This window comes from Perognathus longimembris, chromosome 8, assembly GCF_023159225.1.
Source record: "Perognathus longimembris pacificus isolate PPM17 chromosome 8, ASM2315922v1, whole genome shotgun sequence".
Classification (NCBI taxonomy): domain Eukaryota; kingdom Metazoa; phylum Chordata; class Mammalia; order Rodentia; family Heteromyidae; genus Perognathus; species Perognathus longimembris.
The window spans coordinates 33,475,455-33,763,812 of record NC_063168.1 but is presented as its reverse complement, the minus strand read 5'-3'; the positions used below and the strand labels follow the sequence as shown (position 1 = coordinate 33,763,812).

Genomic DNA, 288,358 nt, shown 5'->3' with positions numbered 1-288,358 from the left:
GATCTAAAGGACTATTGCTTTCTTAAATCATTTGCATGTGTTCTTTTGATGAAGTGTTGACATTTTCTTTCTTTCCTTCTTGGTTTTTAATACAGTGGGAAAAGAAGCTTTAAAAAAATCCTTCTGGGCTGAGGATATGGCCTAGTGGCAAGAGTGCCTCCTATACATGAAGCCCTGGGTTCAATTCCCAGCACGACATATACAGAAAACAGCCAGAAGTGGCACTGTGGCTCAAGTGGCAGAGTGCTAGCCTTGAGCAAAAAGAAGCCAGGGACAGTGCTCAGGTCCTGAGTCCAAGCCCCAGTACTGGCAAAAAAAAAAAAATCCTTCTAGGCCAGATGCTGGTAGTGAATGTCTATAACCCTCACTACTCAGAGTGAGGCTCCAATATAGCCCAGGTGGCTTGATTCCTCAGTACCACATAAACAGAAAAAGGCAGAAGTGGCTCTGTGGCTCAAGTGGGAGAGTGTTAGCCTTGAGCAAAAAGAAGCCAAGAATAGTGCTCAGGTCCTGAGACCAAGCCCCAGGACTGGCAAAAAAAAAAAAAGAAGATAAACTGTATTTATCAACAGCTCTGTTGAGTGGCAACTCCTTTGTACAACTACTTAAAGAAAATGAAAAAAGAAAAACCAATACAGCCCAGCTAAAAAAGTTCACCAGACTTTTGTTGTTGATGATGGTTGTCAGGCTTGAACTCATGGCCTGGGTACATTCCTGAGTTCTTTTGTGCAAGGCTAGTGCTCTACTACTTTGAGCCACAGCTCCACTTCTGGTTTTCTGGTGGTTAATTGGATAAGAATTTCACAGGCTTTCTTGCCCAGGCTGGCTTTGAACCATGATCCTCAGATCTCAGGCTCCTGAGTAGCTAGGATGACAGGCATGAGCCACCAATGCCTGGCTCATAAAACCTCTTGTAAACAGAACAAGCTGGTTGGATGGTGTGTGCCTCTCATTCCAACTACAGTGGGAAGTTTAAATAGGAGGAAATAGGCTAGCCCATGTGAAAAGTGAGACTATGGGCTGGGAATATGGCCTAGTGAAGCCCTGGGTTTGATTCCTCAGCACCACATATGTAGGTAAAGCCAGAAGTGGCGCTGTGGCTCAAGAGATAGAGTGCTATCCTTGAGCAAAAGGAAGCCAGGGACAGTGCTCTGGCCTTGAGTTCAAGCCCCAGATCTGGCCAAAAAAAAAAAAAATAAGACTATATCTCAAAAAAATATCCAAAAGTGCTTGGGCACTGAGAATGTGACTTAGTGGTAGAGTAATTGCCTAACATGCATAAAGCCCTGAGCTCGATTCCTCAGTACCATATTAGCAGAAAAAGCTGGAAGTGGTGCTGTGGCTCAAGTGGTACAGCTCTAGCCTTGAGCACAGAGAGGCTCAGGGTCAGAGCCCAAGCCCTGAGTTCAAGCCCCCAGGTCCGGCAAAGAAAAGAAAAGAAAAAAAAAAGGCCTTGAAGGTGTGGTTCAGTTGTAGAGCACCAGCCTAGCAATCTCAAAGTCCTGAGTTAGAAAGAAAAATATCCTGGAGATTCACATAATTTATCTTCTTCCTTGAAATACATTCTTTAGCGTAATAATAATAGCTAACCGTTACTGAATTATTGATATATGCTAGGCATTTCATCATCTCATTCAACTTTTATAGTCAACTTAATGCAACTAGACATCCTGAATGGACTGTCTACCTCACCACCCACCTTTCCATCCAGTCTCTGTTCAACTCTCAGAAGACTGGCTTTTGCTATCCCAAACTCCACTTAGACTAGTCTTTGTATGGACATCAATAACTTCCCTTGTGTCCAGTAGACCACACTTGTTTTTCTTCCTACCTCTCTGGCTTCCTCTCTTCAGTATCCTTTCAGGATTTTTCCTTCTTCTGTTTGCTGTTGTTTGTCGTCATTTTATTTTATTTTGTTGGTCATGGGGCTTGATCTCAGGGCCTGGGCGCTGTCCCTGAGCTCTTTTGCTCAAGATTAGTGTTCTACCACTTGAGCCACAGTTCTACTTTTGGCTTTCTGGTGGTTAATTAGAGATAAGAGGCTCAGGGCTGGCTTTGAACCTCTATCCTCAGATCTCAGCCTCCTGAGTAGCTAGGATTACAGGCATTAGCCACTGGTACCCGGCTGGACTCTAGTTCTTTTACCTACAACCTCTTGGTAAGTTAGACCACATTCAAATACCACCATGTTCAGCTTATTGTGGTACAGTCATGTTAACTTTTTCTCTGTCTGGCTTTGAACCTCAATTCTCACAATCTTTGCCTCCCAAGTAACTGGAATTACAGGTGTAAGCCACTGAACCCAGCTCTGCTCACTTCTTATCCGTCAGCATTCCTTCATTAGCTTGCTTTTTCTTCCCCTAACTTAATGTTTCTTTAATCCAAAGAAACATTAATAGTCTCTTATTGCTGAAGTTACCATTATGACACTCAAATCTCAAACTCTAACCCACATATTTCTTTTTCTTCAGCTATAAACCCATGAACTCTTGATCTGGCTTCCCATAGTCATTCAACTCTACATGTTCCTAAGTAAAATGCACACCCATCCTCCATACCTGCTTTTCCTCTAAGTCCCTCTCCGTGTCTCTACCACCATGCATACCGCTGCTCAGCCTCTAAATGTGAACATTGGCCTTGAGTCTTTCACTGCTCTCCACATCTACTGTAGCACCAAGTCCTGTGCAGTCTTTCTACTCCTCTTCATTAGGGGTCACTAATTTAGTTTGCACCCTCATCATCTCTCATCTGGACTATGGCTGTGACTTGCTAATTGGTCTTTTTTCCCCCAGTTGAACCCCTTGAGTCCATTCTCTCCACAGCCACAGTAATTCTTCCCCATGCAAATTGGAGCCTGCCCCTCCACTGGCTTAAAATCATCTAGTGGTTTCTTGTAACCCAGTGTAAATTCTAACTGGCCTCGGCTTACTTATATCTCAGGTTCCTTCTGCTTTGGCTCCTGCCACACTGAACTCCAGCTCTCAACCTTCAGTTCCCAGGCATTTGGGCATTTGCATATGCTGTTTACCTTTCCACTGCTTGGGTTCACCTTTCCTACCTATGTAATCCCTAGTCCTCCATGAGACAGCACATTTCTTCTTAAGGGAACTTTTCCTGTCCCCAAAACACTATCACAGCACTTTTCAAACTAATTTATTACTATTTCTTCTCTGTGCTTTTCATTAAACTGCAAACCTTGAGAAGGCAAACAGTACACAATCCATGCTGCAGAATGCTTGGTGTATTGACTGAATTATTGGAAAACTATGGATTGGAAAGAGCACGGAGATTGAAATAGACAGATCTGGACTTGGGATTTCTTTTCCTTCTGAGTTATTTGTTTTTCCCCCCTCCAAGCTGCATGTTAGGGGTTGCAAGCCCCTCTTCCTAAAGTTATTGTGAAGGCTAAATGAGAGGAATGGGAATTTCAGTCTTTTGTGTTTTTTTTTCTTCCCCACTCACAAATAGCAAACAGGAGCTAGAAGTTTTGAGGTGTACAAGGACGTGTTTAGAGTTGGCTCCATGAGGAGCCTGGACCTGGGAACTGGAAGCACTATTTAAAACTACCAATATGAGGCCTACAAGTAAATACCATCACTGTAAGACTGTGCCTTGCGGACAGCTCAGGCCTAGGAAACAGTAGCAGGTGTATGCTTGAAAAAGCAGGATATGTGGTCTGCAGCATATTGGAAGAGAGCCAGGATGAGAAGGGAGGAGCCACAGTGGCACATACTGCAGAGGTGGAGAAAATGGACATAATGAGGTCACTGATGGCCTTGGAAAGAATGTGGTTAATCATTTGTTCTAAGTCAGAGAAGGAAGAGAAGGACATGTGGAACTTAGAGTTCCAGAGGCAAAACCATCTAAACTGATAAGCAGGGAAGGAAAGCTGAAAAAAGTTATAGAAAAAGCCATCCATAAGTCAACCAAGCACACCAAACATGTGCAATGTAAGAAGTTATCTGTTCTGTGTATGGTTGATGCTTATTCCTAAGAAAAATGGCCCTCTCTGAGGGGTTGTAGGACACCTGCAACTGCAAACCTACTGTACTTACGCCACATCTAGAGCTGTCATCCAGTTATAAGAGACTAAAGCTCTCCAGATGATACAGCTCCAAAGCTGGCTGGAGGTCCCATTATAAGGACTTGGTAAAATGCCTTAGCTATTTCAGATTCTAAAACAAGAAGGCCTCAGTTTCTTTATATGTAAACTGTGGAAAATAACAGGGAGAAGGTAGACTCCTCTGGTTGCTAGGAGAATTAAATGAATTCATGTATGTGAAGTGCCTAGGCTATTGTCTAGAATATAATAAAATAAATTCCCAACTCAATCTATGTTAATACAATATAAAATAAGTATGTTATTCCTAAATGTGTATCCAAACTTTTTTGGTCCTATATAATAAAGAGCTGTTGCCAACTAGGGTATTTTGAAGAATTTATGAGACCATCTTGCACAACAGAACAAAAGGTTGATTCAGGAGAGATGCATTATACCTGCTTAAATTGTTCTTTCTCTTTTTTCCATCCTTCATTCCTTCTTTGTACCCATAAATCCTTCCTACCCACTCCTACCCATTCAGTTTGCCTACCTGCCTGCTTTCCTCCCTTCTTCCCTCTCTCCCTCCCTTCCCTTCTCCCTTCCTCCCTCCCTCCCTTTCTTTTTCCCTCCCTCCCTTCTCTCCTTTCCTCCCACTTCTCTCCCTCCCTCCCTCCTTCTCTCTCTCCCTTTGTCTTGCTGTCTTTCAGCTTCAATTTTTGCAGCCTCAATGTTTGCCTCAATCTTGCAGCCCTTGCCTCCTGAATACTGGGATTACAGATGTCTGCCACCATGTCCAATTCAGCATGCTTTTTTCCCATTTAATTTATTATTCATCAATTCCTTTCTTCTTTGGCCAACAAATATGTGTGGGACTCTTTTATGGTTTGGATGTGAAGTGTCCTCCAAAAAAACTCATATATTGAGGATTTCAAAGCAGTGTTCAAAGGTGGGACTTTGGGGAAGTGATTGAATAATGAGGGATTTGATTTCATGAATAGATTAAACCATTGAAGAGTTCATAATTTGCTGGTATTATTAGGAGGTGATGGAAATGCTAGGAAGCCTAGTTGGAAGAAGTATTTCACTTGGGGATGTGACTTCAAAAGTTGTGTCATATATTCTTCCATTTCCTCTCTATATGTCTGTCTTGGTTTCCTAGTTGCCATGAGATAATCAGCCTCCTCCTCTGTACACTCCCACCACCATAATGTTCTGAATCACCTCAGACTCATAGCAATGGCACCAACCTACCACAGACTAAACCTTGGAAACTGTGAGCCAAAATAAATCTTTATCCCCTTTATTTGTTTCTCTCATGCATTTGTCAAAGAAAAAAAGAAAAAAAATGCAAACTCCTATATTATAGTCTAGATAATGTGAAAGATTTTGAGTGTCAATAGGCAAGTTATTCTAAAAATCAATTAACCTCATGTTCATTGTAAACTCACTCTCTAATTCCAACTGTATCTTGCTCTTATGACTTGAAGAAGATAAACTCCTAAAACTAAAGGACACTCTCTTTTTAAAAATTCCTATAAGGGGCTGGGAATATGGCCTAGTGGCAAGAGCACCTGCCTCATATACATGAAGCCTTGGGTTCGATTCCCCAGCGCCACATATATAGAAAATGGCCAGAAGTGGTGCTGTGGCTCAAGTGGTAGAGTGCCAGCCTTGAGCAAAAAGAAGCCAGGGACAGTGCTCAGGCCCTGAGTCCAAGGCCCAGGACTGGCAAAATAAATAAGTAAATTAATTAATTAAATAAAAATAGAAATTCTTGGGCTGGGGATATAGCCTAGTGGCAAGCGTTCCTGCCTCAGATACACGAGGCCCTAGGTTCGATTCCCCAGCACCACATATACAGAAAACGGCCAGAAGCGGCGCTATGGCTCAAGTGGCAGAGTGCTAGCCTTGAGTGGGAAGAAGCCAGGGACAGTGCTCAGGCCCTGAGTCCAAGGCCCAGGACTGGCCAAAAAAAAAAAAAAAAGAAATTCTTATAAAAAGATCTGACACAAGTACTCACACAAGTCTTTTTTTCTTTTCTTTTCTTTTGCCATTCCTGGGGCTTGAACTCAGAGCCTGGGCACTGTCCCTGAACTACTTTTGCTCAGGGCTAGCACTCTACCACTTGAGCCACAGTGCCACTTCTGGCTTTTTCTGTTTATGTGGTATTGAGGAATAGAACCCAGGGCTTCATGAATGCTAGGCAAGCACTCTACCACTAAGCCACATTCCCAGCCCTAACACAAGTCTTTTGTAGAACCTCAGTGTGAACCTTGATTGAAAGATTTGTTACTTGTTTTAAAGCATAGATGAATTTATTTATTTTAGCTTGAGGCAGAAGATTTTGACTTGCAATAATTAATATTTTGTTGTTACAATTTTAGATTTCTTATTAAGGCAATGTAGAGACCAAAGGCAGAGAACTATACCTTTTAAGATTTTAAATGTAGCATAAATACATCAAAATCCACAAATCAAAAGAGGGACTGATAAAAATTTAAAGGTGAACACACACATGGAAGCCAGAATAAGAAACAGGCCATTACCCAAATCCCAGAAGACTTCCTCTGTCTCTTCCAACCACTTGACACCATGGCCCAAATTTTCCCCCAGAAAGCTTCCAGCCAGTGGTTGAGTATAGTATAATAGTTGGATATGGACATTTTTTCCCAACATGGCTCCTCTGACCAAGACTTTCTCAGAAGTAAATACCTCTTATTCAGAGGTTCTTACGATGATCTTCCTTCCTTTATGTTTTCCTTTTACATGTCCTTCATGGATAACTTTCCCTTACAATGTGTGCTCTTTTCTCTTTTGTCCATTAGCAAATTACCCACATTAAACCTCTTGAATTTTTTTGTTTTGTTTTGTTTTGTTTTTGTTGTCAGTCCTGGGGCATGGACTCAGGGCCTGAGCACTGTCCCTGGCTTTTTTTGCTCAAGGCTAGCAGTCTACTTCTTGAGCCACAGCGCCACTTCCGGCTTTTTTCCATATATGCAGTGCTGAGGAATCGAACCCAAGGCTTCATGTATACGAGGTAAGCACTTTACCACTAGGCCATATTCCCAGCCCCCAACCTCTTGCATTTCTAACTTTGCCTTCAGGTATGCTTCCTTTCCAAAGAACTAGGTAATCCATTTGGAACGGAGGGTAGTCTTGTGACAAAATTACAATTTAAAGACTGGGCCACACACTGATAAGGAACACCTATTCCAAATGATATGTGGCTAGGGATAGTACCAATTACAAGTGCTATCTCAGTTGCTAAAAATATCGTCAATAGTGACTTAAGAATGGATAATATGGTAGTTAGTGAGATAATTCAAGCCTTTGAAAAATATTCCATTGTATGACTATACCATAATCTACTCAACAGGTTCTATACTGATAGAAATTTATATTGCTTACAAATATTCACACTGCTATGAACTGAAATTAAGACATTCTATGACTTAATACATTGCATTAAATTTTATTTTGGAATCATGAGAGATTAAAATTTGAAATGGAAATCAATTAACTAACACTCATGACTGTATGAGAACCAGAGAATCATTTTAGTAGCTTAAGGAGTGTAAGAGCTGGCCCAACCAAGAAACAGACTCAGAATCTGATACAAAGAGCCCTCCCAATAGTTAGATGCTCAGACAGGAGCCCTGCTAGCACTTTGAGAATAATCTTGGATCCTAAAACAAGTAATGAGAAAATCTGGGTGGAAACTTTCAAAGATAATGTCACTGTAGACTCGCTTGTGCCCCTAGATACCACCAATCCCTCCCTATGCAGCAAGACACTGCTTGCTCTCTAAGCAATGAATGTCCCCCTTAAGAGATGTGCCTACCTCCTCTCACAGCCGCAGAATTGGTAATATGGGTTAAAATTCCAGTGCACAGTGCACAATTGCTGAATAATGACTGGAAATGGACAAGAAGAGCAGTCCCATCCTGAAAGGTATGTGGTTACCAAACAAGTCAGACTCTGAGAATAGAGGTTCAGGGAAGAGTCACTCCTGAAACTGTGGCGTAGATTTGTGTGGCACAAGGATGGATGATGGCAAGAATTGATAAATGCACTGTTGGAATGTCTCTTCACGAAAGAATTTAATCTAGACATAGTAGCACACTCCTATAATTCCAGCACTCAGGACAGCAAGTTCAAGGCCAGCCTAGAATATGTAGTAAGACCCTGCCTCAAACAAGAAAGAAAGTAGCTGGGCACCAGTGGTTCATGCCTGTAATCCTAGCTTCTCGGGTGGCTGAGATCTGAGGTTCATGGTTTGAAGCCAGCTCAGGACTGAAAGTCCATGAGATGCTTATCTCCAATGAACTACCAGAAAACCGGAAGTGGTGCTGTGGCTCAAAGTGGTAGAGTGCTATCCTTCTGCGCAAAAGCTCAGGGACAGTGCCCAGGCCCTGAGTTGAAGCCCCATGACTGACAAAAAGTAAGAAGGAAAGGAGAGAAGGGAAGAAGCAAGCAAGCAAGCAGGGAAGGGAGGAAGTCAGGGAGTCAGGGAAGAAGGAAGGCAGTTAGGCAGGCAACCTGAATAGGTGCAAGGATTTATATTGGATGGCTATAGAACTAGCAATGTAGTTAATAATCATGTTTCAGCCAACACCTATAAGGTCTCCCAGTTCTTCACCTCTTAGATATACAATAGTAAACTTGATATTGACACCTAGACATTCTCAAGACATCTACAACAAAGTATGGTTGAATTAAACTCATTTTTTCCCTACTAACTTGTTCCTCCCTCTCCTTTTGCCAGTGCCACCCACTCAAGAATTTTAGAAGACATCCTAGGCTTCACTTTTCTGTCTTCACATTCAAATTGTTCTTGAAGTTTATTATTTCTACTTCCTTGATAGCTTTGGAATTTGATTTTTCCTCCCCTGTGGTTTCCTTCCCTCCAGCCACATTTCATTACTGCCTTATCATTGTCTAACTGATTTCTAAAAGGAAAACTTAATCATGCTTATCTCTCTCTCTCTTAGAATGTCTCATAGCTCCTCTCTGCTGTAAGCAAAGCTCATGGACCTTTGCTAGACAGTATCTTCCACAATCTGATTCTGCCTGTACCTCACCTTCTCCCTATATGCAAGAAGCTTCTAGTAATAAGGAATGCATTCTCCTTTATTTTTGTAGTTCTAGTAACTACAACAGTTCTGGGAATAAAAAAAAAAAGATTTTCTAAATGAACTAGGAGATAAAATCTGAAATGGGCTTAAAGCCTGGTAGACAGAATGGTTAAAATATAGGTAGAAAAGCTAGGAATTGGCGGCTTATACCTGTAATTCTAGCTGCTCAGGAGGCTGAGATCTGAGGATCCTGGTTTGAAGCCAACCTGGGCAAGAAAGTCTGTGAGACTCTAATCTCCAATTTACTACACACACACACACACACACACACACACACACACACACACACACACACACTCTAGAAGTGGAATTGTGGCTCAAGTGGTAGGGTGGTAGGTGCTAGCCTTGGGCAAAAAAGCACAGGGCCAACACCCAGGAAAAACATCCAGGCCCTAAGTTCAGGCCCAAAACTCAGTTTTAAAAAAAAAGACAGACCAATAAACAGAATGACCACTTATTCTACTTTCTTAAAATAATTATTGAGCTTCTTGATGAAGATTCCTTGCCATTAATACTTGTATCCCCCTGGCCTGCCAAGTGCTTGGCACAAGTAGGTATTCAAAAATCACTGTATTAACCAATAAGTGGACTAGTGATATTGTATTGCACCAATCATACATTGGGTCAGTTAATTACAGAACAACTTATTTGGAAAGAGATGAAAACTACATTCTTTGTGAAGGGGCCACTCTGCTGGCCAGATACTTGGGCAAATTACCTAGACTTCAAGGCAAATTCATGAAATCTATTCTCATTGCTTACAATGTAGGCCTGCTTTGGAGTGGACTTTGGTCTAGCTAAGGTCAGTGGCTCTAGCATTAGATTTATTAAGTGTAACCAGACCTGGCTACAGATGCTGCCAAGACAGGGATATCCCTAGGTACGTTTACTGCATGCTAATTTTGGATAAATACCTCATTGAGATTTTCAGTCTTTCAAAATGGGGACTGCAAACTCTAATAAATCATAGATACTATTGGAATTTCAATTTTCAGCAAATAAAGTCATGTTTTTGTGGTTGGCATAAGTAGAGGACACACTGGCATTTTTTGTACTTACACTGGGGTTCAGAATTTAATATTTGACAAAGTCCCAGGAACTTGTTTGCAAAGATATGTCCTATGAAAAGCAACCCTTTGGAGAACTTGCAAGTAAATTGAGTTGGTTAAAGCTTCTGCCAGTATTTTTCTATCCCAGAGAAGGTTATCTCCAGTGGCTGGTTGCTCTTGTCTGTTTCATCTCCTGCTGCCTAATTTGAAGAAGCTCTTATTTGCCATAGGTTTGAATCACTGGGTTATGATACTCCTAAACTTGTCTCCCAACTTTTGGGTTCTCTTGAACTTTCAAGGAAACTCAATGACCCATGATATAGGATATAAGCTAGTTAAAATAGTTATAGTCATGCTTTTGTAAAACCTTTCTTTCTTGACAGGAGTAGTATTAATCAATTTTATTAGTTAAATAAGATAACTCAAACTTCACAATTTTCCATCACAAAACTGGGATACAGCTAAACACTTTCTACATTCTACTATCATACCAATATGAAATGGTCTTCTTGCTTTCAGAGTGTATGTGTGTGTGTGTGTATGTGTATGTGTGTGTTTGTGAGTGTGTGCCCACACTGGGACTGATCCCAAGGCTTTAGACTTACTAAGAATGTGCTATGTCATTGAATTATACCCCCAGCTCCTGCTACTTTTAGTTTAGCTAGAACCTTTAACAACTAAAGCTTCAATCTTAAATTTTCATTTTACCCTCTGGAACAGAGGATGAAGGAAGAAGGCCAACTTATTCATTCATCTTGGTCACTAAGAAGCTTAGAGCTTTAGGAAACTATTTCCCCAGAGATTATGTGTGTCATTTATACTTCTCTAAAAAATTTATAAGGCAATTCAATTTTTAATACTTCTGCAGTTTTTGTGTAGTGGCTTTTATAGCCCTAAGCTGGGTGCTTCAATACATATCCTAGCATGAAAGGGAGACTGTACATATCAGCCCTTCCTGCTATTTTCAAAATGACCTATTTCTTAATTATTTGCAGATGTACAATTTAATTTGAGTACAATTTGAATTGCTCTTGACTAGTTGTGAGCAAAGCTGGTTACCTGGTAACTTTATTCAGGAACAAATGCAGCCTGCATCTTGATGAGAGTGGGTCACCTGGTGTTTAAGAGTCTGGCTCTGAGTGTTAGTAACCTGGGGCTTGCTTGGGTCGTGGATGTACTGCTTGGTCATTAACTATAAGACTTGTGTGAGTTTCTTAGATTCTCATCTGTGGGAAAGGAATAATAATATTACTTACAAGTGTGACTCATGGCCTATCACAAGCTTGCTAAATCTTATTAGGTGAAAAGGAAATTAATATCTGCAAGAGCAGAATGTTATGCTACAATATTTTATCTGAGGCCTGAGGATACAAGAATGTATAAGATGCTTGTTTCACCCCACTCAGGCAGGTTGGACAGAAAGGATATTCAGTAAGCTGGCCTTCTTTGTACCCTAGCAGATGGTTCCCATCAAGCTGAGCTTGGTCCAGGACACCATACCTGCCCTGCAGGTGCTCAGTGAGCAGTCTTCAGACCAGAAGTTCCTCTCCATTGTGGCCTGCCCCAGTTTATGTTTCAGGCTGTGCTTCAATTTTGCAATGTTGCTTGCCATGATTAACCTCCTAGAAGAGGCATATATGTAGCTAGATACATTCCCACCAGACTTGAATGGTGTCTAATGAGGAAACTTGGAACATCATGGGCATCTCCTCAGCTCAAAAGAAAAAAACAATCATTGACTGATTTGTGTGTGTATGTATGTACTGAGACTTGAACTTGCACCTATGTACTCTCCCTTAGCTTTTTTTGCTCAAGGCTGGTGCTCAACCACTTGAGCCACCCAATTTCCAGCTTTTTGGTGATTAATTAGAGATGAGTATCATATATTTTCCTGCCAGAGATTACTCTGAACTGTGATCCTCATATTTCAGCATCCTTAGTAGTTAGGATTACAGGTGTGAGCCACTGGTGCCTGATTTTGTGTTTTTAACAGAATATTTTCAGTTTTGGTCTTTTGAAAACAAAAACTTGTTGGCTGAAGATATTTGTCTAGGTGGGAGATGTGTCTCAGCAATACGATACCTGCCTAGTAAAGTTGGGGTCCTGAGTTCAAAGCTTACTACCACCAAAAGAATTATTTTCCTTAACTAAATAGTTTACTAAATTCAGAATAATCTCCTGTGATGAAAAAAAACAACAACATTGTGATGAGATAAAATGATCACTTATGGCTGGGAATGTAGCTTAGTGGTAGAGTGCTTTCTTAGCATACATGAAAGCCCTGGGTTCAATTCCTCAGTACCACATAAACAGAAAAAGCCAGAACTGGTGCTATGGCTCAAGTAGTAGAGTGTTACCTTGAGCAAAAGAAGCTCAGGGACAGTGCCTGGGCCCTAAGTTCAAGCCCCAGGACTAGCCAAAAAAAAAAATCAGTCAAAACTCTGACCCATTCAAGTTTATGTATAGCTTAATAAATCAGGCTTAGGAAGCATCTGGTTCAATTTAGTCCAGGGGAAATATGATGTAATTTCAGCTACAATGGTAGCAATGAAAAGAAGTATACAGATTCAAGATCTCCATAGCCAGCATGTAGACATATCTATTGTGAAGAGACTAAACTAGTAGGTAATATTTTCCAAAAGATTCTTCTCTGCCACACATACAGGTTTTGATGATGTATTATAACCAGAAACTGGTTTTTAAACTATAAGATAGTTTTTTTGTTTTTGTTTTTTTTTTGGCCAGTCCTGGGCCTTGGACTCAGGGCCTGAGCACCATCCCTGGCTTCTTCCCGCTCAAGGCTAGCACTCTGCCACCTGAGCCACAGCGCACCTTCTGGCCGTTTTCCATATATGTGGTGCTGGGGAATCGAACCGAGAGCTTCATGTATAGGAGGCAAGCACTCTTGCCACTAGGCCATATTCCCAGCCCCAGTTTTTGTTGTTGTTGTTGTTGTTGTTGTTGTTGTTTTTAAAGAAAAGCTGGGCACCAGTGGCTTACATCTGTAATTCTAGCTACTCAAGAGGCTGAGATCTGAGGATCATGGTTTGATTTCAGCCTGGGTAAGAATGTCTGTGAGACTCTTATCTCCAATAAATTACCAAAAAAGCCGGAAGTGGAACTGTAGCTCAAGTGGTAGAGTGCTATAGCCTTGAGCAAGAGAAGCTCAGGGACAGTGCCCAGGACCTGAGTTCAAGTCCCAGGACTCGCAAAAACAACAAAAGAGCAACAACCAAACAACAAAGTCCTAGAAAGCAAAAAAAAATCACAAATACGATCATTCTGGGGTAAAACAACTGAAATGTCTTGGAGCCCTTATTTCATATATATATTTGGTGCTAGGTATTAAATCCAGAGCCTTACACATGCTAGGCAAATGTCCAAGAAATAGAGTACATGTTAAGTAGTGGGGACTACAGTAAATTTAGGAAATACAATGGAGAGCAAAAATAGATTTATGTCTCTTTTTTTTCTGAAACAACTTTTTATTAAACAGCAAAGCAGAAATACAACACAATTTTAAATATTTGTAAAATTAAGTCACAAAAGGGATGCAAAATGTTTGCAGTATGACTAGTACATTTTCATATAGTTAAAGTCATTCATCAAATCTTACACTAACACAGAAGATTATCCCATGATTAAAGTAGCTCAAATCTAATAACCACAAGCTCTATTAGTGGATTTCCTTTCCTACTATGATATCAGTATTACCTCTGATGTTGATTCTTTTACCAAATGGAATCTATGAACTGAATTTTTAAAAATTGTTAAGAGAATGACTAAAAGTCTACAAACCAATTAGTTGACTTTACAGAAAGGGTGAGATAAAAATACTGAGCTTACCAATTATACATATAAAACTCTCTAGTTCATGATTCTAATACTAATACATTCTTTAAGGAATTTGGTAACAATTGACTGGGTACAACAAATAAACCTTGCAACCAAACCCTAGAGCTGGTATAGCATGTGGCTTCTGTAAGATCAGTCAAACTTCATCCATTGTCATATATATATTTTTTTCATTCATTCATTCCCAAGAAGGTCTGCTCTGTGCCAGAGATAATATGAGTAGGTATTGGAGTAGGTTGCTACTTTTATCATGTTATTTTCTACCATTTCTATTCCTCCAAGATTTTCTACATCTAATAGATACAGAACCAAAATTCTTTTTTTTTTCCTCAAATTTTTATTATCAAACTGACGTACAGAGAGGTTACAGTATCATACGTTGGGCATTGGATACATTTCTTGTACTGTTTGTTGCCTTGTCCCTTATGCCCCCCTCCCTCCCCCCCTTTCCCTCCTCCCCCCTGGTGTTCAGTTCACTTACACCGAACAGTTTTGCAAGTATTGCTTTTGTAGTTATTTCTCTTTTTTTACCCTGTGTCTCTCGAATTTGGTATTCCCTTTGAATTTCCTACTTCCAATACCAGTAAACACGGTTTCCAATATACTCAGATAAGATTACAGAGATAGTGTAGGTACAAACATAGGAAGGTGATACAAAACATTATCTATAATAGAAACTACACATACACATAGGACGTTGAAAGTGGTTACAACTGTGATATATCACTTGTTTCCATAACATGGAGTTCATTTCAATTAGCATCATCTTATGTGTTTCTAAGGGTATAGCTATTGGGCCTTGTGATGCTCTGCTATGGCTTGCCTAAACCTGTACTAATTATTCCCAATAAGGGAGGCCATAGAGTCCATGTTTCTTTGGGTCTGGCTCACTTCACTTAGTATAACTTTTTCCAAGTCCTTCCATTTCCTTACAAATGGAACAATGTCATTCTTTCTGATAGAGGCATAAAATTCCATTGTGTAAATGTACCACATTTTCCTGATCCATTCATCTATGGAGGGGCATCTGGGTTGGTTCCAGCTTCTCGCTATGACAAATTGTGCTGCGATGAACATTGTTGTGCTGGTGGCATTACTGTGATCAGAACCAAAATTCTTATCTTTTCAGATATCAGTGGGTTATTTAGTGCAAGAACAATTTTTTAAACAAATCTCAACTTGAGAATTTAGTTTCAAATTAAAATCCTCTTAATAGCCCCAATCTGTTTTCAACTGGTTAAAGAGAAACCAGCAGTCCTGTTCTATTACTAGAAAGCACAACTGAGAATCTTTAGGTAAGGTTTTGGTTAACTTCAGGAGTTACAGATCAGGTTACTGTCAGGGTGATTACTATTCCAAGTATTTTTACAAATGTGGAACCCGTCTTGACTTAGGAGAAGGGGAGTTGGGGGGGGGGTGAAGATGGAGGAGAGGCACACAATGGCGGGTAGGTACATACATAAAGCTGTGCATTCAGTACATGATTTTGATCACATTTTCACAACATGGTTATTTTCTTGTATATCTTACTAAGTAAGCGTGTAATAAAAGACATTGCTAAGCCTATATATCAAAGCAAATTCAATAAAACATTTATTTTCAAGTTTCATAAATATATGCAATTCTAATTATAAAGTCTCTACAATACATCTGCACATTTTCTTAGACTAACATAATACACAGACTCATGAAGTCTCCGGTTAAGTAGTTAATTTTGCCTAGAATTGACATTATCTTCATAAATATTCAAGGAAGCCACAAACAAAGGTACTGTAACTTTTGGAATCTACCCAAGTTTTAAAGGGAGAAGAGAAGAAGGGAGCGGGAAGGGAAGAAGAGAGAGAAAAAGAGGGGGTAGTGGGGCAGAGAGAGACAGAGAGAGAGAGAGAGGCAGCAATTCCATACATGAGAAGGGAACTCAATTCCTTACTTTTGCTTTTCGCGTCAGTTGTTTAGAAAACACTAGAAGCAGACTTGAGGTTTTCTATATATTCTCCAAGAACTTGGTCCTCTGATTTTTAGCTTCAGAATTTCTTCCTTAACTGCATCTACTCTTGCTGAGAGATCTTCAAGTGTGTGTTGAAGTTCCAACACTTGATTAATAAGTCTTGTTTTTTCCTCCAGTTCCACCTGATTTTTAGCATCAACATCCATGTCCACGTTCATCATCCTGGGCACCGAACTGCCTTGGACCAGAAACCCCCATGAATGGTCGTAGGAGGGGCCAGGAGGGGCGGGATCCCAGATCACACCTCAGCCTATGTTGATGGTGCTTATTCATTGAAGAGAAAGGCAGCTTTCTCACTAAGGTCAGACAACAGGAAGTAAAGTTGTTAACTAGGGGAGGGTGGAGGGGGGAATGAGGGAGGAGGTAACAAACAGTTCAAGAAATGTATCCAATGCCTAATGTATGAAACTGTAACCTCTCTGTACATCAGTTTGACAATAAAAAAGAAGAAAATTAAAAAAAAAATTAAGTTGTTAACTATGCTAAGAGATAAGATAGAAACAGTAAGAGGAATTTTTTGCTCTTACAAAGAGATGAAGGAGGTCTCCCTGAGGAATGGATGGAGAATTAAAGGATGTAGAAGAAAGAGTTAGCTAACAGAAAAGTGAACATTGCAGACACAGGGAACAGAGAACAACAAAGGTTCTAGACACAGCAAAATGGTTTGTGTGACCAGAAGAGGAAAAAGAACCCACAGAGAAGAGACAGACATGAAGGACCACAGAATACTGGTCAGGAAAGCCTTGGAAAAAGTGTTTCAAAAAGGAGGTGAACAACAGAATCAAATGCCACTGAGATTAAGAAACATGAGAACTGAAAATGTCCTCTGGATTTCATAACATGTAGGTCACTGGTGAGCATAGCAGAATGATGGGCCAGAAGCCAGGATGGAATTGAGAATGAGTGGACAATGAGGAAATAGAGAGATCAAGAATATTAATTAGAAATTACATTTGAACACATATAATGGAATCTGCTGATAATGGCTTACCCAGGTGGGGTTACTGTCTCACATAAAAATAATGGCAGTGCTGGGCAGGGCACCGGTGGCTCCTGCCTATAATTCTAGCTACTCAGGAGGCTGAGATGTGAGGATCATGGTTTAAAGTCAGCCCAGGCAAGAAAATCTGTAAGACTCTTATCTCCAATATACTACTCACAAAAATCCAGAAGTGGTGCTGTGGCTCAAGTGGTAGAAAGCTAGCCTTGAACCAAAGAAGCTCAGGGACAGTGCACAGGCCCAGAGTTCAAGCCCTATGATCGGCCCAAATAATAATAATAATAATAATAATAATAATAATAATAATAATAATAATAATAATGGCAGAGGCAGGTCAGTGCAGTGGCTCTATAATGTTACCAATGTCCTAGAATCCTCTGTTCTGTTATCTTCAGTGTATAGCTTTTTCTTTCACTGCAAATGTGAGAGTTATTCTGCCTCCAGTCAGTATTTCCGATGGGAAGGAAGAAATGCCAAAGAGAAAGTTCTGATGCTTACATGAGGAAAGCAGAAATTTGTTTATCCTCAATTGACTTCATTTAATACATCATTATTAGCAAGAAATCTGTCACATGGCTGCTCCAAGCTGCAAGACAGGCTAGGAAGTGCAGCTTTTTATCTAGGTTCATTGCAGTATCAAAACCCAAGAAATTTAGTTTCTGTTAGAAAGAAGAGGAGATACACAGAAAGTACAATTCAAATATTCAAAAAGTATGTCCATAAGGGGAAAGAGAGAGACAAGAGATGAGATGATAGCTAGAGGGGGAATGTGGGACTGAGTGGCTCTTAAAAATTGAGAATGAGGACTGGGAATATGGCCTAGTGGCAAGAGTGCTTGCCTCAGTATACATGAAACCCTGGGTTCGATTCCTTAGCACTATATATATTGAAAATGGCCAAAAGTGGTGCTGTGGCTCAAGTGGTAGAGTGGTAGCCTTGAGCAAAAAAGAAGCCAGGGACAGTGCTCAGGTCCTGAGTTTAAGGCCCAGGACTGGAAATAAATAAATAAATAAATAAGAATGACTTGAATGTATTTAGAGCTAAATGAACAGGATCTAAGAATAGAAAGTTCTATAATCCCAGGCACTTAGGAAGTTTAGGATAGAGGAGTTAAATGTTATTGATATCAAGGTCCAGACTCAAAACAATAAAATAAAATAAAAATAGGATAAGAAAGAAGGAAAAGGAGAGGTAAAAAGGAGGAGGAAGAAGACAAGGAGAAAGAGACAGAATAAGAGAGATGGAGAGATTATAGTAAATGCAAAAATGGGTTATTGATAGTACAATATTCCTTAGAAGGAGGGAAAAGGATGGGATTTCTATCAGGAAAGAAAGATTAACATTAGGAAAAGAGCAAGATGGCTAAGCCTTCTATTGAAACCACAAGAAGAAGATAGGACTTTTATATTCTATTGGTCTATATTGTAGGAGGTCAGGTTAGTTATTGGCAGTGAGAAGATAGAAGGAAGTGGTCAGAAATCTCAGAGGTTAAAATGTGAAATAGCTGATGTAAAGAATGAATGAGTCATTTGATCTCAGACATTTATCAGGAGACATTCTGATGATAGTAATGATATGAATTATCATTTCCCCCAAGTAGATCAGTAACAATTATAAAAGATTAGGCTGTCTTCAAAGTACCTAATCAGTGGAATCAAACATATTGAATGAAATGAACTTTCCATGCTCTGTCCTATAAAATAAAAGCATTTTTCACTGATCAGGTAAAAAAAAAAATTAGTGACTCTTGTTAGCATTTCTCCAGCCTCAGGTCCTCAGCTCCTTCTATTAGCCCCCAGATCCACCCATACCTAATGAGCCACTCCTACTTACTACCTACCCACTTCCCCTTTTACCCCCAGAGAGAGAAGCTTCCACCTGGGTAAGGTGCAGATGCCATGTAGCTCCCTGTCCTGTAGGACAGGACCCACTAATAAACCTCCTTATGAACCTTCTTCTCCTGTCTGTGATTATCTCGATATGGTCCCCTGGGATGACCAGGACATATCCTTTCATTGGTGCCGAACCCGGGATAGGTTCCCTGGTGGATTTGCTCCTCCATTTCTGGGGGGGTCCAAGCTGCCCCCGGGACCTATTCTGTTGTCCTAAGCCCGCCCAGAGGACCACCAAGGTAACTTCTCCTGACCAAGTGCTCTACTTCCATGTACCACAAAAACAACTGATTTGAACCTCCAACCAGGGTGAGTGACCATTAACCAGGGGCTCGGATCCAGTTTTCTGTAGGGTCACAGGGCTGAGGCTTCAGAGCCACATTTTCTGTAGGGTCACAGGGCCAAGGCTTCAGAGCCACACAGAAAAAAAAAAAATCTTGTCGCCAAGTTCCGAGCCCCACTCCCAGGGACTGGTAGTCACAGGACAGTAGGTCCAGGGAATCATCAATTGGTGTGAGGACCTCAATTAGCTGTTTATTCCCTCAGTGGACTCCGCTTTGGAGTCAACTGAACAGAGCCCCACTGGGACGCTGGGTTGGTTATCTCTAGTTCAGCTCCACTGGTCACTCATCAGTGGGGGACAGTCTAAAATGCTTTAGGAAAGCTGCTCAAGTTTGAGCCCAATCTTACAAATTTGGAATATTTTACAGGACTTACATAACTTCTATGAGTGCTCAGATAGAATTCTCTGTGTGTGTCTCTCTCTCTCTGCTTCTGTCTCTCTGCCTCTCTCTAAACTCTTCTGCCTTCCTGTGATATAGGATGGGCTGGTACTAGTTTCCAAAGGTACCAATGTTTGTTTAACATCTACTTTGAAAGACACAAAGAAAGGTTTTCTGTTCTTGTTATTGATGTTTGTTAATCTTGGAGATTTGGTTAAATTCTGCTTGTTGTTGGCTAAATCCTAAGTTTTCTCTAGCATTGACCACTGTGGTGAACAATACAATTGGTTTTAGCAAGCGCCATCTTGGTCCATCAAGGTTCCAAAAACTCTTGGAGATGGAGTCCCAGTCCCCCAGGTAATGGGCATGTCAAATTCCTCAAGGCAGGGCCGGGATGTGGAGATTCAAGCTCCCAGTAACCCTTCCCCCCACCCTGAACTCTGTAACTGCCACCTTTCAATTCAAATGTTCAAAGGTGAAGGTGTCTTGCTGTGAGCCTGCTAAGGTTCTGACCAGCTTGACAGCCATTACCCCGTGCCACGTGTCTGTGTTCTGTTCATGTCCTGTCTCCCATCTCCTGGACCTTCTCTGGCCATAGCATCCCACTTCAGCTCCCCATTGGAGCTGAACTGGTTTCTCAAAATGTGGCTTCTCCATTTCCTTGCTGGGTAATCTGTGAAAATTTTTGTTTGCTGGAAAAGTTTTTTGTTTTCTAACTGAACACGTGGTTCTAAAATATGAGCAAAATAATATCATTTTGCCACTGGAATTCCAGAAAACTTACATGGCCAAAAGAAAAAAAAAAAAAGAAAGAAATTCTAAGTGCACCCCAAAGCTTGTGCACAACTGTCTGTATGTCTGTCTGTTTGTCTGTTGGTAAAACATGTAAAAACTGGCATCAAGGTTTCAAAATTTCTTGCTTTTGACTACTATTTTAACTTCTAAGTCTTGTGTTAAACTGATCTTTGCAGCCTGTGGGTCACAGTCACAGTGAAGAGCCTGGAGGCAATCCTGACTCTGATCACCAGACTCCAAACCAAAAGAAAAAACCCAGGTTTTTTTTTTTTTTTTTTTTTTTTTGGCCAGTCCTGGGCCTTGGACTCAGGGCCTGAGCACTGTCCCTGGCTTCTTCCCGCTCAAGGCTAGCACTCTGCCACTTGAGCCACAGCGCCGCTTCTGGCCGTTTTCTGTATATGTGGTGCTGGGGAATCGAACCTAGGGCCTCGGGTATACCGAGGCAGGCACTCTTGCCACTAGGCTATATCCCCAGCCCAAAACCCAGGTTTTAAACCCAAACTGATCATGTTTGGGTACAAGCAAATGTGCCTAAGAAAAACTCCAAAAGGTTCAAATATGCAGCACATGGTATAAGTACAATGATGTAAAACCAGTGTGTTATTCTTTATGTCCATCTATACTAAAAGTCAAGTGTACATCTGGTCCTGACAATTCTTTGGTATAGACAAAGGTTTTGCTTCTCCATTTTTCTCTCCTGTGCTCTCATAAACTCTTTAAGATCAAGGGACCAGAGTAATTTTGGAACAAGTGTGCAAATGTGGCTGCTAACCTCAATTCTCCTGACCCAGGATTGATATTTTGCTTTATAGGATGCAGGTCAACATGTGTGTTAGCTGCGTGGACTGTGGCAGACCGTGGCTACAGGAAGCTTCCTCCACAGTCTGCTCCCAAACTGCCTCGTTTCACTACTAGTCATTCCTTATTCTCTCTTCCTTGCGTGGGAAACTGCTCAAGGAATCCAGGAATCACTGGTGGTGTTCCTGTGAAGATTTTGACAGGCCCAGAGTGCTCCTGCCCTGGCTCTGCCCCACCCCCTCTCAAGGTTAGAGTTGGGCTTATAGCAGGCCTATCATGACAGAGTTGCAACCGAGGTTATATGCATCAGAGTTGTGTTTGGTGGCCACAGGGTTGCCTTGGGGTAGCAATGGTGTCTTCCCCCTCCATGTCTCAGAAACTGCTGTGGCTGCTGCAGAGAGCAGACTTGGTTGGCCTTTGGTCTGTGTAGATTTTGTGAAGACAGTTAAAGGCCCAAGCCTTCTAAAATCTTTTTAAAGTTGCCACCCTGCTTAAACCAGTAGGGCACCAGCCTACAAAAGCCAGAGTACTCAGAGTAAGCAACTGGGGAATACTGGGAGATTTCAAATGTCTTTAACCAGTCTGTGTAGAAATTTGCAGGCAACCCAGCAAGAGGTGTGACAATCTAGAGCCTTGCCCAGATCCAACCCATCTCTCCTACCTGCCTCCATCACACCTGACTAATGAGGCCTGCTGATTCAGGATGGAAGACACAGCCAGCCACTTTGGATCTGCTGAAGCTGATACTTTTACATTGTCCTGACCCTTTGCCCTCTTGATTATTATTCATTTGTGTTTTCTACCACCTGCCGGTAAGGTGAAATAATATGATTTGATTTGATGGCACGTGGATCTAATTCAGTCTGCTGTTCTCTAAGTGTTACATCAGAACTCTGGAAAGTATTTGTTGGTCAATTTCAACAAGTTACAGGTAAGATCTACTCCTATTGTTCTCCTGCTGCTTTAATTGGAAATAAAAAGGGATTTTATGGCTAAGACTCCTTGGATTGCAGTTTGAAGCCAGCCCGGGCAGGAAAAAAAAATATTCCTCTAAAACTCCATTTCCCAACTAACCAGCAAAGAGCCAGACTGGAAGTTTGGTTCAAGAGACTCATATCATACTAACCAGACAAATGCTGGAAGCGGCACCATGGCTCAAGTGGTAGAGCGCTAGCCTCAAGCTGTTGTGCTCAGGGACAGTGCCCAGGCCTTGAGTTCAAACCCCACGAATGCTAACTGGGACAAGCTATCCAAGCAATGAGCACCTAGACCTTCAGGACGCAGTCAATCCTGACAACGAGGAACCATGGAGAAGAGTAAGAGGAGATGATGTCTCATCTTAAATGGAGTCAATTTAAACTTGCCCTTTCAAAATTAATCAGAGCCAGGAGATCAAGAGGAATAGTTGTTTACCCATCTATATTAGCCTCTGACTGGTTACTCCCAACCAGTCCACTATCCCTAAACACTTCCTTCCTGCCCCCAGTCCATTTATTCCTCCTCCCTTGTAATGGGCTACAATTGTATTTATGTTCCAAATGGAACTTTTCTGGCTTGTGGCCAGGGTGTGTTCTCCCATGTCATTCATGTTAACTGGTCCTGTTGACTTGTCAGCCTTTTGCCTGACCGTTTCAAAAGTCTCTTTTAACAAGATAACATCCAGGATGCCACTGCTCTGCCCAGTGCAGATCTGGATCCTGAAGACCCCAGCCCCAGTGACTCCTTGATGTGTCCAAGCTGCAGGAGGTAACCAGAGGAGACCATGACACCCATTGGCCCTGATAACCATTCTCGTGGAAATGATGAGGACTTTTACCAACCAAACTGTCAAACAAATACTTCTTGGGCAGTACCAAGCCAAATGACAAATCAGGGACCCCTGACTACTTCACCCCTTTACAGCAGGAAGTAGCTCTGGAAGAAACAACTGCTGGGCACTGGTGGCTCACACCTGTAATCCTAGCTGCCCAGGAGGCTGAGATCTGAGGATTACTGTTTGAAGCCAGTCCAACAGGAAAGTACACACACACACACACACAGAAACTAGGGTTGGAAGTGTCACTCGGTAGAGCACTAGCCAAAGAGTGAGTCAGGTAACGAATTTGAGCACTGATCTTGGATCTAAAAAGAAAAGACTAGGCAGAAGTGGAGCTGTGGCTCAATAGGTAGAGCACTGGACTTGAGCAAAAATAGCTCAGCAGTGCCCAGGTCCCAAGTTCAAACCCCAAGATTGGCACAAAAAAAAAAAAAAGAATTTTCTAATTTGAAGGAGAAGCACAAAGAGGGAGTCAGGATTTTTAAAAAGTGGTGAAAGTTGGCAAAATCTTACATTCACAGGATGCAGAGATATAACAAATTTTTGTATCAATTAATTATGAGAGCTGTGGCTTTCCTTATTTCCCTTCTGTTCTGTGATCTTTTAACCATCCCATAGCAACTGGAGTTATTTATATCATATTGGTCCTAGTTTCCATGAATTTACCTATTGTGTGTCCCTATGTAAACCTTTCTTTGTGTTTTCATAGCTACAAGTTTTCATGGCAGGGAAAAAGTTTAGAATGAGTACATTCTGGCACCCATTCCTTAATTCTATTTAAGAGTGCCTCCCTCACTCTTCTGTTGGAGTTCTCCTAGGGCTTAGGAATGGCTAGATGTTAGACATGCACATTAAGGAGGATTAGCAAGCTCCAAAATGTTTCTTCATGGATCTAGATAGTCCTCATCCCTATCTAAAGCCTATAGAGGTTATCAGAAAAAATAATTATAGAATATAGTATATTGTATACTTATACATAAATACATATTTAGCCTAAAACATTATATAATAAATGTATTTTGGTATCCAAAGAATAAACAAGCTTAGTGCTTTGAGAAGTGAAAGAAATGTCATTGCTACTAATGCTCTATTTCTGGAAACTTGAAAATCTCTGCTTTGGGGAAACGTTGCCAAAATAGAACCTGCAAAATGCAAACAAGCTCAGGATTCCATCAGTTGTTCTTGGAGACAAACTGAAAACAACTGCAGTCAGTTGAAAGCATCCAAAAGCCCAACACATTTAAGCTTTCCATTCAGGAACAAAAATTGGGAGTTAGACAATTTCAGAGTAAGAGTAATATTCGGAATAGGAGAAGTTGTATTTATTTTACTTTCTAATTATTAAACTGGAATGTCACTGAAGTAGAAGTTCTTGAAAAGTGTAGATATATTTCTGTTAAAAATACTTGGTCATGGGGGCTGGGGATATAGCCTAGTGGCAAGAGCACTTGCCTCGTATACATGAAGCCCTGGGTCCAATTCCCCAGCACCACATATATAGAAAATGGCCACAAGTGGCGCTGTGGCTCAAATGGTAGAGTGCTAGCCTTGAGCAAAAAGAAGCCAGGGACAGTGGTGCTCAGGCCCTGAGTCAAAGGCCCAGGACTGGCAAAAAAAAAAAAAAAACTTGGTCATGGCAGATTGTTCTCATGCCTGTAATCCTAATTACTCAGGAGGCTGAGATCTGAGGATCCCAGTTCAAAGTCAGCTCAGGCAGTCTGTGAGACTCCTATTGCCAATAAACTACTCAGGAAAAGCCAAAAGTGGTGCTCTGCCTCAAGTGGTAGAGCACAAGCGTTGGGCACACAGAGGATTAGGGATTGAGTTCAAGCCCCAGCACCAGCAAAAAGAAAAAAATAAAAAGAACCATACTCAAGACCATGAGTAGCTCTGAATGATTCTTGACCTCATGCTAGGGAAAAGCCATGGTAAGGACTTTAGCTGGTTTTGCTCAATGCTATCTGTACTACAATGTTGATGGGTGGGTGTCATTTGGGTCATCATTCAATGCTACTTGGCTTTGGAAATGTTCTGCCTGGTGATTGCCTTATTCTAACCATATCAAGCCTGTCTAAGACTAGGAGTGCCCTGAACATACACACACACACACACACACACACACACACACACACACACACACACACACACACACACAATTTACAGGGCTTGCTAATAAGAAAACAAACAACCCCCTAAAATTTTAAATTTTAAATGTGCAAGAAATTTGAAAAGACACTTCATAGAAAAGTTCTAACGATGACAAATGAGCACATGAATAGATCATCTATATCATTAGCCATTGGAGAAATGTAGATTACAATCCTACTATAATTATTAGAATGTCTAAAATGAAAGACTGACCATAGTAAGTACCAGCAGGGATATAAATCAAGTAGAACTTTTATACATGTCTCAGAAGAATGTAAAATGATAACAACTTTGAACACTTAACAGTTTCTTAAAAGTGAAATGTACACTTGTCACTATACTTCCACATATTTATCAAAGAATGGCTGTATAAATACATATACTTAAAAAATTGTACTGGGGGAGGAGGGAAGGTGGGAGAAAGATAAGGGAGGAGATAACAAGTTGGATAAGGAATGTACTCACTACCTTATGTATGAAACTGTAACCCCTCTGTACATCACTTTGACAATAAAGTAAAAAAAAAAAACAAAAAAACAAAAAAACTGTACTAGTCTTGGGGCTTGAACCTGGGCACTGACCCTAAGCTTTTTCACTTGAGGTTAGCATTCTACCACTTGAGCCACACAGCTCCACTCCCAGCTTTATGGTGATTGAAGACAAGAGTCTAATAGAATTGCCTGCCTGAACTGGCTTCTAACTACAATCTTCAGATCTTAGGCTCCTGAGTAGCAAGGGTTATAGGTGTGAGCCACTGGCACCCAGATTTTTTTTTTAAGACAGAATCTCATATGTAGTTCAGGCTAGCCTTGACTTTCTATCTTCCTTCCTCAGTCTCCTGAATACTCCTAGCCCATACATATGTACCTATACACTATTGTTTATAGGAACTTTATCTGTAATAATGCCAAGTTGGGAACAATCCAAGTGTCTTTTAACAGTTTAGTGGATAAGCAAATTGTGATATATCCAAAGAATGTTATTTAGCAATAATAAGGAACAAACTATGGATGCGTATAATATGGATAAAACTTAAAACTTTTTATAGTAAACAAGCCAAACAAAAAAGGTGGACATACTGTTATGATTCCATAATTATAGACAATGAAAACAATCTGAACTGACCAGAAATAACAAAAAGATAGGAGAAATTTGGGGGTGTTCAAGAAGGTATGAGGAAATTTTTGGATGCACTATTCATCTTAATTTTGTGATTTGTTTCTCAGACTAAATATAAGTTAAAATTCATCAAACTGAATACTATAGGATGTCTTTATTATAAGTCAATAATACCTGAATAAATTCCTTAAAATTACCTTATCTCCAACTTAACTTCCTCTTTAAAAATGTATTTTGTGCCAGGGGCCAGTGGCTCACACCTGTAATCTTAGATAGTCAGGAGGCTGAGATATGAGAATCACTGTTCAAAACTAGCCCAGGCAAGAAAGTCTGTGAGACACTCATCTCCAATTAACCACCAAAATGCTTAAAGTAGAGTTGTGACTCAAGTGATAGAGTGCTAGCCTTGAGCATAAAAGCTCATGTGACAGTGCCCAGGCCCTAAATTCAAGCCCCAGGACTGGCATAATAAATAAATTTTTTTTGTGAGCTAACATATTCACTTTCCTCTTAAATCCTATAGAAAGACCCATGGTAACTCCAATACCACCCTATCTACATAAGGAGAGTATGAAGGGCTGGAACTAGCAGAAGCCATAACCAATGACAATTAAAATATTTACAAGTTTTACAATTCATGTCCCTATTTAAATGTACCACTAGGACTCCTTCAGAACCTTGGAGGAGGCTCAGGGACTGAGGGAGTTAACAAGCAATTTCTGATCATTCCTTGGACTTGTGCCAAATGGAGGTGGAGGGTACAGACCATTAAAGGAATGGACTTCCCAGATGCAGGGACTCAGGGCTATAGTTTGGGTAAGAAGCTGCATAGCCTTGCTCTGAGGTCACAAGCTAGTAAGGCCTGAGAGCGTATCAATTACACAAAGAATGCAACAGGATTTGAAAGGTCAATGGCACCATCCCCTGGAGTTTATGCATGATCATGATCACCCTCCATTGGTCTGCCTGATTGCTTAGTACATGGATTCTGTGTTTAGACAGGGAGTGTAAGACAAGACACTTGGATTTTGTTACTGTGTTACTGCTGCTGCTACTATTTGCTGATTTGTGACTTAAGATAGATCATATAATATCTGGGTGTTAGTTTCAACACTAGTAAAGTAAGAATATTTGTTCAGAGTGCTGAGATCTTACATGGAAATTATTTTTTATTAGCATACATTAGTGGTGGAGGAGTGTTCACTGTGACATTTCTACACATATATACAATGTATTTCAATCCATCTTACTTCTGTTCTTACTTCCCTTCCTTCCCACTTAAAACAAACTCAAGAGGTTTCTTTGTTCTATTTTCATATATGCAAACAGACCACCTTGACCATATTCATCCTATTCTTTCTCCATGTCAGTCCAAACCCTTCCTGCTAGTACCCACATCCCCAACAAAATCTGTTTCTCCATCCCCCAACCCTCTATTGATCAACAGCTTTCATTGATAATTCTTCATGGTATCTTCATATACAACTGCAATGTTCCAAAATTATTCACCCTCTGTCTTTCTCACTTTCCCCTTCCTTTTATTCTCTTAAGAAATACCATAGTTAGATTTATGTTCTCATGGAAATAATTTTAATATTTGTTCTGAAATGTGGCTGATCTCTTCCGTAAGCTAAAACTTACGGAAAAAAGAAAATGGCTAGGTTTGGTGGCTCGTACCTGTAATCATAGACACTCAGAAGGCTGAGACAGGAAGGTGGCTTGAACTCAGGTGTTCAACAGGTAAGGACTGTCCACATGACACTGACACCTAGGGCATCTAGTTGGCACTTGAGAATTGCTTGGTATGTGGGAAGACCTCTCCCCTCTGATGTCAGAAATAAAGTGCTATATTGAGTTTTTGATAAAAACAGTGAGGTTTCCTATCTCTTTCAGTGACCCAACAAACTGCACACATTTTAAGGGCACAGTTCATCAGGTTTTGACATTTGTATACATACACATAAAATACCACCACAATCAAGATATTAAGCATACATCAAACATATTCATCACTTCCAAGTTTCAATAAACATAAAAAAAATCTTCAGACTCTCAACTGGTGCTACTTTTGTTTAACTTGAAGAAAGCCTATGGTTTTATACATTGCTTGTGCCTGTTGTATGCTGCTGTGCATTTGTAGAAAAAAATATAATTGAAGGTAAAACATCTGTAGAAATCCAAAATATATGTATGCTATGATACATGTATGGAATCTGCCCATTAGGAGTGGGACCGTGCTGCCTGCTTCCCCGTGGCTCATCAATTCCTAGTTCTTCCAGAGACCTTTGACTGGCCCTGATTTCAAGCTCTGAGATATACCCAAGCTTACTGTGTTTTATATCCCACACACATAGTTTTTTTTTTTTTTTTTTTTTTGGTCATTGGGCTTGAACTCAGAGCCTGGTGCTGTCCGGTTTTTTTTGTTGTTGTTGTTTTGTTTTGTTTTTTTCTTTTTTTGCTCAAGGGAAGTGTTCTATGGTTAGTTGGAGATAAGGGTCTCATGGGAACTTTGCTGCCCAGGCTGGCTTCAAACTGTGATCCATAGATCTCAGCCTTCTAAGTATCTAGGATTGGGGCTGGGAATATGGCCTACTGGTAAAGTGCTCGCCTTGTATACACAAAGCCCTGGGTTCGATTCCTCAGCACCACATATATAGAAAAAAGCCAGAAGTGGAGCTGTGGCTCAAGTGGTAGAGTGCTAGCCTTGAGCAAAAGGAAGCCAGGGACAATGCTCAGGCCCTGAGTCCACTCCCCAGGACTGGCAACAAAAACAAAACAAGTATCTAGGGTTACAGGTATGAGCCACTGGTGTCTAGCCACTTTTTTTTTTTTTGAGAATTTGTCTTAAAAGAAAAATAAGCAAAAAGTTCAGGCTAATCTGACTTCAAACTGTTGGTTATCTTGTTCAGTCTCTCAAGTGCTAGGATTACAAGCATGCACCAACACACCAGACCAATAACTTCCATTTGCATTTGTTGCTTAACCAACTTCAAGCAGTACTCTTATGTTTCTTGTCATAATTTCTTTCTGTTTATCTTTTATCCAGTGATAGTAAAGTTCCTGGGCTGTTAGACCAGATTGCTTTAGGTTCAAAATCACAACACTACCACCTATAAACTACAGAGCTTTGGGAAGTTTATACTGTTTTGTATGCAGCTCACAGATTGATAGTAGCTTTTTGGTAAATATTACAGATTACTGTAGTCTTACTCCATTTGGCTGCTATAACAAAAACATTTTAGGTTGGCTAACTTATAGATGACATAAATGTATTGGTCACAGCTCTGGAGGTTAAAAATCCCTACATTAAGGTACTGGCAGATTCATTGTCTAGTGAGAGCTTGCTTACTTCAAAAATGGCATCTTTTGTGTCCTCAAGGACACTATCTAACTATGTATTCCAGGTTTCCCTCCATTTTTTATATTCCTGTCTCATCTTCCTGACTTCTGGGATTATTTATTTATTTATTTATTTAGCCAGTCCTGGGCCTTGGACTCAGGGCCTGAGCACCATCCCTGGCTTCTTTTTGCTCAAGGCTAGCACTCTGCCACTTGAGCCACAGCGCCACTTCTGGCCATTTTCTGCATACATGGTGCTGGGGAATCGAACCCAGGGCTTCATGTATATGAGGGAAGCACTCTTGCCACTAGGCCATATCCCCAGCCCCCACTTCTGGGATTGTAGATATGTACCATCTTGCTCCACTTCAACCTTTTTGTATAAGGGCACTTGTCCCATTCATGAGGATGGCTCTTTCATGATTTTATTACTTCCTAAAAGGCCCCACTTCTTAACCTACCATTCTAGGTACCAAGTTCCAATATAGGACTTTGGGAGGGATACTAAGATTTGGACCACCACAACTACCTATTTCTTCATACTGCCTCTATATCCATTCAGCCCATATAGAAGAAGAGGTAAAGTCTGTATTTGATAGGATCTCACCATCTATCCTCTCTAGTTTTTATGGCAGTGCTGGGGTTTAAACTCAGGGCCTTGTGCAAGCTAGGCATATGTTCTAGAGACACATCATTAGCCCTCCATCTCTAGTTTTTAAAATTATATCTTTTTGGCTGGGAATATGGCTTAGTGGTAAAGTGCTTGCCTCGTATACACAAAGCCCTGGGTTCGAATCCTCAGCACCACATATATAGAAAAAGCTGGAAGTGGCACTGTGGCTCAAGTGGTATAGTGCTAGCCTTGAGCAAAAAGAAGCCAGGGGCAGTGCATAGGCCCTGAGTTCAAGACCCAGGACTGGCAAAAAAAAATTATATCTTTTGAAGAGATTAGTCTATTTAAAAGCAGACTTTTAGCCAAACATATGATAGTCTAACTTGAAAAATAATTACCGTTGGCACCAGTGGCTCATGCCTGTAATCCTGGCTAAGATCTGAGGATTGAGGTTCCAAACCAGCCCAAACAGGAAAATCTCTGAGACTCTTATCACCAATTAACCACAGAAAACCAGAAGCAGAGCTGTGACTCAAAATGGTAGAGCACTAGTCTTGAGGAAAAGAGCTCAGGGACAGTGCCCAGGCTTTGAGTTCAAGCCCAAAGACTGACAAAAAATAAATTTTTTAAAAATTTACTAAAAATGTTTTTCACATCTATATTTCTTTCTGGAACAAAGAAATATTTTAATGTTGATCTACAGTAAAGCTTTTTGTTTTATTTTGCTGTGATATAGAATACATTTCTTATTACTTGAAGCAGAAAATCAAAATCTGAGACCTGGAAATGTGGCCTAGTGGTAGAGTACTTGCCTAGCATTCATGAAGCCCTGGGTTCAATTCCTCAGTGCCACATATACAGAAAAAGCCAGAGGTGGCACTGTAGCTCAAAAGGTAGAGTGCTAGCCTGGAGCAAAAAGAAGCCAGGGGCAGTGCTCAGGCACAGACTTTAAGCCCCAGGACTGGCAAAAAAAAAAAAAAAAAAAAAAGAAAAGAAAAGAAAATCAAAATCTGATATTGAAAACAACACTGATATGGTGGTGTGTGCTATGGCCCAAAAACTAGTTTATCCCTTATCCTATGCTGAGATTGGAGAATCAATTGAATGAACACTCAAGGCCTCATCTCTAAATAAGCAAACAACAAGCAAACATCTGATATTCAATATCCACATGTAATGCATTGTGTAAAAGTACATAAAGTTGAGTATCATTTAGCATAATCACTCTGCCATATAGTAGTTGATAAGGATATACTAACAAAAACATCATATTAAGTATTTTAAATTATCCTTGAAAGAGTAGACACCAAGAGTTCTTCACTGAATCCACATTGATGTTAGAATAGATCAATTTGTTTTTTCCCTTCCCCCTCTCCTGGCCAAAATTCTTCCAAAGACTATTCTTTCTGGGCATATCCACACACCTGTGATCCAAGCATATGGAAAGTTGAGGCAGAAGGGGCTCAAATTTGAAGTCAGACTGGACTGCAGGGTAAAACTTTGTCTCAATCCCTGACCAGCCCTCTCCCCAAATTCCAAAGAATTGTCTATGCTTAATTTTGATGTTTTCTTCTGTCTCTGGAATTTATTCTGAGTCTTCCTGCTAGTTCACTAAAACTGCATTTCAAAATTACCTAATGAACTCCTGTAGTCAAATCTAAGGAGAAATCTCAGTTCCTGTCTTATTCTGCTTATCAATAGCATTTGACTTTGGTTGGTTGCCTTCTCCCCCCCCCCCCCTTTTGGTGCCAGTACTGGGGCTTGAACACTGAGTCTTGAGCTCTTGCTTGGCTTTTTTGTTCACAGTCACAGTCCTCTTCTGGCTTTTTGGTGATAAACTAGAGGTGAATATCACAGCTTTTTCTGCCCAGACTGGCTTTGAACCCTAATCCTAAAATCTCAGCATTCTGAGTAGCTAGGATTAGAGGTGTAAGACACTGGCACCTAGCTGGTCACTTCTTGAAACATTTTTCCTCTAAGATACTTCCTTTCTCCATACTCTTCCTACTTCATCTTCTCTGGATTCTCTCCTTGTTCTTTCTCTAATAGAGTCTCACTATATAATTTTAGTTTGCCTGGAACTCTGTTTGTAGCCCAGGCTGGCCTCTAACTCATGATTACTCTGCCTATACCTTCATAGTCATGGAATTACAGGCATGTACCCTCATGCCTACTGTTGAGTTCTCTTTTATCTTCTTAATATTTAAAGCTAGGTACCAGAGTCTCTGTCCATAGAACTCTCTTCTTCTCTAACTATACACATTTATTCCTTGGTGGGTTTTTTTTGTTTGTTTGTTTTGTTTTTGTTGCCAGTCTTGGGGCTTGGACTTGGGGTCTGAGCACTGTCCCTGGCTTCTTTTTGCTTGTCTACCTCTTGAGCCACAGTGCCATTTCCAACTTTTTTCTATATATGTGGTGCTGAGGAATCGAACCCACGGCTTCATGGCTTCATGTATACGAGGCGAGCACTTTACCACTAGGCCATATTCCCGGCCCCCCCCTCTTTTTTTTTTACCAGTCCTGGGGCTTAAACTCTGGGCCTGAGCACTGTCCCTGGCTTCTTTTTGCTAAAGGCTAGCACTCTACCACTTGAGCCACAGCGCCGCTTCTGGCCTTTTCTATATGTGTGGTGCTGAGCAATCAAACCTAGGGCTTCATGTACACAAAGCAAGCACTCTTGCCAGTAGGCCATCTTTCCAGCCCCTCCTTGGTGTTCTTAATCAGGTCATGACTTAGAATATTGGAATATTGTCACTAAAATTCATCTATTTAGCTATCTTATCCCATTTCTGCTGATATTGAAAATGTTATAGATCGAGGAGTTTATGTGTTTGTTTAATTTTGTCAGTCCAAGGACTTGAACATAGGGCCAGGGCACTGTACCTAAGCCTCTTTGTACTCAAGGCTAGCACTCTACCACTTGAGCTACAGGACCACTTCCAGCCTTTTCTGAGTAGTTTATTGGAGATAAGAGTTTCATGGACTTTGCCCAGGCTGGTTTCAAACCACGATCCTTAGATCTCAGCCTCCTGAGCTAGGATTAGAGGCATGAGCCAGCGGTGCCCAGTTTGAGGAATTTATAAATAGTAGAAATTAGGAATGTGAATGTAGCTCAGTTGGTAGAGTGTTTGCCTGACATATAAGGCCCTTGGTTCAATTCCCAGCACCACAAAAAGAATTATTCATCATAGTATGGAGGCTGTGAAGGACAAAATCAAGTCATCAGCAGGTCCAGTGTCTGGTAATAGTTTAATCTCAGTTTCTAAGACACTGTCTTGTTGCTGTGTTCTCTGGAGGTACAAATGCTGTTTCACACAAGATAGTGGGGATAGAAAGGGCCTGGTAGCTTTCTCAAACCCTTTTCTTTTTTTGTGCCCATCGTGGGGCTTGAACTCGTGGCCTGGACACTGCCCCCTGAGCTTCATTTGTTCAAAGCTAGGGATCTACCACTTGAGCCACAGTGTCACAGCACCACTCTGGCTTTTTCTGACTAGTTTGTTGAAGTCTCACCGCCTTTCCTGTCTGTCTTCAAACCATTATCTTTAGATCTCAGCCTCCTGAATAGCTAAGATTACAGGCATGAGACACCAGCACCCAGCTTCAAATATTTTTTAAAAAATAAGAGCACTAATCCCATTCATGAGGATAGAGCCCTCATGGCCCAATGTAATAACTTCTTAAAGACTCCCAGCATTTAATAGCATCACCTGGAGGCTTAAGTTCTAACATATGAACTTCACAGACCATAACACTAGTCCAACTCCTACCCAAACTCCAGACATGTACACATACCCAAGAGACTACTTGCCATTTTAGATGTTTATGGGCATCTAAATGAGCCCCAAACTAAATTCTCCTCCTCCTCCTCCTCCTCCTCCTCCTCCTCCTCCTCCTCCTCCTCCTCCTCCTCCTCCTCCTCCTCCTCCTCCTCCTCCTCCCCCCCTCCTCCTCTCCTCCTCCTCCTCCTCCTCCTCCCCTCCTCCTCCTCCTCCTCCCCTCCTCCTCCTCCCCCCCTCCTCTCCTCCTCCTCCTCCTCCTCCTCCCCCTCCTCCTCCTCCTCCCCTCCTCCTCCTCCTCCTCCCCTCCTCCTCCTCCTCCTCCTCCTCCTCCCCTCCTCCCCTCCTCCTCCTCCTCCCCTCCTCCTCCTCCTCCCCTCCTCCTCCTCCTCCCCTCCTCCCCTCCTCCTCCTCCTCCTCCTCCCTTCCTCCTCCCCTCCCCCTCCCCCTCCCCCTCCCCCTCCCCCTCCCCTCCCCCTCCCCCTTCCTCCTCCTCCTCCTCCTCCTCCTCCTCCTCCTCCTCCTCCTCCTCCTCCTCCTCCTCCTCCTCCTCCTCCTCCTCTCCACTCCCGGGGCTTGAACTCAGGGCCTAGGCACTGTCCCTGAGCTTCTTTTGCTAAAAGCCAGCACTCTACCACTTGAGACAGTGCCACTTCTGGCTTTTTCTGTTCATGTGGTACTGAGGAATTGAACCCAGAGCTTCATGCATGCTAGGCAAGCACTCTACCACTAAGCCACATTCCCAGCCATTTGAGCCTTTTAAAACACAGATTTTTGGGATCCACTCAGAGTTTCTGATATGGTAGATTCAGGATAGGGCCAGAAAATCTATATTTTTGGCTCGTTCTCTGACGATAATAAAATGATGCTGATCCATGGACTACACTTCACAAAATGACCATTTTAGTGTATTCCTCAATTTCCTTCACCCCTTCACCTACCTGACTTCTTACTTAACTTTCAATCCTTCCCTTACCCTAGAACACAGAGTTCTACAGTACACTGTACTTACCTATCACATCCCTTATTACAGGGTATTGTAACATTCTATTTATAAATGTTTCTCGCCCACTATACTGCATCTTCAGCACCTAGCATGAAGTCTGACACAGAATAAGCACTCAATTTTTATAATGACTGAATAAGTTCCTTAATCTTGACAGTTTAAAAGACTCAAATGAAACAATTTGTTCAGTCATAGGTTACTTAAAAGGAAGTACTTCTTTGTGGTAGAAATAAAAAATGGAAACATAAAGGCAAGGATTTCTTCATTGAGACGTTTAAGACAAAATATAGGAAAGCTTTTTATGTTGAGACTTGTTTAGGAGGTTTTACTGTTTATTTCAAGTCTTTTAAAACAAAACACTGCACTGAAATAATGACTGACTGCAAAAGTCATGAATACAAGTTGATAAGAAACCTTACCCATTACGTTTTCAATAATTACTTTTGCCTGTATTTTGTCCTTCTAAAAGTGTGCTTTTCTGCCTTCAGACTAAACATCCCAAACCTCAAGACTATCTAACATAGCTAGGATAAAAAATTAAAAACAAAAAAAAAAACTCTTTAGAATCCCAGAGCTAGTCAGATGTTGAAATGTGAATATATTTGCTTGCATGGATATACAGACCATTATCTAAAATTCTAAAATCCTCCAAAGCTCTAGAAAACTAAAATTTTTCATAATCTTATGACAAATTCATTTGGCAACAAAATATATCCTGAATAGATGTGACTACTTTAGTCTTTATTTATATTAGTTTTACATGAATATTAATGTTTGATTTCAAAGTGGTGCTCCAGATCCCACCAGGTTTTATGGTATATGATGTATGTGTTACATTCCTGTACCAAATTCCAGCAATTCTGAGTTCTTAAATATATCTGGCAAAAAACAACATGGAGCTCACGCATGCCCATAACTCAGGTATCTGGAGGCTGAAGCAAAAAGATCTAGCCTGGGCTATATTTAGAGACGCTGTCTCAAAAAAAAAAAAAAAGAGAGGCGAAGGAAGTGGTGCAGGAGAGAAGGATAAAAGAAAAAGGGAAAGGAAAAAAATAAGACTTGGATAAAGAATTATGTGCCTGTATCAAGAATAAGATCTCTCTTCTTTATGTCTATTATACTCAAAATATTATTCAAACTATACCTTCTGTTGTTTTATTGTCTCATAACTACAAATTAGTCTCATTGAAGAAAAAAAAAACCTTTTCTCAATCTGTTTTGTTCCCTTGGGGGGAGGGTTGTTTGTGTATCTTATTGGGTAATCCAGGCTGGTCTGGAATTTATTGTGTAGCTCAAACTGTCCCTAAACTTGAGACCCCTTTGCCTCAGTCTCCTGAATACTGTGCTTATAGGCATGTACCATTGTGCCTAGCTCTGTTTTAGTATCAGCCAAATGTGTTAGAAACTAAATGTTCCTACTCACATGTGAGAATTTCTTTTTAAATCAGGTTATAGGAACTACTTCTTTGGGATCTTCGTGGCTCACTGAAATGAGATGAATCACTGTCATCCTCATATGAATCATCACCAGAACAAATAAAGTTATAGAACTAAAAAATATATCTGGTGAGAAACATTATTTTGGAATGAACTTCAAATACAGATGTTACATTTACAATCCACTGACTTTTGGCAGCTGAGGCTGCCAATCGATGAAAGAAATATTGTAGCTTAAGATGTAAGAGGGATGATGATAAAGATATTGTGAAGACTAAAATGTGTGTGTGTGTGTGTGTGTGTGTGTGTGTGTGTGTGTGTGTACTAAACAAGAAATGTGTAGGATGTATGTGAAGAGAATGCTACTGGAAAACTGAAAGAAAGCTTGGGTTAAGAGAAGACTGCATGGTTCCAAATGGCATATTTTATTTCAAACCACAGGTCATTAAATGAGGCTTAAATTGAAGGCAGGATTTACTTGAAAAATAAGGGAGGATCTTATGAAGATCCTCAAGAGCAGATATGGTAGTAGAATCTCAGTAGAGGTAAGTCAGAATCTGGAAAGTCCCAGAACTCAGGGGAAGCTTTACCCCAAGGGGCAGTCACAGAATGTATTTATCCTGCTTTTCTCTGCATCTACTTCTCTTTTAGGGGTAATTTCTGTGAATAACCTGCACATGGATCAAATGTCTGTCTCTGTCTTGTCCTTGTGATGATTTCCTTCAAGAAACCATCTAAGACTAATTACAAACTTCTGAAATAGAATCTACTGTAGTTTTAATTCATTTTCTCACCACCCCTAGCCCAATCAAGTATGGCAGAAAAGTAAAGGTCAAGTAGGTATACATCTGATCATTAACAGAGAATAAGGACAAGACTGGAACATGAGAAAGTGGTGGAGGACAATTAATTGGTATATCCATTATAGATGAGCAGATTCCTTATTGTGGACAGACAATAGAGCATCGTGATTAAGGGCACAAGCTCTATGACCAATCTGCTTGTACTTGGCTACTGACTTTACCCTTTAGTTATCTGCTTAACATGGGACAAATTATTCTATTTATTTGTAACTAAGTTTCCTCATCTATAAAATGTGATAACAGAATTGTTGTGTGAATTACATGAATTAAAGCAAACAAAGCATTAAGAACTATATATTCATTTTCTGTACCTTGTATCTTGTATATAAGATTATTCAACCGGGGGAAGGGAAAGGGAATCACAGAAACAGCAAGTCAAAGGACAAACTAATGCAACAATGATATTCACTTAACTCAAAGTTGGATATCAACTTTACAACTTGAGGGGAAGGTTAGTAGGTAGGGGTAAGAAGGAGAAAGTGAAGGATGGGGTAACATTGATTTTTTTTTTAAATGTCATCATTATGGGCTGGGGATATAGCCTAGTGGCAAGAGTGCCTGCCTCGGATACACGAGGCCCTAGGTTCGATTCCCCAGCACCACATATACAGAAAACGGCCAGAAGCAGCGCTGTGGCTCAAGTGGCGGAGTGCTAGCCTTGAGGGGGAAGAAGCCAGGGACAGTGCTCAGGCCCTGAGTCCAAGGCCCAGGACTGGCCAAAAAAATAAATAAATAAAATAAAATAAATGTCTTTTATTTTTTTAAATTTTATCTTTATTGAAAAGGTGATGAGCAGGGGCATTACAGTTATGTAAGTAAGGTAATGATGACTTTTTTTTTTTTTTTTTTTTTTTGCCAGTCCTGGGCCTTGGACTCAGGGCCTGAGCACTGTCCCTGGCTTCTTCCCGCTCAAGGCTAGCACTCCGCCACTTGAGCCACAGCGCTGCTTCTGGCCGTTTTCTGTATATGTGGTGCTGGGGAATCGAACCTAGGGCCTCGTGTATCCGAGGCAGGCACTCTTGCCACTAGGCTATATCCCCAGCCCCAAGACATTTATTATTTAAAAAAAAGCTATATTCAGTATTTACCTTTACCTTTCCATATGAAATATGTTCAGTTTAACAAAATGCAAATTTAAGTAAGAACCCTACCCCCCCCCCTTTGTAGTGCAAGGGTTTGAACTCAGGACTTTCCTAGAAAACAAGCACTCTAATGCAAGCTACCAGAGAAAGCCTCTCCTGCCACCCCATCAACTCCTCAAGTAGCTGGGATTACAGATGTACCAACACACCTATCTGGTTCAAATCAGAACCTTTAAACAGATGATAAAAATAGATAATACCCAAGATTAGCAAGCAAGGGAATGCAGGTACTGGCATTCTCATACAGCATTTTAACTTTTGATAAGAAAACACATTTTATTTAAAGCAAATAAATACAATTCTTTCTTTCTTTTTGTGCTGGTCCTAAGGCATGAACTCGGGGCTTGGGCACTGTCCCTGAGCTTTTTTGCTCAAGACTAGCCCTATACCACTTGAGCCATAGTCCATTTCTGGCTTTTTGATTTGTGTTTTGGTAGTTAATTGGAGATAAATCCCATAGAAGTTCCTGCCAGGGCTGGGGCTGCCTGGCTTAACATGGAGATCCTCTGATCTCAGCCTCCAGAGTAGGAGGATTATGTGCTTGAGCCATTGGCTCCAGGCAATAAATACAATTCTGGGGAGAAGTTAACACCCTTTAGAACCTTATCCACTTGTATTCCCGTTGACTCAGCTGTTTTGTGAGTTTAGTGCAAGGAAAAAGTGATATGCACAGATTATGTGTGTTAGTATATATTTAGCATTACTTGTAGTTTAAAAAAAACTACCTTAAAAGTGAAAACAAATTAATATCACATATAGCCATAAGATTATGATTTAAATTTCCCTGGAAAGATACCAGACACAATCTCCAAACACCTTCATGTATGTATTTGAAAACTAAATTTGCATACCAAGACAGCACTAATCTCCATGAGTGGAAACTATAGGTACGGTTTTTCGTTTGTTCTGTAGCTTTCTACATCGCCCAGGCTAGCCTCTCACTGCCGAACCTCCTGCCACAGCCTCCACGAGGGAGGTATGTACAACCGATTGCTCATTTTTGTATACATCTACATGCTATGGGATTATGACCTCAGAAGACAGGAATATTTAAAAAATCAGTATTCGTCCGGCAATCAGCTGTGAAACCAAGACAGAAATGGTACTGGGAGGAGCCTCGGTTGAGGGGGAAGCAAAGTGAACAGGCTTCTGGGCCGCACGGTCCCAGCCCCGGCTTCGCCCCGCGGCTCCTGCGCGCAAGCAACCGGAAACACGCCACGCCGGACCTCGGGAATTGTGGGTCACCGGCAGACACCTCAGGATCACACGGGAAGGAAACGGTTAGTGTTTTAAAAGAAAAGCGAACCCCACGTCTCCTGTCAACCTATCCTCAGTCTAAGCCCCCAGCTTGGGTTTGAGGAAAATGAAAAACAGACGCTCTTCTACGCTCACGTGATCGGCTTGCAGGCCGTTTCTAGGGGGACGGATCTGTGAGCTTATTGGGTCCGGAAACGAAGGCCTTCCGGAAAGGAAGTCACGCGGCGGAGGGGTTGCCGGGTAGCCCCTCTGATCCTCAGGCTGCAGGACGGAAGGCGGGGCTTCGCGCGCGGAGGTAATCGCGCAGGGTGGGTCCCTGCTGTGCCCTTCCGGAGGTATCGGCATTGCGAGTGAACTGAGTGGTGTGAGACGGCGGAGGACCGAGAGGCCCAGCTCAGCAGAAATTTGGGATTACCATCTTGCTGGCAGCGGGAACCTTCCGTGATGAAGACCTCGCTGGACAGCAAACACCACCACCACCCCCAGGCTGTTAGCAAATGGAAAGTCTTTCAGGACGAACAGGCCCGCATCCCCCACTTTTCTTGGCAAACCAGAGAGACTTAAGTTTAAGGTAGAGTTGATGATTAGTGTTTGAAAGATTATCGTTCAGTAAGTGTGATCGTTAGCCTGGAGGTTTCTGTAGAGTATTTGGCTAGAAGCAGTTATCATTACGCAGTACTGAGTTTCAACACTGGGCCTTGCACTGGGTAGATAGGCGCTAGGCCACTTGAGCCACACACCCTTACTGCCCTTTTTCTTTAGTCTCAAGTCCCCCTCCCGACCCCGGGTGGCCTCAAACCTTGCTCCTTCCCCATTTTATCTGGAGATGATAGCCCTGGCTGTGAGAAACTCACCATCTTCCTGCCTCAACTTTCCAGGTGCTGGGACTACAGGTGTGCACCTCCATTCCTGGCTTTCTGTCATATATTTAAAAATATAGAATCACTAAATAGTACATTTTAGAGGAGCAAAAACCAACATGTAGTTTTATCTGGAGGCTAAGATTGTAGGGAACTTTGATTTTGTTAAATATTCTTTTGGATTATTATGAGACAAGCATACATTACTTTTCTAATTAGTAAAATCAAAGATTTTGAACAGAAATATATCAAACATGTTTTCATATTCAAATTGCATTACTGATCTCAAAGGATTCCCCATTTTGAAAACTGATAGTCCACAATAGCTTTTGGTTATGCGGGTTTAAGTTTATCTTGTTTTCTTGTAAAAGCTTCCTAAAATGAGAAAATATAAAAAATGAGAGCAGAACAGAGTCAGCTATGAATGAGAGATGGCAGCATGTTTTTGCTGGAAATAAGATCAGAAATCTAAGTTGAGTGCAGAGAATGAGTTCGTATTAGAGTAAAGCTATGAGTGTGGTGATACATACCTGTAATTCAAAACTACTCTGAAGCATGAGAGTGGTAAGTTCAAGACTAGCCTGAGCAACTGAGTGAAACCCTGTATCAAAATAAAAGGGGATGTGGAAGCCAATTGATAGTTGTTTGTCCTGGTGTACATGAGACCCTGGTTCCACATCTGCAAACAGAAAAGCAGGCCCAAAGTGGCTCAAGTGGTAGAGCGCCAGCCTTGAGCACAGAGAGGCTCAGGGACAGTGCCCAGGCCCCCAGTTCAAGTCCCAGGACCAACAAAACAAAACAGTTTATACTCAACAATCCCAGGAAAGCTAATAACACCAGGAAGTATGACATCAATAGTATGTTAGAGAAGAGAAGACTAGGGCATTGGCTGAAAGTCCACACAGATCAGGTAGTCTAGATTAACCAACTAAGCTCTACTGTTCACCAAGCAGTCATGTTACTCATGGAATAGATGTGAATTTGGTGGAGTTTAAGCAAGAGGGTCTCTGCCCCAAGTTCAGAGACACCAGATTAAGCAAAAACTTTATGAAAATATTTGTATATTGATCGTGTCTCCCCCTACTTCCCCTCTCCCATCTTGTTTGTTGTTGGAACAGCCAGGCTGAGTCTTCTGGAGGTACAGATGTTGGCCTCAGAGTAAATAAAATTGGAGGCAGGAGTGAGGAAGGTATATGTATAGTTAAAACAGTCCCAAGTCACAGGTATGGGTTTGTTTGATCATTAGCTCAATCTTTGGAGTCCTGGAGGGTGATCTGTAGCTTTTGGCTATTCTCTTGGAGATAAGATGGTATTTTCTGTCTGAGGGGCAGTTTGCCTTTTGTTTTAAGATAGTTGGTCAGTGAACCCTGTTCTTCCAGGAGCCCAAGATGATTGTAAAGTTACTATAGCAGAGAATGGCTCAAAGAGCATAGATGCAAAGGAGTGTGGGGGTTGGATGTCCAGCTTTTAGTTAACTTACCGGCCCAGCAAATACATCTTTAAATTGCTTTTTACACTCTGGTCCCTCCATCCTCTTCCCCATTTTACATGATCTTTTCCACAGTGAACTGCCTGTATTACATAGATTATGGCTGCTGCCTCCACAGCTCTGTGGGCCTGTACCCTCAAAACCAGGAGTAGTAGGCATCTTGCATGTAACCCTAGGGAGAGGGTGTGACAGCTCTGATGTGCACTAAGTTGCCTTTGGGGTCATTCTTCCCTTTTCTGGAAAAGTGAAGCAAGTTAGCTGAATATATTGGTCCCTTCTTATCCACAGTTTCACCATGTGTGGTTTTATTTATCTAATGTTTCACCTTAGTCAGAAAATGGTAGCTTGGAAATTCTATAAATAAATAGTATTTTAAATTGTACCCTGTTCTTAACAGCTGCACAAAATCTTTCCTGCTCCATCCTTCCCTGAACATGAATCGTTCATTTAACTAACATGGCCGTGCTGCATACCTGCCTGCTCTTAAGCCCATTTTGGACTGGGAATGTGGCTTAGCGGTAGAGTGCTTGCCTCAAATGCATGAAGCCCTGGGCTCAATACCTCAGTACCACATAAACAGAAAAGGCCAGAAGTGGCCCTGAATTCAAGCCCTAGGACTGGCAAACAAACAAAAAATCAAGCCCATTTTGCTCACTGAAGCCACAGTTTTCCTAAAGAGGAAGAATTTATTTACATGTTGTCTGAGTGTGGAGGGGGATCAAACTTGGGGGTATTTATGAGCTAAAGAAGCAGAGTGATAGGAAATGAGGACAGGTGATTGGAGGTAAAGTAATCACTGGTCTGTGCATGCAATCATTCGCCCTAGCTCTTCATAGGATGTATGTTGACAAATGACAGACCATGATCTGAGGGTGGAGATTTGGGCCTCCTGACATCAAAAGATCACACATGGGATACCTGTACAGGCCTAAGTGGAAAATCATGGTTTAAACAAAAGCATGCCAGAGATGTTACCTGCAGCAGTGGCAATGGAAGACTACTGGTAAAATATTGCTCAGGTGTGTGGCCTCTAAAATTAGTGTTTTGGGTTTTTTGTTGTTGTTGTTTTTTGTCAGTCATGATGCTTAAACTCAGGGCAGGGGTGCTGTCCCTGAGCTTCTTAGCTCAAGGGTAGGGCTCTACCACTTTGAGCCACAGCCCTACTTTTTTTTTTTTTGGAGGTTGAGATAAGTCTCACTGTCATTTTTCTGCTGGGTTTGACTTCAAACTTGTATCCTCAGATCTCAGCCTTCTGAATAGCTATGATTACAGGTGTTGAGCTACCAGCACCTGGTCTAAAATTAGTGATGTTTTCAATAGGGTCTCATGTAGCCAAGGCTGGCCTTCATCTTGCAATCCTCCAGATTCAGCCTCTTGAGTGCTGGTATTATAGGCAGGTACCACCACACCCCGCTTAAAATAATTGGTTTTAAAGTCAACTAAATACAAGAGGAAGCAGAAGGTTTATTTAGGTTTTCTTTAGTAGCTGTCTCAGTTTCCAGATCAACTATTATCAAACTGCTTTTGTTCAAAATTTTCTTTTACTTAAAAGACTCAAAGTACAAGAATAGAGGTCACAATTTGAACATTCCAAAGAGTAGCCATAAAGTGCTTCCTTTAAGTGAAAAAGGGAAAATTCATGACTTGATAAGGAACAAAAAGCAAGTGTGAGCTGCAGTTGCTAAAATCTGCAAAATTTCTCTGAAACTGTGAAGAAGGAAAAAGAAATTAAAGCTAGTTTTGCTGTCACACCATGAATTGCAAAAATTAAGGCCAGTGTGGAAAAATGCTTGATCACTCACCTCACTTCATGCCATCACATAGACATTATATCAGCTTACATCACAACAAGGGTGAGTACAATAAAGAAGATGCTTTGAGAGAAGTACTGCATTACATAACATTTATTACAGTACAGTGTTAATACTTCTATTTTTTTATCTCTACTGTGACTAATATATAAATTTATCACAGGTATGTATGTAAAAGAAAGAATAGTCTTTATAGGGTTTGGTATTTAAGCATCAACTGGGTACTTTTGGTATGTTAGCAATGGAGTCTCATTCAGGCTTATGTAATGATTTATTACAGGCTGTGTGAGTAAACAAGAGATTAGGATCTAGAAAAATCCTACAACAATGATCAGAAGTCACTGGGTGGTCCATCCTGAAAACCAGATTATTTTGGTAATCATTCAGCTGCGGAGTTTGAAGAATTTTTTTTTCTGTTTTTCAGTACTAAGGTTTGAACTCAGGACTTCAGGATTGCTAGGCAGATGTCATACCACTTGAGCTATGCCTTCAGCCCTTAATTGCTTAAATCTGAGGTCCTTCTACCTCAGTCGGCCAAGTGCTGGAATTATATGTATCACCATTCCTGGTATCTCACTGCTTTTTTTTCTTCACATTTTTATTAATACATATTGTACAGTAAGAGGAGTTTCCTCAAAGTATTTCTTCTGTACATGTTTATTATGTACTTTCATCAAAATCACCCCATCTAGCTAGGTGCTGGTGGCTCACGCCTGTAATCCTAGCTACTCAGGAGGCTGAGATCTGAAGACTGCCCCTGGATGGGCAAAAAGGAAAAAACAAAACAAAACACAACCTTCTAGTACTTTCTTATGCCTCTCCTTAATTCTCCCTTCCTCCAATTTAAAAAGCCTTTCTCTCTGCTTTACTTGACTCAAATTCTTGAGGGCAGGATTGTGTAAAACATCAATCAGGATTGACTAATAATTCTATAGTAATGTTTCCCATATATCTGGGGCCTCCACCCACAGAGATTTTATTTCTCACTTGTGCTACATTGGAATAATTGGTGATTATGGCAGAAAAGAACACCATGAGGTACTGGTTCTCAAAACTGCCATGAAGTTGACACATGTCCTATTCACTCACACATCACTAGGCAAATTCTGGCTGATTTCAGCAGAGTGGGGATATATAATCCTCATGTAGGAAAGATGCCACAGAGGCACCAATTTTGAGTCAGTAGTACACAGTGTACCACCTAGACCACAGCCTTTAATGAAGGGTAATACTAGGCATTGGTTTGCTTGAAATAATTTTTTTAAATTCTATTGTCAAAGAAAAAAGAAATCTATGAACACACTTTATTCGTGGCAGTACTAGATTTTCAACTCAGGGTCCTGCATTTGTGAGGAAGGCATTCTGTTACTTAAGGTATGCCTCCACCCCTGTACACACATTTCTTTAGCTTAGAATAGTTTTCCCCTAATAGAATTTATTTTATTTATTTATTTTTTGCTAGTCCTGGGGCTTGACTCAGGGCCTAAGCACTGTCCCTGGCTTCTTTGTGCTCAAGGCTAGCACTCTGCCACTTGAGCCACAATGCCACTTCTGGCTTTTTCTGTATATGTGGTGCTGGGGAATCGAACCCAAGGCTTCATGTATAGGAGGCAAGCACTCTTGCCACTAGGCCATATTCCCAGCCCCCTTCTGGCTATTTTCTATATATGTGGTGCTGGGGAATCGAACCCAAGGCTTCATGCATACGAGGCAAGCACTCTTGCCACTAGGCCATATTCCCAGCCCCTGAATTTCTTTCTTTTATCTTGAGGAGTGGGTGCTTGAGATTGAACCCAGAGCCTTATTATATATGCTAGGCAAGTGCTGTGCTACTGAGCCACATATGTAGGCTAGAATTTCTTTCTTTTTAACCTTTGAGTTATGAAGCTACCTAATTTCATTTGAGGCTTCAACTTATAAATGCGAAGTATTTTTAGTGTTATTATTAGGTAATTATTAGTTCTTACTACATAGTCCAGACATAGTCCAATTTTAATCCTCCTACTTAGGCCTCTCTAGTGTTGAGATTACAGGTGTTTGACCTCCATGTTTAGCTCTGTATTAATTGAATCTTGTAGTGGACGTTATAAGTTTGTTTTTGTAGCTTTGCAGAGCTATGTGATTATGATGTTCAAAAGACTGAATTGTACGTATTTCCAGAGATAGCCCTGATTTGCTTACCTAATCAGACATTTTCATCTCAATTATCACAGTAAGTACCAGGTTTAAGCAAATCAGTGCCAAATGTTCCTCTGACTAAAGGGCAGAATGCCCTACTTTGAGCCAGTAAGATATAAGAGATTATTAGCTAGGAAACTTTGAAAAAGGTCCTGAGTCCTTTTGAAAGCGCTACCAGATAGATGACTTCCCTCTGCCTGGTACTGAAGGGTTTCCCTGGACATAGAAATTTCAGTGCCAAACTTTCTTCAACTCAGACAAAGTGGGACAGTCAACTTAACTACCAGAAGCTAATGCTTCTTTCCTTGTATGAGTAACGATGTGGGTATATGAAGCACATAACTTCTGAGGACATTTTACCATAAAGAAGAACATTTGTTTCGTTTAAAAATAAATCCTAGGGCTGGGAATGTGACCTACTGGTAGAGTGCTTGCCTAGCATGCATGAAGCCCTGTGTATCATCTAAGCAGTATCATATAAGCAGAAAAAGCCAGAAGTGGCTCAAGTAGAGTGCTAGCCTTGAGCAAAAGAAGCTTAGAGACAGTGCCCAGGCCCTGAGTTAAAGCCCCAACACTGGCACAAAAAAAAATCATGAAATGATGAAAATTAAAGAAATTCATAAAATAATGAAATTAACAGATCAGTAGGCTAACAAAATGGAAAAAAAATGGATCCATCTTAACATCAATAACTCTCCTAAAGCAAACTAACCCTCAAACTAACTAAAACTACTTGTAGTTTTGGGCTTTCCAGTTAAATAAGCCAATTTAGCTAGTTTATCTGTTTGTTTATATGGTGCTAGGGAACCTAAGTCAAGACCTCATACATGCTAGGCAAGCACTTTACCACTAAGCTATGGGATATCCCCCTCCTTTATTTTGTGTGTTTTGATACTTACAACAAGGAGTTCTTAAGGATACAAATAATACTAGTTAACTTTCAATAATTATTCTTTCCCATTAAATGGTAACAAAATTCCTAATTTTTAGGACTGATATATCTGCCCAATATATAACAACATTTCCTACCCTTTATTGTGGTAGGATTTGATGTCATGACTATGTTTTGGCCAAAAAGTTGCAAGCAAAGGGCTGGGGATATAGCCTAGTGGCAAGAGTGCCTGCCTCGAATACACGAGGCCCTAGGTTCGATTCCCCAGCACCACATATACAGAAAACGGCCAGAAGCGGCGCTGTGGCTCAAGTGGCAGAGTGCTAGCCTTGAGCAGGAAGAAGCCAGGGACAGTGCTCAGGGCCCTGAGTCCAAGGCCCAGGACTGGCAAAAAAAAAAAAAAAAAAAAAAAAAGTTGCAAGCAAAGATGTTATATGCAACTGTTAGGAAGTATTCCTAAAAGAGAGGAACCTGGTGCCTTCTCCTGTACCTTCTTCCTGTGGTGGTGGAATCTCTTATAATCATTTAGACTATAAGATAATCATGAGGGAATCAAGGTCATGCATGACAGAGTAACAAGAAAGAGGAATCCGGCGCTGGGAATATGGCCTACTAGCAAGAGTGCTTGCCTCAAATACATGAAGCCCTAGGTTTGATTCCTCAACACCACATATATACAGAAAGGCCTGAAGTGGTGCTGTGGCTAAAGTGGCAGAGTGCTAGCCTTGAGCAAAAAGAAGCCAGGGACAGTGCTCAGGCCCTGAGTCCAAGCCCCAGGACTGGCAAAAAAAAAAAAAAAAAGAAAAGAAAGAGGAATCCTAGGTTCCTGATGGCAAGTCCTCATACCAACCTTAAACCTTTCCTTTTCTGCTTATATAATTAGGGCTATGAACCACTGGAACTTCCGTTTTTTTTTTTTCTTTTGTCATTTGTAGTTGTACCAAATCCTAACCTTTCTTCTAAATCAGACTCCAGCATGTAACTTACTAATTGCGAATGCTTCTAGCTCTTCTTTTTTGTTTTTTTGTTTTTTGTTTTTTGTTTTTTGAGATAGGGTCTCACATTATTTCTAGGCTGGCCTGAGCTACAAGCATCCTACTTGTACAACCTGTGTTGCTGGGAATGACAGGCACTCCCCATTATACCTAGCCATTGTGCTTCCCCCATAGTGGAATAACAGGCCTCCAGTGTCTGGCTTATGTGCATTATTCATGAAGATTTACAGCACCATTTAGTAAGTGGAAAACATTTTTTCAATGTACAGATTCTGAACATGTATTTTAAACTGCCCTTATTTAGTCAATAGCTCATTGTGAGACAATGTAATGTAGACTAGAGACTTTAAAATATGTGTATATATAGTTGAGCCCAGTGCTGGTGGCTCATACCCGTACTCCTAGCTACTCAGGAGGCTGAGATCTGAAGATCTCAGTTCAAAGCCAACGTGGGCAGGAAAGTCTGAGAGACTCTAATCTCCAATAAACTACTCAGAAAAACCTGGAAGTGGTGCTGTGGAGCAAGTGTTAGAGTGCTAGCCTTGGACACAAAGAGGCTCAGGGACAGTGCATAGGCCCTGAGTTCAGGCTCCAGACCAAAAACAAAATAAATAAAAATTTAAAAAAAATATATATATATACATACATATATTTGAATGATATCCAGAACAAATTATTTTATCATTTCAGTACCACTCTTCCAATGCTGAGCTTTTTATTTCTTTTTCTATATTAACAGAGGCAAACAAGGCATTTTATTTATTGAAATTAAATATATCTCAGAAGCAAACCTTTTTGGTGAATAATCATGATTTAATTTGAGTCATTCCATTAAAATTGTTCAAATAATGAAAAGTAAAACTATTCTCTAGCAGAAATCATTCTGCAATTTCCTTTAGCTCAATTATTAATCTAATAGAGCTGGAGATTATAGAGACTTTAATTTGCCTTTTGGTGAAAGTAAAATTAATTTTTAATGTTTAAATAAATTTATTCATTCAAAACAGATTAAGTTCTTAGTCTAAGCAAGATATTGTTAAGGTGCTGAAAAGAATACAAAGATGTATGCCAGTACTATCATATTGAAAAGCAGGATAACTAAAGTAAAACTGACCATTGATATGCTCTGGGAACTTCGGGAGAGAGAGAAAGTCAATCAAATCCTGTATTTAATGTTTTGTTGTTGTTGTTCATTTTTGCCAGTCCTGGGACTTGGACTCGGGGCCTGAGCACTGACCCTGGCTTCTTTTTGTCACTTGAGCCTTTCTTTGTAAGAGCAACCATCTGAGCACAGAATTGGGATAAGATTAGTTTGGAGAGTGGTGGGAAGTCCAAATGGATGAGGCCTAAAAGGAATTGTGGAAGATGAGATAGAAAGGTAAGATCGTGAATGTCTTATTCATTTAGATGTTATGCTCATAGTAGCAATATTCAGAGAGGGGATAATAACCTGAACTCTCAATAGTTGAATATGAATGATGAGAAAATAAGGGAAGAGAACAGATCACTATTTGGAAGAGGAGAAAGAAAGCTGAAATGTAGCTTGAACTACCAGCAACATAAAAAAAATTGAGAGAGGTGATGATTTTAATATATGTCCATAAAACTTTGAAATTTCTTTCTTTAAGAGGTACAGATTAGCTGGCTTCAGTGGCTTATGCCTATAATCTTAGCTATTCAGAAGGCTGACATCTAAGAATTCAAGTTATGAGCCAGCCCCGGCTGACAAAAACCAAGAGACTTTTACCTTTAATTACCAGGAAAAAGCCATGAGTGGAGGTATGATTCAAGTAGTAGAGCACCAGCTGTGAGTGGAAAAAAAGCTTAATGTGATGGAAAGGCACAGAATTTAAGCCCATATACTAAGCCAGCATCGCTGCTTATATTCTTGACTTCCAGAAACTGTGATATAAGTATTTACTGTTTTAATCTACAAAAATTTGCAGGAGTTTATTGCTCAGAATCAATGACCAATACAGCAAGTTTGGAAAAGGAAAATCTTAAACATACAAAAATCTTAAACACATGTGGGTCAAGATGGAGCTAATGGCCAGGCACCAAGAGCTCATACTTGTAATCCTAGCTACTCAGGAGACTTGAGATCTGAGGATCCTTATTTGAATCCAGCCCAGTCAGGCAAATCAAAGAATGTTTATCTCCAGTTCACCAGTCTTAGGCCATTGGAGGTGTGGCTGAAATAATAAAAAGAGAAAAAGGGAGTGAAGATAAACAGAAGAGGGGAAATCATAGTTAAGTGTTGGGGAAGTTAGTAGGGGATAGGATCATCAGGAAAGATCAGATAAGTTGTTTTTTGTGGGGGTTTTTTTTGGACTATAAGAGTAAGGATTAGGCAATTTTTCAGATTTATAGGATGAAAAACTAAATCAAGCCAGATACTCTTGATTCCTTCAGCAAAGGAGGAGAGCAGTCATTTGCTAAGATCAGGTGTTTGCTAAAAGTAGAAAAAACTGGAAGAGAAAAACTGAGATATTACAGAGTCAGGAAAGCAAAGAACACATTGCATTCCAGATTGCTTAGCATTCTAAAACCTTTTTTTTGGGTGGGGGGGCCAGTCCTGGGGCTTGGTCTCAGGGGCTGAGCACTGTCCCTGGCTTCTTTTTTTTTTTTTTGCTCAAGGCTAGCACTCTGCCACTGAGCCACAGCGCCACTTCTGGCCATTTTCTGTATATGTGGTGCTGGGGAATTGAACCCAGGGCTTCATGTATACAAGGCGAGCACTCTTGCCACTAGGCCATATCCCCAGCCTTGCTTAGCATTCTAAAAGAGAAAGCTGAGAAACAGTGGTGCTTATGCAGGACGCAGGTTAATAATGTAAATATTAAAGTTCAAATGGGCAGAAGATTTTGAGATCTTGATGGTATGGTAGAGGCTAGGTATGCTATCTAAAAAAGCAGTCAATGGACTGACTGGGAATGTGCTGTGGCTCAAGTGGTAGAGTACTAGCCTTGAGCAAAAGATGCTCAGAGACAGTGCCCAGGCCCCACAATCGACAAAAAAAAAAAATGTGAATGGACAGTTCAAGCCCCATGATCAACCCCCCAAAAAAGGTGAATGAACAGACATGCTTATGTCCTTCCTCAATGTTGGAACTTATTGAGTGACAATATATCTAACAAGCTATACCCATTCCTTTTGCTTAAATTTGTCAAGTACTCCTAACGTATGAAACTGTAACCACTCTGTATATCAGTTTGACAATAAAAATTTAAAAAAAAATTGTCAAGTACTACTGAGTTCACTTGATAGTTATTGCTATCAAAGGCTCTTTTATTCCGGTTTTAGTTACTAATATCTCAGATCACACATTATATTTCACATAGAATAGCTAAAAAAAAAAAGTCTTTGTAGGGGTGGACCATATGAGACGTTTTATTAACCACAGACTCAGAGCTGTTAGGGTGGAGACTTGTCAACTGTAGGTCTAGATGGCAGGTCATTTCAGATGTCAGTTTAAAGCAGGCTATGTGGCAGGAACAGGAGCCTAACCCCCAAGGATGCTGAGGTTCTTCACTTTGACAATTTTCCTGGATGAGACTAATTATGAGGCAGTGGGGCTAGAATATCTTAGTCTTGGAGTGTTGCTTCTTTTATAGTCAGGTTATACAGGTTACATGTAACCACACCTGAGACTATGTGTTTGATGAGTTTATATGTCTGGTGTTTCTTCTTCTTCTTCTTTTTTTTTTTTTTTTTTTTTTTTGCCAGTCCTGGGGCTTGAACTCAGGACATGACACTGTCCCTGGCTTCCTTTTGCTCAAGGCTAGCACTCTACCATTTGAGCTACAGTGCCACTTCTGGCTTTTTCTGTTTATGTGGTGCTGAGGAATTGAACCCAGGGCTTCATGCATGCTAGGCAAGCACTCTACCACTAAGCTACATTCCCAGACCCATGTCTGGTGTTTCTAATAGGATTTGATGTATTTTTATATTTTGTAATTGTTTATTGGTACAAATTAATAGTTTGTACCTGGGTGTGCCCCCAGATGGTAGTTATTTACTTGTATAAACAAGATATAAAATCATTCTGTTTTGGCACTTATACCCCAAATGGAGTAGCGTAGGTCAAATTGTTGCTTTACAAAATAGAGTAAGTCAAGGCTAAGCACAGCCTTAAAGCCTTTGTTGTATCTAACACAGACTAACTCAGAGAAGTTCCAGCTGTTCTCCTCAGTGGGCTTGAATAGCAACTAATTTTTATAACATATTTACATTTTATTCATAGTTCTTTGGGTATATGCCTAGCTTTCATGGTGATATCATAAACTCATGGCATTGACCACAATTTATACATTTTTTGCATTGCCTCATAGGTATTTATATATTTGTTGAATCAATATATAAAACCATTCTAGTGTTTTTTGTGTATTCTCCTACTGGTTTTTTTTTTTTTTTCTTTCACAATAAGCATCTGATTGAGGCCAACGAGCTGCTTCTTTTAGATAGTCAAATGTGTTTCTACCCTCATCTCTAAAAACTAGATCTCTGGATACTAATGGATATTACTAATTAGTAACACCTAAATTACTAATTAGGAACACAAAGTACTGGGACTAAGTTACTGATATTAGTAATTATTACTATTAGTAATGGATTTTTTTTTTTTTTTTTTTGCCAGTCGTGAAGCTTGAACTCAGGGTCTGAGCACTGTCCCTGACTTCTTTTTGCTCAAGGCTAGCACGCTACCACTTGAGTCACAGCACCACTTCTGGCTTTTTCCATATATGTGGTGCTGAGGAATTGAACCCAGGTCTTCATGTATACGAGGCAAGCACTCTACCACTAGGCCATATTCCCAGCTCCTCTGGACACCTTTAAGAAGCATTATACACTGGTCAAAATAGCAATGGTACCTGATTGGCTAGAAATAAGAAGCCTAGGCAGCTGGGAGCACGGAACTGGAGCTAGTGTCGGCTCCGCGGTGGTAGAGCATCGGTCCAAGAAGGCAGAGGTGGAGGAGACACTGAAACGACTTCAGAGCCAGAAGGGAGTGCAGGGCATCATTGTGGTAAATACAGAAGGCATTCCCATGAAGAGCACCATGGACAATCCCACCACTACACAGTACGCCAGCCTCATGCACAACTTCATCTTGAAGGCTCGGAGCACCGTGCGTGAAATTGACCCCCAGAATGACCTGACCTTCCTTCGAATTCGTTCCAAGAAAAATGAAATTATGGTTGCACCAGATAAAGACTATTTCATGATTGTGATTCAGAATCCAACAGAATAAGCCACTCTTGGCTCCCTGTTCATTCCTTAATTTAATGCCCTCCAAGAATTATCATGTCAGCTGATCATAACATAAAGATCACCATAGATCCCTTATAAGCCAATCCAATGACCAAGGGTGGGTTGGCAGCTCCCCCACCACTACCACCAGAGGGAGTAATCTCCCCGCCTCCCTCAGGCCCCAGAGTTCCCAGAACACTGCTCTTCCTTCCCTTCCAGGCTTTGGAGCGGCAGCTTAGGAGAAGCTCCCACATGGCTTCCTTCTGACCTTCAGTTCACTGTTGCCCTTAGGAAAGGTTGTTTTTCTGTAACTAAAAATAACCAAGCCACTTAAAAAAAAAAAAAAGAAAGAAATAAGAAGCCTAATTTTGCCTTCATGAATCAACCTGAAATAAGACTTTGGATGATTTTTCCAGTCTAACAAAAACTGGAATAGAAATGGAAAAATAATATTATGGGGAGAGAGACACAGACAAACAGACAGACAGAGGGACAGAGACAGAGAGAGAGAGAGAGAGAGGGAAGAGGGGAGGGAGAGTGGATGTTTGTGTCTTCAGGAACTTCAGGGGAAAGTAGAGACCTGCACCTAGAGGAAGGAGTCTCAGTGAAGCTTAGATCCAGAGGGAGAGTTCTAAGGAGTCATTTGATCTGTGAGAATTACTGGTCTGAATTGCTCCACATCTGAATGGACATTTAGTAATCCGTTTCCTACTACTTTCCTTCATTTCTCCCAGGAAAAGATAGACCTGGTTAAGTCTGATGAAAGGATTAAGAAAAAAATGAAATCATTCAAACAAGTAGACTTGTGATTATAAGAGTGTGTGTGTTCAAATTTTGCCTGCCTTTCTGTGTATATATAGTCACATTTCAACCCACCTTTCATTCAGTTATGGTTTTTATTTCTTAGCCAAGTTAATAGTTTTAGCTATGGTGTAGTGATATAGCCAAGAATTTCAGCTCAGTTTTTGGCAGTCACTATTTTCGTTAATGAATGTTTTTCTGTGTGATGGCTTGGATACTTTACTTCACTTTGCCCCTTTCTTATTAAAATAAAGGTAAGGGCTAGGAATATGGCTTAGCAGTAGAGTACTCACCTTGCATGCATGAAGCCCTGGGTTCGATTCCTCAGCACCATGTATATAGAAAATGGCCAGAAGTGGCGCTGTGGCTCAAGAGGTAGAGTGCTATCCTTGAGCAAAAAGAAGCCAGGGACAGTGCTTAGTCCCTGAGTTCAAGCCCCAGGACTAGCAAAATAATAATAATAATAATAAATAAAATGAAGATAAACAAAAACGAAAGTATGGATATCATGAAATTAAGTTTAGCTTTTATATTCTTAGTATAATTTAGACAAAGATGGAAATCATTCAGTAGCCTAAGAGGAACAGAATTCAGCCAGAATTCAGAGGAATAGAATTCAATAAAATTTAGAAGAAACTCATTTTAAAGGAGAAGAATCAGTGAAGGAACACATAAAGTACTGGGACTAAGTTACTGAAATTGATATATAATTAGAAATCTTACAACTTTTTTGCCTTAAATCCTGTTAGTTTCACTGTCAGTCCGTTAAATGTATTTAACTACATATTGTGTTAGAAAGAAAGGAACTGCTTATATTGAATGGACTACAGGATGACACATTGGAGAAGTCACCTGGGTAAAGAAAGGGCCACAAGGACCACACTGATGGCCTCCTACCCCTGTACCCATTTCTGCCACAGAAAGCCTCATTTTCTGGATTCTGAAGAGATTTTCTCTTAAAGAAAAGGTGTTCACAGCAAGTCTGAAAAGTACTGCCTAACCTTGATACAGCGCCTAGACAAAAACAAAGTGATTAGCCCTTCTGGGGGACAATTTGGCAATATCTATTAAAATCTAAACACATGTATGATCTTACCAGTTGAAATAATTATTCAAGGGCACAAAGGCAGATGTACAAGATTTTTAGTTCAGGATTGTTTAGAACAGAAAAGTTTGAAAACAATGTGAATATCCATGAATATGAACTTTGTTGCTATACTGATATTTGTGTCTTTGGATACTGCACAGTCTTTTAAAGAATGGATGGAGGGGGCTGGGAATGTGGCTTAGCAGTAGAACGCTTGCCTAGCATGCATGAAGGCCTGGGTTTGATTCCTCAGTACCACATAAACAGAAAAAGGCAGAGTGTGGTGCTCAGATCTCAACCTCGTGAGAAGCTAGGATTACAGGTGTGGGCCACCAGCACCCACTCTTTGTTTTTAAATTTGAAGTTGTGTTTTATTCCTGAATTCTTTCGGTGGCTTTATTCCAAGTATTCCAAGTTCCTTTTTTTCCGTGTGTGTGTGGTGGTTTTCACATTCTTTTGTTGAAATCAAATTGTGTAAGGCTATAGAATTAATTTAGGTGTGACAACAGTGTGTTTTTCTTCCAGGAAAGCTTGCTGATTGAAACAGAAGCATTAAACCTGTTCTTGAAAGCATTCAAGCTAATAAAGCAACAATAGCCCAGAGGACAGAAATTAAGCAAGTCAGTTCTTGAAAGAAACTCTTGAAATCTCACGTTGAAAAAGTAAAGGCAAAGAATAAAACTAGAAAAAGGAAAAATCACCACATGGAAGGTACTTATATAAGGGAGTTTTTAAACAAATTTATGCAATATGTTTAACTATATGATGTAAATCATACCTTGCTTTGTTGTTTTTTATCATTCAACAAGTATTTGTTGAGTACATACTATGAGCTAGATTGTGTGTTAGGAGCTAGGCATCTGATCAAAAAAATTAGTTTATATCACAGGAAGCTTACATTCTAGAGTGATAGATACATACTAAAACAATAATTTAAGTACAATTATTAGTATTAGAACATAGTAAAGACTTAGTTTTTGTTGTAAAACATTTGAAAGCTATCACATTCAAGACTAAGACAAATTCCACAAGCCCTTGAAAACAAAAAAGTACAAATAAACATTTGAAAGAATCAGTTTGCATTTGAAACAAGTATCCAAGCAATGCGGATTTTGCTGGTGTGTGTTTGAAAACCATTGCTGTAACTAGAATAACAGGGAACTCCATCCCAGCCTGTGTAGTCTCACCACAAGGAAAGAGCAAAAGAGGCCGTAGAAAAGCTAGTTTTGAGTCCATCTCTCCTTTATAGCTCTTTACACAGGCTTCATGTGTAAGTAAGGCAACATATTTCAAAATGGCATCATAATGTGAAAGGTAGGATATTTTTTGGGGTTTTTTTTGTTTTTTTTGGGGGGGGGGTTGTTTTTTAAAGGAATCCCACAAACAAAGCATGGAGTTATGCTGGCCTTACTTGGAAAAAAGTCTACTGCTTCTTGTCCTGCCCTTCATCATTTCCACTCTCCAGTGCACCTCAGAAGTGTCCTCCCACATCAGCCTCCATTGCTCCTTTACTCTGGTGAAGAAGGCTAACAGCAGACCAAGAGGATGCTGGCCCCAGGTTCCTTACTTTCCCATGTTGTCAAGTAGAAGGCATGCTCCCACTTTGGGACCTCATCTTCCACAGTATCAATCTTTTTGGTTAGCACCATAAAACCCTTGTAACACAACAATCTTGCAGGTTAGATTAAGAACAAAGAGATACAATTCAGTCTATTTTTTTCAGTTTGTAAAAGACTAGGTATTTACAAACCTATTCATATGTACATGCTTCACACTACTGTACTTTTGAGTTAAACTCAGGGCATATTTGTTTAAACAACTCTGAACTTCACCATGAAATAAAAGGCTTCCCAAGTTTTTTATTTTCCTCCTATGCCTAAGAACCTTCAAAGGCCTTTACTAAACTATGACATTAAACCCAAACCAAAATAAAAAACCCATCTGAATAAACAAAACCTCACCAAAATAAAAATGTAACAAACATAAGAACAAGCTCTCTTATTAGGGTGAACTGTGGTAGATAAAGGTTCAAAAAGACTTTGAGCCTAGTAACATTATAGTAGCACATTAATGTGTTGCTATAATGCACTATAATAATAAATCACATTTCTCTGATGGAAGGCATACATTTCTAATAATGAATTTATGCTGTGGTAGGATTAAACATGAATCTAGGTCTGACTTAAAGACTATGGAGGATAGAACTGAAAGGGAACAAGCAGAGCACAGATGTAAGAAAAGGTCCTTCTGATCCACAGTCATTAACAAGGCCCCTGGGCTGGGTAGGTCACTAAGTCACAGGGACTGACAGGGGGAAATTAATATTTACAGAATGTGTCTACTATGTGCCAAGGCTTTACCTAAAACACACACAAAATAACATTTGCTGTATAATATTCGAACAGCCATGAGGTGCATAAGTATGTAAATTTACTGATAAAGAAGTAGCAGTTACATATCTGACTTGAAGCTCAAAAGAGCATGTGGAAGGCTGAAATGAACTCAGACCATTTTGCTCCATTATCTATTCTTTCTCCTTGTTACTACACTTTGTAGAAACCTGATTTAAAGTTGCTATTCAAGTTGACTTGAATTTTTATGAACTTATATAATAAAGAGCAATCTATGTTGTTTTAAACTTTCCTTTCCGGATGGGGAGTAGCTCCATTCATTTGGTTTTATAGAAAACTAACAGCTTCTGAGGTTAAGAATGATAATTCACAGTGTTAATCAAAGCTTCTTTATACATTTTGTAAAAATTGTAAAAGAAGTATTTAATAGGCTGGGAATATGGCCTAGTGGCAAGAGTGCTTGCCTCATATACATGAAGCCCTGGGTTTGATTCCTCAGCACCACATATCTAGAAAAGGCCAGAAGAGGCACTGTGGCTCAAGTGGCAGAGTGCTAGCCTTGGGCAAAAAGAAGCCAGGGACAGTGCTCAGGCACTGAGTCCAAGTGCCAGGACTGGCCAAAAAAACAAAAAAAAAGAACTATTTAATTGCACAGAAATAAAAGTTTAAGGGTGGAAGATGGCGCCGACACAGTAGGGAGGCACCCCAACTCGCCCCAACTAAATAGCGAGCTGGGAACTCCAACACCCAACACCCCATCAAGAACCCAGCAAAACCAGCAGCCAGAAGCGGTGGAGAAACGCAGGAAAACAAAAAGGAGCAAAAAAGAAGAGCCGAAAACCTACACGGAGCCGGAGAATCTCCGGGGCACCCTCCCCCCACCAGCCGACCCTGGCCCAAACAGGGCCAGGCTGGGAAAGGGGAACCCGGTGATCGGCAGACAGGCTGCCGGGAGCGCAGAACTCAGATAGTGGGAGACCCCACGGTCACTAGGGAGGGTGCGGACCAAGACACACTACGGCAGCGACGAGAAGTTCAGGTCCACACCGGGTTCAGACAGACGGCGGCTGGGGAACCCAGCTCGGCAGAAGGAGGGAACCGGGGAAGCCTCCACGACACTTTTGCCACCCCCTGAAGGACCAACAGCTGCGCAGGACACACACACAATCCAGGAACAGTGAGTCCCCCATTACCCCCTCACCCAATGGGAGACCAGCTATCAGAGACCCAAGCCCTACAAAGAAGCTAGATCTCCCTCCCTCTCCCTCCCCACCCCGAGGGAACAAAGAACCCCCAAAACAGGTGGCAAGCTCCCATCAGGTGCTGGGAAGTCAGTTTAGCAGGGGAAGGGCAGAGCAACCCCAAAGCCACACAGGATCCTGAACTGGCCGCACCAGCCCCACTCCCTTCCCAACAGGGGCCGGGGGACAGCCGGAAGTGCAAGCCCCACCCGAGGCACCTGGACCTCGCAGACTCTTACAACTAAAATCACCGGCACTGGTGGGCAATACCAGCACAGCAGGGACACCTGGGCCTGAACACGTCCCCCCACCCCTCGCAGCGGAGGCGAGGTCTGAGGGTGCTAACCCACACCCGGACAGTCGATCCCACTGGGCCCCACACATACCGCCACCCCTCCAATGGACTCCCGGGAGGGCGCAAACACAACCCAACAACCCGGGGCTTGCTCTGGGAGGCGTACCCTGCTAAAGTGGATGGGGCCACAGTGCCAGTGCCTGTTGTAGCGGCACACAGCGCACAGGAGGGCGGGACCCCCGGCGACAGCACCGCTCTGGTAGGCGTACCCCGCACTGGTGGGCGGGGCCACAGCAGCAGCACCTGCTCCGATAGACACGCCTACACAGGAGGGAGGGCAGAGCTACAAACCAAACCTGAGAAGCCAGCCACAGATTTCCAGATGCGCAAATCACAAAGAAACATAACACAGTTCATCAAAGAGCAAGCCAACTCGCCAGCTCCAAAAAGCAGCACGACTGAAGAGGAGATGAGATTAAAAAAGCAAATGAGGCCATGATAACAGGAATGATGGAAAGCGTCAGAAATGAAATCAGAAAACAATTCCAGGAGTTTAGAGTGGAAATCTTGAAGGACACCCAAGAAGCCAAGAAAGAAATGGAAGCAAAAGTGGATAAAATGCAAGCCTTCTTTAAAGAAATGGAAGCAAAAATGGATACAATGCAAGCCTCCTTTAAAGAGAATCTTAACATCCTGAGAATTGAAATGCATGAAAAAATAGATTTAAAATACAACTATTTGAAGGAAGAAATTTCCACGATCAGAGCTGATATGACAACCATAAATAGCTCTCTGACATCCATAAACTCCACAATTGAAACCATAACACAAAGAGTGGACCATATGGAATCCAGAATCTCTCGCCTGGACGATGAAGCAGCCGACAACAACCAGAAAATGGGAGGAAAGATGGCGCCGAAAGAATAGTGAGGAACACCGACTCGCACCAACTGAATAGCGAGCTGGGAACTACAACACCCAACACCCCACCAAGAACCCAGCAAAACCAGCATCCAGAAGCAGTGGAGAAACGCAGGAAAACAAAAAGGAGCAAAAAAGAAGAACCGAAAACCTACACGGAGCCGGAGATTCACCGGGGCACCCTCCCCCCACCAGCCGACCCTGGCCCAAACAGGGCCAGGCTGGGAAAGGGGAACCCGGCGATCGGCAGACAGGTTGCCAGGAGCGCAGAATCCATATAGCGGGAGACCCCACGGACACAAGGCAGGGTGCGGAGCAAGACACACACCTGCAGCGACGAGAAGTTCGGGTCTACATCGGATTCGGACAAGGGAACCCAGTGCGGCAGAAAGAGGGAATGGGGGAAACCACCACAACACTTCGCCAACCCCTGAAGGGCCAACGGCTGCGCGGGACACACACACAAAGCAGCAAAAGTGAGTCCCCCATAATCCCTTCCCCCAACGGGAGACCCAAGCCCGACAAAGAAGCTATATCTCCCTCCCTCCCCCTCCCCACTCCCGTGGGAACAAAGAACTCCCAAATCAGGCGGGAAGCTCCCATCAGGCGCTGGGAAGCCAGTCTAGCAGGGGAAGGGCGGAACAGCCCCAAGCCCCCAAAGGTTCCTGAACTGGCAGAACCGGCCCCGTCCCCTTCCCAACAGGGGCCGGGGGACGGCCGGCAGGGCAAGCCCCACCCGTGGCGCCTGGACCTTGCGGACTCTTACAACTAAAATCACAGGCGCTGGTGGGCAATACCAGCCCAGCAGGGTCACCTGAGCCTGATCACGTACCCCCCCTCGCAGCGGAGGCGAGGTCTGAGGGTGCCAAGCCACACCCGGACAGTCGATCCCACTGGGCCCCACACATACTGCCTCCCCCCCCCAACGGACTCGCGGGAGGGCGCAAGCACAACCCAACAACCCAGGGCTCGCTCTGGGAGGCAGACCCCGCTAAAGTGCCTGTTGTAGGGGTCTCACAGTGCACAGGAGGGCGGGGCCCCGGCGAAAGCGCCCGCTCTGGTAGGCGTGCCCTGCACTGGTGGGCGGGGCCACAGTGACAGCACCTGCTGCCGTAGACACGCCTACACAGAAGGGAGGGAAGACCTACACACACCTCCAGATGCGCAAATCACAAAGAAACATAACTCAGTTCATCAAAGGACAAGCCAACTCGCCAGCTCCAAAAAGCAGCTCGACTGAAGAGGAGATGGAGAATAAAAAAGCAAATGAGGCCATGTTAACAGGAATGATCGAAAGCGTCAGAAATGAAATCAGAAAACAATTCCAGGAGTTTAGAGCGGAAATCTGGAAGGACACCCAGGAAGCTAAGAAAGAAATGGAAGCAAAACTGGATACAATGCAAGCCTCGTTTAAAGAAATGGAAGCAAAAATGGATACAATGCAAGCCGCCTTTAAAGAAAATCTCCACACCCTGAGAATTGAAATGCATGAAAAAATAGATTTAAAATACAACTCTTTAAAGGAAGAAATTTCCACGATCAGAGCTGATATGACAACCATGAATAGCTCTCTGACATCCATAAACTCCGCAATTGAAACCATAACACAAAGAGTTGACCATATGGAATCCAGAATCTCTCGCCTGGACGATGAAGCAGCTGACAACAACCAGAAAATGACCACACTCCAAGAAAAGGTGAAGCTTCAGGGAAGATTAATCCAGGAACTAATGGACAAAGACAAGAGATATAATCTGCGCATAATTGGAATAGAAGAAGGAGCCGAATATCAGAGCAGAGGGCTTAACCATGTCCTCAATAAAGTTATTGCAGAAAACTTCCCCAATCTCACAGGGGACCCCATCCAGGTAACCGAAGCCTATAGGACACCTGGCAGGCCAGACCCCAGGAAAACCACCCCAAGGCACATAATATTCAAGACTACAGACCTCAAGATTAAAGAGCAAATTCTGAATTCAGCCAAAGCGAAGAAGGAAACTTTTTTCAATGGGAAGAGGATTCGAATAACATCCGACTTATCCACACAAACTTACCAAGCTCGAAGTGAGTGGAAGAACACTATCCAAGTACTTCAGAATAACAATTTACAACCTCGGATCAAATATCCAGCGAAACTGGAGTTCACATTCGAAGGGAGAACCAGATCTTTCCACACCAAAGAGGAGCTAAAGGAGTATGTGAATAAAAAACCAGCCCTACAGCGAATATTAAGAGGGGAACCCCACCCAACAGAGATCGTAAAAGACACACAGACAGAATCAGAAAGAAACTTCAATAGCCAAAGTCCAGCAGAAAGACCAGCTCACTAAAGACAAGAAGAAAAAAAAAAAAAAAAAAAAAAAAAACAGGAAAAAACAGCCCAACAAGAAAATGGAAGGAGAAAAAACACCCTTATCCTAGATCTCTTTAAATATAAATGGCTTAAACTCCCCGATTAAGAGGAGCAGACTGGCAGAATGGATCCGCAAACAAAAAGTTGACATCTGCTGTCTACAAGAGACCCACCTTACAGCAAGGGACAAAAACAGGCTTCGAATGAAAGGATGGACCAAGATCTACCAAGCAAATGCACCCACCAAAACGGCAGGTGTAGCCATTCTGATCTCAGACAAGCTGGACTTCTCTTTAAAGTCCACTCAAAAAGACAAAGAAGGACACTACATATTAATACAAGGAAAAATCCAGAATCAAGACATCACGGTGATAAATGTATACTCACCGAACAAAAGAGGCCCGACATATGTCAAGCAAATTCTCACAGAATTACAGAGCAAGATAGATGCAAACACAATCATAGTGGGTGACTTTAATACTCCTCTCTCTCCAAGAGACAGATCCAACACCCAGAGGATTAGTAAGGGAGCTGAGGACCTAAATAACACCATTTCCCAAATGGATCTAACAGACCTATATAGAACCTTCCACCCTACAGAGACCCAATACACCTTCTTTTCAGCAGCCCATGGATCATATTCCAAAATAGACCACGTCATAGCCCACACAAAGAACCTCAGCAAATACAAAAGTATTGACATCATCCCATGTATTATATCTGATCACAGTGGATTAAAGGTAACCCTCAACAACAAAGGATACCACAGAGCCTATACACACTCTTGGAGGCTAAACCCCACGCTGCTGTCCAACACTTGGGCCACAGATCAAATTAAAGATGAAATCAAGGAATTCATAAGCCACAATGACAAAGAAAACACATCACAAAGAAACCTATGGGACACAGCTAAGGCAGTACTGAGGGGCAAGATCATTGCACTCAGTACCCACATTAAAAGAATGGAAGCAGAGCAGGTGAATACCCTCACGATGAAACTAAAACAACTGGAGAAACAAGAAATGACAGAATCTAAAACGACTAGGAGGGGAGAGATTACAAAGATTAAAGAAGAGATAAGTCTGATTGAAAATAGAAAGACCATTCAACAAATAAATAAAACTAAAAGCTGGTTCTTTGAGAAAATAAACAAAATTGACAGGCCCCTTGCAAGACTCACAAAAAAAAGAAGAGAAGAGACTCATATTCGTAAAATCAGGGACTCCACAGGAAAAATTACGACAAGTACACACGATATTCAAACAATCATAAGGAGCTATTTCCAAAACCTCTACTCAGCAAAAAACAATAATTTTACAGAAATGGATCAATTCTTAGAGAAGTACAAACTGCCCAAACTGAACCAAGAAGAAATAAATCAACTAAATAAACCAATAACTTACAGTGAGATACAAGAGGTAATCAAGAACCTCCCTACTAAGAAAAGCCCAGGCCCAGATGGATTCACCAATGAATTCTACAAAACCTTTAGTGAGGCGCTAATTCCAATACTCCTCAAACTCTTCCACGAAATAGAAACGGAGGGAGAAATCCCAAACTCATTCTATGAAGCTAATATCATACTCATCCCCAAACCAGGCAAAGATCCAACAAAAAAAGAGAACTACAGACCAATATCACTAATGAACACAGATGCAAAGCTTCTCAATAAAATATTAGCTAACAGGATCCAGAAACTGATTAAGAATATCATACATCATGACCAAGTAGGCTTCATCCCTCAGTCACAAGGATGGTTCAACATCCGTAAATCAATCAACGTAATTCACCACATAAACAGAACTAAAATCAAGAATCACATTGTTATCTCAGTTGATGCCCAAAAAGCCTTCGACAAAATACAACATCCATACCTATTAAAAGCTTTGGAGAGAACAGGAATAGATGGAACATTCCTCAAAACAATAAAAGCCATATACAACAGACCAACTGCTAATATCATATTAAATGGAGAGAAACTTAAATCATTCCCCCTAAACACAGGAACAAGACAAGGATGCCCACTCTCCCCACTTCTGTTCAACATAGTGCTGGAATCCCTAGCCATAGCAATAAGGCAAGAGGAGGACATCAAAGGGATCCACGTCGGCAAGGAAGAAATCAAGTTATCCCTATTCGCAGACGACATGATCTTATATCTCAAGGACCCAAAAAACTCAGTACCCAAACTCCTACATCTAATAAACCAATTTGGCAAAGTAGCAGGATACAAAATCAATCCACAAAAGTCAGCAGCTTTTCTGTACACCAGCAATAGACAAACAGAAAAGGAAATTATGGAAACAATTCCATTTACAGTAGCCAAAAAAAGAATAAAGTACCTAGGGATCAACTTAACCAAGGACGTGACGGACCTATTCAATGAAAACTACAAAAATCTAATAAGGGAAATCAAAGAAGACACAAGGAGATGGAAAGACCTCCCATGCTCATGGGTAGGCAGAATCAATATAGTGAAAATGGCCATATTGCCCAAATTGTTATACAAATTCAATGCAATACCAATCAAAATCCCAGCCACATTCTTCACTGAAATAGAGAAACCAGTCCATAAATTCATATGGAACAGCAAAAAACCTAGAATAGCCAAAGCAATTCTAGGCAAAAAACATAGTGCAGGAGGTATCACCATACCAGACTTCAAGCTCTACTACAAGGACATCATAACAAAAACAGCATGGTATTGGTATAAAAACAGATCGGAAGACCAGTGGATTAGAATTGAAGACCCAGAAATAAAACCGCACTCTTACAGCCAACTGATATTCGACAAAGGAGCTAAAGACATACAATGGAATAAATATAGCCTCTTCAACTGCTGGTGCTGGGAGAACTGGGCAGCCATATGCAGAAAACTCAAAGTAGACCCAAGCCTATCACCATGCACCAAGATCAACTCAAAATGGATCAAGGACCTCAACATCAGACCTGAATCCTTGAAACTACTGAAGGACAGAGTAGGAAAGACACTAGAACTTATAGGCACAGGAAGGAACTTCCTGAATAGAGTCCCAGGGGCACAACAAATAGGGGAAAGACTCAACAAATGGGACTACTACAAATTAAAAAGTTTCTGCACAGCTAAGGTCATAGCCACCAAAATAGAAAGACAGCCAACGATATGGGAAAGGATATTTACCAGCACAGCAACAGACAAAGGCCTGATATCTGTCATCTACAGAGAACTCAAAAAACTAAGCCCCTCCAAGCCCAATAAACCTATTAGGAAATGGGCAAAAGAGCTAAAGAGAGACTTCACAAGAGAAGATATAAAAATGGCAAAGAAACACATGAGGAAATGCTCAACATCCCTGCTAGTAAAGGAAATGCAAATAAAAACAACCCTGAGATACCACCTCACCCCAGTTAGAATGGCCTATACTCTGAACTCAGGAAACAACAAATGCTGGAGGGGCTGTGGGGAAAGAGGAACCCTTCTCCATTGTTGGTGGGAGTGAAAATTAGTACAACCACTTTGGAGAACAGTATGGAGGTTTCTCAAAAAGCTCAATATAGTCCTACCCTATGACCCAGCCATACCACTCCTAGGCATCTATCCTAAACAGCAAAACCCAAGATATTAAAAGGACATTTGTACTTCCATGTTTATTGCGGCACAATTCACAATAGCCAAAATTTGGAAACTACCCAGATGCCCCTCCACAGATGAATGGATCCAAAAAATATGGTACTTATACACAATGGAATACTACATAGCGATTAGGAATGGTGAAATATTGTTATTCGCAGGGAAATGGTCAGAACTCGAACAAATAATGTTGAGCGAGACAAGCCTAGAACACAGAAAACAAAGGGGCATGATCTCCCTGATATATGACTGTTAACAAAGGGAGATAGAGAGACAGTAGAGACCAAGTCTGTGAACACTGTATATGTGCTTGATACATTGTAAATTGCATATGGGTCTACCTGACCTAGACAAGGGATGGAAAAACAGGTTGTAAGATATCACAAGAAATGTACACACTGCCCTACTATGTAACTGTACCCTCGTTGCACAGCACCTTGTAAAAAAATTTTTTTTGCTTAATTAATAATAAAAAAAAATTAAAAAAAAAAAAGAAAGAAAGAAAATGACCACACTCCAAGAAACAGTGAAGCTTCAGGGCAGACTAATCCAGGAACTAATGGACAAAGACAAGAGATATAATCTGCGCATAATTGGAATAGAAGAAGGAGCCGAATACCAGAGCAGAGGGCTTAAACATGTTCTCAATAAAGTTATTGCAGAAAACTTCCCCAATCTCACAGGGGACCCCATCCAGGTAACTGTAGCCTATAGGACACCTGGTAGGCCAGACCCCAGAAAAACCACCCCAAGGCACTTAATATTCAAGACTTCAGACCTCAGACCTCAAGATTAAAGAGCAAATTCTGAATTCAGCCAAAGCGAAGAAAGAAATTTTCTACAATGGGAAGAGGATTCAAATAACAGCTGACTTATCCACATAAACTTACCAAGCACGAAGTGAGTGGAAGAACACCATCCAAGTACTTAAGGCTAACAATATGCAACCTCGGATCAAATATCCAGCAAAATTGGAGTTCACATTCGAAGGGAAAACCAGATCTTTCCACACCAAAGAGGAGCTAAAGGAGTATGTGGATAAAAAACCAGCCCTACAGCGAATTCTAAGAGGGGAGCCCCACCCAACAGAGATCGTACAAGACACACAGAATCAGAAAGAAACTACAATAGCCAAAATGCAACAGAAAAAAAAGCTCACTAAAGACAAGAAAAAAAAAAAAGAGGAAAAAACAGCCCAACAAGTAAATGGAAGGAGAAAAAACACCCTTATCCTTGATCTCTTTAAATATAAATGGTTTTAAACTCTCCAATAAAGAAGAGCAGACTGGCAGAATGGATTCGCAAACAAAAAGTTGACATCTGCTGTCTACAAGAGACCCACCTTACAACAAGGGACAAAAACAGGCTCCGAATGAAAGGATGGAGCAAGATCTGCCAAGCAAATGCACTTACCAAAATGGCAGATGTAGCCATCCTGATCTCAGACAAGCTGCACTTTGCATTAAAATCAACTCAAAAAGACAAAGAAGGACACTACATATTAATACAAGGAAAAATCCAGAATCAAGACATCATGGTGATAAATATATACTCACCAAACAAAAGAGGCCCTACATATGTCAAGCAAATTCTCACAGAATTACAGAACAAGATAGACGCAAACACAATCATAGTGGGTGACCTTAACACCCCATTCTGTCCAAGAGACAGATCCAACACCCAGAGGATTAGCAAGGGAGATGAGGACCTAAGTAACACCATTTCCCAAATGGATCTGACAGACCTATATAGAATCTTCCACCCTACAGAGACCCAATACACCTTCTTTTCAGCAGCCCCTGGATCATATTCCAAAATAGACCACATCATATCCCACACAAAGAACCTCAGCAAATACAAAAGTATTGACATCATCCCATGTATTATATCTGATAACAGTGGATTAAAGGTAACCCTCAACAACAAAGGATACCACAGAGGCTATACACATTCTTGGAGGCTAAACCCCACACTGTTATCCAACACTTGGGCCACAGACCAAATTAAAGATGAAATCAACGAATTCATAAGCCACAATAACAATGAAAACTCATCACAAAGAATCCTATGGGACACAGCTAAGGCAGTACTGAGGGGCAAGATCATTGCCCCCAGCACTCACAATAAAAGAATGGAAGCAGAGCAGGTGAATAACCTCACGATGAAACTAAAACAACTGGAGAAACAAGAAATGACAGAATCTAAAACGACTAGGAGGGGAGAGATCACAAAGATTAAAGAAGAGATAAATCTGATTGAAAATAAAAAGACCATTCAACAAATAAATAAGACTAAAAGCTGGTTCTCTGAGAAAATAAATAAAATTGACAGACCCCTTGCAAGACTTACAAAAAAAAAAAAAAAAGTAGAGAAGAGACTCATATACGGAAAATCAAGGACTCCACCAGAAAAATTACAACAAATACACACGATATTCAAACAATCATAAGGAGCTATTTCCAAAACCTCTACTCAGCAAAAAACAATAATTTTACAGAAATGGATCAATTCTTAGAGAAGTACAAACTGCCCAAACTGAACCAAGAAGAAGTAAATCAACTAAATAAACCAATAACTTACAGCGAGATACAGGAGGTAATCAAGAACCTCCCAACAAAGAAAAGCCCAGGCCCAGATGGATTCACCAACGAATTCTACAAAACCTTTAGTGATGAGCTAATACCAATACTCCTCAGACTCTTCCGCGAAATAGAAAGAGACGGAGAAATCCCAAACTCATTCTACGAAGCCAATATCATACTCATTCCCAAACCAGGCAAAGACCCAACAAAAAAAGAGAACTACAGACCAATATCACTAATGAATACAGACGCAAAGCTCCTCAATAAAATATTAGCTAACAGGATCCAGAAACTGATCAAGAAAATTATGGATCATGACCAAGTAGGCTTCATCCCACAGTCACAAGGATGGGTCAACATCCGTAAATCAATCAACGTAATTCACCACATAAACAGATCTAAAATTAAGAATTACATTATCTCAGTCGATGCCCAAAAAGCCTTTGACAAAATACAACATCCATACCTATTAAAAGCTTTGGAGAGAACAGGAATAAATGGAACATTCCTCAAGACAATAAAAGCCACATACAACAGACCAACTGCTAATATCATATTAAATGGAGAGAAACTTAAATCATTCCCCCTAAACTCAGGAACAAGACAAGGATGCCCACTCTCCCCACTTCTTTTCAACATAGTGCTGGAATCCCTAGCCATAGAAATAAGGCAAGAGGAGGACATCAAAGGGATCCACATTGGCAAGGAAGAAATCAAACTATCCCTATTTGCAGACGACATGATCTTGTATCTGAAGGACCCAAAAAACTCAGTCCCCAAACTCCTACACCTAATAAACCATTTTGGCAAAGTAGCAAGCAGGATAGAAAATCAACCCAAAAAAATGAGCAGCTTTTCTGTACACCAGCAATGTACAAGCAGAAAAGGAAATTATGGAAACAATTCCATTTCCAGTAGCCAAAGAAAGAATAAAGTACCTAGGGATCAACTTAACCAAGGATGTGATGGACCTATTTAATGAAAATTATAAAAATGTAATAAGGGAAATCAAAGAAGACACAAGGAGATGGAAAGACCTCCCATGCTCATGGGTAGGCAGAATCAATATAGTGAAAATGGCCATATTGCCCAAATTGTTATACAAATTCAATGCAATACCTATCAAAATCCCAGCCACATTCTTCACTGAAATAGAGAAAGCAATCCATAAATTCATATGGAACAGCAAAAAACCTAGAATAGCCAAAGCAAATCTAGGCAAAAAACATAGTGCAGGAGGTATCACAATACCAGACTACAGGCCATCATAATAAAAACAGCCTGGTATTGGTATAAAAACAGATGGGAAGACCAATGGATTAGAATTGAAGACCGAGAAATAAAACCGCACTCATACAGCCAACTGATATTCAACAAAGGAGCTAAAGACATACAATGGAATAAACATAGCCTCTTCAACTATTGGTGCTGGGAGAACTGGGCAGCCATATGCAGAAAACTCAAAGTAGACCCAAGCCTATCACCATGCAGCAAGATCAACTCAAAATGGATCAAGGACCTCAATATCAGACCTGAATCCTTGAAACTACTGAAGGACAGAGTAGGAAAGACGCTAGAACTTATAGGCACAGGAAGGAACTTCCTGAATATAGTACCAGGGGCACAACAACTAGGGGAAAGACTCGACAAATGGGACTACTACAAATTAAAAAGTTTCTGCACAGCTAAGGACATAGCCACCAAAATAGAAAGACAGCCAACAATATGGGAAAAGATATTTACCAGCACAGCAACAGACAAAGGCCTGATATGGGTCATCTACAGAGAACTCAAAAAACTAAGCCCCTCCAAGCCTAATAAAACAATTAGGAAATGGGCAAAGGAGCTAAAGAGAGACTTCACAAGAGAAGATATAAAAATGGCAAAGAAACACATGAGGAAATGCTCAACATCCCTGGTGGTAAAGGAAATGCAAATAAAAACAACCCTGAGATACCACCTCACCCCAGTTAGAATGGTCTATACTCTGAACTTAGGCAACAACAAATGCTGGAGGGGGTGCGGGGAAAGAGGAACCCTTCTCCATTGTTGGTGGGAGTGCAAATTAGTACAACCACTTTGGAGAACAGTATGGAGGTTTCTTAAAAAGCTCAATATAGACCTACCCTATGACCCAGCCATACCACTCCTAGGCATCTATCCTAAACAGCATACCCCAAGATATCAAAAAGACATTTGTACTTCCATGTTTATCGCGGCACAATTCACAATAGCCAAAATATGGAAACAACCCAGATGCCCCTCCACAGACGAATGGATCCAAAAGATATGGTACTTATACACAATGGAATACTACATAGCGATTAGGAATGGTGAAATATTGTTATTCGCAGGGAAATGGTCAGAACTCAAACACATAATGTTGAGCGAGACAAGCCTAGAACACAGAAAACAAAGGGGCATGATCTCCCTGATATATGACTGTTAACAAAGGGAGACGGAGAGACAGTAGAGACCAAGTCTGTGAATACTGTATATGTTCTTGATACATTGTATATTGTATATATGTCTACCTGACCTAGAGAAGGGATAGAAAAACAGGACGTAAGATATCACAAGAAATGTCCACACTGCCCTACTATGTAACTGTACCCTTTTTGCACAACACCTTTTAAAAAGTTTGTGTTCAATTAATAAACAAATTTTTTAAAAAATCAATAGAAAATAAAAGATATAAAAGTTTAGACTGTGAATTAAATTATTAAGATGCCTACCAAGCTCTTAAGAACTTGGATACTTTGAGTGCTTAAATATTTAGGTTCTTCTCCTTCCCCCCCCCCCTTTTCTGGTACTAGAGTTTAAACTCAGGTCCTCACATTTATTCACTCTTGCTTGCTCATGTGGTGCTCTAACACTTGAGCCACAGCTCCAGCCTGACTTTGGTTTTGCTATTTTCTTTTTCTTCTTTTTTTAAAAAATAGTATCTTGAGAACTGTTCTATCCACGCTGGCTTCAAGCCTGGATGCCTCCTGAGCAGCGAGGAGCACAGGCACAAGCCACCAGAAACCAGCATAAATTTAGAGCATTTTGAAATTTTTTTAAAAAGCCATCAATTTAATAAAGACTTCTGAATAAAGGAACTACATTTTGTAATTTATTAAGCCTGTCTCAACTACTTATGCTGTGTATTCTTTTCTTTCTACTTGGAATATTTCCTTCCAAAACATTCTTCTGTCCTCAGATCTGAGTTAGGGAATTCCTAATACAGTACAGTACCTTCTGTTTTTCAACATAATACAAAGCTCAGAATAATTATTTACTGTTCTAGTCTTTAAACTTTGCAGGGGAAAGAACTACATGCATCTTGCTTATAATATACTCAGTGGACCAACAAAGTAGCTGACTCTTAATAAATGTTCCTTAAATGAATCTGAGAAGTCCTAACAGAAAAAATGTCCATAATGCTAATTGATAGCAACCATTGATTCTTACCAGGTCCCAAATGACAATTCTCTGGCTCTAGATTTGTCACTAGTAATTTTAATAGTGTGTGCTTTAAAACCAGAAATCCTAACCAAGGAAGCCTACATTCACTAATAAAATTTCAAAGTTTTATTAGTGAGCTAGAAGAAAACAAGTTAAATTGGTATATAGGTATAAATTATTCCATAGGGAATATAGTTGCATTAATTCATATTTTATACAGATTTTGTTCAATAACAATTCTTTTCTGTAGTAGTGTAGTATATTCTTAATGGATCTTATTCTCATTATTCATAGTTATGCTTTGTGCCAACTGAATAATCTAAAATGTTAACTGCATCAGTGAAATAAAGTAGGACTTTTCAAGACTAATTTAAAAGAATCTATTCACAAGTGTTAAAAAAAAAAAAAAAAGAACCCACCCTAAGGCCTGTGAATGTGGCTTAGTGCCTAGCATGCATGAAGTCCTGAGTTCAATTTCTCAGTACCACATACACAGAAAAAGCCAGAAGTGGCTCTGTGGCTCAAGTGGTAGAGTGCTAGCCTTGAGCAAAAGAAGCCAGGGACAGTGCCCAGGCCCTGAGTCGAAGCCCCAGGACTGGCAGAAAAAAACACACAAAAAAAATACAAAAAACAAAAACAAAAAAATACCCTAAACTCAAAACAAAAAACTCAACAAAACAAAGAAAAAAGATTTCCCCAATATGCTCAACCTACTAAAACCACAATATTGAAATCATTTTATTCCTGCTGGGCACAAGGTAAAAGTGGTACAGATGCATGTTTTTGGAAGCACTCAAAAACATTTTTCACAAAAGAGATTTATATATCTTAGAGCATTTTAAAAACCAAAAGTTGAAAAACATTTTAACTATTCTTTGGCTCTTAGTCATCACTCCTAAATGAGCCAACACTATCAAATTCATGATAAACTTATTTTATATAAAAGAAAAAGCTTGCCGTTAATGAAAAATTCAGTAGAAAACCATTCTGCTTCAAGTTGGGGCTCAAAAGTAGAATTGTGTATTAATTAAACTTCAGTAGAAAGAGAATTTTGTAAGAAAACATTTGTGGCATGAAAATTCTAATGTAAATTTTGTAATGAAATATTTACCATGCAATTTTACTAGCAGAAAGGATAGTTTCTAATAGCAATTTTTCTTTTCAATCTCTTAAGACATTAACATGGAAGATACTTAAACCTGCTTTTTTTTGGCCAGTCCTGGGCCTTGGACTCAGTGCCTGAGCACAATCCCTGCCTTCTTTTTGCTCAAGGCTAGCTAGCACTCTGCCACTTGAGCCACAGCACCATTTCTGGTCATTTTCTGTATATGTGGTGCTGGGGAATTGAACCCAGGGCTTCATGTATATGAGGCAAGCACTCTTGCCACTAGGCCATATCCCCACCCTAAACCTGCTTTATTTAGAATTACTTGTGTATAAATACGGTGTCATGATGGGTAATCTTTCATAGTCTCCCTATTTAATTGAGCAGTTCTAAGTAGGTAATTGGCACCTTGCCCTTCTGATTTCCTCTTTCCCGCATTAGCCAGTCTGAATCCATTCCAATGATACTGAACACAGTGATCACCTCATCAGCCAAAAGTGATAGTTCGGTACTGTTTGCAGCATCATAATCATAGAGAACCCTGGCCTTCCTGCTGCCACTTGACTCTTTAAGGTCATTGATGTTAGGAGAGGTGATTACTAGGCCACTTGTTGAAGCCATGGCAGAAGAACCAATCACATTTGGTAAAGCAGATGGCATAGGTGTCCCAGCATTGTGATTGTTTTTACAAAGGTAATTGGAAGGAAAACTTCCCAATTGTTTCTGGAGGTCTAACATATACTGGTAACACTGGGCATAGTAAGTCATCTGGGCTTCTACAAAGTCATTCAGACAGCAGAGATGATGGGTGTGTGTACTGCTGATTCCTTCTAGCAGAAGTCTGGTAATTTCTGCTTGATGATCAAATTCACTTTGGGTTATTCTTACCTCCTGTTCAGATGAACTTTCAGTTTCTGCAGTTTTTGCCTTTTTTAATCTGGTGTTGGCAGCATCTAGATCCAGTCTCTTATTTTGTAATAGTTTCCTTTCTTTTGCAATTGTTTTGTAATCTCCTTCTATAAAGTTTCTTAAAGAGGTGAGAAAATTTAAGGCTGCTGTTTGAATTAGCTCTTTGTCAGCTGTTCCAATTCTTTTTTTGTGTTTCTCCGCATTTAATAAGGGCATTACCACAAGCTGTTCTGGGGCCAAACTCAGTCAATCATATATTGTCCCAAAAGTTCTGGGTTGTTTACACGACTTGGTGCTTTTCTATCTAGTTTCTCATAAACAAATTCTTCTATCCTGGCATTTGGGTTTGGCTGCAATAACACTTCTGTTTGTTTCATTATTTTTTTTCTGTACATATTTTGGGTTTTCTAAGTGAGCATCCAATTCTGTCTTCTCTGCTTGGCCATGCTTTTCTTCTGTAAACTGCACGGCACGACTGAGGAAGGTGCCGGCGTAGGCTGCCAGCTTCTTCACGTTGAAGTCCATGCTGTTCGTTCTGGGCGGCACTTGGGCGGAGCCGCCAGCCGACCAAGCCGAGAGGCGGAGGCGCCGCAGCAGAGCCCGGGCGCGGGGCGCGGGGCGCGGGGCGCGGTAGGCAGAGGGAGGCGGCGCCAGCCCGGCCGCCAAAGCTGTTGTTTCCGCGAAGGAGGCGGAGGCTGGGGCGAGGCGGGGTTGGGAGGACGCCGTGCGCCCTGCAGTGGGCCCTGCACCCGGAGAACGCCACCGGAAAAGCGGCCTGCCGGTTCCGGAGAACCTCCGCTAACGCCGACGCCAGCCGAGGCGGGCGGGCGTCCCTGCGGTGTGGGGCTGGCCCCGGAAGCAGGAAGCCGGAGCCGGCCCTTGCTTTGTTTTTATTTGTGCTGGTTTTGTGGCTTGAACTCAGGGCCTGGACACTGTCCCTGAGCTTTCTTGCCCAAGGCTAGTGCTATACTACTAGAGCTACAGCTTCACTTTTGGCTCTTTGGTGATTCATTGGAGATAAGAGTCTCAGGACTTTCTTGTTTGGGCTGGCTTTGAACCATGATTCTCAGCTTGCAGCCTCCTGAGTAGCTAGGCTTTCAGGCATGAGCCACTGGCATCCACTCACCATAGTTTTGAATTTTAATTTTTTATTGCTTATCTGCAGCATATTTTTGAGGTCGCAAAATATTCCTTTTCCTTGTTTCTTCTCTTGCTATTTGAAAATGTAAAAAAGAAATGAGGGGTGGGAATATGGCTTAGTGGTACTGTGCTTGCCTAGCATGTACAAAGCCCTAGGTTCTATTCCTCAGTACCACATAAACAGAAAAAGCCGGAAGTGGTACTGTGGCCCAAGTAGTGGAGTGATATCCTTGAGCAAAAAAAAAAAAAGAAAAAAGAAAAAAGAAAGAAATGAGACTTTCCCTTGTCTGTGCCTCATATGCAAGATTGTAACATGCCTACACTGTGGTGGGAGGGGGAGGGGAAGGCCCGTGGACTGAGACTCCAGTCACTTTTGGCCCTGCAAAGTGTGGGCCAGGGCTGACAAGCATTTAGGTATTCAGAAGAACTTGTCTTAGTTTAGACTTTACCAAAAGCCAAACCTGAGATAGGCCTTGGGTGCACATGTATTGGGGAGATGATCTGAGGCCCAGGGCACCATCGTGTGTGTGTGTGTGTGTGTGTGTGTGTGTCTGTGTGTATGTGTCATGGCCACCACCCTGAGCTTTTTTGTAGTGTTCTACCATTTGAGCCACAGCTCCACTTCCAGCTTTTTTTTTTTTTTTTTTTTTTGCCAGTCAAGGGCTTGGACTAAGGGCCTGAGCACTGTCCCTGGCTTCTTTTTGCTCAAGGCTAGCACTCTGCCACTTGAGCCACAGCACCACTTCTGGCCATTTTCTATCTATTCTGGCCATTTTCTATATATATAGTGCTGAGGAATCGAGCCCAGAGCTTCATGTAAATAAGGCAAGCACTCTTTCCACTAGGCCATATTCCCAGCCCACTTCTGGCTTTTTCTATATATGTGGTGTTAAGGAATCAAACCCAGGGCTTCATGCATACAAGCGAGGCAAGCACTCTACCGCTAGGCCATGTTCCCAGCCCCACTTCCAGCTTTTTTAGAGATAAGAGTCTTAAGGACTTTCCTAGTTGGGCTGGCTTTAAACTTTGAACCTCAAATCTTATTCTCCTGAGTAGCTAGAATTATAGGAATGAATCTTAGGGGTCCATCTGTTGATCTCTTCTTTCACAATACACTTTTCTGATATGCTTTTATCCAGAGTCATGACTTGAACCAACATTTCAGTTGTTGAGTTTTTCTACCCTGGCCCCTATTCAGAATTCTAGACGCATATATTTAATGGCTAATTCAAAATCTTCATTTGAAGATTTTGCTCACTTCTGTAGCTCACTTCTGTAATCCTAGCTACTCAGGAGGCTGAGATCTGAGGGCTATAGTTTGATGCCAGCTCCAGCAGGAAAGTACATGAGACTTTTAACTGGAAGTGGTGCTGTGACTCAAAGTAGTAGAGTGCTGGCTTTGAGCACAAAAGCTTAATAACAGTATCCAGGCCATGAGTTTAAGCCCTGTGACCAACAAAGAAAAAAAAAAGAAAAATCTTCTTTGGAATTCTATGGACTTACCATGTTCATACTAGTTTTACCTTCCCCCTCTGTTCATACTAGTTTTACCTTCCCCCTCACATACACACACACACACACACACACACACAAATTCATTTCTTAACAGTGACATGGAGGAGATGAAAAGATAAGTTTTCAGAAATGGCTTACACTCTTCCCTTCCTATAGACTGGCTCCTTTGTGATAGACTTAGCTGGTCACTATTTGAAGCTTGTCTGTTGCCTATAACTTGCTTTAGCTTAAAGAATGCAGAGTGGCATTGTGGGACTTCTGATCCCAGACCTTATGAAGCTTTATAGCTTCCACTTTTGTTCCTTTGGGATACTTCCCAGAGACAGTGGTGTGAAGAATCCCAGTGGAGGTTAGTAGAAGAGGAAGAGGACATGGGGAGCAGATGAACCATCTGGAACCAACCTGCTGACAGCATCTACTATTTGTCACTAGTAGTCATCTTGAATCACTCAGCCTCCAATCAAGCAGCCAGACTTTCGTAGCTGAGTGACCCCAGACAATACCAACAAAAAACTCCACACAGCTGAGTCCAGCCCAAATTGCTGACCCACTGAATCATGATCACCAGTACAAGAGCTGTTTAAAGCCACTAAATTTTTAAGGTGGTTTGTTATGGAGCAAAAGCCAACTTCCATGGCAGTTTACCCTGGAAAGCACAAGGTAGAGAATAAGGAAATAAGAGCTAATGGAAGATAGTTTAGGGGTAAGCTGAAGCTAAATCCTGTCAGATATCTTCCCAAGGAATCTTTTAAAAGTAATTGCAGAATTGTCCTACAAGCAAAGAGCAGCTAGATTGCTTATCTAATGATTCCTTATCCCCTACTTTACTGTGAGAGGGATCCCTGTAGGACTTTTGTCCCTAGCACTTCTGAGCTGCTCTGTAGCCAACATGAACCAGTCTCCAGCAATGGACAACTCCACAGGCAGGGAGTAGAAAGATTGAAGCCGACTTGCAATAGAGCCTAGAAGATATCAGTGCGTATGGGAACTGTCTACCCTGAGGGCAAATCAACTGAGAAGTAGACCAAAGGGCACAAGGGTCAGGAATAAATAAGCTCTGCTTTTATCTTCCCAAACCTACTTCTTCTCAAATCTTCCTCAACTGGAGAAGTGGAAACTCCATCCTCCAGTTCCCCACACCAGAAAGTTTGTCTTTGGATGCCTCAACTTCCCTCATACTCCACACTCAGATACTTTCACTGTTACTGGTAAAGAAAACTGGGACAAATAGGACAGATATGATGAGAGCCCAGGCAGGAGTGAAGTGAATCACACACAAATTGCCAGAAACATCCCTTTTGTTGTTTTCATCCTATTCTTGTGGTTACCTGCATCTTGCCAATAGAGGAAGGGAGTTGGGATGACTGGTTCTAACCAGTCCTCAAAGCATGCACAATCTTGCCTAACCATGACCTCTAAGTATATACCCTTTTAGGTGTTTTCCTCTACGTAAACGTTTGTGAATGTTATTTGCAACTCATGCATCTAAGTACAAAAAATCAAGACCAAGTGTTCCAACACATTCCCAGTATAGTTTAAATGATATAACCCAGATCTGCCAGTCAAACCTTAATTAACTTAATCACTTCTAAATGGTGATGTCCTAAAACCTTCCCTAGGAGAATAAAAGAGAAACTAACCTTAAGCAACTTGAACTGCTTGGCTTGATCCCACTCACCTCTATGTTGACAGTATACTTTCACTCTGAATAAACTTTACTGCTATGCTACACTCTCCTTGTTCCTCATATCAATTCCATGGTTGTGATTCTGACAAGAACCAAACAGGACTCTGATCCACCAGTAGTATCACTTTTGAAATACATCCAGAATATATGTATTTATTACTATCTCCTCCAGTCTCCACCCCAGCACCTGAATAAGATGTGTCTTTACTTGTCTCCAGGTTTTACCCTCCTAGAGTTCCCTCTCTCAGAATAAAATGCAGAATCCTTACTGTGGCCCATAGGCTTCATGGAATCTGGCCCTTACTATTTTTGACTTCATATCTTAAACTTTCCATCTTTCACTGCTCAGGCCTTACTAGTTTCCTTGTAGTTTCTTTCTTTCTTTCTTTCTTTCTTTCTTTCTGTCTGTCTGTCTATCCATCTTTTTTTTTTCCTGGGGCTTGGACTCTGGGCCTGAGCACTGTCCCTGGCTTCTTTTTGCTCAAAGCTAGCACTCTACCTCTTGAGCCACAGCACCACTTTCAGCTTTTTCTGTTTATGTGGTGCAGAGGAATCGAACCCAAGGCTTCATGCATGCAAGGCGAGCACTCTACCGCTAAGCCATTTTCCCAGCCCTCGTAGTTTTTCAAACATCTTACATCCCTGACTTGCCCTTGCTCTTTGTGAGATAACTTTCCCCAGTTACCTGGTTTATTTTATTTTTTTTTTTTTTTTGCCAGTCGTTGGGCTTGGACTCAGGGCCTGAGCACCGTTCCTAGCTTCCTTTTTGCTCAAAGCTAGCACTCTACCACTTGAGCCAGGCTTTTTCCATTTATGTGGTGCTGAGGAATCGAACCCAGGGCTTCATGCATGCAAGTCAAGCACTCTACTAAGCCATATTCCCAGTCCACCTGAACTGTTTTTGAGCATATATATGTTAGCAGAGTAGCAAACATATTATGACCATTATATAAAGACATAAACATGCTAGGCACTGGTGGCTCATGCCTGTAATCCTAGCTACTCAGGAGACTGAGATCTGAGGATTGTAGTTCAAAGCCACCCTGGGCAGGAAAGTCTGTGAGACTCTTATCTCCAATTAACCACCAGAAAACCAGAAGTGTTGCTGTCACTCAAAGTGGTAGAGCAGTAGTGCTGAGTGAAAGAGCTCAGGGACAGCTCAGGCCCTGAGTTTAAGCCCCATTACTAACAAAAAAAGTAGATAAACATTACCCAAGACAATGTAAAATAATGTATTTCTAATACTTATAAATAATGTAAAGTAATAAGATACAAGTTATATCAAGTACATACAAAAATACATGCTCAAATTTATTTTTTTTCTTATGAAGCCCATTCATAACATCTTGCTTCTATTTAAGAAGAAGCAAAAGGGACAGTGACTTGCCCTGGAGTGGAGGTAGTAGAAACAGAAAAAGGGAGTTTGATCATAGAGACATTATGGAGGAGGGACTTAAATAAGACTTGTTGATGACTTAGATATACAAGAGGAAAAGAAAGACGTCAGAATCAAGGATGACAACTCCCAGACAATTTGGAAACTAACAGTGCTACTTAATGAGGAAGCAAAACAAACCTTAGAGACTAATCTTGGGCATGTTTCTGGCACTTTAGATACATTTGTGCTTAAAATATAAAGCTCTTGGCTGGGAATATGGCCTAGTGGTAAAGTGCTTGCCTCGTACACATGAAGCCCTGGGTTTGATTCCTCAGCACCACATATATAGAAAAAGCCAGACGTGACGCTATGGCTCAAGTGGTAGAGTGCTAGCTTTGAGCAAGAAGAAGCCAGGGACAGGGCTCAGGCCCTGAGTTTAAGCCCCACGACTGGCAAAACAAAACAAAATAAAATATAAAGCTCTTGAGCCAAGTGTGAGTTACTCCCACTCATAATCCTAGCTACTCAGGAGGCTAAAACCTGGAGAATTACATTTGAAAGCCAGCCAAGGCAGAAAGCATTGCTAGACTCCATCTCAAATTAACCAACAAAAAGCAGAACTGGAGTGGCTCAAGTGGTGGAGCACCAACTGTGAGCAAAAAAAAGCCAAGAGCTTGAAGCTTAGTTCAAACTCCAGTATTAGCACAAAAAGAGATGAAAACAGAGAGACAGAGACAGAGAAGGGGGAGCGGGAGAGAAAGAGCTAAAGCTCTGAGATTTAGAGTAAGATACCCGTCTCATGTAATGCCATTATGAAGTATTAGGTATTTGTTATTTATGCCCAAGCTGACCAAGTCTTTTTCTTCTGAAGGGCTTTTCATCAAGAGTTTTTATTGTTATTTATTTTGTGCTGCTGGTACTAGGACTTGAACTCAAGGCATAGTGTTTTCTTTTTTGCTCAAGGCTAGTGCTCTACTATTTGAACCATACTCAACTTCCCCAAGATAGCCCATTTTTTCCCCCAGCCCTTGAGCTTGAACTCAGGGCCTGGGCACTGTTCCTGAACTCTTGCTCAAGGCTAGCACTCTACCACTCGAGCCACAATGCCAATTCCAGCCTTTTCTGTTTATGTGGTACTGAGGAATCGAACCCAGGGCTTCATGCATGGTAGGCAAGCACCCAGCCACTAAGCCACATTCCTAGCCCTCAAGATAGTCTTAATATAGTTACATAACCTGGTGCCACTTGCAGAAGAACAATATATAGGAAAGAAAAGAGAAAATAGTTACTGACCAATCATTAGTCATACATCCATCCTGTTTTTCTTAAAGAAAACTATCAGCTGGGTGTCAGTGGCTCACACCTAGCTGCCCAGGAGGCTGAGATCTGAGGATCCTGGGTCAAAGCTAGCCTGGGCAGAAAAGTTCCCATGAAACACTTACCTCCAATAAACCACCAGAAAACTGGAAGTGGCATAGCAGCTCAAGTGGTAGAGCACTAGCTTTGATCTGAAGAGCTCAGGGACAGCGCCCAGGCACAGAGTTCAAGCCCCATGACTGAAGGAAACAAAACAACAAAAACCCCACTATCACTTTATTTCAAAGTTATACCTGAAACCAATAGTTATTTTCTAATTATGAGAACAAAGAAGCCAGCGGTTAGTGGTTCACTCCTGTAATCCTAGCTACTCACAAGGCTTAGATCTAAGGATTGTGGTTCGAAGTCAGCAGGGGCTGAAAGGTCTGTGTCTCTTACCTCTAATTAACTACCAGAAAGCCAGAAGTGGCACTGTGGCTCAAGGTGGCAGAATACTAGCCTTGAGCAAAAAAGCTAAGGGACAGCACCCAGGACCCAAGTTCAAGCCCCATGACCACCACCACCACCATCAACAACAAAAAAGAACAAAGGATTCAATGGGAATGGAACTTCATGAAGTACATGTTTAACATGTGTGATGCTGGGCCCTGGTGGTTCATGACTGTAATCCTAGCTACTCAGGAGGCTGAGATCCAAGGATAACAGTTTGAAGCAAGCCGGGAAAAAGTCTGTGAGATTCTTCCCTCCATTTAACTACCAGAAAACAGGAAGTAGAGTTGTGGCTCAACCTGGTACACTTCAAGAGTGCTACTCTTGAAGAGAAAAAGCTAAGGGACAGTACTCAAGTCCAGAGTTCAAGCTCTACAACCTACCAAAAAAGGGGGAACAAAACAAAAAAAGATAAAGTGCTAGACATAAGCACAAAAGCTCAGGGCTAGTGCCCAAACCTTGTATTCAAGCCCCATGACCAAGAGGACTGACAGGAAAGGAGATTTTAAAAAGTGTGATGCCCTGGCTTTGATCTCTAACATGCCAAGAAAATAAATTTTCTCCCTCAGGAATACTCTGTCCCCTGACACTATCATTTGACTATTTCCTAAACAGTTTTCCATGCATAAATTCAGTGTTTCCTCCAGCCATGTAAGGTAGGTACCATTCTATTTGTTTAAAGATAAGCAAAACCTAAAGATAGTTCTGAAACCTTCTTTGATGACCAAAACCCACACTCTCCAGAAACTTGAGAAGGGAAGGCATGGAGAGAATGCTTGAAAGCAAGCAAGACTTTAACCAATATGTGATTGTGTTTCACAGGCTCTCAAGACGGAAGTGGCTGGGCACAGGTGGTTCATACCTGTAATTTTAGCTATTCAAGGACTGAGATCTGAGGATCTCAGTTCAAAGCCAATCCAGGCGAAAAAGTCCATGAGACTTTATCTCCAATTAATCAGCAGAAAGCCGAAATGGAAGTGTGGCTCATATGGTAGTACACCAGCCTTGAGTGAAAAATTCAAGCGAGAGCACAAAGCCCTGAGTTCAAGCCCTACTAAAAAAAAAGTTGGAAGGAAAATGTTTTTATACTCATTTTTACTCATTCTAAAGTAATTAAAATTAAAACAATATTCGCTGTTAACTCATTCAAATATTTATTAAGTATATACCATCTGCACAATCCTGTCAAGATTAGGAAAATACATAGGTTAATTTTTAAGATAGTACTGCCTCTCAAGGATTTTACAATCTAAATATAGTGACAAGCAGTTTAACATAAACTGTAGGAAATAAATTACAAGTAAATATTTGCTCCTGAGAAAAATTACCTTTATGTTACATTGTAAATTGGCAATTAGAAAACACTGTTATTATATGACACAGCCCCACTGTTAATCATTTTATTTACTTGTCAAATTGATGTACAGACAGGTTACAGTTTCATGTTAGGCCTTGGGTACATTTCTTATACTGTTTGTTACCTCCTCCCTCATTCCCCCTTACCCCCTCCCTCCTCCTTCCCCTCTCCCCCCATGAGTTGTTCAGTTGGTTTATACCAAATGGTTTGCAAGTATTGCTTTTGGAGTGGTTTGTCTTTTTATCCTTTGTCTCTCGAGTTTGATATTCCCTTTCACTCCCCTAGTTCTAATACCAGTATATACAGTATCCAGTGTATTCAGATGAGATACAGTGATAGTGCAAGTACAACCACAGGAAGGGATAGAGGGTCATCAACAAAAGAAGCTACGGTTTCACATGGCGTGTTGAAAGTAATTACAACAGTGATATAACACTCCTTTCCATAACATGGAGTTCATTTCACTTAGCATCATCTTATGCGTTCATAGGGGCATAACTATTAGGCTCTTGTGATCCTCTGCTGTGACTAGCCTAAACCTGTGCTAATTATTCCCTATAAATAGGGAGACCATAGAGTCCATGTTTCTTTGACTCTGGCTCACTTCACTTAGTATCATTTTTAAATAATGCTGTTTTCAGAAAAGTAAATGTTGTGTTATCATTGTGACTAGTCTCATTTCATTTTTAAAATTTTCTTTAAAAGCTGAAGTGACTTAAAAACATCAAATTAACATCATGGGAAGTGAATTTGCAATAATGTGTAAAAAGCTGAGCACAAATGAGTCTAACATTAAAAAGTTAAATTTGAATCACTTTGAGGATTTGCCTTTAGCAAGTTATTATGGACATGTTGGTATATGTAAAACTATGACATTCACTTAATAGTGTAATTCACAAATGCCATGATTATTACTATCTGTAATAATACACTTGGTTAAGAAATTAGTAATTTCTAATACTTTATCAAAAATAATTGAAGTGAAGGGTTAAGTAGTTTCGTGGTAGAGTGAATGCTTAATATGTATAAAATCCTGGGTTCAACATTCTGTGCACATATGTACATGCATTCGCACGCACACACATACACACACACACACACGCAGCAGCAATAGCTGGGGTGGGTGGCCATTTTGTTGGCTCATGCCTATAATCTCAGCTAGGAGGCTAATATCAAGAACCAAGGTTCAGAGCCAGCCAAGGCAGACAAATCTGAAAGACTTTTACCTTCACTAATAAGCAAAAAGCTGGAAATGGGGGCATGGCTCAAGTGGTAGATTGTCAGCTTTATTAAAAAAAAAAAAGCTAAGCAAAACACTTAAGTTCAAGCTTCAGTACCAGGGAGAAAAAAAAAGACTAAAACTAGACATAAAAATTATAATGTGCCAGGTGCTGGTAGCTCACACCTATGTGTACTCCTTAGCTACTCAGGAGGCTGAGATATGAGGATTGTGGTTTGAAGCCAGACCAGGCAAGAAAGTCTATGAGACTCCTATCTCCAATTAACCACCAAAAAGCTGGAAGTGGAACTCTGGCTCAAGTGGCAGCCTTGAGCAAAAATAAGCCCAGGGACAGTGCCCAGGCTTTAAGTTCAGCCCTAGGATGAGCTCCCCCACACTTCCCAAAAAAGGATGATAGTATGGACAATTTAACTGTAAATTTTCAGTGCAGAAATTAATGTAAGTTTGCAAGTATCAATTTTTTCTATATTACATTAGTTTTAATGGCTCAAATAAAAAACTTAAAACAATATAAACAAAAGTTTATATTGCAGATAAAAATGGATATAAAGTATTATTAGAAATCTTTATTAATGCTTTCTAGAAAAAATTTAAATCATCAAAGGCCAATATTTCTCTCTCAACACTAAGCACCTTTCCCCACAAAATATAATTGTATTTTCATAACTAGTAGGTTTGCAATAACTATGATTCTTAAACCTTTTTCTCAAGCCCTTTAAAAAATACAAATAAGATTATAGTTGGAAACAGACCACATATAGCTATTTAAAAAACAGAACAAGCAAAGTTTGCTCTAACCAAATCATCTGGATTCAGCCCCTTTAGGCTCTGACATCTTTGCTGACACCCTGTACTTATTAGAGATGTTCTTCAAGATGCTCTTAACACAAGTGCAGCTGCGGACACCCTGATGCTGCAAACAGCAAGGGACAACGAGGAGAGCTTGCTAAGTAAGTTTTAGTGTTCAATAGTTTTCTTCTCCACTTCCTTCAACATCTTCATCTTTTTCCTGGTAAGAATCCTGGCTGTTGATTTCAATACAATAATCTTCCTCGTTCTCTCTTTCTTCTATGTTTTCTTCTTCATTAAAGCTAGAGGAAGAAATTTATCAATCTTTTAAAGGAAAAATGACTGGGTTTAAAAGCACATAAACCCTTTGCAATGTACACTATTGCACAGCCAGTCTTCCTCACGTGAATAAGCTTCAATTTATTATTAAGAAAACTATGCCAGTGTCAATTGGAAAATTACATATTCCTTTGAGAAATAATTTATTTTAAAACCTGAGTGACTAACTTCATTACAATTCATTTGAAAGCATGCTGTTACTTATGTCAGTCAGAAATCTAATTTATTTTGCTCTAGAAACAACTTCATAACCATGAAATATTTTTATTATGTCAAACGCAGTAAGGTAACAATATATTTTATAACAATTTACATCATTCCCTTAGATAAAAGGTTTCTTAATTAGTAACAGACCAGAAGTATAAGCTTTCTTACAAGAATTTTTTCAAAGGTAAACTGTTCAGACATGTTATATGTGTTACCTTTCCTTATCTTCAGGGAAACTCTTCATATCTTGGTTGCTGAGGTACTCAAGTAATTTCCCACTTTGGCCTTTCTTTGAAACAAACTCATCAGATAGTCCTAGTGCTTTTAGGGTGTTAGAATAATGCTTTTCTGCTGCCACTCTTGCATTTTTCTATAGGAAAGACAAACCTTTTTAGATGAGAACAAAGATGATCAATTTCCATTAAAAGTGTATGGGTTAAAACCCACAACAGAAAAATAAAGCAATGAAAATGAATGAGCTGTAACTGTCTGCCACAACACAAGATCTCACAAGTTTAATATGGAGCAAAGGGAGGAAAGCACGTGCATATTTAATATAATTCATTAACTAGACAAAAACTGTACACCTTGGGGATAGACACGTAGGGGTGCAACTATGCAGAAAAACAAGGCAATGTTAAGCCCAGCATGGGTGGCTCACATCTGTAATCCTAGCTACTTAGAAGGCTGAGATCTGAGGATCACAGTTCAAAGGCAGCCCAGGCAGGAAAGTCTGAAAGACTCTAATCTCCAATTAACCACCAGAAAACCAGACATGGCACTGTGGCTCAAAGTGGTAGAGCAGGAGCCTTCAGCAAAAGAGCTCAGGGATAGCATCCAGGGCTTGAGTTCAAGCAAGCTTCATGACCAACAAAAAGAAAAACAAGATGATGTTTATCATGAATGTGATAATAACAGTTACCTTAGGACAGAGGTTGGGGGTCTTAGAACGACACAAAGGAGGTAGCTTCTAGAATGCTGGCATGCTCTGTTACCCCAGATGGTAGTACATGAGGGGTAATCTGTAATTATTCTTTATACTGTACATAGGTTTTACCTACTGTTATGAGTATTTAATATACAGGTGAAAATCAGTAAGAAAATGAGATCACATCAGTTGTACATATAGTAGTACAATGGGTCTGACAATGGAGTAGAAAATAAGATCATGTGACAGGTATAAATAAATGCTTTGTGTATTTTTTACTTTTTTTTCTGGAGGTAGTGGAGTTTGAACTCAGAACATTGGCTTGCAAGGCAGGTGCTCTACTGTTTGAACTATGCCTCCAGCCCCTTGGTTTTGTTCTGGTTATTTCTTGAGATAGGGTCTTGTTTTTTGCCAATCTCAAACTGCTATCCTTTCAGTCTCATCCTTCCACATAGCTGGCATGATACACATACATGCCACTGCACCCAGCTACTTCTCAAGATGTAGTCTCACAAACTTTTTGCTGCAGTTGGCCTTGAACCATGATCCTTCCAATCTATGCTTTTCAGTAGCTAGAATTACAGACATGAGCTACTGATGCTGAGCATGCTTTACTCTCTAGAAAACATGTCTATTGCCAATGATAATAAAAGAATCAGTAATAATTGCTGTCTTTACTTTGTGAAGAAAGTAAAGGGACATGGAATGCCACTTCCTGGCTTGGAGGGCCAGTGGAGCTGCGATGATCCTTTCAGAGGTGCAACAGATTAGGCTTCAGGGTGTAGCTCAGTAAAAAACTTGCCTAGCAAGTGTAAGACCCTGGGTTCAATCTAGAAGCATAAAAAAAAAAAAAACATAGCTGCAGCAAATTGAAAGTCATTACAGTTGTCTTTATGGAGCTACAAGATGATGGTACTCACACTAGTAACTCGGTTTTAATGAACTTTCAGCTTCTATCAGTGGAAGTGAACTAGTTTAGGGCAAAGTATTACACTTCAGGTATCCATCTAAAGCAAGGTGAATAGGAATGGCTCAGGTTCAATGGACCAATAGAATCCCATACTGCAAAGATATGAGTCAGCACCCAGGTTAGCCCTCATATTAATATATATATATATATATATATATATGACTGTAATTCTAGCTACTCAGGAGGCTGAGCTCTGAGGATCACAGTTCAAAGACTCTTATCTCCAGTTAACCACCAGAAAATCAGAAGTGGAGCTGTAGCTCAAAGGAGTATAGTGCTAGCCTTGAGCAAAAAGGCTCAGGGACAGAGCCTAGGCCCTGAGTTTAAGCCCTAGGACTCCCCTCCTCCTGGAACCCCTCCAAGAAAGGTGGCTCAGAGCCTGATATCTGCAATGTGATTTTTAATCCAGGGACTCCCAACGGTATTCTTCCAGCCCCCTATAGTACTCTATAGGAGAAACCAAAATAGCAAAGAATAGTTACAATGGATATTTAGCACTATCATTGATAATGGTGGAAAAATGCATTCAGAAGCTGAGTGCCAGTGACTCATCCCTGTAACCCTAGCTACTCAAGAGGATCATGGTTTCAAGCCAAGCTGGGTAGAAAAGTTCAAGAATCTCCATCTCCAAAATAATCAACAAAAAGAAGGGCTAGAGGTGTGGCTCAAATAATACATCACTAGCCATTAAATACCAACAGATAAGCCTTGGTGAAGGGAAAGGCAAAATGAGAAATGGGGACTATGCTCCAAAGACCATGTAAGAGAATAAAGCAAGCCCAAACCTAACTCTGAAGGCATTCTGAATGGTACATTCTCATTTAAAGAAAGAAATTAAATATAGTTAATAAGTATAGTTAAAATAAATATAGTTTAAAAAAAGTTAATACTAGTAACCAGCCAGGCACCAGTGGCTTGCACCTGTAATCCTGGTATTTGGGAGGCTGAGAATAGGAGGATTTCTGTTCTAGGCCAGCCATCCAGCAAAGTCCATAAGATTCCATCTCAATAGTGGTAGTAATATGTGACTGTCATCCCAGCTAGGACAGAATGCCTAAAACAGGCTTATTGCAGTCCAAGTGCATGAGATCCTATCTCAAAATAACCAGACTCCCCGCCCTTGACAAAAATAAGGCTGGAGGGGTGGTTCAGAAGCAGAGTACCTGCCTAGCAAGTGAGGCCCTGAGTTCAAACCCTAGCACTCTCAAAAGAAAAGTATTCAAAATTAGTGTTGGTAAAGCCTTTAAACATGGTTTAATATTTTTTGCCAGTCCTGGGGCTTGAGCTCAGGGCCTAAGCACTGTCCCTGGCTGCTTTTTGCTCAAGGCTAGCACTCTGCCACTTGAACCACAGCGCCACTTCTGGCCGTTTTCTATATATGTGGTGCTGGGGAATTGAACCCAGGGCTTCATGTATACGAGGCAAGCACTTTATCACTAGGCCATATTCCCAGCCCTTTTAATATTTTATGTAAGGTAAATAATGTATAATTACTTCTAATTTGAACAAATATTTCTCCTCTGTACTTTATAATGAAAAAGAACTGTAAAGTCTAGGAAATAAAAGGAACAATTAAAACAATTATATAATTATTTTCTTTACTATAAAAGACCCTGCCTAGGCTCACCCCAGAAAAAAAGGTCAGTGGCTGACCAATGTGATCATAATTGTTCAAGTTGGTCCAACAGATGCTTAGTAACATGTCCACTGTGTCAGACTGGCCCTAGGCATCAGGTGCCACCACCCTAGGCTTGGCCACCACTCTTAAAATGAATCGGCAAGATGGGAGGAATCGTACATAGACAGTTTCTACAAGCTGTGGCAGAGGCAAACACAGATATATACACGGTAGTAAAAGAACAGAGGGAAGGGTGCCTGGGGCAACAATGCAAGACAGTGACGGCACACTAAGACGTGGATGAGCTAAAACCTAGTAAAGACAATGACTTTGAGGTATCTAGAAAGTAGCATTAAAAGGGTGTACATGGGGGAAGGAGATACTGGCAAAATGAGTGCAGTGGGAGACAGACTAGACAGGTTAACAAAGCTCACAGAGGAGTCTGCATACTGGACTAAGGCTTGTGGATTTTCTTTTGGGAGGAAGCAGGACAGTTAAGGGTTAAATGCTTGGAAGTATATCAACATGGGTTCCAACCCTAGTCCTACCTATAAGCCTAATGAGTTACTTACCTTCTTTGAACTTGGGTTTCTTCATCTAAACATGACCTTGACTTACAGCACCACTTGGGGATTAACAACTAGACCCCTTGATACCAGACATTGGAAATGAAACTAGGACAGTGAGAACGAATGGTGGACTGTTACCAAGGGTTATCAACTGTTGTCCAGGGTTAATTTTGACAGAGGAATAGGAGTGATGAGATAAAGATATACCTAGCTTTTCAAAGCCCAAAAACTAATAAAAAATATTTTTGAGACAAGAGCTCATTATGTTGCCCAGACGAGTCTTGAAATCTTAGACTCAAGCCATCCTCTGCTTTAGCTTCCCAAATAGCTTGGATTACAGGCAAACGTCATCTTATCCAGTTCATTCAAATTATTACAATTTGGAACTAGTAGATAAGAAGTAGGAGCTTCATGGGGCATTTCACCAGCAGAAGGCATTACTCAGGAAAAGAATGTGGCAGGTTTCTCAGTGACCAACTCCTTTGGGAGGAGAAGTAAAAATTAAACCCCAACCAAAGTTGAAAACCAAGAGGAGGATCTGTGTGGGATAAGATCAATGTAAGCTGCATAGAAGAAACAAAAAATTTTCAGTTTGGAGGCAAAAAGAATTTCTTTGCACCAAAAATCAATTACTTTATATTACATACTGGAAAATAGCCTAAATTTTTTTCCTGTACAGCTGAAAATGAGATGCTAAATTTTTTTTATCTAAATGAGACCATGCTCTGTATATTCCCCCACACTACATGTCCATCCTCCTAAGTGAGTCACCGATCATCACTGAGCTCCCATGTCAGACAAGTACTTCAACTGTCTACTGTACAGTTTTCATGGCCTGAAATTAACAATGCAGCTCCTGTCACCTCCAGTGGTTCTTGTCTATTGTCAAGAAGTATCACCAAAGTGTCATCAAAGTTCAAAGTGACCCAAAGTTGATAAATCTCCCTTATAAGAGACTGTAGCTGGGTGCCTGCTGGTGGCTCACGCCAATAATCCTAGCTATTCAGGAGACTGAGATCTGAGGATTGTGGTTGGTTCAAAGCCAGCCCAGGCAGGAATGTCCCTGAGACTCTTATCCCCAATTAACCACCAAAAAACCCAGAAGTGGTGCTGTGGCTCAAAATGGTAGAGTGCTAGCCTTGAGCAGAATTGCTTAGGGATAGCACCCAGGCCCTGAGTTCAAGCCCCCTGATCAACAACAACAACAACAAATTTATAAAACTGAGTGAACACAGAAAAATCAGTATATACTATCCCTAAGACGTCTTCAGTTCGGTTTTCCTATTAAAAAAAGCTTTTTAGTAATTACAGATAAGACTGAAATATAGGTTCATCTTTTAAAAAATTGCCAGATATACTACTCAGGAAGTAAAGACTAGGAAGACTGTAGTTCAAGGCCAGCTTGATCAGAAAGTTATCACGATCTAGCTCAATAAATGAGCTGGACACAGTAGTGCGCACCTGTAATCCCATATGTATAGGAAGCATAAGTAGGAAGATCACAGTCTGAGACTGGCCCTAGGCAATAAGAAGTACAAGGTTTTATATGAAATATAATTAAAGGGCTAGAGGTGTAGTTTAAGTGGTAGAGCACATGCCCCAAGTTCAGACCTCAGTGCCACTAAAAAAAAAAAAAAAAAAACTGCCAGAAATAAATCTGATTCAATTAGCCATTTTGTTTCATTTTTTAATTCTGCAAAGATCTCCAAATCATATCATGAAGCCTCACCTTAATATATGACCCAGCGTGGTTCTTCAAAATAACCAGACATTAAAAACATGTTATGCTACTAAGACAATTATATTGGCAGTATATTCTTTATCAAGCTATTGCCTGCCTCATCAGTAAGATACTCCCTTTGAGCTATCACAGAAACAGTGTCTCAGTAATTATATAATACATACAGAGGAATGATGGGGGCTGTTAGTCTTGAAACTAGATATTTTTTTAAAAGGCTGACAATAGCTCTTATATTCCAACAAACACAACCTGAGCAACTCTTTCAAACAGTAATGGCCTCTGTTTTAATTTTTCTTCTCTTTCTTCTAGTTCTTGTCGGTATTCTTTCATCCTTTCCTTTTCACTCTTTCTAAAATCAAATAAAAGGAATAGAATTTTAAAAAGACACCTAAGAAAAAATAATTTACATATATAACGTGTAGATGACAAATCAGAAATTGTGAATTTAGCTCAGTTCCTTTTCTAGATGATAAATTCTCATGGAATAGAGAATAAAGTTCCAAGGTTCTGAGAGCACATATTGTGTGGCCCTGGAACAGTCTACATACTTTGACTCTCAAAATCTTCAAGGTATAATGAACAAAGGGACTTCAACTAGAAGAATGACTTCCCTCTTGTCTCATTTGTAAGAAAATTTGATCCAAATTGTATTTCCATTTACTCAGAAAATAAGAGCAAGATCTTATTTTTCCCCGAGATCTCTTAAAGGTTAGTTGGCAAAATTAATTAGATGGGAGCAGGTCAAGGAGAAATAGGGAGCATGGTAATTAGCATATATATTAGCATACATAGAGGACTAGCAACCAAAATACATAAATTTACCATTTGTGTAGTTCTTTGGGCTAGATCCTGTAGCGAATTTAATAAGTTTTTCTCTATATAAGATTAGTAAAGCAATCAAGATAAAAAAAAGAAAGATAAGGAAATATATGCTTTAAAGTGATAATTATACTTAATTATCTGCAAGCTAGCGTTATGAAAAACTAGTTTATTTCCTATGGTAAATACTATATCTAACAAATTTTTGGCTCAAGTTCATCAAATTAAGTTATTTCAGTGGATTATACTGCATTAAAAGGAATACTCATTAAAAGATAACTGATATATGACATAACATAGATAATAGCATATATAATTAGAGTCATAAGAACCAAATATATGTCATTTAATATTATAATAAATTAATAAGTTATCTTACTCAGATTTGGGGATATATTTTCTGACATTAATATGAACACTTTCAAGTGAAACATCTAGACACTGGTTTTCAAACTTTGTTTCACATTAATTCTAATATTCTGAAAGGGTTCTACAGATTCTGTGGATGTTTTATTATTTTATATTGAAAATACAATGAAATGCAACGTGTACCACTAAACAACACATAAGCACTAGTGAGGCTGAGGTAGGAGGATTCTGAATTTGAGGCCAGCCTGGGCAATCTAATGAGATCCTGCCGCAAAAAGAAAGAAAAATGAGAGGGAGGGAGTGCAGGGAGGAGGGAAGAGGGAAAGGGCGGGGGGGGAGGGGAAGTGAAGGGAAAGTAGTGCTGTGGCTCAAGCGGTAGAGCACTAGCTTTATCTCCAGTTGCTCTTTTCTTGATTTAAAAAAAAAAAAAAAAGCTTGGAAATCAATGCTCTGAAGATTCAGGATTCTTTCATAATACCTGAGGTGTTTTACTTTGGATTTAGACATCTGAGCTAAACTTTGGTGAGAGTCATAAGCCTTAACCCGGGTTGTCAGGAGTTTCTGCAATTCTTTCATTCTTTGCTTCTGTTTAGTTAGGATCCGTTTTCTCTCTTCTTCCAACATTTTCTTTTCCTCAAGTGATCTCCTGAGGGCAACAAACTAGGGCTTAATTCACTTTAAGCCAAGGAAAATGTTGTTTATCAAAGATTTATTGTGGAATAGTTCAAAGGTTGAAAAAAAAAAGGTTGAAAAACCTTCTTAGAGGAATCTGACTTGTAAACTGGAAATCCAATCAAAAACTAAATGTAGGGGCTGGGAATATGGCCTAGTGGCAAGAGTGCTTGCCTCGTATACATGAAGCCCTGGGTTCGATTCCCCAGGACCACATATATAGAAAACGGCCAGAAGCAGTGGCGCTGTGGCTCAAGTGGCAGAGCACTAGCCTTGAGCAAAAAGAAGCCAGGGACAGTGCTCAGGCACTGAGTCCAAGGCCCAGGACTGGAAAAAAAAAAAACAAAAAACTAAATGTAACCTTTTCTGTCCCCCCAAATGCAAACTATAAAATACATTCATTTCTTAGAACACCCTTAGCAAAATGTATTATATTATACAGTAAAATATCCTACAGATACAGTAATAATTTCTTAATATTTTCAAATTCACCAAGATAAAATCAGCAGAGCTGCATATAGGATTTTAGCAATCTAGAGCTAGTTGGTACTAGTCATTACCTTGTGGCCTGCTCCCGTCCTCTTGAAGATACTGTGTGTTTTGGAGGGCTGAATGTATAAAGTGGGGGCCTTGCATTTGCATTTTTTACTGGTGATTTACACCTTGGAGACAGATAAGGCCAACGTGTTTCTTTCAAGTTTTCTTCATCTGCTCTAATGTCTGCCAAAATTTTGTCTCTTTTAGCAGAGTCACTTGAAGATGTCTGAAGGTCAAATCGTTTATAAACTGTTGAGAACTTTGGAAACCTGCGTTCTGAGAATTCTTTATATTTCAGAGGGGAGTCATTGGAATCAGGAACCTGGCATCTCCCCCTGGATTTATGCCTTAACTTTCCAGCCTGCTCAGGATTCTTGAGGTTCCTGAAACGTCTGCAAGTGGACCTACAAGACAGGGCAGACAAAGCCTCTAAAAATTCTTGGGCTCTCAGTATCCTAAGGTTTTTATAGAGGTCTTCTTCTTTTAATTTATCACTAGTAGGTGAAATATAACCATAAATAGATAGAGGTATGGGTCTGGCTTTAAACCGGCTTGTTTTCTTTTTAGACTTAAATAAGTCTCTCAGCTGCTTTTCCTTGGCTGCTCGCTTCTGTTCCTCCCTTGCAATAAACTTAAATGGCTTTTGTAAAGCCAAAAGAGCTTCTTTGTTTTTCTCTTTCATTGCCCTCCTCCTTTCCTCATTTTGCTTGACCATATCTTGATAACGGGGGAGGAGGACATATGAAGGAAGAGGATTGGCTCGGAATTTCTTCTTACACTCAGAATCATCATCTTGTGTCTTGATTGGTTTATGCATTTCATTATCTGACATAACCTTCTTGGCCTCTTCTTTTTTCTTCTGTTCTCTAATCGTCATTTGAAAAGGCACAGGCACAGTAACTGTGGGCACCCATTCTTTCCGTTTCTTCTTTGTTTTTTCAACTGCTGTGAAGTCAGAAGTATCACACTTCAAGTAATCTTCAACAGAGAAGTCTGTCCACATGTTGTTGATGAGCTCCTTGGCATAGGTCATTTTGGTTTTCTTGGAAAGCTCTTTTTCTAGCTTTGGCGGCTCCTCTTCAGAGGAAGAAGTATATAATAAGGAGGAGGACCGGCTCAAGTCAGGCTCTGAGAGCGATGTCACTAACAACACAGGGTGATAGGAGTTCTTTCCCGATGCAGAACTAAGTGAGAAGAATTAAGATACACTTTCAATTTTTCTTCACCAAGCATAAAAATTAACATAGACCTACATGTTTTCAGGGTATAATAATCACCTAGAGGAACTGGAGCAGGCTTGTGAAAATTATTTTTATTTACAACAGAGCTTAAAGATGCTTATAAATGATCTGGTTTGATTCTTTATTTTAGAGTCAAAGAACCTGAGATTAGAGGCCTGTTGCATCTAACCTCTATCAAGTTCTCCATGTTTTCAAGTCACAATCCTAAAACATTCATCTGATCGTGTCACTCCGCTGCTTTGAAGTTTTCCCTGATTCTTCCTTGCTACAAAGTCTAAATTACATAGCCCTTTAGGAATGGTCCCTGCTTCCCTTTCCAGTCTTACCTCTCAGCCCTCTCTACTCCCAGTTACCATTCTTCAGTCATACATAGCAGGTGAACTTCCTCACGCTATGGCTTCCTATGCTACCATGCCTTAGTACTTAGGGTCTCTGCTGCCTAGAAGACCACTTCTCCCTCCCTATGTTCTGCATCACTCTCCTTCTAGACTGAACTCACATATGACACTTACCTGGAAAATTCTTTCCTGCATCTTTTCACCAACATGACCAACTGTTTCTTCCTTTACTTCTTTTTGTTTTTGTTTTAGCCAGTCCTGGGGATTGAATTTAGGGCCTGAGTGCTGTCTCTGAGCTTTTTTGTTCAATGCTAGTGCTCTACCCATTGAGCCACAGCTTCACTTCTGGCTTACTAGTTGTTAATTGGAGATAAGAGACTTATGGACTTTCCTGCTGGGACTGGCTTTGAACTGCAGTTCTCAGGTCCTCAGATCTCAGCATCCTGAGTAGCTAGGACTAAAGGTATGAGCCACCAGCAGCTGGCTTTTTATTTATTTATTTATTTATTTTTTTTTTGCCAGTCCTGGGCCTTGGACTCAGGGCCTGAGCACTGTCTCTGGCTTCTTTTTGCTCAAGGCTAGCACTCTGCCACTTGAGTTACAGCGCCACTTCTGGCCATATTCTACATACGTGGTGCTGAGGAATCGAACCCAGGGCTTCATGTATATGAGGCAAGCACTCTTGCCACTAGGCCATATCCCCAGCCCCCCCCCCTTTTTTTTAATACATGGACTCACTATGTAAATCTGGCTGCCCCTGAACCCATGGTCTTCCTGCCTTAGCTTCCAAAGTGCTTAGATTATAGGTATGTATATCTGGCTACATCAAATATTTTTAATATAATCCTCCCTTTATATAGCACTAAGAGTGCACAGAGAAACAGGGGCAGTGGCTCACACCTTTATTCCTAGCTAGATCTAAGAGGATGATGGTCTGAGGCAGATCTAGGCAAAAAGTCTGTGATACCCCATCAATCAATAAAAGCTAGGTGTGGTGGTACACTCCTGTCATTCCAGCTATATGGGAAGCATAAACAGGATTTTGGTTCAAGCTAGAACTGGGCAAAAATGCAAGATTTTATTTGAAAAAGAACTTATAAGTGTTTGCCTAGTATGCACAAAGCCCTGGGTTCAATTCCTTAGCATCACATAAACAGAAAAAACCAGAAGTGGTGCTGTGGTCAAGAGGTAGAATGCTAGCTTTGAGCAAAGAGAAGCCAAGGACAGTGCTCAAGACCCTGAGTCCAGACCCCAGGACTGGCAAAAAAAAAAAAAAAAAAAGGACTAGAGGGGTATGGATCAACCATAAGAGCACTTGCCTAGCAAGTATAAGGCCCTGAGTTCAAACCCTATTGTCAACAGCAACAACAAAAAAAGCGCAACAGGGCTGGGAATATGGCCTAGTGGCAAGAGTGCTTGCCTCATATACATGAAGCCCTGGGTTTGATTCCCTAGCACCACATATATAGAAAATGGCCAGAAGTGGCGCTGTGGCTCAAGTGGCAGAGTGCTATCCTTGAGCAAGAAAAAGCCAGGGACAGTACTCAGGCCCTGAGTCCAAGGCCCAGGACTGGCAAAAAAAAAGTGCAACAATACTGAAGAGAAACCATTTATTCCACACTTTTAGGTAGACATTTTATTTTACATCCACAAATCACAGTGAATATAAACTCACCTGGAAGAGATACTAGGAGAATCTTCCCTGATGATTACTGGCTGAACTTCCTTTAAATTTAGTTTATCCTGGTACATTCTCCTTAATTTTGCCATAGTTTTTATGTGGGCAGCCTTCAGCTCTTCTAGTTTCCTGAAATACTCTTCATTAGAGTGGTAGATATCAGAAAAGTTGACAATGTCTTCATAGGCTATATAATCATTCACCCGAGAAGAGTTGGTGTTAAAATCAGCCTGGTGGGGGAAAAAACTGTTCAATGGCATTTGGACTTTCAAAAAAAATTGATACTAATACAAGTGCTAGTCTTTTTTTTTTTTTTTCCAGCCTTAGAGCTTGAGCTCAGGGCCTGAGCACTGTCCCTGAGCTTTTTTGTCCTCAAGGCTAGAGCTCTACCACTTGAGCCACAGTTCCACTTCTATCTTGTCTGTTTATGTGGTACTGAGGAATTGGACTCAGGGCTTCATGTATATTAGACAAGCACTCTACCACTAAGCCACATTCCTGGCTCCAAACACTAGTCTTGAAGATCCACCTAGTTAGGTTGTTAACTACTTGGAACCTATGTACATTTTCCCCTAAGGATATTTTAAGGACAAGAGGAGCAAACTCCCAGAAAATCCGAATCTACTTTGTGGATTGTAGATATTTGCTTGCTAAGATATACAGCCATGCCCCAAGGGTCCAGCTGGACTTGCTCTCTCACTCCTTTTACATATCTTCCAGTTCTTTAAACTGAAACAACTAAGGAGATAAACACTTATTTCTGTATAAATACAAAAGTTTAAATATGTTAGTAGTTGGACAAACAGATGAAATTATTTCTGATACTATGCATGAAAGACTGCCAACCATAGTTTTAAATTTAGCCTACTGCCTGGAACAAATTCAATGAAAAAAGTATTTGCTTTAGAAATTACAGATGTAATACATGACACTACAAAATAAATATGCCTAGCCTTTCCAACAGGAAAAGTCATCATAAATAATAGGACTTTTTTTTTTTTTTGTCATGGGGCTTGAACTTAGGGCCTGGGCACTGTCACTGAGTTATTCTTTGTTCAAAGCTAGTGCCCTACTTCTTTGAGCCACAGCACCATTTCTGGCTTTCTGGTGGTTAATTGGAGATAAGAGTCTTTGGCCTGGGACTTTCCTGTCTTGGCTGGCTTCAAACCGATCCTCAGATCTCAGCTCCTGAGTAGCTAGGAATATAAGCATGAGCCACGGGTACCTGGTTTAGGATTGCATTTACACACATATATGATACAAATACATATATGTTTATGTATATATGTCAAATATATACAAATATATAAAAGTTACAGATATAGCATCCTTTTAATGGGCTAAAAACTGTATGGGAAGCCAGTATTGTGATATCTTGGAAGAAAACAAGTTTTCTTAGTTTTGGGGTGTTTTTTTGTTCTGGTCGTAAGCTGGAACCTAGAACCTAGGACCTTGGTGCTATCGCTGAACTTTTTTTCTTTTCTTTTCACTTTTCCTTTTTGGTACTTGGGATTGAATCTGGGACATTGCACTTGCCTAAGCTTTGCCACTGAGATACTCCCCAGCCCTGTCCCTGAGCTTTTTTGCTCAGGCTAGCACTCTGCCACTGGGCCCACACCTCTGCTTCTGGTTTTTTGGTGGTTAATTGGAAATAAGAGTCTCATGGACTTTCCTTTTTTTTTAATTTTTATTGTCAAACTGATGTACAGAGAGGTTACAATTTCATACATTAGGCATTGGATACATTTCTTGTACTGTTTGTTACCTCCTCCCTCATTCCCCACTCCCCTCATGGACTTTCTTGTGCAGGCTAGCTTCAAATCATAATCCTCAGACCTCAGCCTCTTGAGCAGCTAGGATTACAGGCATGAGCAATTGGCACCAGCTGCCCCTAATGCTTACACAGAATTTCTATGCCAACAAAGAGTTTACAGTTGAAACAGATTATTTGCAACTATAAAAATAATCAATGAAAACCTATTGAAATTGTTTTGATAAGGGGAGGAGAGTGGTAGAAAGGGGTGAGATGGATTAGAGTATAAGTGGAAATATAACAAGAGAAGATGGCGCCGCCACAGTAGGGAGGCACCCCAACTCGCTCCAACTGAATAGCGAGTGGGAACTCCAGCACCCAACACCCCATTAAGAACCCAGCAAAACCAGCAGCCAGAAGCAATACAGAAACACAGGAAATGAAAAAGAACAAAAAAAGAAGAGCCTATAACCTTCACAGAGCCGGAAAATCTCCGGCCCGCCGACCCTGGCCCCAACAGGGCCAGGCTGGGAAAGGGGACCCAGCGAACAACAAACCGACTGCCAAAAGGTCAAGCCAGGAGCACAGAGTCCGACAACAGGACTCCACAGACCCCAGGGGGAGCTCGACCGATCGAGACAGATGGTGGTGACGGGAACTTCGGGACCGCATGTCCGGGATCGGATATACGGCCGTGATTGGACGTGAGTGGCAGGGGAAACGAGCGGGGCAGAAGGGGAGAGCTGGGGCTGCTACCACCAAACGACTGATCGCCACACCCCAGCACCCCACCCCCGAGGGGCCAACAGGAGCGCGGGACACACACACACAATCCAGGACCAGTAAGTTCCCCATTACCCCCTCCCCCAACGGGAGACCCAAACCCTACAAAGAAGCTAGAACTCCCTCCCTCCCCCTCCCCACCCCGAGGGAACAAAGAACCCCCAAATCAGGCCGCAAAAGGTCCCTTCAGACTCTGGGAGGACACAGGAGCTAGCAGGGGAGGGGTGGATCAGCGCCAAGGCTGCAGAGGAGCCTGAACTGGCCACACTGGCCCCGCCCCCTTCCCAACAGGGGCCTGGGGACCAGTAGACATTGGAAGCCCCACCTGAGGCACCTGGGCCTCATGGACTTTTTCAACAAAAGTCACACGCGCGCTGGTGGGCAATACCAGCCAAGCAGGGACACCTGGGCCTGATCACACGCGCCCCTCGCAGCGGAGGCGCAATCTGTGCGCTCTAACCCGCTCCCAGACACTTGATCCCACTGGGACCCACACATACCGTCCCCCACAGCAAACTCACAGAGGGCACAAACAACCCGAACAACCCGGGGCTTCGCTCTGGTAGGCGTACCCTGCACAAGTGGGCAGGACCCCCCAGCAGCAGCGCCCGCTGTGGTAGGTGCACGTTGGACAGGTAGGCAGGGCCCCCTGGCAGCAGAGTCTGCTCTGATAGGTGCACCCATACAACAGGGCAGAGCCCCCCCAGTGGCAGCGCCCACTCAGTTTGGGGCATTTCACACAAGTGGGTGGGTCACCCCTCAACAACACCAACCCCAGAGCAATCCACACAGGAGAACGAACCGCCTGAGAGGTGAGCTCCTCTGACCAAGATACAGAGTGGAAAAAAAGAACCAAAGAAGAGAAAAGCTTCCATGCCACACTGAATCAGCGACCAGCAAACCCCCACCAGGGGCACGCTAGGGTCAGCACAACACAGCGGCAGGACACTATCTCCGCAGACAAAGACACAGAACTTACCCACCCCCAAGTACAGGGAGGGTGACCACTCCCGGCAACAACCAGGATGGTCATGCTCACCCATTGGGCAGTAAGGTTGAACAGCCAAACTCAAACCCAGAGCCAGGACACAAGTTTCCCACTGACGGACCAGCGGGAACCAGCACAAAGCCAAACCAGGGAAGCCACCCACAGATCATCAGATGCGCAAATCACAAAGAAATATAACAAATTACATCAAAGGGCAAGCCAACTCGCCAGCTCCAAAAAGCAGCATGACTGAAGAGGAGATGGAGAATAAAAAAAATCAACTGAGGCTATGATAGCAGAAATGATGGAAAGCCTCAGAAACAAAATCAGAAAACAATTCCAGGAGTTTAGAGTGGAAGTCTCGAAGGACATCCAGGAAGCCACGAAAGAAATGGAAGTAAAAATGAATACAGTGCAAACCTCTGTTAAAGAAGACCTTAACATCCTGAGAAGTGAAATGCATGAAAAAATAGATATAAAATACAACTCTTTAAAGGAAGAAATTTCCACGATCAGAGCTGATCTGACAACCATAAGTAGCTCTTTGACATCCATAAACTCCGCAATTGAATCCACAGCACAAAGAATTGGCCATATTGAATTCAGAATCTCTCCCTTGGACGATGATGCAGCCGATAAGAACCAGAAAATTACCACACTCCAAGAAACGGTAAAGCTCCAGGGCAGACTAATCCAGGACCTAGTGGACAAAGACAAGAGATATAATCTACACATAATTGGAATAGAAGAAGGAGCCGAATACCAGAACAGAGGGCTTCAACATATTTTCAATAAAGTTATTGTAGAAAACTTCCTCAATCTCACAAGGGACCCCATCCAGGTAACTGAAGCCTATAGGACACCTAGCAGACCAGACCCCAGAAAAGCCAGGCCAAGGCACATAATATTCAAGACTTCAGATCTCAAGAATAAAGAGCAAATTTTGAATGCAGCCAAAGCAAAGAAAGAAATTTATTACAATGGGAAGAGGATATGAATAACAGCAGACCTCTCCACACAAACCTACCATGCGTGAAGAGAATGGAAGAACGCCATCCAAGTTCTACAGGCCAACAATTGCCAACTCCAGCAAAGCTGGAGTTCATATTCGAGGGGAAAACCAGATCTTTCCATAGCAAAGAGGATCTAAAGGAGTATGTGAATAAAAAACCAGCCCTACAGCGAATTCTAAGAGGGGAATCCCACCGAACAGAAATCGTACAGGACACACAGACAGAAACAGAAAGAAACTACAATAGCCAGAGACCAACAGAAAGAGCAGCTCATTAAAGACAAGAAAAAAAAAAGAGGAAAAACAGCCCAACAAGACAATGGAAGGAGAAAAAACACTCTTATCCTTAATCTCTTTGAATATAAACGGTATAAACTCTCCGATAAAGAGGAGCCGACTGGCAGAATGGATCTGCAAACAAAAAGTTGGCATCTGTTGTCTACAAGAGACCCACCTTACAACAAGGGACAAAAACAGGCTCCGAATGAAAGGATGGAGCAAGATCTGCCAAGCAAATGCACCTACCAAAACGGCAGGAGTAGCCATCCTGATCTCAGACAAGCTGGACTTCTCATTAAAATCAACTCAAAAAGACAAAGAAGGTCACTACATTTTAATGCAAGGAAAACTCCAGAATCAAGACATCACGGTGATAAATGTATACTCACCGAACAAAAGAGGCCCTACATATGTCGAGCAAATTCTCACAGAACTACAGAACAAGATAGACCCAAACACAATCATAGTGGGTGACTTTAATACCCCATTCTCTCCAAGAGACAGATTCAACACCCAGAGGATTAGCAAGGGAGATAAGGACCTAAGTAACACCATTTCCCAAATGGATCCAACAGATCTATACACAATCTTCCACCCTACAGAGACCCAATACACCTTCTTTTCAGCAGTCCATGGATCATATTCCAAAATAGACCATGTCATAGCCCACACAAGGAACCTCAGCAAATACAAAAGTATTGACATCATCCCATGTATTATATCTGACCATAGTGGATTAAAGGTAACCCTCAATAACAATGGTTGCCACAGAGGCTATACACATTCTTGGAGGCTAAACCCCACACTGTTATCCAACACTTGGGCCACAGACCAAATTACAGATGAAATCAACGAATGCATAAACCACAATGACAATGAGAAACCTATGGGACACAGCTAAGGCAGTACTGAGGGGCAAGATCATTGTCCTCAGCACTCACATTAAAAGAATGGAAGCAGAGCAGGTGAATAACCTCACGATGAAATTAAAACAACTGGAGAAACAAGAAATCATCACACCTAAAATGACTAGGATGGAGATCACAAAGATTAAAGAAGAGATAAATCTGATTGAAAATGGAAAGACCATTCAACAAATAAATAAGACTAAAAGCTGGTTCTTTGAGAAAATAAATAAAATTGACAGACCCCACGCAAGATTTACAAAAAAAAGAAGAGACTCATATACGGAAAATCAGGGACTCCACCAGAAATATTACAACAAGTACACATAATATTCAAACAATCATAACGAACCATTTCCACAACCTCTACTCACTAAAAAACAATAATTTTACAGAAATGGATCAATTCTTAGAGAAGTATAAACTGCCCAAACTGAACCAAGAAGAAATAAATCAACTAAATAAACCAATAACTTACAGCGAGATACAGGAGGTAATCAAGAACCTCCCAACAAAGAAAAGCCCAGGCCCAGATGGATTCACCAACGAATTCTACAAAACCTTTAGTGATGAGCTAATACCAATACTCCTCAAACTCTTCCGCGAAATAGAAAGAGACGGAGAAATCCCAAACTCATTCTACGAAGCCAATATCATACTCATTCCCAAACCAGGCAAAGACCCAACAAAAAAAGAGAACTACAGACCAATATCACTAATGAATACAGACGCAAAGCTCCTCAATAAAATATTAGCTAACAGGATCCAGAAACTGATCAAGAAAATTATGGATCATGACCAAGTAGGCTTCATCCCACAGTCACAAGGATGGGTCAACATCCGTAAATCAATCAACGTAATTCACCACATAAACAGATCTAAAATTAAGAATTACATTATCTCAGTCGATGCCCAAAAAGCCTTTGACAAAATACAACATCCATACTTATTAAAAGCTCTGGAGAGAACAGGAATACATGGAACATTCCTCAAAACAATAAAATCCATATACAGCAGACCAACTGCTAACATCATATTAAATGGAGAGAAACTTAAATCATTCCCCCTAAACTCAGGAACAAGACAAGGATGCCCACTCTCCCCACTTCTTTTCAACATAGTGCTGGAATCCCTAGCCATAGAAATAAGGCAAGAGGAGGACATCAAAGGGATTCACATTGGCAAGGAAGAAATCAAACTATCCCTATTTGCAGACGACATGATCTTGTATCTGAAGGACCCAAAAAACTCAGTCCCCAAACTCCTACACCTAATAAACCATTTTGGCAAAGTAGCAAGCAGGATAGAAAATCAACCCAAAAAAATGAGCAGCTTTTCTGTACACCAGCAATGTACAAACAGAAAAGGAAATTATGGAAACAATTCCATTTACAGTAGCCAAAGAAAGAATAAAGTACCTAGGGATCAACTTAACCAAGGACGTGACGGACCTATTTAATGAGAACTATAAAAATCTAATAAGGGAATCAAAGAAGACACAAGGAGATGGAAAGACCTCCCATGCTCATGGGTAGGAAGAATCAATATAGTGAAAATGGCCATATTGCCCAAATTGTTATACAAATTCAATGCAATCCCTATCAAAATCCCAGTTACATTCTTCACTGAAATAGAGAAAGCAATCCATAAATTCATATAGAACAGCAAAAGACCTAGAATAGCCAAAGCAATTCTAGGCAAAAAAAGCAGTGCAGGAGGTATCACAATACCAGACTTCAAGCTCTACTATAGGGCCATCATAACAAAAACAGCCTGGTATTGGTATAAAAACAGATCGGAAGACTAATGGATCAGAATTGAAGATCCAGAAATAAATCCGCACTCTTACAGTCAGCTGATATATGACAAAGGAGCTAAAGACATACAATGGAATAAACATAGCCTCTTTAACTATTGGTGCTGGGAGAACTGGGCAGCCATATGCAGAAAACTCAAAGTAGACCCAAGCCTATCACCATGCACCAAGATCAACTCAAAATGGACCAAGGACTTCAATATCAGACCTGAATCCTTGAAACTACTGAAGGACAGAGTAGGAAAGATGCTAGAACTTATAGGCACAGGAAGGAACTTCCTGAATATAGTCCCAGGGGCACAACAAATAGGGGAGAGACTCAACAAATGGGACTACTACAAATTAAAAAGTTTCTGCACAGCTAAGGACATAGCCACCAAAACTGAAAGACAGCCAACCATATGGGAAAGGATCTTTACCAGCACAGCAACAGACAAAGGCCCAATATCTGTCTCCTACAGAGAACTCAAAAAACTAAGCCCCTCCAAGCCCAATAAACCAATTAGGAAATGGGCAAAGGAGCTAAAGAGAGACTTCACAAGAAGAGATAAAAATGGCAAAGAAACATATGAGGAAATGTGCAACATCCCTGGTAGTAAAGGAAATGGAAATAAAAACAACCCCGAGGGGCTGGGGATGTGGCCTAGTGGGAAGAGTGCTTGCCTCGTATACATGAGGCCCTAGGTTCAATTCCCCAGCACCACATATACAGAAAATGGCCAGAAGTGGCACTGTGGCTCAAGTGGCAGAGTGCTAGCCTTGAGCAAAAAGAAGCCAGGGACAGTGCTCAGGCCCTGAGTCCAAGCCCCAGGACTGGCCAAAAAACAAACAAAAAAAACAACCCTGAGATACCACCTCACTCCAGTTAGAATGGCCTATTCTCTGAAGTCAGGCAACAACAAATGTTGGAGGGGGTGCAGGGAAAGAGGAACCCTTCTCCATTGTTGGTGGGAGTGCAAATTTGTACAACCACTTTGGAGAACAGTATGGAGGTTTCTCAAAAAGCTCCATATAGACATACCCTATGATCCAGCCATACCACTCCTAGGCATCTAGCATGCACAGCAGGTCCCAAGATATCAAGACATTTGTACTTCCATGTTTATCGCGGCACAATTCACAATAGCCAATATATGGAAACAACCCAGATGCCCCTCCACAGATGAATGGATCCAATAAATATGGTACCTATACACAATGGAATACTACATAGCGATTAGCAATGGTGAAATATTGTTATTCGCAGGGAAATGGTCAGAACTCGAACAAATAATGTTGAGCGAGACAAGCCTAGAACACAGAAAACAAAGGGGCATGATCTCCCTGATACATGACTGTTAAGATGGGGTGACGGAGAGACAGTAGAGACCAGGTCTGTGAAACCAAAAACTGCTTGTCAAATGGTATTTCCCATAGGATTGGGGCAGCGACCCAACATTATGTAACTAAAACCAAACAACTACTCAACATATAAAGGTCAAAAATTGACATCTCAGTGGAATACAATAGCTCAAAAGCTATGTATGTACATTCATATAAGACTACTGTCGACATATTGTCTAATGTCGACTTTACATTTAAAGCCCTAGGCGAATTTTCTTGGGCTTGGCTACGTGGCTACTGTATATGTTCTTGGTACATTGTGTATTGTATATATGTCTACCTGACCTAGGGAAGGGAAAGAAAAACAGGGTGTAAGATATCACAAGCGGGGCTGGGGATATGGCCTAGTGGCAAGAGAGCTTGCCTTGTATACATGAGGCCCGGGGTTCGATTCCCCAGCACCACATATACAGAAAACGGCCAGAAGTGGCGCTGTGGCTCAAGTGGCAGAGTGCTAGCCTTGAGCAAAATGAAGCCAGGGACAGTGCTCAGGCCCTGAGTCCAAGGCCCAGGACTGGCCAAAAAAAAAAAAAAAATCACATGAAATGTACACATTGCCCTACTATGTAACTGTACCCTTTTTGCACACCTTGTCAAAAATTTTTGTTTAATTAATAAATTACAAAAAAAGTCTTTTGAAACAAAATTGGTTTCAAGTGAAACTGATATTATAGTGATTCTGACCTTCTAAATATAAGTTGCTGCCCTGAAAAAAAAAAAGAAATATAACAATGACTACCCTAGTTAAAATTGTACCCTATACACATTCACTGTGAGCCCTACCTTTCTGCTTCAAGTTTTCCAGAAGCCCTTAGTCACCAAATAATCCTTGAGGTATCCTTTTTAATTTGCATCCCTATGGAAAGCAAGCATTACAAAAGCTAGCATTTCTCTGTCTTATTCAGTTTTGTGTTGCCAGTGTCTGGCAAATATCCAGTCCAGGGCAGATGTTCAGTAAACATTTGTTGAGTGAACGAATGTACAGTTTAAAAAACTGCAAGTGTTAGCCTGACTCTGAACACTCATGTCTATAATCAAGCTACTCAGGAGGCTGAGATCTGACAGGGCCCAGACCCTGAGTTCAAGCCACAGTACCAGCACAGAAAAATAGGAAAGAAAAGAGCAAGTTTCCACTGAAAGGAGAGTAGTTATTCTCTTAAAAAATGACTGAATCATGTAAAGAAATAAATATGGTTCCAAAGGCTTGGATTTGGGCTGATGCCTGGCTTGGTGGCAAGGCACCTGCCTAGCAAGTATGAAACCCAAACTTAAAATCCTAGAATTACCAAAAAACAAACAATAAACATTTTTTTTAAAAGGCTTGTATTCATTCATATTAAGAAGATGTAGGTTAAAACACATCGATGCATTCTCATTGATTGTTTCAGAATATCTCTTATGAGAAGGTCTTAAGCATTTACCCAAAAAGGATCAACTGATTTGGGATATAAAATCTATTTGAAAAGGATGAGTGGTTTCTGGAGAGAGTGGCAGGTTGGACAATATGCATTTAGGCACTGACCCTCATTCAGCATCATCCCACTGTTAGCTTATTACTTTAACACAAGTCAACTTCTCAGACTAATTCATCTCACAGGATTTTGCCTAAAACATGTGAAAGACTTAAAAAAATGATTTCCAATCCTAATCTCATTTTTATTGACCCTACCCCAAGAACACTTAGTGCATCAGTTAACATGGGCTGTGTACTTGTTCAGCTTTTTGTGGAACACTAAATGTGCCAATGAATAAGAGGATAATCTTCCTAAGATTGGTTTGACCCACTTAGGTAATGAATCCTTCCAGCACCTGTTGTTTTCCAGAATCGGCACCTAAAAAAAATTACATTGCCATCTAAAAGGCTCATCTGCAACTCTAGAACTTTTATTAAAATTTCCCTTTTCCTTGGAAAGGATTTGTAGGAATGAATCAGATCTACATGTACTACCATTAGTAAACCTCAATAGAAAGAGAAAAAAGAAAATAAGGAAAAACAGAAAACTATCCTTATGTAGTAAAATATTACATACGAGGGTAATAGAAAAAAAATACTAGTCTATATAATAACTTCAAAACAGTGGTTACTCAGGTGCAGGGGGCTGTCTGTAATCCTAGATACTCAGGAGACTGAGATCTGAGGATCCTGGCTCAAAGCCAGCCAGGGCAGGAAAGTCCATGAGACTCTTTTTGTTTGTTTGTTTGGTTTTTTTTGGCTAGTTCTGGGGCTTGGACTTAGGGCCTGAGCACTGTCCCTGACTTCTTTGCTCAAGGCTAGCACTCTGCCACTTGAGCCACAGTGCCACTTCTGGCCATTTTCTGTATATGTGGTGCTGGGGAATCGAACCCAGGGCCTCATGTATATGAGGCAGGCACTCTTGCCACTAGGCCATATCCCCAGCCCCTCCATGAAACTCTTATATCCAATAAACTTCTCAGAAAAAGCTGGAAGTGGAGCTATGGTTTGCATGGAAGAGCACTAGCCTTGAGCATGAAGAGGATCAAGGACAGTGCCCAGGCCCTGAGTTCAAGCCCTAGGACTGGAACACACACACACACACACACACACACACACACACACACACACAGAGAGAGAGAGAGAGAGAGAGAGAGAACCACTGGCTACCACAGGGAAGGGAGTGAGAACCAGCAAGATGGGTTGGTTTTTTTTTTGGAAACTGGGTCTCACTAAGTAGTCTCACTCGCTTCAAACTCTCAATCCTCCTGCCTCATCTTCCCAAGGGGCTGAGATTACAAGTGGGTAACACCATACCACAGTCTTTCCCGGAGAAGGTATTCAAAGAGAATCTAAGGCTCATATGTCACAACTAAATTTTTTTTTTCTAAGAGATGAGGTCCTTCAGTGCTGCCCATTGCAACATTGGAATGTTTGAACTCCTAGGCTCAAATGATCCTCTCACCTTGGCCTCTCAAGTAGTTTACTAATTTCTGTAATCAAAATATGTAGGTAAGACTTTGCATATTTAATACATTGTATTATCCCTGTGGTGGTTTTTGACAAAATTAAAGGACCAAAAGAGGCCAATTGTGATAGCTGAATCTATAATGAATCTTGTGTGGACATAGGATCTGAATTTACTGATATATATTATATATATAATTACATATGTATTTCATATATTATTTATTTATGCTAGTATTAGGGCTTAAACTCAGGTTCTCCCGTTCTTGCTAGGCTTTCTTGATCATACTAGCATTCTATCTATGTATGTATGTGTGTATTTTTCCCCCAGTACCAGGGTTTCAACTCAGGTACTCCACTTTTGCTAGGTTTTCTTGCTCACACTGGCACTCTACCACTTGATCCACACCTTCAGTCTGGCATTATGTTCATTGGAGATGGGAGTCTCTTGGACTTTTAGCCCAAAATGGCTTCAAACCCCAATCCTCCAGGTCTGACTTCTGGAGAGTAGCTGGGATTAGAAACATGAACCACTGGTGTGCAGTTATGAGTTTACTATTGAAGCAAATTAACCTTTAAAAATTCAAGATAGACTGAGTTGGAATTATGGCTCAAGTAGTAGAACCTGCCTTGTATGCATCAGGCTCTGAGTTCAAATCCTAATACTGGAAGAAAAATAAAATCAAAACAGATCCACGGGGGAGGGGGACGGGGGAAAATGAGGGAGGAGGTAACATTGAACAAGAAATGTACTTACTTAGGGCTGGGAGTATGGCCTAGTGAAAGCTCTCAGTTCGATTCCCCAGCACCACATATATGGAAAACGGCCAGAGGGGGCGCTGTGGCTCAAGTGGCAGAGTACTAGCCTTGAGCAAGAAGAGGCCAGGGACAGTGCTCAGGCCCTGAGTCCAAGGCCCAGGACTGGCCAAAAAAAAAAAAAAAAAAAAAAAAAAGAAATGTACTTACTGTCTTATATATAAAACTGTAACCCCTCTGTACTTTACTTTGACAATAATGGGGGGGGGAATGAAAACAAACAAACAAAAAAAACAAAAAAAAACAGATCCACAAGATCCATCAAGATCTGTCAGTGGACCACAATCCAGTCTATGAGGCTCTGCACTCTTTTCCGCTTTCTTGGTGCTTTTCCCTCCATCCTAGTTGTCAGGCCCACTGTGGGAGTTTACCCTGGTTTACTTTAGGATCTTTCCTGTATGGTAGTCTCAGAATAATGCAAAAGTTTTAAGATTTAGCTGTTGCTGCCTTTTCTTTTTAGAATCTTATCTTATTGAAACTAGCTCATTGTATAAATTGATCTGTCCTAAGATAATCACATTTTACAATATAAATCCACAGTTTAACAGGGCATTGTGGAAGTATAATTCTAGCTATACTAATGACTGACTCCTTTACCACTGCAAGCCAAAGTAGATTATAAGAGCTGCTCAAATGACAGCCCCATTGGTAGTTGTAAGCATTACTAATTTTATAACTTGCTCTTTAAATATGATACACTAGTTTGTTTTTTGTTAACAGCGGAGGCAGAAAAGAAAAACATCTATTTCTTTATAGATAAGGACATAGATATAAGCACGTTATCTCCTGATATCAAGTAACACCTAGCAAGTAACAATGAGTTTCAAATCCAGGACTCCAAATCCTTCCCTATTAAAATATCCTACCTCCTTTGATACCTACAGCAAATGTGCTGAATGGCAGCTTTATAGTATATGCAACTGGTCCTAGGATTCTGACCCTGACTCACATTCAGAATCACAATCTGCCTTATCTTGCATAATTTCAAGTTGTCTGCTGATGAAATACTGGCCTTAAAGGTTATGTCACTAGTGGTTTTAGTATAGATCGTAGAGACTAGAATTTCAAAACATTTTAGCCCTGGACTATATGCTTTTTATTTGAGAAGCTTTGAACATATGGCATTAAGGAACTAGCTTGGGGTAAGGAAGTTTATGTCTGCAGACAGTTAAAAACTCATGGTTCCCATCTTTTAATTGAGGAAGTAGAGCAGATGGCAGACTCTGCCCTCCATCTTGACAGGTGTCCAGGACACATTTGAATATCCTTAGGTAATAACCAAGACCTCACTGATAAAACAGAAGATAGAACTGATTCACCTGATTTTATGAGTTATTCTCTGCAGGGTACATCAGTTTTCCTCACGTTACAAAAGGAACTAGGAAGATTTCTGTTGCTGGAGAGTAGGTGGTAAAGTTATGATCCTGTCAGTTTACTAGAAAATTATGAAACTGCGCTCCAAGGCGTGCTCACGCTTGTAATCCTAACTACTCAGGAACCTGAGATATGTGGATGGTGGTTCGAAGCCAGCCCCGGCAGAAAAGTCCATGAAACGCTCATCTCCAATTAACCACTCCAAAGCTGGAAGTAAAACTGCATCTCAAGCAGTAGAGCGCCAGCCTTAAGCAAAACGGCCCAGGAACTAGGCCCGGGCCCCGCGCGCACGCGCACGCGCACACGCAAAATGCGCGCCAGAAAAACTGTACAGTACCATTGGTAAAAAGACTTCATCGCCTCGTTCTGGCGTGGTGGGAAGGCTCTGTACCGGCAGAGCCTCGGCTCTGCCCGGTGGGAGCGGGACCGCCGCAACTCTCGCCCAGCCCCCGCCCACGTCCCGCTCCTACGTTACCGACGCCCGCGCAGGCTGCACCACTCTTTCCTCCTCGTCCTCCGCCAAGGCGGCGGCGGCGGCGGCAGAAGCCACCAGAACCTGTCTGGGGTCTTGGCGTTCGTACGGGGAGGCCCGCGCTCCGGTGGTCGTGTTTGTCGGGATGTGAATACTGGCGGCCGCCAGCCGCGCTGTTGGGTGCGAGGCGGCCATCAGCCCCGCCTCCGGGACCTGAGCGCCCGCGCCGGCCCGGGGCGAGTGAAGTTGGCGCCGCCTCCAGCGACCCACAGTCCCAGCGGGGGGGCGGCGGTTTCTAAGGACGCTACAGGAGCCGCGAGGGGCCAAAAGACAAGCAAGTTCTCTGGACGTTGCCAGGAATCCAAGCCCGCCGTTCAATTAATCTATTTACCTAAGGAAATACCGTTTATAATACAAATCTGCAGTTCAACGGAGCATTCTGGAAGTATAACTGCAAGGATACACATGACTACCACATGAGCCAGAGTGACCTTCAAGCGAGTTTTAACAGTGGTATTTGCCACATGACGAGTTTATATAAAGTGCTGTCCAACTCACTGGCTAGTGGAGTCGGTAGACTTTTTGCTGGCTTAGACGTTTAGTGAGCTAGTGAGAGGATCTGGGTACTTTTCCCCATCTTCGCGGCTGACCGCTTAAACACAGACTTTTCACATGGCACGAGTAAAGTAACTCGCTTTGGGAAGAATGGGCTCATTTTGATAGGTTTGGAGACAAAGGCTGAGGAGAATAGCAAGGGGGTGTTGTGTGCCCGCTACGGAACACGGCTTCATAGGGTCCGAGAATGCGCGCTGGACGGGAGAGTGGGGGGAGAGGGTGCCCCCTTTGACTTGAGGCCTAGCCAGAATCGACCAACCAGTAGGAGGCTACGAGTGAAGCCCCGCCCAAGAGGGAATCACCCAGAAGGGCGATGCCTGGCGCTCTCTGTTGGTAGTGACAGCGAGATGGGTGAGGTTTCCTCCGAAGGCAGGAGTAGAGGGCGCCAGAGCACGCCAGTGACCAGATTCATCCACTTCTACTCCAGTCATGAGGTGGAAGAGAGGCCACGCCTCAAAATAGCGGGAGTGGTGCAGTATGGCCACTTACCACCTAAGCCCCTGCTTAACTATAATGAATCACAGTATTTTCCGCTTTCATGACACATGTCTGCAATTCGTCTCTGAGGTATGAGCCCTTCCTACCAAGGCTTTTGGTGGTGGCTCTCCACCTCCCTTCAGACAGCTCTTTGTTTTAGCAGAGCAATGACTTTTTACCCTAGAACAGATGCTGGATGGTTCAGGGCTGGGAGCCTAAGAGTTATGGATGTCTAGATACAGGGTAAGGATTTCCAGTCAGTCCCAGTAGCGACTGCTACTTGGTATGTGGTAAAAATCCAATTGTCATCGTAAGAACAGCAAGATGGGTCCTCATACTGAAGCACTGCAACTACAAGATTAAAGTAATAAAATAGAAGCAAAATAATAGGAATACATGTGGAGTACTCTTTCTAAGAACAATAAAGTTTTAGCTCACCAGCAGTATTCCAAACTTGGAGACACCTAATAATATAGACTAAAAAGTATATTGAGCAAAGTGAAAAAATACATGACATTGTCCAAAATAGTAATACGTATTACCTGACATGAAATGGAAACCCTTCTGTACAACACCTTAACAATAAAAACTAAAATTATATTTAAAAACGTGCATAGAGCAGAAATGGGCAGATCTACACAAAATGTTTGACATCATCATAGAAAAAGAACTGTTCTTGGCTGAGAATGTGACTTAGTGGTAGAGTGCTTGCCTAGCATACATGAAGCCCTGGGTTTGACTCCTCAGTACTACCACATAAACAGGAAAAGCCAGATGTGATGCTGTGGCTCAAGTGGTAAAGTGCTAGCCTTGAGCAAAAGAAGCTCAGGGACAGTGTCCAGACCCTAAGTGCAAGTCCCAGGACTAGCAAAAAAAAAAAAGCTATTTTTACTCTTGTAATAAAATGTAATTATGCTAAGATAGTGCAGTGAATAGATCTTGTGTATATAGTTAGATGAATTCTAACAAATGTGAACACTCAAACCAGATACAGTGCCTTACATCTTCAATCCTAGCTAATTGAGAGGCAGATATTGGGAGTATTGTCAAGACCAGCTCAGGTGAAAGTTGGTGACATCCCCATCTCAACAAGGGAAGCTACAGTAGGAGGATCACGGTCTAAGTTCAGACAAGCATAAACATGAAACCTTATTTTTTTTTTAATGGCTGTGGGCTAGGTAGAGTGCCTGCCTAGCAAGCATAAGGCCAGAAAAAATATGTACCCTCATGAAATTATATTTATTTGATGTATACAACACTCCATTCCCTGAAAGTTCCCTTGTATCCTTTTCCCATCAGTTCCTCATTCTACCCCTAACCTAGTCTATAACTTCATGTAAATGGAATTATGCAGTATGTACTCTTTTTGTACTCAGTAAATTGTATGTGGGGTGTGTGTATGTGTGTGATTCTGGGAATTAAGTCAATTGGGGCTTCATATAAAGCAAGTGCTTTTTCACTGAACCACATCTCCAGCCCAGCCACACTTCTCACTATGTTTGCATACAATTTGTTGTTGTTGTATAGTGGTTTGAACTCAGGGTTTTAATGGCACCATGCCTCACCTCAGCTACCAAGTAGCTGTAACCAGGTTGGTTACAGCAGACTGCTCTCTCTGTCTGTCTGTCTGTCTGTCTGTCTCTCTCTCTCTCTCACACACACACACACACACACACACACACACACACACACACAGTTGTACCCCTCTGTGCATTACCTTTAAAATAACCATGAATTTTGTTTTTTTATTTTTTGTCCCTTGTGGGGCTTGAACTTAGGACCTGGGCACTGTCTCTGGGCCTCTTTGTGCTCAAGGCTGGAGCTCTACCACTTAAGCCACACCCTCAAATCTCAGCCTCCTGAGTAGCTAGGATTACAGCTGTGAGCCACCAGCTCCTAGCAATTATTTCTTCTTAAAAAGGGCAGTGTGGAGCTGGGCTCCCAGAAAGGCTGTAGATATTCTGGACCAACATCCAGTATATGGGGCTGTTTCTCCCATAGCTGAGTTGATGGATCTAGGAATGAAGAGTAGAAATGTGAGTGATTCACAATTATGACCAAGGGTCGAACCAGCAGTATTTTTGTTTTTTATTCTCATGACTGGTTTGCTGATCTAGGTGTTAAACTCCAGAAGAATGCTTCCATCAGGAGTCACTGACTATCTCCTCATACCTGAGAATCAACAGGCAAAGAAGGAAGTTACAGGAACTGGCCTAGCTACTAAGGAATAGTGGCTACTAAGGAAGATTATGACTGGAATCAGTGTCCCTTAGGATATATCCAAACATAATGCTCTGTGACTAAGGTCAATGAAAAACAACTCAATTTAGGAAGAACTATCCATAGTTCTAAGTCCTTCAGAGTGATTTGAATCACTCCACCAAATAAAGAGCCACCAGTCGAGGTGCTTGCTGAAGGCAAAAGGAATAGAATGGGTAGTGGAAAAGGGAAGTTACAAATACCAGATACTACCAAATCACGATACAAACATTGTAATTACGCATTATTCCCATGTCATAAAAGATATATAATATATATACATATATATAATATATATATACATATATATAAACTCTCATCTTCAGACATTAAAATAATCGCTTGAGAGGTGCATGGGAAGCAAGTTAACAAGGGTAGACATGTTACAGTTTGGTGCAACTTAACTAGGCCAAGGGATGAGCTGGTTAAAATGGTTAGAGTTTTTAAGAGATTGACTTCTGAGTTGGTGAGCTGAGTGAAGCAAAGCCAGATAGATACCTATCTCCAATTCTGGTGGGTGCTATAGTTTGGTGATGAAGTGTCCCCTCAAAACACTTGTTAAGTACTTGGTTGGCCCTGATAAGCCTTTGAGAGGTGACTGCATCATAAGGCTCTAACTTTACCAATAGGTGAAGTCATTGAATTCACAACTGGACTACTAGATGAGACTTGATTGGAAGAAGTCACTGGGGGTATGCCTGAGAAGGCTTTATCTTCTTAATAGCAGGAAAAGGGGTGGGGCCCAAGAAGAGTGAGGTAGATGAATGATGAGCAGGTGGGAGGTAGAATGGTAAAAAATTCAATGTAAATCCTACAAAATTAAGAGAAGTGAGGGAAGGGGCAGATTGGGAGGGATGGATAAGAATGTTGAAAGGGATGACACTTACCAAGATGCATTGTATTAATAAACTGCTTTGTTAACTGACAATTCCTTTGTACAACTAAAGACACATAATAACAATAATGTTTATTTTGGCCATTTCTGCTTCCTGGCCATGAGATGAGCAGTTCTGCTTTCAAGTTACAGCCTAGGGACATCAGAGCCAATGTTAAAATGTTAAGTCCTTCTCTTCTTTTTCTCAGCTGCTTTATCAATGATGAAAAGCTGGGGACATTTCCCATATTCATAACCACAACCAAGCATTAGGTGTTTTGCAAGGTAAAGTGCTTCTATGTCTTAATCACTTAACATGTGTTCTCAGAATTTTGTATTCAATCTTTGTGCCACTAAATTTTCCCCAAGTTATTTTTTGGGTTTTATGTTGATGTAGTGCTAACACTAGTGTACCATGTGCCTTGTGCATGCCTGGCAGTGTCTACTACTGAGCCACATCCTCAGCCCAGTCCTGAGATTCTCATTGGATAATTCTGTACTGTGAAGACTTTAAGATAAACATAAGCGGTATAGCTCCAGTCCTAGACCAAAAAAATTAAAAAGATATACATGTTTCAGAATTGACTGAATGACAAATGTCAAGAACTAATCTAGCTGAACAATTTACATGTTCTAAATTTTCCTTCATGCTAGAGTATTTTCAAAGATTTAGAGGAATAGCACTCAAACATATGAAACTGCTGCTTCTTAGGAAGTTATATTCCTTCACACTAATTAGAAGTATGCCTTTTAAATGTTTTAACAGAATACTTTGTCCTTCCACTACTTTGTTCTTATGTATCCTTTCACTGCTTGCAATTATCTAACAATTATTTGTGTGCTCTTAACATTCCTAAAATTGATTATACTCTTGGCTGCTATAAAACCCAAGTTAAATCCTAAACAAGGTAGTTAGTAATTATTGGTTTATATCAAAGCAAACTTAACAATTAAGAAATATTTGTCAGCCAGATGTGGTGGCTCATGCCTGTAATCCTAGCTACTCAGGAGGCTGAGAACTGAGGATCAGAGGTTAAAGCCAGCCTGGGCCGGAAAGTCTGTGAGATTCACTTCTAACAACCAGAAAATCAGAAGTGGAACTCTACCATTCAAAGTGGTAGAGCACTAGAGTTGAGCACAAAGAGGCTCAAGGACAGCGCCCAAGCCCTGAGTTCAAGCCTCATGACTGACAAAAATAAACAAATTGTTAGAATATATTAGACATTGCCAGAAACCACGCAGACATCCAGGTATATGCCAGCAAAGGGAGCAGCAAGACCCCCTCCTCACTAGGGAGAAGTGAGAAGTGTGGTCTACTGTCTGGGGTGACATATATAACCTAGGAGGTCTTGGAGGTGGGGACCTCTGTGTGGACCTTTGCTCTAGGGGCTTCATCATGGTTTATGGCTGCTGTCCATATGGTAGATAAGGGGTCCTGCAACTGCCCACGCCTGAAGGTCACTCTAAGGGGATTTTGTTGCCTTATATGGTCATAATTGCCCTAAAGGAATGCCATCTCAATGTAAAGGGAGGTGGAGGCTGATTATTTTACTTACTGGATAGGCTTAGTGTTACTTAGGAAAAGAGCACACTAAGCTATTGAAGAGGAGGCTATTGAGCTTACACAAATAAAAAGAAATATTCATCTTGGAAGAATTCCCTTTAACAAGTTGATAGCCACATACTGGCAGATCACACCCGTAATCATAGCTACTCAGGAGGCTGGCTGAGATCCAAGGATCACAGTTGAAAGCCAGTTCAGGCAGGAAAGTCCGTGATTTATTATCCTGGGGCTTAAATTCCTAGGGCACTTGAGTCACAGTGCCACTTCTAGCCTTTTTTGTTGGAGATAAGAGTCTCGTGGACTTTGCTGCCTAGACTGGCATTGAACCTCCATCCTCATAGCTTCGCCTCCTGAGTGGCTAGGATTACAGACATGAGCCACCCATACTGGCTATTCCATAACTCTTCTCCAATTAAACACCAAAAAGCCACAAGTGGAACTGTGGTAGTTTAAGTGGAAGAGGGCTAGCCTGCCCTTTGTTCAAGCCCTGAAACAATAATGTTTTTATTTATATATAAAGTTTGCATATTTAGGTATAACAATAACGTTGAGGCCTACCTCAAATGTGCCTTTATACAAAGGAATGACAGCTTTCAGAGTGCTTGACAAAAGGGGCTAGGAACATGGCCTAGTGGTAGAATGCTTGCCTCACATACATCTAGCCCTGGGTGTGATTCCTTAGCATCACAAATGGCTCTGTGGCTCAAGTGGTAGAGTGCTAGCCTTGAGCAAAGAAACCAGGGACAGTGCTCAGGCCCTGAGTTCAAGCCCCAAGACTGGCAAAAATAAAAACAAACAAAACACCCGACTAGATAAGAGGTACACAGAACTAACTAGAAGATACCTAAATCAAGGACAGACAAGATTTTACAGGATGGTTCCTGCAAAAGGGCAGTGGCAGATAGGCTTGGGGCATGGCCCAGTAGGTAGAATGGTAGACAAGGAAAAAAGCAGCAGTTTGAGTCCCTTTTGTGAAGATGTGCTACACATACCTGTACTCTGTTTTTCAAGTGCTGGAATTGAACACTCATTTATGCTAGGCAAGCATGTTCTACCACTGAGCTATACCTCTAAGTATCTATTTTTGGTGTAGGTCTCCTGAGTCTTTAACTCAGGGCTAGGACAGTCTGAGCTTTTGCTTTTTAGTGGCTAACTGGAAAGAAGTTTCATGGACTTTCCTGCCTGGGCTGGCTTTAAACTATGATCCTTACTTAGATCTTAAGACTTATGGGTTCGGGGCTGGGGATATGACCTAGTGGCAAGAGTGCCTGCCTCGTATACATGAGGCCCTGGGTTCCATTCCCCAGCACCACATATACAGAAAACGGCCAGAAGTGGCGCTGTGGCTCAAGTGGCAGAGTGCTAGCCTTGAGCAAAAAGAAGCCAGGGACAGTGCTCAGGCCCAGGACTGGCCAAAAAAAAAAAAAAAAAAGACTTATGGGTTCTGGGTCTAGAATACTCTATTTGGGGATTACATAATGTTTTGACCAAGCTTGGTCAAAAAACTTAAAAATTACAAATTTTCTGAATTGACTTCAAGAAACTTTGAGCCAGCCAGTTATTGGACTTGGGTTTTTATTTGTTGAAAGGCTGCAGATAAGTGTTGGGTGGTGTTATGGGAAAATTGAATCCCTTATAGTCCTCAAGATAAAAAACATGAAATAAGATCTATTTTTAGGGAAGTGATATTAATACATAAAACATTATTTTGTGGCAGCAAGGTAGCTTCGTGTAGCTTCAAGTTACAGATTCTCAAACTTATTCTAGGTACAGTATAGGTAAATTTGAGTAACTGTACAATATTAAATTGTTTTTATCTGAGCATTTGTGGTTTATCAATAGCAACCTCTTTGGGAAGCATATATCTATAGATATCAAGAGTCTACTATATATTATGCCAAGGAGCATTTATCAGTAATGAACATATTGGAGCTTATTTTTCTCTTAAATATTTTAATTCTATCAACAGAATAAATGCCTAAATAGAATTAAGAAAAGTACCCAGGATGAATGGATAAGAAAACATATAAAGGTGAAATTGTAGCTGGGTCCTGGTGGCTCATGCTTGTAATTCTATCTACTCAAGAGCCTGACTATCTGAAGATGGTTCAAAGCCAGCCTGGACAGCAAAGCTCATGAGACTCTTACCTCCAATTAACGAGCAGAAAGCCAAAAATGGCACTGTGGCCTAAGTGGTACTAGCCTTGAATAAAAGAGCTCAGGGATAGTGCCCAGGCTCTGAGTCCTAAGCCCCACAACTGACAAAAAAAGAAAAAAAAGGAAAAAAAAAGTGAAATTGTTTTGGGGTTCAAGTTACCGGAAATAATACAACATTGGAGAAGCAATCTCATTTGAAACCAAATATTTAATATTTTCATTAAGTTGTTCCATACATTTCAAGCAGATGCCAACTGGAAGACCAAATCCAGGAATTCATAAGGGAAACAATCTTCCAGACAAGGAACACAAAGAAGGTGATCATCATCCATTCTAGCCATGGTACTGGTGGCCATAATCATGGCAGTTAGCCAGCATTATCTAGATTATCGAGTGTTTACCTATTGAGAAAAAAAACGTAAGTTTCGAAGCATGTTCAGTAACGAGAGACTCTTACGGGTGGAAGATATTTAAGGCAACTCTCCAAATTCCTTCTTGATATTACAGGTAAGAAAAAAAGTAATGAATTATCATTGTGATAACTAACAAACATTTTATCAACAAAACAAAAGTGTGTCTTTTTGACCATGTAGGGGAATTTACAATCTCTATATACTTACCACATCATCAATTTTCAGAATGCTTCGGACAGTTTCAGTTGCTAAGGTCAGAGCACTGACTGAAACCAATAAAGGCTGGACGACCATCTCCTCCAAAATGTTGGAAATACCACCCTGCAAAACAGCATAGGTTCTTTTTAGTGTTTGTTAAATTATATACATCAACATTACCTTGAGCTAAGTATACCTTCAGACCGTTTCAAATCTAGTTTTCTCAGTTTAGACACATCAGGAAAAGATATTCTACGAAGTTTTTCTATAAATTGCAGGCTGTATTTCAAACACAAGCTGAAAAAAATTAATGCCAGGTTCCTAGAACAACTTTTGAGTCTCATTTGTTTAAAAACATCCTGGCAAAATCACATAGGTGATTACAGTAGTTAAAGATTAGGAGATTTTTGTCAGATGCCAATGGCTCAAGGATTTTACCTAATCTTAGCTATCAGGAGGCCGAGATCTGAGCATCGAGGTTCCAAGTCAGCCTGGGAAAATAAATCTCTCCAATTAACCAGCCAAAAGCTGGAAATGGACTGTGTGACTCAAGTGGTAGAGTGCCAGCCTTAAACAAAAAAGCCAAGCAAGAATAAAAGGCTCTGTGTTCAAACCCCAGTTCTGGCACTGGCACGCACACAAACACACACACAAGTTACGAGAATTTCAATGGTTCAATTACCTATGGCTCTTAATTCAGTTACACCAAGTCGGGCTCACTCTTCCTTTATATCTTCCGTATTTTCCCCCTTAGGTTCTTCATTACACTATTCTAGTCCCTTTATCCCTAAGACAGATACCCATACTTCCAGACCTCTTTCCTTAAAGAACTCATTGCCCTAATTTGTTAACAAACTTTAGTGAACCCTAATTACAGGAGCTTTTATCTGTCTTTCCAACCTTGAAGTCCCTTCCTCACAAATGGGAATGGGAATAACCTCGACCCATTTTCATCTATAAACTACTGCTGTAGCACGTGAAATGTTGTATTCCCCATCATCCCTTTTCCCTTTGGGCTTCTGCACTACTCAAAAGTAACATTTGAAGCCAAGTAGTCCCATCATCCCTTTTCCCTTTGGGCTTCTGCACTACTCAAAAGTAACATTTGAAGCCAGGTGCTGGTAGCTCATGAGTGTAATCCTACCTACTCAGGAGGCTGAGATATGAGGGTCATGGTTCAAAGCCAGCTGGGGCAGGAAAGTCCGTAAGACTCATCTCCAATTAACCACCAGAAAACCAGAAATGGCGCAGTGGCTCAGGTGGTAGAGCACTAGCCTTGAGCTGAAGAGCTCAGGGACCAGCACCAAGGCCCAGAGTTCAAGCCCCATGACAAAAAGAGAAAAAAAAGAAAGAAAAAAGGAACATTTAAGCATTATTATTTATTTTTATTTTTATTTTTGGCCAGTCCTGGGCCTTGGACTCAGGGCCTGAGCACTGTCCCTGGTTTCTTCCCGCTCAAGGCTAGCACTCTGCCACTTGAGCCACAGCGCCGCTTCTGGCCGTTTTCTGTATATGTGGTGCTGGGGAATCGAACCTAGGGCCTCGTGTATCCGAGGCAGGCACTCTTGCCACTCGGCTATATCCCCAGCCCCTGAGCATTATTTTTTCTCCCTATCATAGATTTGTTCTTCAACATCAAAACTCTTCTATGAATTTATCTCACTACAGTGATGTTAGCTCTAATATTGCTCTTAGCTCTCAGATCCAGAAGTAACTATTGTTTGTACAATGAAAGAAACTGAAGAACCATTAAAACTAGGTAAAAGTTATTAAGAACCAAGTAGTATTTCCCGTTAATGGGGAAAGTATTTCTCAATTTCAAACTCATACATTTATGCTTTGTAGGTCTCATATTTAAGTCCAAGGTTATACACTACAATGTCTTTTACCCAACACACATCCAAAGCTTAGTATTTTTATCTTAGTCATAATTTTCAGCCATTAAAATTACCTTTCGGACATTAATGCCAGTAGTCTTTTCTCCTTGGGCATGCCGATTTCTTAGTTCTGTTACTGTAGAAATGGGATTCAGGCCAGCATTTTCAGCTAGTGTAGATGGAATGACCTCCATAGAATCAGCAAAAGCACGAACACAGTACGATTCCATACCACTCAGTGTTCGTGAATACTCAGTCAATCTTAGGGCCAACTCTATTTCTGGAGCACCACCTCCGGCAATAAGAGCTCTGAAATCCACAAATATTTTAAAGCTATTTTGACAGCAAATTTTAGTGTTAGTATTGGGCCTCAAACTTAGGATCTTGAGTTATTGCTTGCCTTTTTTGCTTAAGGCTGGCACTTTACCACATAAAGCTACACATCTACTTCGAGCTTTTTGCTGGTTAATCAGAGATAAGAATCTCATGGACTTTTCTGCTTGGGCTCCTGAGTAGCTGGATTATAGCTATCGGTGAGCCACAAATACTTTTTTATACTTAGGGGCTGGGAATATGGTCTAGTGGTAGAGTGCTTGCCTCCTTATACATGAAGCCCTGGGTTCGATTCCTCAGCACCACATATATAGAAAAGGCCAGAAGGGGGTGCTGTGGCTCAAGTGGTAGAGTGCTGGCCTTGAGCAAAAAAAAACCCCAGGGACAGTGCTCAGGCCCCGAGTTCAAGCCCCAGGACTGGCAAAAAATAAAAAATTTATACTTAAACCCCACAAGTTTTAATTTCAAAATCTTACCTCTTCTTCACTAAGCAGCGAATAACACACAGGGCATCATGAATGGACCGTTCAGCTTCCTCGATCACTAGCTTGTTAGAACCACGTACAACAATTGTAACTGTTTTTCCTGGACTTGCACAGCCTGTAATCTTTAGTAAACCAATTTCAAATTAGGTAAAGGTTAAAAAAAAATCCAAGCAAATAAAAACTTAATTATAATAATACTCTTACTTTGAGCAGTTTTCCAGAACCATCCAAACTGACCTCCTCAGCTAACTCAGCAGAACCCAGCATATCAGTTGTGAATTGGTCAATATGAGCAACTGGTTTGGTGCCAATTGTCTGGGAAAAAAAAACCAAACCCAGAAATCAAAACAACACTTTATCAGTGGACATTTTACAAATACAGACATTAATACTGTACCTTACAAATGAATTCAATGTCTTCTCTTTCAATGTCCTTAATCACCATAATCTTCATCTTGTTCAGAAAATGTAATGCAAGATCGCTAAGAGCATCTCTATAACACAAAATAAATGGTTATGTTATGTAAGGCAAAAACCCAACCCAAATTAAACCGAAGAGGAAAAAAAACCCTCCACTTTGCTGTTCAAAGCTTCTAAGGCTTTATTATGATTGGCCAATCACATCTTTTTGTGAAGAAAAATACTTTAAACTTTTAAGCTAAATTCTTTAAGACTTATAATTCTACGTTATTTCATTTCCCAAAATAAAATGTACCCTTCCTCCTATACTATAAAATACACAAAATAATTAGGCCAGTACCTTTACTGACAGTATAAATTCAGAAACCACATTCAGAATCTCAAGTGTGATAATGGTAAGATGGAGATTACTAATATTACTGAAAGTTATGCAAACTGAGTTTTGGAACCAACTTACTCAATGCCACTATCATATAATTTGGGATTAGAACCCATTCCTTCAACTGTTATCCATCAAAGACTATGTAAAATAAGTACTCATGTTACTTTCTGGTACAATGTGTCAAAGGAATAAATGGGACTATGCATTCCTAGTTGGAATACAGTGAAGGAAAAAAAAAAAAACAAAGGGGGTGGGAATATGGCCTAGTGGCAAAACAAACAAAAAACAAAGATCAGTTCAAACCTGAGAATCCCTTTGGCATAAATACTATCTAAAGCATTCCCTCTAAAAGAACCAAATCTTCAATTGTAAGACCTTTAATTTTAAACCAAATGCAGCTTTAAAATAAAAAAAAGAGAAAACGAAAAAGAAAAAGAAAGAGGGACTGGGAATATGGTCTAGTGGCAAGAGTGCTTGCCTTGTATACATGAAGCCCTAGGTTCTATTCCCCAGCACCACATATACAGAAAACAGCCAGAAGTGGCGCTGTGGCTCAAGTGGCAGAGTGCTATAGCCTTGAGCAAAAAGAAGCCAGGGACAGTGCTCAGGCCGAGCTCAAGGCCCAAGACTGGCAAAAGAAAGAAAAAAGAAAAAAAAGAAATTCTAGGGCTGGGAATATGGCCTAGTGTAAAGTGCTTGCCTTGTATACATGAAGCCCTGGGTTTGATTCCTTAGCACCGCATATACAGAAAAAGCCAGAAGTGGCACAGTGGTGGGGTGTTAGCCTTGAGCAACACGAAGCCAAGGATAGTGCTTAGGCCTAGTCCAAGGACTGGCCAAAAAAAAGGAATTCTACTTTGATGTTTAAACTCTATCTACAAAGGCTATACATTCCACATTTGTATTATCACAAAGAAAAGACAATCTGTTTTATACTCAATATATGACGATACTCCAAAAATGAAGATTATAGATGTTTGATTCTTTAGTCACATTATTTCTTAAAAAGTGGCTATAGGGCTGAATGCTGGTGGCTCATGCCTGCAATCCTAGCTACTCAGGAGGTTGAGATCTGAGGATCTTGATTCAAAGCCAGGAAAGTCCATGAGACTATCTCCAATTAACCAACAGAAAACCGGAAGTGGTGCTGTGGCTCTAAGTGGTAAAGCCCTAGCCTTGAGCAGAAATGCTCAGAGGTACCTAGGCTCTGAGTTCAAGGCCCCCCCCTCCCCCCAAAAAAGTGCTTTTGGGTATCTAAATGAATTATAATTAAGGGATGAACAAAACAGTTCCACACCTTAGAATAGACTTCTGTATAAGAAGAACATTACAGCCTGTTTTTTTAATTTGCTTCACTAAATTTAAAATATAGGCTCTTTCTTCTCGCAGCACTCTGTCCATCTGGGCATAGTCAGAAACTACTATTTGATTATCCATCTGTTTAGAAAAAGAACACACTTTTTAAGTGGAAATACATACAGAATACAACTAAAATCATAATGAAGTATATACACACAAACTTAAGGTCCATTTTTTATTAGAAAATGTGAATTAACCTAGGTACTAGTAGTTTCAGTCCCAGCTACACAGGAGGCTGAGATCTGAGGGTGGCAGTTAAAAGCCAAGGCATAATAGTGCATGAGATATTATCTCTAGTTAAACAGCAAAAAGGTTAAAATGGAGGTGTGGCTCAAGTGGTAGAGCACCAACCCCAAGTAAAAAGCCAGGTATATCAGCCCCAGTATCAAGTCCTTCTGCCCAGCTGCATTTCAGTACAAAAAGGAAAACAAAATCATTATCCTACTTGGTGTTAGTGAGGTAGCCTTGCGATGGATCATTAGGCAAGAGCTGGATCACACCTCTACCCCCCTCTTTAAGGTTATTTTGTTGTTTTTGCTTTCTGCCAAGTCAGCAATCTGCTTTTTTTAAAGGTTTCCGGTCACAGCTGTGATGATAGGCATGTGCCACCGCGCCCAACTTCTTTGGGTGAGACTGCCTTGTAGACTTTTTTGCCCAGACTAGCTTTCATCTGAGATCCTCCTATTCTACACTTCCCAAACCAACCTATTTCTTGAATGTCAACCTTTTGCATACAAATTATGTTATAAAAACAGTATCAATTGTATACTTTTTTACTCTGGTTTGTCATAAAAAACTGTTAAGATGGTAAAGATAAATTTTATGTCAAGACCAGCACTATGCATCATATAGGCTAAGGTTTTGAGAATTAAAATACTGAACAGGAAGTCTGCTAGCACAGGTAAAACAAATTTGAGATACCAATCAACCCCTCCCACTTTTTTTTTTTTTTTTTTTTAGAAAATGACACTTTTTCAACTAATAGATGCAGTAATACATTAAGTAAAAACAGTTTTTTCATAGTGCAACCATCAAACTGGTTTAAGTTTCTACTTGTTGAAACAAAATATCTGCAAGTTACAAGACAGGTAAAGTTTGCAGAACTTTGCAAAGAACCTAAAAACTTTTACAACCACCCCTTAAGTTTTAGACAGGCCCTTTAAATCACCTGTTAGCCATTTTGTTTTTATTTTAATGAGGAAATGTTTTAATTAATTAGAAAGTTAAACAGCAAACAAAACTAATTTCATTTGGATTTTACTTACATCTGTTTTGGGAGCAGATAAGCAAAACTGAATAAGCCCGATCTTAGCCTTTTCAACTCTCGTTATGCCAGAATTTGCCACTTTTTGGGTGAGAACTAGTCCTTCTACCAATTCACAATCATCAATTGTCCCACTAAGAAAAAAGAAAATAAGCAGAGGATAAAGAAGTCGTGGAACTTGGAGACTATGTTGTTAACATGTTAAGAATCATTAGCCCACATCAAACTGCAGAGCTTCTGCACGGCAAAGGACATAGCTTGCAAGATAAACAGAAAGCCCACAGACTGGGAGAAGATCTTTACCGACCATTCAACGGACAAAGGCCTCATATCTAAAATATATGCAGAACTAAAAAAATTACTTTCCTCCAAAACAAAACCGCAAAGAACTAATAGCCCGCTCATCAAGTGGGCTAAAGACCTACAAAGAGACTTCTCTGATGAGGAAATGAGAATGGCCAAGAGACATATGAAAAAGTGCTCTACATCACTGGCCATAAAGGAAATGCAAAATCAAAACAACATTGAGATTCCATCTCACCCCAGTAAGAATGTCATATGTCAAGAAAACTAACAATAACAGTTGTTGGAGGGGATGTGGCCAAAAGGGAACCCTACTTCATTGTTGGTGGGAATGTAAACTGGTTCAGCCACTCTGGCAAGCAGTATGGAGATTCCTCAGAAGGCTAAATGTAGAACTCCCCTATGACCCAGCAACCCCACTTTTGGGTATTTATCCAAAAAACTACAAACAAAATCAAAGTAAAGTCACTAGCACAACAATGTTCATTGCAGCGCAGTTTGTCATAGCGAGAATCTGGAACCAACCCAGATGCCCCTCCGTAGATGAATGGATCAGGAAAATGTGGTACATATACACAATGGAATTTTATGCCTCTATCAGAAAGAATGACATTGCCCCATTTGTAAGGCAATGGAAGGACTTGGAAAAAATTATACTAAGTGAAGTGAGCCAGACCCAAAGAAACATGGACTCTATGGTCTCCCTTATTGGGACTAATTAGCACAGGTTTAGGCAAGTCACAACAGAGGATCACAAGAGCCCAATAGCTATACCCTTATGATACCATAAGATGATGCAAAGTGAAATGAACTCCATTTTATGAAAATGATTGTTATATCAGAGTTGTAACTACTTTCAACATCCCATGAGTATCTGTAGTTTCTACTATTGATGATGTTCGTGTATCACCTTCTTGTGATTGTATCTACACTATCTCTGTAATCTTATCTGAGTGTATGGGAAACAGTGTGTACTGGTATTAAAATTAGGAAATTGAAAGGGAATACCAAAATTGAGAAACAAAGGGTAAAATACGAGAAACAACAACAAAAGCAATACTTGCAAAACTGTTTGGTGTAAGTGAACTGAACACCTGGGGGGGGGACAGGGGGAGGGGGAGGGGGGTATGAGGGACAAGGTAACAAAAGTACAAGAAATGTATCCAATGCCTAACGTGTGAAACTGTAACCTCTCTGTATATCAGTTTTATAATAAAAACTTAAAAAAAAAAAAAAAAAGAATATTAGCCCAAAGAAAAATGCTTCAGCCCACTACCCATCCTCAAACCTCTTGGATTAACTAGTGTACCACTATAGTAAGTAAATATAACAAAACCTTGAGATTCTCGTACTAATGCAATTCTCAAAGAAACAAAATAAAAAGGGGACAGATCAAAGGGTGGTAAGAATGCTGAAGGGGTGACATTGATCAAGGTGCATTATATTCATAAACTGCTTTGTTTAAATGGTAACTCCTTTGTACAATTGCTTAAATAAAAAAATTTCAATTGAGGGCTGAGAATGTGGCTTAGTAGTAGAGTGCTTGCCTAGCACGCATGAAGCCCTGGGTTCGATTCCTCAGCACCACATAAACAGAAGAAACCAGAAGTGGTGCTGTGGCTCAAGAGGTAGAGTGCTGCCTTGAGCAAAAAGAAGCCAGGGATAGTGCACAGGTCTAGAGTTCCAAGCCCTCAGGACTGGCCAAAAACAAAACAAAACAAAAAATTTCAATTGAGGGCTGGGGATATGGCCTAGTGGCAAGAGTGCCTGCCTCGGATACACGAGGCCCTAGGTTCGATTCCCTAGCACCACATATACAGAAAACCGCCAGAAGCGGTGCTGTGGCTCAAGCGGCAGAGTGCTAGCCTTGAGCGAGAAGAAGCCAGGGACAGTGCTCAGGCCCTGAGTCCAAGACCCAGGACTGGCAAAAATAAATAAATAAATAAAAATAAATAAAAAATTTCAATTGAAAAGTTTTGCAACTTATTTTTGTCAATGTCAAAGTTGTAATTAGCAATACTTACCCCAGCTTCTTAACTATTTTAATATCTCTAAGATCTACACTTATAGCCGTGGCTGGATCAATCACTTTCATCACTGCATTGACACTCATTGGAGAAAGCAGACTTGAATACTGAGAGACAACCTACAATTTTAAAAAAAGTTAATCCTCATAGTAGAAAAAGTTCTAGTTTTTCAATGACAAAGTAATAAAAGAACTGGTTATCATCTTTTTAGAGTAGGACACGGAAAAGGAACCACATGACAAGCCCGTATACAACAATGCCTTTCCACCCAATGGCACAAATACTGTATTCAGACTGGCTAGAGTACAAATAACTTTAAAGGTAATCTAAAAAAGTGTTCAATTTTTTTGGCCAGTCCCGGGCCTTGGACTCAGGGCCTGAGCACCATCCCTGGCTTCTTCCCGCTCAAGGCTAGCACTCTGCCACCTGAGCCACAGCGCCCCTTCTGGCCGCTTTCCATATATGTGGTGCTGGGGAATCGAACCGAGAGCCTCATGTATAGAAGGCAAGCACTCGTGCCACTAGGCCATATTCCCAGCCCACTGTTCAATTAATTTTATGTGGAGGTTTCTTACTTAAAATGTAAGTGTATTGACAAATACTATATTGTGATTTGGGAGGTGGAAAAGATTTTTAAGAGGCAATTCAAAGTCTAGTTTTATCAAGTACTAAAAATGCATTAAATAAAAAGCTGGAAATAGATATAGTACCTACCAAATACTCAACTCCTTTGTAAGTCTCATGGATCATTTTATTTTGTAATCATAAACCAACTGTTACACAAATTTGATTACCCAGCAAGTTAATGTTTGTCTATATTAGGATCAGGAATAAAAAAAAAAAACCCTGAAACGATAATGTGACAACTATCTCTTAGTGCTTGTCTCACCTTTGAGTTTAATGAAGTGGTTGCACTGTTTAACAAAGTTTCTCTGTCACTCAGTTCCACAGGTCGAGACATGTCAGTCAAGATTTGAATACCTTTCTCTAAAGCCTTCTGGAATGACTCGGAAATGATGGTTGGATGAATTCCTGTTATTTATGAAAACAGTCAATTATAAAGATAAGACCAAAAATATTCTACTCATTAAAATGTTAAAGCAGTCCTGAACTTTTCTAATTCTAACAAAGCAGATCCTACCTTTCTGAAGAAGTTTGGTACAAGAATCTAAGAGAGAGCCAGCAATGATGACCACTGACGTGGTGCCATCTCCTGCTTCTATATCTTGAGCCTTAGACAGCTCCACCAGCTAGAACATATCAAGATGCTAAATAAGACATGTGAGAACATAGCAACAGATAATTCAAAAGATCTTATCAGTGCCTCAAAGAATTAGAAGTCAGTGAAAAAAAAATTTTTTGGGGGGGGTCAGTTGCGGGGCTTGAACTTAGGGTGTAGGTACTACCCTTGAGTTTTTTTCAGTCAAGGTTAGCTCTCTACTACTCCACCATTTTGAGTCAAAGTGCCATTTCTAGGTTTCTGTTGGTTTACTGTAGGTAAGTCACACACACTTTCTTGCCTAGGCCGGCTTTGAACCATGATCCTCAGATATCAGCCTCTTGAGTAGGTAGGATTACAGGCATGAGCCACCAGCTACCAGCTCAGGTGGACTTTCTACTACAAGATAAGGTAATTTCTCAGCTGATAATAGACTTAACATTGTTACCTGTTTCTGTTTTGGTGCCAGTCCTGGGGGTAAACTTAGGGCTTCAGCACTGTTCCTGAGCTTTTGTCCTCAAGGCTAGTGTTCTACTAGCCATACCTCTATTTCTGACTTTTGGTAGAGGTAAGAGTCTCAGACTTTTCTGCACAGACTGGCTTTGAACCATGTTCTCCAGATCTCAGCCTCCTCCTAAGTAGCTAGGACTACAAATGGAAGCCATTGGCACCCAGCTGCCTTGGTTATTTAAGTAAATGCCAGTGAAATTTTTGACATGATTTTATTATTTTATAGCCCTCCAGGGACTGGGGATAGAGCTCAATGGTAGAGTGTTTGATTAGTATATGCAAAGCCCTGGTTTCAATCCCTAGAACCCTACAAAGTAAACAAAGTTATTGTGTTTGCCTCTAACATTCATTAAACTAATTATCTGGAAAGTACCACTTGTTTTCATTCTTCCTTAAAATGTACAGGACAAAGGGATTCTTGCTTTATTATATCCAGTATTAAAACTATCCCTAAATGAAATATCACTTAAATTGGAGGACATCATATTGAAGGAGACAAACCTATGTAGCATAAACAGAAAAAAAAAACACCACGTTTAAATGGTAGGTGATCAAATGTAACTACCAAATACAAAGAGTATACTGAAAATAATAAACTTTACCTATAATTATACCTACCATCCTAGCTGCTGGGTGTAATACTTGCATTTGTTTCAGAATGGTGGCACCATCATTTGTTATGGTCACATCACCTTTTCCATCTTGAATCTGAAAATTTTTTTCCACAAGTTTTATTTCAATGTGACATTCTAAAAGCTGTCTACTCAATTTAGTACTTCATCATAAAGAAGTTAATAAACACTTTCTGCCAAAAAGTCAGCACCACGTAACATGAACACAGTTCTAATAGTCAACAGAGTACCTTGTTTCACAGCACCCTCAAAAACGCAGCAGCATTAGGTGACACAAACTTTTAACATTCAGAAGGAGTGCTTTTCCTATCATCTACTAAACTTGAGGGCACAGTACTCAAATTATTCTTGTAGTATGTCTGTTTTTTTTATGCTGCTAGACAACTAGTAGAAGCTCAAATCCCCAAATAGAACATAAAAGTGGGATGTACTCTACTTCTCTGTATTAAACACCAAGTATGAATTATTTAAGTACTGTTCACTGTAATCTCTCCCCTCTGAACTCTCTAAGGTACCTACTGCTCTAATACTTTTTTGTTTTTATTTGGTAGGTTATAGGCCTTGAACTCAATGCCTGGGCCCTGTCCCTGAGCTTTTTTGTTCAAGGTTAGCCTTCTACTAGTTTTGAGTCACAGTGCCACTTCTGGTTTTCTGTGGTTAATCAGACTTTCCTGCCCAGGCTGTCTTTTTTTTTTTTTTTTTTTTTTTGCCAGTCCTGGGAATTGGACTATGGGCCTGAGCACTGTCCCTGGTTTCTTTTTGCTCAGGGATAGCACTCTGCCACTTGAGCCACAGTGCCACTTCCAGCTTTTTCTACGTTATGTGGTACTGAGGAATCGAACCAGGGCTTCATGTATACGAGGTGAGCACTTTACCACTAGGCCAGATTCCCAGCCCTCTTTTTTGAACCTTGATCCTCAGATCTCAGCCTCCTTAGTAGCTAGGATTAAGGAGGGAGTCACAGGCACCAGACCACTCTTTGCTATTTAAACAATACTTGCCTTTTTGTCCAGGGTGGTACCCCTGTAGCTGGGATTACAGATGTGAATAATCATATCCAGCATATCTGTTGAGATGAAGTCTTAAGTTTTTGGCTACGCTAGTTTCAAACCTCAATCTCTGCCTCAAAGTAGCTGGGTTTCCAAGCCTTAGCCACCATGCCTGACTAAACAACACATCATACCTTTCATCAGTCAGGGGGTACTCAATATATATATGGGGAAGTTAACTTTTACCATTTTATCCATTCCTTTTGGTCCAAGGCTTGTTCTAATAGCATCAGCAACCGCTGTAAACAGAAGAAATAAGAAATAAATCAAGACTTTATTTAAATAGCAAAACTACTTCTAAGTTCTGACGGAGGACTGTTATTTCTTCTATCACTATAGACTGAAAATGCTACAGTGCCTTTAATAAAACAGTAACTAAAACCAAACCTTCAAATAGCCTTTATCATTACCGGTATATTACAAAACAGCTCAGCTTATTATGCCAAAGTTATGTTCTTATCTATGAATGTTTCTATTTTGTTAATTCACCTATAGGTTTCTCACAGCTATGCATCCCATATAAAAGGACTATGCCCTAACCAATTGTATTCCATGACCTGCATAATGCCTCTACCCATACTGTGTAATAACTGTAAAAAGTTAAAATAGAAATACTTTGCCTAATTTAAAATTTGCAATTTATTTATTTCATAACTTTGATCTATTATTCCTAATTATCCAATCAATACTAGGTTTTCAATCCACTTTAGTGGACCAGACTGGCCAAGATTTTATAAAAGATTTCAAGAATGCTCTGATCTTCAAAATTGTGAAGTCTCTAGAAGATACCCACCATGCAAACAACATGTTCTGTGCCACCAAAGTCAGTCTGTGGAACAATTCATGCTAAATAACAGATGTACTGGTATCTACAGCTTCTTCACAACCCACAAATGGTGCTCTTATCCCCCCCCCCATACCAAAATGAACTTGTTGCCAGAGTTAAACTAAAAATTTACCTGGCAGAAGGTTTTTCTTAATTCTAAGATTTTGTGGGACCTGCTCTCTTCCCTCCTATGTGGTTAAGCTCACAAATAATTTAGGTGCCCGTATCTTCTTACATGCACTTCATTTGTTCAGTTTCAATTATTTAAAACTTGTTTTCATGAAAGGCTACTCTATCTCCCTTTTTTCTTTTTTTAAATCTTTCATCTTCCCTTGTTTGTTGAAACCCAACCGATCATTTAGGTTGGCCCCAGAATCTCTCAACATCTCGATCCTAATCTAGTACACATAAGCTTCAACTATGGCTCCCCTGAAAGCATATGACTCCTTTTTGGGGGGGGGGGGGGGCCAGTCCTGGGGCTTGGACTCAGGGCCTGAGCACTGTCCCTGGCTTCTTCTTGCTCAAGGCTAGCACTCTGCCATTTGAGCCACAGCGCCACTTCTGGCCATTTTCTGTATATGTGGTGCTGGGGAATCGAACCCAGGGCCTCATGTATACGAGGCAAGCACTCTTGCCACTAGGCCATATCCCCAGCCCAGCATATGGCTCCTTAATGTAAGTGACCCCTAATCTAACTATCTGGTCAATCAGACTTCTCCTACCTTAGTTAGAAACTACCATCTGGCGCCTGTCTTTTAAACATTACCACACCTCCAGGATCCTTATATTGTTTCTCACTGAATCCTCACAGCAACTCTACAAATTAGCTACTTACCTCATTCCACCTAATTATTATCTGTACTGCAGTAAATAAAGTCAACTGCTTTCCAGGACATTCGGACCTTCCAGATCTAGCCCCAGCCTAAACTTTCCAGTCCCACTTCTCACTGAAAATATTTTATTTTCCAATGAGACACTTGCTATATTCAATTGGCAGATAAGACCTCAACGTCTTTGTTCTTATTCTTCCTCCCACGTCTTTCTACATGAATTCGACTTCGCCTCATCCTCACAACTCAAAAAAATCCTCCTTCTCAATTTTATGGATAAAGAAACCTCAGTTCATTGGTCAAAGCTCGCGAAGTCACGAAACAATGAGAATGAAATTCAAGTTTCCTTGGTTTCTACAAAGACAATACAATGTCTGTTACTTGACAGCAGAGACAACTTGCACATGTGACTTTCCGTAATTATTTCCAAAGACGGTCGTCCACACCTTGGTACAACGGGCCCTACCCCAATTTTGTCATGAAGACTACTCAGTTCCAACAATCGTGCCAAAGTTCAAATAACAGTTTTATAAAGAAAAACAACGCTCAAACGCCGCCTACGACCGGACCCAGTCGACAGGTTAAGTGGCCCGTTTGTAAGTGTTAACTGCTTTCTGCTCCCACGTGTGAGGAATAACGCACCACCAGGGATGAGAAAGACCCGCAATCCCAACTGGGCGGGTCCAAGGACAACAGCGGCAAAAAGAATCTCTCCGCAGAACTTCTCGAGGTACCCCGTGGGTGAGCCGTACCCTCCCCAAACCTGGGAGAGATGAGTTCGGCCCCGCACAGCGGCGGGGCCAGACCTGGGGAAGGTAGCGGTACCTTTGGCCGCGGAGATATTGCTGAAGCGGATCTGAGCCGGTTTGTCGCGGTCCTGGTAGGCGCCTTTCCCACGACCGCCGGCAGCTCCGGCGGCCGCCCCGCTCCGAGGTGTCACGTTCTCCGGCATGGCAAGCGTGGCTAAGTCCGCGCTGGCTCAGGAAGGACGGATGGACACGGATTCTTGACCGCCGTAGGGAAACGGCGCACTCACAGTCTTCACGAACCTTCCAGAAAGCGGCGCCGGGAAGAGGTGGAGGCAGAAAGGGGGCCTGGCTGACGGTGAGGCGCCGGTGTGACGTCGCGGGCTGCCCGCCGCGCGCCGGGTGAGCTGGTTGCGCGCGCCGGAGCTCGCTCGGGCTTCGCCGGGACAGTTGGTCCGGGCACGGGGAGCGGCGGTGAGTGGTGATGTCGCAGAGAAGACCGGGAGCAGGCTGCATTCGCGTGGGCCTCAATAACAGCGCGCGATTTTGCAGGCAGGGGATGGGAATCCCCACATCGCCCCACTCGGTCCTCCAAGGCTGTGAGGCCCCCTCCACTCACTGGCTGGACCCAGTGGCAGGGATTGCGGCTTCGCTAGCTTTTTTCTGTCCTCAATTTAACTAATTTTGAGGTTTGGAAAAATAGCTTTGCGATGGCCGTTGTTTCCCTTTTTTTTAAGTATTAAAGTTGGTTCATATTGGTTGATACTGGGCAGTTTAAATACACGAGGTTAAATGCCAGAGCATATTAGTTTGAGAGATGTAATTACCTGTCAGGATTGCCTAATTCCACCGGCTCATGGACAATAATTTCTCCTACAGAACAGCCATCGACTCTCAGAGAACACGAACCTTGTAATAACTATTTAACTGAATTATCTCCTAAGCAAAATGCGAAGGTTTGCACATTTTATTTCATCTAATTTGCAACAATGATCCCATGAAATAGGTGCTATTGTCTTTAATGAGGGAATTGAAGCTCCATCTTATTCCATAAGTAGATGGAAGCAGTATTCCAACACAGAAGCAGGAACTATCATGAACTAAACTGCTGGGTTTACATTATCTTTTTTTTTTTTTTTTTTTTTTTTGGCCAGTCCTGGGCCTTGGACTCAGGGCCTGAGCACTGTCCCTGGCTTCTTCCCGCTCAAGGCTATCACTCTGCCACTTGAGCCACAGCTCCGCTTCTGGCCGTTTTCTGTGTATGTGGTGCTGGGGAATCGAACCCAGGGCCTCGTGTATCCGAGGCAGGCACTCTTGCCACTAGGCTATATCCCCAGCCCAAGGTTTATATTATCATTAAATAGGAAGGTTTATGCAGGCCAGGCTCATTCAATATTAGTTATTAAGAATGATTACCCATAAAATGACATTGTGCAGTAAGTTAAAGGGCTGTGTTTTTCTTTTCTTACCTTTTTTTTCTCCGGTGCCAACTGGGGCTTGAACTCAGCCTAAGGGTTATTTATCTCTTAGCTTTTTCACCCAAGGTTACTACCACTCTACCACTTGAGCCACAACTTCACTTCTGGCTTTTTGCTGGCTAGAGAGAAGAGTGTCACAGACTTTGTTGTAATCATTAAATCGCAATCGCTTGAGTAGTTGGAATTACAGGTACAAGGTACAGGCCCCAGGCTGCTTTGAAATTTAATAAAATAATTCTATCTTTAAGTGTTTTATTTGTTAACTCAATGGGTACCAACCCAAGCAGTATTGGCAATAGCATTTCTTTGTTGCTCAGTGCTGTGCTTTGGAATTTGGTGTAGGCTAGCTCCAGTAATACCATACCCAAAATATGCCACTTGGGCATATTTTAAGTTAGATGCACTTAAAAAAAAGCAGTGACCAGATTCCCGCTTTGCTTCCTTAAAGCAGGAGATAGAACTGTCATTTAGAGGATGTTTGCTCTATACCAGAAGAAAAGATTCTTACCAAGGACATGACATTGAGATTGAGAAACTTCTGTACACATAGACCTTGATAAAAATAATTACTTCCCTTTAGCTGTATCACAGGTTTAGTTGCTTTTCCATGTTGTTTCTCTTTGTTCAATGAAATACAAAAGTATTTAGAATTTTCCCCCCCCTTTTTTTTTTCTTCTTGCCAGTCCTTGGGCTTGAACTCAGGGCCTGGGTACTGTCCCTGAGCGTCTTTTGCTCAAGGCTAGCACTCTACCACTTGAGCCACAGCACCACTTCCGGCTTTTTCTGCTTATGTGGTACTGAGGAACCTAACCCAGGGCTTCATGCATGCTAGGCAAGCACTCTACCACTAAGCCACATTCCCAGCCAAGTTTGCCCTTTTTGAGGCTATTTCCTTAGGAGGGCTCCTATGCCACATAAAACTTAAATGAGATATATTTACACACTATTCTCCTGCTAATCCAGCTTATGTTAATTTAACTCAGACTCAGCTAAAAAACACTGAGTAAAATTGAATTGTTGCCTCCCTACCCATATATGTGAATAAGCATTAGATAGTATTGTGTAAGCAGTTTCTTGTGAAAGTAAACTTGAACTAGGGGCAATGAGGAGTTCTTATGGGTAATGGAAATTTAAAGGGTCTATACAAAGATTTTTTGGGGGTGGGAAATTAATCTGTCAAGGTTAGGCTGCATTTTATGTGCAAGTTACATTCTGGGGAGAAGGTAAGTTTTTTATCAGATTCTTTTTTTTTTTTTTTTTGTCAAAATTGGGGCTTAAACTCAGGACTTGAGAGCTGTCCCTGAGCTTTTTTGCCCAACGCTAGCACTCTACTACTTTGAGCCAGAGTGTCACTTCCAGTTTTCTGGTAGAGATAAAGAGTCTCATGGGCTTCTCTGCCCAGGCTGGCTTTGAACCTTGATCCTCAGATCCCAGCTTCCTGAGTTGCTAGGATTACAGGTGTGAGCCACCTATGCCTTGCACTTTATCAGATTCTGTAAGTATCTTTATGATATCTAAACATTTAAGAAACATCATGGGGCTGGGGATATGGCCTAGTGTCAAGAGCGCTTGCCTCCTATACATGAAGCCCTGGGTTCGATTCCCCAGCACCACATATACAGAAAATGGCCAGAAGTGGCGCTGTGGCTCAAATGGCAGAGTGCTAGCCTTGAGCAAAAAGAAGCCAGGGACAGTCAGTGCTCAGGCCCTGAGTCCAAGGCCCAGGACTGGCAAAAAAAAGAAACATTATGCAAGGTTCATAGCTGTAATCTGTAAATGAAGAATGCATTAAAACCTATTCATATCTTTAAAAAGTTTCTTTTTAGGCATCTTACTAAGAGAATTTTGAACTGAGCCCTGGTAGCTCAAGACTAATCTTAGCTAGTCAGGAGACTGAGATCTGAGGATCATGGTTTGAAGCCAGCCCTAACAGATAATTACAAGAGACTCTTATCTCCAATTAACCATCAAAAAACTGGAAGTGGAGCTGTGGCTCAAGTGGTAGAGTGCTAGCCTTGAGTAGAAAAGCTCAGGGACAGAGCCCAGGCCCTTAATTCAAGCTTCAGGATCCCCAGCCCCCCCCCCCCCAAATTGAGCCAAGCCTGAGGTACCCCTAATACTGATGGTGTTTTTGCACTTGCCACCTTTTCCTTTCTTTCTCTCTTGCATAAGCTGTTCTCTGCAACTTCTGCAAGTACATGTAACACAAATGAACAGTTTTCCTTTGTGTTTGCTTTTCTTGGAATCATGAAAATGTATAGGCCAGCACTTGTGGTTCTCACCTACAATCCTAGTTACTCAGGAGGATGAGCTCTAAAGGTCATGGTTTGAAGCCAGCCTGGGCAGGAAAGTCTATGAGACTCTTATCTCCAATTAACTATACTAAAAAAAAAAAACCCCAAAAAACAAAAAACACTGGAAGTGGGGCTGTGGCTCACATGGTGGAATGCCTAACCTTGAGCATAAAGGCTCAGGGACACTGCCCAGGCCCAAAGTTCAAGCCCCAAGCCCATCAAAACTAAAAATAATAAATTGGTTGAAATGACTTTTTAGAAAAGTAATTCTTCTAGGTAAATATATCTTTTCTATTAAAACAAATACCTCTTGTTGTCAGGCAACTCCCGGATAAACACTGAATAGAACATTCTATATCAAGCTGGGTGCTAGTGGCTCCCGATTGTTATCCTAGCTACTGGAGAAGCTGAGGATGGCAGTTTGAAGTAGCTGGGGAAAACAAACCAAGAGACTCTCATCTACAATTAACCACCAAAAAGCCTGAAGTGGAGCTATGGCTCAAGTGGTAGAGTACCAGTCTTGAGCAAAAAAGGTAAGGGATAGCGCCTAGACCCTGAGTTGAAGTGCCAGGACTGGTGTGCATGCATATCCGTGCAGAAACACACACAAACAAACCATCTACATTAGTGTAGATCTCAACAGAGCAGCACTGCCTCAAAAGGGGTGTTCAGTTGTTATAAGAATGAAGGGAGGAGTAGGCTGGGAATATGGCCTAGTGGCAAGAGTGCTTGCCTCGTACACATGAAGCCCTATGTTCGTTTCCTCAGCACCACATGTATAGAAAAGACCAGAAGTGGCCCTGTGGCTCAAGTTGGCAGAGTGCTAGCTGTGAGAAAAAGAGAAGCCAGGAACAGTGCTCAGGCCCTGAGTCCAAGCCCCTGTACTGGTTTAAAAAAAAAAAAGGGGGGGGGCTGGGGATATGGCCTAGTGGCAAGAGTGCCTGCCTCGGATACACGAGGCCCTAGGTTCGATTCCCCAGCACCACATATACAGAAAAACGGCCAGAAGCGGCGCTGTGGCTCGGGTGGCAGAGTGCTAGCCTTGAGCGGGAAGAAGCCAGGGACAGTGCTCAGGCCCTGAGTCCAAGGCCCAGGACTGGCCAAAAAAAAAAGAAAAAAAAAAAAAAAAGAAGCCAGGGACAGTGCTCAGGCCCTGAGTCCAAGCCCCAGGACTGGCCAAAAACAAACAAACAAACAAAAAAAAAAAAAAAAAGGATAAAGGGGTAGAATAGTATAGATTGGACAGAGGCCAGAGATATGACACCTCCTGCTATGCAAGATTTGCAATTTCTGGGTAAAGTGAGGAAATGGCTTCTTTTTTGTAAAACTTACCAATCAAGCCAGGTATTGGTGGCCTCATACCTATAATCCTAGCTACTCAGGCAGCTGAGATCTGAGGATTGTGGTACAAAGCCAGTTCAAGTTGGAAAGCCCATGAGACTGTTTCCAATTAACTAGTAAAAAGTCAGAAATGATGTTGTGGCTCAAAGTGGTAGAAGACTAACGTTGAACACAAAAGCTCAGGGACAGCACCCAGGCCCTGAGTTAAAGCCCTGACACAAACAACAACTGAAGAACCTGAGTAGCCGTTGCACCTCCATATTGTAGCTTGGGCCTGACTGGGCCCTGAAGCTTCCTGAAAAAACTGCAGAACATGCTAATGTGAAGAGCCTGAACAAAATGCAGTCTAAAATAATCAAGGTAGCCAGAGACTTCGTTTGACCAGAGGTCAGTTAAAGTTAGAATGCTTTAGCCATTGTGACATAAAGGAAAGGTATTGAAGTGTGGCCAGTGTGTTTTGTGTTCCTGAAACGTGGTTAATGTGTCCCTCATAAATGAGAGTAGCTACTTCTGAGAAATAAGGCCCACTCCCAGCAGGTGTGTGACTTAAGGCCATAAACCTGCCCCTGTGAAGTGCAGAAGTACAGAGAAGTGAAGTACAGAAGTGCAGAGATGCCAGGAAATGTATCAATAACTCCTTTGGGCAGTGAAACTCTCATAATAACCAGTAATCAAAATAGCAGGAAATTCCAGATATCCCCTCAAGTCAAGAATGACTTGGACAAACACCCTTGAGACTTAGGTCATTTTCTTAAACCAATCATTGTAAAGCCCACAAGTTAGCCAATCATCTTTAGTCGTTATGTCATTGCTATGTTGTTTATGATTTTCCCGCGATGAAATGTGATTTGCTGTATGCTACTGTGGAAGCCCTATAAAAACACTGCTGAATGGAGGATCGGGGCTCTCGATTCAGACCTGCTGCGTTGGTGATGATCGTGAGCCCAGGCTCGAGCTTGCAATAAAGACTCTCCTGTGATTACATCAGCTTTCGGATCCTTTGGGGACCACGAATTCTGGGCATAACACAACAATAACAACAAAACTTACCAATCATTGCACACGGTTTAGAACATGTAGCCTAGTGTGGCTTTTCTTTCTCTGTAGTCAATTATTGCATACCTATTCAATTTATATGGCTAGAAGCACATAAAGATACAGGTAACTGTGCTAAGAATTTTACAAATTATAACAGGCTTGGACCCAGCTGAAAACTGGATTTCAACAGCATAAAACACTCCATTTTCCCATCCTTCTTTGTACACTGTTCATCATAAATATAGTCTATGTTATCCATGAAATCTTAGAATTCTCTGTGTGTGGTGTGCCAGCACCAGTCCTAGAGCTTGAATACAGGGCCTGGGCTCTGTCCCTTAGCTTTTTTGCTGGAGGCTGGTGCTCTGGCACTCCACTTCTGGCTTTTTGGTGGTTAGAGATAAGATTCTCATGGAGTTTCCTGCCTGGGCTGGTTAGATTTCAGCCCATGAGTAGCTATAATTACAGAATTAGACTTGGCTTGGAACTTTCATATTTTATTTATTTTTATTTTTTGTCTGTCATGGGGCTTGAACTCAGAGCCTGGGCACTGTCCCTGAGATTTTGGCTCAATGCTTGTGTTCTACCACTTTAAACCACAGTGCCATGTCTGGTTTTCTGGTGGCTAATTGGAGTTAAGAATCTCCTGAACTTTCCTGCAGGGGCTGGCTTCAACTGTGATCATCAGATCTCAGCCTCCTGAATAGCTAGGGTTACATCTTTTCTAAAGCCTTTGTTTTAAATACATGTTCTTGAATAAAGAAAAAGACCTGGGGATCTGGGTATTTTATCTGTTTTCTAGTTACTTGCATAGTGAAGTTGTGCTTAAATACACTGTATATCATGCCACTTTTTAAATTCAAAATTCCAGTTAGGTCATTATATTTGTTAGCATTTCCCTAGCCTCAGATCCTTAGTTCCTCCCACTAGCCCCCAGATCCACTCATACCTAATAAGCCACTCCTATTCACTACCTACCTACTTCCCCTTTACCCCCAGAGAGAGAAGCTACCACCTGGATAAGGTGCAGATGCCATGTAGCTCCCTCTCAATGGGAACTATGGCCCCACTAATAAACCTCCTTATGAACCTTCTTTGCCTGTCTGTGATTATCTCCACATGGTCCCCTGGGATGGCTGGGACATATCCTTTCAATATTGATCTTTAAATTGAGATTGGATTTATGTATTATATTATCAGCCCCCCAAATACCCATTGACAATCATTTCCCCTCTGCTCCCCCCTTTGTAGCCTCTGGCTTTCTTTCTGTCTTTATGGGTTTGCCTGTCTTAGACATTTCATGTGAGTGGGATTGTACAGTATCTGACTTTTTTTTCATTCAGTGTATGTATATGTGATGTGGTGTGTGTGTGTGTGTGTGTGTGTGTGTGTGTGTGTGTGTGTGTGTGTGCTAGTCCTGGGGCTTGAACTTAGAGCCTGTGTGATGTTCCTGATGTTGCTTTTTTGTGCAAGGATAATGTAATGGCATCCGAGGGGGGGAATCCCCCATCCCTCCAAGAGTCCTTTTTTACCTCTCAGGTAAAAAGATGAATTTATTCGGAAGTTCCTGATGGACTGGTCCCAGGTTTCAGAAAAACATATAACACAGAACAAGACAGCAGTGGCACAGAGACTTACTTCCAGAGGATTTACCAACAAACCAATTCAGCTCCAATGGAGAGCTGACTTGGGACACCATGGGGACAACAGAAACAAGACTTGAACATGTGGCATGGTGTAATGGCACCTGAGCTCGCCTGCCCCTAAATAGGGTCAGGTCTGGGGGGCAGGGTCATCATAGGAAACTCCCATTTCCAAGCACTTGACAGACAGGTTCAGTAACCTATAGGCCATGTGCCCACCCCTGTCTCTTGGGGTTCAGGAACCCCCTTCCAGTGGGAATCCAAGCACGAACTGGTGCGTGGATTTGGAGGCACTATTGTTTACAGGGAGAGGGAATTGTCCAGGGCCTCTGAGCTGAGGGAGCTGGGGAGATAGTGGAGATAGAGTCAGCTTCTGCCCTCTTTCTCTGGCCAGATCTGACCTCCATATTGCAGATAACACTGGAGCCACAACTTCACTCCCAGCTTTTTTTTGCCAGTCTTGGGGCTTGGATTCAGAGCCTGAGCACTGTCCCTGGCTTCTTTTTTGCTCAAGGCTGCTACTCTGCTACTTGAGCCACAGCGCCACTTCTGGCCGTTTTCTATACATGTGGTGCTGGGGAGTTAAACCTAGGGCTTCATGTATATGAGGCAAGCACTCTTGCCACTAGGCCATATTCCCAGCCCTACTTCCAGCATTTTTGATGCTTAATTGTAGACAGAGTCTTATGGACCTTCCTGCAGGCTGGCTTCGACTCATAATTCTCAGTCTTTTGAGTAGCTAGGATTACTGGTATGAGCCACTGGCACCTGGCTTTTTTTTTTTTTTTTTAAATCCTGGGTCTTAAACTCAGGGCTTGGGGCTGTCCATTAGTTTTTATGTTTAAGACTAGTGTTCTAGGGCTGGGAATGTGGCTTAGTGGTACAGTGATAGCCTAGCATGAAGCCTTGAGTTAGATTCCTCAGTACCACATACACAGAAAAGCTGGAAGTGGCGCTGTGGCTCAGGTGGTAGAGTGCTAGCCTTGAGCACAAGAAGCCAGGTACAGCGCCCAGGCCTTGAGTTCAAGCCCCAGGACTGGCAAAAAAAAAAAAAAAAAAAAAAAAAGACTAGTGTTCTACTACTTAAGCCACACCTCCATTTCCATTTCTGGCTTTGGGGGTGGAGATGGTTGGGGTTATTAATTGGCAATAAGCCTCTTACAGACTTTCTTGTCTGGGCTGGCTTCAAACCACAGTCCTTTAGATCAACCTCCTGTGTAGCTAGGATTACAGTTATGAATCACCTATGCCTGGTCTTTTGGTGTGTTTTTAAATGTCATCCTACATTGTAGCATGCATCAGTACTTTCTTTTTTTCTTTTTTTTTGCCAGTGCTGAGGCTTGGGACTCAGGGCCTGAGTATTGCCCCTGGTTTCTTTTTGCTCAAGGCTAGCACTCTACCACTTGAGCCATAGCACCCCTTCTGACTTTATGTGTGTGTGTGTGTGTGTGTGTGTGTGTGTGGTGATGAGGAATTGAACCCAGGGCTTCGTGTATGTTAGGCAAGCAGTCTATCACTAGGCCATATTCCCATTGCCCAGTACTTTCTTTTTTATGGCTAAATAATAAATGGATGTTTTATAATTATGTGGGTAGGAACAAATTGTACATTTTGATTCAGGATTAAAAAAGAGGACATTGGCAAAATACTTGCTATTTTGGTATAGAAAGGAATTTTGATCAGAGCCACTGATTTAGCTAGAAAGACAAACATGTACATACAAATGTAAACAAATGAATTGTTATTAGGAGATCGTTTTGTGTGTGTGTGTGTGTGTGTGTGTGTGTGTGTGTGTGTGTTTACCCCTGGGGCTTGAACTCAAGACCTGGGAACTGTCCCTGAGCTTCTTTTGCTCAAGGCTCAAGGCTAGTGCAGTACCACTTGAGCCACAGCACCACTTTTGGCTTGTTTCTCAGTAGTTTATAAGAACCTCAGAGACTTTCTGGCCTGGTCTGGCTTCCAACTGAGATCCTCAGATCTCAGCTTCCCGAGTAGCTAAAATTGCAGGCATGAGCTACCAGTACTTGGCAAAAAGTTCATAGGTAAAGCTTAGACAGTGGTTAGATATGAATGGTAGATTCTGTTCACTTAAGAAGTTGGACTGAGATATAGTTATTCAAGAGGTAAATTGGCATCCTTAGTGCAACTTTTCCATTTCAAGTGATCTTTCCTTTTAGTAGTCGTTAAGGTGATAAAGAAAATCAGAAGAAGTAATATGATTCTTCTGAGAACACCATAGAATAGCTTGCGCCGCCTGGTGACATTCTGAGGGGATGGGCTTTGCAGAGCAAAGCTGGAAGCTGCAAACAGTGAAACCACGAGGAGCTCTACCTCTGTGTCCCCCGAGTACCTTTGGCCTAAGCAATTTAGGCTCAACTGGGCCCCCGTAGCGCGCCCTGCTCAGCTGTGGGGGGCGGGGCCTCCGTCGAGCATGGCGGGCGAGCTGGAGAGTATCAAGATGCTAAGCGGGCTGCTGAGCGGCCTGGCTCAGGACGCCTTCCACAGGCACCCGGGCATCACCGAGGAGCTGCTGCAGAGCCAGCTCTGCCCAGATGTGCCCCCTGAGGAGTTCCGCCCCTTTCTGGCCAAGATAAAGGGGATTCTTAAGGTACTGCGCTTCCTTGAACTCTCCTCAGGAGAGTCCAGTCTCTCCCCCGCCGCCCCGGACCCGGAGGGGCGGGCTTTCCTCCTCAGGCTTCCCAGGCTGGGCTCCACGTCCGAGGGCCTCGTTCTGTCCCCTCTCCACTTTACCCTAAAGGTGTGATCCCTTTTGCCCCAGACCCTGTCCCCGGGGCTGGCCGAACATATCCACGGTGACCACTCCGGGTTTTTCTCCAACTTTTTTTTCCTTTAGCATATACTAATTGTGTAAGAGGTGTCACCATGGTAATTTGCTCATGCATATAATATAATTTAGACAGATTAACCTCATCTATTTCTCTTTGCATCTCTCCTGCCCCCTTATTCCATACCCTAGAAATTTCACATCTCTGTGTGTGTCCTCAAACTAGGGCTTGAACTCAGAACCTTGTCAGGGTCTTGCGCTCTTGTTCTGCTTTTTCTTTTCTTTTCGTTTTTTTGGCCAGTCCTGGGCCTTGGACTCAGGGCCTGAGCACTGTCCCTGGCTTCTTTTTGCTCAAGGCTAGCACTCTGCCACTTGAGCCACAGCACCACTTCTGGCCGTTTTCTGTATATGTGGTGCTGGGGAATCGAACCCAGGGCTTCATGTATACGAGGCAAGCACTCTTGCCACTAGGCCATATTCCCAGCCCTTGTTCTGCTTTTTCTCTCAAGGCTGATGCTGAAGTGGAGGTGTGGCTCAATGGATGGAACGCCAGAGAGAGCTTGAGGGCCAAAAACTAATAAATATTTGGATACCTGCTGCCTGTCAAAGACATGAAAATTTGTCATTTGCTTGAGAATTAGGTTGATTTACATGTATATCTTGCAGTATCATCTGAAGGATGATATAATTGTTTTATTTATTTTTGTGCTGGTAGCAATAGAACTGAAGGCCTTGCACATGTTAGGCAAGTTCTCTACCACTTGAGCCATGCCCTCAATCCTTTTAAGGCAATACTAGGGTTCGAACTATGGGCTTTGTGCATGCCACACAGTTGCTCCATAAGTAAGTCATATCCTGAGCCCTTTTTGCTTTTTAAAAAAATAAGGTGCTTTTGGAAAACCTTTTTGGAAATATAAGATTCAGGCCTAGGCTGGCCTGGACCATGATCCTTCTGTTTCCGTGTAGTGGGGATGACAAAGCTTATACTGCTATTCTGCGCCTTTTATTGATTGCGATTGGGCATGGGGGGAGTTTTAAAAACTCTTTGCCTGAGCTGTCTTCGAATTTCAGTCCTCCTTATTTCTGCGTCCTGAGAACTTAGGAACAGTCATGAAGCACTATGCATTGCCTTTATTTTGTTTTATGAGATAGGATATTTGTACATTATCTCACTAGTTAAGCATGTTAGCTATACTATTCAGTGCTTGAGATAAGCAGCAAGCCTCACAGTCCTCACCCTTGTGGATCATATAATTTCCCAGAGAATATAAACATTAAGAAAGTACTTACATGGGCTGGGGATATAGCCTAGTGGCAAGAGCGCTTGCCTCGTATACATGAAGCCCTGGGTTCGATTCCCCAGCACCACATATACAGAAAATGGCCAGAAGTGGCGCTGCGGCTCAAATGGCAGAGTGCTAGCCTTGAGCAAAAAGAAGCCAGGGACAGTGCTCAGGCCCTGAGTTCACGGCCTAGGACTGGCCAAAAAAAAAAAAGAAAGTACTTACAAGTAAAATAATTCCTAATCTAGCTTTATAACAGGGTCAAGGAAAGGGAAGAGAAAAAATTTAAAAAGTTATTTATTGAACTGAAAGAAAATGTTAGATGTAGCATAGAACTAGTTTTCCTTGCTCTAATTGTCTATACCGGGTCCCATGGTAGTGTTCTCTCATAAATATTATGGACTAATATTATAATTATGCTTTTGCTGGATGAAGGTTTAGCTGTCTTGAGATCGTTTTGCTTTGTTTTGTTTTTGTTGGTTGTGAGGCTTGAACTCAGGGCCTGGGCACTGTCCTTGAGCTTTTTTGCTGAAGGCTAGTGCTCTACCACTTAGAGCCAGAGCTCCAATTTTTCTGGTGGTTAATTGGTGATAAGAGTTGCATGGACCTTCTTGCCCAGTCTGGCTTTGACCTTTGTTCCTCAGATAAAGCCTCCTGAATAGCTAGGATTACAGGTATGAGCCACTAGGGCCCAGCTTGTCCTGGGATCTTATTTTAAGTTTCTTTGGGGCCAGATTCAGTTTTTTTTTTTTTTTTTTTCAGATTCAGTCTTAAAGCATCAGTCAAATGGACCAAGATGTTTGCAGCATCTTTTTTTTTTTTGTCAGACATGGGCCTTGAACTGAGGGCCTAGGCACTGTCCTTGAGCTCTTCAGCTCAAGGCTAGTTAGTGCTCTACCACTTTGAGTCACAGCAACACTTCTGGTTTTCTGGTGGTTAGTTAGAGATAAGTGTCTCATAGACTTGCCTGCCCTGGCTGGCTTTGAACCACGATTCTCAGATCTCAGCCTCCTGACTAGCTAGGATTATAGGTGTGAGCTACTGGTGCCTGACATTACTGCATTTTTTTTCATTGAGACTCAGTGTACTTACTATACCTCTTGACAGATACTGAAGCATTTTTTAAGGAAGCTTCTTAAAAAACGGGATGTTTGGCAAAAAGTGATAGAGTACCTGTCTGAGGGGCTCTAATTTCAAACCTGAAAACTGCCAGAAAAAAGTAAAAAGAAAACATGCATATGTGAAGTAGTAGGCATTGTTTCATGGAGTGTGACTTTATTTTTATTCTGGAAGTTTAGGATTTTCTTGTTTTCCTTTGTTTTCTTGTTATTGGTGTGTGGCCTGATTTTATTACTCAGGCTACTATATATTTTTTCAGTCTAGACACTCATGACCTTTAGTTCTGGAAAAGTTGTACAGTCAGCCCTCCATATACTTGGGTTTTTCATTCAAAGATCTAACCAACTGAGGGTCAAAAATATTCAGAAAAACTGAGCACTGGTGTCCCACACTTGTAATCTTAGCTACTCAGGAGGCTGAGATCTGATGATCAAGATTCAAAGCCAGCCTAAGGCAACAAAGTCTATGAGACTGTTCTCTCCAATTAACCAGCAAAAAGCCAGAAATGGAGTTGTGGCTTAAAGGGTAGAGCACTAGCCTTGAGCACAAAAGCTAAGGGACAGTGCTTAGATCCTGAGTGCAAGTTCTAGGACCAACACACACACACACACTCGCATGCACGCATGCACTCATACACAATCACGAAAAATTTCTTCTATATTGGACATGTATTGACTGCTTTTTGGTCATTGTTCTCTAGTCAATGCTGTGTAAAAATTATTTATATAACATTTATATAGTGCTACTTTATCATAGGTAATCTAAAGGTGGTTTAAAGGATTATATGTAGGTTATATGCAAATATGTCATTTTACATAAGGGTGTTGAGTATCCATGGAGTTAGGTATCTATCAGTATCTTTTTTTTTTTTTTTTTTGGCCAGTCCTGGGCCTTGGACTCAGGGCCTGAGCACTGTCCCTGGCTTCTTCTTGCTCAAGGCTAGCACTCTGCCACTTGAGCCACAGCGCCACTTCTGGCCATTTTCTGTATATGTGGTGCTGGGGAATTGAACCTAGGGCCTCATGTATACGAGGCAAGCACTCTTGCCACTAGGCCATATCCCCAGCCCCTATCAGTATCTATTTAAAACTAATCTTCACAGATGATTAGAAATAAATGTATTCTTACTTTATGTTATTTTTGTGTAACACTTGGGGCTTGAACTCTGGGCCTTAAGTGGGATGCTGGTGGCGCATGCCTGCAATCCTAGCTAATCAGGAGACTTAAGATGTAAGGATTGAGGTTTGAAGCCAGTTTGGGCAGGGAAGTCCTTGAGACTCATAATGGTTGGAGATAATTAAACTGAAGAGAAGTTGTGGCTTAAGTGGTAGAGTGCTAGCCTTGAGGAAAAACCCTCAGGGAAAGCACCCAGGCCCTGAGTTTAAGCCCCAGGACTGGCGTGAGCGCGCGCGCGCACACACACACACACTATATAGTATATAAAATATTAATATAGTATATAAAGTATGTAATACATAATGTATCATATATATATGTATATATGTGTGCCTGTTGTAGGGCCTGGACTCAAGACTTCTTACTTTAGTTTCTTACCCCTTTCGCCCCCCCCCCTTTTTTTTTTTTCCTGTTAGCTCTCTAGCATTCTAAATTTTCAAATGTTATACCTTCTGGACTCAAAGATAACACTTCACTTCCACAGCTTCTTTCTGGCTTTTTTTTTTGGCTGGTCCTGGGGCTTGAAGTCAGAGCCTAGGTATGTCCCTGAACTTTTTTGCTCAAGTCTAGCACTCTACCATTGAGCCACAGCACCACTTCTGGCTTTTCCTGAGTGGTTTATTGGAGTTAAGAGTCTCACAGACTTTCCTGCCAGGGCTGGCTTTGAACTGCCATCCTCAGATCTCAGCCTCCTGAGTAGCTGTGCCACTAGCACCTGGCTTTTTCTGGCTTTTTTTGTGGTTAATTGGTGATAAAAGTTTTACATGGACTAGATTTTCCTGCCCAGTATGGCTTTGAACCTAGATCCTCAGATCTTAGCCTCTCGAATAGCTAGGATTATAAGAATGAGCCATCAGCACCTGGCATCTTCTTCAACTTTTTAATAGACTTTCTTTGTCTTCTATCTTTTTACTTGATATTTCCGTTTGATCATGTTATCTGAACAGTATTTTATGTTTGGCTGATATTCTCTCTTTGAGGAATGCATGCTATAACTTTTTCATTTGATTTAAAAAAATGTACCCATGTTTACTTTTGACTTTTACATAAGTAAGTTAAATTTTTTTGAGACAGGCTTTGTAGCCTAGGTTGGCCTCAGACTTGAGATTCTCAGCCTCCTGAGTTGCTCAGATTGCCAGATTACTTGATTTTTTTTCTTTTTCCAGTGCTGTTTTTCAGTGTTAAAAATATAATCTAGTTGTATATAGCATTGGTGAAAGCTCTTTATTATAGACACAGTGTGTGTGTGTGGTGGTGGGGGCTTGAATTCAGGGACTCTCCCTTAGCTTTATTGTTCAAGGCTGACACTCTATGAATTGAGCCACTCGTCCACTTCCAGCTTTCTGTTGGTTAATTGGAGATAAGAGTATCTTGGATTTGTCTGCCTAGTCTAGCATCAAACTCAGCTGGCTTTGAACCAGGATCCTTAGATCTCAGCCTCCTCAGTAGCTATAGCCACTGATGCCTGGTTTTAGCAGCTTTTGATAAAGTTTATATTGCTAAGATACTTTGGGATACAGATAGAAGTTAAGTGCTAGTGAAAGAATGAATACTCAGTCTTTTTTTTTTTTGTGGTCAGTTGTGGGGCTTGAACTCAGTGCCTGGGTGCTGTCCCTAAGCTCTTTTGCTCTACCACTTTGAGCCACACAGCTCCATTTCTGATTTTTGAGTGGTTAATTGGAGGTAAGAGTCTGTCAGGGACTTTTCTGTCCAGGCTAACTCTGATCCGTGATCATCTGATCTCAACCTCTGAGTAGCTAGGATTACAGGTGTGAGCCCCCAGTACCCTGCTCAATTATTTTTAATAATCTAGTATTATTTTAAAAGCACAATTTGATTCTAAATACTTGGAAAATTTTGTGGAAGGTATTTACAGTAAGAGAAGAAGCTTAAGTGCATTTAGTATCAAATTTGCAAAATAGTTGACTCAATGACTTTTTTTTTGTTGGTGTGGGGCTTGAACTCTGGGCCTGGGCGCTGTCCCTGAGCTCTTCATCCCAAGGTTAGTGCTTTATCACTTTGAGCCCCAGTGCCACTTCCGTTTTTCTTAATTGGATTTTTGAGTGGTTAATTGGAGGTAAGAGTCTGTCAGGTACTTTCCTGCCCAGGCTGGCTTTGAACTGCAATCCTCAGATCGCAACCTCCTGAGTAGCTATGATTACAGGCATGAGCCACCAGTGCCCAGCTACTCAATAACTTTTTAATATTTTTGGCTAGTCCTGGTGCTTGGACTCAGGGCCTGAGCACTGTCCCTGGCTTCTTTTTGCTCAAGGCTACTAGCACTCTGCCACTTGAGCCACACCCACTTCTGGCCGTTTTCTATATATGTGGTGCTGGGGAATCGAACCCAGGGCTTCATATATACGAGGCAAGCATTCTTGCCACTAGGCCATATTCCCAGCCCCCTCAATGACTTTTTAATCAGAAGAATATAATATCAGCTTCTGTATGGAGATTTATTTTATAGAGTATGTTGAATTCCTCATTCTTGTGAAAAAGCCAGATTTTTTTTGCTGTTGAACAGGTTGGTCATGGGGCTTAAACTTAGGGCCTGGGTGCTGTCCCTGAGGTCTTTTGCTCAAGGCTAACACTCTACCCCTTTGAGCCCCAGCAACACTTCTGGTGTTCTGATGGTTAATTGGAAATCAGAGTCTCATGGACTTTCCTGCTCAGGCTGTGGTGCCAAGTTGCAAGACCACCACCAAGAAGACCACCGAGACTCAGACATTCCGAAATGCAAAAGCAAGGCAAGGCTTTATTAAGCGAGTTGCAACTCGGGCCTCGTCCTACCCACCGACACAGCGGAGGTTAGGAGGGAGCCCCGAGCAGTGATTACACAGGGCTTATAAAGGCAAAGAACAAGGTTACAACAATCAGGTGTTCAAGCAAGCAAGATTAGGACACGGGTACAAATCTAATTGGCTCAGGGTTCGATTCTTAAATGGGGTTCATGTGGTAAAATGGGGCCTGACTTCAAAGTCTGGCACTTCAAGGCTGGCTTCAAACTGTGATCCTTAGATCTCAGCCTCTTGAGTAGCTAGGATTACAGTTGTGAGTCACCAACTTCTAGCTCAGATTTCTTTTTTTTAAACATTGAGCATTTTTGTCTTTGCAATAGGTTTTTCATGTACTATATAAAGTAGAAAGGTTCTACTCTATAGGGTAGTTGCTTTTTTGTTTTTACTCATTTTGGGAGTGTATAAGTGAAGAAAAATTTGTTATGCAGTGATTTTATTTTGCTAGAGTAGTTTAATAATGAATTTTACCTTTCAATTTTAGGTAGAACAATAAGACATTAATTTGAACATAAGATAGTTATAAATTATTGGCCTTAACATATTTAGAGTAGGGAACATAAATAGAAGAGCCCCCCCACCCCCTTTTTTTTTGGCCAGTCCTGTGCCTTGGACTCAGGGCCTGAGCACTGTCCCTGGCTTCTTTTTGCTCAAGGCTAGCACTCTGCCACTTGAGCCACAGCACCACTTCTGGCCATTTTCTATATCTGTGGTGCTGGGGAATTGAACCCAGGGCTTCATGTATAGGAGGCGAGCACTCTTGCTACCAGGCCATATTCCCAGCCCTAGAAGAGCCTTTTTAATATTTACTCTATTACTAAATCATACTTTTTTTTTTGTTACAGTACTGGTAGTTGAGACTCAGGGCCTTATTTGCTCCTGTAGCTTTCCTTTTGGCTGCTAGCTGGTGTTCTTTTTTCTGGCCAGTCCTAGGGCTTGAGCTCAGAACCTAGGCACTGTCCCTGAGCTTCTTTTGCTCATGGCTAGCACTCTGCCACTTGCTAGCTGGTGTTCTTGAGTGAAGTCTTCAGTCTAGCATTGTATTGATTAATTGGAATCAAGAGTCTTGTAAATTTTTCTGATGCAGTTGGTATTGAACTGTGATCCTTTTAAGACTTCACCTTCTGAGTAGCTAGTATTATAGGTGTGAGCCACTGGCACCTGGCCCAACCTTTGTTTTAAATGTAACTTGTTTGTGAATACATTTTATGTCTTAGTACTTGTGTGTCTTAGCTATAGGCAATGATTCTGTTTTCTTACTGTAGGTGGCAGTAGAATATTGGCTTACTAATATACTAATGAAATGCTAGAAACAACCTGTTTAAATGTTTGCTTTCTCCGGAATGTTCTAATTCAGAAAATGCCTAAATGTTGGCTACTCAACGATAAAAAAAATTATCCAAAAAAGAAGTAAAAATACCTGGCTTTATATTTTGAACTTAGGAATACTATTTTCTGGATTTAAAAAAAAATTTTTTTTTTTTGCCAGTCCTGGGACTTGAATTCAGGACCTTGTGCACTCACAGTCCCTGAGTTTCTTTTGCTCAAAGCTATCACTCTACCACTTGAACCACAGCACCAGTTCTGGCCTTTTCTGTTTATGTGGTACTGAGGAATTGAACTCAGGGCTTCATGTATCTTAGGCAAACACTCTGTCATTAAGTCACATTCCTAGCCCAGCCTCATTCCCAGCTCTATTTTCTGGAATTTTTAAAACTTTGTAAACAGAGCTATGCTATTTTTGTGTAACTAAAGCTTGCTACTTTTATTGGGAAAATTTGATATAGTTTCTCTTATGTGTGTGTTTTTAAAAAAATGCAGCTTGAGTATCCCTTACTCAAAATTAAGTGATAAAGATTAAAAAATGTGGTTAAAGAAACTGGCCTGGGGATATGGCTTAGTGGCAAGAGTGCTTGCCTCGTATACATGAGGCCCTGGGTTCAATTCCCCAGCACCACATATACAGAAAACGGCCAGAAGTGGCGCTGTGGCTCAAGTGGCAGAGTGCTAGCCTTGAGCAAAAAGAAGCCAGGGACAGTGCTCAGGCCTTGAGTCCAAGCCTCAGGACTGGCCAAGAAAAACAAGAAAAAAAAAAAAAAAAGAAAGTGATAAATGCTATCCAAAATGCTTGGGACCAGAAGTGTTTTGAATTTTAGATTTTTTCATAGTTGCATGTACAAAGTTTTAAATTAGAGGACAGGGAGTCTGGTTTAAGTGGTAGAACACCTGCCTAGGGAATAGGAGGCACTGAATTCATACCCTAATACTACTCCTTCTTAGAAGAAAGTTTTGAGTTGAAAGCATTTTCAGATTTTGTGATTAGAGTAGCTTAACTTTAATGTCTTCATATGCTAGTATGAGATTATGTCTGAAAGATACTAGTATTCTGGATATTGTTCTTTGTCATGATGTATGATATGATGGTACAACTTGTGTTATCATTTCTGTTTCCTATTTCTTAAGAGATAACTTAACCATTTTTGAACCCACTGCCCATGAGCATTAGGCTAGTGCTCTACCACTGAGCCACACCCAGCCTACATGTACTTTCTTGGTTATATAGGTGCAAACTGGAAAATTGGTTCTTGAACATTGAGTTAACTTTATAGTCATTTTTCTTTTGATATATTCTGTAGAGTATTTTGAACTTTATTGTATTTGCTACAGTTTATTTTACTAGCACAGTACATAAGAAGAAATATAGATGATAATTCATTTTTTAAAAATTTATTTATTTATTTATTCATTTTCTGGCTTGAACTCGGGGCCTGAGCACTGTCCCTGGCTTCTTTTTGCTCAAGGCTAGCACTCTGCCACTTGAGCCACAGCGCCACTTCTGGCCGTTTTCTATATATGTGGTGCTGAGGAATTGAACCCAGGGCTTCATGTGTAGGAGGCAAGCACTCTTGCCACTAGGCCATATTCCCAGCCCGATAATTCATTTTTTATGTCTTATTAATATGGAAAATAACCAGGTCTTAATTTTACAATGTTTTGTGTAGTGATATTTGGAAATCTTGGTGATTTGGGCATTTAGAATCAGGCAATGTAGGTATAGTTCTACAGACTTAGCCCATAGAGTCATAAATTTAGTTTGTTTTTCATATTCTGCTTCTATCTTATTTTTGTAGATTTGTGGCTGTTTTATTGCCTTAGAAAAGTTTGTGCGGTTTAGTTTTTTCCCCTTTTTGTAACTTTCTGTAAGGGGAAATCAATTACAATAAATATGGAGCAATTCTAAAAATGTTATTAGTTAAAACTGCTTTTTAACACTAGGTAGGCTGCTGGCCAGTGGTTATATATTATTTATGTAAAAGGGTGGCATACAAATAAATATTGTTTGGAGGAAAAAGATTAAGAATCAAATTCACAGAATCACCATTGATTTTGTTTTGCATGATAGCTGAGTTAGCATGTGACTAAAATTATAGCTCATTTTGTTGAATAACAGTGTAATTTAATATAATCCTAATGTAAGGTTCTGTAATTAGACTTGGATAATGTGGAAAGCAGCAAATTGCTTTCACGATTTCTAGCCTCAAGAGATTTCATTGAAGCAGATACTAAGCTGTTCTTTTAGATACTCAAAATCTTAGGATTAAGAACTGGCTTAATTAGTAGACTTGAAAACAAGTCATTTCTTTTTATAAATACATGTCAAGATTTTTCATTATTAAAAAGCAAGCCTCTTTCAATATTCCTACTAGTTTAGGCATAATAATTAATGTTCTTGGGGCTGGGGATATGGCCTAGTGACAAGAGTGCTTGTCTTGTATACATGAAGCCCTTGGTCCAATTCCCCAGCACCACAATATACAGAAAACGGCCAGAAGTGGCTCTGTGGCTCAAGTGGTAGAGTGCTAGCCTTGAGTAAAAAGAAGCCAGGGACAGTGCTCAGGCCCTGAGTCCAAGCCCCAGGACTGGCCAAAATAAATAAATAAATAAATAAATAGATGTTCTTTCTTCAATCTTAGGTCAGTAAACTGATGGATGGTGCAGAATTCTTTTTAATCAGGTGATAAAAATAATATGGAGGCTTTCATTCATTCCTATAAACATTAAACTATTGTGTTAAATTTGTTAGAGCTCTGTTGCTGTGACACAATACCTGAGGTAAAGAACTTAAGGGAAGGAAGTTATGTTTTGACTCATGGCTTCAGTTCATGGTTTCATTGCTTTCAGGCATTACACAAGAAAGAATATCATGGACGTAGGGGCATGTGGTGAAACAAAGCAGCTCATCTCATGATAGACAGAAGACAGAGAACATTAAAAAAAAAAAAAACCAAACACTAGTGCTCTACCACTTTGAGCCTCAGTGCCACTTTGGTTTTCTGGTGGTTATTGATAAATCTTATGGACTTTCCTGCCCAGGCTGGCTTTGAACTTCAATCCTCAGATCTCTGCCTCCTGAGTAGCTAGGATTAAAGGTGTGATCCACTGGCTTTTTTTTTTTTTTTTCTGGTTCTGGGGTTTGAATTTAGGACCTGGGCACTGTCCCTGAGACTCTTTATATTCAAGGCTAGTGCTCTAATACTTAAGCCACAGCATGACTTCCAGCTTTTTTTCTAAGTAGTTTATTGGGGATAAGAGTCTTACTGGCTTTCCTGCCTGGGTTGGCTTTGAACTGTGATACTCAGATCTCAGCTAGGATTACAGGGGCAAGCCATTGGCGCCCAGCTTTTTTTTTTTTTAATGCTAAGAACTAAGACCCTTGTTCATGATAGGCAAGCATTTTACCACTAAGTTATATCCCCAGTCCTTGGGATTTTTGTTTTTTTTTTCTGGAAAAAGTTTCAATGTGTAGCTTAGATTGGTCTTAAATTCACTACATAGCCCAGGCTGGCTTCTAACTCATGATCCTTCTGCCTCTACTCCTTAGGCATGTGTCACCATTTCTGGCTATTACCAGAATCTTTTAGCCAATGGGTTTGACATTTTTCAGATTCAAATAATTAAATTTCTTGGATGCTTCATCCCAATGATTTTTTGTCTAGAAAGCTGGCAGAGGATGTGTGTATTTGGAAAATGCATTTGGAAAACTGATAGGAAGTTGGAGGATTGTGAGCTTTAAGACCAGCTCTGGCTGGGGATATGGCCTAGTAGCAAGAGTGCTTGCCTTGTATAAATGAGGCCCTGGGTTCAATTCTCCAGCACCACATATACAGAAAATGGCCAGAAGTGGCACTGTGGCTCAAGTGGCAGAGTGCTAGCCTTGAGCAAAAAGAAGTCAGGGACAGTGCTCAGGCCCTGAGTCCAAGGCCCAGGACTGGCAAAAAAAAAAAAAAAAAAAAAAAGACCAGCTCTGGCCCACAGAGTGAGTTTGAGGCTTTCCTGTGCTATACAATGAGACCTTGATTTAAAAAGCTAAAAATGATAGAAAAGCAGTAAACAGAATAGAAACTGGATGTGCCGGCTTATTCCTGTTTTGGGACTTCACTAAAAAAAATAGGAGGCCAAAAACAAGCCTGAAGGGGGCTGGGAAGATGGCCTAGTGGTAGAGTGCTTGCCTCACATATGTGAAGACCTGGGTTTGATTACTCAGCACCACATACACAGAAAAAGCCAGAAATGGCACTGTGGCTCAAGTGGTAGAGTGCTAGCCTTGAGCAAAAAGAAGCCAGGGATAGTGCTCAGGCCCTGAGTTCAAGCCCCAGGACTGGTAAAAAAACAAACAAAAAACCCACAAACAAGCCTGAAGATCAATAGAACAGACTAGAAGATCAAAAATAAAACCATACACTTAAAGTTATCTGATATTTGACAAAGGAGCCAAAAACCTACAGTGGAAAAAAGATAACCTCTTCAATAATTAGAGTTGGGAAAACAGGATATCTATATGTAGAAAACTTAAAATGAATCCCTGTGTGTCACCATGCACCATTATCAACTCAAAGTGGATCAAGTCAGACCAAAACTAATAAAGCAATCAAGAAAGGTGCTCGCCTAGCATGCATGAAGCCCTGGGTTCAATTCCTCAGTACCACATAAACAGAAAAAGCTGAAAGTGGCACTGTGGCTCAAGTGGTAAAGTGCTAGCCTTGCATGAAAGACGCTCAGGGATAGTGCCCAAGCCCTGAGTGCAAGCCCCAGGACCGGCAAAGAAAAAAAAAATTTAAACATAGACCTTTCTTATGACCCAGCCATACCCCTCTTGGGCATCTGTCAAGATCATTACAAGTCAAGTTACAGTAAAGACACACGTACATCCATGTTCATTGTTGCACTATTCACAGTAGCCAAATTATGGAAACAGCCCATATGCCTTACAACAAAAAAGGATCAAGAAAATGTGGTACATATACACAATAGAATTTTACTCACCTATTAGAAAGAATAGTATTATGTCATTTGCAAGGTAATGGATAGACCTAGAACAAATCATGCTAAATGAGGTAAGCCAAGCTCTGAGAGACAAACAGCACATGTTTTCTCTCATTTGTGACAGCTAGATCTAAAATACAACTGGATATGATAACATATCAGGACTGTAGGCATTCACAAATAGACTAAAAGAGGATACTCTTAGGAAAGAAACCCAAAGATGTAACTTCTGTGAATAATTAAAATACTATTTATTGAAATGAACTCTAGGAAATGGAAACACATGTTTTTGTTATTGGTGGTGGTGGTAGTGATGTTTGTTTTTGGTATTTTTTTTCCTTCTGGGGGAGAAAGAGAGAAGTATAGAAAGGGACAAAGGAAAGGCGAACAAACGCAAACATGCTATTTAGTACACACTATATGGAACAAGAACCTTGTAACTTGTAGACAGGGGTGGGAGAGGGAAACTGGGAAAAGTGAAGGAAGGGGTGACATTGTCCAAAAACAAAACAAAACACAAAAAAAGAATTATACTCATTACTTGACTTAGGAAATAGTAACTCCTCTGTACAATACCTTATTAACAATAAAATTACATTAAAAATAAAAAAGTATCAAATACAGAATAGGTGTTCAATAAAGATTAGATAAAATAAAAACAAAAATAAAAACACATAGGTAGCTGGACGCCTGTGGCTCACACCTGTATTCCTAGCTACTCAGGAGACTGAGACCTAGAGGATCCTACTTCAAGCCAGCCCTTGCATATCTAAATATTTTATATCTAAATAACTGAGGGGGTGGGGTGGGCGGGAGAAAGCTGTACTGAAGAGGTAGCTCATGTTGTAGAGTGCCAGCCATGAACAAAAATGCTAAGCAAGAGCATGAGGTTGAGGTCAAGCCCCAGTACTCCTTCCCCTATTAAAAACAAAACGAAAAAATAATCCTTCCTCGCCCCCCAAAATAAAAACAAAAGACTAGATTTTTTTCTTTTGACCACTTCCTTCCCTTCCTCCCTTCTTCCCTTCTTCCCTCTTACTTTCTTTTACTCTTTCTTCCATACTGGTACTGGGGCTTGAACTCGGGGTCTGGGCTGTCCCTGAACTTTTGTGTTCAAGGCTGGCACTCTACTGTTTGAGCCGTAGCCCACTTCTGGCTTTTCAGTGGTTAATTGGAGGTAAAAGTCCTACTTGGGCTGGCTTTGAACTGCAGTACTGAGATATCAACCTCCTACTATCAACCTAGCTACTCAGGTAGCTAGGATTACAAATGTGAGCCGCTAGTGCCCAGCTCTCATGTACATTTCTTGATATGAAAATTGATTTATTAAAATTCTCCCATAATAACTAGGATCACTGGAATCACATTGCTGTTACTTTTTTTTTCTTCTTTGCTGGTCCTGGGGCTTGAACGCTGTCCCTAAGCCTCTTTGTGCACAAGGCGAGTGCTCTACCGCTTGAGCCACAGCACCACTTCTGGTCTTTTTTGAGTAGTTTATTAGATGTAAGAGTCTCAGGGGCTTTCCTGCCCAAGCTGGCTTTGAAACATGATCCTCAGAGCTGGGCCTACTGAGTAGCAAGGATTATAAGCATGAGCCACTGGTAAATAGATTTTGATTGCTGTTGTTGGTCTTTTGGACACTGTCTTTGAGCTCTTTTGCTCAAGGCTAGCATTGTACCACTTTAAGCTGCTGTGCCATTTCTGGTTGTTAATTGGAGATAAGAGTGTCACAGACTTTCCTGCCCTGTCTGTATTTGAACCATGATTCTCAGATCTCAGCCTCCTGAGTAGGTAGGATTACAGACGTGAACCAACAGCACTGGGCTTAGACTTTATTTTTTTATTTTATTTTTTTATTTTTTTTGCCAGTCCTGGGCCTTGGACTCAGGGCCTGAACACCGTCCCTGGCTTCTTCCCGCTCAAGGCTAGCACTCTGCCACTTGAGCCACAGTGCCGCTTCTGGCCGTTTTCTGTATATGTGGTGCTGGGGAATCGAACCTAGGGCCTCGTGTATCCGAGGCAGGCACTCTTGCAACTAGGCCATATCCCCAGCCCCAGACTTTATTTTTTGTTTGTTGCCAGTCGTGGGCTTGAACTCAGGGCCTGAGCACTGTTCCTGAGCTTTCTTTTTACTCAAGGCTAGCGCTCTACCACTTGAGCCACAGCACCACTTCCGGCATTTTCTATTTATGTGGTGCTAAGGAATCGAACCCTGGGCTTTGTGCATGCTAGGCAAGCACTCTACCACTAAGCCAGATTCCTAGCTTTAGACTTTAGTTTTTAAGAGCATTTTTTAGATTCATATCACAATTGAACATAAAGTACAAAGAGTGCCCCATATAGATAAAATCTCTTCCATTTTCAACCCATGCCAGAGTCATATGTTTAGCACAATAGGCAAACCTATGGTGATACATCATTGTCATCCAGAGTCCATAGTTTATATAAGGTATACTTGTGTGTTGTAAATTCTTGGGGTTTTGACAGGCATATAGTCACATGTGTCCACCATTATAGTGTCATTGAGAATGATTTCATTATCCTCAAAATACACTATGCTCCACCCACCTTTTCATCCTTTCCTCCTTTGCTCCCCTGGTGACCATTGATCTCTGTTATCTCCCCAGTTTTCTAGAATGTAATGTGGTTGAACTCATATATTAGGTAGTATTTTGGATTGGCCCCTTTTACTTAGTAGTAGTCACTTAAGGTATCTCTCTCTGGCCTTTTCTGTCCAAAGAGCTCATTTCTTTTCAGCACTGATAAAGATTCTGTTGTTTGGGTGTACCACAGTTTGTCCATTCACTTACTGAAGGACACTTGGTTCCTTCCAAAATTTGGCAGTTATGAATAAAGCTTTTGTAAATATTCATGTGCAGGTTTATGTGTAGATATATATTCAACTCATTTGGGTGACTGCCAAGAAAAGCACTGGCTAGAACGTATGGCAAGAGTGTTTAGTTTTGTTGGTTTTTTGGTTTGCTGTAGTAAAATATTTTTATTGAAGAAAAATATATCTAAGCACTTAATTTCCAAAGTAGTTTAGCATTCACCTAGGCAGCTATATCAAAATCAATTTATTTTGTTCCCAGCTGTGCAGTCACTTATAAAATAGAGGGGATCAAAAAAGTGGCCATGTAAAGCAATCATAATAATCAATGAGGGAAACTGTTCCGTGGCCTTAAAATATCTGTCAAAACGTTAATACTTTGTAATTGTTTGTGCTCTCAGTTCTGTGAAATATTCCTGTATTCACGGTAAATACCCTTTAATGTGAAAGTTTGTTCCCACCTCTAGAGACCAAGTTATGCTTTTCCTCAGTATTGAGAGGGAAACATGGAAACCTACTTGTTACATCAACTCAGGCTTATAGCTGACTGCCAAGAAATGACTCCTCAAAATTTACATCAAATAATGATTCTTCAAGCACATAAAACACTACTAGTACATATTGAGTTGGTTTCCACATCTTAGACAATCTTAAGAGGGACAGAATATTAGAAATAGAGGATTTTTTTTTTTTTTTTTTTGGCCAGTCCTGGGCCTTGGACTCCGGGCCTGAGCACTGTCCCTGGCTTCTTCCCGCTCAAGGCTAGCACTCGGCCACTTGAGCCACAGCGCTGCTTCTGGCCGTTTTCTGTATATGTGGTGCTGGGGAATCGAACCTAGGGCCTCGTGTATCCGAGGCAGGCACTCTTGCCACTAGGCTATATCCCCAGCCCAGAAATAGAGGATTCTTAAAGAACCCATGAGTTTGAAACTACAAATTATCCAGCATGCTTATTATGGATGATTTCTCCTCCTTCAATTTCTATTTGCTCATAGAGCCACTTGCGGTCACAGAGGCATTCAGCCCCACATTTGGTAGAGCCACAGGTGGGACATGTATAGAAACATCCTAAGCAGTCTTCATTGAGGCAGTCACAGAGGTAACCATCCCACTGAAAATCAGGAGACCTTGGCTGTCATAGACCCTACTCTTCGCTGGTATCACTTGTCTGTCTATAGCTTTATAATACATGAAGTTGGGTATTGTAATTCCTCCAGCACATTCTTTCTGCTTAGGATTGTTTTTGCTATTCGGGGTCTTTTATTGTTCCATATGAATTTCTGGATTGCTTCCCCTATTTCATTAAACAATGGTGTTGGGATATTAATGGGTATTGCATTGAATTTGTAGATAGCCTTTGTCAATATTGGCATTTTGACTATATTAATCCTCCCAATCCAGGTGCATGGGAGATTTTTCCATTTCCTTAGTTCTGCCTTAATTTCGTTTTTCATGTTTTTAAAGTTCTCATCATAGAGATCTTTCACTTCTTTGGTTAAGGTTATTCCTAGGTATTTTATGTTTTTTGAGGCTATTGCAAAAGGAGTTGCTTTCCTGATTTGGGCCTAGGTCTTTAGGTCATTAGTATATAGAAAGAAAGGCCATTGATTTTTGAGGGTTTATTTTATATTCTACTACTTTGCCAAAGTTTTGGATCAGTTCTAGTAGCTTGGGAGCAGAGTCCTTGGGGTTCTTTATGTATAGGATCATGTCATCTGTGAAGAGAAAAAGCTTAACATCATCTTTTCCTATTTGGATCCCCTTTATGTTTTCTTTTTGCCTAATTGCTCTGGCTAGGAATTCTAGTACTATGTTGAAGAGGAGAGGAGAGAGCGGACATCCTTTTCTTGCCCCTGATTTTAAAGGGAATGGCTTTAGCTTTTCACTGTTTAGGATTATGCTTGCTGTTGGTTTGTCATAAACTGCCTTTCTTATATTCTGGAGTGTTCCCTGGAATCCCAATTTTTCCAGGGCTTTTATCATAAATGGGTGCTGGATTTTATCAACCGCCTTTTCTGCATCCAGAGAAAATCATGTTATTCTTTACCTTGCTCCGACTGGTGTAGTGGATTACATTAATTAACTTGCGTTATATTGAACCAACTTTGCAACCCTGGGATGAATCCAGTTTGGTCTGGTGTATGATTTTTTTGATGACCTGTTGAAGTCAATTGGCCAGAATTTTGTTGAGAATTTTTGCATCTATGTTCATCAGGGAAACTGGCCTCTCTTTCTCTATTGAGTCCCTGCTTGGTTTGGGGATGAGAGTTATACTGGCTTCGTAGAATGTGTTTGGTAGTGAACTTTCTCTTTCAATTTCATTGAAGAGTTTGAGAAATATTGGTGTGAGTTCTGTTTTGAAGACCTTGTAGAATTCTGCCGTGAATCCATCTGGACCTGGGCTTTTCTTGGATGGGAGATCACTTACTGCCGTTTCAATTTCAATGCTAGATATGGGTCTATTTAGATGGTTTAAATCATCATGGTTGAGTTTGGGGATATCAGTTTTTTCTAGGTAATCGTCCATTTCTTTCAGGTTCTCGAATTTGTTGGCATAAAGGTTTGCAAAATAGTCCCTTATTGTGTTCTGAATTTTGGTTGTTTCTGTAGTGATGTTACCTGTTTCATCTCTGATCTTGTTTATTTAGGTTTGCTGCCTTCGTTTTTTTGGTCAGGTTTGCTAGGGGTCTGTCTATCTTGTTAATTTTTTCAAAGAACCAACTCTTTGTTTTGTTGATTGATTTGATGGTTGTTTTTTTTTTTTTGTCTCTTAAGTCATTTAATTCTGATTAGATTTTAATTATTTGCTTCCGTCTATTGACTTGGGGTTTGACTTGTTGTTCTCTTTCAAGATGCTTAAGGTGCTTCCTTAAATTGTTGAGTTGCTGTTTCTCCAGTTTGTTGGTGTAGGCACTTAGAGATATAAATTTTCGTCTGAGCACTGCCTTTGCTGTGTCCCAAAGGAGCTGGTACTTTGTGTCCTCATCTTGGTTGAATTGCATAAACATTTGAATTTCTGTCCTAATTTCTTCAATGACCCACTGGTGGTTCAGCAGTGTGCTGTTTAGTCTCCATGAATTGTAGGATTTTCTGTGGTGGCTATGTGAGGTGAGCTCTGTTTTTAATCCATTGTGGTCTGAGAGAATGCAGGAAATGATTTTGATACTTCTGAATTTTTACAAATTTTCTTTGTGCCTTAAGATGTGATCTATTTTGGAGAATGTTCCATGTGCTGCTGAAAAGAATGTGTATTCTAGTGTTGCTTGATGGAATATTCTGTAGATGTCGGTTAAGTCTAGTTGGTCTATGCAGTTGTTTAGTTCTTTGATTTCTTTGTTCAGTTTTTGGTGTGTTGATCTGTCCAGAGGTGACAGTGGAGTGTTAAAGTCTCCAACTATCAATGTGTTTGGTTCTATGAGTGTTTTTAGAGTCAGTAGTGTTTGTTTGATGAAGTTGGGTGCTCCTGCATTTGGTGTGTAGATAGTTAGGATGGTTATATCCTCCTGTAGGAGAGATCCCTTTATTAGTATGTAATAACCTACTTTGTTTCTTCTTACTATTTTAAATTTGAAGTCAATTTTATTTGATACTAGGATTGCATTTCCAGCCTGCTTATGGGGGCCGTTTGCTTGGTAGATTGGATTCCAGCCTTCCACTTTTAGAAGATGTTTACTTTTGCTGGATAGATGTGTCTCTTGGAGGCAGCAGAAAGATGGATCTTGATTTTTGATCCAACTTATGAGCCTATGTCATTTGATTGGAGAATTAAGTCCATTAATGTTGAGAGTTAGGATTGAGAGATGATCATTTGCTCCTTCATTATAGCTATCTTGTTAAAAGCTGTGTCTTCTCAATTCTTGATCTAATATTCTGGTTTTCTATTTAGGGTTCATTTCTTTGTCAGTATTGTGATCTTGATTATTTTCTCTGTATAGTACATCTTTGAGGATTTTCTGTAAAGCTGGTTTGGTGGAAATAGATTGTTTCTGTTTTTCCTTACTATGGAAGACTTTTATTTGACCTTTGACTATGAATGAGAGTTTATCTGGGTACAGTATTCTTGGTTGATAGTTATTTTTATTTAGGGTGTGGTATACCTCATTCCAGGCTTTCCTTGCTTTCATAGTCTCTGCTGAGAAGTCTGGGGTCATTCCGATTGGTTTTCCTTTATATGTTATTATTCTCTTCTCCCTAACAGCTTTAAGGATTCTTTCCTTGGACTCTATTGATCCCGTTTTGATCACAATGTGTCGGTGGGATGTCCTATTCTGGTCTGGTCGGTTTGGGGTTCTAAATGCTTTTTGTATCTGGATAGGCCTATCCTTTTGGATATTTGGGAAATTCTCGGCTAATATTCTGTTAAATAGGTTGCCTATTCCATTAACTTCTTTCTCTAGGTTTTCCTCGATACCTGTTAGCCTTAAATTGGGCTTCCTGATTGTATCTTGGAGCTCTTGGAGTGAACAGTTGTGTCGATTGGATTGGTTTTTTTTTTTTTTTAATCTTTCTCTATAGAATCTAGAGAATCTTCAGCTCCTGAGATTCGATCCTCTGCTTCATCTAGTCTGGACTGTAGGCTAGCTACTTGATTTCAAATCTCTTTTCCTTCTGACTGGTCTTTCCTGATGATTTCCATGTCTTTGCTATAATTTTCTCTTAGGTCCTGCATGGACTTCATTAATTTGGTTCTGTCTCTCAAATCTTCTGGCTGAGTAGCTATCTTTTCATTTGACTCTTGAAGTTCATTTATCTTTCTATTTGTGGAGGCCATGAAATTCTCTGTTAATTTTTGGTTCACCTCACGCTCTAGAATAGTTGACTGAAGAGATTCAAACTTTTCATTTAACATTTTTATCAGTAGACTTTGTAGAGCATTTTGAGGCTTCTCTTCTTTGTCTTTGATTGACTGCTCTGCTTCATGCTTGTTTTGAGTGGGAGATGAGACTCCATTGTTTGCCATCTTTCTTGTGCTTCTTCTGCCCATTAGGATTTTGAATGCCAATCTACAAGCACCTGTGAGCATCGTTTAAGACCCAAAGCAGACTTTACCAAGCACTGTTTTATAAATCTTAGAAGTTCACAATTATATACAGATACTGTCCCTCTCTTTTTTATACATAAAGTTAGATTTGGTGATCCTAAAGACTACAATTTCTATATAACAACCAACCCTGAGCCCTGTATTCAGTATTTAACTTATTTACCATTACAACCCTATGAGCAATTTTTGTTCTTATATTAAGTTCTTTTTGGACTGGCTGGATTTCTCTATGAACCCCTTTGATTCACTTGGATTGAACAGGGATACTCTTTATCCAATAACCAGGGGTCAGTGGAGTCTGGAGGTTCTGGAAGTAAATCAGGAGGGTAAGTTAGAGGTTGTGAAGAGAATAGAGTAAAATGTATGGGGGGGGTGATGATTTTGGTTCAGTTTCAGTGAAGTGGAAATGTGGAGAAGAGTAGAATCGGTAGAAAGAACAAAGTTAAAATGATAGACAATGGAGAGTCAGCAGAAAAGAGTGGAGGTGTTAATCATAGGAAAGTAATTTTAAAGAAAGAGAATGGAGAGGAAAAATACTGGAAAACAAATGCACAAAACACAAAAAAAATTACCAAAAAACCCAGAGAAACCCCAATAAAACAAACAAATACAAATGGAAAACAAATGACATCTCAAAAATGAAAAATAGAAAATAAAAAAGTTTTTAAAAAAAGTTAAAAAAAATGGAGTATTCCTTGTTTGGATGAGCTCTCTCCAGTCTCTGGTTTCCTTGGGATGGTCTCCAGTCTATTTTTCTTCTACTTGGCTGGTTTGACTTGCTTTCAGTGTGCAGGGGGTGGATCTGCTTTGATCCTCCTCCCCTGTTATTTAAATTCTGGGGCTCTGTGGTTCGCACAGCTTACATGTAGGACTTGGGTGTCTTCTGTAGATGGGGGACGCTGTACAGTCTCGGGAACTGTGGTTTCTCCTGTCTGCTGTGGGCCAGCTGCCTTTAATGCCAGGCTCTGACTAGGCTTTGGAGTCAGCAGGGCAGGGCACCTCTGGCCTGGTTTATCTGGCTGAGATTCGCTTGCCTGGGGGAGGTTCCTCCCTTCTGGGTGGGGCGACCTTTCTGGGCGGAGCTGGCTATGGAATTCAGCTCTGTTTCTGGCTGAGAATTGGGCTTCCTCTCTGATGGGACCATTTATCTGCCTTGGGAACTGTTTACTCTCCCGTCTGGTTGTTTTGTGCTGCTGGTACCTGCTTGCCCCTTTCATTCTGAATTTAGAAATTCCGGCTGCTGGTGAGTCAGCAGCCAGAGCATCTGAGGAGCGGGTGGGAGGGGTGGGGCACCTCTGGGTGAGTTCACCTGAGTCTGTGAGCTGCGGCCTGGGACATGCCTCCTGCCTGGGCAGGGGTCGTTTTCCTGGGCGCAAGTGGCTCTCACTGGTTGGTCCCTCTTGCCCTTTTTAAAGATGGCCCCTTTGTCCTTGCTTTCCCCAGGCCTGCTTTAGTTCCAGTCTGGTCTGACCCTATGCCAGAGTCAAAGATGGCGCTTTGCTCTGGCAGTGGGGGAAGGGCTAGCTTCCAGAAGCTGCTCTGTGGGTGCAAGTGAGAATGTCTTTCGTGTGGGTACTGCTTCCTCTGCGATTTTGGCCCGTATGTGCTCAGCCTGTGATCCACGTCTGTCTGCCTCCGTCTGGAGGATTTCTTCCTGGTTGCCGCTGTGTGCTTTAGGTGCACGGAATGCCAGGTGCTGTGCTAGCACTGGTGTGGCGGCGGGGCGCCACCCGGAGCTCAAATCTGTGTTTTCAGGCCAGCAAAGTTGAATTTTCCTTCCTGACCAGAATCCCTGTACTATTATAACTTACTTGGGCTGTCTTTTTAGGAGTAAAAGTTTCTCTCTAGTGGTCAAACTGGGATGTCGGAGGGAGTACTAGGGCTCTGCTTCTCCTCTGCCATCTTCCCAGAAGTCTCCTAGAATCAGTTTTAAATATTTAAAATTCAGGTTGATTTTAGTTACAGTCCAGACTGTTTATGATGATGTCTTTGTGACATTTTATTTTTCTTAGACACACTTAAAATTTTTTTCTTATAGTTGGTCATTTTTGTTTTGTTTTTTGACAGTCCTGGGGCCTGAACTCAGGGCCCTGGCTTCTTTTTGCTCAAGGCTAGTACTCTACCACTTGAGCCACAGCGCCACTTCTGACTTTTTTATATATGTGGTGCTGAGGAATCGAACCCAGGGCTTCATGAATGTGAGGCAAGCACTTTACCACTAGGCCATATTCCCAGCCCAGTTGGTCACTTTTTTTACTGAGTGATTATATTCCAAAGACATGGCAATTTGAGCAGTGGAATGTGCACTACCATGAACTGTAGTAACTCGTCTATTTAAAACATTAACAGTGCCTAAAATGCCACACCATACCCGTGTGTCTATAAATTGTGCTGTTTTAAAGTAACATATTATAGAATTTTTATTTATTTTTCCATTCTAGAGATTAAACCCAGGGCCTTGTGCATGCAAGGCAACTTCTCTACTCCCAGTCCTTCATTCTAAACATTTTTATTTCCATTCTTACATATGTTCTTTTAGATATCCTTGAAGTTTGACACAGGTTCTTCTGGGTTATTTTTCTCCAATCAAAGCAAGAATAAACCTTGAAAAAAAAAATCTTTCATGTACCATGTCAGTACTATAGGAGATTGTGTTGTAAGCCAACTAACCACTAAGATAGCTGGATGTGGAGCTGTGGCTCAAGTGGTAGAGCACTAGACTTGAGCAAAAAAGGTCAGGAACAATACCAAGGCCCTGAGTTCAAGCCCCAGAACTGGCACAGAAAACAACACCAAAAAGCAAAGATAAGAGTATTTGAAGAAATACATTGCAGGAAGGAAGGAGGGGAGTACTCATTTAAAAGGCAGGGGTTACCATCTCCTTTGATCTAAAGGAAACCTCTTTTTTTTCTTTATTTTTTATGTTAATTCTTTTTAAGGGCCACTACTAGGGCTTGAACTCAGGGCCTTTAGCTCTTACTTGGCTTTTTTAACTTAAGGGTGGCACTCTACCACTTAAGTCATACCTCCACTCTGGCTTTCTGCTGCTTAATAGAAGATGAGAGCCTCATATTTGTCTGCCCCATCTGGCTTCAAACCAATTGTCAGATCTTGCCTCCTGGGTAGCTAGGATTATAGGTGTAAGCATCAGTGCCTGGCTGTTTTATTAGCATACATTAGTTGTATAAGGGGAGTTTCATTGTGACATTTCCATGTGTGTATATATGTGTGTGTGCGTATACAAATACAGTATATCCCAATTGGACTTACACCCCTATCACTCCTCTTTATATCCCATAAAAAATAACTTCAGGCTTTTTTAGCCTATTTTTGGACGTGCAGATAAATTACTTTGACCATATTCTTCCTTCTTCATCTTCTACAGGAGAGCTTGTATGGGAGGAAGTGGGGGGGGGGGGGAGTAGATGATCCCTTTCAGCAGGGAGGGTAAGTTTTTAATGACACTGGAATAGGAAAGAGCAGACCTACCCCCCCCCCCCCCATTAGTGATAGAGAACCTGAGGTCCCATGGTATTCTGGAGAAGAATATCAGAAAGGCTATTTATGGCTGGGAATGTGGCATAGTGGTAGCGTGCTTGCCTAAAGCATGCATGAAGCCTTGGGTTTGATTCCCCAGTACCAGATAAACAGAAAAAGCCAGAAATGGTGCTGTGGCTCAAGTGGTAGAACACTAGCTTTGAGCACAGAGATGCTCAAGGACACTGCCCAGGACCTGAGTTCAAAGCCCCAGGGCTGGCAAAAAAGGGGGGCGCTGTTAGGCATATTGATAGCAAATATTTAAAAGGGACCATTGTATATGTCACAGTAAAATATTACAGATATACCAATTTTTTAGCCACTGAAGTAATATTTTGTTTTTATTACCAAGAACTAGTAATACTGGGGCTAGAGAAATGTCTCAAGTAGTGGCATATTTACCTAGCCAGTGTACAGTCTGAGTTCATACTCTAGTACCATCATCAACTCAGATAACAAAATAATTGTCATTGACTTGGGGTTTCCCCATTTTTTTTTTTTTTTGGCCAGTCCTGGGCCTTGGACTCAGGGCCTGAGCACTGTCCCTGGCTTCCTTTTGCTCAAGGCTAGCACTCTGCCACTTGAGCCACAGCGCCATTTCTGGCCGTTTTCTGTATATGTGGTGCTGGGGAATCGAACCCAGGGCCTCATGTTTACGAGGCAAGCTCTCTTGCCACTAGGCCATATCCCCAGCCCGCCATTTTAAAAATATTTATTTATTTTTTGTTTGTGTGTAATTGAACTCAGGACCTTATGCATGCTAGTCAAGCACTCTACCACTAAGCCACATTCCTAGCTGGGTTTCCCAAATTTTTAATATTAATGAACCTCAACCTCATACTACTCAATAGTAGGTTTTTTTTGTTTTGTTTTGTTTTGTTTTTAATGCTAGTACTGGGCTTGAAGTCAGGGCTTAATGCCCTTGCTTGGATTTTTCACTGAGAACTAGTGCTCTACCACTTAAGCTACATCTGTGTATCCAGTTTCTTTTTTGGGGTTATTGGAGATTAGAATCTCACAGACTTTTATGCCTGGCTTCAAACTATGATCCTTAGATCTCAACTTTTTGAGTAGTAGGGATTACAGGCTTGATGCCCAGCTACAATAGTTTTTTTTGGCCGTGAGTGGGGTGGGGGGAGGTTGTAGAACAAAAGGTCTGTTGTAATACTTTTTTCTATAAACCAGATATTATTTTATGTGCTTTATATATACTAGTTTGTTGATCATTTTTGCTATCCTTCCAGTCATCTTTTGTTGTTGTTTTTTTTGCCAGTCCTGAGCCTTGGACTCAGGGCCTGAGCACTGTCTTCTTTTTGCTCAAGGCTAGCACTCTTCCACTTGAGCCACAGTGCCACTTCTGGCCATTTTCTATATATGTGGTGCTGAGGAATTGAACCCATACATATGAGGCAAGCGCTCTTGCCACTAGGCCATATTCCCAGCCCTCCAGTCATCTTTTTTCCCCCACTTTAAGCCTGTTTCCTCACAAATTGTGATCTGTGAACTGAGAAGCAGTGTAGTACAGAAGTTGAGAGCCCTGATGTTGAGCTAAGGCTAAGTGGATTAGAATAATAGCTATGCCATTTATAACTATGGATCTTGAAAAGGAAGTCATTGAATCTTCTCAATGCCTCAGTTTTCTATCTATAGAAACATTTTTGGATGGAGGTTATTACATGTTTAAACAAGAAAAAGGAGAATATTACATCATTTACCTAAGTTTTAATACTTTGCAATATTTGCTTTCTTTCCTTTTTTTTTTTTTTTTTGCTGGAGCATTTACAGCTCATGATATTTCACTTTAATTTTAGTGGGCTTTTTAAACCACATAAGCACAATATGATCATATAACTATTAAACTTGACAATAATTCTTCAACCAGATTTTTTTTTTTTGTAGAGGAAAAGAGTTTATTGAAGGCAGAGCTGACAAGGCCAAGTTCCCATAAAGGAGTAAGGAAAATGGAGCTGGACTCTCTCCCAGGGGGACCTTTATACCCTCTTGGGGCTAGAGGGGGAGGTGCCCCACCTGCCCCTCAGGTACCATCATCAAGGGTGGAGTCACATTGCCAAAGGGAGATCTTATCAGACTTTTCTTTTCTTTCTTTTTTTTTTTTTTGCCAGTCCTGGGCCTTGGACTCAGGGCCTGAGCACTGTCCCTGGCTTCTTCCCGCTCAAGGCTAGCACTCTGCCACTTGAGCCACAGCGCCGCTTCTGGCCGTTTTCTGTATATGTGGTGCTGGGGAATAGAACCTAGGGCCTCGTGTATCTGAGGCAGGCACTCTTGCCACTAGGCTATATCCCCAGCCCCCAGACTTTTCTTAGTAGTCCTTGAAAGTATATTTTATTGCTGGTTTACTCAAACCAGGATCTACACATTGTATATGATTGCTATATCTGTTTTTGTTTTGTTTTTGTTGCCAGTCCTGGGGCTTGAACTTCGGGCCTGAGCACTGCCCCTGGCTTCTTTTTGTTCAAGGCTAGCACTCCGCGACTTGAGCCATAGCGCCACTTCTGGCTTTTTCTATATATGTGGTGCTGAGGAATCGAACCCAGGGCTTCATGTATATGAGATCGCACTTTATCACTAGGCCATTATTCCCAGCCCATGATTGCTATATCTGGAAGGAAATCTAGAAGTAGAGTTGAAGGTTGAGGGAGCTGTCTTGGGACTGCAGTGATGAAGTAGGACAGAAATTCCATGGAGAGACTGAAGGGTTGGTAGGGGGTTTTAGAGCTATGAAAGGCTACAAAATAGTTTTGGTGGATATGAAAACCTAGCAGTGGAAAACCTAGCAGTGGAAGCATAGGAAGTCAACAGTTGACATTACCTTAATCAAATGAACAATTTCAACACAGTTACCAAAGCTTCCCAATATACATAGAAGCCAGTACTATGGCACCACAAAAAGAAAAAGCTTTATTGCATAGCCAACCATCAGAAGTTCAGCAGCTAAAAGTTCAAATATGCCTTCCTCATCTGTTGGTACTAGAGGAGTTTATAGGATGGAAGATAGGGAAAGATGCTTTTTTTGTCTGGATAACAAGAGGGATATATGCTTCTTTGGGGAGAGATACATTTTAGGGTGGTGAATTTGAGCTTGTGATATCATTAGCCAGATGACCTGGTTTCTATTCTTGTCCTTTTTTTTTTTTTTTTTTTTGCCAGTCCCTGGCTACTTTTTGCTCAAGATGTCCTTCCCACACATGGTAAATGAGTTTTGCCTCAGAAAGTACAATTTTTTCCCTCTCTGGTCCTAGGGCTTGAATTCATGGTCTGGTCACTGTCTCTCCCTTGAGCCACAGTGCCACTTCTGTTTTTTTCTGTTTGTGTGGTGCTGAGGAATTGAACCCAGGGCTTTGGCATGTTAGGCAAGCACTCTACTGCTAAGCCACATTCCCAGCCCTCTTGTCCATTGTTGAACAGCTACTTCTAAACCCTAAGAATCATTCATTAGTGAAAGGCTTGCAGCCATTTCTGGGAAGACAGAAGTTTATATTCTGTGTGATCTTAGCTGTTTTCACTGGTGTAATTCTGGAGGAAGACTACATATTTCTGAATCCCTCAAATAACCTCTCTATTTTCCTGGAATAAAGCTCCAAAACTCAGTGTGTACAATCATATTTTGATTGTGCTGTTATTTTGAAGTATGTATGTAATCTAAAACACCTACGTGTATTTTAAGTATCAGCACTTTATCTGTGTGAATACAAAATAGATTTGAGGTGTGTGTGTGTGTGTGTGTATGTGTGTGTGTGTGTGTGTGTAGGAGGTAGTACAGAATGAAATGTAAATTATTTTAGCTATTAGTGGCACAGTTGGGACAGCTGCCTGCGAGGTGCCATGGAGGTGATGCTTTGTAAGAGTGAACTGAGAATTCCTTCCCACACATGGTAAATGAGTTGTGCCTCAGAAAATACAATTTTTTCCCTCTCTGGTCCTAGGGCTTGAATTCATGGTCTGGTCACTGTCTCTAAACTTTTGTGCTCAAGGCTAGTTCTCTACCATTTTGACTCACAGCTCCACTTTCAGCTTTTTGTGGTTAATTGGAAATAACATTCTCACAGTATCTTCGAATTGTGATCCTAAGATCCTAGCCTCCTGAGTAGCTAAGTTTACAAGAATGAGCCACTGGCACCTGACTAATTTCCACTTTTTTTTTTTTTTTTTTGCCAGTCCTGGGGCTTGGAGCACTGTCCCTGGCTTCTTTTTGCTCAAGACTAACACTCTCCCACTTGAGCCATAGCACCACTTCTGGTTTTTTCTGTTTATGTGGTGCTGAGGAATCAAACCCATGCACAAGGCAAGCACTCCTACTGCTAAGCCATATACTCAAGCCCCTATTTTCCACTTTTAAAAGGTTTTACAAATCAAGTTGTGGATTGAAATTTTCAATTAAGGGAGGACAAGGATATGAAATAGAGAAACAAAAAGGAGAAAGGGCCAGAATTCACTTGTTTGTCTGTGTAGGAGAAGAAAACACTCAACCCTGGTGAGTTCTTTAGTAGGAATTCAACAAGACAGATTGACAAGGGAAAATAAAATGCATTAATTTGTATATTCATATATATACCGGAGACACTCAGCAAATGAGTGACTTTCTTAGAAAGGTGGCTTTGAATGCCAGCCTAATGTGTTTTCAACAAATAATACATTTTTCAGTTACAAGTCAACGGCAAACAATTTTGAGGCCAGCCCCTTGGAGGAAGACAAATAAAGGACAGCCAGTAAAGTTTGTTGATGGAGATTCCTCTGCTCTCATCTCCAGCCTATAAGGGTCTTTAAGTTGCTTTAATGTTTGACTTTTCTTCTCTCTGGTATAAAGGGGAGACAGTAGGTTAGGATATCTTTTGTGCTTGTTAATTTGTGGTGTATTTTTAGGCAAATGAAAGGTAAGGAGACGATCTATCTGCCTTCAGCTCAACAATTTTTAAGAATTTTTGGGTGGTTTGCCTTTACAGATATTGGGGAGATTAGCCTTTACAAATTAGTGGTCAGAGTGCTTCTCACATTTTCCTATTGGTTCTACAAACAAAACAACTTCCTAAAACTAGGTAAGAAAGGAATCTGCAAAGGTAAGGAAGAATATAGATTAGGATGAGGAAACAACAACAAAACCCAAACAGAAATAGTAGACTGTAAACCCAATGCCCGATTCCAAAGGGTGCCAAACTGAGGCAGTTTATTGACCTTAAGTTTGAAGCATCTTCACTACATTCTAGAACACTCCAGGATAATTTCCTGGAGTTCGGCATGAAAAATACAGGTTTCTGTGAACTTCCTGGTAGCTTACATTCGGCCTAATTGTTTACATAAGTGAATTAGAGTGATATTTGGCCAAGTAGACTTGTAAGAAATCTCATATTGTTTTTTTTTTTTTTTTTTTTTTTTTGGCAGTCCTTGGTCTTGGACTCAAAGCCTGGCACTGTCTCTGGCTTCTTTTTTTTTTTTTTTTTTTTTTTTTTTGGCCAGTCCTGGGCCTTGGACTCAGGGCCTGAGCACTGTCCCTGGCTTCTTCCCACTCAAGGCTAGCACTCTGCCACTTGAGCCACAGCGCCGCTTCTGGCCGTTTTCTGTATATGTGGTGCTGGGGAATCGAACCTAGAGCCTCGTGTGTCTGAGGCAGGCACTCTTTGCCACTAGGCTATATCCCCAGCCCTCTGGCTTCTTTTTGCTCAAGGCTAATACTCTGCCACTTGAGCCACAGCACCACTTCTGGCCTTTTCTGTTTATATGGTGCTGAGGAATCTAACCCAAAGCTTCATGCATGCAAGGCAAGTACTCTACCACTAAGCCATATATCCAGTCCTCAGATTGAATTTTTTAAATTTGAGACTAGGAAGCTAAGTCAACAAGAAGTTACTAGACTGGATCTGTAGCACCAGTGGGTGCGGCTGAATTCCTTTTGTCTTGAGGTTTCCCCAAATAGTCTAAGGTTCTTTTTTCATGCCAGTATTGGGGCCTGAACTCAGGACCCTGAGCTCTTACTTGGCTTTTTCGCACAAGGCTGGTGCTCTATTAATTGAACTACAATCCCACTTAGGGCTTTTGCTGGTAATTGGAGATGAGAGTCTCAGACTTCCCTGCCTGGGTTGAGTTTGAACTGCAATCCTCACCTTTCAGTCTCCTGAGTAGTTAGGATTATAGGCATGAGCCACCAGTACCTGGCCTAATCTAATGCTAGTTTATAAGGAACTGATCTTGTAAGTTTGGGAACCCTGTGTGAGTAAGATTGGTTTTTCCAAAGGTCTTTGTAAGCACTGGCTCCACTGAATTAATGTTCAGTTCCTTAACATTTTTGCTATTTGAATCTGTGCACATCATTCTCAAAATGTAACATTCTTGACATACCAATTTTCTCAATTATAACCTATTACAAGAACAGTTTGCTTTGAATTTATGTAAATAACTGCTTGTCCTGAAAATAAGAATATTCTGCTTGAGCTTTAGAATAATGGAGAGTTCAGGTAGGGAGAAAAATGAAAAGAGATGGAGGAGACTGTCCTTATGCCCAGAAAAACAGAAGATTTAAAGAGCTAGCAATATTTCATACAGCAACAACAAAAAAGCCATAAAATTACAACCATTCTTCATCAGTTCATTCAGTACCATTTAGCTAATTCTTGTTCTACTTGATCTTGGGTTATCATCAGTTTTATGAACCTGTTAGCTTCTTTGCTAGAGTTATGAAAGTCCTTACTCAGTCTAGTGGAATGATCTCAAAGTTATTGAAGCAGTACCCACTTAGAAACATCTAACCCATAGTACCTGTTTGGGGGTCTCTAAAAAGTCCCTTAAAGATTTGTGTAGCTAATTGCAAGAGATTTTAGAGAGGCATCTGAATAAATCAGTTAACTATAAGTGAATGACAAATGATTTAGATTTAATGGGGGTTTGTGAAATTGATATACTTGACAGGGAAATTTGCTTATTTTATGACATTTTAAAGTACCTGGAATTGATGGATGATAATATGTTAGGGCACTGACATATTTCTAGGAGCTTCATACAGTGAAGTACTTGTTCAGATATAGCCTAGTGAAAATTAAGCATCATTTTTCATTTGCCAGTATTTCCTATACAATTTAACATTATCAACGACCAGGGCATGGCTTAAATGGTAGCAAACCTTCCTAACAAATGAGAGGACCTGAGTTCAAACCCCAGTACCACCAAATTTAAATAATACAAAAATACATATTATTGGGCTGGGAATATGGTCTAGTGGTAGAGTGCTTGCCTAGCATGCACGAAGCCCGGGGTTTGATTCCTCAGCACCACATAAACAGAAAAGGCTAGAAGTGGTGCTGTGGCTCAAGTTGTAGAGTGCTAGCCTTGAGCAAAAAGAAGCCAGGGACAGTGCTCAGGCCCTGAGTTCAAGCCCCAGGACTGGCAAATAATAATTATACATACATATATATATATATATGCGTACACACATACATAATCATATAAGTCTAGCTTTTTTTTTTGTTCTTAGCCTCCCAAAAGCTAAGATGGCAGGTGTATGGTAATGTGCTTACCTATAGGTTGGGAAGGAGTCTCATGAATTTTTCTATCCTAACTGGCCTCAAAGTGAAATCCTTGAATTGGCTCCCAAGTAGCTAGGATTACAGGCATGAGCTACCAGCCTGTACTTTTTTTTTTGTGGGGGGGGCTGGGTGCTATCTCTGATCTTTTTGCTCAAGGCCAGCACTTTACCACTTAAGTCGCTAGGATTACAGGTGTGAACCACTATTGTCTGGCAATGCTTTTTTTTGAGAAATAATCTCACTTCCTGCCTATGTGTGTACCTGGATCCTGATGCTCCTCTTTGTGTATCCTACAGTTGCTGGGATAATGGGCACACACCATCACACCCAGCTTATGTCATTAAACTGGATCCTTGTATACTTTTTGCCTCTGCTGGCTGAAAGCTCCACTTATACTCAGCCTCCCAAGTAGGATTACAGGAGTGCAACATCAGTATAAATTACTATAAAAAACAAACAAGACTGGGATTGAGACAGATCAGAAGGACCCAACTCTCCCGAAGGATATTTACCAGAGTTAATTGAATACTGTTGCTGGGTGCTGGTGTTGCATGCCTGTAATTCTAGCTACCTGGGAAGCTGAGATCTGAGAATCAGCCCAGAAAGGAAAATCTATGAGACTCTTATCTCTAACCACCAAGAAGCCAGAAGTGGAGCTGTGGCTCAAGTGGTAGAGTGCTAGCCTTGAGCAAACAAGCTCAAGGACATGCCCAGGCCCAGAGATTAAACCCTAGGACTGGCACCAAAACCAAAACGATGAGAAGAAAACACAAGAAAACCCCAGTGTTGGCAACATTTGACTTACAACTTATACTTCAGAATAGACTGCTTCATAACATCTTCATTGGTACTTAGTCTGTGGCATGTTCAAAACATTGTTTAAATATTAATGTTCAGAACCATAACTATTTTAAATATTTCTTGAATAAAATGATTTGAATAAAATAATTTTGGATAACTAGATCCCAGCCCAAGATAATGAAGGAAGGCCAGATGCAGTGGCAGATGCCGATAGTCCAAACTACTTGGGAGGTAGAGATTGGAAGGATTGTGGTTCAAGGCCAACTGGGGAAAAATTAGGGTACCTCTCTCATCTCAACTGAAAAGCTGTGCTACTGGGGAGGCTTAAGAAGGAGGGAGGTCAAGGTCATCCCCACGGGAAATACAGGTTCTACCTGAAAAATTAACAAAAGCAAAAAGGCTGAATGCATGGTTCAAGTGTTAAAGTGCTTGTATAACAAGCACAAGGCTCTAAGTGAAACTGCCAAAAATAAAAACAAAATGATAGGGTGAAAACTGGAACCCAACCAAACTAACTTTTGTTGCAAGTGAAGTTATATCAAAATAGATATCTTTTGATACAATTTAAGGAAAAGAATGATAGACATCACCTGAGTTGTTTCATAAACTGTGAAGCAAGTGCAATAGAAATAATTTTACTTAATTATAGTATACAATATAAAAGTTGTTTTGTGACGTTGTGAATCAAGTTATAGTTAAAGTAATTAAATTTAATTATAGTATATTACATAATGTTTTTATTTTTAAAAATTATTTTGTGTTGGTCATGGGGCTTGAACTCAGGACCTAGATGTTGTCCCCGAGCTCTTTTTGCTTGAGGCTAGTGCTCTACCATTTTGAACTTCAGCATCACTTCTGGTTTTTGAGTGGTAGGAGATCAGAGTTTCATGGGGCTGGGCAGGAAAGCCAGTGAGACACCTATTTTCAATAAACTACTCAGAAAAAACTAGAATTGACACTGTGGCTCAAGTGGTAGAGTGCTAGCCTTGAGCTCAGGGACAGTGCTCAGGCCCTGAGTTCAAGCCCCAGGACTGGTGGGAAAAAAAAAGTCTCACGGGAACTTTTCTGCCTGAGCTGGCTTTGAACTGTGATTCTTAGATCTCAGCCTCTTGAGTAGCTAGGATTACAGGTGTGAGCCACCAGTGCCCGGTGACATGCTATTTTTAATAGTATCCTTTCTTATACTTGATACTTGAACAGGTAGTACTTTTGTACTTATATGCAGTCATTACTCATTCTCATTCTTGTAGCTTGACTACCCCATTTGAGAGTATATCCAGTGATTAAGGTCACTCAAGATGATGTATTCTTTTAACAGTTTATTTTTAGTTTCTAATGAACAAGGCATGGTAGAGTGTATGCCAACTGAAAATATGCTCTGTCAATAAGAAGCTTTTTCTATTTACCAAATGCAAACTCACTGCTTTTTCTCTCATTTTTAGTCTATTGCATCTGCAGACATGGATTTCAACCAGCTTGAGGCATTCTTGACTGCTCAAACCAAAAAACAAGGTGGTATCACATCTGACCAAGCTGCTGTCATTTCCAAGTTTTGGAAGAGCCACAAGATAAAAATCCAAGAGAACCTTATGAACCAGAGCCATTGGGACAATGGACTTCGAGGCTTGAGCTGGAGAGTTGATGGCAAGTCTCAGTCAAGACACTCAGCACAAATACATACCCCTGTTGCCATAATAGAGCTGGAATTTGGGAAAAGTGGACAGGTAAGCTCAATCAACTTCAATTCATAGCCCATTATAAACTGTATTTTCTATTTTATTTTAGTCCATGTAGTAAGATCTTTGTAAAGTCTTGTATATATGTAGAGAGAGAGAGAGAGAGAGAGGGAGATGAAGAGATGACTATAGAAAAGGCCCTGCTTCTCTTAAAAAAATTTTTTTTTTTTTTTGCCAGTCCTGGGCCTTGGACTCAGGGCCTGAGCACTGTCTCTGGCTTCTTTTTGCTCAAGGCTAGCACTCTTCCACTTGAGCTACAGCGCCACTTCTGGCCATTTTCTGTATATGTGGTGCTGGGGAATCGAACCCAGGGCCTCATGTATATGAGGCAGGCACTCTTGCCACTAGGCCATATCCCCAGCCCTCATTTGCTTTTTTATTCTCCATCTCCTCTTCAGTCTTGCTGCTTTTTGGAGCTGGTGAGTTGCTTGCCCTTTGATGAACTGTGTTATATTTCTTTGTGATTTTCGCGTCTGGAGGTGTGTGGGTGGCTTCCCTGGTTTGGTTTTGTGCTGGTCCGTTAGTGGGAGCCTTGTGTCCTGGTGTCCTGGCTCTGAGTTTGGGTTTGACTGTTGTACCTTGCTTCCCAATGGGTGAGCGTGAACTTCTCGGTTGTTGCTGAGGTGGTCACTCTCCCTGCACTTGGGGGCCGGTAGGTTCTGTGTCTTTCTCTGCAGGACAGTGTCCTGCCGCTGTGCTGTGCTGACCCTAGTGTGCCTCTGTTGGGGGTTTGCTGGTCGCTGACTCAGTGTGGCGTGGATGCTTATCTCTTCCTTGGTTCTTTTTTCTACTCTGTACGTTTGTCAGAGGAGCTCACCTCTCAGGCAGTTCGCCTTCCTGTGGACCGCTCTGGGGCAGGTGTTGTTGGGGTTCGGCCCACCCACTTGTGCGAAATGCGCCAAACTGAGTGGGCACGAGGCGATGGAGAGCTCTGCCCTCCTGTGTAGGCGCGCCTACCGGAGCGGGCGCTGCCGCTGTGGCCCCGCCCACCTGAGCGGGTACGCCTACCAGAGCGGGCGCTGTGGCCGGGGGCCCCGTCCACCAGTGTGCTCTGTACCCACTACAAAGGGCGCTGTCGCTTTGGTCCTGCTCACCTGAGCGGGGTACACCTACCAGAGCTGGCGCTGTTGCCGGGGGTCCGCCCACCAGTGTGCTGTGAGTCCACTACAACGGGCGCTGTCGTTGTGGCCCCGCCCACCTGAGTGGGGTATGCCTACCAGAGCGGGTGCTGTCGCCCGGGGCTCCGCCCACCTGTGCGCTGTGTGTGCGCCCACTACAATGGGCGTTGCTGCTGTGGCCCCGTCCACCTGAGCAGGGTACGTCTACCAGAGAGAGCCCTGGGTTGTTGAGTTGTGGATGTGCTTGCACCCTCTCTCGAGTCCTCTGTGGGGGGGCGGTATGTGTGGGGCCCAGTGGGATCAACTGTCCAGGTGTGGGTTAGCGCCCTCAGACTGCTCCTCTGCTTTGGGGGGGGGGGTGTGATCAGGCCCAGATGTCCCTGCTGTGCTGGTATTGCCCACCAGCTTCTGAGATTTAAGTTGTAAAAGTCCGCAAGGTCCAGGCGCCTCAGGTGGGGCTTGCACTGCCGGCCGTCTCCCGGCCCCTGTTGGGAAGGGGGCAGGGCCTATTCGGTCAGTTCCCGCTTCTGGGCGGCTTTGGGTCTGCTCCGCCCTTCACCTGCTAAACTCCTGTGACTTCCCAACGCCTGATAGGAGCTTTCCGTCTGATTTGGGGGTTCTTTGTTCCCTCGGGATGGGGAGGGGGAGGTAGGTAGATCTATCTTCTTTGTAGGGTTTGGGCCTCTGATAGCTGGTCTCCCTTTGGGGGAGGGGGTAACAGGGCTCACTGGTCCTGGATTGTGTGTGTGTCCCACGCCGCCGTTGGTCCTTCGGGAGTGGAATTCAGTGGTGTGGCGAAAGGTCGTGGTGGCGTCCCTGGCTCTCCCCTTCTGCACCGCTGGGTTCCCCAGCCGCTTAAGTCCGTTCCCGGTGTGGACCCGAACTTCCCGTCGCCGCCGTGTGTCTTGGTCCGCACTCTCCCTAGTGCCCGTGGAGTCCCACTGTCTGGACTCTACGCTCCCGGCAGTCGTTCTGCCGATGGCCAGGTCCCCTTTCCCAGCCTGGCCCTGTTTGGCCCAGGGTCGGCTGGTGGGGGGAGTGTGCCCTGTAGATTCTCCGGCTCCGTGTAGGTTTTCGGCTCTTCTTTTTTTTTTTTTTTTTTGGCCAGTCCTGGGCCTTGGACTCAGGGCCTGAGCACTGTCCCTGGCTTCTTCCCGCTCAAGGCTAGCACTCCGCCACTTGAGCCACAGCGCCGCTTCTGGCCGTTTTCTGTATATGTGGTGCTGGGGAATCGAACCTAGGGCCTCGTGTATCCGAGGCAGGCACTGTTGCCACTAGGCTATATCCCCAGCCCCCAGCTCTTCTTTTTTGCTCCTTTTTGTTTTCCTGCGTTTCTCCACTGCTTCTGGCTGCTGGTTTTGCTGGGTTCTTGATGGGGTGTTGGGTGCTGGAGTTCCCAGCTCGCTGTTCAGTTGGAGGGAGTCGGGGTGCCTCCCTACTGTGGCGGCGCCATCTTCCTTCTCAGTACTTGGATTTTTAAATCCTTGCCTTGTACTTGATAGGAAAGTGCTTGAGCCACATCCCTAGTCCTCCTAATGGGCTTAAAAAATGTCTTTTCTTTGCAAACTCATTGCCCCTGTACAGGGTTTTGGCACTGCTGAAGTCCTCAAGCCTCTAATTAGTGGCCTGCCAACAGCCCTTGGTGTTGGATTTACTTCAGATTGTTGCCATTCAGGCTCTGTGTCTATTCTTGTGAACAGATGAGGAGCTTGAGAGGAAGCCAGGAAACTCAGCCTTAAGAGGACTTGGAAACAATTTTTGGATTTAAGTCCGTTGTCCTAAACTCCAGGCAATGTTGTATCATGCCTAGAAAAGTCCAAGCGGCTTGTGTTTGTCTAGTATTTGGGTGCTGGCTATTTAGCTGTGGGTTTCATTCTACCACATTCCTGCCATCTGAAGGCCTCAGGTCTGTGCCCATTCTTAAGCATATTTTGAGAAAGTTGTGATAACATATACATAACATAACATTTATCACTTTAACCATTTTAAATTGTATAGTCCAGCACTATTAAATATATCTGCAATATCTTATGACAATTACTTATGACCATTTTGAGAACTTTTCATTATCCTAAACATAAATTCAGCATCATTATACAGTAACTCCCCACTTCTGCCTCTGTACTGCTCCTGCTGACTTTCATTGTATTATCTTATCTTCCTTTCTTTTTCTTTTCTTGTTTTTTTTTTGTTGTTGTTGTTTTTTTTGCCAGTCCTGGGCCTTGAACTCAGGGCCTGAGCACTGTCCCTGGCTTCTTTTTGCTTAAGGCCACTTGAGCCACAGCGCCACTTCTGGCACTTTATATGTGGTGCGGAGGAATCGAACTTTAGGGCTTCATGTATACAAGGCAAGCACTCTACCACTAGACCATATTCCCAGCCCTGTATTTTCTTTCTGTATGCATTTGTTTATTCTAGGTACCTTAGGTAAATGGAAGCATACAATTGTTGTCTTTTTGTCTGGTTTATTTTACTTAGTGTAGTATTTTCAGGGTTCATCATACTATAGCATGTATCAGAATTTCAGTATTATGGCTGAATAATAGTCCATTAAATGTATATGCTACATTTTGTTTATCCATCAACAGATGGACATTGGGTTGCTTCCATTCTTTGACTATTGAACATGGGTGTACAGATACCTGCTTTTAATTCATTTGGCTTTTATGACAGCTAGGATCAGGCTTACTGGATCACTTCTATATTACTTTTCAAGCTTCCAAACTACCACAGTTTCAGCACATTCTCAATAATACACTGGTTCCCTTCCCTGCAGTAGTTTTGATCTTAATGGGTATGAAATGGTGCCTAATTGTAGTTTGGGGTTGAATTCCTTAATTAGTGATAATGAACATCTTTAGGGAAATGTTTTTTTCAAGTTCTGTACATTATTATTATTAATTTACTGTTATTTTAGAGGTGATATACAGCAGGGTTACATTTACATACATCAGGTAATAAGTACATTTCCTTTCATACAGTGTCATCTGTTCCCTCATTCTCTTCCATTCTCTCCCATCTCTAACAATGAGTTGCATAGTTCATTTTCAATAATATCCCCTTTCTTCCTTGAATTCTGTGCCATCTTCCTGCCCTTCTACAAATGCAGATGTGCACATGAATACATTGTATGTAAGGTAACAAATACAGAAAAACTAAAAAACAAATTAAGAAAAAAGTCCTTTGTTTCCTTATCTTTGGAGTTCCTTTCAATATTTTGTTCAGTGTATTTTTTATATACATATGAAGAGGCACTTGGGTATTGTCCCTTTGTGATTCTCTTCTGGTCTTACTGTATGTGAGTATTCAGAATTCTGTGTAATTTGTCATATCAGTGAGTTTTAGATAATATACCAGGGAAAACATGGGCCCCTTGTCTCTCTGATCTTGGCTTAACTCACTTAACATGATTTGTTCTAGTTCCAGTCTATTTTCCTGCATATGACATTATTTTATTATTTCTAATGGCTGTGTAAAATTCCATGGTAGATGATGATGATGATGATGATGATATATGTGTGTTGGGCTTGGCATTATTACTCTTGAGCTACACCTATACTTCAACCCTTTTAGCTGTTTAGAGATCAGTCTCAAGGACTTACCTGCCTAGGCTAGCATCAGTCCTCAGATTTCAGACTTCTGAGTAACTAGGATTACAGGCATGAACCACTGTTGTCTGGGCTCTTCTTTTTGGTGCTTGAGGGGCTTGAACTCAGGACCTGGAAGCTATCCCTAAGCTCTTCTGCTCAAAGCTAACACTCTGCCACTTTGAGCCACAGCACCACTTCAAGTTTTAGAGTGGTTAAATGCAGGTAAGAGTCTTATGGGGACTTTTTGGCCTGGACTGGCTTCAAATTGTGATCCTCAGATCTCAGCCTCCTGAGTAACCAGGAGTCACCAGCTCTACCATTGAGCTGCACACCACCCTCAATCCTGCATTTTTCACATTTCTGAATAAATATTTGTAAAATTTAAAAATACACGTTTCTGATCACAAAATATTCTGTATTATTCTTATAATTATCATTACTTAGGCAATGAAATTTACAGTGTTTAGACTTAAATCTATCAGATACTATTTTTATTTTGCTTATACTCTGCAAAAATAGAAGCTAGACCTAACATGTTTCTTTTTTATTTCCTTTCTTGTTTCTTTCCATAAAATTTTATTATCTTTAAATAGTTGTACAGAGGTTTCAATTCAACATGTTCATTTATATGTACAGTGCATAATCTTCCTCCACCCGTCTGTCTTAGTCCCACTCATCCCCTCAAGTTTCCTAGTTCCATTGTCACATGTGTACATTACTAGGACTGTATTAGTCCACAGTTCTTCTCTCCATTGAACCAACTCTTTCCCTTTAAGCCCTAGTGTAGGGGATGGCTATGCCTTTAAGACCTGGGGTGGCTCTAGCCACTCCCACCTCCTTCCGGTTTCTAAACCAGAAGAGAAGCCAAACCAGCCCCCGCCTCTTGATGGCGAGCATGTTGTGATGGCAGCGCCGGTTGAGCCAGAGGCAGAGCCAAGAGGTTTCCGCCTCTGCGGGAAGTCCCGTGACATCACCGTGATGGACACGCTCGTTAGCCTATCGTTGGCACCTGGCCAGTCTCTCTCCTTTGCGCGTCACTGCTGGTATAAGTGTATTTGCCCTCCCCCTTATTAAACCAGAACATCCCTTGAGGGTTCTCTGAGACCCCACGCCCCCATGTCTTCCTTGGCGAGTATAGGGAGGGGGTAGGGCATCTCGCCACCACACGCTGACCGAGGCTATCCGTGGACCTTGCCCCCGCAGTCAATCCCTACTGGCCATGGGATGTGTTGAGGGTGATAGGGGACCACACAGAAGAGGCAGAGAGGCCCAGGACCTCCACCCGGATGGAGGTAGAGCTAAGCCTGGCACCTAGTCCCTGAAACAAGACATATCTCAGCTTCCTGGTATTTATTTTGTTAAACTGTCTGTTAATTGTTCAGAAGTGTTACATCATGGAAACTAAGATCTCTTTCAACTAAAGTATAAATGCCTGCAAGATTGATTATGAACCTAATGATATTCTTTATAAGTTATGCCATTGTATTCTGTAGATAAATATACTAAACATATATACTTGGCTATTTTTTGCTTTTTGTTTGCAAAGCTTGAGATGGATCCCAGGGCCTTCCTTGCACATTCTAGGCAAGTAGTTGAGTTACATCCTAACCACAGTCCTGTATTTTGCTGTTGGTGGTTGTGTTCCAAGGAGGTTAAACAGGAATTTTGTATTGAATCTGTCTGGAAGAACTTTGAAGTTATTTTTGAGTACTTCTGTAGATTTTCTTGAGGGCTGCATAAATCTGAGTTAAACATGACATTTCCCTTCCTGTGTAATCTTTGAGTGTTCTGTTTATAAGGCTCTTCTGCAACATGAAATGTTACCTTGCACAATAAATGTAAATAGTGTATTTGCCATTGTAAGATTATTTTGTACTCAAATTTGTGTATAATACTATTCTGATCTATAATTTCTTTTTCTCTCAACCAAGATTTTAAAATTGAAAATAGATGATATATATGAACATTTAAGATGTAGTAGTCATTTGTAATATTACAAGATTTGTCATATAGTTTGATATTTTTATGTATACTCTAATACTTTCTGTATTTTAAAAAAATGATAGGCCATTAGCCTAGAGCTGTTAAGATATGTACTATGTATTCACTTCTTCCAAATATTCATTAACCTCCAGGCACTGATGGTTCATGCCAGTCCTAGCTACTCAAGAGACTGAGAGCTTAGGATAGAGCCAGCCAGCCAGACAAATCTGAAGGACTCTTATCTCCAATTAACCAGCAAAAAATTGAAAGTAGAAGTGTGGCATAAGTGGTAAAGGGCCACTGTGAACAAAAAAGCAGAGCTCAAGATCCAGAGTTCAGGCCCCAGTACCAGTTCCTTCCTCTTTCTGTCTGTCTATCTCTGTCTCTGTCTCTGCCTCTGCCTCTGCCTCTGCCTCTGCCTCTCCCCTCCCTTCAGTAATACTGAGCTCATGGCTTTAACACTTACAAGGTAAGCACTCTACCCTGAGCCATACCTCTGGCCCTGGCAATTCCTTCCTTCCTTCCTTCCTTCCTTCCTTCCTTCCTTCCTTCCTTCCTTCCTTCCTTCCCTCCCTCCCTCCCTCCCTCCCTCCCTCCCTCCCTCCCTCCCTCCCTCCCTCCCTCCCTCCCTGTTGGGGAGCTGGAACTCTGATCCCAGCTGCTCACTGTCCCTGAGATCTTTTGCTCAAGGCTAGTGCTCTACCACTTGATCCACAGCTCTACTTCCAGTTTTCTAGTGGATAATTGGAGATTAGAGTCTCATGGACTTTCCTGCCCAGTCTGGCTTTGAACTGTGATCCTCAGAGCTTAGACACCCGAGTAATAGGATTACAGGCATGACTGGTGACCAGTGTCCAGCTTAGTTTCTTTTTTAATATGACTAATTATGTCCTAAGTTCTGAACTATGTAGCTTGCATCTCTTTTACATGTTCTCCATGCAATCTACATGCTTAAAATAGTTCCTCAAACATTTCAAATGTTTACTTTAACATTTAAGTGAGTATACTAGTGATAACATCCACCATACATATTTTACCAATTATTGTGAGCCTTGGAAATAAGCACTAAATTTTACAATTTGATAAAAAAAATTAAATAGAATGTAGTAGGTGGTTATATCTTTTAAAAACTTTTCTATTGACAGTCCCCCAGGTTTATAAGTTTATAGTTTTATAACTTATAGTGTTAGCTTAATATATTGGATTTGTATCTGTTTTTATTTACCTTAACCTGAGGTTATTTGTTTTATTTATTTGTTTGTTTGTTTTGTCGGTTGTAGGGCTTGAACTCAGGGCCTGAACACTGTCCATGAGCTTTTTTGCTCAAGGCTAGCATTCTACCATTTTGAGCCACAGTGCCATTTCCGGTTTTCTGGTGGTTATTTGGAGGTAAGAGTCTCACTGACTTTCCTGCCTAGATTGACTCTGAACTGCAATCCTAGGATTACAAGCATGAGCCACCAGCACCTGGCTCTGAGGTTATTTTTTTAAGAAATGATAGTACTATTAAGAAGAACTTCAGGTGATTAATAAGAGTGCAAACTACATATAACTTGGAGGTGTAAACATTATCTTAGTAAATGAAGAGTGAAGGTAAATCCTACTTTGAGGCAGCAGTGACTCCATTTTGAAACCGTAGCCATCTTGTTGTTTATGTTGAACTGTAAGAACTTGACTTGTTTGTGCTGAGACTGCTAAACTGTAAATTCCTTAAACAAACTATCTTAAAGCCAGTCAGGCCCCACTCTGTGCTATCTAAACTTGGGCCTGCACAAGCTCTTGAGAAATGGCCATGCTAGCCAAAGATAAACAGGCACTGTGAGCCCACCCTGGCCGCCAAAATATTCCATCTAGCAGGACAGGTTGTCAGAACCCAGACAGCCGAGAGACTGTTTTGATAACCTCTGTCTACCCTGGAATGTTGCCCCTAGCCCAGAGCCAATCAGATCTGTAAACACCTGGTTACTGTAACTTTGTGGTTTTTGCCTTTATAAACCCCATAAGATTTCAGCTCGGGGGTCCTCCTCCCTATCTCCGCTGCATTGGTGAATGGGACAAGGCCCAAGCTGCAGCTTGCCTGAATAAAGCCTTGCTTTTGCATTTCGGAACATCTGGCTCTCGGTGGTCTTCTTGGAGGTCGTCTCGTGACTTGGGCATAACAGTAAACATTATCTTAGTTCTTCATTTGTCTATATTAGCCTTTGCCTCACTATTCTTTTTTTTTTTTTTTAGTTATTACTTTTTTATTATTAATTGAACATAAATTTTTTTACAAGGTGTTGTGCAAACAGGGTGCAGTTACATAGTAGGGCAGTGTGTACATTTCTTTGCCTCACTATTCTTGTCTCTTTTGGAAGTTTATCTTGGTCTTCTGATCTCTTAACTTTTCTTACCGAATCTGCTTGTTCCAGTAAGACATCATTACACTACACTTTACACTACACTTATTATTTTATCTGCCTCTATTTGCAGTTTTACAGTGAGGTACTCTATTCTGTCTTACCCAACCCCTGCTGACCTTGGTTTAGGGTGTCTGCCTTCACTTGCAGGCATCTTTCTTAACTTGGTTTTGTAAATCCTTCCTATAGTAAATCTGCACAGTGTAATCAACCATGCGTCTAGAGAACTAGACCTCAGTGATAGAAGACAAAAGTATAACTAGAGCCTACATAATGCTAATATGTTTAGTGAGTACTTTTTTCTTTTTACATTATTTTTGCTTAGTACCTCATCCAACTCTCTTGCTAAAAATCTTAGGTGCATTTGCATCCTGTTATTTCAGTGAAGCATGTTAGAAAGCTTATTGCTCATTGGTAGAGTAGGAACTAAGAACACTAATTTTTTCTTGATGGGCTTTTCCAGTGAAATGCTGAAGAGCCAAGGTGTCATCTGTCATAAGACTCTTCCTTGTGGATGATGTCATTTATGTTAAATTAAATTTTGTTTGAGTTTCATGGTATCACATTCACACTGAATTTCCTTTTATACTGCCACTTTGTAATTATTAGTGACTTTTAAAATAAAAGAGGGTTTGTGTTTTCAGGAAGAGCTGGGATTTGATCTCTAATGAATCATAAAGGAAGGCTTTTATGGTAGGATTTTAGTGACCTTTACTCAGATTATCTGTGTCTGACAAAGAAACCAAGTTTGTAATTCTGTTAACATTTATGTCTAAGAACATCTGCTGTCATATCAACAGCACTTGATTATGTGAAAGTCTTTTCTACAGCACTATTCTGTATTTCCTTTTTATTGTTTTGGTGCTTTAGTGTGCATAATATAACCGATCACTTAATTATATGTTCATTTATAATTTCAAGTTCTTTTCCATATAGTTTCTTATTTCTTTAGATACTGTTTTTTTTTTGTTGCTGTTGTTTTGTTTTTTCAGGCCAGTCTTGGGGCTTGAACTCAGGATGTAAGCACTGTCCCTGGCTTCTTTTTGCTCAAGGCTAGCGCTCTACCACTTGAGCCACAGTGCCACTTCTGGCTTTTTTTCCCTCTATATATGTGCTGCTGATGAATCGAACCCAGGGCTTCATGTGTACGAGGTGAGCACTTTAACACTAGGCCATATTCCTAGCGCCTAGATACTTTTTGAGCACAGAAACTGTGTGTTATGTACACATAGAACATGGTACAGAATATGCAGATAAATCAGACAATTAAGCTACTATTAAGGAAAATCATCTGTGATTGTCATATAATTAAGATTGACTGGAGTATATAAATTTTGTGAATTTGGTCTTAAAAGTTATTTCAAATCTAACTGCTAAGAACAATTGACTCACGGAAGTAGTAGAAGTATAAGGTATATATCTGCTGTTGAAAGATCTAAGCATGTTCTGTGAAACTAAGGATTGTATACTTCAGTAAAACATAGTATACTCATACATCCCCTGGCTAATACTCTTCCTATTGAGTTATTTAAAGCAGGATACAAAGAAACATTTTCCTAAATCTTATTTTTACATTACTGGGAAATTTGTAGATTACATATTTGGTTACTGCTTTTTACTAACTTACCAAAAAGATGAGTTTTACAGGTTGGATATACTTCTCTTTTGATTTGGAAATGAGAGTATCTGGTATAAAGAGTAACATCCTATAAGAGATGAGTGAGGAAAGCATAGTTCTAGGTGATTTCTGCTGATAATACATGTGTTAGTTCTACTTCTTTTCCCTTTTCTCCTCAGTTAATGCACCAAGGCAAGTGTGACAAAGTTTTTTTTGTTTTTAAATTTAATTTAATTAATTAAAAAAATTTTTTTTGCCAGTTCTGTCCCTGGCTTCCTTTTTGCTCAAAACTAGCACTCTGCCACTTGAGCCACAGTGCCACTTCGGCTTTTTCTGTTTATGTGGTGCTGAGGAATTGAACCCAGGGCTTCATGCATACAAGACGAGCACTCTACTGCTAAGCCATATTCCCAGCCCCTGACAAAATTTTTGGAAAATGTTGAATTAAAAGAGCTTTGGGAGGGAGGGATAGAAGTGTCTTCTTTAAAAATTACTACTTTTTTTTTTGCCAGTCCTGGGGCTTGGACTTGGCCTGAGCACTGTCCCTGGCTTCTTTTTGCTCAAGGCTAACACTCTACCACTTGAGCCACAGTGCTACTTCCGGCTTTTTCTGCTTATGTGGTGCTGAGGAATTGAGCCCAGGGCTTTGTGCATGTAAGGCAAGCACTCTTCCACTAAGCCATATTCCCAGCCCTTAAAAATTACTTATTAATTGATTAGAATGTAGTATAAACATGTGTGGCGATGTAACATTGAAACCCCCTCTCCCCCCCGTATAACTTATATAATCCAGTTTTAAAAAGTTACTTCTTGAAGGATGCTGATGGTTCACACCTATAATCCTAGCTACTCAGGAGGCTGAGATCTAAGGATTGAGGTTCAGAACCAGCCCAGATAGACAAATCTGAGAATCTTTTCTCCATTGACCAAAAAGTCAAGTGGTGGTGTGGCTCAAGTGGTATAGCTCCAGTGGAATGAATAAGGAAATAAAGCCATTAATTCAAGCTCCAGTACCAGCACCAAAAAACGTTAACTTCTTGGTCAAGAAGTACTGCACACTTAGATGGACATGTTGGTTATAACCCCCTCTTGTACAAGCTTTTGCAGTTCAGAAAAAAAAAAATGTTTTTAAAGTGAGAAAAAAATCCAGGTGTCAGTGGCTCACACCTATATTAGCTACTGAGGAGGCCGAGACCTGAGGACCATGAAGCTAGCTGAGGCAGGAATGTCGGTGAGACTCTTCTCTCCAATTAACCACCAAAAAAGCCAGTGTGGCTCAAGTGGTAGAATTCTAGCCTTGAGCATAAGGAGGACAGTGCCCAGGCCCTGAGTTCAAGGTCTAGGATTGGCAAGTATGCAAAGTGAAATAAAATAAGAAGCAATATCTTACATAGCAAGAATTGAAGTATTTGTACTGCCCTACTCTTAAACTGTGTCTGTATGGTAAATTTGAGTCCTACCTTTCATCTAGGATTAAGATATATATGTATGTATGTGTATATAAGGTGTGTGTTTGTATATGTATACGTGTGTATATATGTACATCATATTACATAGGGTTCTATAAAAACCCATATGGGGTGTGATTGCCTGTGATATATTAGAAAATATATCAAAACCAACTGTGAGTGTAGAAATTCAATCTGTTGGGTTGGAAATGTCAGGTAGCAAATTGTGTTTTACTTATATATTTTATTGGTTTTCATGGATAATCACAACCAAATTTTGTCAAAGAATGGAGGATAATAATGAAAGTATACAGGAACTAACACTATTTCGCCCTGGTACCACTTCAAAACTTTTTATTTGTATGTTTATTATAGTACTGAGGATTGAACTGGGAGCTTGGATCATTTCAAGCAAATCCTCTACCACTTGAACCACACCTGCAGCCATTTCTGCCTTTGGTATTTTCAGATGGTTTTGATTGAGCTTGTCATATCTTTACTAGCTTTTGTCTTAACCTTTTAGTTTAACTTCTCACTGAATAACTAATAAACTCAGTATTTTCTACATGTTTTCCATTGTTCAGGGCTTAACTCATTATTTTGTAAGCAGGCCAGACACCATGTATGTTTCATGGAACGCTGGTAAATTTTTCTCATTGTTACAATACCAGTAACACAATGTCCCTGGCTCTATTGCTTTCTAGGAGCAAACACTTAAATAAGATAGGTCATCCTATGTTTTTTAGTGCCAGACAGAGGAGTTTCAGTTTAGAAATTTCTAAATAGGAAAACCAAGAGGTACATGAGGTTGCTAGCACTATAAGACCCAAATTGCATGCTTTGTCATTGTCATTTTTCTTTTTTTAAAAAAATATATTTTATGTAGCTCCATTGCCTATTTTTTTGTAATTTATTTATTATTTGAACACAAATTTTTTGACAAGGTGTGTACAAAAAGGATACAGTTACATAGTAGGGCAGTGTGTACATTTCTTGTGATATCTTACACCCTGTTTTTCTTTCCCTTCCCTAGGTCAGGTAGACATATATACAATACACAATGTACCAAGAACATATACAGTAGCCATGTGACCTATGCCCAAGAAAATTCGCCTAGGGCTTTAAATGTAATGTCGACATTAGACAATATGTCAACAGTACTCTTATATGAACGTACATACATAGCTTTTGAGCTATTGTATTCCACTGAGAGGTCAATTTTTGACCTTTATATGTTGAGTAGTTGTTTGGTTTTAGTTACATACTGTTGGGTCGCTGCCCCAATCCTGTGGGAAATACCATTTGACAAGTACTTTTTGGTTTCACAGACCTGGTCTCTACTGTCTCTCCGTCACCCCTCCTTAACAGTCATATATCAAGGAGATCATGCCCCTTTGTTTTCTGTGTTCTAGGCTTGTCTCACTCAATGTTATTTGTTCACGTTCTGACCATTTCCCTGCGAATAACAATATTTCACCATTCCTAATCGCTATGTAGTATTCCATTGTGTATAGGTACCATATTTTTTGAATCCATTCATCTGTGGAGGGGCATCTGGGTTGTTTTCATATTTTGGCTATTGTGAATTGTGCCGCGATAAACATGGAAGTACAAATGTCTTTTTGTTATCTTGGGATCTGCTGTTCATGATAAATGCCTAGGAGTGGTATGGCTGGGTCATAGGGTAGGTCTATATTGAGCTTTTTGAGAAACCTCCATACTGATCTCCAAAGTGGTTGTACTAATTTGCACTCCCACCAACAATGGAGAAGGTTCCTCTTTCTCCGCACCCCCTCCAGCATTTGTTGTTGCCTGAGTTCAGAGTATAGGCCATTCTAACTGGGGTGGGGTGGTATCTCAGGGTTGTTTTTATTTGCATTTCCTTTACTACCAGGGATGTTGAACATTTCCTCATATGTTTCTTTGCCATTTTTATGTCTTCTCTTGTGAAGTCTCTCTTTAGCTCCTTTGCCCATTTCCTAATTGGTTTATTGGGCTTGGAGGGGCTTAGTTTTTTTAGTTCTCTGTAGATGACAGATATTAGGCCTTTGTCTATTGCTGTGCTGGTAAAGATCCTTTCCCATATAGTTGGCTGTCTTTCTAGTGGTCCGTGGAGTCCTGCTGTCTGGACTCTGCACTCCTGGTGTGGGTTTTCGGCAGTCGGTCTGCCGATTGCCGGGTCCCCTTTCCCAGCCTGGCCCTGTTTGGGCCAGGGTCGGCTGGTGGGGGGAGGGTACCCCGGAGATTCTCCGGCTCCGTGGAGGTTATAGGCTCTTCTTTTTTTGCTCCTTTTTGTTTCCTGCGTTTCTCCACTGCTTCTGGCTGCTGGTTTTGCTGGGTTCTTGAAGGGGTGTTGGGTGCTGGAGTTCCCAGCTCGCTATTCAAGTTGGAGCGAGTTGGGGTGCCTCCCTACTGTGGCGGCCCTATCTTCCTCTTTGCATTGCCTCATTGTCATTTTTATGTGAATAACCAGAAACAGCTACTGAGTGTATGTTCTCTGTAAGACATTACCATTTTAGATGTTTAATTTTTGTGTTTTCTTTGATGAAGCATTCAGGAACATGATTTCCTATTTGGCTTAGGTAAAAATTTGCATTGGACTACTTGCAGATCTAAGCCACTATCACAAAGACCTCTGTAGCACTGGGTTTAAGACACAGTAGAGTGGAATCCAGTGGATGTCTACATGAGTTGTGTCATTTTGCATACTGGTACATTTTTTAAAAAGGGAGATGACGCATCTCATTCAAGCTTTTTACATCTTATCTCTTTTTTTCAGTATGCATTATAAGAGTATTTAAATTTATATAGAATTTATACAGAATATGATATAAATAATTTACATTCTTTTGAATGTAAAACTACTCAGGAAATTAAAATAGGTTATTAGCAGTGTTCTCAGACTGGTGTTAAGTGTCAGTTCTGTATCTAATGTTAAAAGAAAGCTGGCATTTATTTATAATCTGTAGCTATCAAGATAGGAATGTTGGCTGGGAGTGTGGCTTAATGCTAGAGTGTTTGCCTAGCATTCATGAAGCCCTGGGTTTGATTCCTCAGCACCACATACACAGAAAAAGCTGGAAGTGACAGTGTGACTCCAGTGGTAGAGTGCCGAACAAAAGAAGCTCAGGACAGTGTCCAATCCTTGAGTTCAAGCCCCAGGACTGAAAAAAAAAAGAGGAAGGTTTTTTTTTTTAGCATCAAGATCTATTACTTAGGCTGGGGATATGGCCTAGTGGCAAGAGTGCTTGCCTCGCCTCATATACAGGAAGCCCTGGGCTTGATTCCTCAGCATCACATATATAGAAAACGGCCAGAAGTGGTAATGTGGCTCAAGTGGTAGAGTACTAGCCTTGAGCAAAAAGAAAAGAAGCAGGGACAGTACTCAGGCCCTGAGTTCAAGGCCCAGGACTGGTAAGAAAAAAATCTATTACTTGGTGGCTATTTCTTCTTAAATCAATATGAAATTGTTTCAAGTTCATTCAGCAAACATAAACCTCTTTCCTATGGTTGACTGGTAGAGTGAGTATCTTTCACAGAGTATGTTCTATGACATTTAGTACTATACTTTAAATCTTGTTTGGTTGTACATTATCTTATGTCATTGCAACAATATTGTGAGTTAAGATAAATATTCAAATCTTGTTTTAACAAATAAAAGGCTAAAAAACTGCTTACTGCACAGCCCACGTGAGTAATTTGAAGCATAGATAAGAAGAATTGAACTTACATTTCAGTTCTCTGTCCTTTTCTGGGGATCACATATATACATTTTAGGGCTGGGGATATGGCCTAGTGGCAAGAGTGCCTGCCTCGAATACACGAGGCCCTAGGTTCGATTCCCCAGCACCACATACACAGAAAACGGCCAGAAGTGGCGCTGTGGCTCAAGTGGCAGAGTGCTAGCCTTGATCAAAAAGAAGCCAGGGACAGTGCTCAGGCCCTGAGTCCAAGGCCCAGGACTGGCCAAAAAAAAAAAAAAAAAAAAAAAAAAACATATATACATTTTAAATTCATTGTACGTTACAACCTCAATATATATTTTATATATGCATATATACCCTCACGTACACGCACAGACACTTGAGCTATGAGCCCAGCAAGATAAAATTTTGGATACAACACCAGCTTATTGGTTTGATTGTGTTTGCTCCTAAGCAACGTTACTAGTAGCAGAGTCTCACATTTTTGCCTGGGGCCAGTCATAAACCAAAATCTTCCCAAGGCTCCAGAGCTGATCCATGGCTGTGTGTGTGTGTGTGTGTGTGTGTGTGTGTGTGTGTGTGTGATTCTTGACCTATGATTTAAACTTTGAAATCAGTTTTGCTTTTCCTGATGCTCTTTGTACATAAAATCTTTGTCTATTTTTCTATTGTTCTTTGTTTTAATTTTGTTTTTGTGCCAATACTGGGTCTCAGCTTTTCCACTCATAGCTAGTGCTTTACTACCTGAACCGTATTTCCACTTCTGCTTTTTGCTGGTCAAGAGTCTTGTAAATATGGCTGCCCCGGATGGCTTCAAGTGCCAATCTTCAGAGGTAAGCTTTCGTAGTAGTTAGGAATGTAGGTGTGAGCCACTGGTACCTGGATGTCTCTGGTTTTTATATATAGTCTAATTATCGTCTCCATTTTTGTTTTCTTCTAAATTTAAGATTTGCTTGCAAAGGAAAATTAAATTTGAGATTTGACTTATTCTTGGATTAGTAAACTTACTGGTTGATTACTTCATAGACTTTGGAAAGTTGGTGGTAATTTTTTTCCTTTGTTGGGGCTAGAACTCAGGGCTTGGCACTGTCTGAGCTCTTTTGCTCAAGGCTAGCATTCTGCCATTTGAGCCACAGCACCAGTTCTGGTTTTCTGGTGACAATTTGGAGATAAAAGTCTCATAGACTTTTCTGCTTGGGCTGGCTTTGAATTGTGATCCTCATATTTTAAGATATTTCAGGGGCTGGGGATATAGCCTAGTGGCAAGAGTGCCTGCCTCGGATACACGAGGCCCTAGGTTCGATTCCCCAGCACCACATATACAGAAAACGGCCAGAAGCGGTGCTGTGGCTCAAGTGGCAGAGTGCTAGCCTTGAGCGGGAAGAAGCCAGGGACAGTGCTCAGGCCCTGAGTCCAAGGCCCAGGACTGGCCAAAAAAAAAAAAAAAAAAAAAAAAAAAAAGATATTTCATATCTTGAGTAGCTAGGATTGCAGGCATGATCCCCCAGCATGTGGTGAAATTTTTTTTTTTTTTTGGCTTCATTTTGCTCGAGGCTAGGACTCTCCCACTTGAGCCACAGCGCCACTTCTGGCCCTTTCTGTATAAGTGATGTTGAGGAATCGAACCCAGGGCTTCATGTATATGATGTAAGCACTTCACCTCTAGGCCATATTCCCAGCCCTTGTTGATTTTTTTTTTTATAATTTATTTATTAATTAAACAAATATTTTTGACAAGGTGTGTGCAAAAGGGATACAGTTACATAGTATCACAGTGTGTATATTTCTTGTGATATCTTTTTTTTGGCCAGTCCTAGGTCATGAACTCAGGGCCTGAGCACTGTCCATGGCTTCTCTTTTGCTCACGGCCAGCACTCTGCCACTTGAGCCACAGCGCCACTTCTGGCCATTTTCTGTATATGTGGTGCTGAGGAATCGAACCCAGGGCCTCATGTATACGAGGCAAGCACTCTTGCCACTAGGCCATATTCCTAGCCCTTCTTGTGATATCTTACACCGTGTTTTTCCTTCCCTTCCCTAGGTCAGGTAGACATATATACAACACACAGTGTACCAAAAACAAATACAGTAGCCACATGGCCTACACCAAAGGAAATTCGCCTAGGGCTTTAAATGTAATGTTGGCAATAGGGTTTGCTTATCCTTGTCTTATGTGAACGTACGTATATAGCTTTTGAGCTACTGTGATATACTGAGAGGTCTATTTTTGACCTTTATATGTTGAGTAGTTGTTTGGTTTTAGTTACATAATGTTGGGTCGCTGCCCCAATCCTGTGGGAAATACCATTTGACAAGAAGTTTGGTTTTGCAGACCTGGTCTCTACTGTCTCCCCCTTCCCCCACCTTAACAGTCTTATATCAGGGAGATCATGCCCCTTTGTTTTCTGTGTTCTAGGCTTGTCTCGCTCAACATTATTTGTTCAAGTTCTGAACATTTCCCTGCGAATAACAATATTTCACCATTCCTAATTGCTATGTAGTATTCCATTGTGTATAGGTACCACATTTTTTGGATCCATTCTTCTGTGGAGGGGCATCTGGGTTGTTTCCATATTTTGCCTATTGTGAATTGTGCAGTGATAAACATGGAAGTGCAGATGTCTTTTTGATATCTTGGGACCTTTTTTTCATGATAGATGCCTAGGAGTGGTATGGCTGGGTCATAGGGTAGGTCTATGTTGAGCTTTTTGAGAAACTTCCATACTGTTCTCCAAAGTGGTTGTACTAGTTTGCACTCCCACCAACAATGGAGAAGGGTTCCTCTTTCCCCTCATCCCCTCCAGCATTTGTTGTTGCCTGAGTTCAGAGTATAGGCCATTCTAACTGGAGTGAGGTGGTATCTCAGGGTTGTTTTTATTTGCATTTCCTTTACTACCAGGGATTTTTCCTTGTATTAAAATGTAGTGACCTTCTTGTCTTTTTGAGTTGATTTTAATGAGAAGTCCAGCTTGTCTGAGATCAGGTGGCTACTCCTGCCATTTTGGTAGGTGCATTTGCTTGGATGATCTTGCTCCATCCTTTCATTTGGAGCCTGTTTTTAACCCTTGCTGTAAGATGGGTCTCTTGTAGACAACAGATGGCAATTTTTTGTTTGCGGATCCATTCTGCCAGTCTGCTCCTCTTTATCGGAGAGTTTATACCGTTTATAGTCAAAGAGATCAAGGATAAGAGTGTTTTTTCCCCCTTCCATTTTCCTGTTAGGATGTTTTCCCTCTCTTTTCTTTTTCTTGTCTTTAATGAGCTGTTCTTTCTGTTGGGCTCTGGCTATTGTAGTTTCTTTCTGTTTCTGTCTGTGTGTCCTGTACGATTTCTGTTGGGTGGGGTTCCCCTCCTAGAATTCGCTTTAAGGCTGGTTTTTTATTCACGTACTTCTTTAGATCTTCTTTGCTATGGAAATATCTGGTTTTTCCCTTGAATATGAATTTTAGTTTTGCTGGATATTTAATTCTGGGTTGGCAGTTGTTGGCCTGTAGGACTTGGATTGTGTTCTTTCACTCTCTTCGTGCGTGGTAGGTTTGTGTGGAGAGGTCTGCTGTTATTTGGATCCTTTTCCCATTGTAATAAATCTCTTTCTTTGCTTTGGCTGCATTCAAAATTTGCCCTTTATTCTTGAGATCTGAAGTCTTGATTATTATGTGCCTGGGCGAGGATTTTCTAGGGTCTTTTCTGCCAGGTGTCCTATAGGCTTCGGTTACCTGGGTAAGGTCCCTTGTGAGATTGGGGAAGTTTTCTGCAATAACTTTATTGAAGATATGTTGAAGCCCTCTGCTCTGGTATTTGGCTCTTTCTTCTATTCCAATTACGCGCAGATTATATCTCTTGTCTTTGTCCACTAGCTCCTGGATTAGTCTGCCCTGGATTTTTACCCTTTCTTGGCGTGTGGTAATTTTCTGGTCCTTATCTGCTGCATCATCGTCCAAGAGAGAGATTCTGGCTTCCATATGGTCAATTCTTTGTGCTGTGGATTCAAGTGTGGAGTTTATGGATGTCAGGGAGCTATTTATGGTTGCCAGATCAGCTCTGATTGTGGAAATTTCTTCCTTTAAAGAGTCGTATTTTAAATCTATTTTTTCATGCATTTTGCTTCTCAGGATATTAAGGTCTACTTTAACGGAGGTTTGGTTTGCACTGTATCCATTTTTGCTTCCATTTCTTTCTTGACTTCCTAAAGGTCCTTCAAGACTTCCATTCTAAACTCCTGGAATTGTTTTGTGAATTTGTTCCTGAGGCTTTCCATCATTTCTGCTATCATAGCCTCAGTTTTTCTTTTTTTTGGCCAGTCCTAGGCCGTGAACTCAGGGCCTGAGCACTGTCCCTGGCTTCTTTTTTGCTCAAGGCTAGCACTCTGCCACTTGAGCCATAGCGCCCCTTCTGGCCATTTTCTGTATATGTGGTGCTGAGGAATCGAACCCAGGACCTCATGTATATGAGACAGGCATTCTTGCCACTAGGCCATACTCCCAGCCCCCGTAGTTTTTTTATTCCCCATCTCCTCTTCGGTCGTACTGCTTGTTGGAGCTGGCCAGTTGGCTTGCCCTTTCATGAAATTTGTAATATTTCTTTGTGATTTGCACATCTGGAGATCTGTAGGTGGCTTCTTTGGGTTGTCTTTGTACTGGTTCCCGCTAGTCTGTCAGTGGGAGACTTGCTTGTGTCCTGGCTTTGGGTTTGAGTTTGGCTGTTGAGCCTTACTGCCCAATGGGTGAGCGTGACCGTCTTGGTTGTTGCCGGGGTGGTCACCCTCACTGCACTTGGGGGTGGGTAGGTTCTGTGTCTTTCTCTGCAGGATAGTGTCCTGCCGCTGTGTTGTGCTGACCCTAGCCTGCCCCTGGTGGGGGTTTGCTGGTCACTGATTCAGCGTGGCGTGGAGGCTTTTCTCTTCTTTGGTTCGTTTTTCCACTTGGTACCTTGGTCAGAGGAGCTCACCTCTCAGATTGAGGTTCTCTGCTGAGAGGCAGCTCGCCCACCTGTGTGGATTGCTCCTGTCGGAACAGGTGTTGCTCTTGAGGGGTGGCCCACCCTCCTGTGCCTAATGCGCCTATTAGAGTGGTCGCTGTTGCTGGGGGACTCTGCCCACCTGTGCAGGGTGCGTCTATCAGCACGGGCACTGCCACTGTGGGTCCCTGCCCTCCTGTGCGGAGTGCGCCTATCAGAGCGAGCGCTGCCGCTGGGGGGCCCTGCCCACCTGCGCGGAGTGCACTTATCAGAGCGGGTGTTGCAGGTTGCCTGCTTGTGCGTTCCCGTGGGGGTTTGGGCAGGAGATCCTCCTGCTGGAGGGCTAGCACGCTGGCCCACGCTGGCCCTGGGGGGGGGGGGCGTGTGTGTGTGCACTCTAGTGCTTCCTTTGGGGACGTGATGCCCCGAGTTTTGGAGGGTGCTTGTGCCCTCTTGTGAGTTTGCTGTGGCGGGCGGTATGCGTGGATCCCCAGCAGGTTTCAGTGTCTGGGCGTGGGTTGGTGCCCACAGACTCTCTGCGCCTCTGTTGTGATGGGGGCGTGTGTTCGGGCCCAGGTGTCCCTGCTGGGCTGGTATTGCACTCCAGTGAGCCTGTGACTGTTGTTCAAAAAGTCCGCAAGGACCAGGCGCCTCATGTGGGGCTTCTAATGCCTACCATTCCCCGGGCCACTGCTGGGGAGGGTGCGCGGCTGGTGCGGCCAGCTTCAGGCTCCTCTGCTGGGGCTTTGGGGGGGATGCCTGACTAAGGTGTTTCCAGGTATCCTTGTTAGGTGCTGCTCTGCCTCTGCTAGTTCCCGTGTCCTCCCAGAGGCTGTAGGGTCTTAGAGCCTCCAGATATGGGGCTCCTTTGTTCCCTCGGGGCAGGGAGGGGGAGGGAGGGAGTTCTATCTTCTTTGTAGGTTTTGGGTCTCTGCTAGAGCTGGTCTCCCGTTGTGGGGGAGGTTAATGGGGAACTTACTGGTCCTGGATTGTGTGTGTGCCCCGCACTGCTGTGGGCTTTTCGGGGCTGGGGTGCTGGGGTGTGTCGATCGGTTGTTTGGTGGTGGTGGTCCTGGCTCTTCCCGTCTGGCTCGGATCTCCCCATCTGCACTACCCAGCTCCACTGCTGCTTACGTCTGATCCCAGCCGTTGGGTCCCACAACTCCAGTCCCTCGCCACGTCTGTCTCGGTTGGTCTGCTCTCCGTCTGGGGTCTGTGGAGCTCCTGCTGTCTGGACTCTGTGCTCCTGGTGTGACTTTTCTGCTGTTGGTTTGCTGGTGCCAGGTTCCCTTTCCTAGCCTGGCCCTGTTCGGGACAGGGTTGGCGGGTGGGTGGGTGGGGGGCGTACCCCAGAGATTTTCCGGCTCTGTGCAGGTTATAGGCTCTTTTTTTTTTTTTGTTCTTTTTCGTTTCCTGTGTTTTTCTGTTGATTCTGGTTGTTGGGTTTGCTGGATTCTTGATGGGGTGTTGGGTGCTGGAGTTCCCAGCTCACTAGTCAGTTGGAGTGAGTTGGGGTGCCTCCCTATTGTGACGGCACCATCTTCCCTCAGAACTTAACTTTTCTTTTTTTTTTGATTATATGAGTCTTATGAAATACGATTTACTCAGGGGACTATACACTGAAGTTTATGCTGTATTTACGTTGAAGTATGTTTTTTACATTGTTTTTTGTTGTTGTTGCCAGTCCTGGGGCTTGAACTCAGGGCCTGAGCACTATTCATGGCCTCTTTTTGTTGAAGGCTAGCACTCTACCACTTGAGCCACAGCATCATTTCTGGCTTTTTCTGTTTATGTGTTACTGAGGTATAGAACCCAGGGCTTCATGCATGCGAGACTAGCACTCTACGGCTAAGCCACATCCCTAGCCTCTCTTACATATATTAAGCAGATATAGTTCCCTATGCTTTTGTTTCAAGTGTTTGTCCATCAGCATCATACTGCTGTTTTTCATTGCATTCTAGAAAAATCTCAGAAATGTGACACTACCCCTTTTGCCAGCTGTGCCTCTATTTTGGTATCTCAGAGCTTTGGGCTACACTGGAGAGACTTGCCTTCACCTTCCTTGGTGCTCCCAGGCTGCCTCCCACTTTATTCAGATAGACTATTTCTAAAGATACCCGCCATATAAAAGTTCATTTGATGGAAAGTATCTGTATGTAATTTTGGACACAATTATAAGTTTCAGAATTGTGAGATGGTAGTATTACCAAAGAAATAGAATCTGCAATGGCTTACTCCATCCATGTCCGTGTCATTTAGAGTAGTATACAGTAACCCCTCACTATATTGCAGTTTACTTATTGGATGTCACTGTATCGTAGGTTTTTTAAGAATACATCTAATTCTGTGTTGTGGAGTTTCTGCTATATCATGGGATTTTGTGGTATATTGTCTTTTTTTTGTTTTGTTTTTTTGCCAGTCCTGGGCCTCGGACTCAGGGCCTGAGCACTGTCCCTGGCTTCGTTTTGCTCAAGGCTAGTACTCTGCCACTTGAGCCACAGCGCCACTTCTGGCTGTTTTCTATATATGTGGTGCTGGGGAATCGAACCCAGGACTTCATGTATACAAGGCAAGCACTCTTGCCACTAGGCCATATTCCCAGCCCCCACTTGATTGTCTTGCAACCATGGTCAGAATGGCCACAGAACTTAAGCGAGTGGCTGAAGAATGGGACCCCCACATGCTTTGTTTGTTCCACTTTGTAAATATAATTGAGAGTGGCATGTCAGTTTTTAGAAACCTCACTCAGAAGAAAAAGCATTGTCAGAAACTTCCCATAACTGTTCTTCACTCACACAAAGAGATAAGTTTTGCCTATTCCTTTAGTAGAAATAGAAGTTACAGCTCAGGGCAAAGATACTGCACCACCTGATGAAGCGCTTGATGAAGTGGTGCCTTCAGAAGAGCTATGATGCTCTTCCTGGCTGTGCAATACATTCATCTCATCAGCATCACCATCTGTACTGCACACACAGCTATATAATTCATGGTCTTCGTCACTCAAACTGTGGTATACGTCACTGGTGAGCACCCATATAGAATGCTATATGTTGTAAAAATTACATAGGTTTGAGTGTAGAAAGTTTAAGAGCATATGAGTGTGGGAAATGTTAATAAGAGAGCAGGAAATATTTATAGGAGAGTAGGAAGGATTTATAAAGCCTCAATACATATAAATAATATAATGCTGCTATTTCACAGATTTTCACCTATTCTGGGGGTTTCTGGAATGTAACTCCTGTGATAGATGAGGGAATCACTGTACATGGAATATAACCTTTAGTTTTATTTTCATCAATAGACACTTATGACAATGAAGCCTAAGCTATGAGAGCTGTGACAAATATAATTGGATTGCTTTTAAGTCTTATTTGTATTTTAATGTTAATCCTTTGATGGATTTCTCTTGGGGAATTAGCCAAGGGGCTAATCTTTGACGGTGATGTGTTACCCTTGGTGCTTGAACTCATGATGTTTTCCAGAAGAGTTTTGGGTCTATTATGGAGAAGGCAAAAGTTGGTCTGTGTGTATATGGCTCTGGTCCCAGGGTCTACTTAAGTTGAAGCAACTCCATTTTTATCTGTTAAATTAATGATATTCAAAAAATATTAGTTTGAAAGAGAAATCAAACCCAGGGCTTTATCTATGCTAGGCAAGTACTCTACCACCAAGCTACATTCCGAGCCCTTAGGGAGTCTTAGATATGAGTTATGCCCACTAGTATTTTCTACTGTACTTTATCAGAATTCAATATCTGAAAAGTGTTTTTTCCTCTCTATTTAAACTTCTCTCTACTGAACAAATATGTCTTTTTTCCCGTAATGGGGCTTCAACTCAGGGCCAAAGAGCTGTCACTGAGCTCTTTTGCTTAACATTAGTGTTCTACCACTTTGAGCCACAGTGCCACTTCCAGGTTTCTAGTAATTAATTAGAGATAAGAGTCTCATAGACTGTTCTGCCTGGGCTGGCTTTGAACCAGGATCCTCAGATCTCAGCCTCTTGAGTAGCTAGGATTATAGATAGGTGTGACCATCAGTGCCTGGCACAGACTTATCTTTAGAACTAGGAATCCCATAGGAATTAAACTTTTAACTGCGGAGGTATTTTCTAGCATAGCAGCATATACTATTATTGCCTAAAAACCTTCTTTATTTTTGTAATTTATTTATTAATTAAACAAAATTTTTTTGACAAGGTGTTGTGCAAAAAGGGTACAGTTACATAGTAGGGCAGTGTGTACATTTCTTGTGATATCTTACACCCTGTTTTTCTTTCCCTTCCCTAGGTCAGGTAGACATGTATACAATACACAATGTACCAAGAACATATACAGTAGCCACGTGGCATACGCCAAAGAAAATTCGCCTAGGGCTTTAAATGTAATGTCGACATTAGACAATATGTCAACAGTACTCTTATATGAATGTACATACATAGCTTTTGAGCTATTGTATTCCACTGAGAGGTCAATTTTTGACCTTTATATGTTGAGTAGTTGCCAAAAACCTTCTTTTCTTTTTTTTGGCCAGTCCTGGGCCTTGGACTCAGGGCCTGAGCACTGTCCCTGGCTTCTTCCCAGTCAAGGCTAGCACTCTGCCACCTGAGCCACAGCGCCCCCTCTGGCCGTTTTCCATATATGTGGTGCTGGGGAATTGAACCGAGAGATTCATGTGTAGGAGGCAAGCACTCTTGCCACTAGGCCATATTCTCAGCCCTCCAAAAACCTTCTTGAGAAAAGTTTATATAGCTAGCAATTACATAAGAATTATACCAATAGCTATTTATTAAGAGTACCTCTTATATGGCAGTTCTTAAAATACTATGTAAGGTAAATAAATGAAGCCAAAGGCTCAGAGATATTCAGCAATGTCACGCATGCATTGGAGGGTTGAATATGGTTCTTTTAGGCTATAAAACTCATTTTCATTCTCTAACTATGCTTTTTCACAATAATGAATTACTTATGAAATTTATCTATTAATTTTCAGATTACAATTTCCTTCCTTCCTTCCTTCCTTCCTTCCTTCTCCCCCTCTTCCCCCTCCCCCTCCTCCTCCTCCTCCTCCTCCTCCTCCTCCTCCTCCTCCTCCTCCTCCTCCTCCTCCTCCTCCTCCTCCTCTTCCTCCTCCTCCTCCTCTTCCTCCTCTTCCTTCTTTTTTTTTTTTTTGCTCAGGCTTGGGCTCTACTCCTTTATCCATAGCTCTATTTTTAGCATTTTGGTGGTTGGAGGTAAGAATCTCATACACTTTCCTGCCCTTGGCTGATCCTCAGATCTCATTCTCCTGGATAGCTAGTATTACAAGGTGTGAGCCTCTGGCTCCTGGTTGTGACCTGTTTTTTAAATACCAGTTTTTTAAACTACTAATTAGAAATTAGATACAGAATTTAGAACTGTGAACTGTTTATTTGGATAGTATCTTTTTCCATACTGGTTTCTGAATTTATGAGTCTATTTCCTGTTGTCTTTGTGAAGTAAATTTCAAGACTGGGTTATTCTCTTTTCACATTTTTTTTCTCAAAAGAAAAACTAAGCATTGCAGAGTAGTGGTCACTGTCAAAGAAAAGTGAAAGGAAGTAATAAAACAGGACTTTAGGGGTCAGAACTCCATTCTTTTCCCCATCACATGCAAAAGACACAGTCAAGTCAGAGGTCATCTGTATAGAGGCACTGCAAAAGCAAGCTCTTATCCATAAAGAAAGCTATCTGGGGTCATCATATTTATGTTAGCTTAATCTGTGATACAAACATTGGGCCAGTAACATAGTATTTTTTTTTCTTTTTGCTAGTCCTGGAGCTCCTTTTACTCAAGGCTCTACTATTTGAACCATAACACTACTTAGCTTTTTCTTTTTTTGTGATTAATTGGAGATAAGAGTCTCATGGACCTTCCTTCCTGGGTTGGCTTCAAATTATGATTCTCAGATCTCAGCCTCCTGAGTAGCTAGGATTACAGGCATGAGCCACTGGCTCCTGGTTAGGGTAGTATTTTTTTTGCCACATATTTGTTTTATATTAGGAAAAAGATAATTAATCCACATTAGCAGTAATTACATACATTTAAGCCATAGATCATATCTCAGATGATTCTAAATGAAATTCCTCCCAAAGCTCTTCAGGTTTAAAGTGAATTCTTGGATTTATTGTGTGAGTGTGTGTATGAGTGTGTGTGTGTGTGTGCTAACTCAGACCAAGGTCCACAGGGTATGCTATTTGTGTTCCTTGTTTTGTTCTCAGAGCATTTGACATACATATATCATGTTTAGCTAATAGTAAATGAACTAGTTCTCCTTTCTATACTTCTAAGTAATAAGAAACTGGGGACCATTTTTGTAATAAACTGGGAATTTCAAGACTTGTAGCTCTCAAGAATTGAGTTCTTTTTTTTTTTTTTTTTTTTTTGGCTAGTCCTGGGGCTTGGACTCAGGGCCTGAGCACTGTCCCTGGCTTCTTTTTGCTCAAGGCTAGCACTCTGCCACTTGAGCCACAGCGCCACTTCTGGCCATTTTCTGTATATGTGGTGCTGGGGAATCGAACCCAGGGCCTCATGTATGTGAGGCAGGCACTCTTGCCACTAGGCCATATCCCCAGCCCCCTAGAATTGAGTTCTTAATGTAAACAAGAGATAAACCTGGAGAGCTACCCATACCAAATCAATTCTTTATCTCTTCGGTACCTATGCAATGGAAAGGATATTTAATAAACAGAGCCATTCAAACTGCATATTTTCCCAAATATGATATATATTATATGCACAATTTATTTGCTAATAAACTCAATAATACCTTCCAAATATCAAACTCATACTAATTAGGCTAGTTCACTGTAGTCACCTTTTAAATGCATTTCATTTCTAGAAAAGATATCTGTCAGAAAAGAAAATTTTGTTGAAAAACAAAATAGAACACAGATGTGAGTTTCCAGTCAAATATAGTTTTCAAGTAGGGCAGTATTTTTTTAAACTAATGATTTACCAGAAAAAGTAAAGGAATGGTTTGGTTAAGGATAAAACAGGCATTTCAACATGCAGCTCTGAACAATAAAGTTTATGAAAATGTAGCCTAAAAGACAGTGTCCAAAAATGCTAAGGCAATTCAAAAGTCAGAGAAAATAAGGTTTAAAAAAAAAAACAACAGCACATGAACTGTTGACTTGACATAAACTCCAAAAAAGGTAGGATTTATCCAGAAATATGATATGCAACTGAGCTAAATTTTGCTGTTTATTGTAGTATTATGTGCTGCCACTTTCTGGCTGAAAAATTAAAGTTGGTATAGAAACCACTATGAACATTTGAAAAAGAAAAGTGCTTGTAAAACATTGTATACTTACTTTTAAAAAAATTAGATTACGTAAGTTATAGAGAGGGAAATTTCATTGTTACATTTCCACAGGTGTTTATATGCAGTATATTCTGATCTTACCCCCTTTTATCACAATTACTTTTATATCTTAATCCTTTTTTTTTTTTTTTGTCCTACTGGAATTTAAACTGAGGGACACGTATTCTCAGCATTTTTGCTCACAGCTAGTACTCTTACTACTGAGCCACACCTCAAGTCCATCATATTTTATTGGTTAGTTAGAGATGGTGTCTCTGAGCTGGCTTTGACCCACATTGTTTCAGGTTTGGGCCTCCCAAGTAGCCAGGATTACAGGTGTGCCACTGGCTCCTGGCACTGTTGTGATTTACAAAATGCAGTTAATTTTCCTTATAGTGAATCTTGATAACGATTCAAAGAATTTAGCAGGCAGCAGGTTTGGGTTTTGTTATTATTATTGTTTTCTTTTTTAAAATTAGAGATAAGACCTCACTGTGTATTCTTTTTTTTTTTTGGCCAGTCCTGGGGCTTGAACTCAGGGCCTGATCACTGTCCCTGGCTTCGTTTTGCTCAAGGCTAGCACTCTGCCAGCTCTGCCAGCTTGAGCCACAGCACCCACTTCTGACTTTTTCTGTGTATGTGCTACTGAGGAATTAAACCTAGGGTTTCATGTATACAAGACAAGCATTCTTGCCACTAGGCCATATCCCCAGCCCCTCACTGTGTATTCTCTTAACTATAATTGTAAAAGTGACAAGATTATAAAAGTGACAAAACTTCAGTTGGAGAAAACTTAAGAAGAAGACTATACTTTCAGGGATCATTTCTATAGTTTGTTACTAGAAAACTTAAGAAGACAGAATAAAAGAGAAGCCTGTATTGACTAATGTTTACCACCACCATGAAATTGCCAGTACTTTCTGTATCTCTTTGTTTTTTTCATTCTCAGACACAGTGTATGCATTATATAAATTTGTATTTGCTTTTGTTGGGGAAAAAAGGAAGAAAAAATTTCCCTTTTATTGTTTTCTCATTTGTCTTGGGCTTTTTCTTCAGCTTTAAATAATTCATTTGGGGAAATAATTTCTCACTTAGGAAGGTCTGCTGAGAGAGATCAAAAATCACATGCATTGCTCTAAAAACTTCATTTTGTAATCTGGCTTATGTCATGTGGCAATTAAAAGTACATTTAAACTAGAACAAGAAAAATGCCTTTAAAAGTTGAGGGTAGCTGGGCGCCGATCACTCATGCCTGTAATCCTAGCTACTCAGGCTGAGATATGAGGATTGTAGTTTGAAGCCAGCCAGGGCAAAAAAGTCTGTGAGACTCTTATCTCAGGTAAGCTACTCAGAAAATGCAGAAGTGGCACTGTGGCTTGAACACAAAGAGGGACAGTGCCCAGACCCTGAGTTCAAGATCCAGGACCAGCTAAAAAAAAAAAAAAAATTAAGGGCTGGGAATATGGCCTAGTTGGTAAAGTGCTCGCCTCATATACATGAACCCCTGGGTTTGATTCCTTAATACTACATATACAGAAAAGGGCCAAAAGTGGCGCTGTGGCTCAAGAGGTAGAGTGCTAGCCTTGAGCAAAAAGAAGCCAGGGACAGTGCTCAGACCCTGAGTCCAAGCCCCAGGACTGGCAACAAAAACAAACAAAAAGTTAAGTATGCCCCTCATTGAAGATACATGACTGTTGTACAGAACTGGATCTAGTCAAGTAATTGTACATATCAAGGCAAAACTGTATTTCAATCCTATTATTCATCATGTGGCTTCCAAGGCAGAATTGTGTGTGTGTGTGTGTGTGTTGGAGTGCATGCCAGTTACTGGGACTTGAACTCAAGGCCTCATACTCTTGTTAGTTTTTTCTTCCCAACACTGGCATTCTGCCACTCGAACTACACCTCTACTTCTAGCTTTTTGGTGGTTAATTGGAGGTAAGAAGCCCAGGCTGGCTTCCAACCATAATCTCAAACAGGCATGAACCATTGGTGCTCACCTGGAGTTTTATTTTTTATAATGTATTCATGTTGTTAGTCTAAAAATCAGTGACTCATATCAAGCTTTCTTCTTATTTTTGGTCTTTGTTTTCTGTAACATTTGCTTTCAAGCATTTTGTTAGTTTCCTTTAATTGATTTCTGGACTTAGAATATAGCCTACTGGTATACTGCATGCTATGCACACATGTATACACACACATACTCCAAAGTTCTGAAAGTAGTTGCAAAATGTATCCTATTGGTTAGTTCTGTTACATTGTTGAGAAGATTATTATACAGATTTTCACATAATGGATTTTAAAGTCACAGTTGCTTCTATTTGGGCCTGCTCTAGTTGACTGAAAACAATACTATAAGTAAACCAAAGATTTTTTAAAGCTGTATGCTCAGAAAAACATGTACTCTTTTGGGTAGCCTTGTGATTAGGCTCCATAGCAGCCATTATCATTCTGTGAATATGCCAAAGACAGTACATTCACTTAGTTGCATTTAGGTTTTTTTTTTGCCAGTCCTGGGACTTGGGACTCAGGCCCTGAGCACTGTCCCTGGCTTCTTTTTACTCAAGGCTAGCACTCTACCACTTGTAGCCACAGTGCCACTTCTGGATTTTTCTGTTTATGTGGTGCTGAGGAATGGAACTCAAGACTTCATACATGCTAGGCAAGCACTGTACCACTAAGCCACATTCCCAGTTTGCATTTAGTTTAATAAAAGCAACTCTTCAGATCTGTTACATTATCTAATGGAAGAATAGTAATAAGAAGTTCCTCATCTCCTTTTATTAAGATTGTATTCCATTCATCCATGTATTTCCAATCATCTATGTATTCAGTCTGCTTTGGGGGAATGACTACAGTTCACTCTAAAGAGTTTTGTAATCATCCTGTTTTCCTTTACTTATTGTATAAATTGGGGTTGAGTTCAATTTTAAAGGCTTTAAAATGATAGAAGTTTAGTTGTCTTTTATGTAAACATCTAGAGATAGGCTCGTCTATGTAGCCTTCAGAGCCCTATTTTTTTTTTTTTTTTTTTTTTGTGCTAGTCCTGGGGCTTGAATTCAGGGCCTGGATGCTGTCCCTGAGCCTCTTTGTACTCAAGGCTAGTGTTCTACCACTTGAGCCACAGTACCACTTCTGGGGTATGTGTGTGTGTGTGTGTGTGTGTGTGTGTGTGTGTGTGTGTGTGTGTGTGTGTGCGTGTGTGTATGTGTGTGTAGTTTTTTGGAGATAGGAGTTTCATGGGACTTTTCTGCCTGGGCTGGCTTCAAACCACAGTCCTCAGATTTCAGCCTCCTGAGTAGCTAGGATTACAGGTGTGAGCCACAGGCACCAGCCCTAATCTCTTTCTTTAGATCATTTCTTTGTCCCTTGGTGCAGTCCTGTCCTCATATTCACACCTAGTCAGTCATATTCATGCTTAGAGTTAGGATGCTAAAAACATTCAAAGAGGAAAAGAGCCAAAGGTAGATACTGTTATGCCAAGTCACGAAACGACCACCAAGAAGGCCACTGAGACTCAGACGTTCCGAAATGCATAAGCAAGACAAGACTTTATTCAAGCAGGCCATAGCTTGGGCCTCATCCTACCCCCTGACACAGCGGAGGTTAGGAGGAAGCCCCAAGCTGCGATTGCACAGAGCTATAAGCAATCAGGTGTTCAAGCAAGCAAGATTAGGACACGGGTACAAATCTGATTGGCTCAGGGCTCAAGGCATTCTGGGGGTGGTTAGAGTTAAGCATTCCCAGGCAGTTAGAGTTCTTGACCAGCTGGGCCCTAATAAGCTTGCTCTGGGTTTGCTCATAATTTAAACAGCAACAAAACGGGGGCTGCCTGAAAATGGGGTTTACTTTAACTCTTCATTCCCCCCTTCTGATAGGTAACTCGAGAAGCAATCGTGGTTCTCCTTGCTTATTAGTTTGATTCTGACTGAGAATCGGTAGGGATAGATTGGTATTGTGCCCGCAATACCATAAGTTGTCGGTGGTGCTTTACTCAGTTGGTAGCGGGTGTGGCTCAGGAGTAGGTCCAGTCTCATAAAGGGCCTTTAGCTTGAGCTAGGTCTCTTGGTGGACTTGCTATAGGGCTCTGAGGGGGCGATAAAAGCTCATAACAAATGCGATTGCAAGTTAGGAATAACATTTAGATGACATCACACAAGTCTCTTAGCCCTGCAGATGCAGGTACAGATAAACATAGTTTTACACCAAAGCCCTAATTCTGACCCTATTTATATTATAGCCAATTTGATTACATACCAACTTTACTCATATGCTCTAATTTTAAGACATACTAATACCATTTGTTACATACTCAAACTTTCTAGGGATTGTCTTTCTCACTTTTAACATGCCAAAACCTTTTTTTTTTTTTTGGCCAGTCCTGGGCCTTGGACTCAGGGCCTGAGCACTGTCCCTGGCTTCTTCCCACTCAAGGCTAGCACTCTGCCGCTTGAGCCACAGCACCGCTTCTGGCCGATTTCTGTATATGTGGTGCTGGGGAATCGAACCTAGGGCCTCCTGTATCCGAGGCAGGCACTCTTGCCACTAGGCTATATCCCCAGCCCTTGCCAAAACCTTTTAATCTAAAGGAAACATTGTTTTCTCTCTCTAAAGTTTTTCCTTATACAGTTTTATATTCTTTGTCTTATAAAATTTAACATATCCCCACTCACACATCTTCTACTTCCTCACACCATCAGTGACTTACTGGAACATTCTGTGACAATTTACTTTTAAAATGCCTTTCTTATCCAGAGGAAACCATTTCTCTATCCCTTTCTTCAAGGCTTTCTACACTAACTTTCCTCTTTACATTTCCTGGGGCTTCTTTGCTGCTAGCGTTTTACAACTGTCTACATTTTCCGGTTTATCTCAACTACATCAAAGCAATTTACTGTGACTCCACCCACAGGCTGTTGGGGAAAACAAAGATGGGGCAACAGTCAGTCCAATGGGACTGCTGCTCCTATGAAGCCAGACCAGAGCCAACTATCATGAGCCAACTATTCTATATTCTATATCATGAGCCAACTATTCTAGAGTGGATTTCTTCAGTTTCCAGTTCCTCCAAGTGCCTAAGGTTGGCCAGTGGCATCTGCAAGAGCCACCCCCAGGAGGGCTCCATGAAGATGCCCCCAGCAGTTCAAATCTCCGTCCAGCCACCCTGGTACCTGGCACTCCCGATGGCAGCCACCTCCCTCTTTTCTCTGAGGCCACACCCCAATCCATCTGGACACACTCCACTCTTGGACATACCACCCATCCCAGGCATTGCCTGGAAGCCTGTCATACATGCTTTGAATTTAGCAGCAGGCTAGTCTGCTTGAGAATTTCTTACAATATCCAATTTTCTTAATAGAGCTAGTTAACTCCAGTTAACTCAAGAATGTCCCCCCAAAAGTTTAAGTTTTAGCAGATACAAAGCACTTTCCAGCAGAAATCAGCTGCGTGTGATAAGAATCCCATCTGAAGATGTAGATTCTTCCAGGTGACTGTTAAGATTCTCCTTGATCCTCACTCAAATGCAATGGGCAGGGGCCATGGTGGTGTCAGGCAGCAGTGGCTCCCAGTGATTCCAGTAGAATGTCACACCTTCTGCTGGGTTACCTGCAACTTTCTCCAAAGACTGGTTAAAGAAGCTTAACCTAAGTTAACCTAAAGTCTAACTTTAGTCAAATTTCCTAGCATTTTCCTGATTCCTTCTTAAGCACACTAGCTTTTGTAGTCTGGCACATCACTGAAAGTCAAGACAGCTTTAAGCAATCAATGGCCCTTGGGTCATTTTGCCAGGGCAATAAGTTTAAGTCAGATATTTCCAATAAGGCTAGGATTTTTTTTTTTAAGCCAACATAGAAGGCTTGGCCTGTAACCATTTCTCACAAGTGCATTCTCTGTATACTGTTGCCTCTGTTTTCCATGCCTCTAGTTTATCCTGCCTCATCTTCCAAAAACAACTCTGGTCTCTTGGTCCTAAAAGGGGGGAGACTGATGGGCGAAGATCATCCATCTTCTATAACTTCTTCAGGCTGACTCAGGGACATTGACCTTACCTAGCCAGGAACCTTAACCTTAGTCTACTTTACCAAGGGGCTGCAGGATCAGATGTCCATTAGGAGCTTTACTCCAAACTGGAAATTCCATTCAACATTTTAACTTTCAACTATACAGACTTCTTTCTGGGCTACCTCAGTGTAGCCTTTTAACATTCTAGTTTGTAAAAGCTTTTTCCTGACTGGCTGGGGAACTGATCTCTGATGACCTAAAAAAAATGCCTACATTACCTTTGCAGGCCTTTACCAGATCTCAATAAGGACACAATCTCAGGTCTGCAAGCTTTCTTTCCTGAACAGATGTATCAGCTTAAAATTCTCACTGCCAGTCAGAGCTTTGAGTAGATGTGGGGGGGGGGGGGAGGGTTGGGATTTTAAACTATCCTCTCATTTGACAAACTTACCCTTACTACCCATTATCACAGGTGACTGGCAAGTTCCTGCCCCATAGACAGATATGGGCATTAGAAAGGCATGCTTACGAACTATTCTTCTAGGACTTCCCGGCTTTAACTTTTGAAAGGCCAAACAGGAGTGACTCTAGGATCTGACACCATCTCTGCCATCCAAGCAGTGGCTTACTGCCTCTGGATGCTCCATCACTTTTGTCCCAGGAGGAGTGACTTTTCACTGGACTTGGACTCAGGGCCTGAGTGCTGTCCCTCAGTTCTCCAGCACAAGACGAGCACCCTACCACTTTGAGCCTCAAAGCGACTCACGACTCTGTTCCCAGCACTCTGCTGGCTGATTAGAGATGAATACTCTCACAGGGACCTTTCTTTGCCCAGGCTGGCTTTGAACTGCAGATTTCAGATCAATGAGTCTTACTCCACTTTACTCCAATTAAAGCAACAAGGTGGTCCACACAGAATTAGTTTTTAAGCATGCTCTTACCTGGAACTTATTAAGGGCCAGTATTAGATCTTGACAAACTTGTAAGAATCACCTGTGCTTCTCTGTGGGCCTGCTGGAAACTGTTACAAAAAACCTACAAAGAAGCTGGAATGGCAATTAAACATTTTGGTAGCCATTATTGTCCTTTTCTCACTTTGCAATAATCATTTAGGACAATTTTACTTCTAAATTTCTTATCTAGAAATGTATTCTTGATTTCCAAAGCCTTTTTACTAACCTCTGCTTTAACACTAACACTTTGGCTTTTACCTGCATTGGAAAAACTCTGAACCTTACAGGCATTCTGAAACCAGGTGCTGCCTTTTGCCTCCGGGCTGCTTGTTTCAAAAGAGCCTCTTTTCTTTTTCTTCAGTCCCAGTTACCCCATGGCATGAAGACCTTTGAACTCAAATGACAATTTTTCCTTAATGCAAGAATTACAATTACAGAATTAGAAATACTTATCCATTCAAGTTTTCAATAAATTAGTGAGAAACGTTGGCCCATTTTGACATTTCTTCCTACATACATAGAGTTAATGAGAGTTTACTCCTATCCCCACTAGTTTAACATATGTCCTTTAAAATCCAAATTACAAAAGTAGTACAGGAATTGAATCACATCAGATAAATAAACTTTTTAACCATTTAAAAAACTTTTCCAATTCTTAGTACCTCTCAAAGGGCAGTTTTAGAAATTCCAGTCAAATCATTCATTTTTACCACAAGGTTTCCAAAGTTCACCTGAAAACAAAAGAGAGAAAAGAAAGGCCTCCATTGGCCTGTCCTACCTAATGGCCTATCTCCATCCTACTCCTCAGAGCTTGATGAACTGTCTTGGTGCGGGCTTGTCCTCCTCCACCATGAATGGACGCCCCCTTATGGCTGTCCTACCACGTGGATTCCCTCCAGGTCCTGTGCCACCACGTGGGCTGGCTAAGCTGCACCTTTGCCAGATCACCCCTCACTCCTGTGGATAGGCACACAGGCCCATCCCAGGTTTTTCCTGTCCTTTCCTATTGGTCTTTGAACTGAGAAACCCATGCAGTTTTTTTTTTTTTTTTTTAACAGTGATAAACCTTTACATCCTTTAGCATTCTCCAGGCTCATTTTCCAGGGCTTGATAGTCTTAGTAAAACATTTTTAGTTTTAGTAAAACATTTTATCACACCAAATAATTTTCTGCTTAAGAAGGCTGGGTGGGGGTCCCCCCAGAGTTCTTTCTGTGGACACTTACACTCTGTGAACCGTTGCCTGTACATCTTTCCAATGAGCTATGCAGGTTTGACACAAGAGACTGTCAGACTTACAAACAACACAGACACGACAGCTTTGCGCAGTGGGCTCACTCCTTGCCACCTGGGGATGGCTTGGGCTGGCCCCGCGTCCGCCCCTGTCGGCGGCTGCAGGTCAGGACTCGGAGCCGACGCGTCTGTGTCCTGGGCTGTAGGCGCTGGCGAGTTGACTGGGCAGGGTCCTCCGGAGTGGAGGGCACAGCTGAAACATTTTCCTCAGAGTCCTCCTCTTGTAGAGTTAACTGGGGTGGGGAGTATGGAGGGGGAATCATTTCCTCCTCTGTGTTTCCTCCCTGGAGGACAGGTGGGTACAATTTCTTCTCTTCCTTCTTGGTTTCTCTCTTATCTGTATGGCCCGAACGAGGGGTGTAGATTAGGCGTTGCAAAGTCCTGATCTTACCTATGTCAAAGCTCCCCTCGGGTGGCCAATTAGCTCCCTCAAAGGTGGGCCATTCTGACTTGCACAGGGTGATCCACTTTTTCTTCTTAAGGGCCACACCTTGGTTCTGAGCTATCTCCTTAACCTCCCTCCAGTGAGCTAGGATCAAGTCTAGGGGGCTAGATGGAGGTCCCCAAGATAGACTATAGATTCCTTCTGGTCAAGAAGTTACCCAGTTTGATCAGGGCAGAACCTTTTTGGGGATTTTGATTTTTGAAAAGGAAATAAAAATGAAAATTAAAGCAACCTATCAAGATGGAACTGTCATTGCTCAGGCTGAATATGGTGGTGTGGATATTGGGGAAGAAGTTGCTAAGAAAGGATTTGCATAAAAATGCAAACCTCCCTCCTTCCAGCTCTCAAAGCTGCTAGGAAAAGAAATCGGATCCTAGTCATGTTACCCTCAGGAATCTCAAGAATACTATTCCCTTGTGGGGGCACCGGTCCAACCAGTCAAACTTCAGCAGGCTAAAGGGGCATTTAAATGGGAGACTGCCTCTTGACTTGCAGGATGAGAGTAATTCAGGAAGTCAAGTGACATTTCCAAAGGAAAGTTTGGCTATTGGTAACTTTAATTTAGGATCCAATGTTAGTCTGGAAAAAATTAAACAAGACCAGAAACTGATAGAAGAGAATGAAAAACTTAAAAATGAGAAAGAAGTTCTACTTGAAAGTTACAAGGCATTATAATTGAAAGTTGAAGAGACTGCCCAGGAGCTGCAGCAAGAGAAAGCAACCACTATGGATTTGACTAAACATTTAGAAAGTACTCTGAAGACTCGTGTGGTACCAGAATAAAAAATCTGGCAGCTAAAGTGGAAATATTGAAAGAAATTAGACGTGCCAACATCAGTTTTGGAAATGACCTTTCAGATGCTATACAAATATTGAATGAAGGGTACATTACTACTCCAACTTCTTTAACTGAATTAGAAAAAATTTGGGCAGAATACAATCTGGCTCAGAAGAACATTCAAAGTTGTTATAATGAGGATGAAGGGAATATTTTGATTGCTGAGAGAAATGAAGTGCAACAGAAGCTATACATGACAGTAGATGTTTTTATCCTGGAAGTAGATGACTTACCACTTAATAAACGTTTGAAAACATTGAAGGATTTATCTACCTCTTTAGAAGCAGTGTATGGACAAGCTAAAGAAGGAACAAACTCTGAAGAAATACTTAGAAAATTTTATGATTAGAAGTGTGATAAAAGAAAGGAGTTCACAGGAGGTCCCAGAGTATCCTAAAGGTTTTTGACCTTTCTTTGGAAAAATCACTGGCTTCTGAAGACAAAATTGATGATATTGATGACATCCTAGAAAAGACTGAGTCGTGTGTTTTCAAAGAGATGGAGTTATCTCTAACTGAGCAACATGATGCAGACAAGGAGATCATTTTAAATACATATAGTCAAGTATTGCAGAAGATCTGTTTAGAGGAAAGACTCATTGTCACACTACAATCCAAGTATAAGGATAGTGTTGAGTTTAAAAGTCAGATTATTGAATGTTTAAATAAGAAACCCAGCGTGGATCACTTGCTGTCCATTAAGAAGATGCTGAAAGTCTTGAAAGCTCAAATGAGATGGAAATTGGTAGAAAAGAATAATTTGGAAGAATCTGATGACCATGACGGATCTGAAATTGAGAAAATAAAACAAAAAATTGCTCAGTTACGCTATAGTGTCTTTCAGGAAATTTATCGTGAGAGGGAGGAGTATGAGATGCTGAGTAACTTGGCACAGAAATGGCTCCCTGAGCTTCCTCTCCTTCATCCTGAAATAGGATTACTAAAATGCATGGACTCTGGTGGTCTTCTTACTACAAGCCTGGAACGAGATCTTCTTGATGGTTAGCCTATGAAGATTCTTAGTAGCAAGCGTCCTGTGGTATGCTCTGAAGTTAATGGGGAGCCAGTTCTTTTAATGGGCTATTCTGTGGATGTTGATTCAGAAGTTAAGGTGATTCAGAGAGCAGCCATTTATCACAGAGCTTGTAGAGAAACTAAAGAGGAGTCTGGGTTACTGCCATTGATATTCCTGTTCTTGTGTAAGTCTGATCCCATGGCTTATCTGATGGTTCCGTATTATCCTAAGGCAAACCTGAGTGCAGTTCAAGCCAGCAGGCCTTTAACTTCAGAAGAAGCTTTAAAAGTCATGAAAGGTGCTGCCCAAGGTCTGCATACACTACACAAGGCTGGCATAATTCATGGATCACTTCATCAGAACCATGTGTTTGCTTTAAATCGTGAACAAGGAATTGTTGGAGGTTTTGACTTTACCAAATCTGTGTGTCAACTAGCCTCAGTGAGCATGATGGTTGGTGGCTTGAGTTTGATGTCACCTGAATTGAAAATGGGAAAACCTCCTTCCCCAAGTTCTGACTTATATGCGTATGGCTGCCTTTTATTATGGCTTTCTGTTCAAAATCAGGAATTTGAAACAAATGAAGATGGAATCCCCAAAGTGGATCAGTTTCATTTGGATGATAATGTCAAATCCCTCCTCTGTAGCTTGATAAACTTTAGAAGTTCAATGACTTCTGAACAAGTTTTGAATGCTGAATGCTTCTTGTTGCCAAAGGGGAAATCGATTCCAAACCCAGAAAAAGAGGTGGAATATACACAATATAAAAAGGAAGACGAATTAAAGATGGAGAACCTGGATAGCTATAAAGATTAAAGAAGAAGTAGTGAAGCCACCTTTGAGTGATAAATTGTTACTCTGTTGTAGTTATTCATTTAAAAATGTTGACGAGGGCTGGGAATATGGCCTAGTGGCAAGAGCACTTGCCTCCTACACATGAAGCTCTCAGTTCGATTCCCCAGCACCACATATATGGAAAATGGCCAGAAGGGCCGCTGTGGCTCAGGTGGCAGAGTGCTAGCCTTGAGCGGGAAGAAGCCAGGGACAGTGCTCAGGCCCTGAGTCCAAGGCCCAGGACTGGCAAAAAAAAAAAAAAAATTAAAAAATTAAAAAAAAATATATATATATTGACGAGTAGACAAAAGATGTGGAAATGTTCTTGAGCTAGCTAGATTGTGTGTTCATATTCAGGTTACAAAAAATAAAAAAGTTGGGTCTGTCTAAAAAAAAAAATAGTGCTGCAAAACTGAAAGTCTCCATATTGTAGACTAAGACTAGCTCCCTGTCTCTTACTCTGTATAAGAATCAACTCACGGGTCTGGGAATATGGCCCAGTGGTAAAGTGCTCACCTCGTATACATGAAGCCTTGAGTTTGATTCCTCAGCACCACATATGTAAAAAAAGCCAGAAGTGGCACTTTGACTCAAGTGGTAGAGTGCCAGCCTTGAGCAAAAAGAAGCCAGGGACAGTGCTCAGGCCCTGAATTAAAGCCCCAGGACTGGCAAAAAGAAAGAAAGAAAGAAAGAAAGAAAGAAAGAAAGAAAGAAAGAAAGAAAGAAAGAAAGAAAGAAAGAAGAAGGAAGGAAGGAAGGAAGGAAGGAAGGAAGGAAGGAAGGAAGGAAGGAAGGAAGGAAGGAAGGAAGGATCAACTCACAATGGATCAAATACTGATGACTTGAAACTGTAGGAAAACACTTCAAGATGTAGGCATAGGCAATTTCTTTCTGAACAGGACTCCAATACCTCAGCAAATAAGAGCAAAAATTGGCAATGGTATTTCATTAGACTGAAAAGCTTATACTGCTCATGGGCTGGTGGCTCACGCCTGTAATCCTAGCTGATCAGGAAGCTGAGGATCAAGGTTTGAAGCCAGCCTAGGCAGGAAACATAAGACTCATTTCCAGAAAAACTGGAAAAGGTGGAAATGGAGTTGTGGTTCAAGTGGTAGAGAGCAAGCATTGAGCAAATAAAGCTCAGGGACAGTGTCCAGGCCATGAGTTCAAGCCCCAAGACCAGAACCAAAAGGGGGAAAAAGCAAAGGGAACAACTACAGAGTAAGTAGATACATAGTAAGAGAACAAAAGAACAAATAATTCAGACATAGGCAAATGACCTGGACACTTTTCAAAGGAAGAAGTACCATGGCTAATGGATACATGAAAAAGATTATGTTTAAGCCAGGTGGGGTAGCTCATGCCTGTAACCCTAGTTCCTCAGGAGGCTGAGATCTGAGGATCATGGTTCAAAGTCAACCCCGGCAGGAAAGTCCATGAAATTCTTACCCCTAAAGCACTCAAAAAAAAAAAAAAAAAAGTTGGAAGCAGAGCTGTGGTTCAAGTGGTAGAGTACTAACCTTGAGCACAAAGGTCAGAGACAAAGCCTAGGCCGGAGTTCAAGTCCCAGGACTGGCACACACACACACAAAAGTTAATGTTTATGAAAAGACCTGGGTATAAAACTAAGGGTGATTGAAATGTATACTTCTTAATTTCCTTTATAATTCTGATGCCTACTTCACCTCCTTAGGAAGGTAAGAATGCCTACTTCACTCCTGAATGCATCAGTGTATTAAAATGCCAGTCACAAATAATGAAAGGAAAATGAATGTGGGAACAGTACAGAGGGAAAATGACAAAAATAGAATGATTTTTGTTTTGTTTTGTTTTGCCAGTCCTGGGGCTTGAACTCAGGGCCTGAGCACTGTCCCTGGCTTCTTTTTGCTCAAGGCCAGCACTCTGCCACTTGAGCCACAGCGCCACTTCTGGCTTTTTCTATATAAGTGGTGCTTAGGAATTGAACCCAGGGCTTCATGTATACAAGGTGAGTACTTTACCACTAGGCCATATTCCCAGCCCCAAAGAGAATGATTCTTAAAGAAGTTTTTAGGCACTATTATAGAATCAGAAGACAGAACCTTGAGAAATTGGATCTTCGGGAAAGAAATGATGATCAAGATTAGCTAATGTATAATAATGTGCCCCTACATGTTAGGACATAATGTGCATACGAATTTGTTTATTGATTGTATCATGTTTTTACTAATAGAGTTTTGTGCAGTGAAAAAAAATGGAATGCTGTTTCTACCTTACTTCCCTAGTGAATTGAGAGAAAACAAAATTAGTTTCTAATAATCAGCATGCAGTATTGAAACTGAGTCTAAGGTTGGGAGTAGTGAGATATAGAAAAAAGGAGAAAGGACCAACATCTTCTTTTGAATTGTTTAAATAAACCCAAGAGAGTTAATATGGAGTTGTTTGACTCAGTAGTAGGATTTCAGGGTTGACTGAATTGGTTTAGGTTGGCCATAGCAGGACGTCGAGAGAGACACTTGACCAAATTCCAAGAAACAATGAATGGGTTCATAAATTATCACATTAACATCATACCCTAGATTCCAAAGGAGAGGGTTCTTCTATGCCTGAAATATTATAGTTGGTGTATTTTTCAAGTGTTAAAAATTGTTATTATAAAGGTCTGTCCGTCTGTCCGTCCGTTCGTCTGTCTGCCTGCCTGCCTGGCCTCCCACCTGCGTGAGCTCAGGGCCTGGGTGCTGTCTCTGAGATTTTTCACCCAAAGCTAGCGCTCTACCACTTTGAGCCACAACTCCACTCCCACTTTTCTGGTTGTTAATTGGAGGTAAGAGTCTCATGGACTTTTCTGCCGGGGGCTGACTTTGAACCATGATTCTTAGATCTCAGCCTTCTAAGTAGCAAGGAGTACAGGCTTGAGCCACTGGCACCCTACTATGAGTACATTTCTTTTTGGACAGTATCACCCCTTCCTTCACTGTCTCCATTTTTCCCTCCTGTCCCCACCCACAAGCTGTATAGTTAATTTTCAACATAGTATCTAGTGAGTACCACTGTTGCATTTGTTCACTCTTTGTCCCTCTGTTTCTTTGCTCTCCTTAAGACCAAAAAATTAATAAGATAAAAAGTAAGAAAAAAAAAGAAAAACCCTTTTCTAGTTGATGTATTTTTATATAGAGAGAGTGCATTTTCATATGACTTGATGTTTCATTTTTATTTTTGTTCACTTTTAAGGCCTTGAAAAGCAGGAATTTAGCATTTTTTTATTGAATTCCAGATGTCTTAGAAATAATTATAGGGCAAAGTGAAAGGTATATTTCTTACTTGTGAAACACTTTTGTTTTTGTTTTTTTGGGAGTCCTGGGGCTTGGACTCAGGGCCTGAGCACTGTCCCTGGCCTCTTTTTGCTCAAGGCTAGCACTCTGCCACTTGAGCCACAGTGCCACTTCTGGCCATTTTCTGTATATGTGGTGCTGGGGAATTGAACCCAGGGCCTCATGTATACGAGGCATGCACTCTTGCCACTAGGCCATATCCCCAGCCCCTTGTGAAACACTTTTAAGCTCTCTCAGAACACTTTAAAAATAACTTATGTAACAATCTGGGTGAGATGACACAGACCTCTTACTCCAGCAAGGCAGAACAGGATTGCAAATTCAAGGCCAGCCTGGGCTACATTGCAGACTCATAGGTTAGCTAAGGTTTATCTCAAAACGGGAACAAACAAAAGTGAAGCAAGATCCCAAAGTAGTATGTAGAATTCAGGAGAAGTTAAATTTTTGAAAATAGTGTAGTTATTCTGCTTTAAAAATGAAAAAAAAGTTATAAATTTAAGATAATTATAAGAAATAAGTTAACCTCTTAGTAAAATACTAAACAATGTAATGTTGGGACTGGGAATATAGCCTAGTGGCAGGAAGGCTTGCTTCATATACATGAAGCCCCGGGTTCAATTCCTCAGCACCACATATATAGAAAAAGCCAGAAGTGGCACTGTGGCTCAAGTGGCAGAGTGCTAGCCTTGAGCAAAAAGAAGCCAACAACAGTGCCCAGGCCCTGAGTCCAAGCCCCAGGACTGGCCAAAAAAACCAAAACAAAGCAGTGCAATGTTATATGCCATGAATTGTGCAGAAGAATGCAAGACAATCGTTATGTATATGAACTGCAGTCATACTTTTCAAGCATCTACTCTTAGCTTTTTTTTTTTTTTTTTTTCCAGTACTGGGGATTGAACTCAGGGCCTGAGCACTGCTGCTGGCTTCTTTTTGCTCAATGCTAGCACTCTATTACTTGAGCCACAGCGCCCCTTCTGGCTTTTACTATATATGTGGTACTGAGGAATCGAACCCAGGGCTTCATGTATATGAGGCAAGCACTCTACCACTAGGCCATATTCCCAGCCCCTCTTAGCTGTCTTGATTTCTTGAAGTAATTTGTCTACTATATTTTATTATGAAAAATTTCAGACATTAAAAGATTAAAGTTCAAAGGATTACATTGCCCCAGCTGTATAGCCAATGTATATATTCTATATTTTATATATTTTTGTATTCATATTTATGCTTGTTACAAACACATATTTATATTAACAAAATGTATTAGTGTGCACTGACTTTAGATTTATTTATTTATTTTGCCGGTCCTGGGGCTTAAACTCAGGGGCCTGGGCATTGTCCCTGAGCTTCTTTTGCTCAAGGTTAACACTCTACCACTTGAGCCACAGTGCCACTTCTGACTTTTTCCATTTATGTGGTACTGAGGAATCGAACCCAGGGCTTCATGCATGCTAGGCAAGCACTCTACCACTAAGCCACATTCCCAGCCCTGCACTGACTTTAAAGCTATCTGGAATTTGTTACTTTCCTTTCAAATGCTCTTTCAGATATAATATCATTTAGATGATGACATATTATTGTTATTTATTTTTTTATTTTTTTATTTTTATTTATTTATTTTTTTGGCCAGTCCTGGGCCTTGGACTCAGGGCCTGAGCACTGTCCCTGGCTTCTTTTTGCTCAAGGCTAGCACTCTGCCACTTGAGCCACAGCGCCGCTTCTGGCCGTTTTCTGTATATGTGGTGCTGGGGAATCGAACCTAGGGCCTCGTGTATCCGAGGCAGGCACTCTTGCCACTAGGCTATATCCCCAGCCCTATTTATTTGTTTTTAATGCAAGTCTTCTGGGAACTTTTGGTAGATTATGCTTCAAGATAAAAAATATCCTAGATATTCCTGTATAGTTTAAAGGAGGAGCCATTTACCTGTAAAGTTCTTTGTGATGATTTGTATTCTTTGTATACTTTAATTATTAAAGTAGAATTTTACCTGAGCACTGGTGCATGCCTATAATCATAGCTACTCAGGAGGCTGAGAACTGAGCAGTGTAGTTCAAAGCCAGCCCAGGCAGGAAAGTCTGTGAGATTCTTATCTCCATTTAGTCACCAAAAACTGGAAGTGTTGCTGTGGCTCAAAGTGATAGAGTACTAACCTTGAGGGAAAAAGCTCAGGGAGAGCACGTAGGCCCTGAATTCAAGCCCCATGATCACCACTACCACCACTATCAACAAAAAATTTAAGCTTATGGAAGAGAATAAAAGAAAAAGAAATAAGAATAGAAAGTCGTTAGTTACAATGTAAGTAGTACATGGCATACCCAGGTGCACTAGCTGGAGCTTTTGCATTTACCACCCACCCTAGAAGTACCTCAGAAATTTCCACTCAGTATAGCCAATTATAGACAATGAAGCTGACATTGCTCAGACTTCACTTGAATTGACTTAGGTTACTTGCCCTCATTTCTTTTGAAAGATAAAATTGGAGAGAGGACGAGTAGATTCTTGAATTATTTATCATTTCTAATCTCAGCTATTTCCTGAAATGACTTGTAGGAACAACCTCACCCCAGGCACTGCTCCATTTTCTTTAGTATGTTCTGTTTCTGTTCCTATTCATCTTTTGTTTAGCATTCACATACCATAACATAGATTGAGGGAGAAGGCCAAATATGTTCATGAAAGTGATTATGTAAATGCCTGCAATCCTAGAGGACCGTGAGAGGAAATTTTGACTGTAGCTGCTTTACTTTTATAATGACTGATGCAAATCAAGATCAAATCTATACAGATTGGATGAGCTGAAGTCCTCAGTTCCAATTTGAATATCAGGTGTAGAGAAAAAACTAGTTTCCTAAATGAAAAGTCAGAGCAGTTCTTCTATTTACATAGTTCTTTCAGGGTTACCCACCTCCCCCTTTTTTGTCACTTAGCCTTCAATAACCTTTATTGGTAGATATTTTCTCTAAAACATTTGAAAATTATGAGATTTGTGGTTATAGGGTAGAAAAAAGTATCTTTTCCTCACTCATTGCAGTGTTCATGGTTAATATTCCTATAACAAAAGACTTGTACTAGATCATTTTATATATGTGTATACAGCATATACATTATATTCTTGTATTATATGTAGATAGATCTAGAAGATCTTGAGAGAAAACATAGATTGCTAGTTACTTTCTCAAACTCTAGTTAATGAAGAAGTACACTGACCACAGTGTGCCACCATGTCAAATCAATGATTTATTTTATGGTCCAGTTAATTGGGACAGGGTAAACATGTACATCAATATAATAGAACACAGAGTACAGATTGAACTTCAGATTCACAATCCATTGATTTTCAGCAAAGATTATACAATGGAAAATGGTTGTAATCTTTTCAAGAAATAGGGCTGAGACAATTAGACATCCATTTGTATAGGGAAAAAAGAACCACCTTCAGGAGGCCACTCAAAATGGAACATAAAAGTATAAAATCTTCTCCCAAATATTTATTCTCTGTTTGGGGCTTGTCCTTTGATTCAAACCATAATGAAATAATACTACTTGCTAGAATGGCTGAAAAAAAGTTGGTTTTTTGTTTTTGTTTTTGTTTTTGTTTTTGTCAGTCATGTGCCTTAATCTCAGGGTCTAGATGCTCTTTTTGTGGTCAAGGCTAGTGCTGTACCACTTTGAATCACAGTTCCACTTCTGGTTTCCTGGTGGTTAATTGAAAATAGGACGCTCACAGAATTTCCTCAGATCTCAGCCAACTGAGTAGTTAGGATTACAGGTGTGAGCCACCAGTGATTGGCTAGCTGAAAACCTTTTAAAACTTCTAAGTTTTAAAACTTCTAAGTTCTAAAGTACTACTGAATGACTGAACTGTTCTACAATATTGATGGAACTGGAAAACCTCAGAACAGTTCTTTTGACGAAGTGATTTTGTATTAAGAGAACCACCCTAGCCACCAAGTATACCAAAATACACCTCTTTCATAAGTGAATTTCTGGTTTTGCTGTATCTGGACTATTGTGTATGTTTTATTTACTGGATGTTTACATTTAGGAAGGAAAACATTTTTGTTTATTAAAACAATTGAGTATTTGTAACATGTTCCTACGACTTTTATACTAGATACAGTTACTAGATAAAGTATAAAATTAAGAGGAATAAATAGGCTCTACTAACCAAAAGATATCTTTTTTCCTTTACATGAAAAGATTTTCATTTTTAAATGAGAATGTAATTTGTTTTAAACACTAAACTTGGGAGATGTATCTCAGTACACTTGAAATTATTAATGTTAATGATGTGTATTAGTTTCCCCACCTTATACATGAAGCAGATTTGTCCTTTTTCTTAAGTTCTTATACTTTACCGTTGTGGTGGTACCTTAAAAAAACAAAACTACTTATTTTGTCTTTTAAAATGCTTAAATTGTTACCTACAAACAGAACTTTTCAAATGGTTAAAAACAAAGTAATGTGAAAATAATACAACCAAAGGAATTCTTCATGTCACAAGGGTTTTACTTGGAAGATGTGCCTTTCATTTAGTTTGGGGATACTTTTAGAAGGAGACTTTCTGTAATAATCTTTGAAGAGCTTGGAAATAAAATTTGTCTAATTAAAAAAAAAACCACAACACCAAAATAAATAAATAAATTAAAAACACCATAGTCTCTTCAACTACTGGTACTGGGAAAATTGGGTAGCCACATGTAGAAAATTCAAAGTGGACCCTAGCCATGCACCATGCACCATGCACCAAGTTTAACTCAAAATGGATTAAGGACCTCAACATCAGACCTGAAACCCTGAAACTACTCAAGGACATAGTAGGAGAAACACTAGAACTTATAGGCACAGGAAGGAACTTCCTGAATAGAGTCCCAGGGCCACAACAGATAAGGGAGAGACTTGACAAATGGGACTACTACAAAATATAAAGTTTCTGCACAGCTAAAGACATAACCACTAAACTAGAAAGACAGCCAACCTTATGGGAAAGGATCTTCACCAGCACAGCAACAAAGGCCTGATATCCATCATCTACAGAGAACTCAAGAAACTAACCCCCTCCAAACCAATAATAATAACCAATAATAAACCAATTATTAAATGGGCAAGGGAGCTAAAGAGAGTCTTCACAGGAGAAGAAGTAAAAATGGCAAAGAAACCTATGAGGAAATGTTCAACATCCCTGGCATTAAAGGAAATGCAAATAAAAGCAACCCTGAGATACCACCTCACTCCAGTTAGAATGGCCTATTCTCTGAAGTCAGGCAACAACAAAATGCTGGAGGGGATGAGGGGAAAAAGGAACCCTTCACTGCTGGTGGGAGTGCAAACTAGTACAACCTCTCTGGAGAACAGTATGGAGGTTCCTCAAAAGGCTCAGCATAGACATACCCTATGACCCAGCCATACCACCCCTAGGCATCTATCCTGAACAACAGGTCTCAGGACACCATAAAGACATCTGCACATCCATGTTTATCACTGCACAATTCACAATAGCCAAAATATGGAAACAACCCAGATGCCCCACTACAGATGAATGGATCCAAAACATGTGGTACCTGTATACAATGGAATACTACATAGCAATTGGAAATGATAAAATATTGGTATTCACAGGGAAATGGTCAGAGCTTGAACAAATAATGTTGAGCGAGACAAGCCTAGAACACAGAGAACAAAGGGGCATGGTTTCCTTGATATATGACTGTTGGGAGGGCGGGGAACAGTAGAGACCAGGTCTGCAAAATAACAAACTTCTTTTCAAATGGTATTTCCACAGTTGGTCAGCAACTTTACATTGTGTATCTAAAACCCAACAACTACTAAACAAACATAAAAAGGTCTAGCATAGACCTCTCAGTGTATCACAATAGCGCAACAGCTATGTACACATGATTGATTATATAAGACGAGGATAAGCAAAAAGAACTTCAAGAGAAGGACACAGGAGGATTCTATTGTTGTCTTTACATTTAATGTTCTATCTAGGTGAACATTAAACCGCATAGGTGTACCCTACGTGGTTACTGTATATGATTTTGGTACACTGGATATTTTATATATGCCTACCTGAACTAGGGAAGGGAAACAAAAATGAGGGTATAACAGATATCACAAGAAATTTACTCACTACTTTATTATGTAATTGTACCCCCTTTTCACAACACCTTGTCAATAAAATTTAATTAATAAAGAAAAAAAATCAATGTATATACCACAAAACTAAGAAAAGTAATGGAAGGGGTAAGTCAGGAGGAGTGAGTAACAATATTGAAAGGTGCACTGTATTCATAAACTGCCTTATTAAAAGGCAACTCCTTTGTACAACTACTTAAAAGTAACAAATACGTAAATAAGTAAATGTTAAGAAAAATCAAAGAGTAATAATCAGGGAGGATAAGGCAATAGAACAAAAACTTTTATGTATTGATGGCAAAAGCATAAACTAATATAGCCCTCTGAAAATGATCTGGTAACAGCTATTGCCAAAACTGGTGATTCATATGTGCCGAGCCTTGCTCTACCTCCCCCCCATCTGCGTGGGAGAGGGTCCTGGGCTTGTCTGTCTCTTCCGTGTGGGATCCATTCTCGCTCTTTCACGCCTCCTGGCCAGTAGAGGTTAATTGCAGAAGCGAGGTCCCAATGTAGCCTCAGTTCGCATGTGGTTGCGAGACCCCATGCCTGCCAGCCCAAGGAAAGACACAGCACGTGGGAGTCTCGGAGAAAACCTCTGGGGCATTCTGTTTATTCAAATGAGAAGCCAACAGATATACCCCCAAAGGCGGGCACAGGAGAGGAACTACAGGTTGGCCACAAGGGCTGTCCCTCAAGTGATGTCAGGGGACTTCCTTTGTGGGCGGAGACCCAGCCCCCCAAGGCCTGGGTTCTGGGGTCCCGGCCATCAGACATGTGCTCGACCCCAGGGATGGTGGCTTCTCTTCCTGTTAAAGACGGAAGAAGAGGGGATGGGCTAAAGCCAGCTGTGGCCTCTTAAAGGCACAGCTGTCCCCAACACAGAATAATCCTAGCTGCTCAGGAAGCTGAAATATGGGGGTTAAGGCTGCTAGAGCAGAAAAGTCCATGAGAATCTAGCTACAAAATAACCAGCAAAAAAAAAAAAAAAAAAAAAGCAGGTACTGGGATTTGGACTCAGGGCTTTATGCTTGCTCAGCTTGCTTGCTAGGCTGGCACACTATTACTTGAACCACACTTCCAGTTTTGCTGATTTATTTAGAGACACAGACTCTCATTGGATTTTTCTGGGCTGGCTTTGAGCCATTATCTTCTTAGTCTTCCAAGTAGCTAGGATTATAGGCATGAACCAGTTATGCTAGGCTTATTAGCATTTTGACAGATCTAAAGTATTGATGCTAGGATAAAAAGCACTAAGTGCAGGAGTAAATAGTAGCTAACAATTTAGCTTACTGTCTAAATTCAACAGCTTATATTTCAGCCACAAGTGATATTAACAGAGCAAATGCCAAATGTTATACCAAGGAGACATCAACTTGAAAACTATCTTTCTTAAACCAAAAATTTAAAAAAAAATCCTCAAATTTATTCCTCCTGAAAACTGATTGTCACAAGCCTGCCAACAACAAAAACACATCTATGAGGTTTTGTCTTTCAGATTCCTACAGTATGTATTATTATTTAGAGTCAACTTTTTAAGTCTTTGACATCCACACAAGCTTAATTCTTCCTGAGTAGCTGTGGGATTTGTTGCTGCCATCACCCACAGACATCAATTCAGCTCCTTCAGCCTTTAAATTTAGATTCATGCAAGCAACTCTCTGGAGAAATTCCATACGACTGGGGCTGCACCAATGGTATCTGCTGTTCTAAGCTTCTTAAGTCTGAGCAGCTTACTGGTTGCTGCAGTTTAGAGACATGGTGAGACCATCTAGTCTCTCTCTTTGTGTTGGCTAATCCAATACATGTCCTTTTGATTATATGTACATCCTCTCAGTACTGTTCCCCTAGAGAATCCTGACTAATATCACAGATTTCTATGGGACGTAAACTTTTCATTTCAATTGATAAATACCTAGGAGTTGAATTGTTGAGCCATAAAGTGTTTAGCACTGTAAGAAGCTATCTGTCAGGTTGGGAATATGGCCTAGTGGCAAGAGTGCTTGCCTCATATACATGAAGCCCTGTATTCAATTCCCCAGCACCACATGTATAGAAAACGGCCAGAAGTGGCGCTGTGGCTCAAGTGGCAGAGTGCTAGCCTTGAGCAAAAAGAAGCCAGGGACAGTGCTGAGGCCCTGAGTCCAAGGCCAGAACTGGCCAAAAAAAAAAAAAAGATGTCACCTGAGAGCGAGGGAAGAGGCGACACTACCCCAAAAGAAATGTACTCTTTACCTGACTTATGTAACTATAATCCGTATGTACCTCATCTTTATAATAACAATTTAAAATTACCAATGAAAAAAAGCTGCCAATTTGTTTTTCAAACTTTTGTGAGGGGGCTGGGAATATGGCCTAGTGGTAAAGTGCTTGGCTCGTATACATGAAGCCCAGGGTTCAATTCCCAGCCCCAGTTGGTTTGTTGTATATGGCTTTTATTGTTTTAAAGAATCTTCCCTCTATTCCTATTATCTCCAGGGCTTCTAACATGTATGCGTGTTGTATTTTGTCAAAGGCTTTTTGGGCATCGGCTGAGATGATGATGTGGTTCTTGGTCTTACCTCTGTTGATATGGTAAATTACATTTATTGACTTGCAGATGTTGAACTAGCCTTGCATCTGTGGGATGAAACCTACTTGATCGTGATGTATAATTGTCTTGATCAGTTTCTGGATCCTGTTAGCTAATATTTTGTTGAGGAGCTTTTTTTTTTTTTTTTTTTTTGGCCAGTCCTGGGCCTTGGACTCAGGGCCTGAGCACTGTCCCTGGCTTCTTCCCGCTCAAGGCTAGCACTCTGCCACTTGAGCCACAGCACCGCTTCTGGCTGTTTTCTGTATATGTGGTGCTGGGGAATCGAACCTAGGGCCTCGTGTATCCAAGGCAGGCACTCTTGCCACTAGGCTATATCCCCAGCCCTGTTGAGGAGCTTTTTATCTGTCTTTATTAGTGATATTGGTCTGTAATTCTCTTTTTTTTTTTAATTGGGTCTTTGCCTGGTTTGGGGATGAGTATGATATTAGCTTCATAGAATGAGTTAGGGATTTCTCTCTCTCTTTCCATTTCGCGAAAGTTTGAGGAGTTGGTATTAGCTCCTCACTGAAGGTTTTATAGAATTCATTGGTGAATTCATCTGGGCCTGGGCTTTTCTTTGTTGGAAGCTCTTGATTACCTTCTGTATCTTGCTGTAGGTTCTTGGTTTATGTAATTGATTTATTTCTTCTTGATTAAGTTTGGGCAGTTTATACTTCTCTAAGAACTGATCCATTTCTGTAAAACTTTTGTTCTTTAGTGAGTAAAGGTTCTGGAAATAGTTCCTTACGATTGTTTGAATATCCTGTGTATTTGTTGTAATTTTTCTGGTGGAGTCCCTGATCTTACAGATATGAGTCTCTTCTGTTCTTCTTTTTTTTTTTTTTCTTTGTAAGTCTTGCAAGGGATCTGTCAATTTTAATTATTTTCTCAAAGAACCCGCTTTTAGTTTTATTTTTGTTAAATGGTCTTTCTATTCTCAATCATATTTATTTCTTTTTTAATCTTTGTGATCTCTCTCCCCCTAGTCATTTTAGAATCAATTTTTTCTTGTTTCTCCAGTCGCTTTAACTGCATCCTGAGTTTATTCACCTGATCTGATTCCATTCCTTTAATTTGTGCGCTGAGGGCAATGATCTTGCCCCTCAGCACTGCCTTTGCTGTATCCCGTAGGTTTCTTTGTGATGTATTTTCATTGTCATTGTGGCTTATGAACTCGATAACTTCATCCTTAATTTGCTCTGTGACCCAAATGTTAGATAGCAGTGAGGAGTTTAGCCTCCATGTATTTGTGTAGTTTCTGTAGTATACTTTGTTATTGAGGGCTAGCTTGATTCTACTGTGATCAGATAGAATACATGGGATAATGTCAATACTCTTGTATTTTCTGAGGCTTTTTATGTGGACAGGCGGCTGGGCCCTCCTCCTGGAGGGCTAGGACTCTGACCCATGTGGGCCTTCTGGGTAGCACATGTATGTGGGCTCTCATGCCTTTTGGGGGGGCGTGCTGTACTGGATTGTTGGAGGGTGTTTGTGCTTTCTCACAATTCTGCTGTGGGGTGGTATGCGTGACCCCAAGTGGGTTCAAGTGTCTGGGCAGGGGTTGGTGCCCACGGCCTCTCTGCACCTCTGCTGTGAGGGGCGTGTGTGCTCCGGCCCAGGTGACCCTGCTGGGCTGGTGTTGCACACAAGCATGAGTGTGTCTGTTGTTCAAAAAGTCCACACAAGGCTGGGGATATAGCCTAGTGGCAAGAGTGCCTGCCTCGGATACACGAAGCCCTAGGTTCGATTCCCCAGCACCACATATACAGAAAACGGCCAGAAGCGGCGCTGTGGCTCAAGTGGCAGAGTGCTAGCCTTGAGCGGGAAGAAGCCAGGGACAGTGCTCAGGCCCTGAGTCCAAGGCCCAGGACTGGCCAAAAAAAAAAAAAAGTCCACACAAACCCAAGGGCCTAAGCCAGAGGTCAAATGCCCACCAGTCCCCGGTCCTTGCTGGGGGGGCTGGTGCATGCAAATTCAGGCTCCCCAGCTGGGGCTTTGGGGGATGTTGCCCTAATGTGTCTCCTTGGGCGAGTTTGTTGGGAGTTGCTCTGCCTGCTGCTAGCTCCTGTGTTCTCCCAGGAGATTCAGGGTTCTAGAGCTGCTAGGTATGGGGCTCTTTTGTTCCCTCACGGTGTGTGTGGCGGGGAAGGAGGCAGCTCTGGTTTCTTGGTCCCCTTGCGATGAGGACCACATCAAGCTTTGGGTCTCTGCCAGAGCTGATCTCGTGTGTGTGTGTGTGTGTATTGGGCGGGGGGGGGGGGGGGATAGGGAACTTAACTGGTCCTGGAGTATGTGTGTGTCCTGCAATGGTGTGGTATTTTCTGGGGCAGGGTGTGGTGGTGTGGCGGCAGTGGCCTCTGCTCTCTGTGTCTGTGGTGCCCAGCTCCCTCACTGTTGTCTAGTCCCGGCCTGTTCAGTTTTGCACCACCATCTGGCTCAGTCCAGTCTGCATGCCGTCTGGGTCCCGTGGAGCTCCTGCTGTCTGGTCTCTGCACTTAGCGGTGGGACTTTTCTGTTGTTGCTTCTGCCAGGGTGGGGGCGGGGTACCCCCACAGATTTTCCGGTTTAGTGCAAATTATAGGCTTTTCTTTCTGTGTTCTTTTTCATTTCCTGTGTTTCTCTGTTTGTTCTGGTTGTTGGGTTTGCTGGTCTCTTGGTGGGGCATTGGGTGTTGGAGTTCCCAGCTCACTATTTGGTTGGAGTGAGTTGGGGTGCCTCCCTATTGTATTGGCACCATCTTCTCTTCTCTACACTGACTTCTTGACTGTGTTCTTCCGCCCCTTCTACTCTTCATTTGTCTACCCCTCTCCCCTTGGTCCCACACCTCATTTTGCAAATACCTGTTTCCTAGTGCTTATATTGTTGGGCTTTGACTTTGCCTTTCTAAGGAATTACACAATTTGAATTCTACCTTGAATCTACCATATTTCAGTTAATACATTTGTAACCAGTTGCACACTACCCAACTTGTTTACTTATAGGTTTATAGGCTAATTCTAGCTTCCACATATGAGCGAAACTGAAATCTTTGTTTCTCTTGACTTAATTTATTTTACAAATCTTTATAAATGGTACAATATCCTTCTTTCTAATGCATAAGTAAAATCCCATTGTGTATATATACTACACTTTCTTGATCCATTTGTCCATTGAGGGATATCTGGGCTAATTCCATACCTTGGCTATGGTGAATACTATAGTGCAGCAATAAAACATGGCTGTGAGCTGGGTGGCTCATGCCTGGAATTCTAGCTACTCAGGAGGCTGAGATTTGAAGCCAGCTGAGGCAGAAAAGTCCTTGTGAGACTCTTATATCCAATTAACCACCCCAAAACTGGAAGTGGTAAGACACTAGCCTTGAGCAAAGAACTCAGAGACAGTGCCAGGCCCCGAGTTCAAGCCCGAGGAATGGCAAAGCAAAATAAAACCTATTCCAAAGGTTTGTGTATATTTTTTTGTGTGTGCTGGTACTGGGGCTTGAACTTAGGGCCTTATAATGATAATGATATACTATCTAAGCCATTCTAGGTTTTCGATTGTTTGTTTGTTTGTTTTTTCTGGTTAATTGGGATAAAAGTCTTTTGGATTTCTTTGCCCTGGCTGCCTGAGATCCTTTGATCTCAGCTTCCTGACTTAGCAGGATTATAGTCACAAGCCCCATTAACTAGCTAAATTTTTTTATTTGTAATACTGAATTTTCATTTCTCCATGAGGCTGAAGAATAGAGCACATATAGAATAGAGCAGAGCAGTTTTAATTGCATGTTTTGCAGGTACTTGGACTAAGGTGTTCTCATGCCACATTGTTTTTTAATCCTTTTAAATCTTTCTTTTTTCCTTTTTTTTTTTTAGGGGGCGGGGCAGTCCTGGGGCTTGAACTCTGGATGTGGGCACTGATCCTGAGCTTTTGTGCTCAAAGCTAGCACTCTACCACTTGAGCCACAGCTCCACTTCCAGTTTTAGTGGTTATTTGGAGATAAGAGTTTCCTGGACTTTCCTGCCTGGGCTAGCTCCTCAGATCCTCATTAGCTTGGTTTACAGGCATGAGCCATCAGTGCCTGGCTTAAATCTCAACAAAGGCTCATTCAATTTTTTTTGATATAATGAAATTATGCTACCATCAGTTGCTTTTAAAATGGCTTTCTATTCTCTATGCAGAAATCATTATTTATGCATATCTTTTCTCACTTGTATTCTTTTAAATGCTCTACATAAGCTCTGTAATTGTAACTGACCTACATCTAGATTAGACAAGCCAAGAAGATATTTATGGTAGCTTATTTCAAGCACAGGCTTTAGAGAAACCTAAATAGGAAAAATGACATTAGAATAATTCTATTGATCATGAAAATTAAGGACTTTCTTCTGTGCTTTCCAAAGAGCTCTGAGAAATATTATCTCATAATTCTCAAATGGCCCTCTGAAGTGGTGAGGCAAGTACTCTTGCTCTAATTTACAGAAGAAGTTGTGGTCTGGCCTGTAAGAAGTGAGAATTCTGCTTCATACAGAGTTAAAAGCAAAATTTGGGATGCATTTTTAGAAACTGTTTATTTTCTAGATCAAGTCCATCACAGTTGTGTTTTTCAAAACTGTAAGGATTGTTACAATTTAATTTGAACTTCTTTTTCTTTTTCTTTTGCCAGTCCTGGGCTTGAACTCAGGGCCTGAGCACTGTCCCTGGCTTCTTTTTGCTCAAGGCTAGCACTCTGCCAACTTGAACCACAGCACCACTTCTGGCCTTTTTTATATATGTGGTGCTGAGGAATCGAACCTAAGGCTTCATGTATACAAGGCAAGTACTCTTGCCACTAGGCCATATTCCTAGCCCCTAATTTGAACTTTTTTTCTAGTCTGAAAATAAAATATATAAACACCTACCCCACCTGAGCTAACAGAAGCTGGGTCCCATGTTTCCTTGCTGGGTGTACACTGGTCCCAGATGGTTAGATCAAAAGAAACATCAGTAGGCTAGCCAGTTATTTATGACATGGTATAGTTTGATAAGAGTAAAAGGATTTGAGCTTTCTAAGGGTGGTAAATTATAGAGAGGTAGTGGAAGGTGATAGGAATTGTTTTAGTAAGGTTTGTTGTGCAAATTTCTCTCAGAGCATCTTCAAGTTGATAAGCTAGAATCCTCTGCCCCCTCCCATTTGCAGGGGTGGGGACACCTCCAGAAAGTGAAGTTTATGTGTTGTTTGTATGCTAATGGGGAGAAAGGAGACAGTTTTTGCATTTACCTTCAGTTCAAAAGAATGCTATGCCAAGGAGGTAGCATGCTTTGTTACATTCAATATGAAACACAACAAATCAAAGAAAGGTTCGATAAATGGGGCATTAAACTGCAGTTTCTGCATGACAAAGGACATAGCTAGCAAGCTAAATAGAAAGCCCACAGATTGAGAGAAAATCTCCACAGCCATACAACAGACAAAGGCCTCGTATCTAAAATATACTTAGAACTCATCCAATATGTAAAGGAAAAAATATGTTTAGCCCCTAGAAAATTGTAGGCATTTTGAAAATAAAATTTTGGCATTATCACAACAATGTATTTAAATATTTTTATTTTTTTTTGCCAATCATGGTACTTGAACTCAGGGCCTGGGTACTGTCCCTGAGCCTCTTTGTGCTCAAGGCTAGTGCTCTACCACTTGAGCCACACACTACTTCTGGCTTTTCCTGAGTAGTTTACTGAAGATAAGAGTCTTATAGACTTTCCTGCCTGGGCTGGCTTTTAACTGTGACCCTCAGATCTCAGCCTCCTTAATAGGATTACAGACATGAGCCATTGGAACCCAGCTCAAGATTGGTCGCTCCTTCCTTCCTTCCTTCCTTTTTTTTTTTCCTGGGGTGGTCCTAGGGTTTGAACACAGGGTCAGGCCTGGGCTCTGCCCCTAAGGCTCTCTGTGCTCAAAGCTAGCGCTCCGTCACTAGATCCACCACACCACTTTTGGCTTTTTCTGAGTAATTTATTGGAAATAAGAGTCTCACGAACTTTCTTTCCTGGGCTGATTTCCAATGGTGATCCTCAGATCTCAGCCTCCTGAGTAGCTAGGATTACAGATTACAGGTGTGAACCACTGGTGCAGGCTGGGCTCCTTTTGGTCTACAGGTTAATCCATAGAGTGCCATTTTGGGCTTTTTCTGTGACTGACTGGAGATAAATGTCTCATGGACTTATCTGCTGGGACTGGCTTTGAACCGTGATGCTTTGATCCCAGTCTCCTGAGCTAGGATTATAGTATAGTCATGAGCCACTGCCTCCAGGCTCTCAAGATTCTTTTTGTTTTGCCTCTTTGAGACAAGATCTTCAAACAGGTTTATCTTCGTGCTCCAGTCTCCCCAGTGCTGCAACCACTGGTGTGAGCTACCACTCTTGAGCTAATTTCTGGATTCTTCTTGAATAACAAAGATCTGGCAACACTGGTCTCACTTTTCTACAAAACAGGCTAAAGTTGAGAAATAATTGTACTTTTAGATACTCAACATATCTGTTCCACTACTCTTCAGTCCCCACCCATATTGCCTGAGCTTTAATCCTCTACTTGGTCTCTTGTCCCTTGGGAATTGAATTTAGAATGGTAGCTATAGAGATATCCAAGAAAATAGAAGGGCAGACTTCTAAAAAGAAAGGAGAGCATGATCAATGTCTTAATTACTAAAAGTTGACTTCATAATAACTTTTTACCTCCTAACTGAAAATAGTCAGCAAGAATAACAAAGAAAGGACATATAGTTGTAGAGCAGAATGGTAAGGAATGAAGTACTTTTTGCCAAGTTGCGAGAAGATCACCAAGAAGGCCACCGAGACTCAGACGTTCTGAAATGCAAAAGCAAGGCTTTATTCAGGCGAGCTGCAACTCGGGCCTCGTCCTACCCACCGGCACAGCGGAGGTTAGGAGGAAGCCCCGAGCTGTGATTGCACAGGGCTTATAAAGGCAAAAAACAAAGTTATAGCCATCAGGTATTTAAGCAAGACAAAGAACAAAGTTACAGCAATCAGGTGTTCAAGCAAGCAAGATTAGGACACGGGTACAAATCTGATTGGCTCAGGGCTCGAGGCATTTTGGGGGCCATTAGAGTTCTTGACCGGCTGGGCCCTAATAAGCTTGTCCTGGGTTTGCTCACAGGGCCTGCTTATCTCAGGTTCGCGTGGTAAAGTGGGGCCTGACTTCAAAATGGTTTTAGTCTGGCTCTTCACTTTTCAGAAAATAAATTTTGGATCTTGGCTAAGAAGCCTTTAATTTACGCCCCCCCTCCCGCCCCCCAATTTGTGGGGCTTGAACTCAGTGCCTGGGCACTGTTCCCGAGCTTCTTTTACTCAAGGCTAGCTCTCTACCACTTGAGCCATAGTGCCACTTCCAACTGTTCTGTTTATGTGGTACTGAGAAATCAAACCCAGGGCCTTGTGCATGCTAGGCAAGCACTCTACCACTAAGCCACATTCCCAGCCCCTTACATCACTTTTTATTATCAATTTTCTTCCCAAAGGTGAGCCTTCCCACACCCTTGATATTCTTATCTCTTTTCTCAGACACGTCTCTATATAAATATTTTGAATAGGAGATTATAGTTGGCTTTGTCCACTATTTTAAGCATTTTCAAATTCCTTCATTCCTTCCTCAAAATTCTAAAAACCTTTAAAGTGGGGTAGAATGGATGAAGAAAATCAAGAGGCAAAACTTTTTATGTAAACTACTCAAGTTTCTGATCATAACTTTTCTAATTTCTTGTGGATAAAGTTACCTTTCCATAAATCCAAGTCAGAAGAAAGACATAAATTCCTGGCCAAGCACCAAATATGTTACCAGAAATTTAGGACAGCTAAATTGTCCTTCATCCTTATATCTGGCAAGAGAAGAATTCAGACAAGATACAAGCATAGTAAAAAGAAATATGGCAGAGAGAATGAGGGAAGGGGTGACATTTTCTTTCTTTCTTTTTTTTTTTTTTTTTGCCAGTCCTGGGCTTGGACTCAGGGCCTGAGCACCGTCCCTGGCTTCTTCCCGCTCTAGGCTAGCACTCTGCCACCTGAGCCACAGCGCCCCTTCTGGCCGTTTTCCATATATGTGGTGCTGGGAAATCGAACCCAGGGCTTCATGTATATGAGGCAAGCACTCTTGCCACTAGGCCATATCCCCAGCCCCAGGTGTGACATTTTCTAAAAAGAAGTTTACTCTTTACCTGACTTATATAACTTGAACCCTTCTGTACATTAGCTTTATGATAACAATGAAAAAAATTTTTAAAGAGATGGCAGAAAAAGAAAATGTGGCATATACACATTTCCCCCTCCCATCTCTACCCTCAAGTTACATATTTCAGTTTTACATAACATACATATCTCCCTCCCCAACATGTTACTGGTTATTTAGTGTCACATTTTAATTTCCTCATTGTTTTGTCCTTATTTTTCTCATGCTTTTGTAACCCTATTTTGTTGTTAGGCAGATTTGTGTGTTTAACAGCATATTCTGCCATCTGAAAATTCTATATAGACCACAAGGCTACACACACACACACACACACACACACACACACACACACACACACACACACACCAATCCTAGGTTCCTAGGGCTTGAAATTATGGCCCGGGCACTGTCCCTGAGCTTTTTTGCTCAAGGTTAGCACGCTACCTCTTGAGCTGCAACTTCATTTCTAACTTTTTTTTTTCCTTTTTGTCAGTTGTGGTCTTGAACTTGGGGCTTGTGCACTGTCTCTGAGCTTTTTTGCTCAAGGCTCTGCCACTTTGAGCCACAGTGCCACTTCGAGCCACAGTGCCACTTCTAGTTTTTCTAGTAGTAAATTGGAGATAAGAGTCTTATGGGGACTTTTCTGCCCAGGCTGGCTTCGAACCACAATCCTTGGATCTCAGCCTCCTGAATAGCTAGAATTATAGGTGTGAGCCACCAGCTCCTGGCCACTTCTAGCTTTTTGATGGTTAATTGGAGATAAGAGTCTCATGGGTTTTCCTGCCCAGCTGGCTTCCAACCTCAGTCCTCAGATCTCAGCGTCATGAGTAGCTAGAATTATAGGTATGCGCCACTGGCACCCAACACCTGACTACTCACAGCAGTAGATACTAACTTACATCAGTAGATAGCAGCTAGCCATGAGCAATAAATAGGGAAATGTAAAGAATTCCTAAAATGGAGGATGGCATCAAAAAGTCTCAGAGAAAACATTATATTTAAGCCTTTCAACCAGCTTAATGAATGTCACTGTGTGTGTGTGTGTGTGTGTGTGTGTGTGTGTTCTGCCTACCTAAGGATTACTGCTAGTCTTCATTCCAGCCTTAAGTGGGTCAACACATAGTTCCTAAAACATAGATCCTTCATTTACTCACCAAAGCCTAGAGAGCAAATGTAATTCAGTAAACCTCCTCTACTCTTAGGATTGTGAGTCTGCCTCTTGAGCTTTTTGGGGGAAGGGACTTAGTGCTTAGGCCCCTTATTCTTCATTAAAACTTGTGCCATGATAAAAATTACTGTTATGCTTACTAGAGAAAACCCATTTTTAAAGTGTATTTCTTTTTTTTTTTTTGTCCTATTCTCCAATTTTGAAAAATATTTGTACCAATCCTCCAATTTGACTCCAAATGTCCACAACACTTGTCTTGTGTTCTGTAATTTTATACCATCTGGGTGTTCATTGTCTCCCTCTAAATGATGTTATCTTGCTTTTGTATGATACTGAAGGCAGAGGTTTTGACGCCAGCCACAGTAAGTTGGCAATCATGTGAGGACTGAATTTGGGAACTGGGTCAGCCTCTATGTATAATTCATTCAGTCTTCTTTTTTTTTTTTTTTTTTTGGCCAGTTCTGGGCCTTGGACTCAGGGCCTGAGCACTGTCCCTGGCTTCCTTTTGCTCAAGGCTAGCACTCTGCCACTTGAGCCACAGTGCCACTTCTGGCCATTTTCTGTATATGTGGTGCTGGGGAATCGAACCCAGGGCCTCATGTATACAAGGCAAGCTCTCTTGCCACTAGGCCATATCCCCAGCCCTCATTCAGTCTTCTTTATCACTGTGAATAGACTACTCGGGAGGTAGTTTTTCTCATGATATCAAAAGTATCATTCTGCATTTGGACTGGGGATTAAAAGTTCTGAGGTATACAATCTGTTGCAATTATTTTTTTTTTGGCCAGTCCTGGGCCTTTGGACTCAGGGCCCGAGCACCATCCCTGGCTTCTTCCCGCTCAAGGCTAGCACTCTGCCACTTGAGCCACAGCGCCACTTCTGGCCGTTTTCTGTATATGTGGTGCTGGGGAATCGAACCTAGGGCCTCGTGTATCCGAGGCAGGCACTCTTGCCACTAGGCTATATCCTCAGCCCCTGTTGCAATTATTTTTTAAGTTGTCTTGCTTTGTCTTTTTTTCATTAAAATGGGAACTTCTTGAGAACAGCAATACTGTCGTATTTAAAAGCCAAATTGCCAGTACTTGTAACATACTTGGGAAGTATTAGGCAATTAGTATTTTATGTCTCATTTTTACTTTCCTAGGATTTTGTGATCTTTGTATGAAAAAATGGCTACCCAAGGTGAAATATTAAATGGCTTTCTGAGACCATCTTGTTTTAGGTATCATTGGAGTAATCAACCCTGATAGGGAGTTTGGGGATTACCCCTGAACTGTGTGAGGTCAGACTATTATTAGTTAATGTGGCAAAATTCTCTCTATTAAACAGAAATATATATATATATATATGTATATATATATATATTTGTATATCTTTTTTCTCAGTATTGCTGGTATTTTTGGCTTCTCCTTTTGGGGTGGTTCTTAGCTGAGTTATTTTTGCTTCCTTTAACTTTGGGCTTCTGCAAGGATATTTCCCCTCCCAGCTCAGGCCTTTTGGCCTGATTTGCTTGGCAGTCCTAAATTCTAGAGAAAATGAGTTAACATGTTAACTGCTAAACATTCACTAGGGTAGGACACCTGTTGACCTTTATAATCCCCCTCTTTTGTTTTTAGATGGAAATTGCTCTGACGTTTACCTTGAAGAAAATAGTATTTCTGGGTTGTTTGTTGTTGTTGTTGTTGTTTTTGCCAGTTCTGGGGCTTGAACTCAGGGCTTGAGCACTGTCTCTGACTTCTTTTTGCTCAAGGCTAGCACTCTACCACTTGAGTCACAGTGCCACTTCTGGTTTTTTTCTATATATGTAGTGCTGAGGAATCAAACCCAGGGCTTCATGTATACGAGGCAAGCACTTTACCACTAGGCCATATTCCCAGCCCAGTATTTCTCTTCCAGAGAGGTGTGGGCAATGATAATCCTCTTGAAGAGTGGGAACACACTGTAGATATCAGAAGACTTATTCAACGTGCCTCCTCTTCATCTACACCATCAGCCCTTACAAACTTAATACCTGGCTGAGTAACAGTGGTTCACACCTGTAATCCTAGCTACTCAGGAGTCTGAGATCTGAAGATCATGGTTTTAAGCCAGCCTGGGCAGTAAAGTCCACAAGAGTCTCATTTCCAGTTAAGCACCAAAAAGCTGGAAGTGGATTTGTGACTCAAGTGGTAGAGTGCTAACCCTAGGAACAGTGTTCAGGCCCTAAATTCAAGCTCCCATACTTGTATACCAAGGGAAAAAGTAAATTTGTCTTATAAAAGGGTTACTTTTTAGGACTGTATCCATGTTTTCAGTTTCTAAAAATTAGCCTTATGTGACTGGGAATGTGGTTTCGCATGCTTACCTAGTATGCATGAAGCCCTGAGTTCGATTCTTCAGCACCACATAAACAGAAAAGTCTGGAAGTGGCACTGTGGCTTAAGTGGTAGATTGCTATCCTTGAGCAAAAGAACCTGGACAGTGCTCAGGCCCTGAGTTCAAGCCCCAGGATTGGAAAAAAGAAAATAATAAGCCTTATGCAAAGAGCCACATCTTATGATAGTATCTTCTGGTCTCCTATAATCAGTTTTAGGTTAACACACTCTGAGCCTATCCAGTAGCTATCACTGCTTACAAGTCCTGAGGCAGACTAGCCATAGGAACAGATTGCTGAAACTAGTTCCGGTCCTAATCATGCCTAAGCAGCGCCTATGAGTTCCAGCTCCTCCCTAGTATCTCCTATAGCCACTCCTTCTTGGGTTCAATTAATGGTCAGTTTGCAGTTAAGACTTCTTCCTAGGAGCAGAAACACTGGTTATTCTAATCAAACTGAGGTAACTATATCCTTAGCTGCACCTTTGTGAAACAATCTCCTACTTAAGGCCCCATGTATATGCATTGCATCTCATGCATATTTAAAACTTGGGGGCTGGCAACCTTGTACATGTGCAGATTCCTTTCAAAACTCTACCACATCTGATTCCTTAGTCTCTAATATCTGCTTACTGTAACTATCATGAAAGCCTCCCACAGTCCAAATCCTAGCCGCGCCAGTTTATCTTAACTGTTCCTTTCTCTGTATTAAACTCTTCGCTTTGCCACTTTACTTTGTGTGTGTTTCTTCATTCAGTTCTTTGTTGGAGATGCCAAGAATCTGGAATCTTTACCTCTAATACCACCCACCAGTAGCATCTCTAGTTCAAGAGCCTCCCAAAAAGTGCTTTGTGCAGGCATCTGTTTGTACTCCAAAATGGGAAAGGTCCAGAACTGCTGTTCTGAGTTGTAGTTATAGTCTAAGACTAAACTTCTGTAAGAAGTCTTCTACATGAGAAATGGGTTTTTTTGTTGTTTTTTTTTTTTTTGCCAGTCCTGGGGCTTGGACTCAGGGCCTGAGCACTGTCCCTGGCTTCTTTTTGCTCAAGGCTAGCACTCTGCCACTTGAGCCACAGCGCCCCTTCTAGCCATTTTCTGTATATGTGGTGCTGGGGAATTGAACCCAGGGCCTCATGTATACAAGGCAAGCACTCTTGCCACTAGGCCATATCCCCAGCCCCATGAGAAATGTTTTGATAGGTTTGATAGTATAGGTGAAGGGAATACACAGATAGATTGGAACCAGCACAACAGCAAATCTACAAAAGCACAAAAATTCAGCTTCTAAAAGGCTTACAGTTTAGTCCTGAGACTGCCAATTTCTTTATGGCCAAACCTGGCCTTTTCCAATCCCTAATATTTTAACCCAATGAACGGGTGGTCTTGCATAATAAACATCTAACGTGTAACATCTGTTGTTATAAAGGGGAAAGAGGACAAATAGCATGATCCTTACAGAGAGAAAGATTCTTGGAAGTGCATGAAGCTCTCAGAATGTTAACATTATAAAAACTAGCAGAGGGATTTACTGCCTGTGGCTTGTCTTTGTCTGAACTAGTTGGTGCTATTTCCCCCAATATGGGAACTTTTTTGTTTTTCCTGGTCAAAGTTGGACCCTAGGAGTCTTCTACCTGACTATTGACTGTTGGCCACAATTAAGAGCCAAACCAGTTGTAAAGGAAAGGAGCTGGTAGTTAAATGTTTAGCAGAACTCATTAAGTATCTAAGTTACTGGATATATCTAACAGTAGAGAGACTTTCACAAAAGGCATAATACTGGATGCTTATATATGTATATTATTTAGTCTTTATAATAGTCCTACATAGTAGTGAAATAGGGCTATTGGGTCTGGCCCGCACCATCTTGGCCACATGGTAGAGGGTAGGGTCTGCCATCTTGTTTTCATGGTGGGGGAAGGTGAAGCCTCTACCTCCCAGTTGATGGGTATGCCAAATCCCTGGAGGTAGGTGCAAGGCACTGGGCTGATAGGTTACTAAACCTGTCAGACCAATGTCTGGGACTGGGAGTTTCTTGTGACCTTGCCTTCTGACCTGACCCTATTTAGGCCCAAACCCACTCAGGCACCAGGACGCCATGCCATGTGTCTCCATGTTTGTGTCCTGTCTGCTGGCTATTCTCTGGTCACCCACTCAGCTCTCCATTGGAGTTGAATTGGTTTGTTAGCATTGTTTTTGTTCTTTCTTTTCTCTCTGGCCTGTTTCCTAACTGTGTTAAGTGTATTTGCTGGCTGCTGGTCTTTGAGACAGGAGTTCACCATGCAGTCACCAGCTTTTTAATAGACTCTAAGATTTGACCTCTCAAAATGTGGCTTCTCTGTTTTCTTACCTTATGAGAATAGGTATGAGTTTTTCCATTTTTTAATATTTGAAAACCTTAAGAATTTATATTTTACACAGCTAATAATTTTGGAGACCAATCTAAACCTTAAGTAGCATGATTCTCAAACCAGTGGTTTTTCTCCTCATAGTACTGCTATGATGGAGTACAGTTCCTGACTTTCCTATAAAGGGAGAGGGAAACTGAATCCAAAATAGCAGAATTTACAAGTACAGACTCCTTTCTAATTCTAACATTCAAAATGCTTTAAATACACTGACTTTGAAATCTAATGCCAGATCTCACAAGTGATGGGATGTACTAGTTGAAACAATTGGACAATAGACAGATTAAAAAGAAAAGATGGGGGCTGGGGATATAGCCTAGCGGCAAGAGTGCCTGCCTCGGATACACGAGGCCCTAGGTTCGATTCCCCAGCACCACATATACAGAAAACGGCCAGAAGCGGCGCTGTGGCTCAAGAGGCAGAGTGCTAGCCTTGAGCGGGAAGAAGCCAGGGACAGTGCTCAGGCCCTGAGTCCAAGGCCCACGACTGGCAAAAAAAAAAAAAAAAAAAAGAAAAGATGGGACTGGGAATGTAGTTTAGTGGTAGAGTGCTTGCCTAGCATGCATGAAGTCCTGGGTTTAATTTCTCAGTACCATATAAACAGAAAAAGCCAGAAGTGGCACCTTGGCTCAAGTGGTAGAGCACTAGCTTTGAGCACAGAGAGGCTCAGGGACAGAGCCCAGGCCGAGTTCAAGCCCTAGGACTGGGGGGGCAGGGGGGGGGAGAGAATGCAAATTTATTAACATACAAGCAAATGAGAGCGAAAATGCAAATTTATTAACATACAAGCAAATGAAAATCATACTGAAATAAGGATACTGGATCTAGCTGGAGCCATCTTAACCATGTGGTGGATGATAGGGAATTGAGTTTAACTGGCACCATCATGTTTTCATGGTAGAGGCAGTGAAGTTCCACCCCCAGGTGATGGGCATGCCTGAATTCCTAGAGGCAGGGCTTGGATGATAGGTAAATGAACCTGTCAGTCTTGTGCTTCCAACACTTGACCCTCAAGTTTCCTGTAACCCTGCCCGCTGACCCTGATGCTATTTAGGCCTAGACCAACTCAGGTGCCATTATGCCATGTCTCCTGGACACTCCTCCTATCATCATGGTGTCCCACCCATATGAGCTCTCCATTGGAGTTGATCTGGTTTGTTGGTGTTTTTCTGCTCTTCTGCTCTCATGGCTCAGTTTTCTAACAATGTTAAGTGTATTCAAGGGGTTGCAGGTTCTTGTGACAAGAGTCCACCTGCAGTTACCAGTTCTCCAATAAACACTCCAAATTCAACCTCTCAAAATGCAGCTTTTCTGTTTCTCCAGACTGAGTTCCTATAAAACAATGCAAAGTATGAAAACTCAAAGAAGGATAGATGGTTGGGGCTTCACCTTCTCATAGGTGTCAAGGAAGGGAGGGATATATGCATATTTGGAGGGGAGAGTGGGGGATCTGGAAAATACCAGCAGAGAATCTGAGAAAGGCTCTCTTCTACAAATTAAAAATATTTGCAAAAGTGTTTGTGAATTTCTGGAAATTTCTAATACACAGTATTAGGAATCATACCTTTGGGGTTATCGTATTCATGTTTATGTCTTTAGGTTTAACTTCAGGATTAGAAGTCACATTTTTTTTTATTACTTTTTAATTTTTTCCCTTTATTGTTAAAGTGAAGTACAGAGGGGTTACAGTTTCATATGTAAAGCAGTGAGTACATTTCTTATTCAACTTGTTACCTCCTCCCTCCTACCTGCCTCTCCTACCCCTTTTTCTTCTTCCCCCCATGAGTTGTACAGTTGGTTTATACCAAATGTTTTTGTAAGTTTTGCTTTTGGAATCATTTGTCTTTTTATCCTTTGTCTCTTGATTTTGATATTTCCTTTCCCTTCCCTAGTTCTAATACATGTATATACAATATACAGGGTATACTCAGGTGAGATACAGTGATAGCAGGGCTACAACCACAGGAAGGGAATACGAGAGAAACAACAACAACAAAAAGTACAGTTTCACATGACACATTAAAATAATTACAGTAATGATACAACATTGGTTTCCATAACATGGAGTTCATTTCACTTAGCATCATCTTATGTGTTCATAAGAGCATAGCTATTGGGCTATTGTGATCTTCTGCTATGACTATCCTAGACATGTACTAATTATTGTTTATTTTAATAGATTTCTCAATATTTATAGCCTCGACCCTGTAAATGATAGAATTAATAAGCATTCATGTTTCAATTCATGTTACAATATTTTTATTCTTCAATAATGAAGACAAAATAAAGGTGTTGCATTAGAACGTTTTCTTTTTTTTTTTTGGCCAGTCCTGGGCCTTGGACTCAGGGCCTGAGCACTGTCCCTGGCTTCTTCCCGCTCAAGGCTAGCACTCTGCCACTTGAGCCACAGCGCCGCTTCTGGCTGTTTTCTGTATATGTGGTGCTGGGGAATCGAACCTAGGGCCTCGTGTATCCGAGGCAGGCACTCTTGCCACTAGGCTATATCCCCAGCCCCAGAACGTTTTCTTTTTTTAAACTACAGATGTGAACTCTCCCTAGCTCTGCTGAAGATCACTCCTTACAGCTTGAAATGAGGAATTTGTTTGTTTAATCTTATTTTTTTTAATCCTAAGGAACATTTGATCTTCATCTAAAGTTCTAATTGATACAGAGGGAACAAATAAAATGATGGAATATTTGAGTTAGTAACAAAAAAAGTAAATTTGATTCTAAACTTCAAAGTAGGTTTGTACTTCTATGCTTTAAGGAATTCATGCATAAAGTAGAGGTGTGGTTCAAGTAGCAGAGTGCCACAGCCTTGTGCAAAAAAGTCCAGGAGAGAGTACAGTGCTCTGAGTTGAGGCCTCAGTAAACATACACATACTACATACACAAAATAATAATAGTAATAATGATAGTAAAGAATTAATACAACTCCTCTAAGTAATCCTTGTTTTTGTTTTGTGCTGGTCCTGATGCTTGAACTCAGGATCTGGGTGCTGTCCCAGAGATTTTTTGCTCAAAGCTTGCACTCTACCAATTTGAGCAATAACTCCACTTCCTGTTTTGGTGGTTAATTTGAGATTAAAATACCATGATCTTTTCTGCCTGAGCTGGCTTCAAATTCAGATCAGGATAGAGGCCTGAGCCATCAGTGGACTAATCCTTGTTTTGTTCTAATTTCTGACATAGATTTTAACGTAAATTGAATAACTTCAGTGGTTTTTCTCATAGATGGGGAGATTGAGATTATCCTATCAAAAAAAGATTGGAAATGCTCTGCATACTTGCTCCTGTGCCTTCTTGCTAAATGCAGTGGAATTATGGAAATGAAGTAGGAAAGGAATCTAAACCATGGACTTCCTGATTTCTCAGTATTGTTGAATATTGAAATTATCTCTAATTTGATTATAAGAAAAGTGTTTGCTTTGGTATTCTCTTCTTTCTAAGGCTTACAGTATTAGCCAGACAGGAAGGACAGAGTTTACACCTTAGCCCCTGACATTTAAAATCTGAGCACTTTAGTAGCTCCCAAAACAGTTCACTGTCCTTAGCAGCTTTAGCTAGGAATCTTGCCCTGTCATACTCTTCCACTTGGCTGCCCTGGCCACTGTCACAGTCAGAGGTCAGAGCACAGAACATACCTACTGTGGCGCCTCTGGTATTCTTCCACTGACTGATGGATTGGCTAGTGCATCTTGGGTTATTACAGGCAGGGCAAGGATATTAGAAAGCACCCATTATTGGATCCAGAAAACCCAACTGCTGTTGACTTAAGTAGCATTTAAGTACTCAGCCAGACTAGATTGCTAGAGCTTACTGGATGTCAGAGTGAAAAACTTATTTTTCCATTAGGAAAATACAAAATAATGGTAACAGTTATTATTTTACTATTGCTAGGTATGAGATACTGTGGTAAAATCAGAGAGTTTAGTGATTGTTGTATTATGAAATTTTCAGAAGTTTTCCACTTAAATCTTTTTAAAGTCACATTTTACAAATTAAGAAACGAAAATGGTACAACTAGAAAGTGGTAGGGTCTTGATGTAGATTTGAATTTAGGGCTACAGGCAGGACTCCATTGGAGGCATGGTAGATTGTCAGCCTAGCAAGTAAGAAAAACATGGAGTTCAAACCATAGTACCACCAAAAAAAAAAAAAAGAGTTAATTTAAGTTTATATTGTTTCAAACTCTCCTCTTAACTTAATTAACATAATCTTAAGTAGCATGTTAAATGCTTTATTTTTTAATTTTTTCTGCCTAAGTGCTTTTTAATAAAAGAATAAGCTACAAAGTAGAATAAGAAGTGTTTTTATTTTAGTAATTATTTATTTTTACTTATAACAATGTATGTGCTCCCTGCACTTACTTTGTGTTTTCGATGGTCAGTCAAGCTTTGATTATATATGACTAAACTAAATAATTTGGGACATTAGCAAGGGCTTTCTTTCCTGGTTTTTCTATCCAGGTCTACTTACTCTTAGCTTGGCCAGGGAATAGATGTGGGTCAAATATGAAGGGTGTTAAAAACTTAAGATCAAAATTTAGTGTAACCTTCTTTCTATACCTGTAAATGCTGGCGTGATTTTTAAAAGATGAATAATGTGATTTTCTTTCTTTTTAAAAAAATTTATTTATTTATTAAAAATTTTTTGACAAGATGTTGTGCAAAAGGGGTACAGTTACATAGTAGGGCAGTATGTACATTTCTTGTGCTAACTTACACTGTGTTTTTCTTTCCCTTCCCTAGGTCAGGTAGACATATATACAATACACAATGTACCAAGAACATATACAGTAGCCACGTGGCCTAGATCTTTAAATGTAATGTCTACAATACACAGTATGTCGACAATAGTCTTATTTGATCGTAATAATGTGATTTTCTTGGATTAGACAAAAGGCAGAATTTAGAATTATTCCTGGTTAATAAAAGAACCCCAGGCATAAGCAGGTATTTTGTACTGATTTATATTTGGAGTGATGGGAAGAAGAATCTTTTTTTCTTTCTTTCTTTCTTTTTTTTTTTTTATGGTGGTCATGGGGGCTTGAACTCAGGACCTGGGTGCTGCCCCTGAGCTTTTTTGTTCAAGGCAGTGTTCTACTACATTGAGCCACAGCTCCACTTCTGGTTTTCTTTCTTTTTTTTTTTTGCCAGTCCTGGGGCTTGGACTCAGGGCCTGAGCACTGTCCCTGGCTTCTTCCCGCTCAAGGCTAGCACTCTGCCACTTGAGCCACAGCGCCGCTTCTGGCCGTTTTCTGTATATGTGGTGCTGGGGAATCGAACCTAGGGCCTCGTGTATCCGAGGCAGGCACTCTTGCCACTAGGCCATATCCCCAGCCCCCCCACTTCTGGTTTTCTGATGGTTAATTGGAGATAAGAGTCTCACAGACTCTTCTGCCAAGGCTGGCTCTGAACCTCAATCCTCAGATCTCAGCCTCCTGAGTTGCTAGGATTACAGGCATGATCCACCGGCACCCTGCTACAAGAGGAATCAGAAAGGTTTATACATTGGTCCATAGAACCACAAAGGCAATCCTTGTTTCTAGTTCTCCTGTTGATGTTTCCAAGTAGCCGCCCTGCCTCTCCCACCTCTACACCCACAGAGAGACAGAGAAAAACAGAAACAGAGAGACAGGGAGACTGAGTAGGAGGAAACAAAAGGCTTTTGTAAAAACTTAGTCTTTTTATAATATGTTTATTGGTGTGAGTCCCTTGCACATATTCATTTGACTACTGCCCCTTCCCACTACTCCATTCACATCTGAAGTTTTTCTGAAGAGCCAAGATGTACTCATCACTTACCTGTGAAGTCGTTTTACTGGCCACTGTCAATTGCCTTTGCGTGTTGTACTGAAAAATGAAACACAATTACCAAAAAAAATCACCATGAAGGTAAGAACAGAAGAGATTGTGTGGGGAAAAGGCTGACAAATCTGAAGAGACATACTCAACATCATACTGACACATCTCTCTGTACTATTCTTTTTTTTTTTTTTTTTTTTTTTTTTGCCAGTCCTGGGGCTTGGACTCAGGGCCTGAGCACTGTCCCTGGCTTCTTTTTGCTCAAGACTAGCACTCTGCCACTTGAGCCACAGTGCCACTTCTGGCCATTTTCTGTATATGTGTTGCTGGGGAATTGAACCCAGGGCTTCTTCATGTGTACGAATCAAGCACTCTTGCTACTGGGACATATCCCCAGCCTGACATCTCTCTTTGAGGTGTTGTGTGTTTTTTTTAATTAACTGCTGAATAGTAGAAAAACATTCACATATTGGTACTTAGTGATTATTAATAGTTGTGTTAAAAGTTATATATGAATTTGAGTCAGGAATATGTGAAATGGTTAAGTACTTAGGCATTTAACCATTAGCCAGAAAGACCTGGGTTTAAAACTAACTCTGCCACTTACTGCTTATATGGCTTTGAACAAGTTACTCATTCTCTTTCCTCCTTTATAAAATGGGATAAAATTATCCTCATTGACAGGATATATGTACAGGGCTTGATATTTTGTATGTGTTCAATGATTGTTAACTATTGTTAACTATCATTACTCATTAATATTACTAGTCTCTTCAGATTTGTCAGCCTTTTCCCACACAGTCTCTTCTGTTCTTACCTTCATGATGATTTTTTGGTAATTGTTGTGTTTCATTTTCCTCAGGGCACAGAGATAATCCCAGGATTCCACCCACAGAAACTTTCCTGTTCTCACCACTGTTTCCAAGCTTCTAGTATACTACAGGAATGATGATGACCAAGAAAGATTATTTGTTTCCCAGTTAGGACTTAACTATCACCAATTTTAAGTAAATGAGGCCCTGCTTTATTTTTTCCCAGAAGTGAGATTAAAGTGTATCAAAGTCCATAAAAGCCATTACATTTTCTGATAAATCCTTTCTGTGAGATTTGGCTGAAAAGATCTGCTCTGGGTTAGATTGTTCTGAGTACCCCCACTTTCTGGCCTTTTTTCTTGCTACTTATTAATGAGACTGTTGTAAGGGACAAATGATTATTCAAAGGAGTAAAAGGACTTTCTGAACTGTGACATACTGTTAATGGGAGGGATAAGTATCACATGAGCAATGATTCCAGCAACCCAAGTGATGTTAGCATTCAATCTTATCTAATAAAAGATGCTACTGCCTCTCTTCCCACCTCCCTGTATGCCACCTCTAAAAGTTTGTAGTGTCTGACTTCATGCTGTGACTACAAATCCTTCCCTTCCCTTAGGCCCACATTATCCGGTCACACACTAGTGTGCCAGCTCCCAAGTCTAGACTTTGGGATACAACATGACAGGCAATACACTTAATAGGATCTAGGAGAGATTTCTTTAGAGCCAATTTCTAATCCTCTTCCTGACAATCTATCCTGTCATTGACATAGGTTTTCTTCTACTGTTTGTGGTGGGCAGAGCCCATACAATCCTTTTGGTCCTACAGCCGGCAGAGACCCGTAGGGTTGCAGCCCTTGTAGCAGGTAACATCCACTTAGTGTTGCAGCTCAGCCACAGACAGTGCCGGCCACTGCTGCAGTAGCCTTCTGGGGTTCTTATCTCAGGAATTTAATGAAGTCCACAAATAAGACTACTGGTGTGTGTGTGTGTGTGTGTGTGTGTGTGTGTGTGTGTGTGTGTGTGTGCGCGCGCGCACCTGTGCCTATGTCTGTGTCCCTTTGGTCTGTGTTCTCTGTGTAGGTGGCTCTGTGTAGTATACCCTAGGCTGTTCTCTGATTAGTGGTCCTTACAACAACCAAATGTTTTGGAAGGTGACAGTTCACTGGTTAGATCCCACAATTCTGATTGGTTGTAATTCCTAATCAGGTCCTTTCTGAAAAGGCCTCTCCCCAGGGTCAAAGAAGGTTATGGAAGAAGCTAAGATAGAGCAGAGAAGATATTTTGAAACAAGGTATTTTTGCATATGTTTTCTGTTTTCTGTGGGCCAAGAAGCTGTCCAAAGGTCTAGGTCCTAACTAACCTACCCTTTCAGCAGCACCCATACACAGAGGAAATGACATTTCAAAATGAAGTTCAACGAAGGTAAAGCCAGTTACAGCTTCTGCCAGACTGGGCTGGCAGACCCATCCAGTCAGCATGTAGTTTTTGTCTATATAATTGTTTCTACCCCTTTTTATTTTGGGGATAACTACTAGATATTCTTCATTGTGCATTATGAGCAGGAAACTAAGACTTAAATGTGAGGTTGTTTTTGTAGTGAGTTTCATTGTTTCAGTATCACTATCATATCAGCTACAAATATACCAGATAACAGTTAAGAACCCATTAGAAAGCAAGTGCCACTGCACAGTGTTCTGCCTCACTAGTGATATTCAAGCTACTCGGGAGGGAGTAATCTCTATTCCTTTCATATTATTATAGTTTATTTATTGAAGTTGTTTACAAATATGTACTATGTTATAAATGTGTGTACTAGAATGTACTTTATCAGAAGTGATGATGAGCCCTAGTTTGAATTTCAAACCAAAATCAGCACTATTTATTCTTTCATATGCTAAGAGTTTTTACCATTTGGTTTCTTAAAGATTTTAAAATTTATTCCTCCTTTGGTGTGATTTACCTTTCAGCTATTCAACAATTATTCCTCAGGTACTATGTCTATTGTCTTGTGGGAACTAGTTCTACTTAACCAAAAGTTAGTATAATTTCCGGCAGAGAAAATCCAACAGAATACCAAGCCTGGCGTGATGATGCATGTCTATAATCAGTCCTAGCACAGAGAAGACCTAGGTGAACAGATTGTAAGATGGAAGCCAGCATGGGCTGCCTTATTAGCAAGACCTGGTCTAAAAAATTTAACAAAGCTGCCGGGTGCCAGTAGCTGATGCCTGTAAGCCTAGCTACTCAGTAGGCTGAGATCTGAGGATCGAGGTTCAAAGCCAGCCCAGGCAGGAAAGTTTGTGAGACTCTTATCTCCAATTAACCACCAGAAAATCTGAAGTGGAGCTGTGGCTCAAGTGGTAGAGTGCTAGCCTTGACCTGAAGAGCTTAGGGACAGAGCCCAGGTCCAGAGTTCAAGCCCCATGACACTATCACCAACAACAAAAAACTAACAAAGCTGGCCATGTGCCAGTAGCTCACATATATTATTCTAGCTAATCAGGAGGCTGAGATCTGAGGATCATGATTTGAAGCCAGCACTGGCAGGAAAGTCTGTGAGACTTTATCTTCAATAAGGCACCAAAAAAGCCAGAAGTAGAGCTGAGGCTCAAGTGCTAGAGTGCTAGCGTTGTACGAAAGAGCTTAAGGACAGCATTCAGGCCCTGAGTTTAAGCCCCAGAATTGGCACAAAGAACACACACATAGAAACACACTAGAATGACCTGCAACACTTTAGTTTTCATTGAAAGTTTGTCAGACAAAAATTCCAAAATATAAACAGTGATTCATTTTTATTTAAGCTTTTAGTATTTATATAACTTGGCTACATTTTGTTTTCTTTAGTTGGATGCTTTGAGAATTTCTTTGTAAAGATTTAAGTCCTCATATTTATATATGCTATACAGAATTCAGTATTTCTCGTGAATCCTCATTCTACTGTGTTAAATGTATACTAGTTAGGCTTGAAAGTGACCACACACAATAGTCAGATGTGGGTGTGCTGGATGATGGGTTAAGTCAGTGAGTTGACAAAATTGGAACAAGTTTCTGACTTTCTCCTGTTTGGTTTTTTTTCTAGTGGTGAAGTGATGATTGATCATACCTCTCTACCTCTCATTATCCACTGACTTGTAATGGGGAGCAAAATGTCCGTCAGTCTGCTTTGGAATCGCTGAGGGAAAAATAATAGGGTTAGTTGTACATAACTCAGCCAATGATAGAACTGCTTATTCTTGTAGAACAAAACTTGTTCCTTCCTTTCAGAAATAAGTCAGGGTTACCTGGGCCAAAATACATGTTTCTTTTGACCACCACACATTGGCAGGACAGTCCTGTCCTTTTTCTTATAAATTATGTCTCTGTCTTGTTTCCAGCTAAGAAATCTTAAATCAAGAGATCTCAGGGGCCTGTTCCTGGCAAATTCACACTGTCTTCTTAGAAATCAAAATGACTCTGGACTAGTATTATTGGAATTTCATTGCCTTGGTCGCTCATAGCCTGTGGATAGATAATGAAAGTGCAGTAGTAGGAAAGAATTTGTGTAAGAGGTGAGCTATAGGTGGTTATGGGTGTGTATATAAATCTAACTTTTGGTTTTTGTTATAGTTTGGATCTTAAATGTTCCCTAAAGACTCACATTTTGAAGTCTCCAGCTTGATATATTGGGGTATGGAAACTTTTAAGAGATGGGGTCCAGGTGGGACGTATTCTGGCTGGAGGGGTGCTTTTGGAGGGAATAGTGACACCCTAACTCTCCTGACCCTTCCTTTTTCTCTTTTGCTTCCCTGCTACGAAATGAGTGAGCCTCTTCTCGGGCCTTTCTACCTTGATGTACTATGCCATCAAAGGCCAAAACCAAGGTGCCAGTCCATCATAGACTGAAACTTCTAAAACTGTGAGCCAAAATTAATCTTTGGCTTTTATACTTTTATCATATCTAGTGTCCTTTACAGTAACAGAAGCTGACTAGCACAATTTTCACTGAGTTTATCCTATTCCACTTTTGTGAATCTCCCTGGATGACAAGCAGTCCTGATGATTTGGTGTTTAAAAGTCCCGAAGGGTATACATAAAAGGGCTGAGTAAGTGAGGATGTTTCACAAATGTACATGTATGTGCATGTGATAGGGGCTATTGGGCAAGTAGAAGGACTTGCCTTGGTACTTTTCTAATTCTTTCATGTTTTGTGTATTCTGTCCCCAGTTCTAATACATAAACCTGTGCTATAGGGCAGGATACTTGAGTTTATTCTTAGTGGGAGAAAATCAATCTCCTGATTTATTATTGTTGTTAATTATTACTATTATTGTTATTATTTTGGTACTGGGAATTGAACCCATTGCTTACATATGCTAAGCCTGTGCTACATTGAGCCACATACACCCTTAGTCATATCTCCTGATAAGTGTTACTACATTTTTGTATTACTTTTCCTCCCCTTGTTTTTACCTCTCCTAGATTGTTTTAAAGACAATCTGTGCTGAGAAGAATAGTCTTGGTCACTGAGCGAATGTTTGGGAATAAGATCTTCCTTGCTTAAACTAATTTTGACATTCAGAAATAGTCCTATGAAATCACAGTTAAATTTCTCTAAGTAACTGTAATCTCTTTTTATAAAACCTCTTACAGAGTTGCTGTGATAGGTTAAACTTCACTTTATTTTTCCATTTTGCAGATGGAAAAAGATGGAAAGTAAAGGAGAGGGAAGGAAAGCAACAGAGACCCAGATGATAATTCTCTGAACAATTAAGAAATTATACTATTTTTAATATTATCCTAGTTTATTTTATTTTATTTTATTTTTTGCCAGTCCTGGGCCTTGGACTCAGGGCCTGAGCACTGTCCCTGGCTTATCTTTGCTCAAGGCTAGCACACTGCCACTTGAGCCACAGCGCCACTTCTGGACATTTTCTATATATGTGGTGCTGGGGAATCGAACCCAGGGCTTCATGTATACGAGTCAGGCACTCTTGCCACTCGGCCATATTCCCAGCCTCCCTAGTTTATTTTAAACATAGACATTTCACTTATAAAGTTGAAGTTAGGGTCCTTGGATTTACTTTTCAGTAACTTGACATCAGTAGTAGATCTGAAAAAACTTTCAGATATATATTGTCTTTCTTCCTGGATTTTTTAGTAAATACATTTTAAATCTGTGTTTTCCTGTAAAGTGTAATTTTTAAGGTAAAAACATGCAGGTAGAGAGTTCTTTCATTTTAAAACATTTTAGTTCATGTGATTAGGTTGTCCTCATTTATGATGCCTGTCCATATGATTTATGATTTATGATGTCAGCCCATTTAAAATGCCTGAATGAGATCTCCAAGTAAATTAGTAATTGTCCAGTGATGATAAATGCTTTTAGACTACACTCAACCCTATTCCAGGGTTTTGTACTAATATGTGAGTTCATTAGACTGAATTCTGTTAGTTTTGGAGACGCTGTCCTGGTCTCCTGTAGCTCTTAGTATGACATGAATTCCTTTGAGTTTGGGGTGAATGATAGTTTAGTTGCTTTCATTAAGTTGCAGTCTTACAGCTTTAAAAAGATCTGGTTTCAGTGTTCATTCCCAGTAACTTGCTTAGTGATTTATAGTATGATTTTGGAAAATTGACTTAACATTTTCTGTATGTTTTAGATTAGTAGATTTGGAATCAAGGTTATTGTATTGTTATGCCCAAATTGCAGGACCCCCACCAAGAAGACCACTGAGAGCCAGACGTTCCGAAATGCAAAAGCAAGGCTTTTATTCAGGCAAGCTGCAGGTTGGGTCTCATCCCATTCACCGAGGCAGCGGAGATAGGGAGGAGGACCCCAAGCTGGAATTTCACAGGGTTTATAAAGGCAAAAACCACACAAAGTTACAGCAACCAGGTGTTCAAGCAAGATTAGGGTTTGAGCACAATTCTGATTGGCTCGGGGGCAAAAACATTCCAGGGTGGACAGAAGTTACCAAAACAGTCCTTTGGTTGTCTGGGTTCCGACAACCTGCCCTGCTACATGGAGTATTTGGTGGCCTGAGTGGGCTCACAGTGCTTGTTTATCTTTGGCCAGCATGGCCATTTCTCAGAGCTTGTGCAGGCCCAAGGTTACAGGCACAGAGTGGGGGGCCTGGCTGACTGTAAGATAGCCTTGTTTAAGGAATTTACAGCTTCAACAGTTTCAGTACAACAAGTCTAGTTTTTACAGTCCAAAACAACAAGATGGCTATGATTTCAAAATGGAGTTACTCCTGTCTTAATAGTAGGAAAGTAGGATTTTTCACCCTTCAGTATTGTGTATGTATATGTACATGCAGGGGATAGTGTTTCTAGGGTTTGGTCTCAGGGCCTCACACTTGCTAGACAGCTGTTCTACAATTTGTGTGATGCCTCCAACTCCTTTTGTTTTAGGTTGTTGTTGTTTTTTTTTTTTTTCAGGTAGCATACATATGTGTTGTTACTATCCATGGTTTCAGGCATCCACTGGGAATCTTAGAATGTATCCTCTAGGAATAAGAAGGACTAGTGTATTGATTCTGAATAATCCTATTATTTTCACTACAAGGGTAGCAACTTAGTCATGATGAAAATTCTACTTAGGCTTATCTTCAAAAAATGTATTTGGGGGGGCTGGGGATATAGCCTAGTGGCAAGAGTGCCTGCCTCGGATACACGAGGCCCTAGGTTCGATTCCCCAGCGCCACATATACAGAAAACGGCCAGAAGCGGCGCTGTGGCTCAAGTGGCAGAGTGCTAGCCTTGAGCGGGAAGAAGCCAGGGACAGTGCTCAGGCCCTGAGTCAAAGGCCCAGGACTGGCCAAAAAAAATGTATTTGGTGATTATACACTTTGGCAGTCTGAGAAGATTCAATATTAAGTGTATGCTTTGGGTGAATAATATTAAATAAAGTAGGAAATGAAGAAATACTATCTCTACATAGAATAGAATGGAAATGGCATAAGGGAAGAAGTTGGGCAATAAATATTATATACTCTCTTCCTGCCTGAAACCCAACTAGCAGCCAGACAAGAATGTGACAAAGCCTTTAGAGAGCTATACAAGACATGGAATAAGGACAGAGGATAAAGAATGGATATGATAAGGTAAGTGGAGATTAGCCAACACAGTTTTTAGGTAACTATAAAATTTTCATTTTGAATAAATGGCTCCTTAGGAAGAATCATTTAAAAATTTATTGTAAATGGTGCACTTAAATATTCAATAAGTGGTGTGTTTTATTTTCTACTTTAAGCATCTTATCACTTCAGTATTATCTTGTAGAAGACTTACTCAGGTATGCTTATAATATGGATATGAAGTCATTTAAATGGAAGTTACACCTAAAACAGCTATTTAGGGTATAGATGAAGAGAGTAAACATTTACTTACTAGCAGTCTTCTGATATTCTCTAGGATAATCACCAGTTATGTTCTGATCCTGCTAGGAAATGAATTTTATCTAAGCATTTAGTATTTAAGTTTGACAAAGAAAAATTTACTAGGAAATTTAGATTAGTTATTCAGAAAAGTTGTTCCTAGGAATATGTAATTAAAGTTGGTTTAGTTTTTTTTCTGTTGTTGCTGTTGTTGATTTGGAATAGGACAGACTCTTGTTCTTTTCTCAGGGATTTTTTATGGCTTTTTAACTGTTGTACTTAGAGGGAAAAAACTGGATACTTCGTTTTTTATTCTAATTTGGAATACTTATTTATACCCTGGAACTTAATGCCATATCCCCCATAATCACAAGGTACACTTATGTGCTAGTGCTGAGACTTGAACTCAGGGCCTGAGCACTGTCCCTTAGCTTTTTCACTCAAGGATGGCACTCTAGTGCTTGAGCTATAACTCTTCAGCTTTTGCTGGTTAGCTGGAAATAAGAGTCTCATGCGGGTGGGAAGGAATGAGGGAGGAAATAACATTGTTTAAAAAGAAATCTACTCATTACCTTACTTATATAATGGTAACCCCTCTGTACATCATCACACTTACAATAAAATAATTTTTTTTATAAAAGCCAAGTGTCATGGACTTACCTGCCCAAGATGGCTTTGAATCCTGATCCTCAGATCTCAGCCTTCTGAGTATCTAGGATTATACACATGAGCCATTGATACATGGCTAAAAGGTGCACAATGTTGCTAACAAGTTGTTGTTGTTTTTTTTTTCTATATCCTGTGCTGCATTATTTTCTGAAAAGAAGAAAGTTCACTAGTGACATAAATCTGTAGACTAGAAGCAGGAATATCATGAGATCTAGGCTAGCCTGGGATCCATAGTAAGACCCTGTGTCAAAAACAAAGCCATTGGGAATATGGCCTACTGGCAAGAGTAGCCTAGTGGCCTCACATACATGAAGCCCTGGGTTCAATTCTGCAGCACCACATATATAGAAAATGGCCAGAAGTGGCGCTATGGCTCAAGTGGCAGAGTGCTACCCTTGAGCAAAAAGAAGCTAGGACAGTGCTCAGGCCCTGAGTCCAAGGCCCAGGACTGGCAAAAACAAACAAACAAACAAAAAACGAAGCAATGGGAGAGAATGATGGCAGGGGCGACATTGATCAAGTTGTAGATTGAAACCCCTTTGTACAACTACTTAATAAAATAATAATAATTCTAAAAGATTTGATGGAAAAACAAAGCAAACTAGTTATGGTGGCTCAGACATTAAAGTTCACAAGAATCCATATCAACCAGTGGTTGGATGAAGTGACATGAATCCAAGATACAGAGGTGAACCATGATCCTCAGATCTCAGCCTCTAGTATAGCTAGGATTACCGGCATGAGCCACTGGTGCTTGACTTGAGACCCGCTCTTAATTTTGGCAAACTGCCTAATTGATAATAAATTTACCTTTCTTACCAAAAAGTGTAACTCCTTCTATGACTTGAAATACAAAGAACTTTCATTATTACTATTCATTTGTTGTTTAAACTTTTCCCCTTAATTAAATGAAACCTTGGCAGTGTTTCTAAGCTCACTATGAAACTATATTCCTTTTGTATCCAAGCACAGGTTAGAAGGCAGGGTTCCTGTAGTCAGGGAACACTGCCTTTCCTCCCTGTGGAAGCCTTTCATCCAAAAGGTTCCTTCTTTCCCTCCACACCTGTTTCTCCTGGGGCATGTTCAATGCCATCTCCATAGACTTAGTTCAGCGCTCAGCAACAACAAAGGTGCGTTTTCAAAGTCAGCTCTTGATTTTGTCCTAGCTAATAGCAGTTACTCTCACCCTCTTAGAAGGCTTGTTGTTCTTCCTTTTCCTGACACTTAAAGGATAGGGAAATGCTCTATCTTTGGGAAGATCCTATTCTCCTAGGTTCTTTCCATAAAATCTGTGAAATGAACTGAGGAAAGATTGACAGAACAAGATTACAAATTTTTTTGATGTTTCACAAGTGCTTCACAGAAAAAAATCTTGAAACCTCATATGTCAGTTTTCAGAAGCTGGTAAGTGATAAAGTAACTCAAAGTGGTAAATTGTAGGAAGATAGACATTGGGGCAATAACAATAAGAATTATTTTAGTAAGATAGTGCAGAATCATCTTGTGCTGACTTTCCATCTTCTTTTCCATCTGAGGGGATTGATGGTGGCCCTCATTTCCTAGAAGTTTCTGTCTTTAATCAGATAAAGAAAACTCCATGAAGACCTCTCTTTCCTGTTGATTTTCAATTGCCTTAAATTAAAAAATAACCCAAATACCAAATGGAACACTTGGGGTTGACATGTTCAGAACTCCTTCAGTATCTAAAGAAGAAAATGTAGGGAAGAGTATTAACCTGGTGAATTACCCAACCACAAAGGAGGGACACTGGATATGTCATTTGATGTGCATGGGTCCTTAATTCTGTTGTCTAGAAAACAAGGTAGATTATATGATCTCTAAAGATATATACCTCCTTAAAATTACTTCATTAAGGATCCTGAATATTATCACTCTTGGATACATACAGTTCGCCCTTCTTGTCAAAGATAGTTGAACTTAGGATTTGTCCAGTGTATATAAAAGTCCCGCTGGTAGGGGCGGGGGGGAAGGGAGGGGATAACATTCTTCAAAAAGAAATGTACTCATGACCTTAACTATGTAACTATAACCCCTCTGCACATCATCTTTACAATTAAATAAATTTCTGCTACCATACTTTAAAGACCTTTTCTTTGATATCTATGTAACATAGGATTAATTTTAGGATTAACCTAGGATATCTTTAATATTTACCTAACATAGGATTAATTTACCATGTTGGGAGGGACATCTTGTAGCAGGTAGAAAGACTCCAGAAGTATTTGTTGCTGTTTGAAGATCTTATTATCTTTTGCTTGCTTGGCTATTGTCTTACAAGGAACGTGTCATCATTTCTGCCGTAGCCACAAAATCCAAGTTAGCCTACTTCTGAGCCTAACTCAGAATCAATCACACACACACACACACACACACACACACACACACACACCCATTATTATACAACAGGGTGCTACGGACACAGAAGGGACTTGGGGGTCAGCCAGTGCTAGAACTTAAATCTGTGACCTTTTCTGGTTTGTCAGACACAGGTTTAGCCTTTCTGTGCCCCAGAGTTTTCACCTACAAAGTGACAATACTTGCCTTAAAAATTATAATAGGAGTCCGGTGCTGATGGCTCACACCTATAATCCTAGCTACTTAAGAGGCTGAGATTTAAGGATTGTGGTTTGAAACCAGCCCAAGAAAATTCACGAGACTCTTATCTCCAACAAACTACTACTGCTTAAAAAAAAAAATGCTGGTAGTAGAGCTGTGGCTCAAGTGGTAGAGTGCTAGCCTTGAGCAAAAAGGCTCAGGGACAGCACTCAGGCTCTGAGTTCAAGCCGCAGGACCAGCACCAAAAACAAGACAAAACAAAAAACAATTAGGATCAAATGCAATGACAGGGCAAGCTTCTGTATGCCTCATGATAAAAACAAGGCATGTGGTTACATTTTATAAACACCATCATAAAAGTATTTAGAGCAATGTGTAGATTTGCTTAAGTAGTAAAGCAACACTTAAGATATTAAGACCTGATTCAGGCTTACTGGATTGGTGTCCTGGGCCTCTGTAGTCTAGTTATAGCAGATGATATGCCTTAATTCCTTTAAGGGTTCCCTCTAAAGCATCCTTTTATGTTTTACAGGAATCTGAATTTCTTTGTTTGGAATTTGATGAGGTCAAGGTCAACCAAATCCTGAAGAAGCTCTCAGAGGTAGAAGAAAGTATCAGCACACTGATGCAGCCAGCCTAAATGAAGATTGAAATTGTTGAAATAAAGTTGTTCATGATCCCTCTCCAGAGTCCTTTTAAAAATCTTGTTCCCACGTTGGTATTAAATCCTTAAATTTAAATCTTGCCTGCCTTTGCTTGCTAGGATTTCTTTTATTTTCCTTTCATTCACTCTTGGAGTTGTTCCAGTACAAAGATGGGTTTTTTTGCTTGTTTGTTTGCCAGTCCTGGGCCTTGAACTCAGGGCCTGAGTCCTTGGCTTCTTTTTGCTCAAGGCTAGCACAGTGCCACTTCTGGCTATTTTCTATATATGTGGGGCTGGGAAATCGAACCCAGAGCTTCATGTATACAAGGCAAGCACTCTTGCCACTAGGCCATATTCCCAGCCCCAAGTGCAGGGTTCTTTACTTACTAATAGGGTAACTTTGAGCAGTTTAATATCTCTGTGCCTTCTTTACTTCACCTGTAAAAGAAAAATAAGGTGATAATAGCACCAGCCTCAGTAGGCATATTCGGGACCAAAATGAAATAACTGATTTCTCTTGACAATATCTGGCAGAGTCAAATGTTTGCTGCTGCTATTATTATCATTTTTACTGTTAGGAATTGTCTGCTTAGGAAGCTGAAGCCAGTAACCACTTGGCAATTTATAAGTAATAAAAAAACAGGAGCCAATTAAGTGCTAAATTGAGTAGAGCACAATACAATTACTGTGAGAATTTCAGCGAAGAGGTCAGAGGGACCTAGAGACATCAGAAAGATTTTATTATTTTGAGAGAGCCCAGGCTATTTAGAAATTGCAGTTTTCCTCTCCCAAATGCTAGGATTACAGGCAGGTGCTACAATGTCTACCTTGAAAGGGTTTTTATTTTGTTTTGTTTTATTTTTGTACCAGTACTCAGAGTCACATATGTATTTGGCCTTTTTTTGCTCAAGGCCAGAGTTCTACGATTTGGGCTGTGCCTCCAGTTTCTGCTTTTTGTTGGTTAAGTCTCAGATTTGTCTGCCTAAACCAAGACTCATAGATCTTAGCCTCCCTCGTGAACTAGAATTGTAGGCATAAGCCACTGGCACCTGGCTTTTATTTATTTTATTTTTGCCAGTCCTGGAGCTTGGACTCAGGGTCTGAGCACTGTCCCTGTCTTCTTTTTGCTTGAGGCTAGCACTCTACCACTTGAGCCACAGCACCACTTCTGGCTTTGTGCATGCTAGACAAGCTCTCTACCGCTAAGCCACATTCCCGGCCCCTGGCTTTTATTTTGTGTTTGCATTTTTCTGCAGTGCTGAGGATTGAACCTGGGTCTTAGACATGAATCACTGAGCTACAATTCCCAGTCTTTCAGGAAATTTTAAGCCAAAGCTTTTAAAATGGGACAAACTTGAGAAGGATAATGGGTGTCTTAGGTGGTATAAAGTCAAATAAATGAAGGAAAAAGCGATACCTTTAGGTCTGTGAGAAAGGAGTACGTGTCCACGAATAGTGGACATACCTCCTCATAGAAGAGGCCTTTATTTTATCTTGATGAATATTTATGAATCCAGATCTTATCCAGCTCCTCTTCTGGAGCTCAGTCACTTTGTAACAAGTTGTTATAAATGGAAAACTGAGAAAAGAAAATGTTGTGTTCCCATGGATGACAAACAAGGCCAAACACAGCTGGATAAGAGAACCTAAGACTGCTAATGGAGTGGAGCTGCACAGGTGAACAAACCCCAAGGCTCCCCTGCTCCCTGCAGAGTTGAGGCCAGGAGTACTTTGTGTAGCATCCCAAGCAGAGGTGTGGAGCCTTTCTGGCTTGACTGAAAAGAAAGTGACATCTGTTGTTCTTACAGGAATCTTTTACCTGTTTGGAAGAGAATGGTGAGGACCTTTCTAGAAAGGGAAGGGAAATAAAGAAACCCTTGTCTTATTAGCATATTCATGCCATAGGGAAAGAGCTTAAAAAAAATCTACCTTGACAGGGGCAGTGGCTCACACCTGTAATCCTAGCTACTCAGGAGGCTGATATCTGAGGATCATAGTTCAAAGCCAGCAGGAGGCAAAAAAGTCCATGACACTTTTATCTCCAATTAGCCAGGAAAATCCAGAAGTAGAAATATAGCTCAAGTGGTAGGGCGCCAGCCTTGAACAAAAAAGAGGGCAAGACATAAGACATAAATTCAAGTCACAGTATTGGCACCAAAAAACAAAAAAGAGAGAGACTCACCTAAACTTTTTCTCAAAACAATTCATTTGTACAGTTAAAAGGAGTAAAAGTTGCTACTTCATACAAAACTGAATTTCACCCAACAGGTTTATATTTATGTCAAGCAACACAAGCTTAAGAATGGCATAAGAAGGAAGACAGCTATGTAATGCTTCATTTTCTCCTCAGAAGCCCCAGGCTCACGGGTTGGCAAGATGAGGCTCAAATCATCTGGGTACAGATGAGCACCTCCCCTTTGGCTCCTGCCATACTTAAGCTATGACCATTTAAGCCATAGATAAGTCATTTTCTGGATAGTGTACCATTATTTGACATACAGTCTGAAGGGAATTTAGAGAACTGCCCCCACCACCCATATCAAGAAGTAAAAAAAGGTCTGGGAATATGGCCTAGTGGCAAGAGTGCTTGCCTTGTATACATGAAGCCCTGGGTTCGATTCCCCAGCACCATATATATAGAAAACGGCCAGAAGTGGCGCTGTGGCTCAAGTGGCAGAGTGCTAGCCTTGAGCAAAAAAGAAGTCAGGGACAGTGCTCAGGCCCTGAGTCCAAGGCCCAGAACTGGCAAAAAAAAAAAAAAAAAAAAAAAGAAGAAGTAAAAAAATAACCAGATATTTGGGGCCTGTGAGCCATTGTTACCTATTAGGATCACCCAATTATCTTGCTGAGACAGACAGAAAAAGCCAGCCTCTCTTCACCAATGCTTATGGATATGATTTTAATAAATAGGGAAAGATAAGGCAAAAGTTTTAAACTGTACCCTTGCTTCCCTTGTACTCAGGGAGCAATGGAACAAAAAGCTAAGGGAATTTTGTTCTGAATGTCCCTGAGGAGCTGGAGAAATGTTCTTACCTAGGGATGCAACCCTATGAGAATCAACTTTCAACCCCCTTTGGGCAACCAGCTCAGAAACCATAGCTGGAGGGGCAAGACTCAGCAAGTAAGTCCCTATTGCCTTGAGTGAGCCCTGGGAGAGACATAGTTACTATGGTAACCGCAGCCCATTGATGGCAACTAAAACACCACCTGGATTTGCATCTGGAAGTTTAGCCAATTAACTCTGCATGATTGTTAAAACATTGGTTTGATTGAGAGGTGGTTAAACTTATTCCTCCCTTCCATTCTTATTTTTTTTAATCTCTTTGGGGAATGATGGAAAATTGCTGGTGCCATTTCTCATCATTATATTACCAAATGCTCAATTACCCAGTAAGTTCAAATTAAGCATGTGTCTCCAGGTAAGTCAAAGATTTTTGAGTAATTTTTTTTTCAGGGATCAAAAGCACCACTGTAGTCATAAGTAAATTCAGAACTTCGTAGAATTGCTCTTTAGAAGGGGGAGGAAAGCTGTGGTTATTTTAGTGTTTTTTTTTAAAGGGATTTTAAGGATTTCAATATGGCCTGATGATAGCCTATTTTTCCCAGAGTACCCTGGAAGAGACATATAGGGCTGACAAGAGGCCCAGACCACTGGAGAAGGAAGAATTGTATTCCAGAAATAAAGTGCCTCCCCTTCCAGAAGCTCCAAACCCTGATGCATACTTGATTTTGGAGTGGAAGCTTCTGGATATTCTGTCCTCAAGAAGCTAACTGTTCTGGTTTTAACTTTACATAGATAGTGCACATTTACATTGTCTTTGAGGAGCTATTTTTTCCCCCTTCACCTCTACAAAAGGGGACTGGACAGGTTTATTGAATCTTAAAGAGCATTTTAAACCTTAAAATTAAAGTTTCCATTGACCAAACAAACCATCAGTCCTAATTTCATTCTCTAGTCCCACACCCTTTTTACATTAAAAAATCCACTTGCATATGTGCCTATATTACCTATATGTAATAACACAAAGTACACTTCACAGCTGTGACTTCTCATGTGAACTTCTCTTAAGAGCTTACTGAAGTTTTCTGTCCCAACCAAGCCTCCAATTGGAAAGGCTCTGACTTTGAGCACCAGGCTATCCCAACAAAGTATGTAAACAAGCTTCATTCAGAACCTTCTATTCTTTGAAGTCCTAAGCTCTGCTGCTGCTCTTACTAAGCTGAAGATACTTCTTTACCCTAGTTATTCAGTTGCTCTGTTTATGGTACTCCTGCATATACTGTACACTGTTTTGTTCATTTGTGCATCAAGTTTCAGGCCACTGACATGCTTTACATATTGACATACATACTTTATTAATTTAAGCTGCTGTGTAGACTTTCAATGACATAGTAGGCTGAGTTTGTTAGTTTTTAGTTCTCTGACCAGTAGGTGTTAGATTGACTCCATTTTTGCTCCATTGCAAGCAATGCTGCAATGAACATCCTATGCATATCTTTCCAAAATTAAAAATATCTTTCAGAGGGCTGGGGATATAGCCTAGTGGCAAGAGTGCCTGCCTCGGATACACGAGGCCCTAGGTTCGATTCCCCAGCACCACATATACAGAAAACGGCCAGAAGCGGCGCTGTGGCTCAAATGGCAGAGTGCTAGCCTTGAGCGGGAAGAAGCCAGGGACAGTGCTCAGGCCCTGAGTCCAAGGCCCAGGACTGGCCAAAAAAAAAAAAAAAAAAAAAAAAAATCTTACAGAAAACAAGATTTAGTGTGTTAGAAAGCTCCTATTACTGAATAAATACTTGATATAATCATCTTTTAAGGAGAAAAAGGTTATCATGGCTCGAGTTTGGAAGCTTAAATCTATAACTGGCCTTGCTGATTTGGGCAGTAGGTCATGGTGGGAGTGGTGGCAGAGGAAGGCCATTCACCTCATGCCAGTCCAAAATGAAAAAGGAAGAAGCTGGTGACTTGGCTCTTGAATGCTCCTCAAAAGCCCAGATGTTTGAAGTGTTGGCATCTGATCTACGGTGCTCTTGGGAGATGGTGGAACTTTCAGTTCCACTGCCTAATGGAAGGAAGTTAGGACATTGGGAGAGTGTCGGTGAAGAGAGCATCTTTCTGCTTCCCAGATGCCATGGAGTGAGTAGTTTTCTGTGTGCTTCCACCTTGATGTTTCATTTCACCATGGGCCTGAAGACAATTGAATCAAGCAATCATGGACTGAGACTTAGGAAATCATAAGCCAAAATCAACTTTTCCTTGTGATAAGTAGATTGTCTCAGATATTTTGTCAGTGACATAAAGCTGGTCCCACACTTCCCTCCAAGGACATGCCCCCAATGACCTTTCTCCCCCTAGACCCCATCTCTTAAAGGTTACCCCCAAGAGCACCAAGCTGGAAAGCAGGGCTTTGGAGAACACTTCAAATCCAAACCATAGTACTGTAAGAAAAGTAATTATTAGGAGTGTATTTTGTATTTTGACTCAAATAGCTTATTTGTCATTATTTTTTTCCACAAGCATTCTCTTGACCCCCATCTCTGTTGGGGTCAATTAGTTGTTTTTTTTCTTCAGAGACTATATCTATCTGCACTTACTAGTCTAGCAGAGATAGCTGGTTGGTGTGTGTGTGTGTGTGTGTGTGTGTGTGTGTGTGTGTGTGTGTGTGTGTTTGGTTTTTTTTTTTTTTTTTGTGGTGCTGATATTGAGTTAGGCAAGAACTCTACTACTGACCTCCATCCCCAGCCCACTTTACTGGGGTCATTCTATGAGGTTTCATTGTTCATTGGCCCTGGTCTGAAAAGGTACACTGGTTTTCCCTCCAGGCTGTTTCTCCCTAAATATGACTGGCTTCCCATCTTCTGGGATAAGTTACAGACACACCATTTTTCAGTGCTGTGTTCTCAGAATTCTTCACATGCAGAATGTAGAAGGTGGCCATTTCTGAAAAAACCGAGCTGTGCAGGAGGAAACAACATAACTTAGAAGGAAGTTATTCTCTGAAAAATGCAATTTTGAGTGCACAAGGGATTTATCCTTGAGTCAGACATCAACATTTGTAAGTTATAAAGATACTGAAATAACACCAAGTAGTAAGGCAGGTGTTAGAGAGGACAACTCTTGAATCTTTCTCTCAATTTCCAGCCATTCTTATCCCAACCTCCCCAGCCCTACTGCTTCTGCACTACTGGTTTTAAAGGGGACCTTTATTTTTTTTCTAAGTTAGAATTTTTTTTTTCTAAGTTAGAATTTTTAAAATTTATTTTCTAAATTACTTTATTGTCATTTTAAAGGTAATATACAGTTGGAGTTGCCTTTACATACATCAGGTAATAAATACATTTTCTATTGCACAGTATCATCTGTTCCCTCATATTCACCTATTCCCTCGCTCCCCTCTCCACCCACAGCTCGCATAGTTCACTTTCCTCCGTGGCTCTCTAAGCCAGTGAGCTCCATTGCTGCACTTTTTCACCATTCTCCTAAAGGGTACCTTTCTGATTCTCTGAACTTGCACCAAGATGTGAACAGTAGCTCTAGAAACATGTTAGAGCACTAAGTTAACTAGAGATGAACAGATAGGCATGCCAAGCCTGCCAATTCAGTGAAGTGCAAAGGAGGCACAAGTATTTAGGGAAAGTTCTAGAAGTGATTCATATGTGTTCTCCTAAATAAGAAGTTGGTTCTGGTGCTAATTTCCCTCCCTGGATGCATGTTTGTTTGTTTATCTTTAACCAATAAAGAGGGGTTTCAATTCAACATGCCAGTTTGTGAATAAAATGCATCTTGATTAATGTCACCCCTTCTAGCCCAACACCACCCATTTGAGGCTTTTTGTAACAAAATCAGTAAGGTTAGTCACCAGTGGCTCATGCTTGTAATCCTAGCTGTTCAGGAGGCTGAAATCTGAAGATCATTGTTTGAAGTTGGGCCAGGCAGAAAAGAAGACTGAGAGGCTCTTATCTCCAATTAACCACTCAAAAACTGGAAGTGGCTCTGTGGCTCAGTTGGTAGAGAGATAGCCTTGAGCACAAAGAGGCTCAGGGACAGTGCCTTGAGTTCAAGCTCTACAACTGATGGGAAAAAATATCAATATAAACATGCATAGTGTTTAGAAACATTTACAGCTGTTTTGCAGTCTGTTGGGTGAATGATAAGGTTTAATCTATGGTTTGCACTTATTTATTTATTTTTGAGATAATCATACTGCATAATCCAACTGTCCTGGAACTTTCATTCCTCCTTCCTGAACCTCACAAGTACTGGGGTTATATTCCTGTACTATCACTCTTGACCTAACACATGTTTTTTTGTTTGCTTTTTTTTCTTGGTTGTGGGGTTTGAATTCAGGGCCTCATGCTGTCCCTGAGCACTTTTTGCTCAGGGCTAGCACTCTACCCCTTTGAACCACAGCTCCACTTCTGGGTTTTTGGTGGTTAATTGGAGATGAGAGTCTCATGGACTTTCCTGCCTGGACTGGTTTGAACCATGATCCCCAGATCTCAGCCTCGAGTAGCTAGACGTGAGCTACCAGCACCTGGCTCTGACATGTCCTTTATTTCATTTATTTTACAAGACTCTTAGTCTGTGATGGAGTAGAAACTTGGCATTTTCTCACAGAGCATTTGAGAAGCACTGTTGTTGGCCAGTATACTGTGTCAAAGGCAGTCAGACAGGTACAACTAATAATACTCTGGCTTTAAGATAGTTAAATGGGAGGCGAGTAGGCTGAAATGGCTCCCATACCTTAGGTCCCAATGTAAGCATATAAAAACTCAGAGTGAATCATTACAGTCTAGAGAAACGAAATGTAACCTTAGCCAATGAAATCCCACCAACTCACCTTTCTTTAGAGACCTTACCAATCAGGAGCTGCTAACCTCTAACTAGGGACTTTACACCTCAACCAATCAAGTATTTTATCTTGCTCTTGCAAACACCTTATAAAACTTTGCCCAGTTGTGGTTTGGCACTTGCTTGATTTTGTGAGTCACTGCTCCTATAAACCTGTGAATTTTTTATGTGCCTAAGTTTATCTTTTAACATTGGACCAAGGCTTTGTCATTTTATATACCTGCCTAGGCAGCTATGAGTTCTCTGGTGGGTGGTTGTGAGGGTTAGAAGTCATGTAAGTACAACACCTAGGGCCATGTCTGACATTAAGTTACTAGAAGCCAATTGGGCAACAGTTCCTTCCTAATATCCAATTAGCTCTTGAATAACAGAATCCTTAAAGAATCCTCAATCTTTTAAATTATACTCATGCATCCTTTTCTGACCAACCCTGAGGGCATGAGATGACAGAAGTCTGAGAAGCCTCTCTAAAGTGGTCAGCTTGCAATTCAGCTATGCACAACAGGGCTTAGTAGTAGCCTTGGCACAACAGGGCCAACTTCTCATCAGTGCATGCTCCTTCTCTCATTTCTCCCTTCCCCACAGGCTGTTTGTCTTTTGTATGCTTTTGTGCCTTCCACACAAACTCCCAAATGCTTTTATTTCTTACCTCTAGCATAATCATTTTCTATTCCTAACAGAGTGGGGGGGGGGGGCAGAATAGATCATTCTGGCCATGAAGGTCATCTTCAAGCATCCAAAAATAAGACTGTCATATTAGGACAATTAACTAACCTCTGATTGTCATCACTAGTGGGCCTTACTGTGCTAAGAGAGTATTTTTGACTTATATCACCAAACCATTATTATTATAGAGAGCAATGTGTGATTTTTTAAAGTGGGGGGAGGGGCTCTCAAAGCCAGTGACTTTGGAATGGATTCTGAGTCTCTCTTATGGCTTAAAGAAAAATTATTTTTAATTTTGATAATTACTGCTAGAAGCAATAATAGTAGAGTAGAACACAGTTTGAGTCCCTTAGTCTAACTCAAATATTCAGGAGAGTCGAGTTTAAGTTTCTAGCAAGGGCTGGGAGTTTGGCCTAAGCATGAATGAAGCCCTGGGTTTGATTTCTTGGTACCACATACACAGAAAAATCTGGAAGTGGCATTGTGGCTCAAGTGGTAGAGTGCTAGCCTTGAACAAAAAAACTCAAGGACAGTGCCCAGGCTCTGAGTTCAAGCCCCAGGACTGGCAGACACACAAAAACGTTTCTAGCAAGCCTTATTTTTCCAGGATCCACAGTTCTTTTAGATGATGGCAGCTCAGTCTACTGATATGGTTTATTATCATTCTGAACAAGAAATTCCCTGGTTAAGGGTATGTGTGCATGTGCTGCTAGGGATTGAACTCAGGGGCCTTTTGCATGCTAGGCAAGCACTCTATCACTGAGTTAAATCTTCAGCCTATGATTATGGTTGTTGTTATTATTAATCTACACCACTTCTGGGACTTGAACTCAGGGCCTCACACTCTCACTTGACTTTTGATGAAGGCTAGTGCTCTACCACTCAAGCCACCACCTCCACTTCTGGCTTTTTGTTGGTCATTTGGAGATAAGATTCTCCAGGATTTGTCTTTCCTACAAACTGAGATCCTCATATCTCAGCCTCCTGAGGAGCTAGGATTATATGTATAAGCCACCAGTGCCCAGCTATGATTAGGGCTTTAAATTCAAGCCAATAGGATGTAAAATTCCTCTGCTCCCAGTAAACCAGGTCCAGAACTAAAATGTTTTGTTGAATACATCATAGTTTTCTTGACTTCCCTACACAGTTTTAATTCTGGCAACTCAGTCATTACTTTTTGGCATCACTATCTTTCCTGTGCTCAATTCACTGCCTTCATCACCCTTGGGCTTAGCCATCATCTCAGAGAAGCTGTCTAGGACCCTCCACATGTCCCATGTCACTCCTCCCTCTCAAGGCTTCATCCCAGGGAATTGTAATAATCTCTTTGCCATTAGTGAACTTCTGTAGCCCAGCTCCTACTACTCATCTCCCACTAAGCTTTCCCTCCGCCAAACGCTTCTTTTCATCTCTTTATACTTAATACCCTTCAGTCCTTTGATGCTGTCCCCTCCACTCAATTTCCTATTATGTAGTCTGTGCTTCTTTGGTTTTTAAAGCATTTCTAGATTTTATTTTTATGGATGTCTAGTATATTGCACCAAAAACTCATTGGAGACTGGGACCCTGCGTTTGCTTAATATTGTATTTCAGGCAGATGGCATGGTGATTCACTCCTTGTAGCAATTAACTGGTTAATAAAGGGTGCTATTTTATTCACTCATCTCCTTGAGGCCAGGCACTGCCTTATTAATGGCTATGGCCTCAGTATCTAACTGGTGGAGTGTACCGGGTCCTCCACAAGATCTGGTTGCACAGATACACAAGGCCTTTATGGAATGAGAAAGAGAGAAATGTAGGAAAGGATGTCTATAGAGAGGCCCACTAAATACAGCCAGTCTCTACCTCAATTACTGGTACATGGAAGCTTCTCCTTAATTTAGGACAACAGCTGATGTTGGTCTAAAAGAGTTAATTTTACATTATATGACACATCCAATCCCCTTTTGGGGAAAAATTAAAAAGGAAGCTCTAACTTTTTCCCTGCAGCCAGGACTGCAAAGAGGTGATAGTACTCCCATTCTTAGCACCCACTGGAGGACTGAGGATGATACGATTAGTTAGATGAATTTACAGTTAGGATGATACTGAGGATACGGTTAGATGAATTTAGAATTCCAGGGCAGTATGGAAACTTATTTTTCCCTCTATCAGATTCTAGGTCATATTAAGGATCAAGAGCATGGCATGGGGGGCTGGGGATATGGCCTAGTGGCAAGAGTGCTTGCCTCGTATACAGGAGGCCCTGGGTTCGATTCCCCAGCACCACATATACAGAAAATGGCCAGAAGTGGCGCTGTGGCTCAAGTGGCAGAGTGCTAGCCTTGAGCAAGAAGAAGCCAGGGACAGTGCTCAGGCCCTGAGTCCAAGCCCCAGGACTGGCCAAAACAAACAAACAAACAAGAAGCCAGGAGAGTGCTCAGGCCCTGACTTCCAAGACCCAAGACTGGCAAAAAAATAAAAAAATAGAAAAGGAATGAAAAAGAAAAAATATATATTAAAAAAAAAAAAAAAGAGCATGGCATGGTAGTGGGAATCTACAGTTCCAGCTACCTGAAGCAGTTCCAGCTACCTGAAGGCTGAGGTGGAAGATTGCTTGCACTCAAGAGCTCAGGATATTTGCACTAAGTTCAGCATCAATATGGTGACATCCCAGGAGCAGGGAAAAGCAGGTTTTCCATGCCCATCAGCAGGAGGATCTGCCAATGGCCACTGTACTCCAGTCTAAGCAACAGAAGGAGATGCTGTCAACTAAAAGAGAAGCTTGAAGGACGAAGAGAAGGAAAAATTGGAGGGACTGAGATTTCTAGAATAACAGAGTGTCTCAAGGGCCTGTAATAAATAGGGAAACATCCACTCAAAACAATCTGCTAAATCTCATATGAGCAAGGACAGATTGTGGAATCCAAGATATGAACAAGTACCTTTCCCTCTGCCTCCAGCTTCATGTTCAGTAAGTTCTACCTCTGTAAGTCCTATTTCTGCTTGCTTTGCAAGCACTTTGTTGCTGAGTTACTCCCCAGTCCATGTCCTTTATCTTGACTGTATCAATGTCACTGTTTTGGTGGGGATGTTGTACTATAGCTTTATCAGATGTCACCATGAGGAAAGTGGATTCACAGGATCTCTATTCGTTCTTAGAACTACATGTAAATCTATGTATCAAAATAAAAAGTATACTTTTTAAAAATGGGCAAAGATTTGAAAAGATCTTTGTTGGAAGAAGATATACAGATGGCTGATGAGTACATGCAAACAATGTTCAGCACCATTAGTCATTAGAGAAATGCAAACCAAAGCCACAGTGACAGAAGATGTCCATAATCTAAAAGACATAAAAACACATATGGGAGTAGGGACTGAGGAAGGTCTGAAGGCATGATTTAAGAGATACAGTGAAGGCCTACCCTGCATAAGGCCCTGAGTTCAAATCCCAGTACCTCAAACAAACAAAAAATATTGGAGTTGATGTGGAAAAATTCAAACCTCTATATATTACTAGTGGAATATAAAATAGATAACTGTGATTGGAAGACAGTTTGGCAATTACTTAACATCATAAACATAGAGTTGCCTATAATACAATTCTTCTCCCATGTATAAACTCCAAAAGAAATAAAAACTCACCAAAATCTATTCCTCAGCAATAAAATATTGATACATTCACTATGAATATGGACCTTGAAAACATCATTCTAACTGAAAGAAGCCATCACTCACATATAAAAAGCATCTTGTATAACTACGTATGTTCAGAATAGGCACATCTGTAGAGATTAAGTAGATTAGTGGCTGCCTGTGTTATGTGAGATTGCTGTTGAATTTCTGTGGTGAAGGAGATGAATATTTAAAAACAGAGTGTGGTGAAGTTTGTGCAACTCTGTGAACTTATTTTAAAAAAACCCACCCAAACACCGATTTTAAGTAGAATGTTTAAGAACACTGACTTTAAATTTGCCCTTTAAATGGGTCAATAATTTGGTGAATAAATTATCTCAATAAGGTTTTTGTTTTTAAGAAATCAAGCTCTATTCCAAGCTATTTCTCCCTTTCCTTCTTCCTAAAACTTTTGTTTGGTTTTGTTTTATTGCCAGTCTTGGGGCTTGAACTCAGGGCCTGAGCACTGTCCCTGGCTTCTTCTTTGCTCAAGGCTAACACTCTGCCACTTGAGCCACAGTGCCACTTCTGGCCATTTTCTATATACGTGATGCTGAGGAATCCAACCCAGGGCTTCACTTTACCACTAGGCCATATTCCCAGCCCTCCTAAAACTTTTTATTTGCAAACAATTTCAAGTTTGCGGAAAATTGCAAGTTTCATCACTTGCTTCCCAATGCATCCAGCTGGCTCTTTGTATGCTTGGCGTTCAGGTTGTGGTGTTCCCTTTACTCCAGTGGTTCTCAATTGGGACATATGGTGATGTTGGTAGACCTGTTTGGTTGAGAGTGGCTCCTGTAACATCCACTGGTTCAGAGGCCCAGGATGCTACTAAATATCCCCCGGTGCACAGGGCAGCAATTGCAGCAAAACATTTGGACCAAATGCTAGTAGTGCTAATGCTGATAAACCTGTTCACCTCAGGAAGAAATTTTATGATCTGATTAACAGACTGAGGAGTTTGTTCTCAGATTAGCAATTTTTGGAATGTGGGGGATGTGTTATCTCATATGTTTACTTATTAGTTGGTCATTCATTTGGTTCTTCTGGCATGAATTGCCTATTGCCTAAAAAGGTAGGGGCCAAACTCATAGAGCTACAGCCTCTGGCCATACCCTAAACTCATGGAAAAGTGTTTGGAAATATGAGAAGATGAGAAGCAGCTGCTGAGGAGTCATGTGGCAGGGGCTTGAAAGGCATGTAGCTTGGGGGATCTCTTTCTAGTTTGTGGAATAAATCACATGTTTAGAACATAAAGGACCAAAGAGATTGTTTTACTTGTCCCTTCTATCACTTTATTTTGTATCCATCTATCTACCTTTCTATCTACCTATAACCTATATATCTACCTATTTACCTGTCTGTATATTGGCAGTACGGGAATTGAAGCCCAGTGCCTCACATTTGCCAGGTAGGTACTCCCTCAGCTCACGTGTGAGCTCTGGATTCTGTGTTCCCTTGAAAAAACTTGGCACTGTGACTACTTTAGAAGCTGAGTGGCTAAGGGAGTGACTACGGTTAGGATATTTCTGCCTATAGTTAGGAAAGATAAGCAGATGTAAGGGAAGAAAGAGGACAAAAACCTCAATACTTCAGATCAAAGATAATCATTGCTGAAGATGGGTACCAAGTACCACTGAGTAGAGTGAGAGATACAAAGGGCACAGAAGGCAGGAGGTCTGTGGTTTAAGTATAGTTGAGGAACAGAGCTGTTGAGTTGTGACTCAAACAGCCACAGGTCCCACCCAGGGCAACGTGCTTCCAGGTAGGGCAGGGGCTGAGTTTCAGTTATGCTTCCAGATAGGGCCTGGGGTGTGTTTTGTTTTTTTTTTTCCCCAAGAAGTACCCTGGGGATTTCTGATAACAGACGGAAGGGAGGGAGGCCAGTGAGTGAGCAACATTGGGTTGTGCAGGCAAGGCCAATTCTCATCACTTATAATTAGCCAGGGCTTTTCAGCCCATCTCCAGGGAATAACATGCCCCTCTTACTACCATATGATGGGAGTGGACAGGTTTCCCAGCGCCTCCCAGGAATACAGGAACCACAGGGGAATCTTGGCTTTTCTGAAAGTCCTTTGCACAGGAAACCACTAAACGTGTCATGAGGGGCCGTGTGTGTGTGTGTGTGTGTGTGTGTGTGTGTGTGTGTGTGTGTGTGTGTGATTTGGGGGAAGGAGGGAGTAAACTGGTCATAAAACCTCAAATTATTTATTTCTGCATGTTCTCAGATCTAAGAACAGTATCCTGCTCAGAGAAGACATGCAATGATTTGGGGGCAGTATTTAAGTCTCTACTATGTCCCAGACACTGTATTAGGACACAAAATAGGTAAGAGAAAAAGGCCCCTATCCTCAGATAGCATGTTAACAGGAGTAGACTTGACCATTTTCATCAGCCTTGGCTAATTTAGCAGCATATCATAGACAAAGTGCCTTAGTGATATATATTTCTTTCTCTCAGCTTAGAGTCTGGAAACTAAGATAAAGGTGCCTGGTTTGGTCCTTTGTAAAGGCCCTCTTCCTAGTTTACAAACTTTCTCGTATCTTCATATGGGAGGGAGGGAAGGAGGAAAGAAAGAAAGGAAGGAGAAAGAGAGAGAGAGAGAGAGCATCTTAAGGGCCTCACTTTTACCTACCAAAGGTCCCACCTCCAAATACTATGTTCACATTGGAAGTTGGAGCTTCAACACATGAGTTTTTTTTTTTTTTGGCCAGTCCTGGGCCTTGGACTCAGGGCCTGAGCACTGTCCCTGGCTTCTTTTTGCTCAAGGCTAGCACTCTGCCACTTGAGCCACAGCGCCACTTGTGGCCATTTTCTGTATATGTGGTGCTGGGGAATCAAACCCAGGGCCTCATGTATATGAGGCAGGCACTCTTGCCACTAGGCCATATCCCCAGCCCCTCAACACATGAGTTTTGAAGAAAGATACCATTCAGTCCACAGTAACGGTTTTTTTTTTAAATCACATCTTTGTAAGTTATCATCAGAAAGTTTTGAGGCAAATAATCTTTGTCCCCAAGAGCAGCAGAGAAACTATTTGTATTGTTTGTCAGAAGATCTTTAAGTAGATAAAGCCATGAAGAACTCAGTAATTGAGAAACAGGATGGTGAGATGGAGGGGAGGGGCTAGAGATGTGGTTCAGTTGATTGAGTGCCAACCAATGAGTGAATTGTTATCTGGTACTGAGTTTGAGTCCTAATCTCAGACAAAAAAAGAAAAGAATATGAAATAGAAGCTATGAAGAGCATACATTGGACTTAGAATACTCCATACAGGAAAAGTCAAATAATTAATCTTTAGAAGAGAGTTGTTACATTTGTGTGTTGGATACTGAGTATTCCTTAAAGTAAAACCTGATCGTTGTGCATGATAAATGGAAATATGACCACATCTACTTTTTGTACCTTTTAACTAGTTTTCCTTTTTGTTGTCCTGTTTTATAAAGGAACATATTTTAATTTCCTCAAAGCATTTTTGGAGTAGGGCAGGATATAAATAAATACTTTTTAAAAATCTGACTATAGTGAGGACAATAGATATCCCTTGGGGTGAGGGGCAGGAAGGGCAGGGGTGGAGGAAGGTAAGCCAAGAAGGACAGAAAGTTCTCTGAGAGTATTTTTTTCTCTGTGAAGTTTTGAGCACAATGTTCTGTGTCATGCCAGACAAAACTGAGCTTTGTCTAAAGAGCTATTTTTAAAAAGCTGTATTTTTTTGATATATCAAGGGATGTTCCTTCTTAGATAACCAAGATCCATTAATTATATGTAAACCATATGAATATAGTTTTGTCCATACTCATAATAAATAGAACTTACTGCCCTATTGATAGACAGGAGATAAAGAAAATGAGAAAGCAAGAACTGGAGTTGGACAGTAGGTATAGGAATAATATGCCTTTTAGGCTAAAAAAAAAAAATCAGTCTCATTTTGCCATACACTGGGAAGAAGCTTATTTCTTTGCAGAACAGGCAGATTTAACAACACTCTTGGAGACCGAAATAATAAATGTCATCTCTTTCATCAGGAGCTTCAAGCTTCTCCTAGATCCGGATAGTGATTTACTTTACTGTGCCATCAAGTTGGATTTCTGTAGTTTTTCATTTTGTTTTTGTTGAACCCTAATTCAGGTTCTTGTTAGGGGTTCAGGGTTCATCAGCCAACACACATCATGGCTGGCATTAGAGGGATTGGCTGCTCTCTGTATATTTGCTTCTTCAGTCTTTCATATGCAAAGAGTTCTCCCTTCCACCTTCTTAAGAGCCTAACTTGGAGCCAGGCACATAGGAAATATTAGCTAGTTAGTACTGGATTTTAAATGTTCCCCCATAGGCTTGATCCTCAAGGAGGTCCTATTTGGAGAATGTGGAAGTTTGAAGAAGTGGACCATAGTGGGAGGTCTTTAGGTTATTAGGAGCATGCCCTCAAAGGGTATTGTGGGACTTGGCCCCCTGTCCCCCTCTCTTATTCCTCAACCAGGAGGCAAATGCTTTGCTCTGCCATGTTCGGCCATGGGCAGAAACCTCTACAACTGTGAGTCAAAATAAACCTTTCTCTTTATAAGTTGATTATTTCAAGTATTTGTTGTTGTAACAAAAAGGTGACTTAACATGGTTCAATTGCTTTAAGACATAGATATTCTTTCCAAAAGAATGTATGTGCACATCTATTAGAATGACTTACATAATATCAGTGACAAGGATGAAGAAAAACTCAATCACTGGGGCTTTGGTGAGTCCAATGTCCACACAATACATGCACGGTATATGGCTACTCTGGAGCAGATGGGCAACCTTTTACACAACCAAGTATATTATTACCCTATGACTTAGCAATTTCACTCCTGAGAAATAAAAATGTATGCTAACACAAAAATCTGCACATGAACTGTTAGCAGCTTTTTCCCATGGCTGCTAAAGTGTAGAAACAACCCAGTTGTCCTTCAACAGGTGAGTGGTTAAGAAAACTTTAACACTTCTTTATCATAGGTTACTAGACGACAGTAAAAAGAAATGAACTCTCTATAAATAGAACAACTTAATTGAATCTCTCCTCCTCTTTCATTAAAAAATGTTAACCCATTGCTTTTCATTAAAAAAAGCCAATCACTGCTTGCTCACCCCTGTCCTCCTCCCTTCTCAGTAGGCGATATTTGAGAATGGCAGTTTGGAGCCATCCCAGGCTGACAAATTTGAAAGACTCTTAATCTTTAATTACTCAGCAAAAAGCTAGAATTAGAGGTATGGCTCAAGTGATAAAGTGAATTAAAAAAAACAAGAGTGAGAAGCTTGAAGTTCAAGCCCCAGTATGAATACACACACACACACACACACACACACACACAGCCAAGTGTGGTGGTACATACCTATAATACCAGCACTCTGGTAGCTTAGGCAGGAGGACTCTCAGTTCAAGGTCAGCATAGGCTATATAGCAAAACTTCATCTCAAAAAACAAAAACAAAAAAGGAAGGAAGGAAAGGTTTAAGAAAAAAAGTCAACTACTTATGATGTGGATGATTAAATACACATAGCTAAGTAAAAGAAAATAGCCTTAAAAAAAGCAAGTCATTTTATGAGTCCATTCTTTAAAAAGCAAAACTATAGAGCTGCTAAACACACCAGTGCAGCCACGGCTGGTAGGGGTCCAGGGTGGAGCAGGCTTAGATAAGGAAGCATGGAGTATATTTCTGGGTCAGTGAAATGATTCTGCATGATATTCTAATGGCAAATATAAACATTTTTCAAAACCCATAGAACTGGGACTGGGAATGTGGCTTAGTGGTAGAGTGCTTACCAGAATGCATGAAGCCCAGAGTTTGGGATATATTATATCCTACTGAGATTCCTGAGTACCATGTAAACATAAAAAGCCATAGAGTGCTAGCCTTGAGCAAGAAGAAGCCAGGAACAGTGCTCAGGCCCTGAGTTTAAGCCCCAGGACTGGCAAACAAAACAAAACAAAAAAACAACAAACAAACAAAAAACCCATAGAACTTTACATCATAAACAAAAGATATCTTAGTATATGTAAAATTAAAAAAAATCATTTAGGGCAAAGGTTAACAGGAAGAAATGCAGAATGTCACTGAATAATTTTTTTTTTTTGTAATCTTACAAAGTAGAGGGCATAGAAAATGGGAGGAAGAAAGATGGGCAAAAATGTAACACTGAAAGATGCCCAGAAAGGCACTCAAGGCCTCATTTAAACTGAAGAGTAATGTTATAGAGAGTCCAGCCTCTAGAGAGGCTGTCATTTATTTTTCTCCAGCTCTTTAGGGATCACAGCAGAAGCGATTCACAGCCAAGTAGAAACACCCTCTGATTAAGGCTAATGTTCCTAGCCAAGGGCTTTTCTCTGTAGCTCATGATGTTCAACGATACTCTCATCTCCTACCAACTCACTCAAAATATTTCAACTGTGCAGACTGTCTCTCTTTACAATGGATGGTAAGAATAGTGGAAGAGAGCAAGGGAAAATATGTTTACAATCTTATGTGGTAGCTAATACTAAAAATATCTTTCAGCTTTTAATTTTGAAATTATTCCAGATTCATCAAAAAAAAGATTTTTTTTTTCTTTTTGCAAAAAGAGTGTCAGGAACTCCTGTATATCTTTCAACCATTTTTTCTAATTCTGAACTTGTATTTGTTTGCTAATATTTTTGTTTATTTTTAAATTGTCTTTGGACTAAGTAACACCTTTTTTTTAGTTTATGGAACAAAACAATCTGAAGAGATCCACAAGTGAAAAGTCTTGTTCTAGCCTCTTCCCTGGATACAATATCACCCAACCCTCAAAAACACCAGCAGGTAACCATCTGTGGTTTTCTTTATGCAAAAATGAAGTATTTTTCTGAACTCCCTCTCTCTCTGCACACATATAGGGACTAGAATACTATGGTTACCAGTCTGGATATTCCATGTATTATTTAGCAATATAGCATAGAAATATTTCCAAATCAGAACATAATAATACTTAATTTTTAAAAAATTTTAAGGTGCATCCCAGACTGGTCTCAAACTTGTGATCTTCCTGCCTCATCCTCCTCATTGATTACGGGTGTGCACACCATGGATGGCTATAATAATACTTTATAAAAAGGAATTTAACATCTACCCCATCTCAGCCCCACTGTCTTCAGCATTACTTGGCCATCCTCAGGCTTCCTTAATTTCCTGTCTAACCTGTCCTAAGCAAATGCTAAATTCCCCAAGCCTAGCTCATTCTCTGGACTGAGATGCAAGAGACCTCCAGATGATAGGATAAAAGCAAAGTTGCCAAAGCAGACCATGAGGATTGCAGGAGCACATTCAAAAGTAACAAAACAAGGCGATGTTTGCCTTAGAGAGTGAATATCACCCCAAAGAGATCGCTCTGGGCCAAGAAGAGATGGTCTGAACTGAGGCCTTGTTGCCCAGCAACCACAGAGGGGATGAAATTAACACAGTCTGTTTGCATGTAACTGCAATTGCAAATGAAAGCTGAGGCCAGAGTTGATCCCATGCAAAATTAATAATTACCACATGATTCATTCTTTTCAATGGCTGTTGCCAAAAGTGTTAAGGCTAAAGAAATAAATATAGGCTTTATTTTAAAGCTATGAGGAAGGGAATAAAACAAATGAATTCAGATCCTGTGTTTTTCCATTTGTCTTTACATTCCTGTCTTTACATTGCCGTCCAACCTGCCTGGTAGGAAATGTGCTTTAAAAGCAGATCCCAAGCAGACAAGATAATGTGCACTAAAAAGCCAAGAAAAGATTTTTTTTTAATTTAGAAGCAAGGGAAATCTTAGGATCATTTAAGATATTTTAATGTCCTTTTTAGAAGATCTAAAATGTACTTGTTTCCATTATTTTGTTCAGAAAGGGCAAATTGTTATAAAAATAAAACAAATCCTACTGCTTCTACTTACTCTTTAGCCTCATGCTAAAAGCTGTGAGAGCACAGCTTGAAATTCCCAGCAGCCCTTGCTTTTGAGAGCTTCTCAGTATTGGACAAAAAAAAAAAAAAGCACAGAAAAGAAGATTCCACCTCATTCTGCTTTTGCTGAATTATTTGAGTTCATTAACTGTATGGCTAAAGCAGAGCAATGGCTCTTCTCATCAAGACAAACTTTCTGATTGTTTTTGTGATTGCATAACAAAATATTCATAAGAAAGCATTTTTATCTAATGAAACTCATTTTATTGGAAAAAGAAAACTTTCTGGCCTAACAGAAGTTTGGAGCCAGGGGTTGGAGGTGTGGCTCAAGTGCTAGAGCACCAGCCAATGAGTGAAAGAATCAGATACCCAGTTTAAGGCTAGGTCTGGGGAGGGGGAGCAGTCAGGACTCAAACTTTATTCTGAGAAGAGGTGGCTACCAACCAAGTGTCTACTCATTTAGCTTTTATATAATGTATTTATCAGCTTTAGGGTGACTCCTGCCACTCCATCACTCTCACTATTTAGCCAGTTTGAGCAAAAGTCCTCCTAGCCAACTTGCCTCTTGAAGCAAGGAGTATTTGCCAGTAGAGTTGTAGGGAATAGAAGACATGGAGAAAACCAGATAGTCTAAAATATACTTGGTCTTTGTCAAGGCTTTGGGGACAGTGGATGTGGCAAAGCCTATAGCTGATGTACCTCAGTCCTCCTACTACTAAGCAATGTGTTTTTGAGGTCAGGAAGCTCAGAACCTGATTCTTAAACTTGTTTTCTATTAGCACAAGGTATCATTTTCTATAAGTCAGCCACTCAGTCAACATTTACTAGATTAGCCTGGGTTAATGATCCCTAAATTACAAAGAGATACTTCAACATATCTTTCATAAAGATCTTTGAAAACACAAGGACATTTAGTATTTGTTGAGAAGGATGTTGATTCATAGGCAGAAAAGCCAGCCTCTGGTTTGTACGGGTTCAACAGACTGGTGATGATCATATCCTGTTGAGGACAATAGCTCCCTTTTTATCTTAAATACCAACCAGCAACTCATGGCCAGGCCCAGACTAAGCTCAGTTCATGCACTAATAGTAGTGAAAGGATAAGTGAGGGGCCACCTCTGATTGACCTTGAAATTGACATTGGATGGAGAGATTGGTGCTATAGATTCCTCCCACAGTGAAGTTCAAATCTCTTTGTCTGTTTCTCTGTGTCTCCTTTGCTCCCTCCCTCTCTCTCTCCTGTCCTGCAACAATGGAGTTTGAACTCAGGGCTGGACTTTCTGGTTTGCTTAGTACTTCCATACTGTGTGCCATACAGCTGTTTACTTCCTGAGTGGATTTGGGGGCTAGAATTTCTTTGGCTGAAAATTAAGAGCTGTGAGCCACAGTAAAAGCTGCTGCTACTCTTCTATTTGAGGCTTACCATCACTGAGGCAGAAAGCAACTGCTGCCCTGGTCAGAGCAGGTGGACTTTCTATATCATATCCAAACCAAATTCTCAAATCTTTGGAAGACTGTTCCTCAAGAAACTCTGTGGACTAGCAGTGTGAATGGCTGTTTCTCTGTGAACAGTAGGAGCTGACCCTGTGTGGAGGGAAAGATCTGAATGAATTTCCTTGGGGAAATTTCTAAGCCCTTTTTAGCTGTTTTGAAATGTGTGTTGCTAATGGTAGAAGTTTTAATTTCCTCTTTCTGGAACAACTTTCCTCTTTCTTTTTTTTTATTAATTGAACATAAATTTTTTTACAAGGTGTTGTGCAAAGAGGAACTTTCCTCTTTCAATACAACTTTTGGGAGCAAAAGATAGCTTGTAGCCCCTGATACCACAGCACATTACCTGGGCCTGGATATTATCACCTTTAGTAGAAACCATCCTAGGGTCTCCTTAGACCCAGAAGAGCCATTCCTTAACTTTAGGTCTGAGGACTTAGCAGTCTGGACATAGATTGCCTGCTCAGCTGTTGACTATGGGTTTTTTTTTTCCTTCTCATCACTAGTTCTTGGCGCTGATGAGGATCAGGGTAGGGCTTGAATCTTCTTCTAATACCTGGAAATTTGAAGGCCAGAAGAGTGTGTGTGTGTGTGTGTGTGTGTGTGTGTGTGTGTGTGTGTGTGTGTGAGAGAGAGAGAGAGAGAGAGAGAGAGAGAGAGAAAGAGAGAGATAGCAGTGTTTGAACTTAAGACCTCATTCTTATTTGGCTTTTTCTGCTTGTGGCTGGCACTCTACTATCTTAGTTACACCTCCCATCTAGCATTTTTTATTTTATTTTTTATCGTTATTACAAATGTTATGTACATAAGTTAGGTAATGCTTACTTTTCTTTTTGTACAGTGTTACCCCTTCCCTTGCTTTCTGTGCCTCCTCTTAACCTAAAGACAGATAAACAATGAACAAGATAAAAAGAAGATAAAACAAAAACAGCAACAAAGGAAAAAAAACTCTCGTTTCCATTTTTTATTTTATTTTATTTTTTGCCAGTCCTGGTGCTTGGACTCAGGGCCTGAGCACTGTCCCTGGCTTCTTTTTGCTCAAGGCTAGCACTCTGCCACTTGAGCCACAGCGCCACTTCTGGCCATTTTCTGTATATGTGGTGCTGGGGAATTGAACCCACGGCTTCATGTAAATGAGGCAAGCACTCTTGCCACTAGGCAAGATAGTAAATGACATTGGCAAAGCAGAGTACCTTATCCTCTCCCACTACATTTAAATCTCACATTTACTGTGGTTTCCCAGGGTACCTTTCTGAAGCAATGCTGAGCCTTTACCTCTCAGGGGTTTCCACAGAAAGCTGAGGAACTGACCATCTTTGGCTCAGGCTCTCTACATGGTATTCTCTCTCTCCCCTCTAAGCCCCTCGTGTGTGTGTGTGTGTGTGTGTGTGTGTGTGTGTGCACGCAAGTGTGTGTGCATGTACACACCTGTGCATATCCTTTGTAAGACCTGAAAGGGGGAAAAAACTGAAAAGAAAACAAACCTATTCACTTTCTTTCATCCAAAACAAGTATCTGTTGATCTTTTATCTTATAAGCAAGTGGTTCCATCGAAGGAGACTTGATGATGTCTCAAGTGCTAGTCTGAGGAGTGAAACAGGTTTTTTTTTTTTTTCTTAAAACAAGAACAGGGGCTGAGAGTGTGGCTCAGTGTAGAGCACTTGCCAAGCATGTCATGGGTTTGATCTTTAGCACTGTAAAATAATACTAATAATAATCAGCATAAAGTTCTTGAGTCTCAAGCCAGGTGCCAGTGGCTCACACCTGTAATCCTAGCTACTCTGGAGGCTGAGATCTGAGGATTGTAGTTCAAAGCCAGCCCAGGCAGGAAAGTCCGTGAGACTCTTATCTTCAATTAACCACCAGGAAGCTGGAAGTGGTGCTGTGGCTCAAAGTGGTAGAGTGGCTAGCCTTGAGCTGAAGAGCCCAGGGACAGTGCCTAGGCCCAGAGTTCAAGTTCCTCACTCTATTCACCTGGTTGAAATGCTTGAGGTTTCCATAGCGCATAATCTCTGCACTTCCTGAATGTGCACACCAAAGCTCATACATGTGGCTTCAGTTCTGAGGTATTAAACTAGACACTCACAGTGTGTGAAGTAACTTCTCCAGTGCCCAACACTTCCTGTGAGTTGACCGTTATAGCCAGAATAGTAATGGAGCTAGGGAATGTTCTAGGCGTAGAGGATGGAGAAGTGGGAAACAAGGAGGTAGATGTCAGAGAAGCATGGAGAGTCTAGTTAATTTGCTGCATTTTGTGAGAGCAAAAAAAAATAATAAAGTATCCTTCTCCTCATCCCTTTAGTTTTGTAAAACTTTTTTTGTGTGTATCTAAGCTCAGTTTTGGATTAGACCCTTGTTGACTGTCAATTTAAACTCTAGATAAAGGCTATGTATTTGACCTGCATATCCATAATTACCCTGACTGCTCATGTTGATTTTCTGATTGTGTTAACTGTGTTGGGTAGCTTGGCAGGAAGCACACTTTGGGAATGTGGAACTGAACAGTCTAATGTGTGTGATTTGGGGAGTTTGGCAGATGCCAGGGCTTAGTAGGCTCCCGGCTTGTTCAAGACTAATCCTGTGGATTTTCATTCTTGTGAGCATCGTGACTCTTAAGTCTGAGGGTTTGGGTCCCACTCAAATTTAGTCTACACAACCAGATATCTCCTAACTGTCCTCTTAAACATCAGAGACCGGTAGCTGATAGTTGGAGGCTGTCTTGGGTCCTTTCTCTAAGGGAATGAAGGGGAAAGGAGATAATAGGGTTTCTGAGATAGTCCTAGTAAGGGCTGTTCTATAATGTTTTCTCCAGACAGGAGTGTGGATTCCAGTTTGTTTTCTTGGAAACCTGAAGGATTGCCATGCAACATCCTTCTCCCCTGCTGTGTACCCAATCACCCTCCAAGACTGAAGCACTCATTTCCCCATCAGTCCCCTACATGAGTGAGTCTCTGAGAATGTCCTCTGCTGAAGAGAGCTGACTTGCCTAAGGTTATGCTCATATCACCAATGGCAGCGATATCTAATGTAGGCTGATGTAGGAGAAAAATGGCTTCATCCTGTCACCCACTATGGGAGCAACTCTGAGCTACCCCAGTTCCAGAGCTCCCTTAAAGATGGGCTAAGACATAACAATTGCACTAAAGTTCAGGTTTTCTCTATCTGTTCCTGCTTACTTCACTCCTCCTCAGGTGCTGATGCTGAGAGTACTTCCTACTTGTAAATCTCTTTCATAGAGATAGAAAATGCTGTCGGCAATTCTCCATTGATATGGACCAGTAGAGCCTTGACTGTGGACAGGGGGCCATACTCTCTTTATGTTTTAAGAAATTCCTGGTGTTACAATGGAATTGTATGCCTCTATCAGAAAGAATGACATTGCCCCATTCACAAGGAAATGGAAGGACTTGGAAAAAATTATACTAAGTGAAGTAAGCCAGACCCAAAGAAACATGGACTCTATGGTTTCCCTTATAGGGAATAATTAGTACAGGTTTAGGCTAGTCATAGCAGAAGATCACAATAGTCCAATAGCTATGCACTTATGAACACATAAGATGATGCTAAGTGAAATGAGCTCCATGTTGTTATGGAAACAAGTGTTATATCATTGTTGTAATTATTTTCAACATGCCATGTGAAGCCATTTCTCTTGTATTCCCTTCCTGTGGTTGTGCCCCTGCTATCACTGTATCTCATCTGAGTACCCTGTATACTGTATATACATGTATTAGAACTAGGAAAGGTAAAGGAAATATCAAAAGACAAAGGATAGAAAGACAAATGATTCAATAAGCAATACTTAGAAAACCATTTGGTGTAAACCAACTGTATAACTCTTTGGGGGGGGGGGGAGGGAAAGGATGAGGGAGGAGGCGGGATGGGGGAAATGAGGGAGTAGGTAACAAGATGAACAAGAAATGTACTCACTGCCTTTCTTATGAAACTGTAACCCCTCTGTACATCCCATCAAAAAAAAATAATTCCGGGTGTTAATTCTTTACTGTTGCCAGTGATTGGCTTGCCAAGAGTTATGTGACTCCATTCCAGCCAATGAGATGGGAAGGGAAATCTGATTGGGAACCATAGGAAAGGTTTCTGGGGTTATATTAAAAAAAAAAAAAAGGCAATGGAAGAGAGTTGTTCCTCTTCCATTGGATGTTGGTTCTGATGTCTGAAATAGCTGTAGAATGGAACAGATGTAGGAGAAGAAAGAGCATTGTAGAGAAGTCAAGCTGAAGAGCCATAAC

The 288,358-nt window shown here is 41.1% G+C and overlaps 4 protein-coding genes and 4 pseudogenes across 6 annotated transcripts; 4 read left to right on the top strand and 4 right to left on the bottom strand.

Annotated features, from left to right (window-relative positions):
• Positions 1–15,290: 15,290 nt before the first annotated feature.
• LOC125355981 lies at positions 15,291–16,334 on the bottom strand (annotated as a pseudogene).
• Positions 16,335–52,862: 36,528 nt separating this feature from the next.
• On the top strand, positions 52,863–53,352 carry LOC125356885 (dynein light chain roadblock-type 1-like). The gene has a single exon (XM_048353580.1). It carries the CDS (start codon positions 52,902–52,904, stop codon positions 53,286–53,288), a length of 387 nt encoding a protein of 128 aa, XP_048209537.1. The 5' UTR covers positions 52,863–52,901; the 3' UTR covers positions 53,289–53,352.
• Positions 53,353–72,960: 19,608 nt separating this feature from the next.
• LOC125356883 lies at positions 72,961–74,528 on the bottom strand (annotated as a pseudogene).
• Positions 74,529–85,050: 10,522 nt separating this feature from the next.
• Fam161a (FAM161 centrosomal protein A) lies at positions 85,051–111,712 on the bottom strand. Of its 2 annotated transcripts, XM_048352845.1 has the most exons (7): positions 111,432–111,712; positions 96,925–97,157; positions 93,694–94,854; positions 92,940–93,107; positions 91,523–91,622; positions 85,663–85,817; positions 85,051–85,203 (listed from the first exon to the last, which is right to left on the bottom strand). In XM_048352845.1, the coding sequence occupies exons 1-7, from the start codon at positions 111,621–111,623 to the stop codon at positions 85,077–85,079; spliced, it is 2,136 nt and encodes a 711-aa protein (XP_048208802.1). In that variant the 5' UTR covers positions 111,624–111,712; the 3' UTR covers positions 85,051–85,076. The 2 variants fall into 2 exon arrangements, with proteins under 2 accessions (XP_048208802.1, XP_048208803.1); XM_048352846.1 differs by lacking the exon at positions 92,940–93,107.
• A 7,852-nt stretch (positions 111,713–119,564) lies between these two features.
• Positions 119,565–134,600, bottom strand: Cct4 (chaperonin containing TCP1 subunit 4). The gene is made up of 14 exons (XM_048352844.1): positions 134,327–134,600; positions 132,032–132,084; positions 130,783–130,872; positions 129,577–129,685; positions 129,325–129,467; positions 128,433–128,554; positions 126,107–126,239; positions 124,780–124,919; positions 123,078–123,174; positions 122,885–122,995; positions 122,672–122,802; positions 121,937–122,171; positions 119,995–120,108; positions 119,565–119,775 (listed from the first exon to the last, which is right to left on the bottom strand). The coding sequence occupies exons 1-14, from the start codon at positions 134,451–134,453 to the stop codon at positions 119,761–119,763; spliced, it is 1,620 nt and encodes a 539-aa protein (XP_048208801.1). The 5' UTR covers positions 134,454–134,600; the 3' UTR covers positions 119,565–119,760.
• Positions 134,601–144,453: 9,853 nt separating this feature from the next.
• Positions 144,454–262,622, top strand: Commd1 (copper metabolism domain containing 1). Of its 2 annotated transcripts, XM_048352843.1 has the most exons (4): positions 144,454–144,646; positions 178,704–178,985; positions 258,274–258,358; positions 262,410–262,559. In XM_048352843.1, exons 1-3 carry the CDS (start codon positions 144,470–144,472, stop codon positions 258,352–258,354), a joined length of 540 nt encoding a protein of 179 aa, XP_048208800.1. In that variant the 5' UTR covers positions 144,454–144,469; the 3' UTR covers positions 258,355–258,358; positions 262,410–262,559. The 2 variants fall into 2 exon arrangements, with proteins under 2 accessions (XP_048208800.1, XP_048208799.1); XM_048352842.1 differs by lacking the exon at positions 258,274–258,358 and having other exon boundaries at positions 262,410–262,622.
• On the top strand, positions 195,652–218,523 carry LOC125356772 (annotated as a pseudogene).
• LOC125356974 lies at positions 207,935–208,057 on the top strand (annotated as a pseudogene).
• Positions 262,623–288,358: the final 25,736 nt, after the last annotated feature.

Excerpts from the sequence above, each read along its gene's own strand:
- Fam161a (XM_048352845.1), bottom strand. The coding sequence starts at position 111,623 with ATGGCCGCCTCGCACCCAACAGCGCGGCTGGCGGCCGCCAGTATTCAC. Across the intron at positions 97,158-111,431 it reads TGCAGCCTGCGCGGGCGTCG|GCTGATTTTAACACCAACTC; the intron begins GTAACGTAGGAG and ends TTCCCCCACCAG. Across the intron at positions 85,204-85,662 it reads TTCCCTGAAGATAAGGAAAG|CTTTAATGAAGAAGAAAACA; the intron begins GTAACACATATA and ends TTCTTCCTCTAG.
- Cct4 (XM_048352844.1), bottom strand. The coding sequence starts at position 134,453 with ATGCCGGAGAACGTGACACCTCGGAGCGGGGCGGCCGCCGGAGCTGCC. Across the intron at positions 122,996-123,077 it reads ACATTGAATTCATTTGTAAG|ACAATTGGCACCAAACCAGT; the intron begins GTACAGTATTAA and ends TTTTTTTCCCAG. Across the intron at positions 122,172-122,671 it reads CGCTGCTTAGTGAAGAAGAG|AGCTCTTATTGCCGGAGGTG; the intron begins GTAAGATTTTGA and ends TGTGGATTTCAG.
- Commd1 (XM_048352842.1), top strand. The coding sequence starts at position 144,470 with ATGGCGGGCGAGCTGGAGAGTATCAAGATGCTAAGCGGGCTGCTGAGC. Across the intron at positions 144,647-178,703 it reads AGATAAAGGGGATTCTTAAG|TCTATTGCATCTGCAGACAT; the intron begins GTACTGCGCTTC and ends TCTCATTTTTAG. Across the intron at positions 178,986-262,409 it reads AATTTGGGAAAAGTGGACAG|GAATCTGAATTTCTTTGTTT; the intron begins GTAAGCTCAATC and ends TATGTTTTACAG.
- LOC125356885 (XM_048353580.1), top strand. The coding sequence starts at position 52,902 with ATGGTACCTGATTGGCTAGAAATAAGAAGCCTAGGCAGCTGGGAGCAC.